At 41.7% G+C, this 236,403-nt stretch overlaps 1 long non-coding RNA gene and 1 pseudogene across 1 annotated transcript; one reads left to right on the top strand and one right to left on the bottom strand.

Annotated features, from left to right (window-relative positions):
- Positions 1-112,385: 112,385 nt before the first annotated feature.
- On the bottom strand, positions 112,386-209,175 carry LOC124100684 (uncharacterized). The gene is made up of 4 exons (XR_009227977.1): positions 208,857-209,175; positions 143,597-143,707; positions 141,253-141,367; positions 112,386-114,068 (listed from the first exon to the last, which is right to left on the bottom strand). It is a non-coding gene; the product is annotated as an uncharacterized LOC124100684 (long non-coding RNA).
- A 10,319-nt stretch (positions 209,176-219,494) lies between these two features.
- On the top strand, positions 219,495-219,588 carry LOC124100775 (U6 spliceosomal RNA; annotated as a pseudogene).
- Positions 219,589-236,403: the final 16,815 nt, after the last annotated feature.

Genomic DNA, 236,403 nt, shown 5'->3' with positions numbered 1-236,403 from the left:
CAGAGAAACCCCTTGACAAACTGGTAGGGGTTGGAGGTCATTTCTTGGAAGCGTCAAAAACTATGAGAAATTCTCAGTGGGAGGACTAATAACAGATGGGAAGTTGTTTGCTATGTACATTGCAATGTGACCCAGAAGTCCCCAGGACCTATAAAGCTTCAGTAGGATCCATCCGAATCACATGCACTCTATGAGAGTGGAGTGGCATAGATGTGGGAGTGGGTGTGGGTGTGGGTATAAAGTCATTCAAAAGTGGGAAGGAGCTGCCTTTTGCATTTGCACTGACTCATTTCAGACTGGACAGAACAGGTACAGAAGTGGGAGTCCAAAGGCCAGATCATCTTGAGAATTTAAATCCCTAGGAATTCACTGGAAGCTTTGTTAAGAATTTCATCCTTCCCAAGGGACGTGGAAGAGTTTAAGTTTTTCCATATTGAGCATTAAGTGTGAATGCCAACCAACATGTCTCCCATCAACCTTCTGGCTTTCTTGTTAGACGTGAGGGAGCTAACCATCTGGGGCAAGCATTTCATGCACAAGGAAGAACGGAGACCCTCAGAGAAGGATGGAGCTTGTCCCCTTCATAAAACTGAGAAAAAGAAGGTGCAGGGCTGTGGCTGATACTCAACAGGGGAAGACAATCCCAGCTGTGTTCCCATACGGGTAAGATCAGGTAACTGGTTCAGGCCAGTGGAACATGGCATATCCCACAGCCCACTCTGTACTGGGCATGGCATGTTAAAAGCTCTCCCCTGCATTCTCCTACTTTTCTCTTCTCCATTTACCAGCTAGAAGTTCATGTCCAGGGTGACCTCAGAATCTATAGGGTGAAGATGGCCATGTCTCTGGGATCTGAGGCTCCTGGGTGTCTGAGTGACAGAGGATTTCAGGTGAAGGTCAGAAAATGTCTTCATAAAAGATAAGAAAAGTAAATGCTCAATCATAACTGTGTTCTTTGTATTTCCTTATGTGCTTGGGGAAGATGGACAAGGTACACTGTCTATAAAAAACATAGACATGTCAAGCACTTGGCAAATGCTGCCTCAAGAGCCTTTGGAATTAAGGGTGGGCTGATTTACTGTATATTCCCAATGGATCAACTCATTGTTAAACAAACCATTTCCAGTGATCTTTCTAGGATCACTCAGCTGGTGGGAACTCTGTGACAGTTCAGTCGGCTCTGGGAGGATACTATAGCATCCTTCACAGATAGCAATGCAATAAGGAAATGAAGAGGTGGTTTTTTTGTTTGTTTGTTTTTGTTTTTTTTAATGTGCCACCAGAAGAGACTTCTTGCATCACTTTGGAATGGAGAATAGGTGTGGTCACTTGTTAGCCACTGTCTTTTCCCCTTATACTGAGATATTGGAAGTCTTTGCAGAGGACAGGGAAATCAGTAAGATTTACTTAGTCCCAAAACATTTAGGGATGGGATAGACAAGTGCCACACTCTTCCAGAATGGAGTTAGAGCCATGGTAGCTGTGTCAGTGTTGGTCCTTGTGAGCCAATGGGCCCTACAAACCTCAAGGTACACAACAAACACTGGCTTCCTGAGAGACCAGGGACTCTATGGGCTTTATCTTTTCCATAGAAAATCTTCTAACCTCTGGAGAAGGGATTCTATTTAATTTTGCCTCTGGACATATACACCTGGTCCAGCAATCTATGCCGTATCCTTTCATTAAATGAAACACCCTGGAGGATGCTTGGCAAAATCCTGGCCTGAGAACAGTTTTTTGGAAGCCAGAATTGTGATTTAAAGTTAAAGGAAAGAAACAGTGCTCCTCCAACTTTAGTTCCAGGAAAGCATCTGTCTTCATCACCTTCATCCAGACTAACAGTTTGTGCTTAGGAAAGACAGATGTGTCCTGGAGGTCTTTCTCCCCTCACACGACGAAGCAGGCAGTGCATCATACCTGGCTTGTGAACAAACAGAGAATAGCAGCCTCCACTTCACAAACGCATCCATTCACTCTGAGGACTTTTTCCCCTCCAGCCAAGGGAGCAAAATGCCCATTCCAGTGTATTCTGCGTGTCCCCAGGCCTTAATATATCTCGGAGCAGCTCTCCTCAGCATTCCACATTATAAAATCAATCTCTATTTAAGTAAGGGAGGATATTTATTTCTTAATTTTTTAATAATGTATTTCGTGATTTGCTATAGCTTCAGTGTTGTATTATTTATTTATTGTGCCTATAGGGTGCACTGCCACTTGGTAATAGAGGAGCCACGGAAACTTGAGACCTAAGCAGAAATGAGTTCTATAATATTGCTCTACACTCTAGGACTTTATCCAAAATTAACAGAAGAACAAAAGTGCAAGGCAATGATAACGGATCTGACAGCAGTGGGGGAGTGTTTGTGAAAGACATGGTGGACATTTTAAAAGAATGGCAGACAATGGCAAGTGAAAAATAGAGGGACTGTTTTACAATTCAGATCCATTTCATAGGCCCATAACACTGGATTTGCTGTATTCTTGCTCTGTGTGTGTGTGTGCGTGTGTGTGTGCGTGTGTGTTTATTTAATGTTTTACCAAAGAAGAAATTGTCCCAGGACACGATAGAACTTAAATATGCTTTCCCCTGTCTTCTTGCAAACCACATAGGCAAGAATCATGAGGGATGTAGCTTGGGAGGGGAATGCATTCATTTTGATCCCAAGGACTGTTGACAATTTGCTGAAAAGAAGGGAGATCTTTACATGAAAAAGAGAGTGTTTTTGTTGGTTTATTCTTTCCATTTGTGAAACAGCATAAAATGTGGCATTTACACTTAACTTTTGCCTCCCACAGTTAAAGTACTGGAAGATACCACAGTTGAAAATTCTTTAATATGCATACAAATGATGTCATAAAAATTGGGGACATTTAGATAAAATCAGTGTAGGATTGACACATTTAGCTCCAAAACTTTCTACATCTGTTAGGTATTATTCAAACACTGTTACTGGTGATAGGATTCTGATGATTGCTAATACTCTCCAGTGATTTTTTTAATTCTTTAACCTTCTCATTAGTTCTGGGGTGCATTTCAGGAAACTGATATCATGCTGATGACACCACTTGACATTAAGTGATAAATAAAGGCAGTAAAGGACACTTGTCCTAGGTGAAATGATGCCATCAGTCCGTCAGCCAGCCTGTCTATCAACAACATTTACTGAGTGCCTACTGAGAGAAGGTACCATGAGAACAGAGGCCTTGAGGGGCAGCCAGGACAATGACAGAGGCCTAGGAAAGACATGTCTATGGATTCCAGAAGATCAGCTCCTCAGGAAGGGCAGTGGAAGACGGGGTACCTCATGTTTGCCTGGCACCTCCTGCATGCAGCCCAGGAAAAGAGCCTTTTATCAGTGAGCTCCTTGGGGACTCCAGCAACCCTGTGAGGGCAGTAGCCCTAGCCTCTCCCAGTTTGTTTCCTTAGCTGTGAAATGAACTCCAATAAGCAGCCAGGAAGTGGCAAAGCTGGTGTCTGCATGGCTCATTCTACCATTCTGGAGGTCAGTGAGCACCAAAAAACCCCGCAGAGGCAGACAGCCAGGAGAAGGGACCTCAACTCCCGCTCTTGGAGATCCCTCCCTGTTCCAGGCCCATTGAGCAAATGCAAGGTTTCAAATAAAGGGAAAAGCTATGAAATTCTTGTTTCAGGATTTGGCTTAAAGAGATCACATAAGAATCACAATGTGCACATTTGGTGTTAGCACATGTTCAGTTCTGTCACATTTGAGATTTATACAGTAGAAGCAAATTCATAGCTGGATGCCTGTGTAATCTAGTAACTTCTCATGAGCACTGAGGGCACAGCCTGATGACTCTGGTCGGTGTTCCCCTAATGGACACAGTCGTGCTGTTTAGGAGTGCTTCTCTTTATTGGACTGCGAAGTATTCATTTTCAGTGTGTCCCGGGGACAGAACCCTCACAGGGTGGAGAAAGCCCATACCAGTTGTCTTGTTGAAGAGAAGCCTCTTCCTACCCTTGTGCCCCTTGGAGACTGCATCAAAGAAGGAATATTAGCTAGCTTTTGCAAGAAGATAAAAGTCATTAAAATGTTCATTATGGCCATACAAAACTGTTGAAATATTAGAAATACAGTACCAGTGAGCTGCTTGTTCAATCTTGTCAAAAGCACAAACGAACAGTTTGATTTTTTTCTTTCTCTCCTTTTCCTTAAAGGACTGATCTGGAGGTGGTGGGAGTTGGGGAAGAATGGCTGCTGTCCTCAGACAGACTCAGCCACAGGGAGCCAGGTCCTGACTCACATGTGTGGGCAGCAGAGGCCAGCAAAAGAGGACCATAATGTAGCTTTGTTGCTGGCTGGAGGATCTGGATGTAGGATGCACTTATTCTTTATTTCTCAATACAACATTTCCAATTCAATTTCTTCTACCTTAGAGGGAATAGGTGCAAATTTCAACATAATCAGGCCATTCATTCACTTAAGAAACACATGCGGATCACCTACCTTGGGTCAAATATACCAGGTACTTGGGTGGGGAAAGATTTTATTGCCCTGTTCTCAGGGAGCTCCATTTATGGAAAGGAACATGAATAAAGAAGCCCATAGAACACAATATGATGCCCAAAGATGACGGATACATGAGGCACCGTGGCTGCCCTAATGAGGTCATGGTTGTTGGCCAACATACAAACTCTGCCTCTAGGAAATGTCTTCAAGTAGAGGTTATGAAACACTGAATGGCTTCTTGGCTTGGAGGCTGTGTTCAATTCCATTCCAGTTCACAAGTGTGAGGTCTCAGGCTGGGGTAGGTAGAGACTTAGGGGCTCTGTAGTTCTTCAGGCTGATGTGTAGAAATGGAATGGTGGAGGCTTTGAGGTTCAGGAGCCAAAGTTGCTCAAAAGCTGGATATCCATTTCCCCCTGACTCGCAGCAAGTCTCCCGACACTAACTGGAGAAACATTCCCGGGGTTTTACAGGAGATGCACAAACAGATCATTGGCCTGACTGGATGCTGGGAGTTGCCACACCCCCCAGCAGGAGGGAGGAAAGCCAGCCATCAGAACTGTGAGGGAGCAGATTGGAAAGGGATGGATGGGCACATTGTACAGCACATTCCTATGCTTTAGGAGGATAAAACAAATTTTGATCAGTACCATCCTAATTCTAATGGATCAGATAATTTAGTTGACTAAAATGCTCAATGTATCCAAAGCACATACTATTTTGAAGTAAAAAATAGAACCAGAATCAAATGCAACCAGATTTTTTTTTTTTTACAAAAAAGAACAGAACATCGTAGAAGCGATGATAAGCAAAATGAAAGATGAGAAGTAGCAGAGGCTCTTAAGCTTGTTCTCCCAGCATGAGAATTAGAGGGACTAGTACAATGCTTACCTGTGTTCTCATCTCCCAGGCTCAGTGATACCATTGGTTCATGGCTGCCCTTGCTTCATTTATACCCCCCACCAGCCTGGGGACAGAGCAAGTTTGAGTTGTTTTGCTGCTGTGACTAAATGACCCGACCTGCACAACTGTAGAGGAAGAAGAGTGTATTGGAGGGCTCGCGGTTTCAGAGATCTTGTGGACAGCTGGCTCTATTCCTCAGGACTCGAGGTGAGGCAGGACAACATGGCAGAAGAGTATGACAGAGGGAAGAGCCTCACATGCTGACCAGAAAGCAGAGAGAGACTCCACTGGCCACATAAAAATATATACCCAAAGCCACGCCCCAGTTCCCACCTCCTCCCGCCACACCTACTTCTTCTTTACCGTTAATCCCTAGCAGGGGATTAATTCACTGATTGGGTTGAGACTCTTACAAACCAATCATTTCCCCCCCTAACCCTCTTGTACTGTCTCACACGTGAGCTTTTGGGGGGCCTCCTATCCAAACTATAACAGGGCAGGTAATTTTGAATGTGGAATCACATCCGGGCACATCAAGGAAGGAGGGCGGTGAGCTGGGAGGAGTTCATGCCAGTCATGAGGCTGGGCAGGGTGGCAGCAAGAGATGTGGTGGCATCTGTGTCCCCATTCTTGTTGGTCCCTTTGCCTGCTTGCAAGTTTTCTGTCTCTTTCCAGAGCTCAGAGTTCTATCTTCCTGGAAGTCAGGTGCAAGTGGTTTGGGTGTTTTCTGCTCTAGTAAAGGAGAGTTTCTGGACAGAAGAGGGGAAGGAGGGAGAGAGGATGGTCATACAGAAGCAGAGGTGGGACTGGGGAGTGGAGCTTGCCAGGGGCCACCCCGCACCTTGAGAGACAGACAGAACCTGTCACATTCTCTGTCCCCCTCTGCCTTCATTCTCTCATGCTCAAGACAGATAGGAGGAGCCATGTCATTTCCTCAATAACCCATGATCTGTCTTGATTCCAGATTTCTTTAATGCTGTCATTCAGCCTTGAAGGCCACCTCCTCCTTGCACCTTGCCAGTATGTGCTCCAGTCTCAGCTTTTATACCACTTCTACCATGAGATCCTTTGAACGCTGAGTCTGGGTAATCCTTCCAGGCATCCCCACCAAACTTCCTGCACTCCTCCCGACTTGGAGCACTTCACAGATTGTTGTATGGCTCCTGTGCAATCATTTATCTTCCCCAAGAGACAGAGGATCCAACAAGACAAGAGTAGCAATTATTCTATAGTTGCATGCTCAATGCATACCAAGTGCCTAGCATGTAGTAGATGCTAAATGTAATTTTTAATGAAGGCATAAAAATAATCTGAAAACAGAATTTGTTGCTATGCATATCCAAGAAGAAGGAGAATACCTGTTTTGTAGAAATCAGACAAAAGATAACTCTTTTTGAGAACAAATGCTACCTCAAATCAGGGCACACAATTCATAGGCTGAATTTCAGTCCTCACTACACCCTCTGGTTAGGTGTCCTTGTGCAGTGAACAACCTGCTCAACCATGTGTAGCAGGTCTGAAAGGATCTTTACACCAGTGGTTCTCATATCTGGCAATATGTTAGGAAAACCTGGATAGTTTTTGGAAAATATCCCTGTCTAATCTCCAATCTCAAGACATTTAGGCTTAATTGGTCCCCAGGCATTGGTTTACTTTACAGTTCCAAGAATTGCAACCTGGATTGAGACTACAGTTTTGGATTTACTGTCATGGCCACCTCAAACTAGGCTCTATTGGAGAGGTGAGTTTGCATCACGTAGGCATGCATTGACAGGATCACATTCCAGCTAAAGTGCTGACACCAATGCCACCTTCTAGAGTTATTCCAGGAGGCTTTGCCTTTATCATTTACCCCCAGATACCCCTTGACTAGTCCTTCACTGAGGAAGGAGGTAAGTTGCCCCACTATCCTGGAACTGCAGCTCAGGACCATGGGAACCCAGCTCACATCTGGCTGTGTGACCTTGGGAAAATTACCTAACAATTCTCTACTTCAGTTATGTTGGCTATAAAATTAACTAATGGTACGGACCTACTTGCCAGAAATGTCATAAGAGTTAATGAGAAAATAATTGTAAAGTGCTCCATCAATATAAATTGTTGTTGTAATTGCTAAATAACTTCATTGTGTAAAATTCCATTGAAATCTATGCTGTTCCTTTGGGTTTTTTTAATCACTATTTATTTGATTTATGCATAGAAGGCAGCATTTGCCTAAAAACCCTTTCTTACACCGGTATTCTCTTTGATTTATTCTCTTTCACTCTGCCAGCACACAGCTTGACATATGTATAAAGGATTTGCAGGAAAAATCACTTAATGCACAGTGTTGCCTTTGTTGTGACTGTCTTATCACGAACGGTTATAGTTGTCACTTATTCTCAGAATTGTTTGTCTAGTTTTCGTTCAGGCTTATAAATACTCACCTTGGACATGGTTTATAGACAGTGTAGGGAAAACAAATACATATGCTGGAACCGTCAACGTAGATTTATTCTTACTTAAAAAAAAAAGGCTTAAAGGTTTAATGTGTGCTTGATGAGCCATAATTCAGCCTGAAAGATTCAGGCGGTTTATATCGACTCTCCTGGGTAGGCTCAGCAGACATGGTTTCAACCTTTCTCAGTCCCTCTTTAGCAGGCTGTGTCTTTCCTAGAAGGACTGATCTCAAGGTATAGCTTCTAAGAAGGCTAATCTCTGAGGAGAAGGGACTTTAAACCGACTGTGTACCATGGACAGTGCCCAGGAGGGACTCCGGATATTAATGTGCTGGTTAAAGAACCTTGGAAGGAAGGGCCTTTGCTGTGAATGCACCCAAGCCTACCCCTAGTGCCAGATCTTTGAAAATTGGAAATTTGCCTTAGTGTCCCCAAATCTTTTAACAACAACCTCCACTCCAAAAAGATTATCTTTCCTATTGAGAAAAAAAGCCATTGAAATTACTGGGCAGGGGTCAACACTGAAGGAGCCTGGGTCTTGGGTCTGCTCTTTGGAGAGGCTGGTGTGAATACATCCACCCTTGAACAGAGATGCGATGTGGTGTGGGTTGAAGTCATAGGACTCAGTTTTTGTCTCACGCTCTGAGGCTGTGGGTAAGTCTCTTCACTTTTCTGAGCCTCTGTTCCTGTCAATGAAGATACAAATACTCATAGGTTTATTTTGTTGAACAGATGCCTTCAGATGAGATGTCTGTCCAGCACACAGGAGATTCTTCAGAGTTTAGCTCAATTTGAATTATGAAAACATCCAGAATCTTAATCCAGAGGGAAGAATTACATTAAAAAATGAGAGACAGTGTGGTGATTGCCAAGGAAAAGCGTCAGGCTTTTGTTTCACAAGAGCTGTATACCAGTCCCTGTCACTAGCCATGTGACCTGGGGTGAGGTCCTATCCTTTCCTACTCCGTTCTCTGAGCTAGAAAATGGGGATAATTGTGTCCACCACATGGGACTACTAAGATGATTAAATAAAATAACACAAAAGAATCCCTAGAAAAAAGAAGGGGTTGGAAGGGTCAATGACAATAGGTAGCATTGCTTCACTTTTAGGAAAAAAAAGCTCTTTGATAGTTTTTCAATCATTGATGGATTACAGATTTTTTTAATAAGTAATGCTATTTTTACAAACTAATGGAAACCTTTTTACTGACTATACACTGAAAGGTCTGTTACTAGTCACCGTTTTGCTGTCATAAAATACACAGATAAAGTACTTTTATGCAAGGCTGGTATTTTGCTCAGCTGAGCTATTCCACAGCAGCACTGATTAAGGCCCTGAGCCCCTTGCAAGCCTTTCTTCTCACAGCCTGTGAATAGGTTAAGTTTCCTTCATGATTACTAATTTCACATAACTTCATGGGATGATTACATATTTATGTATTATTTATTATGCAAATCTAGCATTATAAATTATTTAAAGCCATATTAATAGTATATATTATTTATGATGGAACTGTATTCATATATATTTTTTCAAGTAGCTTTGGCTGGAGCTTTTTTCCCCCCTGTGGACCATAGTCATTGGAAGTTAGTATTCCCCTCAAGAATTGATGCAGCACTTTTTGTGGGGACGTTGCCATCAGGTTCCCCATCTGCACTTCTTTACAACCAGGGTCTGTTAAATGGCTCTAACATTAAGGGGCAAAGCCTGAGGCTCTCTGACCACCTATGATCATGACTGGAGAGTGCCACTCATTTGAAAAACAAATGTGAAGTCAGGAGTTTGCCATTGGGATTGCCCCTCCTCTGATGGCAGTCTTCATTCCCAGAACATCATCTTTCCTGCTCTGAAAAAAAGCACTCAGAAGAACCTAAGAAACCAAGCCATGGTAGAAGTAGACTGTATTTGGCTACAAGTCACAGAAAACCTGAAAAATAGTGGCTTAAATCCTGGCAATATATATTAGCTGATGTTATTGGTACCCGTAGGCAGGTGAGCCAGTTATTCTGTGGTTCACCATGGGGGCCCACCTATGATATCCTGACCTTATGTGATGTGTTCAACAATATTACTCTAGGTTCCTCCCACACAGATGACCAAGATCCAACCATCAAATCTTCTCTCAAAATATTCTAAAAGTAGAATAAAGGGAGGCAGGAAAAAAAATCTTTGCATCTTTGCTCTATGTTATGGTTTAGATGTGAGATGTCCCTCACAAGCTCATGTGTGAGACAATGCTGGAGGGTTTCCAGGTGAAGCGGTTGAGTTGTGGGGATTTTAATCTGATCAATGCATTAATCCCCGATAGTGATTAATTGTGTGGTAATTGTGGGTGGGTAGGATGTGGATCCAGGAGATACATCCTGTGGGGCATACATTTTGTCCTTGTTGAGCAGATGACTTTCTTTTCCTCTCTCTCCCTCTCTTTCTCTCTCTCCTCACCCCCTTCCTGATGGCTCTGTCCTGAACCACTTTCCTCCATCACAGTCTTCCACCATGATGTTCTGCCTCACCTTGGGCTCAGAGCCATAGAGACAACCACGTAAGGACTAAGACCTTGAAATCATGAGCCCCTAAAATAAACTCTTCCTCCTCTAAAGTTGTTCTTGTCGGGTCTTTTGGTCACAGCAGCAAAAAACAAAAAAAACAAACGAAAGTGACTAAAACACTCTGTCTGCAGCTCCAGGTTTCATCTGGGAGAAAATGGCACCCTGGGTCACACAGCTGTATATTAACCAGATCATTGACAAAGAATTGTCTTTTCCCCCTATGGAGCATAGAAAGACTCTCACATGCCCTTAGGCTTGGAATATTCATATCCAAAGAAAGATGAGACTTCCTTAGTAAGGAAAAAGAGCATGGTTTGTGGTGGGCAACCACAGTATCTGTCATAAGGTGACATGAATTTAATAGGTCAGTCTTTATCACAAAATTTACATTTAAAAGAAGGCTGGTGTTTTTAAATGAACCTAGATGGAATTTCAACTTGATGCCAGGATGAGTATCAGGGACCAGATTTGCTTTCCCATCTGAAAAAAAAAAAAAAAAAAAGCTGAAAACCTAAGAGATGAAGTAATGGTTTCAAGACACTGAACATCAAGGAATGGAAGATGGAGGATGGTGATTACTGAATGACAAGAGTCCAGTGAGGTAGGACCCAGAAGAATGCCAAAGGAAAGACTGACCATGTTAAGTAGAGATGTAGAAGGCAAAAATCCACAGATAGAATTCCTAAAAAGTCTGAGATGACTTTTGGATGGAGTTAATGGCACATTGCAGTCTCTGGAAGAGAGAAGCAGATAATGGAAAAATTGTTTCAACAAATAATGGCCAAAAAGTTTCAAAATTTGATGAATACTTTAAATCCACAAGGATAAGAAGCTCAACAATCTCAAAGTGAAAATTGTTGAAGACACACAATGAACAAATCATTTTTTAAAAGTGACAGAGAAAAATTTTACTTAAAATATTTTAGGTTTTATTTATTTTGTTGGGAGCATAATATTTTTTTTAATGTTTGTTTGATTGATTTAAACAAATACTGGAGAATCATCCAATACTGCTTGCATTGGATGCCCTCCTGGGCCAGGAGTCTGCACATTCCTTTGCATCTTGCCTTGAAATGGCAGAACCTTTCATTTGATCTTTATTATTTACTATAACTCCTGTATTTTTTTTTTAATTTTTTATTGTGGGTTGTTCAAAACATTACAAATTTCTTGACATATCATATTCCACACTTTGATTCAAGTGGGTTATGAACTCCCACCTTCACCCCATACACAGATTGCAGATTCACATCAGTTACACATCCATTGATTTACAAATTGCCATACTAGTGTCTGTTGTGCTCCGCTGCCTTTCCCATCATCCACCCTCCCCCCTCCCCACCTCTCCCCTCCCCTCCCCTCCTCTCTCTCTACCCCCTCCACTGTATAACCCTGAGGGTCTCCTTCCATTACCGTGCAATTTCCCTTCTCTCTCCCTTTCCCTCCCACCTCTCATCCCTGTTAAATGTTAATCTTCTTCTCCTGTTCTTCGTCCCTACTCTGTTCTTAGTTACTTTCCTTATATCAAAGAAGACATTTGGCATTTGTTTTTTAGGGATTGGCTAGCTTCACTTAGCATAATCTGCTCTAATGCCATCCATTTCCCTGTAAATTCTATGATTTTGTCATTTTTTAATGCAGAGTAATACTCCATTGTGTATAAATGCCACATTTTTTTTATCCATTCGTCTATTGAAGGGCATCTAGGTTGGTTCCACAGTCTTGCTATTGTGAACTGTGCTGCTATGAACATCGATGTAGCAGTGTCCCTGTAGCATGCTCTTTTTAGGTCTTTAGGGAATAGACCAAGAAGGGGAATAGCTGGGTCAAATGGTGGCTCCATTCCCAGCTTTCCGAGAAATCTCCATACTGCTTTCCAAATTGGCTGCACCAATCTGCAGTCCCACCAGCAATGTACAAGTGTACCCTTTTCCCCACATCCTCGCCAGCACTTGTTGTTGTTTGACTTCATAATGGCTGCCAATCTTAATGGAGTGAGATGGTATCTTAGGGTGGTTTTGATTTGCATTTCTCTGACAGCTAGAGATGTTGAGCATTTTTTCATGTACTTGTTGATTGACTGTATGTCCTCCTCTGAGAAGTGTCTGTTCAGGTCCTTGGCCCATTTGTTGATTGGGTTGTTTGTTCTCTTATTGTCTAATTTTTTGAGTTCTTTGTATACTCGGGATATTAGGGCTCTATCTGAAGTGTGAGGAGTAAAGATTTGTTCCCAGGATGTAGGCTCCCTATTTACCTCTCTTATTGTTTCTTCTGCTGAGAAAAAACTTTTTAGTTTGAGTAAGTCCCATTTGTTGATTCTAGTTATTAACTTTTGTGCTATGGGTGTCCTATTGAGGAATTTGGAGCCCGACCCCACCGAATGTAGATTGTAGCCAACTTTTTCTTTTATCAGACGGCGTGTGTCTGATTTGATATCAAGCTCCTTGATCCATTTTGAATTCACTTTTGTGCATGGTGAGAGAAAGGGATTCAGTTTCATTTTGTTGCATATGGATTTCCAGTTTTCCCAGCACCATTTGTTGAAGATGCTATCCTTCCTCCATTGCATGCTTTTAGCCCCTTTATCAAATATAAGATAGTTGTAGTTTTGTGGATTGGTTTCTGTGTCCTCTATTCTGTACCATTGGTCCACCCGCCTGTTTTGGTACCAGTACCATGCTGTTTTTGTTACTATTGCTCTGTAGTATAGTTTGAAGTCTGGTATCGCTATACCGCCTGATTCACATTTCTTGCTTAGCATTGTTTTTGCTATTCTGGGTCTTTTATTTTTCCATATGAATTTCATGATTGCTTTCTCTGTTTCTACAAGAAATGCCGTTGGGATTTTGATTGGCATTGCATTAAACCTATAGAGAACTTTTGGTAATATCGCCATTTTGATGATGTTAGTTCTGCCTATCCATGAACAGGGTATATTTTTCCATCTTCTAAGATCTTCTTCTATTTCTCTCTTTAGGGTTCTGTAGTTTTCATTGTATAAGTCTTTCACCTCTTTTGTTAGGTTGATTCCCAAGTATTTTATTTTTTTTGAAGATATTTTGAATGGAGTGGTTGTCCTCATTTCCATTTCAGAGGATTTGTCGCTGATATACAGGAATGCCTTTGATTTATGCGTGTTGATTTTAAATCCTGCCACTTTGCTGAATTCATTTATTAGCTCCAATAGTTTCTTTGTAGAGCCTTTTGGGTCTGCTAGGTATAGAATCATATCATCTGCAAATAGTGATAATTTAAGTTCTTCTTTTCCTATTTTTATGCCTTTAATTTCTTTCGTCTGTCTAATTGCTCTGGCCAGTGTTTCGAGAACTATGTTGAAGAGAAGTGGAGAGAGAGGGCATCCCTGTCTTGTTCCAGATTTTAGAGGGAATGCCTTCAGTTTTTGTCCATTCAGAATGATGCTAGCCTGAGGCTTAGCATAGATTGCTTTTACAATATTGAGGTATGTTCCTGTTATCCCTAGTTTTTCTAGAGTTTTGAACATAAAGGGATGCTGTACTTTGTCGAATGCTTTTTCCGCATCTATCGAGATGATCATATGGTTCTTATTTTTAAGTCTATTGATGTGGTGAATAACATTTATTGATTTCCGTATATTGAACCAGCCTTGCATCCCAGGGATGAATCCTACTTGATCATGGTGTACAATTTTTTTGATATGTTTTTGTATCCGATTCGCCAGAATTTTATTGAGGATTTTTGCATCTAGGTTCATTAGAGATATTGGTCTGTAGTTTTCTTTCTTTGAAGTGTCTTTGTCTGCTTTAGGTATCAGGGTGATGTTGGCCTCATAGAATGAATTTGGAAGTTCTCCCTCCTTTTCTATTTCCTGAAGTAGCTTGAAAAGTATTGGTATTAGTTCTTCTTTAAAGGTTTTGTAAAATTCTGCTGTATACCCATCCGGACCTGGGCTTTTCTTAGTTGGTAGTCTTTTTATGGTTTCTTCTATTTCCTCAATTGATATTGGTCTGTTTAGGTTTTCTATATCCTCCTGACTCAATCTGGGCAGATCATATGACTTAAGAAATTTATCTATGCCTTCACTATCTTCTAATTTATTGGAGTATAAGGATTCAAAATAGTTTTTGATTATCTTCTGTATTTCTGAAGTGTCTGTTGTGATATTGCCTTTTTCATCCCGTATGCTAGTAATTTGAGTTCTCTCTCTTCTTCTCTTCGATAGCATCGCTAAGGGTCTGTCGATTTTGTTTATTTTTTCAAAGAACCAACTTTTAGATTTGTCAATTTTTTCAATTGTTTCTTTTGTTTCGATTTCATTAATTTCAGCTCTGATTTTAATTATTTCTTGCCTTCTACTTCTTTTGCTGTTGTTTTGCTCTTCTTTTTCAAGGATTTTGAGATGAAGTATGAGATCATTTATTTGTTGGTTTTTTCTTTTTTTAAGGAATGAACTCCAAGCAATGAATTTTCCTCTTAGAACTGCTTTCAATGTGTCCCATAGATTCCGATATGTTGTGTCTGTGTTTTCATTTACCTCTAAGAATTTTTTAATTTCCTCCTTGATGTCTTCTATAACCCATTGATCATTCAGTAACCTATTGTTCATTCTCCAATTGATGTATGCTTTTTCCTTCCTTCTTTTATCGTTGATTTTCAGTTTCATTCCATTATGATCAGATAAGATGCATGGTATTATCTCTACTCCTTTATATTGTCTAAGAGTTGCCCTGTGACATAATATATGATCTATTTTTGAGAAGGATCCATGTGCTGCTGAGAAAAAAGTGTAACTGGTTGATGTTGGGTGGTATACTCTATATATGTCAATTAGGTCTAGGTTATTAATAGTGTTATTGAGTTCTATAGTTTCCTTATTCAACTTTTGTTTGGAAGATCTGTCCAGTGGCGAGAGAGGTGTGTTGAAGTCTCCCATGATTATGGTGTGGTGGTCTATTAGACTCTTGAACTTGAGAAGAGTTTGTTTGACGAACATAGCTGCACCATTGTTTGGGGCATAAATATTTATGATTGTTATGTCTTGTTGGTGTATGGTTCCCTTAAGCAGTATGTAGTGTCCCTCTTTATCTCTTTTGATTAACTTTGGCTTGAAATCTATTTTATTTGATATGAGTATGGACACGCCTGCTTGTTTCCGAAGTCCATATGAGTGATATGATTTTTCTCAACCTTTCACCTTCAGCCTATGTATGTCTTTTCCTATCAAATGCGTCTCCTGTAGGCAGCATATTGTTGGGTCTTGTTTTGTGATCCATTCTACTAGCCTGTGTCTCTTCATTGGTGAGTTTAAGCCATTAACATTTAGGGTTATTATTGAGATATGGGTTGTTCTTCCAGCCATATTTGTTTATTTCTGTTACTAAACATTGTTTGTTTTCCTCTTTGATTATTTCCCCCCCCCTTTACTGTCCTACCTCCCACTGTTGGTTTTCATTGTTATTTTCCATTTCCTCTTCCTGTAATGCTTTGGCGAGGATGTTTTGAAGAGATGGTTTTCTAGCTGCGAATTCTTTAAACTTTTGTTTATCGTGGAAAGTTTTAATTTCATTCTCCATCCTGAAGCTTAATTTCGCTGGAAACACAATTCTTGGTTGGAACCCATTTTCTTTCAGTGTTTGAAATATGTTATTCCAGGATCTTCTAGCTTTCAGAGTCTGTGTTGAAAGATCAGCTGTTATCCTGATTGGCTTACCCCTAAATGTAATCTGCTTCCTTTCTCTTGTAGCTTTTAAAATTCTCTCCTTATTCTGTATGTTGGGCATCTTCATTATAATGTGTCTAGGTGTGGATCTCTTATGATTTTGCACATTCGGTGTCCTGTAGGCTTCTAGGATTTGGGATTCTGTCTCATTCTTCAAGTCTGGGAAGTTTTCTCGTATTATTTCATTGAATAGACTGCTCATTCCTTTGGTTTGGAGCTCTGTACCTTCCTGTATCCCAATGACTCTTAAGTTTGGTCTCTTAATGTTATCCCATATTTCTTGGATGTTCTGCTCATGGTTTCTTAACAGTCTTGCTGAGCTGTCTATGTTCTTTTCCAGTTGAAATACTTTGTCTTCATTGTCTGATGTTCTATCTTCTAAGTGTTCTACTCTGCTGGTAGTATTCTCCATTGAGTTTTTAAGTTGGTTTATTGCTTCCTGCATTTCTAGGATTTCTGATTGCTTGTTTTTTATAACCTCTATCTCCCTGTATAGTTGATCCTTTGCTTCCTGGATTTGTTTGCGTAATTCGTTGTCGAAGTGATCTTTCATTGTCTGATTTTGCTGTTTAATGTCTTCCTTGATACTCCAGATCATCTGAAGCATGTATATCCTGAATTCTTTATCTGACATTCCATCTGCTGCAGCTGTTACCTCTTCTAAAGTTGCGTTGACCTGCATTGCTTGTGGTCCTTTCTTTCCTTGTCTTTTCATACTGCTTGCGTATCTTTCCTGCAGGTGCGGGCGGCGGCTCTGCTCTCTCCTTATTCCAATTGGGGTGTCGTGGCTACCACGCCAGCAGGTCACTGGGCCTGTTCTGGGAGCTGGTGGCGGCTCTGTTCTGCCCCTACTCCAATTGGGGTGACGAGTGTACCACGCCGGCAGGCCACCGGGCCTGATCCGCCGGTCAGTTGCAGGTTTGCCTACCCTGCAGGCGCGGGCGGCAGCTCTACTCTGCCCCTACTCCAAATGGGGTGACGTGTCTGTCGCACCAGCAGGCCACTGGGCCTGTCCCGCTGGTCGGTCGCAGATCTGCCCACCTTTCGGGCACGGGTGGAGGCTCTGCTCTGCCCCTACTCCAATTGGGGTGTCGTGACTACCCCGCCTGCAGGACGCTGGGCCTGTTCCTGGCAAGGGAGGCGACTCTGCTCTGTCACTACTCCAATTAGGGTGGTGTTTGTACCACACCGGCAGGCTCCTGGGCCTGATCCGCCGGTCTGTTGTAGGTCTGCCTACCTTGAAGGCGCGGGCGGCAGATCTGCCCTGCCCCTCCTACCACGCCTGCGGACCCCTGGGCCTGATCTGCAGGTTGATCACTGGTCTGCTCACCCTGCGGGCACGGGTGGCGGTTCCGCTCCGCCCCCACTCCAATTGGGGTCACGTGACCACCACACCGGCAGGGCCTGATCCGGGCGTGGGAGAAGGATCTGCTCTGCCCCTACTCGAGTTGGGGTGATGTGTGTACCACACTGGCAGGCCACTGGGCCTGACCCGCCAGGCTGTCACAGGTCTGTTTACCTTGCAAGCGTGAACGGCGGCTCTGCCCTGCCCCTCCTACCACGCCCATGTACTACTGGGTCGTGGGTCTGCCCACCTGGCGGGTGTGGGTGGCGGCTCCGCTCCGCCCCCTCTCCAATTGGGGTCACGCGGTCACCATGCTGGCGAGCCGCTGGGCCTGCTCCGGGGGCTGGCGGCGGCCCGCCTCCTTCCCTCTGACTCGAGGACAAATTGAGGAGACTCGGGTGACTGAGCCTCACCCCCCTTACCAGGAGACCAACTGCTTATGTCACCGCTGGTATTGATGAAGATCTCTCCTCCACCGCTTTCTGCTGACATCAGATCTCTGCCATGTTGGTATCCTATGCGAATGGTAGCATTTTGTTCCCCTTGCCGGGCAACCCAAGCAACGGGTGAGTCCTGACCAGCCCTCAGCAGGACCCGGACCGAGACGCAGTTTCCGCGGGCTCCTAGCCCCGGTCCAGGGAAGTTCCGGGAGCCGGAACTCGGCCGCTCCGTGCTCGGTGTAAGCTCCTATAAGTGTGAGCTCCAAGAAGCAGTCCCCGCGGGCTCAGTTCTGGGAGCCGGAATTCGGCTTCTTAGTGCTTGATGTTTGCTCTGATAGTAGCAGGGTCCAAGAAGCAGCCTCCGCAGGCTCCGCAGCCCTGAGCCCGGGCGGTTCCGGGACGGTTCCGGGAGCCGGAACTCGGCCGCCCCGCGCTCGGTGTTCACTCCGATAAGATCAGATTTTAAGAAGCACCCAGGCGCTGAACCCTAGCAATCTGTCTGCAAGCCGCAGGCGAATTGTAGCCTGAAATTACCTGTTCTATGGCTGAATGAGCTGCGGTCAGTCAAAAACAGGTATGGTGACGTCAGTTTACCAACATGGTGGCTGCTGGCCTCCTCTGTGGTCTGACCGGTGTGGAGAACCGAGATGGACCGCTTCCTTCCCCCGTCTCGAACCCAGAATTCAGCCCTGAGTGCGGTGCTTGCGCGGCTGGCAGAAACTGCAGCACTGTAACCCTGCGTCTCTATCCCAGCGCGCGTTGCAGACTCTAGCCGCGGGGCGATTTGCTGAATAAGCAGTTTTACCCTCCGTGCGACAAACCTCTCGCGTTTGAGTCCCCGTAGCCGATCCTCGTGCGATGGAAATCCTTCCTCCAGGTTCCGGCGCACCCCACTATTGCTGGAAATTCCTAACAAGATATCCTTTAGCCGTCCTGACTTGTCATACTCCCACACAGTGAAGCAGCACACGGGGGTAATGCACTCCCCTCGCCGCCATCTTCCTTCCCCTCATAACTCCTGTATTATCTTCAGAATAAAGAACCATGCTGTCTTTTCTTTTGTATAGCTTTTGTTGTTGAATTACCACTGCTGGATGTATTTTCTTTCTGAGTTCTGGTTTTGTTGCCAGGGTCTTAGGAGAAAGCCTGATTTGGGGGAGTCCCATTGTACTAGATCCACTCACTCCAAATAGCAAATGTAGAAAAAGAAGCAACGTTGAAGTAGGAAATAAATTTATTCAATGTAGCTATATTGGGAAAACAAGGGTACTAGCATCCTTACCCCTGTTTTCAGGGGTACTGACATGAGCTTCAGGTTTAAACAGAGGAAGAATTGGGGCAGGGGGCAAAAGGTGTGAATAATTAGGTGTCTTGGTCAAACTGGTCTAGGTGGTTTGGTCAGGCTTGGTTCTGTAAGGTCCTGAAATTGTATCATTTGAGGGGGCCATTTGGTTCCTATCTTAAAAAGGATTGCTCCTCCTAAGAGGGGCCAGCCTCAGTTCCCATCATGGGGTAATTGCTCCCACTTAGGGGGCAGTTTCATTGTGGGGTGATCTGCCTGCAAGATACACTATTCCTGGCAGATTTAGGGCAATGACTGGAAACTTCTAGGCACGGCTCCAGGGATCTGGAACAGGACATAGTAAAAGCTGGTGGTTGACAATCTGTTGAGGATGCTATGCCTGCAAGTCTTGAAAATGCTTTAGCTTTTCTTATTTTGGTGCCTTCAACCTTGAAGGGAGAGGAGAGAGGTTAGGTAATTTTAGAGATAATCAACCTCACATTTCTAGTTTTTAGGCAGACATTTGTTAAGCGATTAACATGTCTACATGCAGCATTGAGCAGGAATCTGACCCAAAGTTTAAGTTAATAAAGGAGAGAGACACAAAATGAAGGCAGAGATATCAAGCTTTTGCCCTGCTTTTAATAACTCAAGAGGTACCTGCAGGTCGAAGTGAAGAATCAGTGCTTTTTTAGCCAAAGCAGCCTCTAAGTCCTGTTTCAGTTTGTCTTTCTTAATGGTGGCCATGTCTGTTCAGTCGTCCCTTGATCCCCTACAGTGGAAACAATATACAGAGACTTTCAGCTCCTGTGCGGTCACCATAATTGATCATGGCCCCTGCTGAAGGATGCAAGGAAATGCAAGAATTTCTCACAGGAAAACACACCATGTCCTTTCTTCAATGTCTTGAATGGCAGAGAGAAACAGAAAGTAAGAGAAAAAAAATGTGAGGCAGTGAAAAAAGACATACACAAAGGAACAAAGATAGGCACGACAGCAGATGTCTCACTAGAAACAATGCAAAACAAGAAGACAATGGAGCAACATTTTATATGCATTTAAAAAGAGGGGGTGGACCTTAATTTCAAGCCTAGAATTTTTTCTTTTCTGGTAGTGGGGATTGAGCCCAAAGGCACTTGACCACTGAGCCACAGTGGTCTAACCCTTTTTATTTTGAAACAGGGTCTCACTAGGTTGCTTAGAGCCTAACTGAATTGCTGAGTCTGGCCTTGAACTTGGGATCTTATTTCTCTGGTTGCAGAGTCCTCAGCAATTTCCCTTTGCTAAAGGGAGCTGCCTTGCCCAGTTGGGAACCCTTTCTCTTCCTCTGCTTATTCAAATGTAAAGTACAATCTAAATTCTAGCACCACCTGTGGGATTGTCTGAAACCTCTGTTGCAAGCACATCACAGTTCAAATTCTCTCTCACCCTTCACAGTTGTTAATCTCAAATTCAGGCCCCATTTTTATTTGCAATCATGAGATTTCCTGTTTCCTAAAGAACCCAATGTGTGTCATCCACCATGCCCACACTGTTACCTTCAGAGAAAAAAGGTAGAGGCTGAAAAGAGATGTGCTTCACATTAAAAAGAGATAGGGACTGGGAATGCAGTTCAGGGAGAGAGCACTTGTCTAGCCTGCACAAAGCTCTGGGTTGGATCCCCAGTACCTCCCCACCAAACGTAGATAATAGAAGATCTTAAAGTACTAGATCATCTCCTAGATGGAGATAACCTGAATTTTCTCTTTAGCCTACCACCTTCACCTACTTGAAAAGCTAGTTTTGTTTCAACAGAAGTGTAGAAATGGTATCATGTTCTGAAAATGTTGGATGGGAAGGGTCCTTGATTTTCCTATACTATTGGTACAACCTCTAAGCAAAATGGGTTCAAAGAATGAGAACCCAAACCTTTTTGATAAGAAGGCTTCAACACCATGGAGGAAAATTGTAGATAAAAAGGAGTCATTGTTAATTTATATTTTAAAATATCATCTAAATAATTCTTCTGAAACATTCCTCAAGAAACAGTTTTAATCTTAATTCCCCAGTGCATTATGAACCTAGCTGAATTGCTGAACAGACCACTGTTACTCCCTGCTTTTGACTTTACTGTGACAAAGTGTCCAAAATCCAGATGACCCCGATGGCTTGAACAACTGTCTGGAGAGAGAAATCCTCTGTGGAATGCCAATTCTCTCATCCAACTTTCCATTGTTCTCTGCTTATTTATTCTACATGTGCATTATCCAGTTCTCTTTGTACTCTAGCTTTCTAGTCATTTTTAAAAAGTTTTTTAGACTTTTAATTTAGATTTACAGAAAAATTGCAAAGATAGAACAGAACGTTCTTGTATAGTCCTCACCCAGCATTTCCTAATGTTAACATCTTACATAACCACAGAACACTTGTCAAAACCAAGAAATTAATGTTGGTAAAATACTATTAACTAAAGTGCAGACTGTATTTGGATGTTACCATTTTTTCCGCTAATGTTCTTTTTCTGTTCCAAGATCCAATCCAGGATAGCACATTACATTTAGTCATTATATTTTTTTTATAATTTTCCTCCAATCTGTGACCCTTTCTCATTTTTTTCCTGTTTTTCATGACTTTCCAGTTTAGAGTCTGCTCTTCATCAATTTTGTAGAATGTTCCTCAATTTATGTTTGATATTTTCTCATTAGTAGGTTAGGGCTATAGGACATTGGGAAGAATATCACTGCGTTGATCATCATTTGCTGATTTGACCAAAATGTCTAACATGAACAACTTAAAGAACAATTGGATTTATTTTGAATTCATGGTTTCAGAGTTCTCAGTCCATAGTTAGTTGGCTCCACTACTTTTGGCTTGAGGTGAGGCAGACGCCACGGGAAGGATGTGGCCTAAGAAAGCTGCTCAGATCATGGCATCCAAGAAGCTGGCAGAAGGAGAGGGAGAGAGGAAAGGAAGAAGGGGTTAGGGACAAGAAATACCCTTTCTAGATGTGCCTCCCTCTGACCGACTTCCTCTAACTAGGTCCCACCTTCTACAGTTTCTATGACCTCCCAATAGTTCATTCAAATTATGAATCCATAAAATTGATTAATCCATTGATGAGGTTACAGACTCTATGATCCAATCACTTCATAAAAGCCCCACCTTTGAACATCGCTGCACTAAGGACCAAGCCTTCATCACATGGGTCTTTGGGGGACACTTCATATCCAAATTACAACAATCACAAAGAGGGGGTGACCTGGTTGTCACCTCACAACAGAAGGTCCATGACATCAACAGAACTTACCACTACTGGTATGACTAGGTTTCCCAGCTACCTACTCCTTTCCCACCATTCTTTGTTTCTTAGAATCAAGTCACCAAGCTCAGCCCACATGCAGAGAGAGGGGAGAGTCCAGTTGAGTTCTTCTGTAGAGTTTGTTCCTCCTCTCCTATTAGTTTATCAGTTATTTGTATAATATGAATGTATGGATATTTATTTTATTCTTTATATTACAACCCTCTCAAGGAACTTATTTTGTTGCTCAAATTGCTCCAGCTTTGGCTACTGGAAAGTCTTTCACATGAGTCTATTTAACACGAAGGTCTCATTTTTTCTTTTCTTCTTCTTCTTCCTCCCCACCCTCCTCTTCTTTCTTCTTCTTCCTTCTCCTCTTTTTCCTCTTATTTTTATTTTGGCACTTCTTTAATTTCTTCTCCAGACTCATCTAGTATTTTTCCTTTCCCAGTCCCTATGATCAGCCATTTCTCTAAGGACTTGGTTCCTTTTATTTGAGAATGTTTGTTTAAAAAACAAGATCTGGGTGCTGGGTGTGCTTGTTGCTACTGATCTGTCACTGCTTCTAGGCTTTCATTAGATAGAGCCACGAAATATATGTATGTATACTAACCCACATATGCCCACCTAATTCTTTCTCTCCATATAAACTCTCTGTGTGTATTTATAGCATAAAAATAAATGGAAGCTCATACTAATGTTTCTGACTATACTCCAGTACCTTGGGGCTTATTCTAGCCATCCCCTTTATTTACTTATAATTCCTTTTTTCTGACCATAACAACCTGATTCCCATTGTACGTGGTTTATTTACTTATTTGTCCAATACCAGTAACATGTAGTTTCAGAATTGCAGATTCCTGGTGTTCCTATGAGAAACAAATTTACTAACTGTATTACAGTATCCGTATGTGCAGCTTTTTTTTTTTTTTTTTGATATGCTGGTATCCATTTAAAACACTGCTTTCCAAAATTACTTAGGACAACTTCTTTTGCCCCCACTGTCTTTAGTGAGGTAATGGCATACATGTGTGAAACACCTAGATTCAATTTTGTCACAGTCTGCATTCCATCCATGACATTCTGGTTGATTTTTAAAATATAAATACTTAAAGCTCTCCATTTGTGGCTTATAATTCTAGCGGGCTTATGAGAGAGGGGTTTGTAAGATGTAATGCAAGAGTCTAAGGGATGCTGTATGTGGACAGGAAGGACAGATTCAAATCCTGGATCCACTACTGCATGGTTTTGGAAGACTCTCTGAACTTTGGGACCTCAGTTTTCTCTAAAGGAAAATAGAGGTAAATTATGAAAATCACACGAATGTATCTGAATATGATTTACAAGTTTCATAGTGAAGGGAGGCCTTTCTAGTCCCTCTTCCTCCTAGCTACTTGCCCTTGGAGGCATTCAACCTTTCTCTACCTTGATTCTTACCTGCACTAGCCTATGTTTTCCAGGTGTCCTCAACATCAACCCCCCCCCCCACAGTATCTCTCTAAACTTCCATTTTGCTAATCTTTATCTCATTCATCATAACTCGCCTTATCTCTGCACAAATGGGGAATGGAAGCAGGAAGGACCTGAGTAGTTATGGCAAGACAGTTCTGCCCTGTGAACAGAGCATGATAACCAGCCCACGGGAGCTCCAACCGCCCCTATGCCTGGAAGTCATTTCATCTCCAGACCTCAGTTGCCTCACAGATAAAATGGGGATACTCAGGATCCATGGTGAATGAATGAATGGGGAATTAATGTTTACTGATCTCATTAAGTTGTGATATAATGCTCAGGTTTAGCAGTTTCCCTGGCCCATCAACTCCACCTGCAGGACCACAGTCTGAAGCCCTGCTCTCAGAGCATACCCAATCACCTCCTGGAATCTTCAAAACATCTCACGTTCACTCAAGGCCACTCTCCTCCAGTTTCCCCTTACACGTCCCACCAACACCTGCTGCTTCTCTGAGAACTCTGCTTCCTGACTAGGTCCGGCTGGCCTCCATGGGCTGCTACAGCCACCAAACCCTTCGGGTGCCAGAGAATGCTACAATTCCTCGGCCTCCAACAGAGTCATTGCAGTGGTGCCACAGTCCATAAACACATGGGCTGATGGCCCCTCCCTATTTCTGTGCCATAGAAAGTCATTTGGATTCCAGTGAACACTGTGGGAGCTCCATTATCAGTCTCGGGCGGAGGGGGGAATGTAGCTCTTATAGTGATGTCCCACAGCACATCTGTTCCATCCGTGGCTCAAAGGCAGACTTCTGGAGCTGCGCCAGGGATTGGTCACAGCTTCTCTGACATCCTGACCTCCCCCCATGTTCCCTTTACTTTCTCCCAGAGACCCTGACACCAACACTTCCTCCTAATGGTTCCTTCTCACCATGCCAACCACTCAGTGAAACAGTTGTATGAGTAGGACCCAGTAGCAGGGGGCAGGGGGCATCCAGTGGTAAGGTGTTTTTTTTTTAGAATAATCCACACAATTTCAGCCAAAGCTTGACTCAGCAGGGGCCATCCCACAAAAATGCAATGCCTTAAAAACATTTTATAAACCTTCCAGTACTAGAATATGATTATGACCACATGGTTATTGCCACTATTATTTCATCTAGACCAATGGTGAGTTAGTGTGACAAAGGCCTGAGAAGACAACTTGGAGGAAGAAAGCTTTTGTTTTTGTTTTGGGTTTTGCTCACTGTTTCGGAGGCCAACTGTCCTTGCTGCTCTGGGCCTGAGATGAGGCAGAACAGCATGGAGAAAGGGTGTGGTAGAGGAAAGCTGCTCAGCCCCTCACAGCCAGGAAGGGTGCGGGGCTGGTACAAGAAATATCCTTCCAATGTAGTCTACTTAGGGACCTACTTACTTCAACCATGCCCCACTGCTTACAATTTCCACCCCCACCCACCCACCCAGTAGTTCATTCACCCATCAATGGATTCATCCATTAATGAGATTAGGAACGTCATACTCCAATCACTTCCCCAAAGCCCCAGCTCCACACATTGTTGCACTGGGGACCAAACTTTCAACCCATGACCCTTTGTAGGTCATTCCAGATCTAAACCATATCTGCTACTTTTAAGAAAGTGGAATGCCTGTCACCCTGGAATTAAAATAGTGGGAATATCAAGACCTGTGCAGGGGCCATGAATCACACCCCACAGATGTCCCTTCCTCAGAATGTTTTCATGCTGTAGCTGGCCCTGCTACCTCCTTGGTCTCCTTAAGCAATGACTTTATGCTTCTTGACACACAACTCCATTCCTGCTAGAGGGGATGTTTATCTAGTAGATCAGATGCAACCAGCCAGACACAGAGCCCAGCAGCAACCTGAAGCCTTTTCAAACTGTTTGAAAATACACTTAAAAAAAAAAAAAAGAAGGTGAGCAAGATAGAAGAACTGGCCTCCCGTCCCTTCCCGGGCCCTAGGGGAGTCCTCTGATGGCTCGCTCTCAGGAAGCACAGAGAACTGCTGACAGCCGTGCCTGCAGTGTACAAGGTGTAGAGGAAGAACTGCCTGATATTGATTTTTGGAACAGACAGGAACTAATGACAGATTTGCTTGACTGTGGGTCTCTTGTGGCTACTGACAGAGAGGTAGGATAGAGGCAAAGCATTTGCCAAAATACTGTACTTTTATTGTACTCCCCAACCTCAGTCTCTGGCTTGAGCTTTCCTGATGAACACAGTGGCCTAAGTTAAACACTTGCACATTGAGAACAGGAGGCTACATGGACGGCCTGGGTACAGAGGGTCTTCTGAGAAGGGTTGGCTTCCATTATTACAAGTTCTCTTTTGATGCTTATGTCTTTATGGAAAGGATCTGTGTGGAAGCATCTATTTGGACTTGTTTGATGGAAGGGGAAGAGGAGAAACAGGTGGTGTGGTTCCTCTTCAAAAAGCAAAACCAACAAGCAATAAATACATCCCTCCCAGCAACTCTTCTCTCTACCACTAAACAGAGACCTTTAAAAGACCATCTCTAATTCCTATGGGCATCTGTGGCCCTGATCCATGTCCCGCAATGAGAAACCTGAGCTCTTCTCTCTTCTCCTGCTTCTCAACACAGTTAAAGCAGATGGATGATTCCCGGCTGCACCCATGCCCAGCCAGCCCAGCCATTGAGGATGCCCATCAAGGAGACTGTGCTCCCTGGAGTCCATGTGCCAAGCAGAGGTTGCCCACTCATTGCCCTTTGTACAGCTGATCTTCATAGTGACCTGCTCATTCTCACCTTATGATGACTCTGAGAGTTTCCTGGTGGAGGTTGAGGGTAGCCAGAAACCACCACAAGCCACTAACAGAACTTCTACCCTGTAGACAGGACAAGTGAATGAGGGCCTCCATGATGGTTAATCTTGGTTGTCAACTTGCTGGGTTGAGGGACATGTAAAAAATTGTAAAGCATACTTCTGGGTGTGGCCACAAGGGTGTTTCCTGGGAGGATGGCCATGTGGGTCAGCGAATTGAGTAGGGAAGACACCTCTGAGAGTGGATGGCACCATCTAATAAGTTGGGGCCCAGATGAAACAAAAAGAGGAAGAAGAGAGAAGCTCATGTGCTCACATTCTCAACTCTTCTGAAGTGGGTACTGCTGTCACCATACGCATCAGATTTCAGATTCCTCAGCCTTTGAACATGGACTTGCACCAGCAACTCTCCAGAGAGTTTCTGGCCTTCTGTCTTGAACGGGGGCCTCATTGGTCCCTCTTGTTCTGAGTCTTCCAGTTTCTAGGACTGAACAGCTACTGGCTTCCTTGGCTGTCCATCTCACAGATGGCCATTATGGGACTGTCCAGCTTCGTTTGGGTGGAACCATCTAGTAAGTCCCCTCTTACAATTATATATGTATTCTCTTGGTTTCTTTCTGCTGGAGAACCCTGAGTAATGCATTTTCCACCTAGGGTCAGGACTTCTCTTGTCTCATGGCTGTCAGTAAAATCCAGCAAGAACACAAGGAGGCTCTTGCCCTATAGGAGTGAATAGATGTCCCTGTGGGAAAGATGTTTCGCTCTGAAGGTCTCAAGCATTTCTCTGTGGAGGAGGCACAAGAGGACTCATGGCAGTGCAGTTGGCAGAGTGACCGCACACTGAAACTCCCTCCCACTCAGGAAAGCAAATTGTCATGTAAGGGGCGGTGGTGGGGGGAGTACATTGGACAAATAAAGCAGAATTTTAAAATGGTCTCACCATTTGGTGCCAGAATGGCTTGGGCCCAAGTCAGAAAACAGCCAAATAGAAAAATCCCTGGCAATCAGGGAAATGCAAATCAAAACTACACTGAGATTTCATCTTACTCCAGTTAGAATGGCAGTCATCTAGAATAGTACTAATAACAAATGCTGGTGAGGATGTGGGGGTAAAGGTACAATTATACATTGTTGTTAGGACTGCAAATTAGTACAACCCCTTTGGAAAGCAGTATGGAGATTCATCAAAAGACCAGGAATGGAACCACCATATGACCCAGCTATCCCACTCCTTGGTATTTATCCAAAAGAACTAAAATCACCATATTACACTGAAACAGGCACATCAATGTTTATAGCAGCACAGTATCTATAAAGCACCAATTTTAAAAAGCAATAAATAAACAGAAGGAAAATCAGAATAGTGGAAGGGGACCAGATGAGGGAAAGAGAAAGAACAAGGGATTGAAATGGAGCAAAATATTTTTTATGCATGTGTGATTATGTCAAAGTGAACCCCACTATTTTGTATAACTATGATGCACTAATAAAAACATTTCTTTTTTTAAAAAAGAAAAATCCAGATGGGCCTGAAAAGAATGGTAGAAGAAATCTGGCTGTTTATCATTCTTGATTCACCTCCTACTATTTATGGAGAAAAAAAAATATCTGAAGCTCCAATGATGCTGTGAATGACAAAAAAAAAAAAAAATCTGTAAACAAAATTCGTCTGAGTCTGAACAGAGCAGAGTAGTTGGGAAGCTGAGTTGGCCTGGCATCTTCCCCAGACTGACCCACGGGCAGCAGGAGAAGGGATCTGGGCATGCCTTCCTCACCAATGAAGTGTGCAAGCACAGGGACTGGAAGCTCCACAGACAAGCAGAAAACAGTCATGACACAGGAAGGGCAGGACCTGGGGACACACCTGGATGTGGAGAGTTTGGGCAGCCCAGTGTTGGCACAGGCACCACAGTTAGGACTTGCAGAGTAAGCAGAGGTAACGATAATACTATTTCTCTCTCTCTCTCTCTCTCTCTCTCTCTCTCTCTCTCACACACACACACACACACACACACACACAGTATTCTCCTAGGCACTGGCACACAAATGAGCTCCTTAAGAACATTAATGTCTCTTACTCCCTCTATATCTCCAGTACTTCCAATAGTGCCAGATAATAGCAGGTGCTCAATAGATGAAAGTATCTGTATCTGGGAAGTTACAGATGCAGGGTTCAAGTCAGGCATGATGTCTGGCCAGTCTGAGCTGGCTTTGGGGGATAAACCAGGGATCAGAGGGACAGAAGTATTTCAGGAACCTGCAGGATTAGAAACCCACTCCACTGGTCTGGGCAGCTGAGGTACAGCTCTGGCAACAGGGTTCTCAATACAGAGGCCATCTTTATGCATGAGGCATGACAACACAGTGTTCAGAGGTGCAGGTGGGAGTCTGCGTCACTGGACTTGTGTCCCTGTCTGCTGCTAACTGTGAAACTTTGGCCACTTGCTGATTCTCATGCTTAATTTCCTCATCTGTAAAATTAGACTATGAGTACTTAGCACCAGGGCTGTTGTGAGACCTGAATGACTTATTCTAAGTTAAATGTTGAGAGCAGTGCCTGGAATATAGCAAGTGCCCAGTAAACATTAGCTCAGGATATGATCATTCTTCCTCATCCAGAAAGTTTCTGTGCACTTTGTAACAAGGTAGACTGAGTCCCAGGACCTGGAATGCCCCAGGGTCTGTTGGGAATGTAAGCTGGCCCACCTCCTGACCTCCCCTTCGCTCTCCTGCTTTGCTGTTCTCATAGTTCAAGACATCCCTCCCTTGGGGCGGGGGCACAGGGACCACTGCAGTAGCCTCCTTTCTTGTCTGACTCCTCGTCTTTAGTTCTCCCACATCCAGCCAGAAATGATCATTCTAAAATGCAAATCTCATCAGACAATCCCACTTTCTGGTCTAATATCCTCCATCGTTTCCCTTTGCCCTTATGATCCTTTCTATTATCTTTCCTAAAAAGGACAGGAGAGCTCTTTGGAGATAAAGCTGATGCTAGGACTGGAGAAACATGTAAGAAAATCTGGAGGCTCTTATAAAAAGTAAAGAAAGAAAAGAAAGCAAAAAATGTTTTGTCTTTTTTAAAAAGTTATGCAATGGGGGTAATGTCAAAGGGACACAGGAAACATCTTGAAAGAGTTCCCAATGGCCAAACCTGGAACAATTTGGATGGCAAAATAAATAAAGTTGTATTGGATTATAACCCAAAGTACAAAAGAAATAACCACAGTTTATATTGATAAGTAAATAAATGAATAAATAGATAGATAAATAAATAAATAAAGCAACAAATCCCCTCTGCAAGAGAAATCCCAATAAATCATGTGGACGTTCCAGCCCTTTTCTTAAGTGTGGGCTGTGCGTAATGGCTTCCTCTCAGACCATACAGTATGGTAAGGGGAGAGAAGCATAGCTTTATAGTGAAGAACCTGACAAATGCTACCTCTGCCAGGTAACCAAGGTTCGTGTTAACAGTGTAACTGGTAAGTGATAGGCAGTAAGCACATATGTTAATAGTATGTACTCTAACCAAAGGACTTAAAACAGCATACAGGGGTACAGCCACATCAATGTTTATAGCAGCACAATTCACAATAGCTAAACAGTGGAACCAACCTAGATGCCCTTCAGTAGATAAATGGATAAAGAAAATGTGGTATATATACACAATGGAATATTATTCAGCATTAAAAGAGAATCAAATCATGGCATTTGCAGGTAAACAGATGGAGTTGGAGAATATAATGCTAAGTGAAGTTAGCTAATCCCCCAAAACCAAATGCTGATTGTTTTCTCTGATTTAAGGATGCTGATTCATAATGTGATTGGGGGAGGGGTACATGAGAGGATTAGATGAACTCCAGATAGGGCAAAGAGGAGGGAGGGGAGGAGAGCGGGAAATGGGGGTAGGAAAGATGGTGGAATGAAATGGACATCATTACCCTAAGTACATATATGAAGACACAAATGGTGTGACTCTACTTTTTGTACAACCAGAGATATGAAAAATTGTGCTCTATATGTGTAATATGAATTGTAATGCATTCTTCTGTCATAAATAACAAAATAATTTTTTTTAAAAAAGTGACAAGAAGAACTCTGTACCTCTAAGAGTCATCCTCATAACATCAAATGTAATGAGACAAACATCAGACAAAACCCAATGGAGAAACAGCATGCAAAATACCTAACCACATCAAAACTACCAAGGTCATCAAACGTAAGACAAGTTTAAGAAACCAAGAAGAGTCTAAAGAGAAATGACAACTGAATATAATGTGGGATTATGGAATAGAAAAAGAACAATAGCTGAAAACTAAGGAAATCTGAATAAAGCATTAACTTCACTTAATACAGTGAGACTGTCCATCAGTTGTGACAAATGGACCACTCATATGTGATTTTAATAACAGGGAAAACTGGGTGTGAGAGTGTATATGGGAACTCTAGTAATTTTTATACTTCTATAAATCTAAAACTGTTCTGAAGATTTAAAGTTTTTTAATGAAAAAAGAAAGGAGAGAGTCAAAAGACAAACTTTACACCCATTTCAGAGTTCTAGTAGGCAGAGCCACCATTAGACCAAGTGCATTCCCAAATTAGCAGCAGATCTTCTCTGCCTGTAAGCATGCTCCAGCTCCGAGTTTGGGGGATGATAGCTGCACTGACCCCACTTCCTCCACCAGCACACAGGAAGCACCCAGAGCCATCGCTGCATCATACACAGCAGCAGGGCATAGAACTGATAGACAACATGGGCCCGGGAATGAGGCAGACAGGTTCTGCCTGAACCTATTTTGTCATCTATAATGACAAAATAATAATCCCACATAGAGTTGCTGAGATAATATTATGAGATAATGTATAAAAATGCTCAGCACTGTGTGTGGTAGATACAGACCTGGCCAGTGGAACCTAGTGTGTCTCTACATGCACAGAAATGATGTGTAACATTTAGAAACTTCTGTTCAAACCCAGTGCACAGATAAAGCGTTAGTTAGCATATAGATCACACAGTGGATTGTCTAAGTGCTAGGCTAGAGTTGGTTGAGGAACACAAGCTGCAACTTTTATGGAAAAGCTTCCAGAGGCTCTAGGTTTGGAAGAGAAGCCACATTGAACACTACCATTTATCCCGAGGCAACATGCTTGGCTAATCTCTGACTATATTTGATTTCTATAGGACCAGGAAGCTCTGTTTAAATATGTTCCAGCCAGTTTTCAGCTCACACCAGGATTACAATCAGATCCAAACCAGTTGAGCAGAATTTGCCAGTAAAATATCATGAGATGGCTGAGCCAATTCCTTATTACTTCAGTAAATCAAAACATTCAGCATCTACATTTTTACCCACAACCAATCATGGTTTTGTAACTTGTTTATACAGCAATCAAATGTATGTGTGAGGTGTTCTTATCCTCTCCAAGGCCACCCTGCTGAGGGAACACATTTCCATTCTCCCCACTGGTATTTACTAAGGTTCTCCTTGGTGACCATTTGGCTAGGTAGAGATGTCTGCGGCAGTCATTGCTGGCATCACTATTCTCCTTTCCTCCAAGGATTGGCAGAGCTACTTCCTGTCTGCCTCCATGCAGCTGGGTCATTTCCTGGCAGAGCAGAGCAGCTTTGGGGGTCAAGTTTCCAACCACTGCAGATCCATGCTTGCTTGAGTTCCTGCTTCCTCAAGCCAGCAGCCTCTCCATCAGGAACAGACAGGAAGAGTCCCCATGGATTATCAGGCAAAGGCCAAGCCATTCTCCAGAATGTTGTGCCATCTTTCTTCTAGAATTTTGGCACATTCTAGTTTCTTTATTATTAAAAAATACTGGGATCTGCAGTAGATGCACTAGTTACAATGTCATACTGATTGACCTCTATGCATTTATTGTGAGTCTACCATATTCTAGCATGGATGGAAATTTACATTATCCTCAGAAGCAGATCATTTAGAATATGTTTTGTTTTTTCTTTTAGCAATTATCTTTCCCATTTTAGGTGCCTTACAATATGCACAATAGTTTCAACATTGTATATTTAAATTCTTTCTTTCTCTTTTGTTTTATTTGCTTTACATTATATACTTAGTCCTGTGTTCATGCAGGAAACTATTGAGTTAAATGGCTATCTGATAAATTGAATTAAAGTACAATAGCAATTTGGGTCCCCAGGTGAAAATTTCCAACATGAATTTCCCATCCATTATATACATAGTTGGTTCTATTCTCAACTTAGGAGAAAGGTATTAAGTGTTTATTGAGTACCTATTATGTTCTAGTTACTTTTTCGAGTGTTTTTCAGGTCTCATTTCATTTGGACTAGGGATTAGCTACAGCCATCACAAATTTGGTTTTCAGGCAGCTTAGCTTTATATTTCCCTGAATGCATTCACAACAATGTTTAAGAACAAATTGCCAGATTAGTGCATTAATACAGGCCCTCTATAAGGACAGTATTCTCTTATTGAATCTAGCATTTTTATATATTAGATACTCAGAAAGTGTTATTGAATATAGAATCTCGATTTTAAATTGTCTCTATTTATACACATATAAAGGAATCATACAAATAAATCTTGTGAGGTATGGTTGTGCATGCCTATGATCCTAGAAACTGAGAAAGCAGAGGCAGGAGGATCACAAGTTCAAAGTCAGCCTCAGCAACTTAGTGAGGCCCTGGGTTGGGATATGGTTCAGTGGTTAAGCACCTCTGGGTTCAATCTCTAGTAATAAACAAACAAATAAATAAATAAATCTTAAGGAAAAGAATCCTAAGTTAATACTAAACATTATTCCAAATGTATATAAGTATTCTGCAATGATTTCTGCCATTTAGATCTATCTTAATCCAATATTCAGATGTCTTGATAATGAAACAAGAACTAAGTCATCATTTTCATTATTTAAAGGATCAGGTAACAGGTTGACTCACTATGAATACTCTTGACTTTGGAAGACTCTGACTACAAAAGTGAATGTGAAATACCTGTAAAAGCTCTGCCTGCATGAGAGGGCAAAATCATCTCAGGCTCCCGCCTTGCAAGCCGGTTACAATGGCTGATTATGCATGACAAGCTCAGGTCACATGGCATTGTGTCTATGGAAGAAAGAGAAGCTTTCGGTCATTCAACCAAAATGGACTTAATGAAAATCTACTTCAGGCCTGCCTGTATGATCTGAGGAACACAAAGGATGGCAGAAAAAGGGTTCTTCCCTTTTTGGAGAGATTAGGCTAGCATAGTTTAAATGAATATAAAAGAATGCAAAGTAGGAACCAGTTCAATTTAATAAGATATATATATATATATATACACACACACACACACACACAGAGAGAGAGAGAGAGAGAGAGAGAGAGAGAGAGAGATTGAAAACCATCAGGAACTTAATGCATCAAATAACTTTTGAGCCTATGTGCAGAGCAGATAGGCCTGTCCTCTGACCTTACAAAATGCCCTGACAGCTGGCAGGTAAACAATGAATTATAAATGAACAAATGAATGTATTTTACAATATGGAAAAAGCTTTCAAGGGAACAAATTGGTAGGATAAATATATATAACTGTGGTATTTGGTAGGAAATAATCACAATGCCAGGGCTAGAAAGTTTAGAAGTAGGGAAGAGAACTATCAGTTGAAAATTTGGAATATGGGTTCAGAAACAGATGGAATCATCTGAGTGAACTGTAGGGAGCTGGTAGAAGGTGAGGCTGTAAAGTGAAGCTTAGCCAATGGTGGAGGCTTTCTTTCCAATGGAGTCACAGTGGAAGTTTAAAAGCTAATCGAGCATCTGACATTGGAAGCAAACTGGAAAGTGGTGTCAAACAGATTGGAATGAAAAGAAAACAGAAGTAGGAAGCTTAGTTAAGGAGGGTCTACTCTAATTGTGTTAGACAATAGGAAATGAGCTCAATCCAGGATGAACAGTAGGCTGGGTGACCAAAGCAAACTCTAGGTCTTGCTCACTAAATGTACATGTAATTTGATCCAAATTTGAAGCTGATGACAAGATGATTTTTTTTTTAAAGTAGTAACTTGGATTTGGAGAGAGGCAGAGGAGGAGAGAGTCTTCATATTTTCTCTAAAAGAATAGAAAATCGTAGTACTCTGGTCTGGGGCTGTAACTCAGTGATAGAGCACATGCAGGAGGCCCTGAGTTTCCATCCCTAGTTTATAGTAATTTAGTGAAGGGCGTTTTCATTCTGAGCAGGGATGATGGAGATGTGTGACATCAGCTGAGCTTGACATAAACACAGGACAAGAATATCAGAACAGTGAGGAGCAACAGGCAAGTTAATCAATGTTATCTAACTGTTATCTAACATCAGCAGCAGATATTTAATCTGAGACCACTTGCATTCATTAAAGCAGTTATTTAGATGTTGGGTCTACATAATGACAAACACCATAATATTTTGTAATAACCTGATGAATTACAAGGTTTTTCATTTAATCTGGGAGTTTAAGATCCATAGTAACAGCTTCAGCATTTGCCTTGTTTTTCATATTAAGGTTTTCAATCTCCATCCAAGCAAGAGGGGCTATTAAAAGCCATCAATTTAGCCAGGAACCTATATTGGGATGATAAATTACCCAAAGATAGTACTTTGGAAAACTTTTTTAAAATGAAATTGTTTAAAGTTAGGTATCATGAAAATTAAGATCTTGGGCAAAAGTGAGGCTAAAAATTATTTTGTTCATTTGGAAGTGACTTAAAAATTCTAAATTATTTCTAGTGAGAAGGGGAATCTTTATAAAGCAATAAAATGCATAAATAATAATTAATGATGGTAATAATAATAATAACAAGAAGGAAGAGGAGGAGGAGGGAGAAGAAAGCAGTGAATCAACTTTCTTTCATTCTGACTTTGATACATGGTCAATTCTGGAAAAAAATTCAAACTAATTTTGCATCAACAAGATCATCTTTGGCAAATATCTTCATTGTGACATGTCATGGCTGAGTTTACAATTGTGTTCTGTTTAATGTTATAGATCAAATTTTATTGCTTTAGTCAAAGAACACTTTGACATCTGAAGAAAGCTGAGTGTACTATTCCCAAGAAAATGTACAACTTCAAAAAAAGGCTGTTGAATAAATGACCTCCTAATTAACATCCCCTGCTGTAAGAACCCATTCCACTACTGAAACTCAAACTAAACTTTTATTTGAAATAACTAGATGAGTGGGAATATGGCTCAATCTATCAATCAATGTGGGTCCTTGGTTAAGTATGACATTATGATAATAATAATTCTCCTAATCCTACAGGTTCTTTAAAGAAATATGTGTTCTTAAAAAAAGCTATTTGTGGGCTTCAGAAGTGAGATAAATCTCTAAGAATCCAGGTGCAAGTGCACCTCAGTCAAACCTTCAAGCGTTCCATGTGTAGCAGGCCTGCCCCCCTGCTGCAGCTCCCCAAGGTGTCAAGGTGTCCCTGGGTACTAACAAAGCTTAAAGGGACAATGCAGTATATTTCACATCTTTTTGGAGAAACACAAGAACATGTGTCAGACACCACGAGGACTTCTAGCTCAAGGTAGTTCAGTTTCATTGAGGATCCCACTTTGCAGGGATGTCATGTTTTGGCAGAGCTGGGCACTGACATTTGCTGTGATTAAAAGGAAGTCATGCATGAAAAACAACGTGGAGCAAGAAATGACAACAGTGGCTTCCGACCAGATTCCCAGGTTTGAGAAGCTATACCATGTACAACAAGCACACATATCCCATTAGCAAGTGTTTTAGTCAGCTTTTTCGCTGCTGTGACTAAAGGACGCGACCAGCACAATTATAGAGGAGGAAGAGTTTATTTGAGGGCTCACGGTTTCAGAGGTCTTAGTCCATAGAAGGCTGGCTCCTTACCTTGGGATTCAAGGTGAGGCAGGACATCATGGCTGGAGAGAGTGATGGAGAGAAGCAGCTCACATCATGGTAATCAAGAAGCAGAGAGAGAGACTCCACTCTCCAGATACAAATATGTACACCAAAGCCATGCCCGAATCCCACCTCCTCCAGCCACACCCCACCTCTTTGGTTCTACTCAGTTAATCCCTATCAGGGGATTAAATCACTGATTGGGTTAAGATTCTCACAACCCAATAATTTCTCCCCTGAACCATCTTGCATTGTCTGACACGGGAGCTTTTGGGAGACACCCAACATCCAAACCATAACAGCAAGTAATTGTGCTTAAGAATAAAATAAATGCATTATTTTCCCTTCAATTTGTGTATTTTGCTTTTTTAAAACTACTGACTTATTAGGACACAATATTTATTGGTTGGGGGACCTATTTAATAAATGGGACTATCAGATATTTCTTCTGACCAATGGGCACAATAAAAAAAAATGCTAACACGCTAAAGGAACCCTGAACGCAAAATGTTTGGGAACAACTATTCTAGTGGGTGGCTAACTTGAATAAGACCCAGGCCCTCCTTCCAGTTGCCCAGAGACCTATATGTATGCTAAACATAGTTAAAAATAAGCTAAGGTGTTTGACATAGTAGGAATATGGACAAGATTCAAAGAGCTAGGGAATCCCAAGTGTCATCCCATTAGAAGAAGAAAAGAGAAAGTTGAGGTCCTGTTGGTTTTAGCCTTTAAAAAAATGTAAGATTTCAATAAGTGGAAAAAAGAAGGAAGAGCAATTCCCTATGAAGGAACAGCATGAACAATGTCTCAGAAGCATAAAAATGAACAGTCTGTTTGGTTTATGGAAATATATGGATGACTAGAAAAAGGAAGGGCAAGGAGTGACCAGGGATGGTAACTTTTTGCCATGGGCAATGAGAAGACATTGGAAGGTTCTGGAGAAGGAAGTAACACCATTAGAATTGTGTCTCAGAAACACTGGCCAGAGCAATTAGACAGACGAAAGAAATTAAAGGCATAAAAATAGGAACAGAAGAACTTAAATTATCACTATTTGCAGATGATATGATTCTATACCTAGCAGACCCAAAAGGCTCTACAAAGAAACTATTAGAGCTAATAAATGAATTCAGCAAAGTGGCAGGATATAAAATCAACACGCATAAATCAAAGGCATTCCTGTATATCAGCGACAAATCATCTGAAATGGAAATGAGGACAACCACTCCATTCAAAATATCTTCAAAAAAAATAAAATACTTGGGAATCAACCTAACAAAAGAGGTGAAAGACTTATACAATGAAAACTACAGAACCCTAAAGAGAGAAATAGAAGAAGATCTTAGAAGATGGAAAAATATACCCTGTTCATGGATAGGCAGAACTAACATCATCAAAATGGCGATATTACCAAAAGTTCTCTATAGGTTTAATGCAATGCCAATCAAAATCCCAACGGCATTTCTTGTAGAAATAGAGAAAGCAATCATGAAATTCATATGGAAAAATAAAAGACCCAGAAGAGCAAAAACAATGCTAAGCAAGAAGTGTGAATCAGGCGGTATAGCGATACCAGACTTCAAACTATACTACAGAGCAATAGTAACAAAAACAGCATGGTACTGGTACCAAAACAGGCGGGTGGACCAATGGTACAGAATAGAGGACACAGAAACCAATCCACAAAACTACAACTACCTTATATTTGATAAAGGGGCTAAAAGCATGCAATGGAGGAAGGATAGCATCTTCAACAAATGGTGCTGGGAAAACTGGAAATCCATATGCAACAAAATGAAACTGAATCCCTTTCTCTCGCCATGCACAAAAGTTAATTCAAAATGGATCAAGGAGCTTGATATCAAATCAGAGACACGCCGTCTGATAGAAGAAAAAGTTGGCTACGATCTACAGTCGGTGGGGTCGGGCTCCAAATTCCTCAATAGGACACACATAGCACAAAAGTTAATAACTAGAATCAACAAATGGGACTTACTCAAATTAAAAAGTTTTTTCTCGGCAAAAGAAACAATAAGAGAGGTAAATAGGGAGCCTACATCCTGGGAACAAATCTTTACTCCTCACACTTCAGATAGAGCCCTAATATCCAGAGTATACAAAGAACTCAAAAAATTAGACAATAAGAGAACAAACAACCCAATCAACAAATGGGCCAAGGACCTGAACAGACACTTCTCAGAGGAGGACATACAGTCAATCAACAAGTACATGAAAAAATACTCACCATCTCTAGCTGTCAGAGAAATGCAAATCAAAACCACCCTAAGATACCATCTCACTCCAGTAAGATTGGCAGCCATTATGAAGTCAAACAACAACAAGTGCTGGCGAGGATGTGGGGAAAAGGGTACACTTGTACATTGCTGGTGGGACTGCAGATTGGTGCAGCCAATTTGGAAAGCAGTATGGAGATTTCTCGGAAAGCTGGGAATGGAGCCACCATTTGACCCAGCTATTCCCCTTCTTGGTCTATTCCCTAAAGACCTAAAAAGAGCATGCTACAGGGACACTGCTACATCGATGTTCATAGCAGCACAGTTCACAATAGCAAGACTGTGGAACCAACCTAGATGCCCTTCAATAGACGAATGGATAAAAAAAATGTGGCATTTATACACAATGGAGTATTACTCTGCATTAAAAAATGACAAAATCATAGAATTTACAGGGAAATGGATGGCATTAGAGCAGATTATGCTAAGTGAAGCTAGCCAATCCCTAAAAAACAAATGCCAAATGTATTCTTTGATATAAGGAGAGTAACTAAGATCAGAGTAGGGACGAAGAGCAGGAGAAGAAGATTAACATTTAACAGGGATGAGAGGTGGGAGGGAAAGGGAGAGAGAAGGGAAATTGCATGGTAATGGAAGGAGACCCTCAGGGTTATACAGTGGAGGGGGTAGAGAGAGAGGAGGGGAGGGGAGGGGAGAGGTGGGGAGGGGGGAGGGTGGAGGATGGGAAAGGCAGCGGAGCACAACAGACACTAGTATGGCATTATGTAAATCAATGGATGTGTAACTGATGTGATTCTGCAATCTGTGTATGGGGTGAAGGTGGGAGTTCATAACCCACTTGAATCAAAGTGTGGAATATGATATGTCAAGAAATTTGTAATGTTTTGAACAACCCACAATAAAAAATTAAAAAAAAAAAAAAGAATTGTGTCTCGGAGAGCTACTTGTTACAGTGATGTGAGATGGGTTAGAGGTTCAGGGTGAGGAAGAGGCACTGAATGTGCCATTAGCGCCCAGCTACCTTTTTTGCATAAAATATGCTTTATTAATCTATATATTTATAGTATCCAGCAGAAGCCTAGCAACTGAAGTATTGAATGCCTTTTGAATTTGAAGTGCCTGCAGTGGACAGAGAAATAAAGGGCTCCTGGTAACCAAGGAGAAACATCCTCGAGGGCGGGAGACAGGTCCAACTTGTGGAGTCAATTTGGGAGTCATCCACCTAGAAATGAAGGAACTGACAAAATGAAATTTCACAGAGAGCAAATACAGACTAACAGAGAAGAAGCCTGGTGACAGATCCCTGGGGACACCCACCACTGGGAGCAGACCATGAGCTGCAGACCCAAGAGGCAAGGGAAGATGGAGGGGCTAGCCAGGGAGGGCACCAAGAGGGGTTCCATCCTGGAAATGAAGCAGGTCAGACTGGAGGGTGGAGCTGGTGTCTGTGGTTTCAAAATGGGGTGCGGGGGGCTCCAGGGAAGCTGCTGGATGAGGCCATTTGCAGGTCTGTGGTGGCCTTGGAGAGGACACCATCAGCAGGTTTTAGAGGCAGACGCGATTGCTATGGAGGCAACCAGAAAGGCTGTCCTGGAGAGGTTGGCAAGGCTGGAGTGAGAGCTTCAGTGGAAAAGTCGTTGGAAGGAAGATGGTTTTAAGGCAGGAGTAACCCAGAGGGAGGATGCTACACAGAGGAGCAGAAGTCAGGCCGGCAGACATGCAGGAAGAGGAAGCGGTTGTTTCAGTTTCCAGAAGACAGAGACACAGGATTAGAAACCCAGTTGGTCCCAGCAGCTTGGGAGGTTGAGGTAGGAGGATCACAAGTTCAAAGCCAGCCTCAGCAAATTAGTGAGGCCCTAAGCAACTCAGCGAGACCCTGTCTCTTAAACAAAATATAAAATAGGGTTGGGGATGTGGCTCAGTGGTTACACACCCCTGGGTTCAATCCCTGGTACCAAAAACAAACAAATAAAAAACCCTACACAGATGAGTCCCTTTCTCTTTCTCTTTTTCGACCATTTTCTTTCTTCATCCTTTGCTCAAAACCTTATTAGGATGAGGAAGGTGACCACATGGTGGGGGAGGGTGGGCAGTACATGGTATGAGGACCTGAGCAGAGCAGGAAAGAGGGAAGGGGAGGATCCTGGGGCAGGGAATATGCTCAGCAGGCCCCAGAGGGCATCCACCTGGGGTGCTGGGCATCTCAGGGTCCAAGTGCATTGAGGAAGGGGTCCATGCAGGAGCCAAAGCAGGATGAGGAGGCTCTCGGTGTTTGGGGTCTGCCCAGTGTAGGGCGTGGAGCAGGAGTGGGAAGGCTTCCAGGTGGTGGTGTGGGCAGGGTGCCAGAGCTGAGAGGAGTCGGGAAGGCATATGTAAGGAGGTGAGGCAGGCATGGTGCAGGGGTTTCTTACGTTCAGGAAGGCTCATCAAAAGAGTAATTACTCTAAGAATAAGGGAGCTGTGTTGCTCACTGTTGGAGAAGGACTTTTCAAGTAAAGGCAAAAGCAGAATAAACTTTCTGATTTGGGCCTGGAATTGAATGTGAAGATGCGCATTTCAATATGCATAAGTAGACACATAAACAAGCAGAGGTGTAAGTGGGTGTATGTGCTTAATATAATTTAACACACGTTTCCTAGCTCTGTCTACAAGCCCTGGAAACAGCAACTCTTCAATAGCAACAAACACATCTAGCACAAAATTGACTTTTAAAACATATTTTATTTTTTTTTAAAGAAACCTAGAGAGCTGACAGATTCCAGGGCTATGGGCAGAGAAGTATGAGACCTCATCTGTTGAACCGCAGAGCAAAAAAGTCCAAAGGACACAGAAGCCAGCATAAGAGGCTTTGGTTGGCAAAAAATGGTGACATGGAGATCGATAATGATAATCAATGTGTGTACTCCTTACATAAAATAGGAAATAATGAGTTCATACATTACATAGATAAATTAATTGATAGAAATCAATGAAGAACAGGATATTTGCATAATTTGTTAGAACCGTCCACAAAATGTTTATTAACTACAAAGTAACTTTGCAAAGAGAAGCCAGGGTGACACCACTTTAATCAAGCAATCCAGGTGGGCATCATCAGTAGTGGGTCAAGCTGAGATTCTGTACCACCCTATCAGCTGCAAGAACCTAGCCTGCTTCTGCCACATTCCTGCTAAGGACACTGAAGTGGAATCTAATCATGAGCAGACATCAAAGCAAATAGAGGGACATTCTGCAAAATGACCTGCCTGTAATCTTCAAACATGTCAAAGCCTTCAAACAGCCACAAACGCTAAGACGAAGCAGACTAAAGAAAGTCAACAACTAAATACAGGGAATTTATCTAAACTGAATCTGTTGGTGAGGAAGGACATTATTGGGACAACTGGCTAAACGTGACTGAAATCTAAGGAGTAGATGGTACAATGAATGGATGTAAATTACCTGCTTTTGATGGCTGTGTCTTATTTATTTGGAGAATGTCCTTATTTGCAGAAATACATTAAATGTGGGGCAGGGGAATTATATAATGAGAGTATGTTTGGCAATTTGCAAATGGTTCAGGAAAAAAAAACTTGGCTGCATACTTGCAACTTTTTTATATGTTTGAGATTATTTCAAATTTTTTAAACTGTTTTTATTATTTATTTATTTATTTATTTTTAAAGCCTATGTGGTTGCTTTTTACCAGTCTGCCATTGCCATGATGAGCTGCCTCCTAACAGCAGCTTCTCTCTCAGCCTGGGCCCTTGAATAAACACACATGGAGTCAATGTGAGGCCAGGCAGCCCCCAGGACTTAAGCCTGGCCATACCTTCCACTTGAGCTGTGCAAACAAGCAACAAGGCCCAGGTCACCCACAAATGCAACCTGAACCCCAAGTGGAGTACAACACTGAAGTAGTTGGAGTGACTTTGGGTGGAACATCACACTGCAGAACTGAGTCACCAAGTGAATGGCAGCTCCTTTATGATCAGCAAACCATTGGCTCTAGTTCTATCATTAGGAAGGTGTCAAGAAACTGGGACATCTAGGTCACTGCTACTACTGCTGCCCCAGGAACTATGCTGCACCTACTAAGATTGCACCAGCATAACAGGGGCCTCACATCCCACACCTCAGTCCCTATGAGCCAATGTCTGGACACTGGGATCTTCATCACTGCCACCAGACCCCTCCATGACTGTGCTTGACAGTAGGAACAGTGGAAAAGCAACTACCCCACCCTGCCTTCCAAACCTCATGTATGTGCACCAAGCTAGACCTAAATTGCATCCTCATGGCTATCTCCAAGGAGTCTTGGAAATGCAGTTTTCAAAATCCTGCATTAAAGAAAGTGTGCTTGAATGAAGATGGAACAGATCTGAATGTCAAACCATCATGCTCACTAAAGGGAGGGAGGGAGGGAGAGAGGGAGGAATTATAGTTTACTGAGACATTGGGATACTTACACAATAATGAAATTAAATCACATACAGATGTGAAAATCTCCATGTAGTAATGTTATAAAAAAGGAAGTCATAAAACAATAGAGTTGAACACATTCATATAAGTTTAAAAACATTTTATATATATATATATATATATATATATATATATATATGACAAAATACTTGACAAAATTAACTTATAAAGAGAAAAGGTTTATTTGGGCTCACATTTTTAGAGATTTCAGTTTGTGATTGGTTGACCCCATTGTTTCGGGGCCTATGGTGAAGCAGCATATCATGGGAATATCTCATAGTGAAGCAAAACCACTCACCCTCATGGCCAGGAAGCAAAAGGAGTCTAAAGAAAGAGCTGGGGTTCCACAATCCTCCTCAAGGGTGCACAATGAGGCAAGGCATTCTCACCAGGCTCCACCTCTTAAAGATCCCACAATCTCCCGATAACAACACTCTGGGGATCAAGACTTTAACACACAGGCATGGGGGACATTGAAGATCCAAACTATAGAGAATGGCCTCTCTGCGTAAATACTTGACCTGGGCTCTACCATCCAAACTTGAATGTTGACCCAGTTCCGGACCAATTCACACTCACATAGGCATAGCCGTGGATTCCCAGAAGTATTTTTGGAAGCAGTGTCTACAAAAAAAGCATCTTTCTTTGGTCAAGGAGATGGGGGACTTGAGTCCAAGGAGACTGGAGTTGCAATCAACTTTAGAGACGCTGATTCTCAATGGATTCAGATGCTGATGTTGCATTTGTCTTTTCTCGGCTTCGATGCAACTGACATTTAGCAGTTTGTTAATTACAAGATGTTTATGGCATTTATATAGAACTCATTTCAGATTCCAAAGCCTCAGGACACTGAAAACATGTTTAGAATGTGGCTTATTCAAGTGTTGAATTTAGTGAGACTGTTCCAGAGTGCAGCAAGGGCACTTGTACGAGTGCTTCTTTTATTTCTGATGATGTTGAATATGATGATGATGACAATGACCAGATGCTACAGTAGACCTGATGTCCTTTCCTATTCTCCCTTATATCAGCCTGAGATTAATCCCTAATTCTTCTGTTTTTATTTATTTTTCTGTGTGGGTTGGAGATTGAACCCAGGGCCTTGTGCATGCCAGGCAAGCACTCTACCACTAAGATATGCTCCCAGCCTCCCCAAATTCTTCTATTCTTGATCAACTTCATTAAAGTGTAATTTATGTATAACACAATTCACTAATTTTAGGTGTGCAATTTGATGGGTTTTGACAAAGTAACCACCACTGCAATCATGAAATAACATTTCCATCAGTCCAAACCATTTCCTTGTGCCCTTTGCAATCAATCGCCTGCCCTTACTTTCTGGGTGCTGGCAACCACTGATTTGCTTTCTCTCACTATAGCTTTGCTGTTTCTAAAATTTCAGATAAATGGAATCATGCATGTTGTAATCTTTTGTGTTTTGCTTTTCCACTTAGCATGCTTTTGAGTGTCATGGCTTACATTGGGTATGTCAGTTGTTCACTATATTTTATTGCTGAATAGTATTCCATATAATGATGTACCACAATTTGCCTATCCATTCATTCATTGAAAGACACTTGCCTTGTTCTTAGACTTATATTTTGTTTCTACTTTTTAAAAAAAAAAAATTAAGACAAGTCTCACTAAACTGCCATAAACATTTGTGAACAGGTTTATGTGCCAACACCAGATTTTATTTCTTTAGGGTAGTACCCAGGGTGGTTGGTCATAAGGAAATTGTATATTTAAGCTTAAAAGGAACTGACAAACTGTTTTCCATTTTTTGTCCCCATCTGCAATGTAAGAGAGTTGAGTTTTACTGCTAAGCATATTTCTGATGCATAGTATTTTAGGACAATCATGAAAAGAGGTGGACAGAGGCATGGAGGGAAGGAATGCAGCAGGACCTGGTTACTCTAGAAACCAACAAGCTGCTTTAGTGGAGAGAATTTCAGAGCCTAGAGACTTAAAGCACAAGTGAGATGGGGGAAAAATGGTGATGAAGAAGCAATTATCACTTAAAAATAGCCACAAATATGTGTTAAAGCCAAAAGAATTACAGGTTGTGAAAATGGCCTGTGGCAGACAGAGTTGGAAGAAAAATAAACAAGTCTTGTTCAGTAAACAAGCCAACTTTTAGGGAAAAAAAGAACTGACAACTAAAGAGAAAAGGATGTTGAATATTAGCCATTTTCTTTTTGCTGTTTTTATTAATCTAATTGCAATGTATCTTTGGTATTGAGAAGTAACTGATGTTCTTAATATTGATGAACTATTCATAATACCTACATGACACCTGTCTAGCTGAGGGGACATAGCAGAGTGCAATGTTTCCGAACCTTACTGTGCATAGGAATCACTTGGGAATCTTGTCAAATTCAGGTTCTAATCCAACAGGTCAAGCCTGAACTTTGGCATTTGCACGAGGGCTCCAGGAGAGGGCGCTATTGCAGGGTTAGAGGTGTGGTGCGATGTCGCGTGGATTCAGATGCTGCCCCCTACGTTCGTAGCCATGTAAACCAGGGTACATTTTGTAACCTCTCTTACTCAGTTTCCCCATCTGTACAGTGGGGTACCCCTGGGGTGTTGTGAGGATAACATGAGTCACCATGCATCAAGTGCTTTGACCAGTGCCAGGCGCTCAGTAGGCACAGCATCCTATTCTTCTGGTTTTCAGTGGGTTCCATGTCCACGTGGTTTAAACAGCCTTAAACCGTGCCCAGGGAGCTTCCCGCGGTGTTTTCATTCCTCCCAGGTCCTGTACCGTACTTCTAGGGGCAGCCTCTAGTTCTGCTAGTGGTGCTAATTAAGTGAGCCCATTCAGAGCCACCAGACTGAGTCTGCCTGGGAAAGAGAAAAGCCACTGAAAGAATGTCAAAGAGAGAGAGAGAGATTAACCATTTGATATGCTTCACCTGGTGGAAATGTCACAGGTTCAGCCCCGTGGGGTGACGGTAGATATTTCTATGAGCAGGGATAATACGGGGAAGGTGCTCAGACGGTGCATTTGAAAGAATTTCTAGTCTAACCTGAGGGCCCTGTTGACAGCGAAGAGAGCGGCGCCACGTGCCCTTCTCGGGGAGAGAACCTGGCAGCTGCTCGGCAGCGGCAGCCAGTGAATAGAGTCCCTAGTGTTGTTTGCGTCCTGCCCCTTTCATCTGCCTCCAGCACCCGTGTAGATGTCCTAATTGGTCCTCTGGATGCAGCCCTCTTTGGCCTGTCAGCTCAGCTCTGTACCTGGCCCACTTTCATCTCCCTGCTTGCTTGCATATTGCTCTATTCTCGCAGTTTTCTGATGTTAAAAAAGCAGCTTGTAAAGCCTGGATGATCCTCATACCATCTCTGCCTCCCTGATAGTTACTGCATTAGGAAAACAGCTGTTAATCTCAATTAGGTTTTGATTACTAATTAGCAGCTACCTGTCAGGATCCAGCAGCCCCCTTCCTGGTCCCATCAGCTATTTCTCATGCAACTGGTACACTTGGTTTCCATGAGAACCATTTAGCAAGATGCCTCCTCCACCAAAACTGCCATCTCTTCTGTGGCTTTGATAACATCTCTCCTGCACACGCTGAAGTTCCCTGCCGGTTTCCCTCCTTCCTGATTGTTTCATTTCAGGGTCCAACCACACTTTCCAATGAAAATCACTCTTGTCCCAAATGTCAATACAGGCATGTCTTGGAAAGGGTAATCAAGTGATTCATAAGTCTATTCATTGAACTTGGGTTTAGAATTCACGGACTGATGTGAGTTGTCCTGCCTGGATCCCACTCACCTATACCAGGGGAAGCTCTGACATGCTGGTGAAGCTGGCCTGCTGCCTATTTTTATAAACAAAGCTTATTGGAATACAAGCCCATGGCATCTTATGATGTCAAGTTACAACAGCAGGGTGGTTGTGTCAAAGACTGCATACACGAAGCCTAAGATATTTACTACCTGGTCCTTTAGAGAAGCAGCTTGCCAACTCCTGACCTACATTTTTTCAAAGTGTGGTTCCCTAGAGTGGCACCATCAGCATCACTTGAAAACTTCTTAGAAACTGAAACTCTCATGCCCTCCCCAGAGCCCCTGAATCAGAAACTCAGAGGATAGAGTCCTGTCATCTGGATTTAATATATATATATATATATATATATATATATTTAATTGACAAATAAAGATTGTGAATATTCAAAATGCAGTGTGATGATTCAATGTAAGTGTACATAGTGTAATGATTATTATGATCACATTAATTAACATATCCATCATGACTCACCCTAAAAGTTGGATTCCCAAAAATTGCTCATTTTTTTTGCAGGGGTGGGGGGGGGGGCTAACAAGGGATCGAACTCAGGGGCACTTGACCACTGAGCCACATCCCCAGCCCTATTTTGTATTTTATTTAGAGACAGGGTCTCACTGAGTTGCTTAGCACCTTGCTTTTGCTGAGGCTGGCTTTGAACTTGTGATCTTCCTGCCTCAGCCTCCCAAGCCACTGGGATGATGGGTGCACCACCACACCCCTCACTTGCTCATCTTATAACTGACAGTTTGTACCCTTTGGTAAACATCTTCAGTACTCTGCACTTTACCAGACCTCTGGCTGATTTGGATGTGCACTAGGGTGTGAGAACCATTGATCTCTACCATTGAACCTGACAGTGTTTACTCCATCATACACACCCAAGACATGATGGCAAGTGAAAGACAGCGCCTCCTGTCTACCAAATGACAAACACCTGTACAAAGCCAACTGGGTGGGCTTTCAAGGAAGGGAATTCAGCCAGAGACATGCCCTCTAATGATGGGACTGACGGATGACTGAGTCTTTTCTACGAATTCCTTGGATTTAATGCCATCACCCTTCACATTATCTCTTACACTGTTTTGCTAACTTGTAGATTGTTTCACTATGGATTTTGATGGGTGGTTGTTTGCCGTTCTTATGTAGTGCGATCAATCAAGATGTTTTCTTTTATAATCTCTGTAATCATTTTTCATTTTCTGGTTTTCCGGAAGACCTACTGAACCAATGTTGAACCTCAGGAACTAGCCTCATGTGTTGGTATTTCTGTCTCCATGCTCATTCGTCTTTTTTGCCTTTTTTTTTTTTGGATACTAGGGATTAAACTCAGGGGCCACATCCCCAGCCCTTTTTATTTTTTTGAATTTTGAGGCAGCTCTCACTGAGTTACCCAGGGCCTCACTAGGTTGCTCAGGCTGTCCTCAAACTTGCGATCCTCTTAACCTCAGCCTCCCAAGTTGCTGGGATTACAGGCATGTGCCATCGTGCCCAGTGTCATCGCTCATCTTTTGATTGCATTCTGGAAGAACCTTCACTCCTATCTTCCAACAATTTTATTCAACAATTGTTTATTTACATGTTTGTGAATAAGAGCTCTGAATGTAGATAAGTGTAGTGAGTAACATGGGGACAGACGGCAAGGTGGGTGTCACTTCTCAATGAGGAGACTCAGTTTCCACTTGCTAATAGTAATTTGGGGCACAGGCCTATCTTCTTGAATCTAAGGCAACTTTGCCAGTTACCCTGCTAGAAGTACTGGTTCAGAGAGACATTGTTTGTAAATCATTCAGGGGATGAAAATTCTCTTTTTTCCTCCTTTCTCTGCTAGCCCTGTGAGGGCAGAAAATTCTCAGGCTCCACCTTTCCCTCCAACACTGACTTAAGGACCCTCCCTATGCAGAAAGTGTATGTATTTTGAAAGTTATTCCTGGGACTTGACCCTGAGTCCCTGACTAACCCCAACTCAGTTTCGAGGACAGTGGAGAGAAGGCCCATTTGCCCAGCTGCTTGGAATATACACCATGTCCTACCGACTGTCCAAGAACCCATTCAGCATGTATTTGACTATAAGCCTGGAGTTTCCCTAGGTCAAGAGCTCCCAAATTTCTGTGCAGCAGAGTCTCTTGAAAGGTTATTAAAATGCAGATGGCTGGGTCCTATGCCCAGGATTTCAGATTCAATGGGCCTGGAGTGAGATTTAAGAATCTGTAGCTCCCCAGTGATGCTGGTATTGGTCCAGGATCAAGGATCATCTGCTGTGGGGCCTGATTGGGAAGAAAGTTTTTTATAATATATACAATATATAATTTTTTAATAATATATACATACATATATATTATTTTCCCACTTTCCTTCTTCCTGGATTCCATCAGTTTCTAGTGTATTGGTACTTATTTTATGATCTGTTTTCTGGAAGATTTTATTCTTTCAAACCACTCTTATCACTCCCATAGGCATTGGGAAGAGGGAGGACAGGAGACAGACCAGGTGCTCCATCTTCTATTGTGATCTCTCTCTTCCCAATCATTTATGCTTAAAGAGGCCTTGTCTCATTCTATACTTACCTCAAGTATTTAATGTGTTAAACGGTCATCCACTACAATTTATTCAACTTAGATTTTTGTCCCAAATAGTTAACCATCTGTCCCAGTATCATTTATCTAATAATCTTCCTTCTTCTCACTGATTTGTGATGCCACCTTCAATATATACTGAGTTTGGGGTCGATTTCTGGGCTATCAAGTCTATTACATTGATCTGTCTGCCAATTCTTTTGTCAATGAACATTCTAATTATTGAAGTTTTATTATCTGGTAGGGCAAGGTCTCTTTCATTAGTCTTTACTTTCAATATATTCTTGGATATTTGGACCCTTTATTTTAAAAATCACTTTTTTATGCTTCCCTCTCTCCATCTATGTTGAATTTTTAATGAAGATTTTATAAATCTATTTAGCATTTTGTGAAGATGGGTGTTACTTTTCCAATGCAAAAATACCACATCGGTTTATTTAAGACTTCTTTTCTAGAGCTCAAACCTTTACAGTATTCTGCAAATAGGTCACATACTTCCCTAGGTATTTTAACTTTTTTTTTTTTGTTGGAACTATGAAATGGGACTTTATTTTTCATTATAGTTTCTTATTCTCATTTTGAGAGAGATTTGGGGGTGGAATAGAGAGAACACTTGCAAGAAGGCCTTTTTTGTAATAAGAGAATTTGATGTGAATTGGGAGTTTTGGCTCATGAAAATGGGTGTTTATTTTGGATTTCAATATGTTTGAATTAATGGTAATGCTTAGTGGTTCTTGACTTAAAGCCCATAATAATAAGCTTACATTATGCTGATTTTTTTGCAATAAAACAAAAAGAATGTTAAAAACCTAATAATAACAGGAATGTAATTCATAGTTGCGTTGCCCTTCAGTAGCTGGGGACAATGGAGTGCAGCAAGCATACAATTAAGCAGACTCCCTGCTTTTCATGTCACCCAAGGCCAGTGCAGTCAGTGCCAGGTATTACCAGAACATGCCAGCCCCTGAACAATGGTCTTTGGTTTAGTCGGGGCTCCCAAATGATATTTCCAATTTTGGACAATGTTTTACATATTGCCTTTAGTTTATATTGAGCTTTCAAGTAATAAAATCTTATCCTGGTACTAAATTTGAGTCATGCATGAAAATGCTGCACCATAATACTGAGTGATAAAACTTAAAAAAAGAACTATTCATAGATTACCTCTCTATATATATAAACTTAGAGAAAAATGTAAAGTTACTTAGAAAGTTAAATGTCCATAGATATCCAAAAAGAGGCGGGTAATAAAACTTTAATGCCTAAGGATCATCAAATATAAAGCAAAAAAATCAGCATATCTAAGACACCACCAAGATAAGATGTTTCATTATTTTGTGTACCACGAAGAAGGGAAAAGATTTTACCAGATAAACTATGTTTTGGTAAAGATTGTAAGACTCATCCCAGTTCTAAAAAATTTTTAAAAAGGGGGAATGTGTACTTCTTAGAATCAATGGTACATGTTAGAATGCTTTGGACTGCAATAAATTAGAAATCTGAATCAGAAATATGTTGACTTACATACCTGGAAATTGAGAGGAAGGGCTGGCTTCAGGAAGAGGCTGATCCAGAAGTTCAATATTGTCATTAAGGACCCATTCACCTATCACAAGATCAACTTCATTCCAAGACTAGTTCCCTTGTAAATAAAACACCAATAAATGTCAGCAGCAAATGGGCTGCAGAGTCCTGTTTTCACATCATGTCAAGGACAAAGGATTATTTTTTCCAAAAAATCAAAAAGAAATTTCCCAGATGTTCTCAATGATCCTACTCCAAACCAAGTCACCTACCCTTAAACCAAGTCACTGTCTAGAACTGTGCTATCCAATAGGGCAATGACTTGCTGCTGCAGTCTCCTAAAGAGACAGATAGAGCCTCTGCCCAAAATGTGATTCAATGTTGAGGCAGATGAGCCTCGCACACACCAAGAGGGTCTGCAAAGGTTCATAACTTATCTAACTTGGGTTTCTAGGAAAAGTAGGGCAACCTTTTAAGCAGGTCCAAAGTGATTAGATAGAACAAGAAAAGGAGACTGGCCCTATTTTTTATTGTAGTGAGGGTGAGAGTCCTGGGGACAGAGAAGAGCAGCATGGTTTGAATTTCCCTTCAGTGTTGAAAGAGAGGATGCACAGGGGTGGGGCATAAGAGAAGAGAGGGATGAGTTAAAGTTGCCAGCAGTCCAACATAAATAATAAAGTGAGGCCAATTTACTTGCCAAACATTGCTTATATTTAAATTAATTAGAAAGAAATAAAATTTAGAAATTCCATTTACTCTTTAGTCGTGCTGGACACATTTCAAGTATTTACCAGACATATTTGGCAGTCTTTTAGAACATTTCCACCATCCCAGAAGGTACTATTGGACCACACTGGTCTATCACAGGGTCCGTGAACTACAGCTCACAGACAAAATCCCATCCAGTGTCTATTTTTATATAGCCCACCAACTAAAAATAGCTTTTACATTTTTAAATGGTTAAAAAAAATCAAAAGCAGTATGGTATTTCATGATGGAAAAAGTATATGAAATTCAAATTTTAGTGTCCACAAATGAAGTTTTAATGGAAGCCAGCCAGGCTCATTCATGTATGTATTGTCTGTACTACTTTCACATCACAATGGCGTGAGTAGCTGTGATGCAGCCTGTATGATTGCGAGACCTAAAACTGACTCTGTAAAGTAAGTTCACTGGTTCCTGTCTTCAAGAACAGGAAAAGCCTTTAGCAATCAAGCCCATGGGTATAGGAAGCAGGTGGGGTCAGGTTCCTGGAGTCTCCTTGGGTGTGAAGGCCTGAGGGTTCCCTGAAAAGGAATGGACAGAGTGGGGCACTGGATAAGCCACCAAGAACATCCACCACACCCAGGAGGAAATGTGAATGAAGGTTTAACCTCTGGATGGAACTGAGCTAACAGTCACCAAGGTGACCTCCCTACCCACCACACAAACACCGTTTCTTGAACTACACCCTTTCCACACTGACTCCACACTTTGACTTCTATTTTATGTTCATGGTTTCACTCAACATCCATGCCTTTTTAGTTCCCAAAAGAAATTTTACATTCGTTCTTCTTAATCATTGTTACTGCCTGCATGTTTAAGATACAGAATCTCAAACCAATTCTTTCTGCTACAATTTTCATCCTCACTTTCTCTCTTCTCTTTCTCTCCAACCAAATGCTTCCTGTTTTTCTTTCAATTACTTAAATTCCTTACTTTCCTGATGAACTTTGGTCAGATAATTTTAAAAAGTGAAACCCAATAAAGCTGTGGGGGGGAGGCTTTTAGACCCTAGATAGTTTGAGTGTTTCAATCTATAGAAATTTAAACAGCCCATTGATCAATTGACTTCTCCCCCCTCATAATGGGACACACATTCTGAAATATATACCAGGTCAGATGTAGTCCAAGTTATGAGAATAAGTTATTAAAATGTATATATGTTTTTAAATGAACTTTATTTCTTAGAGCACTTTTAGGTTAACAATAAAATTGAGCAGAAGGTCCAGATATTTTCTGTTTACCACCTGATTCACACACACATAGCCTTTACCCTTAACAACCCCCCCACACACACACACACCAGGGAAGTATATTTATCGAAATTGATGAACATACCCTTACACACTATGATCAACCAAAGTCCATAGTTCACATTAGGATTCACCCTTGGCGCTGTATATAATAGTACCATATGAAGTAGTTTCACTGCTCTGTTCTCCACCTATTCATTCCTTCCTCCACTAACCCTTGGCAATCACTGATCATGTTACTGTCTCTATAGTTTTGTTTTTCCGAAAATTTCTCTTGAGATTTTTTTTCTCTGATCCATTTGTCATTTAGAAGTGTGTTGCTTAATCTCCACCTAGGATTTTCTGGCCTATGTTTCTGTTATTGGTTTCTATTGTGTGTAATTCTATTGAGCTCTAAGTGCACATATGGCAAGATCTCCGTTCTTGTAAACTTGTTAAAGTATGTCTAATGGCCCAGAATCTGGCTTATCTTGGTAAAGGTTCCTTGTGAGTTTCAGAAGAATTTGTAGTCTGTTGTTGTTGGAAAAGTAGTCCATAGATGTACATTATATGCAGTTGATTGTTATTGGGTTCTTACTGATTTCCTGCCTTTGGGATCTATCTATTTCTGATGAATGGGTGTTGAAGTTTGCATCTATTATAGTGAAGTTGTCTCTTTCTCCATGCTGTTCTAGCCTCTCCTATTTAATATTCTCTTGTTAAGTCTATTCATGTCAAGGATTGTTTGAGTCTTCCGATTGACCCCATTGTTATTATGTAATGCTCTTCTTTATGTCTGGTAACTTTCCTTGCTCTGAAGTCTGCTCTGCCTAAAATCAATACAGCCATTTTCACTTTCTTTTGACTAGTATTTGCATGGTATTATCCATGGACTTCTAATCTGCATGTATCTTTATGTTTAAAGTGGTTTCTTATAGGCAACGTGTAAGTGGGTCTTGTACTTTTTATTTTAACAATCTTTATCTTTTAATTAGTGCATTTACCATTGATGTTTAAAGTGATTATTTACATAGTTAGATTAACAGCTACCATATTTGTTACTGTTCTTTTTTCCCAAGGTTGTTTTTCTTTTCTTTTCTTTTTAGTGTTGGAGGTATCTACTAAAATATCCTCAAGCTTAGGGATTCTTTCTTCAGCCATGTCATAAGCCCATCAAAGACATTCTTTATTTCTGCCACAGTGTTTTTGATCTCTAGTACTTCCTTTTAGTTCTTTCTTACAATTCTTATCTCTGCTTGCATTTCTCAGCTATTCTTGCATACTGTCTACTTTATCCATTAGAGCTCTTAGCATATGAATCATAGGTATTTTTAAATTCCTGGTCTGATAATCCAACATCCCTGCCATATCTGAGTCTGATTCTGATGCTTGCTCACTCTCTCCCTCTTCAAACTGTGATTTTTTTTTTAAATCTTTCAGTATTTTTGTAACTTTTTTCTTGACAGCCAGACAGGCTGCACTGGGCTGAAGCTGCTATAAAGAGGCCTTTAGTAATGTGGTGGTAAGGTATGGAAGACAGCCTTTTAGTAATCCTTTCTCTGATCCTTTCTCTGGACTATGAACTTCACAAGTGCTTATCAGTTTCTCTCCTGCACCCCACTTAGGTGGGTCATGATTTCTGGAGGGGCTGAAGTTGGATATTTCCCTTCCCTTGGGTCCATTAGGCTTTTGTCAAAACCCCAGCAGGTTAGGCTCTGATTAGTTTCTCCCAAGAGCTAACCCTGTAAGAAGAACAGAATACTGTAGCAAGTTTCAAAATGGTTCTTTTTTCTCTCTTCCCCTACTGGAGGTATGAAGGAAATTTTCTCTGATGTTTATTGTGAGAACCTGGTAGACCTCCAGGAGGTAAAACTCACAAAGTCACCAGGGTCTTCTCATGGCTCGATTCCTGGAAGTTTAAATTTTTTTGGTGGTGGTGCTGGGGATTGAACCCAGGGCATTGCACATGTAAGGCAAGCACTCTACCAACTGAGCTATATCCCCAGCCCTCCCAGGAGTTTTAAACTCTCAGTCTGAGCCTCCAATAATTCATCAATTATGGTTTAGGTTTTCAGGTGCACTGGTTCCTGGAGAGGTTTCCACTCTGGTAAGTTGTACTTCTCTGTATTTGCCAGCTTTTCTACTGGGGGTGGGGGTAGGGATAGGGGTAGTAGCTTGACTTCACTTCTTTTGCAGATCTAAGTATTGTTGAGTTTTCAGTTTTTTTCAGCTTTTTGCTTGAAGTTAGGCCAGAGTAGGTCTTCCATGTTCCTTACATACCAACTCAGAAACCTGAAATTATGCAACATCATTTGCTTATGATAGCATGGTTGTGGTTACACAGGGTATAATGTAAGTTAGGATATAATGTAAATGAACTATAATTAGAGAAATCTTTTTTAAAGGGATTTATTATCTAGAGAATGTGAGTTAAGTTTGACTCTAAAATGCTGTAGCATTTTTATTTTTCTACCAGTGGTTTATTGAAGTGGAATTTCACTGCTAATTCAAATAGATAGGGGTCAGTGAGCTTTGAATAAGATGCATTGGCCTTGATTTTATAATTGCTATAATTCTACATCCTTCTTTCCATGGCTTGCTAATGAGAAATGTTTGTGGATGTTAAGAAAAGTAAATTAGGAAAGGGGAGAGGTTGAATTAACTAAAGGTGGAAGAGGGATATCAAGTAAGAATATTTCAAATTGACTAGGTTTGGGAAAGCTATTGTGATATTGCTGTTGTGTAAACCTGGAAGAAGCTCATGTGTTGCTCTCATTGCTAATTGGGTTTGAATGGGAAAAAAAAATTGTGGATTTAAAATTTTGTGTTGCCCCTCAAAGCTATTATCTCCTTTAAAACAAAAGAGAGAGTTGTCTTTATTGAAAGCATTAATAGCTTTTGGCAGAAGAGAAATTTAAACACACAGCCCTCCTGAACACTTCACCCCCTCACCCTCTGCTCACCGAGGTGGGAGGATTCGCAGGTGTTTCTATCAGAAATGCTGATGTGCTTCGTTGGAGAGAGGGAGGGAGGCGGCCAGGTCTCTGAGGAATGGGCTGTAGGAACCAAGTAGGACTGAATTTCAGGAGACTGAGAAAACAAAGAAAAGCAGCAGTGGGTTTATGTCTATTCATCTTCACTTCCTGCTTCTCAGAGTGCATGAGGTCTAATCCTCTGGTGGGTGATCAGACAGTTCAAGGTATAGCAAAAACTGCTGCTTCTACCATGCATTCTAGTTACCCAGAGGATGCTCCACCACATCTGCCCACTGCACTGCTCCTTGAGGCCTGGGGGACCTTCCCAGGTGGCTTCCCATTTCTGCATCCTCAGTCACCAGCCATGCCCACCCAGTTATTTCAAAGTCCTTAGTCTCTCTAGCACAATAGCAGTGGATGAAGTCAGGTCAGGATTTATTCCTCCCGTTTCTACCTGAGTGGATGGTATTTGGAGAAGGAACCAAGGAGAAGGGACTTGACACTGATTTTAAAATGTTAATACTTTCTTTACCTCACACATCTAATTCCCTAGTTTGCACAGGCTTTTTTTTTTTTTTCATATCCTTTGAAGCTCTTTGAAGACAAAGAAAACTTCTATCTTTTGCCCAGGAAAGTTCCACATGCAAAGAGGTCCTTTCAAGTGAGCTTTTAATCACCCCAGAATCAAGTTTGCCCTGTGGTTTTCTGTATGTGGCTGGCATACTGCAGGCCATGTTATTCTCAAATTGAAGATGTTCTTTCCCACTACCTGAAGATTATGTGTCTAGATACCTCAGAATAGAAGGGCTGTGCTGATAACCATATTAAAATCATAAAAACACCATTATGGTTTTCAAGGTAGAGTCAGGTTTAGTTAATCAGAATTGGTTTGCGAGATTCCATTTGTTTCTGTGTTTAAAATAGTGTCAGGTTGACAAGTCTTTTGTTCCCACACTATCACAGTGGCTTCTATTCTAATCTGTGTGATACTGGAACGATACAGATAAGCTAAACGTGGTTTAATCAATTCTGACTCTTCTGATCTGACTGATATTTTTGCATGGATTTTGATTAATCAGAAATATATAGAATATTCATGCCTCATCTCATAGTTATGACAGGTGTAGACTTTGTTTTTTCATATGTTCAGGACGACGCCACAATTCAAAGTGTCCCTTTCATATGACATACTACTAATTGAATGATTTCTTTTGTGAAATAATAGAATAGCCTGTTGGCTTCATACTTTTGAAATGGGAAATGTGGTTTAGAAAAGCTTTTGTGAAGTGTTATCAAGGGTAAATAAATTTATAATGATGTAATTCATATCCTTTCTCAACATAAGAGAATTTCTGGAGGTTTTTTGACTTAATAAGAAGAGTAATGGGAAAATATCCAAAATGGACTCTACAGAGAATGTCAAGAAATGCAAATCCACATGGAAGGTGGTATCAATTTACCTTCAAGGGGAAATATATATTTTCTGTTCTCCATCAGGACCTGTAATTCCAAATTTCTGGAAATTCTGCCAAAGGAAAGATAGAGTCATGGAAGGACAGAACGTGGTCTATTCTTAAACACAGGTCAGAACTGTGACAGGTCTGTCAAAAGCAAATAGACTTCTGACTTCATTTGGAGATGCCCAAAGCTGGAAGGGGCATCACTCTTACCTTTATGGAAAAGAGCAACAACAATACACACACACACACACACAAAATAAAAAACCCAGACAAACAGCACATCCACAACTTCTGTTTACCCATCAGAGAGCAAAGGTATGACAGGGCCCTACCTGAAGAGATGAGGTAAGTTTCTTACCTGGGACAGAGGAAGCTGAACACTGGTAAAAACTTAGTTCAGACTACTAACAAATTAGTAAAGATTCAGTGTAGGTTAGTAATGTAGAGAGTCTAGAACTCCTAGGGCCATAGATATAAAGGGATTTAAATTATCTTATGGGTGTTTTTCCCCACTGACCTCCCCATGTGCTCACACACAAAAAAAATCATGGAGAGAGTCTTTTGAAACCATCTCTGAAGGGTATACTTGCATCATACCAACTCAAGCTCAAGGTCAGGGCAGTGGGAAGGGAGGATCCTCTTCTCCCTGATCCCTTTCCCCTACCTCCTCTGTGGAATAAAAGTCTTCTACTTGGGGAATAAGGGCAGCAAATTCTGTCACCCTAAGGCACTGGTGCAAATCCATTGCAATTGAGAAAGAAAATAGAAAAAAATAACTCTTCTAAACTTGAGGGAGGGGCAGAAGAATTGAGAAAGCAATGAAAACTCTTGAGACTCAGGGGCACAATGATTACCTAAGTCTGAGGCATTGTCTGAACAACAAATACACTTGTCAACAGGCTAACAAGTATGGAACAGTGGAATTCTGCTGGGAGAATTACAAGAGTGTGAAAAGAGACCTTCTCTGGGGTGCAGCAAAAAGGGATGAACTAAGGCTAATAATAGTGAAGCTGATATTGGAAAAATCCCTATACTGACCCAGCCTCATGCTAAGCACAAGTCATCACTAAAGGAACCTTGCAGCCTGTGGTGCACTGTGGGGAGCCCATTCCAACAAGGAACCGGAAACACAGCTCAGCTTCCTAGTAGATTGAAAACTCCACATTGAAGGTCTATATAGGAAATGTATACCAATTTCTAAGCATAAAATTTGTAATCTTAGTCTCTACCACTCTACACAAGATGTCCAGCTTTCAAGGAAAACAAAAATTTAAGCAGGTGAAAAGGCAAGTCAAAACAACAGAGATCCTGCAGAGACAAAGCAAACAACAGCACCAGATTCAGATATGACACAGATGTTGGAACTTTTAGACAAGGAAGTAGAATAACTATGATTAATATGTTAAAGGATCTGATAGAAAAGGAGAACAATCGATGAGGCCCAATGGATAAGTTCAGCAAAGGGATGAAAACTATGAGCAAAAATTTCATAGAAATGTTTAAAATGACAAAACCACAATGATAAAGATAAAGAATGCCTTGCATAGGTTTTTACAGGAGACCCAAGATGGCTGAGGAAGGAACAGTGACCTTGGAGAAATTACCAAAACTGAAGCACAAAGAGCAAAACAAAAGGGGGAAAAAAAAAACAAGATTGGAGCATTTAAGAGCTGTAGGAAAACAAACAGCTTAGTATACTTGTACTTATAAGCCCAGAAAGAGAAGAAAGGAAAGAAAAAATAATAGGTGAATTTTTTTTTCCAAAATAAATGAAATGTATGAAAACAAAGACTTAAGTTCATAGAAAACCAAGAAAGATAAATGTAACTACACTCTCGCTCTCGCCCAACACACATACATAGTCATATCTTATCTACTGTGAAAAAACAAAGGGGCAGATCTTAAGGGTGGCTTAGAGGAAAAGATAAAAAAAAAAATAAAAAAAACATGACATACAGAGAAAAAACACAGGTAGGAATTACAGAAGACTTCTTGTTGGAAACTGTACAACCAAAAAGATATTGGAATGGCAAAAGTCCTGGAAAAAAAAAAGAAGTCAATCCACATCCACAATATTATACTTGTAAAAATACCTTGTAAGTATGAAGGAGAAATAGATTCTATCAGACAAAAATATTATAATCTTTCCCATTTATTTATCATGTGGAAAAGTTTGCAAATGTTTTTAGGCAGAGAAATATATCAGACAAAAAGTTGTGTCTATACAAAATTAAGAACACTGGCATGGAAATAAGTTCATATTTTCTTACTTTCAAATCTTCTAAAATGTAACAGAGAACCTAGAGTGAAAAATAATTATTTGATTACCAAAATGAATGCAAAAAATTTTTGAAAATATTCAACATCTATTCATAATTTTAAATTCTCAAGAATCTAGGAATATATAGGAATTTTCCTAACAAGACAAAAGGCATCTCCTAAAAATCTACAACATAATGGCATAAATGAAGACTAAATGCTTTTCTTCTAAAATTGGGAACAAAGCAGGCATTTCCTCTTACCCCCCCCCCCATTAAGTAAGCATTATATTACTAGTCTTAGCTAGGGCAACAAAGCAATGAAGAGAAATAAAAAGCCCACAGATTGGAAAAGAAGAGATAAAATTTTCTATTCACAGAAGACATAATCATCTGTATATAAAACCCCAAAGAATTGACCTAGAACTAGTAAGTCAGTTCTGCAAGGCTGCAAAAGACATGATCAATATAGTTCCTCAAATGTATTTTTATATATAAGTAATAAAAATACTTTGATATTTCAAAAATATTTTTATAATAGCACCAAATGCAGAATCAATACCTTAAAAACTAAAAAAGGTTGATTTAAAAATTTAAAGAAATGGAAAGATATACTTACTGTGTTCATGGATTGACTAAATATTGTTAACATGGCAACTCCCTTCCTAGTGACCATGTCCTGAGCTGTTTCCTCTGTCACATACTTTTCACTACGATGTTCTGTCTCAGCTCAGGCCCCCAGGAATGCAGTCAGCCATCTGTGAAACCATGAGAACCAAATAAACGTTTCCTCTTCTCAGATTGTTCTTGTTGGGTCTTTTGGTCACCCACAACCCCCTAAACTCACACTTGCCTTATAACAATTTTTTAAAGGAAAGAAAAATTTTGTGATCTTGTGTTATGGCAGAAGGTCTTACAAGAAATAAAAAGCATGATCTGTAAAATTTATAAATTAATAAATAGCTTTATAAAAAAGTAGAAAACACCTCATGTCCATAGACAAACTGTGATCTAGCCATCCAATGGAGTACTACTCAACAATAATGATAAACAATTATACACACAATGATATGGGTGGGTCACAAATGCATTTTTGCTAAGGGAGAATGCTGTTGATTCCACTTATATGACATTCTAGAAAAGGCAAACTGTAACTGGAGAGCAGAGCAGCAGTTGCCAGGAACTGGCAGGTGTAGAGGGGTTAACTGCAAGAGCAGCAGGAGGGAACATTCAAGTATTAGGAGGCTGTTCTGTGTCTTGATTGTTTTCTGTCTTGAATCATGTATCTATCATGTGACTCTGCATTTGTCAAAACTCTTAGAAATGTATACCACAAAGAGTGAATTTTACTCTATATAAACTTAAAAATAAATTTTAAAAAATGAATAGAGTAGGTTTTGCTAGCTTTCCCAATGACATCTTTCCTGGTGCTTTTCTGACATATCTGTCTTCCAAGTCATGAATGTTTCTTTAAAATTAGGCTCTGAAGCTGGGCACATGGTGTATATCTGTAACCCCAGTGACTCAGGTGGGTTGAGGCAAGAGGATCGAAAGTTCAAGGTCAGCCTCAGCAACTCAGTGAGGCCCTCAGCAGCTTAGCAAGACCACCTCAAAATAAAAAGTAAAAAGGACTTGGGATGTGGCTCAATAGTTAAGCACCCCTGGTCAATCCAAATACCAGGAAAAAAAAATTAGCTTCCACGTTTCCTCCTTTCCCCTCATTTGATCAGTCTGGAACTAGGCAAGAGTAGAGATGACTGTCTAATACTATCCCACCAGCTGTATCAGTGTGATACAGCACTTTAAGTTTGGCCAGTCCAAATGGAGTTGTGCTGTATATATATATGCCAGATTTCAAAGGAGTATGTCAAAACATGTAAATATAAACATGTAAATATAAATATGTAAATGAGATATTTCTCATTTACATATTTATATTGATTATACTTGAAATTGTATTTTTTTATATACTGGGTTAAATAAAATATAGTATTAAACTACTTTCACCTGTCTTTTTTTTCTACTTTTGAACGTGATTTCAGGAACATTTCAGATTACTTTTGTGGCTCACATTATATTTCCATTGGACAGCACTGGTATAGAAATTCTGCAATGACTAGCTATCTCTGCTTCTCCAAGCTTGTAGTTCTTGGTTCTTTGGAACAGAATGAAGTTGGGTTCTGTGATTTCTCCTTGAACTCTGGACATGGCTTTCTCTATTACTCTCTGTTCCCATAACTACCCCAACTTTCTCCTCCCTTCTTTTCCTCAGGAATACAATAATGGAATAGAATGGTGATCTTGCCCCACAAACAGAGTGTTTTGTTTATTCAGCAAATTGTTTTCCAAATCTTGAATATCTTAATTGGTGTGAGACATCTCTCAGGACCCACCACCCACTATGGAAACTTTACATAGTTACATTATTTATCTGGACCCTGAAGAAATTTGAGCTTATGAATCCCCTGAACTAGCCCAGCTTCCTCATTTTATAGATGAAATAATCCATGCCCAGGGTGGAGAGTGACTTCCCTGAACTGGCTTGGTCAGTGCAGTAGCTGGGACTAGCTCTGAGTCCACCGTTCCATTCTGGTTCCTCACTCCACAAATGAATCTGCTTGCACTTGATTGGTTTTCAAAATCCCAGAGGACTTCAGTGCAGCAATAAATCATCAAATACACTCTTCTACTGATATAGTTCAGAAACTACCTTCATCAAATGTGCCTCAAGAACACCTTCCACCATTTCTCCCTTGAGTTACCTGCCAGAGTTCATTTAAAACCTTGTTTCATCTTCCTCATATTGATCACCAAGAATGAATGAAGTTATTTTTGTTCAAATTGTTTGTGTACAGACACATCTCTGTGCAGCTGGTCACCTGCTGTGAGAATTTTGTGCTACTAAAGAATCAAGCTCCTCGAAGTCAAGGGAGTCAACTTATACTTCTTCAGAATGGCTGGATTATGAGGGATTTTGAGTTCCCTTTCTATTCTGGGATTCTTAAATCTTTGAGCCTCCTCTGAGCACCTGCTTACAGAATGTGAGGTCTAAGTGCAGAACTTGACACATGATAGGTTCCTGGCAAATATTAGTTCCCATGAGTATTTCTTCCTATTATCCATATCACCGCTTCCAGGTCCATTTCTACTTTGCTATCAATTTCTCATTCAATTTTGTGAAAAAGGTAAATAAAAACAAACCTAAAGACATGGATTTTCTCAATTGGCTATTGCTTCTGTCCAATTTTCTCCTTTCTTTTGGGATCCTTATGTCACTTTGGTTAATCAGTCTTCCTACCATATCCTGACTTAGAATAACCTGCAATAATCATGAATGCAGCAGGCAATCCACTCCCTCTTCCCAATTAATGATGAAAGTATAAGACCATCCATGACAGCCATTTCTGCACTTGCCAACAACCAGATATGCTGCAATTTATCAATAATCTTTCTTTGTGATTTTGCAGCTAATTTTGCAATGAAATTTCCTGAGACATATCAAATCTTTACCAACATAAGATATATTATATCTCTTGTATTTCCCCTTCATCTATTTATAACTGTCAAAAAACAAAAAAGCAAAAGTGATTGTACTCAAATGATTTGTTTCTTTGAAGCCTGAGCCACCTATTGTTCTTGATATCATCATTCTCTGGTTACTTAGAAATGCCTATGTGTACACATGTATATTAATATATATTATTATGATTGGAAGTGATATTTTTCAGGACCATCATTGCCAGTATATTTCTTTTCTTCTTCTTTTTTTTTGCTTTGAAAACCAGGCTATACTTCATATTCACACCCCTCCATTCATCTGATAGTTATCCTGATTCCATGCCAAGTGCTCAGCCTGATTTTCAATGATTGCTATGTGAATCTTATCAAACTCCCAAGCATCCCTCCTCTGGATCTTGAGCTACATCCTAAATGATACAGGCCACATTGAGCATTTGCCCTCTCATAACCTCAGAGAAAAGCACTTTCAAGGCACCAGAAAGGAAAGTATGAGAATCACAGATTCTGCCACTAGTGGAAATGTTTTTCCCCGTCCCCAGGGAGTTCCTGTGAAAGTGCAGGTTTTTTAAAAAAAATGAAAATAATTATGGAAATCAATTCCAAATGGAAGTCCTGGGATTGGAATGTGGCTCAGTGGTAGAGTGGTTGCCTAGCATGTGTGAGGCCCTGAGTTCGATCCCCATCAACACACACACACACACACGAATATAAGTCCTGTCTTGATTACATGTGACCTAAAATAAATTGGGAAATTTGTCTAAATTTCCTAGATATTTTGTCTAAATTTTCCTACATATTTCATTTGTTTGGGGATCTTGTCTTTCAAAGAAAGGAAATTGACACTTATTGGGAGCTTATCCTAGGTCAGGGATTCTTGTAGCTCTCACTCAATCCACAAAATCCCTAAAGTATATTTTATCATCCCCACCTTATATATAACATTGTGGACACTGCAGCTAGGTGGTTATACCTCAGGCCACAGGGGCAAGGGGCAGAGTCAGGACTCATACAGTAAGCGTGACTTCAGAGATCTATCATTTTCCATAATCTATACTGATTTTACTTTGCAAAAAAAAAAAAAAGCATTCTGTGATCACAGATAAGTCTGGAATTATTCTGAGCCCAGTTTTTTTCTGTGTCAATTAAAATGGGTTGGAAAGATTACTGCTAGGGTTGTTGTTTCTTGTAACACATATTCATGGCAAGAGAAGAAGAATATTAGTTGAGAGAGAGAGAGATAGATAGAGAGAGAGAGAGAGAGAGAGAGAGAGAGAGAGAGCAGAGTCCTAGCTATCCAGGAGGCCAAAGTGGAGGTATCACTTGAGCCCAAGAGTTTGAGACCAGCCTAGGCAATTTAGTGAGACCCTCATCTCCAAATAAATAAACAAATATTAGACTTTTAAAAAGTGAAAGGCCTAGTTTGAAACTTTATGGCTTACAAACTGCTAACTCCAACCCGTGAGTTAGAGTACTCATCTGGGTAATCCAAAAGAGACTTCCACAAAGAGTGCGTGAATGAAAGGCCCAATCTTTAGAAGAGCAGTTCTGTATGCTGATATTTTCAGAAAGGCTTATCACTTAAAGAATTTACATTACTGTATGATATTTCCTCTACTTCACACCTTTATCTGCCCCTTTACTTTGCATATCATAGATAAGATGCCATTTCACATCATTTGTCCCCAATATGGCAAAAACTCATCTATAGTTATGAGAGGTGCCATTGCTTAGACTGTTGACTATGGTCTCAGTGTCCTTCATCCTTGTTTATTTAGTTTTGGGGGACAGGAACAGGCTTTTGTTTTCAGGAACTGCTATGTTCCAATTTGCAGCTTCTGCACAGTATCATATTTTAAACAATTCTGTGGGCACAACTTTACATAAAAATTTTCTGTATTTCCATCAAGGGAAGTCAACCTGTCTGTAGACACCCTCTGATGGACCTCAGCAGCTTGATATAATTAAATCTTATGGGATAGGTCCCTGTGAATTTTTTGAGGAATAGAGAAATGTGGGCTGGCTAGTGAAAACTCAAGTCCAAAGTACTCCTTCAATCATATTGCAAAATACACGTTATTTTAAAAATTGAGATTCATGTAATTTTCTGACTTGATTGAACTAGAAACTCTCAGCAAGAGCTTGATTTCCAGTCCATTATCCCGACCAAAGAGGTTGGATGAGCTTCTGTTAAGTGTACAGTTCTTGAGCTCTCTGAATTCTGCTCATCAACAGTGAAGGCATGTTGCCGAGGACAAGCAGAGGAGCTTTTGTGTCCTCTAATCTCCGCTGTCTGAGCCATCAGCATTCTAATACATTGTGCCAGCGTGTGCTGTTTCCCAGAATAGCCATGTGGCTGCTTTCCTGTGGTTACCTCTCTGGGCTGGGAACATAAAGGGCTGACAAATCTAGGATAACAAGTGCCACTGCCTAGTATCATCAGGGACAGAGAGTGGTTATGAAGTTATTAAGCCACTTAGAGTCTCAGTTTTTTATCTTTAAAATGGGGGTAATATCTACTGCTCAGATGTGGTTTAAAAAAAGACAATGTGTGTGAGCGCCCACGCACACATTTGAGTGCATGCATGTGTTAAGTATCATGCAAAATACTTAGTATAGAGAATATAATAAAGTGCTGTGGCATCAGGTGTTGGCTGATAATGAATGGAACAAACACATTCAGGGCTTGTTTCGTGCCCATTCCTTGCAAAGCTCTGAAATGACAGACATCAGGGCTCCTATCCAGGAAAATCCTGCATGGACCCCTCTCACAGCAGTCACTCTGTCTGCAAATTTTCCCAGAGCCCATTGCTCTTGGCCAGAGCATTGTTAGGCCTCCATCAAATGCCCTGTGGGCTAAAGTGCTTCTGCATCTTACCTACATCATCAAGTCTGTTATTCATTGCAGTTCTGAGCATAGAAGAAACTTTGGCCAATAAAAGGAAAGAACAGTTCTAGTTTCTTCCTCCCCCAGTTCCTGATGATCTTGAGAACTTAGATATGTTTTTCCCCCTCAGTGTCTCCTAATGCATGCATTTCTTAGCTCAGGCCTAAATGTGATTTGTTCTTTATGAATATAATATTCAAGGCATCAGATCTCAATTGTAGATATGATGCCTTTTTTATGAAAAGGTATTAAGAACCTGCAGTTGCCTGGTATGTGTCTATAGTTTAAATGTGTATATGTTGGGTGGGTATAGCGTAAAATATGCATGCTTTTAAGAAAAAAATTAAAAATCAAGATATCTAAAGAGTAATAAAAATGTAAGTGACCCAAATCCCACTAAGCAGAGTCCCCTTAATTTTAATCTTATATACTCTTTTGACCATTTATATTAGTACATCTAAATTAAAAATATAGAGGGGCTGAGGATGTAGTTCAGTGGTAAAACACCTAGCATGTGTGAGGTACTGAGTTTGATTCCCAGCACTTCACAAAAAATATAGACATCCTCTAATAATAAAATAGGGTTATATTTTATATCCTGATTTTATTCTACTCAAAGTATATTAATATTCTTTATCTCTAGATATATTTTATTTACATCTTCATCCAAATGACTATGAATATTATAAATTATTTAATTAACTTTTTATTACCAGACAGTTTTTTATAATATTTTTTTTTCAGTTGTAGTTAGACACAAAACCTTTATTTTATTTATTTATTTTTATGTGATGCTGAGGATCGAACCCAATGACTTGCACATGCTAGGTGAGTGCTCTACCACTGAGCCACAACCCCAGCCCCCAGATAGTTTTAAATTTTTATTCATGAATGTGAAACCTGAATGCCTCAGGCTTTACTAGCCAGTGAGTACAAATGTAATAACTTTACTTCCCCAAATTTATGATTTCTAAGGACCCAACTCCCATCATTTTTAGTGTCTTTCTCCCTCAGTATTTCCATGGAGCCCCAGACCATGGATTTTCCCTGGTTCTTATGAGCTTTCCTGGGCAACTGAACCAAAGCAATGTGTTTCCAAGGCTGCCAGTCCCTAGGGACATGCTGCGGCCTGGCATTCTGCTCCTGTTGTACCAACTCATCAGCAGCATCCGAAGATTCACTGTTTCAAGCGTTGGTGTGACTGAATACTATCCATGCACCTCAAAACTGTTAGCCCTCATGGAGCGAGAAGAAAGATGCATCTTCACTGTGCTCAGGTGGGTTCCTTAGCAAAATAGCTCAAAGCCTGGTGTGTCCAATGTTGAGCTACACACCATCAAGTCTTAATGACTTCTTTCTCTGAGTGCTCACCCACACCTTCTTTAGTGTGGGATAGGATGACCATCCATCTCAGTTTGTTGGGACTTTTCTGGTGTTACCACTAAAAGTCCCACATCCCAGGAACTCCCCTATCCCAGGCAAATTGGAATGATCAGTCTCTCTAGCAGAAGAGTCGGTTCAAATGTTGGTACCAGCCAACACTCTGAACTCAGGACCACTGCTTCCTTGGAATGAAGAAGCCCTGTTGCTAATCCTAGTCTTGCTTTCTCCTTTAATCTTCTATCTCCCAAGACATTTTAGGATTCTTCCATCTGTTCTCCAGTACAGCCACATCCACCTGACAGGCCTGCAAATGTCTCAACCTCAAAGAAAAATAGGCTTTCAAAATGTTTGTCTTCAAGATGCTCTCTAGCTCCTCAGTTTGCCTGGCGTTCGTCTCTTAAACCAGGGAATGCACGTACATGTATGGTGAGAGACATTGACCCCACTCAGTAGAAACTCTGGGACCCCATTGCTTTCACATAAACAAGGCTACGATGAACATTCTTTTTTCTTAGGTCTCTATGAACGAGACTGATTATCTCTTTAGGAGAAATCCCCTGAAACGTAATGGCTTTTTTGGGTCAATGTATTGCCAATTTCCTTCCAGAAGTCTATTCCAATTCATTCTTTTGGGTTTATTTTGCAAACCATGCACAATTTGTCCAGAATAAAAGAAGCTCTGAGTGGTTTCTAGGAGAATAGAGCATATTTCATGTCAAAGGGGAAGAGGAAAGGACATAGAGGAGAGCTGGGTCCCAGTGCTGCCGGAAAGGGCACAGTGCCTTCATAAACACCTCGCACTCAGTGCTTGGTGGCTAGTACACAGATCCTTGTCCTGGAACATCCATACCATCCCTCTAAACACAGTGCTTCCTCTTTCGCATCCAAATTCCCGCAAGCCTCAGCCAAAGAATCTGCACTTGTAAGAAAATAGAGACTGGAAAAATTCCATTCTGACTTGTTTCCTTTCCTTGCTTGATTTGCATAAGACCAGTGATGTTGGACCCCAGGAGATCAAAAACCATGAAAACCCCAGATCCGGGTCGTCATTAGCAAAATGAAGCAGTTACCCGGTTAGTTGTAGGACTGCCTGAGGTGATACAGGGGATTATGCCTTAGAGTTTCAGAAACAATATGGGAGACTGGCTGGGGTAATGATGGGGCTCAGTGCATCATCTAACCCCTGGTTATCAGACTTCCTGGACCCAGAGACCTAAGGAAGGGATCGCTTGTACTTTCCAGAATCAAGCAGACAAGGTGAAATCTAGGAGTATGGAGCACATCAAGTGACTTCACCCCATAAGGCATAATCAACAAATACTCTGGGAGGAAAAACAAAGGGAGATATGTTCAAAGAGCCTATACACCTCTGTCTTTTTTCAAATTCATGTAAAGAAAATGCAAATAATTTAAACTAAAATGCACTTCATGTTTGTGTGAACACTTTGAAATTCTCTATGTGCAAAAGCTATTGGAAAAGATTCGCTCCTTACCAGGCAGTGTGGCAAGCAAACCAATGTCACCATTAGGTCTGATTTAAATGCTGAGTGCACTAACTAGACATCCATTTATATAACTAACTAACTGTCCAAACACAAATAAAAGACCCGATTTCCTCAACACTCCCGCAGAGTCTTAGTTAGTTAGCTCTTCGTTGGCCCCAAATGGGCTCCCACGTGACTCATCCAAGACATTTCTCTGAGCTGCCTGGACTTGGGTGGTAAACCACTGCACTGGGGAGTCATGGTTGAGATAATGCTTTTATTCATGTGCTCAACTCCTGCAGTACATGTAGGAAACGTGGGTTCTAGGCCCAGTATATTTAACTATAAACAAGTTGCTCTCCTTTCTGAGCATTAGTTTCCTGGCCTTTAAAATTAAGAGTTTGAACTACATTGCTTCCTCAGACCTTCTCACCTCTGATATCATCAACAAAATCGCTCCCACCAAATAAATAACCTGAAGTTCTGTTGAGTTCTGGAAAAGTTCAATTTAAAATAATTGTTTGTTTTTTGTGTGTGTGTGTGTGTGTGCTGTTTGAGATCAAACCCAGAGCCTCACACATGCTAGGAGAGTGCTCTACCACTAAACTACATCCCAGTCCCATCATTTGAATATCTGCAGTCACTACGTGGAAAGAAACCAGCTGAAATTCAAATCACTTCTTTGCCTTTTGTTGCTTCTCTGTTGTTGCGCAGGTTGACCTTGGGCAATGGCAGGTTTCCAAGACCTCTGGGCATGCACAAAACCATCCCTTGCCATTGTAGTGGCCCAAAAAGGGTATTCCTCCTCTTTTCTCTGCTATTATGCCATTCTTTGAATTTCACTGGCTTCTTGAAATATTTTTTTTTTTTTGCAATGCTGGAGATTGAACACTAGGAATAACACTGTACCGCTGAGCCCTATCCCCAGCCCTTGAAAAGCAAATTAAATTACTCTTTACCACCTACACTACTATACTCCTATATTTTATGTTTTTCTGAGGTAGGTATTATACTTTCATTTACAGTCCAGATTCTAAATTGACTGTCTCTCCTCCACACTTCCTCCAGTGTCCAAAGGAACATCTAAAATAAGCACTTTCACATTTATTATTACAATGTTGTCTGGTTCCCAACATTTTTTGAGAAGTCAGCTGTCAATCTGATCATGGTTTCTGTGGAGATAACCTTTCTTTTTAGGTGGTACTATTGTCTCCTGTTCACATTGGTTTATTTCATTGTGCTTTTAGCAATTTCTCATTGTCATCCCATAGGCCTTGAAATTTAATAATGATTTGAGGACTGTATTCTTCAGAGAGGGACATTATTGAGTTGGAATTTCTTTAACCACATTTTTCATTTGGGATATTTAGGCCACTATGATAATATAAATTTGAGTCCAAATTCCCAAAGCTAAGGCTCAGGCAGGCAAACCTCCTCTATGAGGCAGGTTCTCCCAGTGAGGGGAGAGCCCTCTAAGGGTGATGCTTTATTCAGAGCCCCAGTCTTGATCTCCAGTTTGCCATAAATGTGGCTTCAGCCCACCGGGCTTATCCTTGCACTTAGTGCAAATGCTAACTATACTGTTTTTAAAATATGTCCACACATTCTCCAGTACTTTTCCTATTAACATGTGTAAACCAGTTACCATCCCTGTGATTCTGGGCTGGACTTAATGTCTTGCTTCTAATGAACAGAAGATGGCAGATATGATGGGATATGACTTCAAGTCTAGATCATAAAAAGACATTAAATCTTCCTCCTCATTCTCCTTGGATCATTCACCTTCGGGAAGCCGGCTGCCACATTATTAGGACACTTAATCAGCTCTATAAAGGGGAACACATGCATAGACTTAAGGTCTCCTGCCAAAAGCCATGTGAGTGAACCAACATGGAAGCACATTTTCCAGTTCCAGTTGAGTCTTCAGGAGACTGTAGCCATGGTGAATGCCTTGATGACAATCTCTGAGCCAAAACTAATCAGCTCAACAGCTCCCAAACTCCTGACCTATGAGATAATGTTTATCATTTTAACACACAAGTTGCAGAGTAATAATTTGTTACTCAGCTCAAGATTCTCTCCTGGAATTCTTCTTTCTTGCCATTTCTGGCTTCCAATTATTTACTTTATTTCTGGAAAAGCCATATGTTAAAATATACATTTATTATATTCTAACTGGCATTTCCTGGGATTTCGTTGTTGGGAGCCCTTTCAACACATCTGGCCTGTCATATTCCTGAAAACAGAAGTCCTCGCATTTGTTAGCCAATCTCTTATCAAATCTAAAGCTGGTGCAGTAGGTTCATTGACCTCATGGTGTATGTAAGGAAGCAAGTTTAAGACTCTATGTGTCCTCTTCAAGGTCACTCTGCCAGCAAGGAATGGAACTGGGGTTAAAAACCCAAGCATGGAAAACTTCAAAGTGTACAGTCCTTTCAGATTCACAGACTGTTTCCCATGGATAGAATTGAAAACATTGTTGTCATCCAATCTAGCTGTTTATCCAATGAAAGGGGTGGCTAGGAAAGGAAGAGGTGGGAAGAAATGGAGGCAGAAGCTAGAGGCCCTGCCTTCAGTGTGTCAGGCTGCAGAAGGACTTTTGTGAGCCCAGAGTAAATCTCCTAACTGTTCCTTGTAAAGGTCTATGTTCCCTTGACTGTCTCCTCTTCTACTCCCCCAAGTGTGTGTCAGAGACCCACTCTAAAGCGCAGTCTTGAATTCTTCTCTTCCTGTCACACATCCCACAGGGGACCTGGGATGCTCCAGTGGGTTCCACTAGTGCTCATTCACAGACAACTCCCCACTGTCCTTGGAGCCTCATCTCTCTCAGTCCTTGGTGGGGTGTGGGGGGCCTGTCAGCTGGAAGGTTGCATAACCAAATGAGGAGCTCACAAAATCACATGCCATTGGACCAGTCATTTTACTTAGCTAAGCCTCAGATAGCTCATCCTCAAAACAGGAGCAACAGTGCCTATCTCCTGCACTTGTAAATATTAAATGCTCTTCCCAGTGCTTAGCACATCATAAATGCTGAATAATTGGTAGTGATCCAAAAAGTTCAACAAACTTACTTGATGTTGTTTGGTGGCATAGCATGTGGTAGGGAAAGGTTCATTTTTATGTATTTTGCAGGTTTCACATTTCCTTGTAACATGAATGTAATTTCAGTGAGAGCAGCAGGTTGAGAATATGCAAAGCCTTTCCTAGGGTCTCTACCAACACTGGGATTTAGCATCATTGAGAGAGCTATTTAGACAGTGTAAGGCTGCGTATTTGCAGATGGGATTTTAAGGGTGAGAGCCCATTTGTAACCCTAAGATATTTAAACAACCCTGCAATTTGATCTCAAATCCCCCCAGTACTATCTTAACTCCCCCAGCCTGCGATCTGCCAATCCCAGTCCTACTTCCAGGATCACCTGTCAATTCCTGTAATGGCTAGGGCTTTGTGAGGCCCTCAGCTGTGACCTGATCTCCATGAGGATTTCAGAGATGCTGCAGCTGCCACAAAGTTTGTTAAGTTTTACAGTGTTGCATGGTGGTTGGGGTTCAGCGGTGCGTCTTTGGAAGGTTTACATTCACTCATTTACTCACTCACCGACATACGCTGAGTACTTACTAAGGGTTAACTTAGCCCTGGAAATAGAAAGGGAGCAAACTGGAGACTCTGTCTTTGGTGGGGTCGCAGAGCAGTAGCTGGCATAGACAGGGAGAGGCATCTTACAGATGGAGCAGGCACTGACCACACATGGAGGAAAGTAATTGACCACCCAAGGTGAGCAGCGGGGTGTGGGGGGGGGAATGGCTTCCCACAGGAATGATATTTGGGCTTCTCTTGGTTGTCCTGCCAATTTCTGTGTTTAATTCACCGACCTTCTTACCTTTTCTCACTGTCCCAATCCCTTTTATAGCCCCTATGTTATTGCCAAACACATCCCCTGTTTCTTACCTCCTCTTTGCACTGTTATCTCCCACCCCAGCACGCATCCAGAGGCAGCTTCAGTTCAGCATTAAATTCTGCCGTTTCTTCCTCTGTCTTCCTTCTCTTTTCCGTGGCTCGGACATAATCACCTCACACCTGGACTTCTGCCTCCCAATTAGCTCGCTCTCCTCCAGCCTGGGGTCCCCTCTCATCTGTAGGACACACATCACCGAGAATCATCTTCCTCCAGTGTCACTTAGATCACATCGCTCTCCTCTTCGAAAGGTTGTAAAGACTCCCAGTTGCCTCCCAAATCATATTAATACTCCTCTCGTCTCGGGTTTCCACTACCAACAGCCCTGCTTTACCTAACTGTCGTCTGCCCGCGCTAGGCTCCAGTCGACGTGCTCCGCTCTAGCCAGGCAAGGCCCCTCCACCTGCTTCTTTTGCACCTGCTCTGCCCTCCCTAAGTGCGTGGCTATCTGAAACCGCTGTGTGCAACACTCACAGGTGTGCATGTGTTGGCGGAGGAAGAGGAAATAGAAGGGAAGCCAACTACTCTTCCCACATTCTCTTACCAGGTATCTATGAAACGTGAGCCCTCAGGGTAGAGACAGGAGGGAACGGGAGAGGGCGCTGTGGCTAGATGTCAAGAGGGAGAAGCTGCTGTCCAGTGCTCTGGTGCTAGTCATGGGCAGGCTCAGGACGCACCGCCAAAACCAGTTGCTCTGATCCTTTCACTGTCTCCCTGGCGTCCTCTTGCTACATCTTTCCCCATGGTGATCTCTCAGGTCCCTTAGATCTATGAATTGAATCACGTTGTTCCCATCCTGAAACCTCCCCTAGAGCTTCCTCCCTGGGTAGTCTGACCCTGCTGCTTCAGCGTGTCTCATACCACTTTCCCTCGGCCTACTGGGCTCCGGACACTCTGGTTCTTCCTCCAGTCTTTGGAATATTTCAGGATCTCCTGCTGCAGGACCTTTGCACATGCTGTTCTTGCTGCCTCACATCTTCTTGATCATGTCCCTTGTCTGGCTGACCCTTTTCATCATTCAGGTCTTAGTTTCCTAGTCACCTTCCCTGGCCAACTTCACTATAATTCTCTAGGACAGCAATACTGTCCGTTCTTTCATATCTCTAGCTACAACTTGTAAATCTACATGTGATAGTTTATTTTCTCACTGACTGTCCTCCTCCACTAGTAGTTTGTGAGGTTGGTGAGGCAGGAAGCCATTTGTCTTGTCCGCTCATGTGCTCCTATAACATTCCTAGCACAACACAGGAGCTCAGTAAATGTTTGTTGGATGGCTAGCGTCATTCCACACCATCTGGACTTCCCCAAAGCACAGGCACCCTGCGATGGCCCAAGTTGGCAGTCTTCTAGGAACCTGCACTCTAAAAATGCCTTTCATAGCCAACCGCCTAAGCCACTATCCCCTGCCTGTCAGGGTCTGTTCCAGCACCTTCTACTTCAAAACCACTTACCCACACTAGCCCTCCCAAGGCTGGCCCAGGACTTGTGCCCTGAAACATCTACAAAGACCAGGTAAGTGATGGAATGAGATGAGCAGTCTGTGGGTAATAGGGAGTACTGGGCCATGGTTACCTGCCAAGTTTATGTCCCATAGAAAGGGGGACAGTCACTGCTCAGCTTCAGTGGGTTGTTAGCATGCAAGGAATGCAGGACCCATCTTGTTAGATTTTCCAGTTTTTTTCAAAAATGTCCTGAAATATCCTTTCTTTTTTTCTGTGTAAAATATCCTTTCTTTTTTTCTCCTTTCTTCTCCTCCTCCTCCTCCTCCTCCTCCTCCTCCTCCTCCTTTAATTCAGTACTGGGGATTAAACCCAGGCATGCAATAACACTGCACTAGATCTCCAGCCCTTTTTATTTTTTATTTTGAGTCAGGGTCTCACTAAGTTACCCAGTCTGGCCTGGAACTTATGATCCTTCTGTCTGAGTCTTTCTAGTAACTGCAATTATAGACATGTACCACTGTGTCCAGCAAAACATCTATGCTTTCATATTTTTAAGACATGTTAGAGACATATTTCTGTGATCTTTTATCAGCCTGTAGTCAACTTTTTCCCCCTTTAATTGCAGTACTGGGTATTGAACTTAGGCATACTCTACCACTGAGCTATACCCCAGCCCTTTTTATTTTGAGACAAGATAAAATAACTCACTAAATTACCCAGGCTGGCTGAAAAACCTGCAATCCTCCTACCTCAGCCTCCCAAGTAACTGGGATTATAGGCCTGTGCTATGGTACTTGGATCAACTTCTGTTCTGTTATCCCAGGGCAAGTGCCTGGTGCTTAGGTTTATAGGTTCTGGGGATGCATACATTCCTGAGTCCTGTGCTGTGTGCCCTATAGCCAATGACAAACTTCAAGTTCCTGGAGGACAGAACCAATGTCTTTGCCTTCTTTACAATCCCTCTGGAACAACTAGTGGGCCCTGTATCTGTTCTCCCTGTCAATGCCACTTTTTAGGAAGACAGCAGCCAGCTTTGCTGCTTTGGGGACAGGAAGCCTTGCCTGTGACATGCAGAAGCACAACACTTCACAGAGGTCTCATGTATTTTATGAGAATTATAGACTCTCCGCTTTATCTGCTCTCCTTCTGCCTTGTGTCATTGCTGAAAACCCTTGTCCTTTGTTCTAAATCCCAGTTCTATGGTGATAATGTTAACTGTGTGCATACGTCAGCAGACCAGAGCGATGCCTTATTCCTCCAGCATCATCAGGAAATGAAGTGTTCCTCGTGATTAAATTGTCCAGATAACGAGAGCTAACCAACATTTTAGAGATCAACATTTTTAAGAGTAAGTGGAAACATCCCCCATATGTGTTATAACACATCCTCTTGCCTTCTTTATTTTAATTTTTTTCTATTATTTTTTTTCCAGGAAAGAAACAAAAGGGTAGAGAATGATTGTTAAATGCTCCTCCTGCCCCAGGACCCCAAGCCTCTATTTCCCTAATCCCAACAAAAGCTACCAGCACCGCCATTGCCAGGTTACAGGTGCATGCCTCCTGTGGCACCCTGAATATGAGCTAAAAGGCAGAGTGCTAAATAAATAAAGAATATATTTTTTTTAAAGGCAGAATGCTGTGACCCTGTGCCACACCTTGCTTTTTGAAAACTTACGTCTTGTTCGTCATTCTTCATCAGGACGTGAAGAGCTGTCTTATTCTCTATGATGGCTCCATCTGCTCCATGGTACAGGCGAGCATGATTTAACGAAGCAGTGCCCTATTGATGGTCATCAGGTTGCTCCCAATCTTCTGCTCTTATTAAAAATGCTGTTATTATAATCTTTGTGTTTATTCCATGTTCAAGTGTTCGGGTATATCTTGTAGGTTAAATTTCCCATGAGAATGGCTGACTCCAGGAAAGGATATGTATGTTTGTCATTTCAATACCCATTATCCCACCATCTTTCAGAGTTGGCCTCATTGTTTTACCGATGCCACCACTGCATGAGAGAGGACTGGTGTCCCACACCAATAGCCACATGGTATGGAACCAAATTTTCTTTTAACATTTTGTCAATCAGTGATTAAAGAATATTAATTTTTGAAAATATGTTTTCACCACAAAGAGTAGCTTTTATAAAGCTACTTTCTTTTTCTCTTCTGTTTCTTCTTGAATTTTTCTCTGTCTGACATTAGGATCGCAGTATCTACATTCTGATTGTTTTTATTTTTCTTACATACCTTTGTCCATCTCCCATCTGCTTTAATTACTATTTTTTAGAACAGTTTTAGATTTACAGAAAACTAAGCCCAAAGCACAAAGAGTTCCCATAGAATCCTTTCCACCCCTGCCTTCCTTTCAGTCCTCTCTATTACCAACATCTTGCAATAGTGTGGCAGATTTGTTATAGCTGATGAGCCAAGGTTGATACATTATTATTAAGTGAACATGGTAGTTTACATTAAGGTTCACTCTTTTATTTTTTATGTTTGGTATTGGGATTGAACTCAGGGGCACTTAACTACTGAGTCACATCCCCAGCCCTATTTTATATTTTATTTAGGGTCTCACTGAGTTGCTTAGTGCCTTGCCCTACTGAGGCTGGCTTTGAACTCGCAATCCTCCTGCCTCAGCCCTCTGAGCTGCTGGGAAGGGTTTACTCTTTATAGCGTACATTCTATAGGTTTAGACAGATGTATAAAGACACCTACCCATCATCATAGTATCCTACAGAGTAGTTCTGGTGCCCTAAGTCCCCTGTGTTCTACTTATTTATTCCTTCCTCACTGCTTCCTCCTAAGCTGATCTTTTAATACTCTTCATTTTTGTCTTTTCCAGAATATCATGTAGTTAAAATCATACAGTATGGAGCGTTTTCAAACTGGCTTCATTCCCTTTGCATGATGTATTTTCATGGCTTCATCTCTATTTGTGGCTTGATAGGTCATTTCTTTTTAGGGTCAACTAATATTCCATTGTCTAGGCATACCGCAATTCAGCCACACACCTATTAAAGCACATCTTGGTTGCTTCCAACTAGGGATGATTATAAATGAAGCTGCTGTAAACATTCATGTGCAGGTTTTTATGTGGTTGTGTTTTCTACTCATTTGGATACAAATCCAGAAATGTTTGCTGGATCATCGATTAAGGCTATGTTTCACATTCTAAGAAACCACCAAACTGTTCTCCAAAGTGACTGTAACATTTTGAATTCCAAACAGCACTGAATAAGAGTTCCTGTTGCATTGAGAGCTATCAGTGTTTGGGATTTTCTTTCATTGTTATCACTACAGATTTAAAAAAAATTATAGTTGTAGATGGACAGCATGCCTTTATTTGTTTAGTTTTTTTATGTGGTGCTAAGGATCAAACCCTGTGCCACACACATGCTAGGCAAGCACTCTTCCACTGAGCTACAGCCCCAGCCCTCACTACAGATTTTAATTCGCATTTCCCTATTGACACTGAACATATTTTCATATGCTTGTTTGCCCTCTGTCTTCTTTGGTGAGGTACCTGTTCAGATCTTTGGTCTACCTTTTAATTGGGTTGTTCTTTTTTTATTGTTTAGTTTTAAGAGTTATTTGTATCTTTTGAATATAAGGCATTTGTCTGATATTTGTTTTGCAAAGATCTTCTCCCAGTTACTTGTCTTAAGTTCATTCACTTTTAATTTGCTGCTCTCTTAGTAAAAGTGAGGTTAAATATCCTTTCACATTTTGAGGGATGTGTGTATGTTTCTCCTTCTGTGCACTCTAATAATATCCTTTGGTCCTTTCATGTTTACAATTAACAAAAAACAATTCCTAACAAGCCAGGAATTTGTGCATGCCTATAACCCAAGTTGTGTGGGAGACTGAGACAGGAGGATCCTAAATTCAAAGCCAGCCTCAGCAACTTAGCAAGGCCCTGAGCAGGTTAGCAAGACCCTGTTTCTAAAATAAAATATTGAAAAGGGCTGGGGCTGGGGCTCAGTGGTTGAGTGCCTCTGAATTCAATTCCCAGTACCAAAATCAAAACAAAACAAAAAAACTAGCAAAATTTAACCATTATTTGATAATTGCGTCATTAATGTGAACACTAGACTATGACTGTCCAAATTGCTTTGCTGTCTTGAGCTCTTGTATCTGTTTTTGTTTATAATAGTCTCCTTTCCCTACAGTTTAGGATATGCACTTTCATTTCTTGTTTCTCTTAAGCGTCTACCCTTCAAAACCCTTGTCCCCTTTGTAATTTGCTACCTCCCATACAAAGAGTTTCTGATGTTAAAATAATAGGATATGTTACAATGTCCTGAGAATCCTGATTCATGAAACTCAAGTTCTTAGGCCATGGCACATATACTTTATACATCTAAAACATTTATTATTTCTTGTTTCTTGGCCTTTTTCAGACTTGTCCAGCAAATGAATTCTTGCTTCAAGCATTCTCTGCTAGGATATTTGAAGCCCTACTTATGAGTGGAACCCAGAGGCCCTCATATTACTATAAATATAAATATAATTGCCCTGAATAGAGGAAAATTTGTTCCCTCACTCCCTAAAGTAGCAATGTGAACTTACGTTTCTGGAATCTTTAAACAAACGATTTTCCAATGATGCCTTCCTGCAGAGGGTTGTGCAATCCCTTTGCTTGCAATGCACGGACCCTCCTATGTGGCTTTGTCACTGAAGTTTCCCTAGCATCACAGAGGAGAAGGGGATCTGCTGCTGTGGTAGCCCAGCGGCATCCCATAGATGGCAGTAAACACACTTTCTAGCACTTTTCTTCATCTTCATAGCAAAGTCTCCTTCAGGGAAAGAAAATGAATGCAGAAACTGTGGAGTAATAATTAGCAAACAGACTCTAGTCATTTGAAAAATTGGCAAGAAGCATTATTAGAGGAGGTAATAATAGTCATATTTTGCACTTCTAATAGGGCCTTTTATCTCTAGGCCTCCAAGAGCCTTTCTGAGTCATTAGAAACGGAGTGGGGGGGACCGAGCTGGGTCAGAAGTCAGGAACACTGGTTCTGCTTGACATTCTGCATGTCTCTCCTTTCAAAGTGAAGGTAGAATGTCTCCCTCGCATTTAAATACGAGGAATTTATGCAGGTTAGAGAAGAAAAGGCAAGCGACAGTACTGTGAGATAAATATGCATTCCCAGGGTAATATGGAAAATATGCTCTCCTCAAAGTTGTTTTCCTGTGAAAATAACAATAGAGCTTTAAATACTTTGCCTCCCATAAACACATGGACAGCATTATTATTCACAGTGAGCCCAATTGAGAAAGCGTTTTTATATCCTATTTCGTGTATCAAGGCGTAATTATTATCAGCACATCCTTGTATTTATCCCTGGGAGGCTGGAATAAGTACTGCTGCAGATGGATATCAGTCCTGTGAACTCCGTATCATTCATTCTTTATCTCTAGCAATGGAGGGAGCAATAGAAAACGACTCCCAACATGTATATACAGAAAACACCTTAAATCTACAAGATAGGGCCGCTCTCCTTGTCCCACATTAAATCTGCATCTTCAATTCCCACAGAAACTCCAGGTCTATTGAAATCTTGGAACATTAAAATTCTCCTTCATTGTTGTCAAGGTTTAGTAACTTGACAACCTGAAGATAGACACCCTGACTATGTGAGGGAACGTAGGTTTGGAAGTAAAGTAGAGCATCTTTTCCTGGTGCACTAAAATTCACTCAGGACGAATATTTTATAATAGCTCCTATTTCTTTGCCTGTGTGACTTTTACCTTGTGTAAGTTAGTTAACCTCTCTGAGTATCAGTTTCCTCAGTGTAAGAATTCATACCTCCCAGGAGTTAGTTTAAGGATTAGTGATTTCATGAATGTAAAAGCATTTAGCATAACACCTATTATTCAGTAGGTATTCAATAGCTACATGTCATTGAATAATAAAAATATACACATGCAAATAGATGAGAGAGAGAGAGAGAGAGAGAGAGAGAGAGAGAGAGAGAGAGAGAGAGAGAGAGAGAGAGATTTCTCTTGGGCTCCTCTGTGTCAGAGATTCAGGTAAATTTTTTCAGATCCCCAAATTCTGAACCTGTCATTTATCTTTAAGGTTCCTACAAATTCATGAACTTTTGTCCTCATGATTTATTCCAGTTGTTCTAAATCCAAGTGTTGCATATTGCATTAGTACCCTGGCTGCTAGTAGGTAGACCTCAACTCCTTAGCCATTTTCTACACATGAACAATTTCCAATGTCTCTTAATGATACTATGAACCTGGGATTTTGATGGAGACACATTTGATAAGAAATCATAGGCTTTGTCATTTGCTGCTTCCCCTTTACTTCCCCGCCCCACTGTCTTCCAAAACTGCAGCTGGCAGTATGGACCTTCCTAGCCATGCAGCTCCAGACCTGGGCACACTTTCCAACTATTTCTTGGGTTGCAGACAGCTTGATCTGACCAATAGATTTTTTTCAGGCGCCTGGAATTTTGGAAAATGCAAGTTCCTCTCTCTTACTACCTTGCAATTATTAATTCAATGTAAAACTCATAGTCAACATTCTCATAGGTACTACCATTTCCTATATTTCCTACAGAGCAATCTACTCTTGCATATGTGTGTATATATGAGCATACTTTTAAATATAGCAATATTATCTATTTCTCATCTTAAGAGACATTTCTAAATAACAAACTATTCTTTAAAGGTTTATTTTAAAATTTTTTGTTTGTTTTTAGAATATAATGTTTTTCTGTTTACTGAATTCCTCCTTAAAAAAACAACTAGTACACAAATTCATCTTTCCTTGTGGTCCAAAGTCATCAGTATATATAATTGTAATGATGCTCTGCCCTCCAGATTATTGATTGGGGTGTCCGGGCAATTGACCCCTACACTAAATGACCTCAGATTCTCCTGTGTTTAGAGTCACTGTGTTTTGTTCTTTTTTTTTTTCCTATTCTTTTGTTTCCTGGCCTCTTTTTTGCTGTTGTTGCTGTGTGCTATCTCCAGTAGTAATCCTTTCCTCTGCAGTTTCCATTTGCTTCTTCTAGTCTACTGACTGATGAAACAAGGTAAACATTAAAGGTGGTTTTAAAGTCAAATCCACTGGCATAGACTGTCTCAGAAGAATTCAACTATGAGCAAAATGGGTGAGTTGATATTCACCTTTCTTCTGTATACTTGAGCTGCTCAGTAGTGTTTTTATTTATTTATTTATTTATTTTTGGTACTGGTCACTGAACCCAGGGGTGCTTTGCCACTGAGCTACGTCTGGAACCCTTTTTTATTTTTTCTTTTGAAACAGAAACTCACTAAGTTGCTTAGGGTCTCACCAAGTTGCTGATGCTGGCCCTGAACTTGCCATACTCCTGCCTCAGCCTCCTGAGTCACAGGGATTTCAGGAGTGAGCCACCACACCCAGCCCCAGTAATCTTTTTGCTGAGCTCTCGTGGTTAGGGGTTTAGATTATTTAAATCCTAGAAGAACTGATCCGAGAAGAGTGATATGTTGCTACACTACATGTTCCCATTGGTCTCATTTGAAAACTACAATCCGTGGCATCCTGAGATTTGTATGCCACATACCAGGGAACACATTCTCTGACTAGTCAGGGTGCTGGTCAAACTGGTTGTGAACAAATTTTGAAAGTTAACCTGAGACATACACTCTAAAACCTCATGAAGTTTTCAATAATAAAACTCTGAAATCAAATTTACAAAAGGGAAATGTCTATGTAATCAACAAGTTGAGACATTTTAGATGATCAAATTATATTCCCATTTCCAGCTGTTGTCATTCACTCTAAGAAAAAGGTACAACATTTTCCTTTATCCACCTGCCTTTTATCATTCTTTCTTCTCTTCAAATTTTTCTTTATATACTAGCCAATGATTCTCTTTGCATTGATGTCAACCTCTCTCCCCAAAAAGTATGAAAATACTTTTCATTTAGCCCAAGACAAACTATTAGTAAGTGCCAACAGCAAGGAACTTCTTTTGTAACTTTGAGAATAGCTATGCTAATTAAAAAAAAAATCTCTTGCAGGATTTTCAGAGTATGAACATGTTTCTCCTGGGTTTTTCATTATTAACACTTGAAAATTAAGCCCTTCCTATAGTTCAGGAGACATCTATGATTCCTCTCTCACACTGAGAGATTCCAGGGACCCGGATGACTACAAAGGGATGCGCTTGTGACCGGCATTTGGATATTCCCTGGGAGGGGCCAGGTGAGCTACCCTGAGTCCTGGCCAGGTGTGATTTACCCCTGGAAAGATCCTTCATTGTGAGTTACCTGTATCTATGGTCTGTGCTTTTCTTTTAGAAATAGAGCCCTGGCATAAGTAAGAGTCAGACTGCCTAAGTTAAAATTCTGACTTCGGGCAAGTTACTTAACCTCTCAGTGCCTCAATTTGATTCTCTCTAAAACATAGATAATAATAGTGTTTGCCTCACAGGACTGTGTTGCAGTTAATAGAACAGACTGATGTGAAGTCCTCAGAACAGTCTGAAACCCAGCAGCACCCAGTCCATGTGAGTTTTCAGAGTGTGGACTGGGCAATGAAACCTGCAATGTGGAGCTTAAGAGCTTGGGTCTCATGGTGAATCCCACGTGCATCCTGGCATCTTCTCTCTCGTTTCCTGGCATTGTGACCTTGGAAAAGTTACCTGAATGCTCTAAACTTGACTTTCCTTATCCAGAGAAAGGAGTTACTTACAGTATCTTCCTTTTAGGAATTTTGGGAAGATGAAATACATGAAAAGACTTCACCAGATGCCGGGCACGTCAGCCATGGGGATGTGGAGGAGGAGAGGAGGCCAATCACTCCATGGCCTTCCACATGAGAAACTTTTAAAGCAATTTCCATATCTTCCTGGAAGAGAGGGAACCAGCCGAAAATGTACTTGGGATGCAGTTTACATAATCCATTCTGCTAATTTAGGGGGACAAGGAGGAGAACAGATAAAAAAAAAAGTAAGTTTTGAAGCTTTTACCAAATCTTGCAGGTGCCTGAGTTCAGACTCCTCCAGTAGGGAGTTCTGGCCCATATCCTCTGACCTGCCCCATGGATCCCAAACCAGGAGGCAAAGAAGTAGCCCTGTTCAGGTGTCAACCTAGAAGAAACCAGGATTCTAGTTGATGAGTTTTTCTTCAATTCTCAAACCATTTCCCTGAAAGAAGGCAGGGGAGGGTGACTGAGGTGACATTTTCTGCTCTTCCTTTCCTTCTGAAAGGCACCCCCACCACACACACATGCTTCCCTCTTGGAGAACTATTTTTCTCTGAAGGCCAAGTCCAAATCTCACTCTTAAAGGCCTATCCTCTACAGCTGTACCTGGGTATTATGGGACAGGGGTTGACATTTTGCAAATAGCTGAGACAGCTGTTTCTGGACAGTTGGGATTTCATTTGCCACAAATTGGCCAAGTGAACTCTGTATGTGTTGAAAATTAAGCCCTTCCTATATGCAGTCCTCCTAAGTGCTTAAATGGAATGGGATGACTTTGGATGGACAATTGTGTTTTATGCACATTTTAAGATCTGTATCAAGCAATGAAACTTTTCTTCTGCCTAATATTGGTTGGAAAGATCCAACAAGGAGTTGCTTGAATTTGTGTTTTCCTCCTTTACTACACTGGATGCTCCTTGAAGATCAGACCTTTGTTCATCTTGACTGTTGCCCATTATGGACATCATCCAACAGGGAAATGGGCACAACTCTCCTGCTACATCCTAAGCCTAAATCTGTCTCTGTAACTATCACCCATTTTCTATGTGAAGTCCTCTTAGGTCACATTAAGTCTACTACTTTTTTATTTTAATTATTATTTTTTTAGCTGAATGTGAATACAATAGCTTTATTTTATTTATTTATATGTAGTGCTGAGGATCAAACCCAGGGCCACACACATGCTAGGTGAGTGCTCTATGGCTGAGCCACAACCCCAGCCCAAGTCTACTCCTTTTGCAATGTGTTTCACATCTGCGGACAGCTGCCACACCACCACCCTCACTTCCTCCCACATTACTCTCATAAAACCATACCTTTAGTTCCACTCATTCTCTGGTGATCTCTCCCAGACCCATTCCAGGTCATCAAAACTCATTTTAAAATGCTACTCATGAAACCAAACTCATTCTCCCCTCTTCTGGCTGCTACCTTCTTGTCTCCTTGTTCATTCAACTCCCCGTCACTTGCTCTGGCCACTTTGGCTCTGTCACTGTGCCTGTGCCATCATCTACATCCTGTCAGGCACTAGGTCCTATTGATTGTTCCAAGTAGATACTGAACAACAACTGTGAAAAATATCACATCTATAGTATATTCAGACAGAATATGGTAAAGGAATATAAATGAAAAAAAATCACTTTGTATTCATTCCTGTTACTTCTGCCTTACACAAAGACTTTTCTTTATTTATTTTTACTATTTTTTAAAGTTTTGAATGTACAGAGTATTTGAAAGAAATTGTGGTGAACAGCCATATACCATTCTTCTAGATTCATCAATTGTTAACATCTTGCCTCAATTGCTTCTCTTTCCTTTCTCTCTCTCCAATACACAACACATACAAACTTTAAAGAATTTATTGCAAACCATTTGAAAGTAAGTTGCAGACATTGTGACACATCATCTTTAATTACCATAATACACCTCTAAGGACTATGAAATTCTCCTTAGAGGACAAATTATTTCCCTCAACTGTCTTTTGAGTGAGGGCTCATGAACTGGGTTCATGGGAAGGCTCTAGGGAATTCATGAATCCCATGAAATCATACACAACATTTTGAACACATGAACAGCTTTCCTGTGGGGTGTGGAGGGAAGCCTACAGCCTCTATCAGTCTCATACCCTTCAAACTCACATGGGCCCCAGGTTGAAAGGGCTCTTCCCCTTTTACCCAGGTAAGGCAACAATGTGACCAGTTGTGAGTTTTCAGTTATCTTCAATAATGACAATTCTGAAACTACCTGAAACCATCCAGTGGCTTTGTACTGGCTTCAGGAGAGGGTAATGTCCTTAACAGGACAGAGAGAGCTTTGTGATCCTAGCTCCAGTTGCATCTCCAGTCTGTTCTTCCACAGTCCCTCTCTGTCCAGTGACTGGCCACACAATCCTGCTCTGAGCTTCAGCTTCCTGTGCTGCTTACCCCTTCCCCTTTGGCAGCTTCTACTTTCTTTCAAGACCCAACTCAGTTGCCACCTCCTGTGGGATACCACCCCGACCCTCTCCCTAGCTGCTTCTGCCTACCTTGTGAACGCTCCTGCAAATCACCTGTCAAATTTACTCTGATTTGTTTAGGCAGCCTCATTCTCAGTGACACTGTGAAGCACTAAACATTACTAGATACATGACGAAAGGATCACACCATCCTTGCCTAGTCACCTGGGCCCTGATCCCCCTGCCGACTCTATTCTCTGGGGCTCATTTTCACCCTGAATCATGGGGGTTGTCTTGGTCTCAGACCCCTGATTTTGCTCTCACAAAACATGTATGTGTCTCTCCTGATGTGATGCTTTCATGTATGTAATCTAATTTTGGCAGATTACTTTATAGGCAAGTCCTTACTGTACTGTGGCTTTCCAAATTTGACCACTTGAATAAACAACCCTATATGCATGCATGGAAAAATTTCTGCAATATTTAGAGGTAACAGATATTCCAAGAAAGAAATATCAGTCCAGGAACCAGATACCAGGAAGAGCATGGAATGCAATAATTTCCAAATCTGTGTGGAAAAAGAACTAAGCCATACTGCAGGGACTGTTGCTATTCAGAATCAAAGCTGTGGTAGGCTCAATTGTGGAAGCTGGCATTGGGAAAGGTGACCAGTATTCTGGCAATGCCCTTGAACTAGGAGGGAGGCAGAGAGCACAAGCTCAAGGCTCTTTGCTTTCTCCAGGGTGACTCCAATGTTCCCTTCCAACGTTGGTACTAAAACTTCTAATCTAGAAATCAGATCCTGACTTGCAAGATAGCAAGCAGCTGGCCCTTTGGCTGAAGTCCAAGTCTGCAGCACAGGTAGAAACCTGTGTTGTGTTACTCTAATGCAGAAGAATATTGTCAAGTGAGATGGAGCTGCAGGTTGGAGTGGGAGGGGTGTAACTTGCCAAAAAGGCTGCCAATGAGAAGAGTCACAGGATGGGGGTTCAGAGGAGGGGGTTGGGACATCCTGCCGAGCCTCCAGTTCTCCAGAGACTGCCTTCCCAGCAGCCAGGGGCCTGTGCAGGGAGCGCAGAGGCTGCTGAGCTGTCTGCTAATGTCAAGGCTGACCTCAGCTGGCAGCACCCTTCTCCCCCTGCTTCCCTGGTGAGTTGGCCCCTGTGGGATGTTAGCCCATCTGCTTTCAGAAATGTGGCTGTCCCCCCCCCTGCCCCCTGCCCACCTCCCTCTATAGCTGTCTCCCTCTCCCCAGCAGGAAATCCTGGGCTACAGTGAGCGATGTTTCTGTACAGATTCAATCCCCTGTGCTCCAATAGGAATGTATTACCAGGCAGGGCGCGTCGGCACGGCGATCTGGCTTCAACAATAAATCTCCTTGCTTTCATGAGTTTAAATCAGACTTTAAAACATCGCCCTTAATGTTCTTTTAATGCAGTTTTCTTCCGAATGAGTTCCCTTTAGGTCCAGTCCTTGTCATTAATATACTCTCTTGGCAAAGGAAGGAGGGCTTCTTCGAGGAAAACCCTGCCAGTTTAGGAAACCAGTTGAATTGCCTTGGTGATGCCAGGAGGCTCTTTTGCATTTTACAAGGACACTTGAGAAAACAAAACTCTCTGACTGTAAATTTAATTTTCTCTTGACAGCCCCAGTGTCTCCACAGCCCCAGAAGTTATCCATTACTTCTTTCTTCTGTAATTAAAAATCAAGGGGGGAAATGTACAGGATTAACAAGTTCTAATTTTCATTGATGAGCTCTAAGAGCTTATCAATAATGGGATCAGAAAAGCTGCTTCGCCTAAGCTCTATTTTTCTAGGGCGGCTGATTTTGACGGAGGAGTACGCTCATGGTGGAAAGTGCTGGCTTTCCAGGGTCCCATTGCTAAAGTTGGGAAGGAGAACAGGGCAAATCACACAAGTCTCTAGCAGAAGCAAGCAGAAAGGCAGCCTGGCCTTGCCAGTTTTACGGACTCAGCATTCTGGCTTGGGGGAGCTGATTACAGGGAAAGATTAAAAGGCTGTCTTTCACACACGTGTTCTTCTCCTATGGATAGCTGCTGTAGGAAGGGAGCTCAAACGAATCTGCTCAGGAGGAAGAAAGATATTTCCAATTAAAAGAATATTGGTGGCAATTCCTTTTGAGTTATACATTTGTAGATAATACTTTATCAGGGGATAGGGGCATCCATCCTGTTTATTACCCACAAAGATATAGTCGAGTATAGGTTTCTCCCAGAGACTGAGCTGGTCAATAGCATGAGGGCAGCACCATCTCAATAGCTGTGACACGTGGCTCTCAGCAAATATGAAAAGCATGTGACAGGAATGAGCTATTAGCATGCACAGTTTCCATAAAATTCCTAGCAAACAGGTGCAGAGCTGATTCGAGCAAGGATTTTATTTAAAGATAAGGTAAGGAAAGTATAGATATCATGAAGCAGGAGCCTTAGCAAATGACCTTGAGATTCTTCTGTAGTACAGAGGACGCCTCTGTGTTCAATAGGGTGGGGTGTATGTTTCAAGCAGAAATTTGGTGATGGGTGATTTGGTTCCAAAGTTTTCTTGCTCAGAACTAACTGTAAAATTCAAAATTATCTCTAGAGATAAAAAAAATGCACAGAATAGCAAAAAAAAATTTTTAAATAAAGCTAGCAGCTGAGGATTCTGTCAGAATGATACAAACCTGGCTCCTGTCACAAGGGAACTTTTTAAACCAAGTCTGGAGAATGACAGATGATTGAGTTGACACTTTCCAAGAGGTCAGCTTTTCTGGGTATCCTGCCATCCTTTAACCAAGTGTCCCCTTTACTACAACAGGAACAGTTCCCACTGCCTCAAAGTCTAGGTGTTGAGACCAGTCCCACCCATACAATACTTCAGGCAGTAAAACTCAATGAAGGTGATATTATGAATAGGGTAAGAGTGTAGACTCTAGCCAAACAGTCAATTGGAATACCGTGTCAACCTCTTATTAGGGCTGTGGCCTTGGGCAAGGTGACTTCTCTGTCTGAATATTCTTTCCTGTAAGATAAAGCCAATTTAGGTCCCATCTCTAGGGTTATTATGAGGATTAAATGAATGCACACCTTTAAGGCATGTAAAGCAGTGCCCCTCATGTAGGAAACACTTGGTAAGTGTTAACGACTTAAATACGGTACCAATGTTACACCATTAAGCAATGATCTTGCCAAAGACAGAATCTCTAGCTATATCCAGAACAGTGATTTTAAAGAGTGAGATTGCCTAGTTCACTGGTTTGGAAAGATGGCTAAGTTGTAGTGGTACACAAGATGATCTTGTGAGGCATAGGTATGAATACTTTTCATTTTAATAGATATCCATTTATCATGTATCATGGAAAATATCACATCTATTATTTCCTAAATATTATTGATCAAAGACAAAGCTTAGAAAATGTGAATATGTATCAGAACATGGGCAATGCATTGTGGGCCAAGTTGTAATGAACGAGCTGAATCTCAAAGGATAAATGAGTGGTGGAAGACCCCCTTGTGGAGAGGATTGCTGTGGAGAGGTCCACAGGAGATTCCAGCCTAATTGCAGGGAGAGATCAGGCTGGAGAGGGGCAATCTGAACACCCAGGGCTTGGACTTGGTTCCAGAGCCATGGGACACGTTGGTGAATGGGGTTGATGGGGACGGGGTCGGGAGGTGGCAGGGCATGAAGCAAGGAACTGGTTAGGATGCTGTTGTCCATTAAGAGACGATGATGATGAACAGAAGCGGTGTTTGTAGAAAGAATGAGGGAGCAGATTAAGTCAAAAAATCTTTGGGACCTGGAAAAAAAACACTCTATCTGAGTGTTCAAATAGATGCTGTGTCAATGATCCAGCCTGAGAATGCAGAAGGTTGGCACAAGGAAGGTAATCACTAAGTGAAGGCAGGAAGAATAATTGGTTCAGTTTGGGACTGAGTGTGTTTTATTGGCTCAAGATGAGGAGCCAGGGGCTGGGGCTGGGGCTCAGCGGCAGAGCACTTGCCTAGCATGTGTGAAGCACTGGATTTGATTCTCAGTGCCACATCAAAATAAATAACTAAAATAAAAAAAGATGAGGAACCCACAAAGAAGGGGAAGTTGAACACAAGAAGTGCCTTTGAGCCCCTGGAGTCCTGCATGTGATCTCATGCACTTTTCATGCATTTACAAGGGAGCTTCTATTTCTGTGCCTGTCCTTGGCCCACTCCAACCTGGCTCGCACTCCTTCTGTCCTTCCTTCCTTTCTGCCTTCATCCACTAGTTATTTATTGAGTACCTATGGCATGTTCTAGGAGCAAAGAGACAGAGAAAACAGAAAATCATGGGGAAGAGGGGTAGACAATCAGCAAACCAAAAAGCAGAATGTACAGTGTATAAGGTGGAGATAGAGGCACTGGCAAAGGAGAGCAGAGAAGGAAGACGGTGCCTTGTGGAGTAAAGGGTGGCAGGAGCCATAGTGAGGCCAGGAGAGGCGTCACTAGAAGATGGTACTGGCATAAAGATCTGAAGGTGGTGAGGAAAAGCAAGGTCAATGTCGGGGAACTGTTCCCAGTGGAGGGAGCAGTGACGGCAATGCCCCGAGGCGGGACAGAGACGGGCTGTCTAAGGAATATGTCTAGGCAGGGTGGACCTAGGAGTCAGCACGTGTGTCATCACGCCTTCCCAGCACCATAAGCTGGAGTTTATACCTCGTTGTCTATGTGGGTACCATTTGGCTTTTAACCTGGATCACATGTGATTTTTTTTTTTTTTTTTAAAAAGAGAGAGAGAATTTTTTAATATTTATTTTTAGTTTTTGGTGGACACAACATCTTTATTTTATTTTTATGTGGTGCTGAGGATCGAGCCCAGTGCCCCGTGCATGCCAGGCGAGCGTGCTACCGCTTGAGCCACATCCCCAGCCCCACATGTGATTTTTAAATGGACTATCATTTCATTGTGTATTCCTCTCCCTTGTGGCTCCTTATGCTCTTTGCCTTTAAGCAATATGTCCTGTGCTCTCCCAAGTCATGGTGTCCCCCTTCCTCCAAACTCACAGGGAGAACCCAGGAATGCAGCATGCTCTTGACTTTGGGCACTGACTACTCCCTAATGCTAGCTGGATTTTCAGTCTGAGAGCCAGATTTAGGAGTAGTTGAGGTTGGGGGTGGGGTGGGAACGCAAGACCACAAATCAGGCTATCTCCCAGGATTTGGAAAAGTCAAAGTCCAGCAGCAAGGAAAAGAACAGATATTCCCTGTCCTGAGACTGAAGATCTTTCTGGAACTGTGGCTCTGTCCAATAAGAAGAGCCAGACAAGGAACAAGTAGAAGAAGACTTAAGACTGAATGTTCTCAAAGTCAATACAGTAAAGACTTGACAAGACAGCAACGTAGGTAACCAAGGAGATGGCTTAGAAACCAGCATCAGGGCAGATCCAGCAGCAGATAGCCAGGAAACCCCAGGTCAAGGGCTAGAAAATGCAGTCTCTAAAGGGTCTGGGACTCAGATAAGAAAGACTTGCTTCCAGATTAATTAGATCAGGTTTGACTCAGTGATAAGCCATGGAGTTGTCAGTTTGAGATTCTTTGGCCTTCTCCCTAAGGACAAGTCAGGTTCCCACATCTAGGCTGGGTTCCATCCTAATTGTGGGATTAAATGACTCCAACTTTGAAAATCTGGGGGTGGAAACAACCTGAAACCCAGTTAACTTTGAGAACCATATGAAAGATTTAATTGTTGGTCTCAATTACTTGTCATTTCCTGCAGCCATGGGCTTAGCATGCTGAACTTTGATCCCCATCAAGTGGACAGATCCTTGCTCCTACCAATCCCTTGTGCAGATGAGGACTTGGGATACTTCCCAGCCTCTTGATGTTGAATTTAGCTGCATGACTTGCTTTGGCCAACAATAAATAGGTAAAAGTAATGGGATGTCAGTTCCAAGTCTACACAAGGCCTTGAACATGTCTTTCTACCTGCCTTCCTAAGCTTCTCCCATCACCTTGGGACAAACAGAAATTTACTAGGTCTGCTGGTTTCAGAAAGAAAATGGAGCCTGAGGACCAGAACTGCCCCAGCCACGCAGTCTAGAGTAAAGCTACCAGCCAAGCCCAGTGTAGACCAGCCCATCCCCATACAGCATGCAGACACAGGAGCAGTGGTGGTGGATGATTATCTTAACATGGCAAAAACCAAACAGCTTTTGAGCCAGGCTTAAAGTGCCTAACATAGTGCTTTGTCCTCAAAAATCTCAAAATCGATTTGCTAGTTTCATTTGAGATGCTCGCTGGAAATCAACTGCATATCTGAGTTCCTTATGGCAAGAAACCTAGACGCTCCCATACAGGTGACAGAAAGTAAAAAGCTACAAGACGGTTTCCTTAGACACCAGGGGCAATGACTGAGCTTACTGTGTCTGTCTGCCAGTTGCATCTCACAGTGTCTGAAGGAGAATACTGAAGGTCTACAGTAGTTTGGGACTCACAAAAAATAATTCATTATGCATAATGGTGATGTTGGCAGTGCATGCCAAATGGTTAAATCTAATGTAGCATACAGTTTCATTAAGGCACAACAAAATTAATCTATCCCTTCCCACCAGGAGGTTTAAACAAAAGCAATGGGGAAGGAGCTGCATGTAAAAAGCAGCAATTCATTAATGAAATGAAGACATGTAAAATAATTAGGCTTATAACAAGAGATTAGAGAACTAAATTAACCCTTCTGTTTACTTTGCCAAGGATGCAACAGAGAACTTTGGCAAATGTTAAGTTATTATGGAAATGTCACTTCAAAAGATTAGCCTGGTGGCCTCCCATGAAAGGAGTGACCTATGTCGATCCCCAATCTAATAACTGCACATGAGGATAGTTGAAGCCATATCTGCAGGGCATTTCTCTGTGGGTCCTGAAGGCATGAAAGTAAGCGAGTACAACCATGGAAATGAATCAGCAAATGAAACAGTTAATTCAGAAAAAGTCAGGTTTTTGATGTTGACATGCAGTATGTTAACTCGGGTAATTAATAATATTGAAATGAAGGGGCTAATCTAAATCAACGGTGGGCTGAAGCTTTCCTTTGCCTGTTTAGTAATGATAAGCCAAGGGGGACAAGTGAGCTTCTTTTCTTAATAACTCCAAGTCCTCATCTGCATGGGGGATTGGTGGGAACAAGGACCTGTCCACTTGATGGGGATAACATGCCGCTCAGGACAAAACAGGCTGAGAAATGGGTCGTGCATTTCTTGTAGTCTCCCTCCCAGCCAGGGGCACAAGGCTTTGGAATTAGACTCTGGTTGCTTTAGGGATTGCAGTGCAGGTTTGCAGGCGCAGGTTTTCTCAGTTAGTGCAAACTTCTGGGCATTGTTGGAAGGAGTCTAGGCGCTGAATAGGTTTACACTGTAAATCTGGATTCAGTGTCCTGTCCTGAGCTGGGGACATGCCCAAGAGGTTGGGTTGGAAGTGAATGGCCATGGAAAGTTCATGCCCATCCTTTGATGGGGTGGGTCAGTTGGAAGGGACAGCGCCAGAGGTACAGTGGCAGTGACGGTGTGAGGGCTACAGCCAACACAACCTACTGACCATGAGGGATCTTGTCGATGGGGGTGGGAAACAATGCCCTTAGGAACCCTCCCCACAGTGGTAGCTTCACCAAGAGAAGCTTGGCCCAGGGCTGCGGGGTCCTGCACAGCCCACATACCATGCCTAAGGCCACTCATGAACTGTGTCTCACAAATAGTGACACCATCTCTCCAGCTTGCCTTCTGCTACTGAAAAACAGTAACCATTAGTTCATTTCACACAATGAACTGAGGATCAGAAGGTTATATGGGATACTATGGGAATCAAAACTCATGTTGAGCACCTAGTTTGTGACAGGTCTTTCCCCTTCATTAGCTTGTTTCATCATCCAACATGAAAGGTATTATGTTCCATTTTATAGATCAGTAAACTGGAGCCAAAACACATTAAGGAATTAGCCTGATATCATTTTTAAAATGATTATGACACAAATCATCATCTCTGGCACCTCCCCAAATATCTGGAGAATGAGGTGGTAGGATTATGATGACAGAGGGAAGAAAGACCAGAGATCAGTTTTCTCAAAGACAACTACTATTACCTCTCCAAGCTCTTTGCCTAGGATTGAGCCTGGAGCCCACGCTGTGTCCTGGCCTGCTGCCCTTGCCTGGAGTGGAGAGGTGCAAAGGTGAAAGGGAGAGTAAGGTAAGGGTATGGTTGGACACATGGGGCAGCCACAAGAAATACTGGTGGCCTGGTTTCCTAAGAGGTCCAAGTGAACAGTGATCATAACATCAGAACTAAAATGAGGGGCAATTGCTTTAGTGTGAGTACAGGTGTCCTTAAGGCAGAATATTTGAAATTCCAGAGTTGCTATAGACACAGGACCATTCCATCCGAGTGAGCAGTTCAGAGAGCATTCTTCTTCTTGTGTGTCCTCACTAATCCAGAAAAGTCCCTGTTAACCATTATAATAGCATTGGACATTTCCACCCAGGCCCTGGCCCACCTTAACCCAACCTAGCGAGAAAAGAGAGCAAGTAACAAGAAGAGGCACCTTTCATCCTTCCTCCTTGGAGTTCTTGCTCCTGGGTCCATTCATCAGCTTCCACAGAACTGGTTTGTTTTTTTTTTTTCTTCATGTGTTCATTCCGTGCTGACTTGGGTCCTACCACATTCCTGATGTTGTGCTGAGAACTACTTTCCTGTTAGTTTATTTGATCATTACACTGTTATCCCTGCTTTAAAAATGAGCAAACCAAGGCACAGAGGAGTTGAATGACTTCCCCATGTATACAGCTCAGGTGTTGGAGCAGCCTGTGAACCCAGGACTCCCCTCTACTATATCCCCTCACTCTTCTGCTCCATAATTGTAGCCACTATTTTGCTAGACATTTGCCATTATCATCCCCAAGACATTTCCTCCATTATCTATGTATTCAAACTGAGGCCCAGAATCATCCTGGAATCAATGAGAACTTAGAACCCCATTAGACTGTAGTAATCTTTACTAATCGTTAGTAATCTATTTTGTCTGCTGAGCACAGTGTATTTTCCAATGCTAAGTAGAACAGATCCCCCTGAGAGGTTGTCTCCTTGGTGGTGCTTCAAAAAAGACAACAGTTGGCAAAACTTATAGACCTCTGAATAGATGGCATCTAGAGCCTACCAGTGTCTTGTGCATATTGTTAAAAGCTTCAAATTGAATGAGTGAATAAATCAACAAATGAATGGCTCTGAAAGATCCTGAGGTTACTCTAATCTTCTCTGATCATGGCTGTTGATACAGACTTTTGTGGGAGGTAGATAAACAGCAGCCGGCCATGTCAGCACTGTCCTGCTCAAAAGGTAGTCTATAGTGGGGGTTGCTAAGTACACAGCTCTTTGTGAATGCTTCCTTACATCCTGAGCCTTTGCCTGAGATTCCTCACACAGGTTGATGGAATTTGTTTGGGAGATTATCTGACATGCTTTAAAAGCGATTGACTTCGGAATAAATACTAAAGAGTCACTTTGTTCATTGTCATTGATTTAATGGGAATCAAAAAGAAAATTGGGTACAAACCTATGACTTTTAAAGAATTTTTTACCAAATTGTTTTGTTATATTGTGTGCATAGATGAAGATGTAACAACGAATGCCACTATTAGCTATAATTATAATGCACCAATAAAAAAAGGAGAAATTCCCATTTCATGATCCGCTTCTTGACTAATTAAATTAAGAAAAGTTTAAATTAAGAAAATACTCTAATAAAGGTAGGGATTTGCAAGTATTCATTCTTGAGGAAATATAATATGTATGAACTTTGCATAAAATATTTATTAATAAATATTTATTATAAATAAATATAGATCTTTTGTGCTAAGTTATGTGGGGGTGGGTAAGGACCTAAGTCAAGTGGAAGGATTTCTTTTTTGCATGGTTTTCCTTCTGTAATATGCCTCTACCTCCCATCCTTTATATTTACTCAAAACTCCTGCATTTTGGGCTGCTAATACCAGAAGAAATGTATCATCAACCATGTCTAGATGGAATTTTCATTTATGTCCTAGTGCATCTGGTGCTGAGTCATGATGTCTTAGGGACGCTTTTGTTTCAGTCTCTGAAGACATCTCATGTCCCTGTCCTGAGCTTTCGATGCTTGCCATGGCTTTGAATAACACTGCAGGACCATGTCACCAGCCCTTGAGAAGTCCCAACCCAGAAGCCTCGCACATCCCCACCTCTGTTGGCCACTCTAGGTCAAATCCCTCCCTCCCAATCTTCAGCCTCCATTCTCGTCTGTGCATATGTTGAGTTTCAGAATAGCTTTTTTACACTTCAGAAAGGGAAGGAAGTCAGTGGTCCAAGAAATATGACTGGAGAGGGGACAGGACTTGCTTGCAGTATGGAAATCGTCTTGCATCATATCTGAATTCATTCTTTTGAGTTGTTCATGTTAAAGTAAAGATACCGCGGGTGGCAAATATCAAGTTTGATGTTGGGTAATTTTGTCATCCAGTTTCCAACTAGGGTACCTGAATGGGTTTGAAAAAGGGGGAAAGAATCTAATCCGACTCTGAAAGTAATTTCAGGTAACTTTGAAGAGGTTTGAGCAGTGAAATTGTCACTTAAGTGAGGGGCCTCTAAAGTGACTTTTTGAAAGGGTAATATCTGATGTGGAAGACTTGATACACTTTTTAAAAAGAGTGATGTGAGTTTTTGATGTCTTTGATGCAATATTTTGTGCTTAGAAAATTATTCAGGATAAGATTAGCTTTAAAAAACATTTGGCTGCTGTGTATGGTGGCACACGCCTATAATCCCAGCTGCACGGAAGGCTGAGGCAGGAGGATCACGAGTTCAAAGCCAGCCTCAGCAACTTAGTGAGGCCTTAAGCAACTTAGTGGGACCTTTTCCTAAATAAAATTTTTTTTTAAAAGGCTGGGGTTGTGCCTCAGTGATTAAGTGCCCCTAGGTTCAATCCTTGGTACCAAAAAAAAAAAAAAAAACCCAAAAAAACAACAACAACAAAATTGGCTTATAAGTTTGATTTACAAATATTTTATTTCAAAGTCAAATTTTAACACATTTAAGGGGGCCTTTGATTAATTTTTATTCTGGTTTATAAATAAATCATGAAATTATTTTAATTATTTTAAATTGAGTATATAAAGTTCATATATTTGGCTTTCTTTTTAAGTACATTTTTTAACTAATAAACACCTTTCCTAAAAAGATTTAAGCTTAAAATCACAGGTCTACTTATTTTAAATTGGAATTGTAATACCAACATATTATTCTAATAGACTAAATTCTGTTAATCTTTACAAGTTCTCTTAAATAGTAAATATGCCCATATTACTTCTAAATGCTCAAATATTATGAGATTGATTTTCTCAGAAAAAGAACATATATATATATTTTTATATGCACAAATGTTTGTGTGTATATGTGTGTATGAATATATGTGTGTATATATATATGTGTGTATAGATACATTTTAAGTATGCATATTTAAATATATATGTATTCATATACTTTTTTTTTCAAATCTTCCTGGTGTTAAAGATCTATATCCACTAAGGAAAAACTTATGTCATCCCCCCAAATTTTGCAATAATCTTCATAAGCAGTTTTTAGGGCAGCATTTTTAGCTGGATCGGGTTTCTTAATGATTAAAGACCAGGATGCCAGGACACCACCAACTGAATTTGTGTCTATGACTCTGATGGGACACATGAAGTCCCTCCCTAGTTTATGGTTGCTATGTCAATATTTGCCAAATGTTTGAATCATATCATTACCTAATATTTGAGTCTGACTTTTAGAATCTGTAATCCCTATGCTTTGCTTCACCATCTGCTTGGATTCAATTTCCTCTCTTTACCACCTCATTCTATGTATATTTTTTCAAATTCTTTGCAACAGGGCCACAAGTCAGAAATATTTAAATTATATATAATTGGATCTCTTACTGATTTGTCAAATTCTGTGAGCACCATCTTACTAAGACTATGCCAATGACAAAAATCAGTCACAATATTTTATTATTATACCTCATCAATATAGATGACTGTTGACCTTTAAGGTATCACACTGGGAAACTCTGTACAAATGGCTGAGTTGTTTCCACTCCTAATATGCCTATTAACACTCAGCCCACCAGCCACGGGTGGAAATATTACTTTTTCACACCATCCAGAAAGGGCTAACAGAATATTTCTAACATTCCTAAAGAGAGTCCAGAAAGCATCTCTCATATGAATATTGCTGGATAAGTTCCCACAAGGATGTTGTTCAGTATCCCTCTAAGTTGGACATATGGTTATGTTATGTCATGGTGATGGAGAAAAATTGGCCTCTTCATGGCCTGAATTTCTTCATGTGCTGTTGGTGCAGGTGGGACAGCTCTAGGAAAAATCAGGAGGAGGGAAGATGTTTTGTTGCTTTCTTCAGTTAAATTTCCTAAAATCCTCTTTATTCTTGTCCTGCATTCTCTTCTGTCTTCCAGAAAGATATTCTATCTGTGGTTACCTTGAATCTGCTGGGAGAGAAGGACAATTTAGCCATCCACAGTAGAATTCTAGCTGATGCCCATTGATTGGTGGTCAGAGGTCTAAGTAGGGCACAAGAGAACCCGTATGTGGTGGTGTGCCACTGTGAACAGAAGGAAGCTGCCCAGTAGACAGGCTGAGGTACTGGTGGTAGTAAATGTTTTAGTTAGCTTTTTCACTGCTATGACTTAAAGACCTGACAAGATCAACTTTAGAGGAGAAAAAGTTTATTTGGGGGTTCATGGCTTCGGAGATCTCATCTATAGAGAGCTGGCTCCATCCTTGGGCATCAAGGTAAGGCAAAACATCATGACAGAGGAGTTTGGTGGAAAGAAGCAGCTCACATGATGATCAGAAAGCAGAGAAAGATTTCACTAGCAAGATACAAAAAATATACCCCAAAGACATGTTCCCAGGGAACCCTACCCACTCAGTTAACCCACTCAGTTAATCCCATCAGGGCATTAATTCACCAATTGAGTCAAGACTCTCATAACCCATCTCATAATCCAATCACTTCTCCTCTAAACCTTCTTGCATTGTCTCACACGTGAGCTTTTCGTGGAAATCTCACATCCAAACAGTGAGTTAAAATGGGCTGGGAAGACTCCTTTTTTTTTTTTCTGGGCAAATCTAATAAAAAAAAAAAAAGTCATTCTGAATGGTACACAATGAGAAATTCAAAATCACTTCCTCCTTCTCCTCAGGACTCAATCTTTGGGTTAGACTGTTGTCCTTGGATTTCTCTTATTAAAGTGGTTTCCATCCAGGGAGCTCCTTTGTCCTTGTGAAGAGTCCTCGGCAGGTTGTAACCCTGGAACCATCAAGCCAGCTCTGACAGGTGTGAATGAGCAACTTGCAAAATACCTCTCACTGTGCAATATCCCTACTTCCTCATCTGGCCCATACCCAAAGCCAAGTCTAGATGCAGTGGGCTGTGTAGACAGCTGAAGATTCCCCATGACCATTCCTGAAGGTATTCAAACAATGCCCACATGATACTCAGTGGGGATCCAACAGAAAATTCAGTTGCAGAAATGAGAATTTATGACTTTGGTATAAACCCTTATGCTGGGAGGGCACTTCTCCAAATCATATGAAATATATTAAAATATGTTCACATAACATTCTAAAGATACTATTTTTGCTATGAAGAAATTGGAAGGATCTTTTATCATTGTGTTTTGAAATTGTTTTATTTATTTCTAATGTTTGTAAACACTTGTATTCTATAATAATTTTTTCCATACCCAAAGATTCCATTGCCTGATTGGGCCCTGTCTACACTGATTAATAACACCACCTTCATCAAATACCATGTTCACACATGTATGAAAGCCTGTTTGTTCTTTGTGACTTGGTCTATTGATCTATATCTAAGAAAATACAACTTCTCCACTTGTCCCAATGGTTCCCTGCCTCCCATAGCCACTTTGTTTTTGTAAAATTTCCTTAGCTATTTATCATTCCACACAAGCTATAAGACCAGCTTATTAACTACCACCAAGAATTTTGTTTCAATAAAAATTACATTTAATTTATAGAATAATTTGGAGAGACTGACATCTTTTCTATCCTTCAATGAATTGCTATGATTTATCTCTACAAAACTTTTGCCTATCTTACAGTAGGTTTGTTCTTAGGTACATAATGGTTTTGTTTCATTTTAAATGGGTATCTATGTAAACTTCCATGTTCTAATTTTTTGTTATGAATATATAGGAACGCTATTGACTTGGGAGTACTGATCTTACTGAGTCCTTGTATCTTTTAATAGTGTGCATAGTAGACATTACCAGAGCTCCCTGAATGTACAAAAAACGCTACATCTCCAAGGTGCATGTGACCAACTGTGGCCAATGAAATAGTGGTAATGATGATGTCTCTTCCAAGCTGGGGGAATGAAAAGCTTCTGCTGTTCAGATGTGGCCACCTAAAGTTGCAGTGGCCGAGCCCGAGGGGATGAATCATACCATGGTAGAAAGTCACTCACAATTTATGCAGGAGAAGGAAACAAGCTACTGCTGTTTTAAGCCACTGACATTTCAGGGTTAATTGTTACCTCGGTATAATCCAGCCTCTATTCACTAATATAGTTTATCTACAGGTTCCCTTGGACTTTTTAATGTGGACCATTAGAGCAGCTGTGAATAATGACAGTTTTGTTTTTTCCTTTCTAATTCTTAGGTAATTAAATTTTTATGAATACCAAACTTAACAATTAATGAAGTTGACACAATGTTACATTTTGTAGATCTTTAATTAAACATTTATTAATTTTGATTTGCACTTTTCCTTTGTGTTCTCTCAGGTCTCAGACATTTGCATAGACCCTTAAAAAGCTGAGAGGCTGCAAGCCCTGTGATAGAGCGCCTAAGGGTTAACAGAGACTTGGTTAGGCTGGTTGTCATTTTCATAACCTTACCAGTCTGGGAGCCTGCAATTCAAGAATGGAGTAATGTAACATGGGCACAGACAGCCCTGACCGCAGTGAGCCAAGGACCCCAAATAACAAGAGTACTATGGGGACTATTGCAAATTGATGCAGAAAATTCTCCCATTTTTCTATTCCATCCTTTCCTTTGGGAGGAGAGTCAGCTCATTTTCACGCTCCCCTTCTTTGATTTCTAGAACTTGGTGAAGGCTCTGAATATCTTACTATTTCTACTACAACACTTTAGGTATGTTCTAGTTTTTAAAAGTCCAAAATAATAAAACCTGACCTTATCAAAAAATATATGAATTGGAGGATGGTAATTTACTTTACAAAGGGTTCCCTGCTCCACAAAATGAATTCAACTTTGGTGTCCCTAAAATAGCCAGTTCCCTTGGTGCATGTTAAATATAATTCAATTTACAAAAATCCGATTTGCATATAACCTTTTCAGTAGCACATCCATTGTGCAAAGCAATGTATGCTTGTAATTGGCTGCAAATTGCCAGGAGACCACCCTTTCACATATTGTTCCTAGATGTGCAATTTTGTCTTAATTTCCATGGGATAGAGGAGTGGCTGAAATTCCAGTTGTTCATCTGATTCCATTGGCTGTGCTGAGGAGGGAGATTTGTCGGTTATGTGGAGGCTGCATGTGCCATATACAAATCAGTGTTGTGTATTCAGAAACAGGAGGTGAGGAGAAGGTAGGTGAACTGAATGTGGCTTGCTTGGCCAGATGGGCTGGAGAAGCCCTCCTTATCTTGGTGGCCTGTCAGGCCTCAGGAGAAGGTGGAATGAAGCATGAGACAACTTTCAATCGTGCTTGGGACATCATTTTTCCCCGTGAGGCAGGGAGCCTGCAAGAGCACCTTCCACAGGAAAGAGTAGAACGGTATGGTGACCTGCATCATGCAGAGGAGAGAGTCACGGCTGAGCCAGCCGGCAACGGCAGCCTGACCCAGAGGTCTTTTCTGTGTGGTGTGCTCTGGCCACAGGAGTGTAGCCAAGGCACTTAGCAAGGCAAGCGGGAGCATTTTCTCATGCATCTATGTAAAAAGCAAAAGTGGCATCTTTTTACAGCAAATTGAATTAAAGTAGATTATTGCAGATGATGCCAAGTCGCATCTAAAACTCTTTTCATCCTGAATATTAAAAACCCTGCCTGGCACATCACACTCTCTTTTCAGAAATGATACCTTCCTCACACATTCCCACTGCCTGCCTTCCCCATATCTGATGCCAGGGCCCTTCTCTTTTGATTAGGAGGCTCCCTCCAGGATTTCATCTGTGAGGCTAACAGCTCTCCTTCCCTAGGCTAGCCTTCAGGGTGTGTCAGACTCCTCCCTCTGGAGACCCTGGGCTCCTCTACCAGCTCCTGGTGATGTAGTGAGATGAACTGAGCAGATGCCAATCTAGACCTAGGTTTTCTTTCTTTTTTTCCTTTCTTTTTCTTTGGTGGGAGAGGCAGGAAGAGTAATGCTTTTTTTTTCTTTAAACTGGAAGGAATATCTCCTTAGCACCCCCAAACAGCTGAGCAGTCTCTCACACTGTAAGTTCAACTCCCAGACGGCAAGGCTGGGCTCCCTCTGGTTCAGAGGTAGGTCTTGTAGATTGACTGCCATAAACTCTATGGGAGCAGATGAGATACATGCATCAATTAATAAGTAACAATGGCTTGAAAACAGGAGTTTCTGCTAACCCAAATAAAAAGTGTGGGGTAGCTGATAGAACACTTTGACTCAGCCTTTCAAAAGAGAATTGTTTATTTGGCCAGAGTTTCTATTTACTACAGAAGAAAGCAGGGCTATAGATGGTGCACTGCATAGCTCCAGGGGGCGCCATTTGCACAGACCACCATAATGGTGCCCCTCAGAGTTAGGCAGGTCATAACTTGCACAATGGTGCTCTACAATGCTGTCCTGGGGGGAGTAGAGCTGACATATTTCTATCCATGTCTGAATTCAAGGAAAGGGGGTACCATGGGGGTCAGACCCAGCTGGGTTCATATACTTGCTAAGCCATTTATAATCTGTAAGATCCTGGACAAACTACACTCTAACTAATTGACCAGGCACAGCAATGCCCAACTCGGATTGACAGTGAAGATAAAGAAGGAGGATGAGCTGGCGGTGCCTGGTCCCTTGTCATAATCATAAATAGGAAGTTCCCTCCTTGACAGTGCTGGTGAGAGCCAGGCATCTCCAACAGCCAGGCAAGATGGTCAACATTTGTCTCTTCCTCTTCTGTTTTGGTCCTGGAAGCCAAGGGCAGATGAGAAACCCACAGACAGCCAAGACCATGTCTTTGTGGCCTGCCTGAGGTCTGGGTGTGAGGTGACTGGATGTGAGCCTCTCTCAGAAGAGTGTCCCCATACTTTTTAAATTCACTTCAAAGCCAAGCTGTTGCAGCTAATGAAGGAAGATGGTAGAGAAGCTTGGGAAGTAAGTGGATGGGGAGAATTTGTGGTGGAAGAGGGTCTGTGTTCCCTTTTGTTCTCAGGGAAAGGATATTGACTGGGAATGGAAGAATAAAGTTCAAGAATTTGGAGTCTCAATAGCTATATAGTTGGTATTTTCTGAGCTTTGCTTTCCCTTTTCTTTGTAGCCTTGTGTCCAAAGAGGCCGACAAGAGCTGAAGGGAAGGGTTCATCTTTGCAGGGGGCACTATGTCATGAGGCAGCGTGACCAGAAGAAAGCCCACCTCAAAGGTTTTAGAAACTGGAAAGTCAGAGCCTGTCTCCTACATGTCCTCCTGATCCCATTAGGAGTACAGATTCCAGAATCTTCTGGGTAGAGTCTTTGGACTTTTGTTTGATCAGAGAAGCACCTTCCCTTCTATCCACTTAGGCATGTTGACTTCTGGAGACCTCCTTCAGTCTACTTTATGCCAAAGAGGGCTGGGATGAGTCACAAGGAACTGGAGTGGAGTCCCCTGCTGTGGAGGGGAGTGAATTCAGGTCCCCCTTTCTCTCCACATTCCCACAAAAGCTCTGAACCTGAGATCATGACTATTCAGATGCAATGATCACAAACAAAAAGGAGGTGCATCTTCCATGGCTCAGCCTGCAGCTAGACACTAGCATCTCATCTCTCTTCCCTGGAGAAAACCACAGCTATAGTCCTGACCATGAAACCTGAGACCCAGGGAGACTCAGGGGGCTGGGAGGCGGTCTTCAAAGCAACTTCTTGCCTTATTTAACTCTCCTCTCTACCTCTTAGAGGCCCAGAAGTGTTTTTAGATATATTTTTAGGATTCAAGAGCACCCTGACCCTTTGTGCTAATAGAGTAGAAATGTCATGAGACATGGCTTGAGCAGTGTCCACTCAGGCAGGGCACAAGATCTCCCCAAATCTGTGTAGTGAGATTTTTATTTTGGGGGAGTACCAGGGATTGAACTCAGGGCACTCAACTACTGAGCCACATCCCCAGCTCTGTTTTGTATTTTATTTAGAGACAGGGCCTCACTGAGTTGCTTAACGCCTCACCATTGATGAGGTTGGCTTTGAACTTGTGATCCTCCTGTCTCAGCCTCCTGAGCCTCTGGGATTACAGACATGTGCCACCAAACCCAGCTTGTGTAATGAGATTTTTTTAAATGAAGTACTTAAAAAAGATATCTAGCCTACTTGTTTCTCCTTATCAAGAAGTTCATGTCAGATGTGGACATGAAAGCACTTTGTAAACCATAATACACTGTGCTATGGTTTGATTATGGTTTGAGTAGGTTTCCCCAAAGCTCATGTGCTGAGAGCTTGGACTTCAGTGTGGTGATATAAAAGGGGGTCTTCAGAGTTGGAGCTTGGTGGGAGGTCACTAGGGGCATTGCCCTTGGAAGGAATTCATATAGTTCTCTTGGGACCCTGGTTAGTTCTCATGAAAATGAGTTGTTATCAAAAGAGAAAGACTATCCTGTACCACTTCTTTGGCTTCCTGAATTGGCAAGTGATATGTTCCTCTCACATAGACTCTCACGACAATATCATCCACCACAATGTGATATAGTTAAGGTGAGCTCTTGTGGAGACAGTGTCATGTGGTTTGCACTTCCAGCCTCTAAAAATGTAAGCTAAATAAACCTATTTCCAAACAAAATACACAGCCTCAGTCATTTTGTTCTAGCAACAGAAAGCTAATTAATGCACAATTGCATAGATGGGATTCTCTTTGGGAGCAGATATCAGTAAGATGAGACTGGTCAGGGCTTCCTTCCTTCCTTACTACCCTCCTTAGTAAAGGCATCAAACTAGCAGCCCTCTGGCCTCCAGGTATCTTCTATTTATAAAACATCATTGCCAAGATTTTACATTTGAAAAATCATTGCCAGAATTTTACATTTGAAAAATGGATTTCTAGATGCATTTTAAAAATTAGATCTGGCAATAATGGCCAGAGTGGACATTTCGGGATGTGGCAGTTAAGTGCTCACTAATTCAACACAGTCTCTACTCTCCTTAGTGTCTCAGAATCTTATCATTTTATCACCTTGCCTGCTTTACCCTGTGGGCATTTTAGTTTATAACCATTGGCCTAAAATGAGGCCCACCAAGGATTTACCTGAGGAAGTTGCTTCTTATTTCTCATTTTATTTTCTCTTCCTGCCATGATTCTTTCCCACGTATAGATTTGCCTTTTCTAAAGGAAGTGAGAAAGGAAGTCCAGAGCTAAGGGAGTGGCACTGAGGACCTCTGCAAAAGACAGTGAGGAAAGCTTGTGGAGAGATTCCTGGTCCCAAACTGCTTTCCAAGAAGACGAGAGTATTCTTCTGCCAGGCAGCTCAGGTGTTCTAGTTAGCTATGACTATGTCAACAACCACCCAAAGCTTACAGGGTGGTTTATTAATTTGTCTGATGGTTCTGTCACCCAGGTGAGCAGTATTCAAATAGGCCAAGTTATCCTGTTGTGGTCCAATGGCAGCTGGGGTTGGAGGCATCTGAAGACTCAATTGAGTTACAGTCTAGGATGGTTCAACCACAAGCTGACAGTGGGTGAAGCTGTCAGCTGGGGCTCAGCAAGAACAGTTGACTGGAGACCCTATGTGTAACCTTTCCACAGGGCTTGAGCTTCTCAAATGTGGCAGCTGGATTCTAAGACAGAGTGCCCCAAGAGTGAGGCTTCCGAGAGACCTAGGGAAAAAATGCAAGATGTCTTATGCACAAGGTTAAGAAGTCATGCAATGTCACTTCTTCCCTATTCTGCTGGTCAAAAGCAAGTCACAGAACCTGCTAATTTCCAGAAAAGGGGAATGAACAATGTGAGGTGAGAATCATTGAGGGGCCATCTTTGAAACTCACCATCACAGGCCGATTTGGTGAGGTCAGTTCTTACATCACGGCTGCTTCGGGATGTATAAGGCTTTAAGAGGAACTTATCTCTTCTCCCTTCATCTCTCCTCAAGATAAGATATTAATGAGATCATATTTGAACTCTCTGACAAAGTAATACCTCCATATAAAGCATACTGTTATTATTAGCCTGCCTGATTGCTCCCACCTGGAGTCCACACAAGACAGGATGAGGGATGATATTGCACATATCTCAACAACAAACAGAACTTCATTAAATCCATTGAAATAACACAGACGTTCAGATTTAGTACAGTTCAAATCCTATTACCAACAAATTGCATTAAATTGCCTCCCCAAACCCACGGAACCAGATGTTCCTCAAGCCCTACTTCCTTCATGCAAACACTCAATGTAAGCAATGTGAAGGATTGCCGAAGAATAGTTATGTCCTCTGAGGTTTGTTAGGATGGGAATTTGGCCCCTTCTCTTTGAGTCACAGGTTCAAGCATCTTAAAATCAGAAAGAAATCCTTGCCAGATTGTGAGTGTGAGATGTCTGGAAATTGGTCTCATTTAAATGGCAGAAAAATGCATCTTTATATTGCTAGCAGGCTCCCCTCCCACGCCCTGGGCATTTCCACTTAATTCTCTGGTCAGTGTTTGGTAAGCTCACAGTGCATAATCTTGTCTGGCAGCTGGAAACCTACCCAAATTCAGAATCTGCCCTATCATGAGAGTAAACGGAAAAAGGTAAGGATGTAAACACAGTAGCAGTTGAGGTTCTGGCCCAGTCGCAGTATTTAGACATTCTCCCAAGTTCAACTTTTGCTTTTACTTTTACAAAATACACCCTTTCAATATCGTTCTGCTTATTTCCACTTAAAGTTCCTAATGGTGGGGCCAAGTATAAAAATGCCATCAGGAATGCTACTGCACCTCTAGATAAGTACTCTCCCAACGCAGAGGTTCCCACAGCCATTCCCTTCTGTCCTTCCCTCCAGCCAATGAGCCTCCTCTAGCCACTCCCAGTGTCAGACAGCCTTGTTCCTTTCCATTAAAGGTCAGAACATCACACACATTCAGCTTCACCCCACACACCTCCACCTCACTTCCTTCCCTTTGACAATACATACATACATGGGCAAAAGGAGCAGTTTACCCTCAGACCGGAACTGACTGGAAGTCCATCCGACTTCTCACATGGTCCCCAGGAATATGACATATCTAAAATTGGAGATACTTTTACTGTAGGCCGGGGTCATTTGTTCAAACCATCTTTGTGTTATCCTCCTTTGTGAATTCATTCATTTCTGTCCCTGTGTCTTTTTTCTGTTAAAGAATGCCATTTCTTTCCCTCCTTCTTAGTCCACTGCCAAATTAACCTCATTCAAGCTATCAGCAGTCATTTAATTGACTACTTTGTTTAGTCTCACAGACGCCATATGCACTACATTATTTATGTTTGATTTTCCTCTGATTTTGTCTTAAATGAAACAAGCATGGGCTGAGAATCTACTGAGTTCTAGAGATTCTGCTTAGTTCTAGGGATTCAAAATATCATTCAAAAGGAGTTGGGCTTGGGTTGTGGCTCAGTGGTACAGTACTTGCCTCACTCACATGAGGCCCTGTGTTCGATCCTCAGCACCACTTAAAAATAAATTAAAAAAATAAAACATTGTGTCCAACTACAACTAAAAAATAAATATTAAAAAACGGGGGGACAGAGTTGGACATAGCACTTACCAATCTGGGCATGGTCTTTGGCTGTTTCCTATGTGTTTGTCTTGTCCATCCTAGCACAGTGTCAGCATTTGAGATGAAAGAATTAGGGCTTTTGTTTCCATTTGTAATCTCTACCTCCAGCTCAACTATTACAAGTGAACACCTCCAGCTCTGCCCATACTGGGCTCCTGTTAATGGATGGATAACTGATGTGCCAGGCTCCACTCTCAGGCCAGAGGCTCACTTGATTTGTAAGGATGACTTAAAGTGTTGAGTATGGTTTAAGACTCCCCTAAAAGGCTACTAGGGGAAAGTGGTTCTTAACTCCCACCTTGTATCAAGGCAATTTCAACCAGTTGTGAGGTCTATGGCAAGGAATTTGTTTCTAGTACCTTGACAAGGTATGTTCTTCAAGTACAAATTTTATTTTTACAAATTGGGCAGATTTAAGATTGTAATTGCCTTGGTCCATTTGTGCGGCTAGAACAGAATACCAAACACAATAAAATAATCACAAATTTATTGGTTTATGATTCTGGAGTCAGAGAAGTCCAATGTCAAGGCACCAGCAGGTTTGTCAGTGAGGGTTTGGCCTCCACTTCCAAGGTGGCTTCTTGAATGATAGACCCTCTGGAGAGGAGAAAGGTTGTTCCTCACATGATGGAAGAGTAGGGGGAAAAGGCCTTTCATCAAGGCATTAAATCTACCCATGAGAGTGATGCCCTTGTGACCTAATCAGTTCCTGATATTATTACTTTGACGATTATATTTCAATGTGAGTTTTGGAGAGGACAAACAGGCTATGACAGTAACGACCCTCTTTCTTGCTTGCCTTGAATTATTCTTTCTGGAGTGGTGTTGGCATCCACATCCTGAGCAGTGATATCTAGGCTGAAGTCTGTCCAGATGGCCTGGGCCAGCAGAGAGCAACCATTGGTTATGTATCATTAATCTTTGGCAACTTTTAATTATCATAGAGATGAACTTCTCCAAACTTCTTTATTTTTTGTCAATAAAAACTACACATTTCCTTAGGAGCATCACATTTACATGTGTTTGAGAAAGAAAGTGTTGAGCACCTTGTCTTCAAGATGACCTTTTGCCTGAGAGGTCAACCTGACAGTTGAGGACAATTGCAGTGTCCTATTGAGAGCTCCTACATTCCTGCAAGGAGATGGAAGCCCCTGGAAGGTAGAAGGTCTTTGAGGTACTTGCTTAAGGAATATTTTTGCCTTTCCCAAACATGACAGACTCCATATGCTAGCTTCAGGGTGCACTGGGAAGCTTGCCTTTTTAAATGGTTGTTTTATTGATCATGGTGTATGACAGTAATTGCCTTTTTAGCTTTTTCTGTTTTAATTACTTGCTTTTTGTCTCCTGTCTTTAAGTCTCTGAGTGTAGATCATCAAGGGTGCAACTTCAAATAAGTCCAGTAGAGAAATGAATCTGTTAAGATGTTGGTGAGGTGACCCTCTTTATTAGGCCAGCTCCAAAATGAAAGTTCTTCTTGAGAGACGCTGGAAAAGCAGAGCTCACGTCTTCGATGACTTCCTGAGTCTGCATGACAAGAGCTCAGGAGGCAAGCTTAGCAAAGTCAGGAAGGCCCTGGGTCGTATGTGCGCAGGTGCTTGTGTGTCGGTGCACATCCGGGCACTCTTCTCCCAGAGTCAGGGACTACGAGGTTGCTGCCTTTTTCAGGGGGCACTGGGGACCGGTTCCAGGATGGTGTCAAAACTAAACCAAAGATGAGCTCTCCGTGTTCAAAAAGGAGTGATTGTATTTTCAGAAAACTTTCCTCCCTCCCCTTTAACCTTTTTCTCTCTTCTGCTCAGACTATGGAAGTGCGTAGTGTTTACTGCGCCTTATGAAAGGGGCAAGTGGAGCCGAGTGGAGGGGTGGCCCTTATGGAAGTCCTAGAGATTGCCACCTGACTGACCTCCCCCCTCTTTTGCATAATGTACCCCACTCCTGGGCCATGTCTCAGGCCTGAGGCAGCTAGCTGCCAGGTGGAAGGTTCCGAGACAGGTACAAGGCTGCATGCTGCTCAAAGTCACAATCCGGGTTGGAGAAGGTTAAAGGAAGCCTCGGACCTCAAAAGCGAATTCCTAACCTCATTATGTGAGGGGTGGGGGCAGCCAATTCTGAAATACGACCAGTTCTAAAGCACTGTTTATAATATCCCTGTTCATAATTAAAATGAACAAACTCTACTCCTTTAAAAGAATTCGTTACTTATATCAGCAACCCCATAAAACGTAATTTTACTTAATTTAATATTTGAGGAAGTTGAGGACCAGAGGAGCTACAGTGACTTTTCCAAATTCCCACAACAGTGAGGGCAAAGCCCGGACAAGTCTTTGAGGTACTTGCTTAAGGAATGTTTCTGCCTTTCCCAAACTCTCCCTCTTCTAACTTCAAGATTAGTCTTTTCCAAAACATTTTTTTAAATTATTTTCTTATTCTTCTTTTTAATTTTCTTTGGGGGAGGGGTATGCCTGGAATCCACACATCACTCCAATGTTAATTATGAAGTCACATTTTCCCTCTTTAAATGCCGCTTCAGAGACGAACTTTCCTGGCTGGCTTTGGAGAAATCATGTCATTATGATTCCAATAGGTAAGTCCACACACCAGTGGCTCAAGGCTGAGTATTTCAGTTGATCAGCATGAGAACAGCCAAAGGGACCTCAGTGGAACAAGACTCTTTCTTCTGCCCGGCTCTTGGTCCCACCACCTCCGCTTCTCAGGCATGGGGATTGCTTGGGATTTTAGAGGACATTTTTCTACCCGAATAGCTGCTATCAGGAATCTGGATGCTGGGTCCTCTTCAAAGAACCCTAAAACTAGAATGACAATGATTATTCCCAGTTTACAGATTAGGAAAGTAAGATTCAAATTCACTATCAATGCAGAGCTGAAATTTATTTTGACCCCAAAACCCACCCATGTTTCTTTATATTCTTTCTTCTCTCATATTTTAATATTGTTTGGTATTAAGGGAACAGAAAGATTTATGATTCCCTAATAACTAAAAATACTGGAGGCACCAGAATCAGTGCCACAGGTCACCCTTAACTATGGCCATAGGTTGACACTTGAAGCTTGAGGCTCAACACTAGCACATCATCCCAAAGGATGTGAGAATCAGGAGTTCAAGATTCTATTTCCAATGCTCTAGCTAGGCATGAACCACCTGGGTGACTCTGGGTAAGTCACTTTGCCTCTCTGAACCTCCATTTCCTCTCTGTGGAATTAGGAATTTAGAGGAGGCCCTCTCTGAAGTCCCATCTTATTCTAAGATTCCTATTCTAAGATTCCTGTAGCACACCAATGGGGACATGTTCTTCTTTAGAACAATTCTGCTACCCAGAATCTTGTGAAGCAATAAGACTCAATTCCCCATAGCCACAACATTGAACTCCCCTCTTTCCCAAAGCATATGGCGTGGTGGATGCCTGCCAGGAGGTTGTGTGAGTGGAAGTGAGGAGGAATGCACATCAGCAGCCAATAAGTTGGGTTCGTCCTTCTTGTTCTCATTACTGAGCACTGGCAATGGGTAAGGGGGGCGTGCTTTTTACAGATCATTTTAAGGACCAGGTCTCTTCCTCTGTAGAGTAAATTATTTCAGGTCTTCTTTATCGTTGATTGACAACATTATCCTGCCCAGAAAAATGAAAATTTCAAATAGAGAAAAAAGTAAGTTCCCATGTCTCATGTTGGCCCCATTAGTGAAGGAAGGTGGAGGAAGACCAATCTCAATGTGCAAGAGAAGGGTCCACCCTAGGAAGGAGAAGACATTTTGATTTAGATTTCCATTGATTTTTTTGTTCTCAATCCCCTGGGGTCTCTACCCCAAATTCACATTTTATTACAAAGCTCAAGACCTTGATAGAAAAATGGGACCGGATAGAAAGAGGATGGGGTAGAAATATAGAACATTAAATATATTTCCTGAGCTATCACTTAGCATAGAATCCTAATATTGAAGACATAAGTCAGACTTTTATTTCTTAAAGCCCTGTCTTTTGTTTATTTTTGCCATTTGCAAAGTGATGATTAATTTTTTTTCTGTGTTAATCACAAAACTCTGTGCCTCTTAGTGGTTGCTCACATAAATTGCTCTGTTGCCAGGCTGTGGGTAGCCCTGGACAGAGGGAAGCCAAGCACAGCTCTGTTTGCAGAGCTGGAAGGGATGCAGGAATGCAGCTCAGGAGTGCCTGCTGCACCCTCTGTCCTCCTTTCCAGATTTATCAGTTTCACAGGGACATAGAGCAGGAGCTTGTCCAGCAGAAATTCCCTTTCCAGGACTTCATTGGACAGCAATGGAGGGGAGTAAGGTAGGTGGACAAAATGTTGATCTGTGATGACAACTTGTGTAGGCGTGAAAAACTTTGTATTGATGATGCAAGTTGTAGACATGCTCGCCGAGCTACACAACTGTCAGTCAGGGCTTGGTTAAAATGCCTGGAAGCTGCTGTGGGGGGGCTGGCTTTGTGGGAAGGAGTGCACACCTGGCTGAGGGGCTTACTTTCTGTCCCAGGAGACTCTAGCACCTGCCTGCAGAAGTTCCCTGGTCGTGGGTAGTGATTTGACCCAAATCCTTGGAATAACTAGCTGCTTAATAGTGGGAGTGGAGCAGAACACAAGCACTGTATTTCTGTAACAGTGAGCTGCTGTAGTCCAATAAAATAGTTCAAGATCAAGTAAAGACACTCAGAGCATTGTCACTGTGTCAGTGGTTCCCAGAAGTGAAAGAACAAAAGAAATGCAATCAACTGGTCACTTTGTCCTGATGGGTTAAAAATTGGTCTGCTTTCCTTTTATTTCCTTAACTGATGTTTGGCCACTGAAATAATGAATCTGGTCTCTGTTCCCTTTGTTTTGACTTGGCTATAAATGTTTGGAGGAGAGTCTTGGGATGTGTATCTCTTCTAGACAGCTGTTTGTATTTGGACAGTTGATGAATATAGAGACAGAAAAATGAAAACAAAACAGAGGTGACCAGAAGTAGGACAAGGTAAGAATCATTGAAGGGTGGTGGCATAAAGGACCAAGACAAAATCAAAATCAGAGCAAAGAGAATTTTCAAGATTAATGGCTTCTGCAATGCAACTTAAACTACGGTCCCAGGTGTCTTACAAAAATATTTTGAAGTTCTTGTGACTTACACAGAATACTTACTACGTGCACATTTTAAATATTACCAGGCACCATTTCCAGTTGAAACAGGTTTGTGAAGGTTTAATAGGATATTCACTTTGAGTGAGTGGGGGAAGGAACGTGATAAAGATGACGATTTACCTGGGATCTGAGAAAGACCCTTGGGAAAGGTACTCAACTACTGTGCAGGATTAATCATCCTTCTGAAATCTCAAATTCATTTACATAAGTTTCTGAGAGACATTCTTTCCTCCATAACTCTGTTTGTTCAGTTTGTTGACACCAGACTCCACAAAGCCATTGTCGTGACAGTATACTTAAAGTCCATTTGAATCGGGTAGAACATCCTTTGAAATATTCTCACACCTACTTTTCTCAGAATATGTACAACGAGAAAAATTCATTTCCTTCCTGTCGAGAAAACTTGATGATCGTTTTCCATTAAGTTAAAATATTACCCACTGTTATGACTTGGGTTTAACGTTCCTGCAGAAATCACCATGTGTCGCCGAGTTAGGCTCTGCTAAGGCCAAGGCACAAGGTGCTATTTCAGAAAATGGGTTGTTTCAGATGAGTTATGATTTTAAAATAAATGGCAAATCATACCATTTGGGGGAGGAATTAATAGGCAATTATATGTTTTTTAAAAAATCACTTTTAGCGTGAAAGACCAAAATTTCAACAGTGTTGTCTCCAGAATATAATTATAAATGCCACAACGACTCTCTGAACCAGAAATAAGAACATTCTTTTAAGATACAATAAAAGCTTTAAGTATTGGGGCAATGATTCTCTTTCAGGAAAGATGAAAAGTAGAATTACAGGCTACTACTGTATTGTAATTCTCCAAGTAGTTTATTTATTTTTAAGTTTCTATTCTCTTCATGGTATTTGTTATTTGTGCGTGAAAGATCAGGAAGGAGGCACTGTAAAGATCAGGGTGATCTCTGAAGATTCACAGTCTCCATGAGCCAGGAGGTGCTGTTTCTTCTGGTGTTTTAGAAGATGTAAGATCAGCAGAACTAGAATTTTAATGACCTGAAGGAGGCTGTACTAGGAACAAAGAAAGGAAGAGGAGAAAGAAGCTTGTTTGGTAAAAAGTGAACAGCCTGGGATTCTTTCACACAGCTTCACCAGGCAGTTCCAGGATAGCCCTCACAAAACTGTGCAGCCTAGATGCTGGAAGTCCATGATCAAGGTGGCAGTGGGCTTGGTTTCCTCCAAGGCCTCCATCCTTGCTTGCAGATGGCCTGGCTGCCCTCTTCTGTCTCTTCCCCTGGTGCACAGGTGCCCTCGTGTCTCTCTTTCTATAAGGACACAGGTCACACTGGATTAGGGTCCACAGTTTAACCGTTTTAACAGTCTCCATTTAACTTAATCATCTCTTTGAAACCCCCTCTCTCAAAAAAGCACCCACGTGGATTAGCACCTGGCATAACCTCATGTAACCTCAATTGTCTCTTCAAAGGCCCTGTTTCCAACCAAGGGCAGTGGCCCACACCTGTAATACCAGGGTCTCAGGAAGCTGAGGCAGGAGGATCATGAGTTCAAAGTTAGCCCCAGCAACTTAGTGAGGTTCTAAAAAACTCAGTGAGACCTTGTCTCTAAATAAAATACAAAAAAGGGCTGGGGATATGGCTCAGTGGTTAAGTGTCCCTGAGCTCAATCCCTGGTACCAAAAAGATTTTAAAAATAAAATAAAAATGAAGGCACTGTCTCCAAATACAGTTTCATTCTGAAGTCCTGAGTGCTGGGACTTCCGCATATGAATTTGGAGGTACACGATCCAGCCCCTACCAAGTGTGTTTTGTTTTGTTTTTAATGCAAGAACAGGTGGTGCATCTGTGGTGGACACATGCTGGCTGTCTCCAAAGCCATAGCTGAAAGGAAGAATAAAAGTAGGTGAGCATTACTTTCCTTGGGATATTTGAGGCACTGAAAATTGAAAAGGCCCGATTTCATTTTGATTGAACAAGTTGTTAGATTTTTTTTTTAATTTTTTATTGTTGGCTGTTCAAAACATTACATAATTCTTGATATATCATATTTCACACTTTGATTCAAGTGGGTTATGAGCTCCCATTTTTACCCCATATACAGATTGCAGAATCACATCAGTTACACATCCATTGATTTACATATTGCCATACTAGTGTCTGTTGTGTTCTGCTGCCTTTCCTATCCTCTACTATCCCCCCTCCCCTCCCCTCCCCTCCCCTCCCCTCTTCTCTCTCTGCCCCCTCTACTGACATTCATTTGTCCCCCTTGTATTATTTTTCCCTTTCCCCTCACTTCCTCTTGTATGTACTTTTGTATAACTCTGGCGAATCGGATACAAAAACATATCAAAAAAATTGTGCACCATGATCAAGTAGGATTCATCCCTGGGATGCAAGGCTGGTTCAATATACGGAAATCAATAAATGTTATTCACCACATCAATAGACTTAAAAATAAGAACCATATGATCATCTTGATAGATGCGGAAAAAGCATTCGACAAAGTACAGCATCCCTTTATGTTCAAAACTCTAGAAAAACTAGGGATAGCAGGAACATACCTCAATATTGTAAAAGCAATCTATGCTAAGCCTCAGGCTAGCATCATTCTGAATGGAGAAAAATTGAAGGCATTCCCTCTAAAATCTGGAACAAGACAGGGATGCCCTCTCTCACCACTTCTGTTCAACATAGTTCTCGAAACACTGGCCAGAGCAGTTAGATTTTTTAATAAGAATTTCGGATATACACAAAATGGCAAGAATAGTACAATAAGCTCCTATATGTTCACCCATTGGGTTCAACAGTTGTCATGATTTTGAGCCTCCTTCTTGATCCACTCTTTCCTTTCTTCTTTTTCTGGGGGGGGGGGGTCTTTTGTTGTTGTTGTTGTTGTTGTTGAGGTTTATGTGTTCTAATCCTGGGTATTGTGTCATTTTTATCTGGTGTCTCTTAAATATAAGTGTTTAGTTATACATATCTTAAAATTTAAACTTTCTTATGTAACCGTAATACCATGCTCATGCCTAATAGAAGAAATAATAAATTGCTGTTCTCACTTTAATACCAATTCAAATGTCCATCATCTCAAAAAACTACAGTTAATTATATGAAACAGTGTCCAAACAAGATTACATTCAATTGATATTAGACCATTTATTTTGTGAAAACATTCTTTCTTTCCAAAGAATGCATCATTTATGATGTCCTGTGAGGTATGTGATTTTTACTTGGAAATGGTCCTAAATGCCAGAAATAAACTCTTCCTCTAATAGGTAGGCTTGGATGGAACTGCTCATTTCACAATACCTTGGTGGTGCCGCAGAGTTACCTGGTTAGTGGTCAGCCTTACTAAACAGACATTTGATTTTTGTTTAAATAATATTTTGGTTTCTGGAATCACATTAGATTCTATAAGTTCTCCTCTTATTTGAGATAACATTTTCCTGCATAATGCAGGAGAAACAGCCATCTTTAGACATTCCAGTTACTCTGAAGTTATTCACATACCATGTGGATTTCAGCTGCCCTCCCTGTATCCTCCTTTAAGTTAACAAGATAAACTTGGTTCAAGACCAATTCTACTACCCATTCAAGTTCAGAGTTCTTGCTGGGATTCCTGCTGCTGTCCAGGGATAATATCCTCCTGGGCTCCTTATGCTTCTGGTCACAGGGACTGCCTCTCTCCCATAAACATATTCTAGGCACGAAACTCAGCTTTTTCCACTTTCAAAAACCTCCATTCACATCCACCTGGCATTTGGTGAACTTTGTCACTTTATTTAAGGGACCACAGCCATGGAGAGGACTCTCCTCATATAGATCACAACCTTTTACCTCTGGTTGGTCTCTCCCTGGCCTCTGCCTCTTGCCCACCCACTTCTCCTCACTCTCTTTTCTCTCCTCTCCCTCTCATGAGTATGACAGACTCCTCTCTAACTCAAACAGAGAAGTTTCATAACAATTTTTCTAGTTTAAATATACTCTCAGGTCTCACCCTCCACCTCATGTGACTTGCTAAAATATTTCTTTGAATGTACTCAGGCTCACTTTCAGAGGTATCTGAGGAGTGCACACTCCCCTACCTCATTAGAAATAGATAACAGTCAGCCCATACATTTCTGATCCAGTTCCTATGTTCATCCTGCACTTCCAAAACAGTGTGCTGGGGGCATCTCTTGGAACCCCATCCTCTAGCAGAGCAGAGCACCAGGAATGTACCCACAACTACTCAGAAGGCCACATCAGGGCTGTACATAGTGATGCTACCAACTCTAAAAGGCATTTTTATTTTATTGAAAGACAACACTCCTTGGTGCAAAAGCTTAGTAGTTAGTTTGTCCACATGCTACTCTCATCATCCACAAAGCAAACCTGTGGCTGAAGTCAGACTATTTAAACCTGCCCTTTTCTGAAACCCAAGTTTTCTTAACACACAGTCAATATTCTTGCAGCCAAGGAATTCTTATTTGCCACTAAGGAAGGAAAACAACAACAACAATAACAACAACAAAAAAATTCTCTGAATATTTGTGTCTCACCCAATTCCACAGATCACAAAGGATAAATGGATACACTCTCTTTGAACTTGGCTTCAGGTGTATGTCCATCAATCCAAGTAATCCTGGCTGCCAGAGGCTGCAGAATCCATCAACCTGGCCTCAATTCCAGCCCAGCATCTGAATCTGCTTACAATTCTTTTTTTCCCCCCTACTTAAGCAGGGATAGTCAGGGTTCTCTATGTTTCCTTTCTTTCATGTCCCTTCTGACACTTGCCTTAGCCTCCAGTCCTCTTAAACTTGCACGTCGCTCCCTAGGACTCTAACACCAGATGGTATCCCATTATTTGACAAAAGCTCTCCAAAGAGTGAGAATATTGACTCTGAGTGTGAGGGCACTTGAGCTATGCAGTATCTCCAACTCATCTTAGCTGCCTAAAGTGCAGAAATATACCTCATGGAGCAGATATGTGCACATAATGATTCCTGCAAGATGCCAACATCCTCATCAGAAGCCACAGAGTCACGAGCCCTTGACACAGTCCTTGAAATAAAAAAATCATAACATCTTAATTTTTTCCCTGAGCCAAGAATTGGCCATTTTTGCTAGTTTTCAGGACTTTCTGTCAAGAAAATACATCTTTTCTGTGACCAAGCATTCCCCTGGGTCTATTTGGAAAAGGATATTCTAATGAGTACAATATTTGAATACTACCACATTTCCATTATACCTGCCTCATTATCTTACATGAATCTATCTGTCCTTTGTTTGGAAATGTGCTTATTGTGAAGTCTGGTAAATCTCAGGTGAAAATTGTAGATTTATGAGCTGTTCTCCAGTTCCTGTCTGCTCTTTCCTAAGGCCACAACCCCACAAGATCAGTCACTGGAACGTGTTTTGGTGTCAACTTTGAAATTCCGCTTTTTAAGAACATTTCATAATGAAACCTTGGAAATAGCATGTGGAGGTTTTCCTGCTGACATACCCCAGAAGGTCACATGCTCTAATTTAGCTTTAAGGGACACTAATCATATTCAGCGTGTGAGTAGAGAGGCTTACAGTTGGAGATGACACCATCATTTGCATAGGATGTAAAAATGAAGGACCATTAATTTTATAGCATTAATTGAAGAGCAGAAGTGTTAGACCTCTATAATTATCTTCCGTGAATACATTTCAAAGACATCTCCACAAATGAGGCTTGTGCGTGTGCATGTGCGCAGGTATAGACACAAAGAGCAAAGCGAGGGCTCCACTTTGTCCCCCCTCAAGATGCATAGATTAGTATATCAAGTGAAAAGCTTAACTTAGATCTGAATTGCTTTCTCTGTGAGGAAACAAGAGGTGTGAATTCTAGGCTCCTAAGAGGATATTTTTTCCCAGAAAGGGGGTCACCCCGCCTGCAAACCACATTTCAGAACTACTGAGATAGAGAACAGGGGAGGTGGCAGCTCCAGGAGATGGGCCATGTTCCCAAATGTCCTCCAGCACCCCCACCAGGACCTGGTGCCCTGCTCCTAGACTATCCTTCCTACACTCTGCATTTACCATTCCCATGTAGTCCCTACAGGCCAAACCCAGCTTAATAGCCGTGAGTCCAAATAAGTGATCACTCTGCAGTGTTAGTCACCGCAGTGGTTTATACTCCAAGGTCAGCACAGAAAGTAGCATTTCTAAGAATTTAAACAGAAGGTCAGAGGAATTATTTGAATGACATTAGTTTTGTAGCCCCCCCACCAACGCACAAAAAAAATCAAAGTAGAATAAAAAGCATGAATTTTTTGGAGGGTGGAGTTGGAGGGATGAGCAAGAAGCAACCCCAAAGAGAAACCAGTTCCATCATTACATCACAACACCACCAGGATCAGAAGCACTCTTTATGGTTCACCTTTGTTTCTGTCTGAGAGGTGAGGGGCAGATGGATGGGGGCATTGAGAACATAAGGTCTGGGCAAGAGTTGGTGCAGTCCAAGGTTTAACAGCTACTTGGGATTTTTGGTAATTATATTGACATGAAGGACTCATGACTTTAAAAAAATATGCGCGACATCTGAACCTTAGAGTCCCAGAACATCCTGGGGGTATAATTTAGGGTTCCTGAGGGGCAGGTTGGGAGCCAGCAGTGTAAATCAAGTGAGGCATTAGCTAATGAGGTAACATGATGCATACACTCAGTTTAAATGTCCCTGTCTCTGGGGGCCCTGTGGGAGTGATAACCATGATGGGAATTCCAGGTACCATTACACACAGGTGGAGGAGGAACTTGGGAGCAAAGAGGCTTTTAAGATCTCATTCACTAGGGAATGTGGTCTAACTCTGTGAGAAGTTTCTCTAGGTATAAAAGTGACTCAGGATGGTGATGGCTTCCTCCAAATCCTTATGTACCTCCCAGCTCAATTTGCTCTTCATTTCATGCTTCATTTATTTGGTTTGATTCTATACTCTTTTTCATTTTATGACTTTTTTGAGGTGGATTTTGTGTACAGTAAACCTTGTATAGTTAAAGTGTACAGTTTGATGTGTTTGCACACACACACATACAATTGTGTGAAACCAAGATACCAAATATTTGTTACCTCCAAAAGTTTTTTTGTGTTCCTTTGCAATTCCTCCCTCCTTCTACCCTTGCCCCCAGCAATCACTGACGTGTTTTCTGTCACTGCAGTTTAATAGGCATTTTCTATAATTTTATGTAAATGGAAACATGCACCATGAATCCTTCTTGAATTGTCAAGCTTTCCTTCCTTCCCTTCCTTGGTACTCTGCTAGAGACAGTGCTCTTAGCCTTCTGCTCCAAGATGATCCATGATGTGACAAGATATGTATGTTACAAAATGAACACTGGGCTTTGTATATAACCTTGTTCTGAGATATTCAAGGAACTATGTAGATAGGAGACCCTACCTTATTGGTAATACATTTTTTTTAAAAAAAGGGGTGTGATTTTATTTTTATTTTTTTGAAAGATGCACCAATTCTTATACTTTGCTCTTACTCTGGAATTGGAATTCCATGGATTTAAAGGAGCATTTTTTTTTCAAACAGTCCATGGACCTTCATGTGAAACCTCCTAACTTCATTTTATTACTTCAATAAAATGGCGCGGGGACTTTTTGTGTGGAATTGTAAACCTAGTTGATGCCACTGTGATACACCCGTGAGTGAGTGAGAATGACTTACTTCTTGCTTGTTTTTCTAACAGCCCCCGAGTTGAGGGAATTGGTTTAGATGACCTCTAAGGACCTCCGTTTCCCATGACTCATGTTAGCAGCTGAATGACTCACCCAAAGGTCACCACGGTAGTCACACCTGAAGCTCAAGTCTGCTTGATGTTTCAGGTGAGACTCCTTCAGTAGTAAGCACCAGAAACTTGACAGAAAGTAATGGAACTCAAACACAAAAACAGACAAGATTCAAGTGGTTGAAATTCCTGCAGTGGGCTGGATTGGATGCAGGGGCTTAAACATGTCAGTACCCAGACTCTCTCCTGCCTTGCAGTTCTGCCTTTCTTTGTGTTGAGTATGTTTTTGGGCAACTCTTTCTGCATGGTGACCCTACAGCAATTGTGGGCATACATCCTGCCACTTCAGGTCCTGGAGCTTCTCCACCGAGCATCCCAACCAAAGCCCGAGTTTTAATGCACTGACTTGGGTTGGGTGTCTACTCCAAAGCATGGGGATGGCATATTCTGGATGGTTCATGCTGTATTGTGCATTCATCCATGAATGAAGGTTAAGAGAGACTCATGGGCTGATGTGAGCAGAAACATCCATCCCCAGTGAAATCAAAATACTATTACCAAAAGAAAGAGGAATAAATCCTCAGTCCATAACAAAATGTTCCCACAAGAGTTGTCATTTTCTTATCGCATGGTATAAAATTCCCGTGGGTCCTTAAGATACATTTTCTCTATCTACTTTTTTCTCAAGTATGGCCTTGTGCCCAACATTTTAAAAAAATTATAAGCAAGATTATTCTATACTTCCAAGACTGAAAAAACATGATCTCTCACTCAGGAATTCAAAGGTCCAAATAAAAGTACATTAACATCCCAGTGGGAATTTGGGTATCAGTGTACAGGGTGCTTGACTTCCTCGGGATTTATTTGCCTCACATGTGCAATAAGAATAAATAATTCTTTGCCTTCCAGATGTGGAGTTGGGGGTTCATGCAGATCATCTCTGGATATCCCAGATTCATCTGATTCTGTTCATTATTTCACTTATACTGGCAGCTTGAAATAATAGATCATTCAAAATCAAAGTTTCATTATAATTGAAAAGGGAGGTAGCTTCACGTGGAATGGATGTTGTTCAAGCTTTGAACATCTTTCATATTTTAAGGCATTTCCTCACCTAGTGAATCTGCCATTCTCTAAATTGAAGCTGAAAATTCAGTTTCCAGCATCTACAAGCAAGAGCACAGTTATCTGGTAAGGACCTAGAATCAAGAACACTTTTATGAGATTTAGAAGAGAATGATGTGAAGAAAAAGATATTTAATAGGCTCTCTTCTAGGGACAGTGGTGGAGAGATGGCCATTTTTCATAAGTATGACAAAGGTTGTAGTAGAGGTGTCCTAACCCCAGTATCAGCCACGTGAGCTACAATGCTATGCTAGCACCAGCAACAGGAGGGTCTCCTCCTGCAGTTCAGAGAATGCACCACACCCTACACAGACCATTAGTGTTAGACATTATCTATGGTTTCATATTCTTTAAATCAATTTTTTCTGGCTCTCTGTGACCTACTTTCATATGGTTAATACATTACACACTTGCACATATTATCTAAAAGTGGGCTCTGTAGTTTGCAACTAAGAACACCTTGACCAATAAGAATTTGATCTCGGGAAGAGATTCAGGTCACAAATCCATAAAGAAATGAGCACCAATTATTGGTTTTCTCTTCTTTGGTGTAAAAATACAGTGAAAAGGGGCTGGGGATGTGGCTCAAGCGGTAGCATGCTCGCCTGGCATGCCTGCGGCCCGGGTTTGATCCTCAGCACCACATACAAACAAAGATGGTGTGTCCGCCGAAAAAAAAATATATTAAAATTCCCCCCCCTCTTTAAAATAAATGCAGTGAAAAACCCAGATAGCATTCAAAACCAAACATTAGTACAGTATTTTAAATATTTTCCTGTGGTTACCTAGGATTGGGATCCTATGAATGTGAGACCTGGGGGATATAGTATTCAGAGGAATTCAAATGATATGAGTGACACTGATTTTTCAAGGTTACTTCTAACTGCATTGGATAGCTTAAATTCTCAGGCTATGAGAATAAGAGAAAAAGGGACCTCCTAGTCTGGCGTTAAACTATCACTTTCACATACAGAGCTAAAACCTGAGTTGATCCTGATGAGTTGCCAAATTACAGGGTCAGTTGAAATCATAGCCTTATCCTGTCTGTCAGAGTTAGGGCATGGCTAATAGAGAATAAAGAGACCTTGAGACTTTAAATAAAGATACATAAAAAGCTTTCAGAGGTTCAGAGAACCCTGAATTCCCATTGGCCCTATCACCTAGTCCATCATTAAGAAGCGACGAGACTTACAGGATGGTGAAAACATCTACTGAAGTCCCAGCAATAGTGTCAGCTGGGCAGCAATGCCTTGTAAGTCTGGAGTGGTCTGTGTAAGGTGTGGTGCATTCTCTGAACCATGATACATTTATAGTACTCGTTTTCCTTCTGTAACCGAAGTGCATGGGATTCAGAACCAAAGGGTAGAAGTAGGAGAGATACTTCTCAACGTTGCATTTAGTGATGCTACTGCAATAGTCTTGCTTTTGATCTCTGCACTTCTGGGCACTGCCAAATTAAAGTCTTAGTTCCCAGGGGAAGAATGTGGTACTATGAACAGGGAATATTTCCCTTGAACTGGTAATAAGACTCTTTCTTGCTAAGAAGAGAATATTTGGGATTCTTCCATCACTGTTAAATCAGGCAATAAAGGGGTTTTCAGTGCTGACTGAGGCAATTGTTTCTGATTATCCAAGAAAAATAGAGATGGTTCTACTAATTTATTCAAGGAGAATTTCATGAATTGCCACATCTAGTAATAGAACTCAATGGGAGACTATAGCAACCACACACCAGAAAGACCACAAAGAGGTACATGAATGAAGCTTGTAAGTCACTGCCTCAGCTCATGCTGGTTAGGAAGACAAAAAGAGCATGGCATAGTCATGGAGGAAAATGTCATAAAAACCATCCACGTCCATAAGGTCACTTGTGGAAATGTCAGCACAGACACTCATTTTAAAAAATATTTATTTTTTAGATGGACACAATATCTTTATTTTATTTATTTTTATGTGGTGCTGAGGATCAAAGCCAGTGCTTTGCACATGCTAGGCAAGTGCTCTACTGCTGAGCCACAATCCCAGTCCCATCATTTTTATTCCTATACACACACTGACGATTCTTCCTTTTTCTTCTTTTCTTGCTTCCCTCCCATTTTATAGGGTACATGAGCAGGTACAGGGTAGTGCCTGGGTCATAGAACTTGAAGATGGGACTGTGACTGCAGAAGGAGAGCCTTCCACTGGTAGAAATCAAAGAGGGTCCTCCTTGTCCTCTTTTAGAGGAGAGGGCGAGTGCGCTTCTCTGTTGTGCAAGGAATAATTACATGATGTTAGATGGAAGCATTTTGTTCTTGTTCTTGTAGTTGGTGTTTAGGATTTTCATGTAGAAGAAGAATGATGGGCCAGCCAAAAAGCAGGTGCACTGGACATCCTTGATGTAGATCACCACTTACCTTCTGAACATCTTTTCAGGGTTTGAGAGATCTTCCACTTCCCCAAGGTAGAGTTTAGACAGTTGCTTACCCACGTGTCACTGCCATGGGACCAGATATGCTACAGATTTCATTTTGGAAGAAAATTCCACGAAAGAATGTGATGTTATGAGGAATGCACTCAGATCAGGGAGACCGAGACTCACTCAGCTCTCGGAGGCAGCAGAGCAAGAGGTTCTGGCCATGGTATCCCAGTCAGTGTTGGCAGGGAGAGTTGTTGCATCTACCCCATGGCACAGTCTGGCAGTGCAGCCTGGGCACTTTTTCTATCTGCAAACCCTCCTGGCTTGATTCCATGGATTTCTAGAAATTTCTTGAGACACCACAAATTCCTTACCAAACTGCTTCAACTAACTAGAGTGGGTTTGTTATTTGTAACTAAGGACCCTCACTGATCTCCAAAGAAGTTTCTCCTGTCACAGCCAGTACTAAAGAGCACAAAGAAGGGAATCTTCTTTTTCTGCAGATGTTGCCATATCCCAATTGTCCCCGGCTCAAAACTCTGAATACACATCAGGTAAAAGGAAGTGGTTCAACTTAAACAATTCTTTACACAAAGGGACATTAGCACAGCTGTGGTTTGCTGAGAAAACTTAAGAGTGGCCCATAAAGGGAAAGCCCATCTGTTTGGGGACACTAAATCTGCTTGTAGTCCACAGGATATCACACACCAAAAGCAGGGACTCTAACTGCGAAGCCTAATTCTATAGACAAATTGTATTTGCCCCTTATGGCAGCCTAGTGGGATACAGCGAGCGCTTTGTGCAGGGGACTGTTCATTGGATTACTTCATGGCCATTATATGTTAACAGGTTTGCAATGTGGTTTTCCTAAATCTAAGTTGCATATTGGCATTGAAGAAAATTCTGAAACAGCTTATCCCACATGAAAACAGAATGTATTTTCATTTCAAAATTTAAGGAAAGTCCTTTAAAGGGACCTCAAGCTCTGTCGCCAAGAAGTATTTTTAATAAGCCAGAATTCTAAGTATGCTTAATTAAGTGGTCACCTATAAGATATTCATAATGATTATGAATTTTTTTTTCGTAATTTCTGTTTTTAAAAATCATGGGAATGAATAGATGGCAGCAAAGTTGTCCAGTCCCTCAAAACTCATGTCACCCTGGGTTACTGAACTAAAAATTATGAGAATTATCAAAAAGATAGTTTGCTCCCTGACTACTCATGTACAAACTAGCTTTCCTTTATAGCCCATTTTAGTACAAATGCCCAACATCCCCCTGCTTTGCTGATACCATATGGTGTTGATGTAGGTTTATTTAGGCTCTGTGTTATCTGGGGAACTGAAAATTGACTGGGGAGTTAGGCAAACTCTTATCTCCTGCTGGCTTCTTTGCTTGCTTATGCTGCACTTTAAATAAATCACTCAACCTCTGAGCCTCCGTTTTCCCATTTAGAGAATGGGATCCGTGATGTCTACTTTGCAGGCTTTTGGGGAGTGGGGAAAAGCCAAGTTTCTGTCGCTTCCTGGAAGGTGGGGAGCTCCTAGAAGGAGGGGAGCTACTCGAAGCAACTGCAGTAGTGGTGTTAGTGAGAAGACAGACACTGGCTCTCCCTCCATTCACCATTCAGAGCCCCAAATCAAGTGCTTGCCTTTTTTATGTTTCCTCCAGAGAATCTCCTTGTTATTTCTCTGGTATTAATTGATGGTGGGCTCCCAAATTCTGAATTCTCAAGGGGAGGAAGTGCATCCTGCTATGACACTACCTGTTTTCTTTTTCATTTGTTTTGTTTGTTTCCTCAGGGGAGGTGAGGAGAGACCTCAACTTTCGAGCAAATTGTATGAATTGCTAGGCATGTGCATGGAATGGTCAGGTTGAGCTCTACCTGCTTGCCTTCTCCACAGAGCTTTCCTTGTAGGAGATGTTTGGTCCAGAGATGAAGAACACGTCTTCTCTCATCCTGATGAGTTTGCCTGGGAGGCATGATGCCATCTATATTAGTGCAAGCAGAATTTCTGTAACAAAGAAGCCCAACCATATAGTGACCTTCTGAGAATATTCTTGGGTAAACAGTCCTGACATGAACAGGCTAGAAGAACAGCCGGCTCTTCTTCAGTGATTGGAGACCCATATCCCTCCCATTCTGGGTGTTCTTTCATGCCAAGTACAATTCTGCTCAACTCATATGGTGAAATGTCACTTTGGTCAATGTGGGAGGGGGAGCACTTGAGAACACTGGTCTACTTGGGTGGAGTCCCTAAATTAAGAGCACCTAGCAGGCTTGCAGGAGTCCAATGCTCCTATGTGCAGCATTCAGCCACTTTTTGTCAGCTGTCCAGCTCTTATTGGCTGTCACAGTGAGATGAGGTTGCAAAAGTATTCAGCAATGCTGAGTCTACACCAGCAGGAATATTCGGTTACTTCCCCTTGAGCAGTCTATTTTAATGAGAACTAAACAGTTCCCAGTTATTTCAGTCATGTTCAGCTCTCCTTGTACAGCTGCCCTTCTGGTCCACTTTGCCCACCACTGATTGTCCATGTCTCTCAACCCAGCTCCCTGGAAGGTGGAGATGAGTACATGATCCCCGCCAGGAGGGGGCTCTGGCTCTGGTGGGTGATTCCATGAGTGAAGGGTGACCACAGCAGTGGTGATAGTGCTCTCAGTAGAGGATGTGGGGAGAGCCATGAGCAAATAGAGAAGGGACACTTTCATAGGAAGGAGTGGCAAGTTTTCCCAAGGAGAAGGGGCATCTTATCAGCACAAGACTGTGGACAGAAGGAACCATTTCAGACTAGAGAGAGTAACATTCACAAAGCAGCAAAAAGAAAAAAGAAAAAAAAAGTGCCCCAGATCCTTAAAACACAATAAAACTCCAAGTGACTGAAGTGAAGAAGACAAGGGGACAGGTGATGAGAAACTGAGGCTGGAGAACTAGGGATGGTTCAGTTCCTTATAAGTCCTGATTTGTCTGGACTTGATCCTGACAACAATGAGAAACTATTGAGAAATTTTTTGAGGGTATGTCATGGACCTATTTTTGTTGTAGAAAAGATCAGTCACGGAACCACCATTTAACCCAGCTATCCCATTCCTCAATCTATACCCAAAGGACTTAAAAACAGCATACTGCAGGGACACAGCCACATCAATGTTTATAGCAGCACAATTCACAATAGCTAAACTGTGGAACCAACTTAGATGCCCTTCAATAGATGAATAATGGATAAAGAAAATGTGGTATATATACACAATGGAATGTTATTCAGCATTAAGAGAGAATAAAATCATGACATTTGCAGGTAAATGGATAAAGCTGGAGAATATAATGCTAAGTGAAATTAGCCAAAAAACCAAATGCTGAATGATTTCTCTGATTTAAGGATGTTGGTTCATAATATGCTGGGGGGGAGAGAATTAAATTAACCCTAGATAAGGCAAAGGGGAAAGGGGGAGGGAGAGGAAGGGAGGGGGAATAGGGGTAGAAAAAATGGGGGGATGTGATGGTCATCATTACCGTAAGTACATGTAAGAAGACACAAAGGATGTGACTCTACTTTGGGTACAACCCAAGATATGAAAAATTGTGCTCAGTATGTATAATATGATTTGTAGTTCATTCTGTTGTCATATATAACAAATCAAAATTAAAAATATCAGTCACAACCAAAATGAAGGGAAGTTCTTATATGTGTGGTCCCAGATCCACCAGCATCAAATTCATTTGGCATGTCAATTAAAATTGCAAAATCTTGGTCGCCATCTTATATTTGCTGAATCACAATCCCAAGGAATAAACCCCAATGAGCCTACTCACATATAAGGCATTCTCAAAGTGACGTTGATGCCTACTAGACACTTAAATGTCAGTGGCAGTAACATCTTAGTACTGAGGACCATATAATAGGACAACCACCTTTCGGGACACAAAAGGAGTTTCAGGTGCTGACAGATACTTGAGGGGAGGTGGGAAAGCTCTAATCCTTGGCATGGGAATTAGAGATCTCTGACTCTTTAAGCAAACTTTGATCCTGAGAAACAATTGCTGCGATTCCTTCCCCACAGACACAAACACAGAAAAGCCTGGTAGAAGAAGATAAGGAATAACTCTCCCTCCTCTGGGTAGGCCACAGACACTCAGGGAGCCTGTACACAGGATCAGGATGTGATGGGACTGATGCTGTGGAAACAGATCATACTCCAGGCCAGGAGAATTTGAGCTGAGAACATGGATGGGTGAGACATTGCACGTTGTGGCATTTTTTATTTGTTTGTTTTTTAACTAGTAAACTCAATATTCATCCTGTGACTTAGAAAGTTGACACTGACAAGGACAGAAACATTTTGATTGGTGCATCTGCAGTCTGCCTGCACCGAAGAAAGGTCAAAGTGCTCCTCTTGGCTGGCCAGGCTTGGAATCAGTAAGCAGTATCTGTAGGACTGGAAGGCATCACGTGTTAAGACTGCTGAAGCCCGGAAGAGACCAGTCTGAGAGCAGAATTCTCTCCTGCAGCAGAAATCAACGTCACCTGCATTTTTGCTGGGGTGGTTGCTTTTATGTATTTTCCCTGTGGGTGGGTGGTTTTAGCACGCATGCTGTAATATTCCTTGGCTGAGTACCCAAAGCCGGTGGGGGGCAGACCCAGGAATAGAACCTAACCTTCTCACCACAGCCGACTACCCCCAAACTGCCCAGCTGCCACATACCACGAGTGACCTTTTCCTAAGACGTAGGAGGCCAGAAACAACTGGGAGGCTTTCCAGAATAGAGTTCTTCCCTGTATATGATATTCACTATACTCAGAACCTGGTTTAGACTCAAATAATTCTTTGGAGTCCTGTATCAGGATGGTTAGTTATTTAAAAATAAACAACTAACCCTCCAAATTGCAATGACTTGACACAATGAAAGTTGCTCCCTCCTGTAAAGTTCAATGCAGGTGTTCTTGGTTGTCTATTGCTGGGGTGGGAAAGGGCTCACCTCCTTATAAAGGCTCAGCATGATAGAGCCTCGCTGCCTTCAACCCTTAACTTTCAAGGTCACTGGGGACATTCCCCAGCCAGTCAGAAGGGAAGCATGGAGGATGGCAGTTTTGAAGTACAGGCCAGGAAGTACTGCACCCTGCTGCAATGAAACCACTTCCATGGTCACACCTAACTAAAAGAGAGGTTAGAAAATAAAGGAGAAACAAGTTATGGTAAGCAAGTAAGAAATTCCTGAAATCTGTGGATCAAAATGGGGGAGCTTCCAGGAATAGTTGTGGCAGAAGCCAGGGAACTCAGACCAGAGACTCATTTGTTACTTGCCATTTCTAATTTATTCATATGCTACCTATTTCATAAGCATCTTTTAAGCTCTTGTTGTGTATCAGGTACTGTGTGAAATCCTTTGAGGGAATTTGAGGCATACAAAACTTGGTCCCCCACCTCAAAGAGTTCGCAGAAAAATCAGAGAAAACTTTAAAAGCAGTAACAAAGAATGAAGTAATTTCTGTAAGTGAAGAATTATACAAGCACACAGGGGAGGTTCACCTTCAAGGATAATTAAAGAACTTTCCAGAACAAAAAGACAATTTCAGATAGAGAACAGCATTGGAACTCATAAAGTTATAAAAGAATAGGGAGTATTCAGAAAATGGAATTTGGTGTACACAATGAGTAAAGCAAAGAGCGTGGAGAGAGACAGGGGAGGCAATGGTGGAGAGATCGTTAGAACTAGATTTTCAAAGGGTATGTGAACCTGCAGAATATTTTTGGCATTTACCCCTAAGCCAGTGATTTTCCCTTTCTCTGATTATTTCCTCCTTCACTGGTACCTGGTTCAAATGTGTCCTGTCTCTGAATATTCTGGAATAAAGCTATAGATGTGACTGGATTCAAGACGCAGGTTCTCACCATTCAGGCTAAGTGTCAAGTTAAAGCCTCAGGTTCTGCATGAGAGCATGATGGCAAAAGCAAACCTGGCCCTGTATTCTCTCAGGCTCAGGTTCAACAGTTCATCAAAGATCTGGGGTATCATTGGTTTAACGGGGCCCTCATATCCTGATTCCTAAACAATATTTATCTTGTTTCTAGCCAAGTGTCAGATTTATGCTGTACTTCTGATCTTGGGTTACTGGAAAGATGATTGCCCCAAAAGAAACCAAGGTACCTTACCAGGTGATGGGTGAATGGTCACTTACGCAAGAAAAAAGTCCACTACCCAGAATTCCACTGGGCAGACTTTCCAGTCGAACTGGCCTACTGCCAACATTCCAAAATATGCCTTGGACTTTCTAACAACATCTACTTTTATTAAAGCACATCCCTTTTTGGAGTTTTCCTAGCTGGTTCAAATCCTATCTTCTTTTAAAATAAAGGGGGGAAAATTCAAATCCATTTCCTTCACAAAGCCTGATGGGTTGGTTCACTCCTTCCTGAAAACAATTATAACACTTTTTATCTACACAGCTCTTAAGGAAACAAATGTTCTGTACCTTCAAATGCTTGCTGTTAATGAGTACAGTTTCTGTGCAGCTTGACTCTAAATTCCTTGAGGGAAACCATGATATATATACTTCTTTATCTTCTCTTGATACTTAATTCATATTTCACTCAATATACATGTTCATATCTCACCTTGTTCTAAAATGAATTTAAGGTAGCTTGCAAAAATGCATAGGTACCACGAAGTAGAACAAAACTGAAAAAATAAGCGACTTTCTTTGGAGAGTCCAGTTACTCCACAAGAAATTTGACGGCTGTGAGACTGCCATGCTGTGAGGAAGCTAAACTTATCCAGTGGAGAGTGAACTGACCATTAGCCCTTTGCTTTCAACTATTCTTGTTCCTGCACCAGACATATGACTACAAAAGCTGTTTCTGACATTCCAGACTAAGCTAAAGCCAATAGAGAAAAACAGGGGAATCTGGCTAATAGCCAGAAGTTAGGACTCAGAAATATGACACAGCCAAGCTTTCCCTGATGCATCCAGCATATCTGAGCCATGTCGTGGAGGCCTCAAACATGATGGGATAGACACCTTCCAACGTGCTCTGATCATTCTTGAGGTGATTCATAAAATCTCATTCTAGGCACTGCACTTAGAAGGGCTTGCAAAGATGATAAATCTTGCTTCTAATCTTCACAGAATACAGAAGCCATTTTTTTCTGCTGATATTGCCCAGACTGGATTAAATGTAGCCCAAAACCTGGAAATGGTGTGCAGACAGGCTCCTGGATCAGCCATCTAGTGCTGGCTTGAGCAGGAAAAGGCTCCCCTAATACTCAGATAGGAAGATATTCCTCAGTGTTTTTTTTCCTTGTCTCTCATTTCTGAACCTCCTAGAAGTTTCATGGTAGAAATAGTACAGGGGTTTACAGGAGCCAAAAAAATCTGAGGGAGTGTTACCTTCCTTTCTGATCAGTGGATTTGCAGCACCAAAATGTGTGGCACCTATTCTTGCTTTCCTTTCTTTATCTGGACCTGGGCACAGCTGCAAGAAGTTTGTAAGCAAGTTGGGTAAATAAGGCCCCATCCTTCTGACTAGAGAATTAAAAGAGGAGTCCAGGTCAATAGAAAGTATCAAGGAGATCACAAAGGGAGAAAAGCCTGGAGGATGGCCCCACAATTGGTTTATGAACTCCTAAACTCACTCTTAATCTATTACATGTGAATTTGGCCCTAGATAGCATACCGGAACTTGAGAAAACTGAATTATGGAGTAGAACACTACTGAGGTCTCAGAGTGGCCAATGGATGGCATACATACAGGACAAATCTAAATGGAACTACAAGAACTTTGAAGCCAAAATCGGAATCAGAGCCCCCTAAAACTGGACTACCTGGCCTAAACCCAACCATAGAAATTGTTTACTAAAACAAAAATACCAGCGTTCTCCACAGGATTTCAAAAAGACCTACAGTTACACAACAAAATACTTAAAGTGTTCAGGACACAATCTACAAAATTACTCAGCATATAGAAAGCTAAGAAAATCCCATTCAATTCACATGATGTTGATCAATAGATGTCAATGATAAGATTAGAAAGATTTTATGCAGCTATCACAAAAATACACCAACAGGAAAGGATGAAACTCTCCAAGTGAATAGGAACATAAGTAGCTTCAGAAAAGAAACAGGAAATATAAACCTGGTGCAGTAGCCCAGGCTATAATCCCAACAACTAGAGGCTGAGGCAGGAGAATCAAAAGTTCAAGGTCAGCCTCTGTGACTTAGCAAGACCCCATCTCAAAAAGGGCTGAAGATATAGCGCCCCTAGGTTTGATCCCCCATCACACACGCACATGTGCATGCACACACACACACACACACACACACACACACACACACACACGAGGAATAGAGAGAATTTAGAGTTGAAAAAGAAACCCTGAAATTCTAATACTCACTAAATGGGCTCAAGAGCAGAATGGAAATGAAAGAAGAAACAGTGAATGAGCTAGAGGTTAGACCAATAGAAATCATCTAATCTGCACATCAATGAGGGAGGGAAAATACTGGAAAAAAGAATAGGCCTCAAAAACTGTGTTAAAATATCTAAACATGTAATATTCCTGTCATCAGAGCTTTCAAAGGAGAGGAGAGAGAATACAGTGGGAAAAAAATAACTTCACACACACACCAAAAAAAAAAAAAAACCTTCACAAAAATTGAGTGGAAAAGACAAGTCTACAGATTCAAGGAGTTCAGCAAACACAAATAAGATACATTTCTTTAAAAAGTGCATGCTCAGACACATCAAAACAAAACTAGTGAAAACAAAAGCAAAAGAAAATATCTCCACATTAGCTAGAGAAATGACAGCACATTTCTTGTCAAAACCTATAGAGACCAGAAGGAAGGGGCACAAGTTTTAAAATAATGAAAGAAAAACTCTCAAGCAGGAATTTTTATGCAGAAAGAATACACTTCAGAAAGGAAGGTAAAGTAAAGAAATTTTCAGGTAAAAGAAATCTGGAGAATTTGTTGCTAAGAGACTACTCTTAAAAAAAATGTTAAAAGGCATTTTGTTTTCAGATAGAAAAGGAATGGTGCCATAAGAAAACTTTCCAGATAAGAAATGAATAGAGAATAACAGACAGGGTAAATATCTCAGTGAATATAATGGATTATTATCCTTTGGGTTTTTTTAATATATGTAGATACAATACACAAACAACTACCATATAAATGGATAATGGCATAGAGGCCTATATGATGGTATTCCACTTGAAGTAGCAAAATACTGATTCTAAATAAACTGTGAAAGGCCTAAATATGTATAATGCAATCACTAAAAAACAGACACACAGTATAAGTACAAATGTCTCCCCTGATGTTTGACACAAAAAACTACAGTAAAAGTAAATCAAATTATGCAATATATGAAAAAATATGACATGCAAAAATCATCATTTTCTATTTGTTGGCAAAGTACAATTAGAAATAGAATTTTTTAAAAGCAATGCCTTTTATAATATCTCAAAATAATAAAATACTCAGGTATAAATTTAGCAAAACATTTGCAGGATCTGTATGCTAAAAACTACAAAACCCTGATGCATAAAAATAAAGAAACCTAAATGTTTAGAAAGATATACTATATCATGGGAAGAGTCACAATACTAAAGATGGCAATTCTCCCCAAATGGATTGACTGATATTATGTAATTCCAGTCAAAATCCAAACAGGAATTTTGTATATATAGATAAACTGTTTCTAAAATTCATATGGAAAGGCAATGGAACTAAAGAAAAGCCAAAAGGATTTTGAAAAAGAATCGAGGTGGGGGGAAATATACCACCTGATTTCAACAATTATGATAAAGTTTTGGTAATCATATAATCTGAAATTGGTGAAGGAATAAATACATAATTCAATGAAGCAAAATAGAGACTTCAGATAGAGAGCCATATAAATATACCAATTGCTGACAAGTACACAGAAATTAATTTAGAAGGATAACCATTTCAATGAATGGTTAAATTATTGGGTGACCCTATACAAAAAGTAAAAATAAAAAAGGAACCTTGAGACAAACCTCACAACTTCAAGGTTTGTTCAAAAATTAACTCAAAATGGATCACAGATCTAAATCTAAAATATTTTAAAATAAAAATATCAAATGAAAATATAGGAGAAAATTTTCATGAACCACAGTTAAGCAAAGAGTTTTTGACATCTCATGAAAAGTATACCATTAAAATTAATAAATTTTACCTGATCAAAATTCAAAAAACTTCAGCAAAAATGCTATAAGAGTTATGAGAAACAAACTATGATGAGAATATTTTCAAATCACATATATGACACAGGACTTGTGTTAAAGATGCATAAATAATTTTCAAAACCCAAAAACAAACAAATAATTAAAAACAAACAATTATAAAATAGACAAAAACTTGAACAAACACTGAACCTTTGAGGGAGATGTAAATTAAAACCATGTGTTATGGTTTGGATCTGGAATGTGTCCCAAAGGCTCATGTGTAAAAGTTTGGTCCCCAATGTAGCAATGTTCAGAGGTGGGACTTTTGGGAATTGTTTGGATCATGAAGGCTCTAACTTCATCTATGAGTTAATCCATTGATTGATTCATAACTGAATGGACTATTGGGAGATGGAGGAAACTGTAAGAAGAGGGACTTAGTTGAAAGAAGTGAGTCCTTGGGGATGTGTCCTTAAGACTATATCTTGTCCCCAGCCCCTTCTTCTCTATTTGCTTCCCAGCAGTCATGAGGGGATCAGCTCCATTCTACCATGCCCTCTCTACCTTGATGCTCTACCTTACCATAGGCCCATAATATTTGGAGTCAGCTCCATGGACTAAACCCCTGAAACCATGAGCCAAAATAAATCTTTCCTCCTGTAAGATGTTTTTCTCAGGTATTTTGTCACAGTGACAAAAATCTGACTAATACATTATGACAAACAACAGCATGTCTATTAGAATAGTTTAAGAGTACAATTTCAAGGGCTGGTGAGGATGAGAAGCAACTAAGTCTCACACATTGCTGGTGGGAAAGTAAAATATCACAGCCACTCTGGAAAACAATTTGATAATTTCTTATAAGAATCAATCTACATGTACTCCATGTGCTAGTAATTTTCTTTTAAATGCACTTTAGTGGATTAATGAATAAACAGAGGTACATCTTTACAAAGGATATTATTCAGTTTTAAAAAGGAACAGACTTAGATGAACCTCAAAGATGTATTAAGTGAAAAGAACCAATCTCTAAAGGTGACACACTGTATGATTCTATACATGTGATATTCTTGACAAGTCAAAACTGTGGTGGTGGAGAACATGTCAGTGGTGCCATTGGTTTGGGTAGGGTGAAGGGTATGAGGACAAAAGAAAAGCACAAGGGACCTTGTAGGGGTAATAAATCTGCCCTGAATCCTGACAGTGGTGGTGGTCACATAAATCAGTACATGGATTACACACAGACCTGTATACCAAATTTGCAAATTTGCATTATGTTATTTTTTAAATAACATTTTAAAAGAGTGAGATGAAAAAATATTACACCTAGACAAGCATCTATAAACAAAAAAATTTTTTTAAAAGGAAAAACCAGAGAGAGTGAAGGAACAGGTGATCTGAGAAATCTATGAGAGAAAAAAATTTTGCTTTTAACATATCCAGAGTGTGACTGTGAAGGGACCCAGCAGCCTGTGCCAGACTATTCTCTTTTCTAGGGGCCTTTCCCAGCCGCAAACCACAAACTCTTACGTGCTGAAAGCTGCTGTTAGAATGGATGGAGGGATGTGTATGCTGACAGCTTGATGCAGATATTAACTACTTCTTACTTTTCTTTTTTTCTTTCTTTTTTTTTTTAATTTTTGGTACTGGGTATTAAATCTGGGGATGCTTTACCAATGAGCTATATCCCCAGTCCTTTCTGTTTTTTGAAACAGAATCTTACTAAGTTGCCAAGCATTTTGTGAAGTTGCTGAGGTTGGCCTTGACAAATGTGACTTCTATGAAAGCTGGAGTAGGTATTGTTTTCATTTTGTGAAGGAAAAAAACAAAGACTTCATTTTGTGGAGGTTAAGAGATTGGCTAAAGTCAAGCAGCTGGGAAAAATGCACAGGTGGGGACCCAGAATTTCTGGTTTGTGCTCTTTGATCACTCATTCATCCATTCATCTAAACACGTTTATTGAGTGCCTATTATATGACAAGGGACTATGGTCTCCAATTGTTCAAATTCCATCTGATAGAAAATAAAGAGACACATGCATAGATCTTCAGAACAAGGAGCTGTGTGATAAAGGCCCTAGGTGTGGTAAGAAAAATAAGTGACACTAGGATTACACTAGTTTTCAACAGATCAGGGAAGACCCCTAGAAGAGATGAGCTTTGATCTGGTTATTGAAAGTGGGAGAGAATTTTGAAAATTTGATATTGAGGGAGAGACATGGTCCAAATAAATTCAAAGTCTGTGTGGTGGCTGGTCTCCCAGATAGCCCCTAACAGTTGTTGCTTCTTGGTATTCATGTCCGGTGGAGTTTATTTCCATTCTGAATCAAGGCTGTGCTATTTGAGAATATGGCAGAGGTGACAGTGACATGTGACTTACATGTTTTCTGTTGAATCATTCATTGTGGGAAAAGTCAACCACCATGTCATGGGGTCTCTCTCAAGCTGCCCTACAGAGAGGTGTACTTGCAGAGGAACTGAACCCTCTTGCCTATAGCCAGCATCGACTTGATATCCACATGAGTGAGCCACCTCGGGAGTGGACCCTCCAGGCTCAGTTTTCAGATGACTACAAATCTCAGAAGATATCTCACTGCAACCCCATGAGAAGCCCCAAGCCCAAATCATTCAACCAAGTTGCTACCCAAATTCCTGACCCACAGAAACCACGAGAGATGACTAATTATTGCACTTTCAAGCCACTGAGTTTTGGGGTGATTTTTACATAGCATTAGGTAACAATGAAATATGTGAGCCAACTTGCAGGAAAAAAAAGCAAACATAAGACAAGCTCAAAAGAAAGACTTCTCAGACCAGGAAGGTGAAGTTTCCAGCAAACTGGGTATGAGATAGAAAAGACACAAACAGAGGCAATGGCAGGAAGATTGAGAAAAGTAGACAGGGGGAAAGGTGTCTTGGAGAAAGAATTCCCTAAATACCCTGGAGTTGTACTTCTGAACAATTAGTGGTTATTTCTACTAACATTAATGATTCTGCTAATAGCATTCCAAATATCTTAGGTATTGCAGAGCAAGTGGTTTCCTTTATACCTTACTTTTTGTGCTGCCAAATATGGGATAGTCACTCACCATACTCATTTCCCTTTTCCCCAGACACAACACTAAATCACATCTTTAACTTCCTTTCCTGCTGGTATGTTTGTGCGGTTGCACTCTGGAATATAAGTAGCAGTGGTGTACAGCCCATAAAACCTCCCACAGGGTCCTTTACCCTGTCTCTTCACCCCTGTGCTGACTCCCTGAAGGGAATGGGAGGATCTCAAGGCTGGAAGATCAACAAGGTAAAAGACCATGGATCCCCAAATTATCTCACAGAATGTCCCCTGCAAAGTAGCTGCATTCAGCAATTATGTGAACAAGAAATAAATTTTTATTGTGTGAAAAAAATAAATAACTGGAGTTATTGGGACAGTATAAAGCAAGTGTAGAGAAAAATGAGATGGAACAAAGAGTGAGCCCAGCACACGCACATGTACGTGAGGTACCGGGTAGTTTTGTGAGAAGCCACAGCATTATGATCTAGGAGACAAGGCAAAAACGGAAACGTGACCAGTGACATGATTCACAGAGACCATGAAATTTTTAAAAGGAAGAAAGGAAAAAGTTGGACGTTTTTCCAACTTTTGGAAAAAAGAAGTGTGACTATTTCCAATAATGAAATTAAATAGAAGTTTCCTCATTGAGTCCTCATAAAAGACACAGCATAATATAGTGATGTCCTATAAAAAAATCCTAGCAGCTAATACAACATTTCTTATTATATCCTTCAATGAAGGATAAAATAAGTGATAAAACAACATAATAAAATCATGGGGGGGGGGACACAATACTTTGTGGCTGAATTAGTTCTCCGTTAGTCCGATTGTACCTAATAACAAATGTAAATAAATTGTGAATCTCTTAGATAATCCACCTCAATGAGTAATAGATGTTTGGCAAGTATATTTTGGTTAATTGATTCACTAGCAATTATGTATATTTTTGAGGGTGGGAAAATGAGTAGGAAAGGAGGCCCAAATGTCCTGAGGTGACTGTCCTATGCCTCTACATTACCTGTCTAACCCTATCTGGCTACTTGGGGCTGCCAGGGTGTTTCATCAGCTCATGTGTGTTACTGTATTTTCTCAGTGCATTTTCCTGGGGCAGTGTAATTAGGAACACTGACTAGAGAATAAGGGAGGAAGAATAATCGAGTATAAGTACAATTGTAAAAAGTCATTATGACATGCTTTCAAAGCCAGTAATTACCACTCTTGCTTATCATGCAAATCACTATTAGTATTTTTATTTAAACTACAACTGTGTTTTGTTACTTGACACAAAAGCTTTTGAGAAAGACCTAACATCTGCCCACAATTGGATTCCTTTCCAAGCATTCCTTGGAAGAAGAGGAAAAGGACACCAATGTCAAGAGGGTAATTTAACGCTTGTAGTTAAAACTTTGTAAAGGACCCATTGTGAGGGGGAAAAGCCCAAGGGGATGAATTATGAAATATGCACAATAATTTCTGCTTGTCCCTTTAAAGCAAATCTAGAGATTTGTCTCTATAGTGAGAAGCTTCAAAATTGGTCTTTTACAAAACTAAAAAGGTTATATAACATACTGGGAAATCAAGGGTCTTTTGAAGAACAGTCAAGAATTGAGAATGGCTGGCTGGGGAAAGGAAGATGGAAGTAAATAGAGGAGATCTCTGGTCCCAGAGACTTGGAAGACTGATTTAGTAACAGTGGTTGGTGAATATTGCCAGTTTTACTGAGCATTGAAAGAAAAGTAGAGAAACCTGTTCATTGGGGGCTGGTGGAAATTGTATTGTAGTAGTAGCTTGTAATCTTTGGATACAGGATGTAGCAGGAGAAGGATGACTGGAATTAAATGCATTTAAAATATGAGTTGTTCACCGTGTATAGTGATCGCCATTTAGATTCCCCTAGAGTCAGGCAAACTAGCTGTGGATCTGACAACAAGATAGATAAATTATTATCCTGACAACTCAAAATCTGGCAAAAGCTGGAGAATTCCAGTGGTAATGACAGAAACAGGTCAGGCTCGAATTGAGCCAGAGCTAAGTAACAAATATTTCTAGTACTTTTATGCAAAACACTACTCAACCTTTCCCCTTTGAGTTCAGTGAAGCTTAGAAACAATACGAAACAGTATTTATATGACTTTGGAGGGATTTGGGATGGCCACAAGCATGCCTGAAATCAGAAGAATCAATGGGTAAAGATGGGTTTATGTCAATATTCTTTTAACTGCTGCTGTAATCTTAGACTTCAGGTTCTCCATTCAGAGTGACATAAACCTAATCACCTTTCCCAGCCTTGAAAATATTTCTCCTCCTTCAGACTCCAAGGTGACTTCTACCTCCATCTACTAAGCTGTTCTATTCACTCCTAAGACAATACTAAATGCTTCTTGCCCCATAGGTACAGCAGACACCTGCATTGCCTACTCAGCATTAATTCCATCTTTTTTCTTACACAAAACTCCAAATTTGCTCGGCAAATCCTCCTCCTCCACCTGGCTGTATGCTTCTGTGGACGTCAGGGCAATCCCATTCCTCTTGTGAGTTCTTGCTTAGGAATAAGCCTGTTCTACTGTTCTATGCACTAACATGTGAGGAAGAATCCATTGGGGAATTAAAGGAAAGGATTCTCAGCTTTGAAGAAGAGATACATGGGGGAAAGGAGTCACTCTGCCATGGCTGTGTGTGCTTAATACTGGGATACCAGTCTTGCAAGGGTACAAGTCTAGGAAATGTCAACTGAATAACAATAGCAGAGTAAAAAGATTGAAAGAACGAGCATCTTTGATGCCATCAGTGCCACTGAATCAGCCAACTGGAGCTCTCTATTCTAGGACTTTAAATAGTCTCATTGTTTAAGCAATTTTTTTTAAGAGAGAGAGAGAGAATTTTTTTAATATTTATTTTTTAGTTTTCGGTGGACACTATTTTATTTGTATGTGGTGCTGAGGATCGAACCCAGTGCCCCGGGCATGCCAGGCAAATGCATTACCGCTTGAGCCACATCCCCAGCCCTTTTTGACTTGAGCAATTTTGACTTGAGCTTTCTACTACTTGCAGCTGGAATTATGATAACTGATAAAATAAGGATTTGTGTACTTATACTCATTGCATACCACAGTAAACATGTTTGTTATTACCCACAGAAATTGCAGTATACCAGGCGTCAATGAATGGTGGCTCCCTAAAGAGAAAAATGCATGGGTAAAAACAAAGATGTGCTCTACATCTTAACCCTACCTGCATTCCCTGGCTTTGCCAATTGCATCAATATCCACCCAGGTGTGTAAGCCAGAACTCACTTCTAGATTCCTCCCTAGTTCTCTCTTCTCCTAGCCAATCCATCTTCATGTTCTATTCATTCTGCCTTCTAGACACTTTCCAAATTCACTTATTTTTATCTCCCTTACCATTTTGTTTAAAGCTACTATTTCTTAATTGCACCACTACTACAGTAACCTCTATCTAGCTTCCTAGACTTTTAAAAATCTGTTCTATGTACTGCAATCAAAGGGAATCTTTTCAAAATTCTAAATTCCCCCACTTCCCCTTCCATATTTGATTAAAGGATAAAGAAAATTATTCTGAGATTCATTAGGTGCCCATAGGCTTGCATGGTCTGTGCCTGTTAGTCTACCTCTTGCCCTTGCTGCTCTTGCAGGACAAGCCTGCTATTGATTTCTTGAATGTGCTTTTCTTTGCTTGTGTTCTGTATGCTTAGCAGAGTCTTCCCACCAGAACCCCTACATAATCACGTTGTCTGTGTATTTCATTCTCCATTTTCCAGCTCAGTCTTGCCTTTCCCAGTTGGCTGGCTCTCCCTGCTGTACCCTTTGCTAATGCTGTATACTTCTCAGCTGGAATGACCATCCAAACTGGTACACTTGAGAGCGGCTGGGAGTACTATTAATAATTACACTGGAACAATATATATAAACAGATATTGTCCTGGGCTGACAGAATGTTTGGTTATCCTTTTCTTAATACTTACTATGTTGTAATTTTTGTTCATTAGTTTATTCATTAGCATCTGCTTCCCCCACATCTCTATGTGGGCAGGGACCGTGTCTTTCTTTCAGCTCACCATCATAATCTCCATGCCAAGTCTGTTCAATAAAAGACAAAAATAATTGTTGGAAGAATATAAGAATGAATGAATACAATGACTCAATTCACATTTTTCTTCTCTATTATTTTTTTCCTTAGACTAGTATTGATTATAATGCTATGCACTATTCTGACTCCTAGGTTTTTTTTGATATCTGATCGTTTGGCGCAGAATTGCTTTATAAGTGACTGATGTAGTGAGCAGGTATCTATGAACACCTATTATGTGCTAACCATAATTCTAGAGATTCAAGGGATAAAACAGCAGACAAGACACAGTTCCTGCCCTTGAGAAATTCACAGTCCCATAAGGGAGATACCTGAAGTCTACTAGGATTCTAGATCCGTTTCTGTCCCATGAGTAGCCAATCAGGGATTGCTGTGGACCTGAAAGAAACTGTGACTTTTTCTCATTTCTTTCTCAGCTTTGTCATTTTCCCTAGTTCATTTCCAAGATCAGTGCCCTGATGTTTCCCATTTCTTAGTAAAAAGTTCCAGGAAACATTTGAATACTTTGTGGTATTTTCAGATTATTTTAATATATTTAAAATGATATTAGTGAATATGAACTTACAAGACATAAATGGAAATATCAAGGTGCCTGAACTTAAGAGCTATAGGCATAGGATCTGACCACAAAACTTTCCCCATGGGTGGTTTATCAAATTCAGTAATAATTAATTGTATGGGTTTTGATACACAATCAGGCCAGATATGAGGCCAGGGGTCCTGTGAGAGAGACACTGAATGGAGACCTCACACCCCTTCCTGAAACTATAATTTTCAAAGGGATATGGCATCAGTAATTAGGGACATAGAAAAAAAAGGATCTGCCCACCTTCAGAGGGAAAAGATGAATTTGGTGTTTTAGACCACAGAAAAGGAAAAAAATCTATTTCTAGCGAAATGAAAATCACAGGCCTTGGCCTCGTGTTGTGTTAAAGTTAAAATGCATACTTCTATAATGGTTTAGGAACTGTCAAAATGTGAAATTTACATAAAAATTAATCCTGGGACAATTATATCACTGGAGTACCCAGTGGCAGTAAACAGAAAACCATTCTGGAGCGACACTTCCTCAGCCTCTTTGAACAGGACTTCTATAGGAAGTTTTCCATTGAAGATGACCTGTAATCCAAGATATAGGCAAAAACAGAAGGACAGGAACCCAGAAATCTGTGATAATAGAAGTTTTATCTGGAAAAGATGATGTCTTGAGCAGAATCTTCTGGAAACAGATTCTAAGATGGACATTTGCATGTAGGAGATTTTCTGGAGAATGCTATAGGGAACACCTTTGAAGAAATTAAAGAAATAGGATGAGTTGGGAGAAGATTCAGTGATACAGTCGCAGCAGATGCCCCAGCTTAGCCTGCAGGGATCTCTGGAGCTAAGATGGCTCTTAAGAATGACCCCCATCAGGCTAGGCCTTTATGCCCCAATATCAGTCATTAGAACACACTGATCCAAGGGAAGAAGTCATAAACTTGGGAAAGATGGCTCTTTTTGGCCAAAAACCATTTCCAGAGAGATCCAGAATTGGCCATTAGCAGCCAATGCACATGGCAGCAGGGAAATAGGGGCCCTGGTCCTGAAAATGTGGGTGGGTGGGTGGGTGGGAGGTGGGGACTCTGAGCAGCACAGAAGAGCATCCTCTAAGTCTGCTCCCTTTAGCAGCTCATTTCCATTTACTTTTGTGTTTTGTAATTTGTCCCATCTGGGAAGAGCATCACCAGTTTTCTGCTTGTTCTCAATTCCTGATAAACGTTATGTACATAAACACAATGGAGAAAGTTAACAATTCCCGCTGCCTCAACTAGTTTCAAGAGCACAGCTAAATTTCATCATCTCTTTCCTATATTACCCAATCTAGACTCTCTTCACTTTTAGCAAGTATATCTCATGGTCTTAAGCCGCTTAACTGGTAGAAACTGTGAAGATCTAAGCCTCTGATCACCATGTCCTTTGGAGGCTGTGTTGATGGTACCTATCCATTAACCATCCAAATTAGGCGGCAGAGTAACAAGATATGTCCCAATGGTTCATTGGAGTGTCAGACTTATTAATTCTTTTCTTCACTATGTAACACAGTTGGATCTCCTCCTGAAGATCAGTGTAAATTACCCTCTTAAGGGAGGTGTATCTTCCCTTTCCTGCTAGCTTCTTGAGATGAGGACCCCTGAGAAACCTGGTGATACCCATAGTTCAGAGTAAAATGGGACTCTTACCATATCCCCCAGTGGAGCCTTCCACCCTCTGAGAATCAGAACTTCTATTATAGAGCCTCTAGTTTCCAGGACAGGAAGCACAAATTTCACAAGCAGATTACTGTGAGTAATCTAAGATAAAAAGAAAACAGGAAAGAGTAGTTAAGAGACAGGTTGATTAGAAAGTGAAAGTTCAACACATATGTAATATGAAATATTTATTTGTGAATGAACACTGCAAAAAAGGTAGGTGATAAGAAACAAGCAAAGTAAAAATATGGCATGTTAAAACCAGAAAATGATGGAAATAAAATCCAATGTAGACAATCACAATAAATATAAATGGACTAACATTCAAGTCAGAGATGCTCTGACTGGGTTTTAAAATTCACTTGTATAAAAGATATATATCTAAAACATAATGGCATGGAAGACTTAATTAAAGCATGAAAAAACTTAAAAGGCAAATTCTCACCAAAAGAAAACCATTGTGTTATCCTTAACAAACAAATTATTTTATAAGGCAAAACATCATTTTATGACTAAAGAAGATTATTAAGAAAATATTTTCCAGGGTCAGGCACAGTTGCACCCTTCTGTAATCCCAGTGGCTTGGGACGCTGAGGCAGGAGGATCTCAAGCTCAAAGCTAGCCTCAGCAATGGCTCAGTGAGACCCTATCTCTAAATACAATACAAAATAGGGCTGGGGATGTGGCTCAGTGGTTGAGTACCCCTGAGTTCAATCTTTGGAACTCCACCTCCCAAAAAAGAAAAATATTTACTAGGAATATGTATAGTTTTAAATCCATATGCACTTAATAGCCTAGACTCAAAATATATAAATTCAGGGGTTGGTAGCAACCCATCAAATTGCTACCTCTCATGTGAATTTTGTCTTTTCACAAGGCTTGCTACTTCATGGGGGAAAAAAGATTGAATATAAAGAGTGGTTGTTGGATCGATGTAATCTTTATTCAGAAGCAAGGTTAATTTATAAATATACTCTGCAAAGTGAATAAATAGATCTTTTTTATCTTGTTAAGTTTGTTTTCCAAGTACAGCTGTGTTTATAAAGTTGAATTTTTTTGCTTACTGAATCTAGGAAGTAAATTCAGTAAATGGATTGTGGAATTGAGCTGAACTTTCATAAAGAAATGCAAAACCTCTGCCAGTTGTCAAAGGTTCATGCACCATGGTGTACTTTCTAGGTAAGTTTCCTTTAAAACCAAAATACTTTTTAAGAACTTTGTATTGGCTGACAGTTCTGTAACAGAGCCAAATTCTGGAAAGAAAGAGGGGTGTTTTCTTTTTGGTTTGTTTTTATTTTCTGTTTTGTTTTTTGCTGAACCAGGAAGTTATTTCTTTAATTAAAGTAAATGTGACTGGCATGGCCTATGCAATCACACTGTCAATCAGACAAGTCTTTCCCCATGGATTAAAATTCTAACAGAGCATATAACTCTAGTTTTCAATGTCTATTTGCCAAGCCAGACAATCCTCTCCTGGATGCAGATTCTTCCCCTTCTTTATGTCTCTGTGATTTTCCCACACATTGTTACTTTTCCTTTCTCAAATGAAAGCGAAATGGAATAAATTAATCAGAGCTTAAATCAAGCAGGATTTCCTAACTGGTAAAGCTGTGACAGGATGAAGGGGTAGAGAGAGAGGGGTGGGAGGGAGAGAGAGAATGGGAGAGAGAACGTGAGTACTGAGGCTTTCTGCAGGGGGAGTAGCCTTGGGAAGGGGGTGATAGATAGGCTCTTGATGGCCTTGCTACAGGGGAGATTTGGCTGCTAAATTTGACCTTGCTCCCAAGTAATTGATGAGACGTAGCATTATCATCAGAATGATGGTAATGAGCTATAGATGCAGACTCTCTGCCTGTGGAGATTACAGACAAAATAGACTGTAAGGCAAAACGCATTATTCAGGCTAAAGAGACTCATTACAGAAATTCCTGTTAGGAAAGCTTTGGTGGAGTTATTTGATTACCATAGCTCAGTTCCACATCCGAAGAGCGGAAAAATCCAATGGGGAAAAAAAATATATGTCCTAAAGTGGACTCGGTGGTGACGTCGGTGCCCCACGTCTCTTGTCCTGTCATCATCAAGAGCTGGATTTCACTCTTCCCTCAAAATCAGGTTCAACATCAGGCTCCTTACCAGGTTCTGTCTTAGCTACACTTCCGGTGCTGCTTTTCTTATATTTGAAAATGCCAAATATTCTTCTAGTTGTGATTTTGGGATAAATGAACTTCATTTATACTTTCTTTGCATTCTTTCTTAAGAATTTTCCTTTGAAGAAGATTCTTGGGTTTTTAGTCACAGTAATTTCATTTTGCAGTGAAGGCATCTCATTTCTGATCTGTCATTTGTCTTGTTAAATGAGATTTCAGTCATGCACATTTGAAAAATTCTGTTTCTGGAACTTTGGTTTACCCTTGCAAATGTTCTCACTGAATCTGGACACAATTTTTCATTGTTTCTCTCTCTCTCTCTCTCTCTCTCTCTCTCTCTCTGTTTGGCAGCCACCTTTCTATGGGTGTCTACATTTTATTGATTTATGGTAATAGATGACCAGCCCCTTCTCTTCTGTCATTTACAGGTTGACCTCCTTAGTTGAGGTTTTTCTAAAACAGGCACACAAAGCGTAAGCGCAGGTAACCTTGTAAATTCAAAGGCTGGTTCCACTGAGTTAAAATTCTATACCATCCAAGTGCTGGATCTTGACACAAATGGAAATTTTAACTTGCAGCTTAGTGCTTCATGCCTCACACTGTGAATGGTTGCAACAAATCTGAGTTTATGAACCTAAGTTGGTGACATCTCTCTTTTTAGGCCAGTGGCCTTTAAACTGTGATGTGCATCCAAATAATGCAGCAAGCTGATTAAAAATGCAGAGTTTTGGACCCTCACCCTAGACATTGATTCCGGAGTTTGAGGGAGCCAGCGTGTACATTTTCAAAAGCTCTCTGAGGGTGATTCTGATGCAGATCATACTTCAACCTCCATGAAAGAGACTGAGAATGAGAACAGCAGCACCAGTCAGCTGGACCTTGACGCTGACAAGAGCTGGCCTGGCTCTGACAGCTGGGCCCTGTGTTTTCCTGGTGGACATAGACAATTTCACAGAACATCAGCATCAAACAAGGCCGCTCTGACCATGAAGAATGAAGACAAAAACAAGACCACTCACTCTCAGTCTGAACTGAGGAGAAAAACAAGAAACAAAATATCAAACATCACCCTCTCTCAGCAAAGATGAGGGACTAATGTTACTTCCCCATTTATAGTTCTATCCTTGTTCTATCCTGGCCTCCCTGTAGATAGTATCTACTGAGGTACCCTATCATAGAATTGCTCCTCATGTCGTCAACTCAGAGCAAAGCCCTGCTTCCTAAACCTTCTCCAAGATCACTGAACCCAAGTCCCGTCCTACCATAAATCTTTTCTAATACAGTCTTGCCGAGATACCTCCATTCTTCCTTATGGTATGCTCTCTCTTTTGCTGAAACAGAGAACACACCTAACTAGCTCAATGACAGGTGGAGACATTGACAAGTCTCATCAGCTAGACTAGTGCTTTCCGTTCTTCCTCTGTCCCTAGGTGTGCTGGCTGTAGCTATGAAACCACTCAAGGATCTTACAATTCCTGGGTATTGCTTTTCTGTGCTGTGGAAATGTATGGGTACTTACTCTATCAGTCGTGATCCACATAGGACAGTACACACAATGTGGGTCATCAAGTTCAGGTAATTTGGAAAGTCATTGTCAATAACAGATGATGAAGCACCAGCGACTAGCAACAGCAGGGAGCTGTCACTACCTCTAGGCCCGAAAGAACAAGAGCAAGGAGAGGTTACCAAAGACCAAAGAGAGCCACAAAGAGGGCCACCCAACAGGAGCTGTGGCCTTCAGAACAGGCATGTGGCCCCTGCTCACTGACTGGCCAGCAAGGCCGGGGCAGGGGAACAAATGCCCTGATTATAGTCTTCTTCCTCCTTTTGATGTCCTGTCCAATATCTCTGTGGAAGACAAATGAAGTTGGAGGGTGTGGTGAACTTCTATAATTCTTTTTATCTCAGCATTTATTTTGAATACAGGTCTAACTTTCTTGTGCCAAAAGCCTCCCCATTGACACGGTTTTCATTTCTTCACCTCCTCTCAGGTCCTCAGTGTGCTTGATCCAGATGTCTGCCTTATACAATAGCCTCCTGGGGACATTCCACTATGGGACATCTGGATACGACCTACTTGACTTGCTCCATTGACCCTCACCCCACATGGACTGTGCAGATATGCCACAGCGACCACCTCTCGGTCACAGTATGACTCCATGGAACTTATTCTGGCTTGCTCTAAACCCACCAATCAGAACTCCCCAAGGAAAAACTGCTTGGGTAATGCCCCGGACCCCAATAAAGGCCCACAGGTCTGCTCCCACCACTACTGGCTGAGCTCTCATGTCCAGATGGCCCCCACCTTCTGCTTGGCCCTGGGAGGCACGCTGCCCTTTTCTGTCTGGAATCTGTAAGTAAGGAAACTGCTTCCGTTGCTTCCCGGGTTTTCTTGAGCAGCCTCTGCTGCATCTGACCTGACTGGCACATTTGAACCTAGCTTCTCTCCAGGTCAGTGCTCCCCTAGAGTGTGGCTCGCTCGGTCGGAATAAGCTGGACACAAATCAGACAAGAGCCACAAGGGCGTCTGCCAGCATAAACAAGTTTCCCGGAAGAGGGATCCCTCATCACAAGTCAGACGCTTAGGTGTCAGGCCGACTGCCAGGACAAAGAAGAGCCTAGAAAAGGGACATTGGGAACCTCCACTTCTTCTGGAACCCCTCTGTTTTAAAGGTGCTCTACGGAGAAAGTCTCAAGACCAAATTAGAGGAAAACACAGCAGAGGGCCAGAGAGTCCATTATGCAGTTTATACAATCAGCTTCCAGAGACGCAGAGCAGGTGGAACTTGAGGGGCAAATGCAGAATAAGCAGGGCACTTACCAAGAGTCCTTGTTGTGTATTCGTAAACCTGTTTATAACACCTGCCCTGTAGATACTACTGTTATTAGGTGTTTTATGAATCCACAAAACTAAAGTACAAAACAAAGAGTCCTTGCTCCTAACTAAACAAAGTGAATGCTTGACTGAATAGCACCAACAATATTAGTAGACCAATGTTCGTGATTGTTGCGAGCCAGGTATTGCTTTCAGCACTTTACATCTATTGTATTAGTTTCCTGTTGCTGCTGTAACAAATTCTCATAAATTTAGTTGCCTAAAAGAAAACAAATTTTTTATCTTACTGTTCTGAAGGTAAAAAATTCAAAATAAGGACTTATAAGGACTAAAAAATCTTATAAGTACTAAAATTAAGGTGTTAGCAGGGCTGCATTCCTTCAGGAGGCCACCGAGGAGAATGTTTCTTGCCTTTTCCATATTCTAGAGGCTGCCCACCTCCCACGGCACCTGTCTCTTTCCAGAAATTGCCTTTCCAACCTCTGCTTCATCCTACGTCCTTCTTGATTGTCACTCTCCTGCTTCCCTCTTTCACTTAAAAGAATTCTTGTGACAACACCTGAAAAATACACCTATGATACTGCACCTTGTAATCTCTTATCTCCAAATATTAACTAATCAAACCTGCAAATTCTGTTTTTCAGGTAAGGTGACACAGTCACAGCTTCCAAGACTACTGTATGCATTTCCTAAAAACAAGGACATTCTCCTATGTAACTACAATCTATCTATCAAAATAGTAAACGCATGTTGGAGCTACTACCATCTAATTTTCAGATCCCATTCAACCTTTAACCATTGGCCCCAATTTGCCTTTTGTAGTGAAAGAATCCAGTTCCAAATCATAGATTGTCATTAGGTGTCACTTCTCTTTAGTCTACTTCTGTCCAGAAGAGGTCCTCCATCTCTTCTTGACTTCCATGACCTGGACCATTTTGATAACTGATAGCTAGTTATTTTGTAGAATATCCCTTAATTTGAATTTGTCTTCTGTTTCCTCATTCTTTTATTCAAAAATTTCATACAAGCAAAGTGATGCTGTGATCCTTTCCATGCATTTTGTCAGGTGTCACATAATTTTTATTTATCTCATGATAAGTAAATATTCAACTCAGATCACTTCATTAAGGTGGAATCACAAAAACTTTTTCTATAGAGCTATGATTTTTTCCTTCATTGTTAATAATTAATAAATAATTTGTGAGGAGATATTTTGAAACTATGTACATATCCTGTTCCTCATCAAATTTCAATCCATTTTTATTATCTCCATAATGATTTTATTCATGAGATGTAATTTAGTAATATAATCATTTTGGTGCTTAAACTGCCATCAGTTTTGCAGTAGGATCCCTCTAAGCTGGCTGCATGTAGCTGCTTCATTCTATAAGTTCTTCCTTTCTTCTGGGCCACAAGAAGATGCTTCAGGCTCATGTTGTGTTTTCCTTACCCCAAACTATTTCTTTCTTTCCTTTTTCTTTTCAATTAATTAATTGGTCCAAACCATTTCTCTAAAGAGTCTTGACTCCTTTAGAAACCAAGATGGGGCACCAGCTATCCTCGGCACTATTAATTCTTATGGTGGACAAAGCTAAAAAACATAAATTACATCTATATTTCTCTATTTATATCAAGAATCATGGCCAAACTGGTACCTTCAATTCCAAACCAATGCCCTGAAGTTCATTCTAGTTTTCCAAATCGTGGAAGGAGACATCATTTTGCCTACTCCACCTATGAATTCCTCATGTGTTTAATCCCTATACTCACCTTAGGATTTAGATTTTTTAAATTTGCCAGCCTGATGTTCCATCATCCCCACCCACTACAGTGTGCATTTCAAATAGCTCAGTGTGGGCTGGGGAGTTTCTTTGTAGCCTACTTGCAACTTTTTAGTAAGTTTGTGATTGTTTCAAAATATTGATAGGTTTATATTAAAAAAAAAACAACAACACTCTTTGGATCAACAGACTATGAAGTACAATAGCATCCATAGTGCTCCTGGTAGTCTGGATGAGAGGACGGTGCTGTAGTTTGGATATTGAATGTTCCCTGAATGTTCGTGTGTTAAAGGCTTGGTCCCCAGGGTGGTATTATTGGGGAGGTGGTGGAACCTTTAGGATGTGGGACCTATGGGAGGTCCTTAGATAATTAGGGATTTGCCCTTGAAGGGGATTGTGAGACCCCAGCTTCTTCCTCTTCTTCTTTTGCTTCCAGCCATGTAATAATCACTTTGCTCTGCCTCATGCTCCCTCACATTGCCACCAGCATAGAACAGCAAGTCTACCAGATCATGGACCAAAACCTCCAAAATCGTGAGCCAAAATAAACCTGTTCTCCTTATAAGTTGATTATCTCATGTATTTCATTATAGTAGTGGAAAACTGACTAGTACAAGCGCTGACCGTTTTCCAAATCAGAGAAAAGGAAAAATAGGATTTTAATTTCAGAACGATCAGAGCTCAGAAAGGTGATTCCTGCGGCCTTAACAGCTTAATATGGTGGTTCCGAATTGCAATTTTCAACTGGTCACCTCATCTGTCATTTACATATGGACATCCAACAGCAATCCAGACTGGGGCTTCACTCAGAAGCTGGAGGGACCTGATTAGCCAAGCAATATGGCAGAACACCTTGGCTCAACGTAATGACTGCATGAAATGCTTAGGTCTTCTTCAGCCCACTCAGTGAAAGAAAAACAGAATAAGTGTGGTGACACATTTGGATCTTAGGGATTCTCCTGTCTGAGTCCCCTACTTTATAAAGAAACCAAAATAGAAAGTGGTTCAAGGTTTGACAAATTTCACAGCTGTTGAGTGACAGGACTCAGAAAACCTCACATTCCCATCTCACCTTTGATGGCATTCCAGAATTGACTTTTGTGCATGACTCTGGCAAGTTAGCAATACACTTTTTGCAACGGAAGGCCTCTTTGTTCCAGGTGATTAGGGCCAGGAGGTATTTGGCTTATTAATAAAGTCAGTCAATATAGGGAAATCATAAAAGGTGATATATAAATACCTTAAATGTTTTGTTGGATTGATGGGTTTTCTTTTGGATGTGATCTCTGTCATTTCTGCTTTAACCTCAGTCCTGACGAATCAGCTCTGACTCTTCCTGTTTCTTTAAAGAGTTAGAAGTTAAAGATACTTGTCAAACAATATGAGTGCATAAATATTCTGGATTTATTTTTTCCTGTTCCTCCTTTAGAATTGTCTTATCCTCATTTTATTGAATGTGTGACTGTGTCTCAGTTGCACTTTCTGCAAAATGAGATGTTACAGGCTGTGTTTTCTCTGCTCCAACCCAGGAATTAGCCAGGTCTTCAAATCTTGGCTCCTTTTAGTGGGGAATGGTATTAAAAACTGACATTGGACATAGGTGTACTGATCACTGTTGGATTGCTGCTGTCCCCACATCCTCGAGGCAAACAGAGCTAAGCAATGTCTGTTCCTATGTATTTCTCTATTTATATATTTTGAAAACCATGAGTCATACTGATGTCTCTAACTCCAAATCAGCCCATAAAGTTTGTTCTTACTTCTTCCTGTTCCATATTTGTAACTCCCTTTTCCAACCACAAATAAACTGGCTTATATTATCCTTAACAGATTTACTTATTTGATCAACACTCCTGTAAGAAACCAATTCATTTCCTCTGCCATCCCCTTATCTTGTGAACTCTATCACCCACACCCAGCCACCTCTCTTTGTGGGCAATCTCCAAACTGTAAGTGGGCTCTGACACTCCATGCTGGGTCACCTTCACATAGAATGCCCACTCCATTCTGCTTTGATTCCAACTCAACATGTTACACGGTCTCCTTCTCCTTGGACATCTTCCTCAATCTGTTTGGGCTTCAATTCCCCACACTGAGCCAATTCCCTGCATGCACACATGGATTGCCTTGCTTAGGCTCTGGCACCCTAAGTCAGGCAGACCTGGTACTCTCTATACAAGCCTCAGTCCATTCAGGCTCTGGCATCTCTGGTACCCTCTCTGTGCCAACATAGCTCCCCTGCTACTTTTGGAGTAGATGCCAACCTTATCCTTTACCTCTTGAAGACATTAGGACTGAATGTTCAGGAAGGAAAGGGGACAAGGAGCATAAGTGCTCCGTTTGTGTCTATAGTATCTTCTCTGACACAATGAAGACAATCAATAGAGCAGATAAACAGAATAAAATGTTTGCACTCTCCCACTGATGTCTCACATCTTGACCTATAACATGCAGAGAGAACTATTTCCATATTTATTTATCCACAAAAGTGGTCATTGCCAAAAGACAGAATTTATTCAATCCAAACACTCTCAGCATCCAGATTGTTGTTAAGATAACCAGTCGATACTGTCTTTTATTTCTTTTCACTCCATTCCTTCAGTGCAAAAGCCTTACCTAATTCATCTCGAAGTATTTAGCTCTGTATGTATTTTTGATAGACATAAAGAGCTGGCACACATTGTACACTTCAAACAGCAGAAGAGGGAGACAGACATGCATTCAAATCACTCTAATTTACCAGCTGTGTGAATTTGGCCAACTTAGTAACCTTCACCTGCCTCAGTTTCTTTAACTGTAAAATGGGTGGCAATGTCTACCGTTCAGATTGTCATAAGAGTTAAAGATTGTACACACATACACACACACACACACCATATAGTAAAATGCTCTCTAAATATCCATTATTATCACTTCTACATCCTTGGCAAAGCCTCGTGTGTGTGTGTGCGCGCATATCTGCCTGCTTCTCTGTTCATTTTTTTTCCTTCAAAACCTGAGACCCCAAGGAAAATTTCTGGCATGTAAAACTGATCAATAACAACAGTTCTGAAGACCCAGAGAATTAGCTTAATTTCTCATTGAACTTTAAATAAATTTGTCACCTTCTTTTCTCAGAAGTCTTTGACTGCAGGAGCCTTCCCTGTTGTTCCCTGATGGATTTTCATCTTGGCAGTTTCAGGACTGTCCTCAGATCTTCAGCATGATCCCAGTGTGCTCTCATTACAGCCAGTCCAAGCCAAGGCAGAAGCATCGTTTCTGAACATCTGCCCTCAATTACCAAGAGGATGCCCTGCCACCTACTCTTGGGAAAGTCCTTCCTTTCTCAGTTGGTTTGCCTCACTACTCTCAACCCCGCATTATGGGATTCCCTGTTCCCACCATGTTTCAAAGACCATTCCAAGAGAAGTAGAACCACAAGACTTGTAAAGAATTTATTGGTCCTTTCTGCCCCAGTTAGTTGGAAAAAATCTATATTTGCTGCTGTATAAAACTATTCTGAGGCATCCTGCATTTCAGCCTTGTCTTTGAACCACTTCTGCTGAAATAATACTTTTCCTTGGTTATTTTATTGTAATTTTATAGTGTAGAACGCTTCCTCTGATTATACCAAAGCCTCGTGCAGAGTGAAGTATAGCACCTCTCTTGCATGATGAGATGGAAATTGTTATCCTTGCCCCCATGACACCAGAGTAAAATGGGAAACTGCACTTGTCTAATCATGAGAGTACAGACCATAGAAGAGGAGGATAGAATTGTTTCCTTTTTAGGGGGTTTAATTAAAATCATTACTTAAAAATAAGCATCGTGACGACATCATGATTGAGCTATTTTCAAAGGGTGGAACACCTATGAGAATTCCCGGTTCCATGAGAAAGCATCTCTTGGTTTATGCATGTATGTTTGCTGATTTCAAAACATTAAAAAGAAATCTGTCAGTCTTCTGGAAATGGCGGCACTGATTATTTCACATGGTCTAAAAGTGAAAAGCATATCAAAATAACTTCATATTTTACAATATTTTAGAGGGTCATTATAAGACATTCTCTTTTACTCAGCAAGGATTAAATAACCACATCTATGTTTTTTTATTGCTGATTTCTACGATTAAAGCAAGTACATATAAGCTGAGCTGATTGCAATATAAAGAATTATTCTCTTGGGTCCTACTTGTATCCATTCTCTTTCTACATTTAAGAAAACCCATTCATCAATGACTCTGCAGTAGCACCAGGACTTAGCATGCGCATATTATCTTCTCATATTCCCTTGCAGTCTTCCAAAATCACGCGTGTGCATGTGGGTATGTATACATCCGCCCACACTCACAAACATACGCATGCAAGCACTTATAATGGCATCCAAACATATTTACCCATAATTATATTCTAGGCAATTTCTCAAACACAGATATTTTTGCATTCATTTGTGGAACCTGTGAAGAATCCATGCTAATGTTTGGAGTCTTAAAGCAAACTGTAATCTTATAAACAGCGAGGTGAACCTCAGAGGCAGGAGTCTTTTGATATGCAGCATAAGTGAAATGCTGCATAATATAAAATGATGGAGCTATTAATCCTACGGCACTGGTGGTGCCCAGCCCCCCCTCACTATTGATACCAACACCATTGTCTCTGGCTTTAAACTTCATCAGTATGCAAACGGAGTGTCACTATGATGGGTGGTAACTTGGTTGGATGCACTTTCTACATTTCTGGCAAATGAGTATAATTATTTTCAGAGCTGCGGGCAACTCATGCATGTTTTATCCCCCATCTGGACCGGCACGGTACACAATAGTGATAAAAGATGATGTTCCCCCTTGGATGTTCACAGGCCATCATCGACACAGTCCTGATGAAATGGCCATGTATCCCCTAGCAGTTCTATATCTGCCACAGCTTGACAACAAAATTATTTCCCCATAGTACTAAAACACTTCAAATATTCAAGCCCTCTGTGCATATATTTGTGTTTTGAAGCATTCAGCGTTAACATAATGTGGTAATTTATAAACTGACAAATTAACTATGCAGAAATCACAGAGAGGCCTTATGAGGTCTGCAAAGCAGCAGAAAAGAAAGCAGAAGCTTTTTGCGCTCTGTAATAATAATAATCCTATCAACTGTCGCAGATTGCCCGGCCTCCCATTGTTGCAGCCCAGCCGCTCGCTCCAGAGCTTGCTTACTGTAGGTGATTCCGCCTGCCCGCCCACCAGAGGTGCCTGCCTCAGACAACGCCAGCCGGGAGACTGGCTGTGGCTGCACAGGGCCATCCCTCTCCAGGTCTGGGGCTAACAGGCAAAAGGGCACCAGGGCACCAGTAAAAAAAAAAAAAATAATAAATAAATAATGCAAGTTGCCCCCATTGATCACTTAGGAGCAGAAAGGGACGGGACATGAGAACAGAATCCGGGGAATGCAAGATTTGCCTTCAAGACAGAAAGTGCATTTAGGACTGGCAAAAGCAGTTGCAGCAAAACTGAGATCATGCACATGAAAGGAGGATCAGCCTTCTTTGTTTTGTGGTTATAAAATCATTTTAATGATTAAAATCCATCATCTTGCTAGCCCACTCTAGCAAATGCTGGCGATCCTTACAGGCCCACTATTGATCCTCAGGCAGACAACTAAAAAGAGGCTGCATTCATCACAGGACGCAAAAGAGCGCATCTTCACTTTTATTGTTTTCGCTTAATTCTCTTTCAGAAGAATTAAAGACTAATTTTGCTAGACCAAGGGGAGAGTCTGTGCATCTTCTGCTGCCCCCATCTGTTTAGCATGTGGATTCTTAGAAGGCTGGAGTGATGTTTTGAGGCAAGCAAGTATTTACAAATTCTTTATGAAAACACCGAACATTCCTTCATGATATGCCAAGCCAGCTCTGCTTCCTTCCTCCCCCTCTGCACCCTGTTCTCCACTCGCCTCCCCCAATCACCCCACCCACCCACACAGGCACACTTGCTATCTTGCAGATTCACACATGCATGCTACACACACACACACACACACACACACACACACATCGTCCTTTAAATGGTATGTACCATGCAACGAGGCCTACCAAACATCAGACACTCTTTATCAGCAGTTGTGCCAGGGTCTCCATGGCAACAGTATAATAGATTTGCCCTTATTCAATCCCAGAGGCCACATTGAAGCGCAATGCAAAATTTGCTGGGGCCTGAATTCCTTTCAAGCCATGGCTCATGTGTCAGGAAACAAGTCAATGCACAGACAGCACTGCACATAAAGATGGAAAGGAACCTTTTCTCTCCACTGCTGTTTGCTCACAGTGACATTCAGAAGCCCAGGCTCTTCTAGATCTCATTTCTGTCTCGTTTTCTAGTTATTAATTCACTTCTTTGGATGGAGAGGCGAGTGGGGGAGGGGAACACTATGCTTTGCAATAATAAACCGCCAACAAAAGTACAAAGCCAGCTGCATAAAAACGAAGGGTGCATCCCAGCCTCCAAGGTTACATAGGATTCAATATGGCTGAAACCCAGCACCGCTGCAAACTCAATGCAGGGGGTTGGTGCACCTCAGTGACAAGCAGGACTGAGCATCCTCGCCAACCTCCTCGACCCAAACTGGAGTGGCATTTTGTGATACTCAAGCAACCACCCCCAGGGGAGGAGAGGCGGAAGAATGGACATGTGCCCTCTTGTCTTACAGCCAATCTCAGCAGGCAGGAGGAATTCCCGGGAGCTCACACCTGAAGTACACTGTGGCTAAAACAAGCACAGCTTAAAAGTTAAACAATCATTTGTTTCAGGTTTATTTTAATCATTAGCTTTGGGACTTCCAAGATGATTACTTTGTGGGTTAATTATTTTCTGTGCTGTGGCTTTCCAAACCTAATTGCTCAACTTCATTATTGTACATAGTGATCCATAGCCGGTTCCTAAAATTACCTGTCCAAATATTTTCCCTTTTGATTATCACTGAGAATTTGCTATGTTTTCTCCCTGAGTTGAAACTTTGCATAAATGACTTGGTTGGGAGATGCTTGTGTGATTTTGAAGATTAAACTGGAGATATCACTGGGCAGGTGCTAGAACTCAATTAGCACTACTATCAGGATTTGGAAGGAGACTCTTATGGGGCTTTGCCCAGGTGAAGCCTGATTAACCTCAGGCCAGCGGTTTTCATACTTTAACAAGCATAAAAATCACCTAGCGTGTTGTTAAAACTCACGTTCTTAAACCGTGGCCCCACAGATTCTGATTCAGTGGGTCAGAGTCAGGGAATGAGGGATTTGCTTTTCCAGAAAGTTCACTGGTGATGCCAGTGCTGCTGATCCAAGGACCATACTGTGAGAACCACCGACCGGGGCCAGCCTCCAAGAGCAAAAGTTCCTCAAGCTCTGGATGAAATTTATTTTGACTGTTTTCCATAACTTCACCTTGTGTTCTTCCTGAGGGTAGTATTTATCATCCTAATATAATTAGCCCCTTCTCCAGTGGATCAGACCTAGAATTTCCCCCAGCCTCTGGTACACAGAAAGGATAAAAGCCATAGAATGAAATGTGAGAGAATAAGAATGTATCTTTAGGACTAGCACTGTACCTGCTATATATTAAGATTTGTGAGTGGGAAAATATGATAGAATTTCAAGGTTTCTGTATTTCAGAGAAGAGACCTTGAGAACATACTAGTGTTCCATGTTTTAATTTTTACATTGAAATATATTCAAAGGTCTTATATCGGTTTTATAAAGTGGCACATGGATTTTCATGGCGGATGGAGAGTAAATAATGCTTTAAATTTTTCTAAGAAGCTGGAACCATAGAATGAATCACCATAGAAAGCAAAATCCTTTTTAATTAAAAACACAGCCAGGTGTAGTGCACGCACCTATAGTCCCAGCTACTCAGGAGGTTGAGGCAGGAGAATCACTTGAGCCCAAGAGCTTGAGGCCAGCCTGGGCCACATAGTAAGACCTCTATCTGAAATAACTAATTAATTAATTTTTAAAACAACATCACTCTAATTTATTTATTTCTGTAAGTTTGGGATTTCTTCAAGTTGAAATTATTGCTTTTTCAGTTTAAGAATAACCAGCTTCTTCTTGAACAAAATAAAAGTGTGCATTTCTGCCCTACATTTAAAACCCGAAACCAGACTCCACTTAATTTCATGTGCCTGCCAAGTTGACCCCAAAATCTGGGTCATTTTAATAACCTGTCTTAACAACAAAAACTTGAGCCCATGTGACATAACACTAACTTAAGATGAGTCTCCTTGCTTTGCCCAGGGTTTTTTTGCTGGTGTAAAGGAAGTGACCCACTAGAAAATGACACCTGGGGGTGGACTGAAGGGAGTGTAAACAGTGGGTTGTTGTGATCTGCTTTGTGAATTCCCTAGGCTAGGGGGCTTCCTGATAGGCAACTCATAATGTTTTCAGCACACTCTGCAGCATGCCTTCACTTCTGAGGTTTTTCTTTCCAGAACAAGGCCAAGTATCCCAGGGCAGCCTGCCTGTCTGAAGGCAGGGACTACCCTTGCTGCCCTTGCAGATGGAGAGACACTGTGAAGACAAGAGCTCACCTCTCTTCTCTATGGCTTTAGCCTTCAATCATCCCACGGGGACTGGCAAGAAATGCGATTCCCCTCAAAATAAACCCAAATACACAGAAATGGTAGAATTTTTAAATGAGAACTTCATGCTTCCTTATGCCAGAGAGAAATATTAAGGCTTAGATCCCAAAATCATATGGCTAGTCAGAGGGATAGTGAGCCCAGCACCTAGACTCCACTGAAGTTGCTCTGTGCCACCCTGGCCCACTTTGCCTGCCCAGGAAAGATGCTGTCACACTGCTGGAGGAGGAGATGGCCACTCCCAGACTCACCACCATACCACAGACAATCTAAAGGAAAAGATGAATGCAGACCACTATCAACAACTTTTAATTCAACAAATATTTATTGAGCACCTGCTATATGCCTGGTGCTGCACTGTGCTCTGACTGCATCAGAGTGGACATGACATGGCAGTTTATTACAAAGTGGTTACAACCAGTGAGGTCTGTTTTTCATCACTTTACAATAGCCTTCTCTTCTATAAAGCTTTGCCAAATGGGAATATGCCCCAGTGTGTCCAAAGCCACAGATTAAACTGATTATCAACTTTCCCATTTTCCTTCATTGTAATTACCCTGTTCCTTTGTTTTTATGACATGTTTTCCTTTTCATGTTTTAAGTTTTGGATATCTGGGATGGATCCCGTTCAAACAGAAAATGGGTGATTGTCCTTTTATGTTCTGATATAGATTGAGCTCTGTCTTAGAATGATGTGGAAGAATCGAGATACTACAGGGATTAAAAGTGTGCTCTTTTTAAGGTTCATTATTTCAGAGTGCCACATAATATATCAGATTTAGGTACTTTTTTTAAAAGATGAACAAGGTGTCCAAGCAGTCTGCCCCTTATGAGGAGCCCCTTCCAGCTTCACTTCACCTGCACTTGTACTTTCTGCTCCTCTGCATTTGGGATACTTAGAGGGGACCCTGGTTTAGATGACACAGTGTTCATAAATTCCCGAGTCAGGAGGATAATGTGTCTGAAGGAAGAGCATGATGCTGAGAATTCCAGTCAGAACCCGAACTTGAAAACCACAAGGCACAGGTACCTTAGGATGAACTGGCTCGTTTTGATGTCATAAACATCCTAGAAGAATTCCCTTTGCATTTGATTGTTCCAACTGCTGCTGAACTCTTGGTTCTTTTAATCCCAAGAAAAGCTGGTCTGTCACTTCAGGCTGTGTTGCTGTGGTTTTGCACCTTGCCCCTGGGCTCTGTTCTTTGGGACCAATACAGAGTTTGGATCCTGTCTTTCCCCCCTTGTCCTGTCCTGCCACTTGTCCAGCCTCTAGTGGGCTGGAATGGCTAGCAAACCATGCCTTTCTGGTCAAGTGGAGCCGAGGCTCTGTGCATGGTTGTTTCACGGGGCCACACTGCTGTCCTCATAGCTGCTCCATCAGGACACACATCAACAGCTGTGAGATGGCCGGAATGAAAGAAGGGCCTGGAAAAGCTTCTGGGAGCATCAGTTCACAGGTCATGGCAACCAGCCAAACAATACTGGATTATTCAATGGGCTCCAGTTCATTTTCCTCTGCTCCTCCCCCACGGTTACCCTTGAGAGAAAACTAATTTGCAGAAAAATAGCCCTTGCCAGCTAATTTCTTCTCTCAAATGTATGCTGACCCCGAACTCTTGTCTCAGTGGGTCCTTATTCTCCTGGTCAATGCTGGAGAGTTCTGAAAAGCTGTCTTCTCCTTTAAAAAACCTCCCCCAGCCGGCTCAGCTCCTGAGCCTGGGTGATGCTTTCTTTTCCTCCTATTCTTTGCTTCTCTTTTTAACATGTGTGCTGAAATTGGCACTTTCTCTTTTCAGTTCACTCCCTTTCTAGTATTAATGCAGGCAGCAACGGAGAAATGTGCGCAATTTTTCCAGTCTGTGCACCCGGCGAGCCCATAGGTGATGGATGCAATGTAACATGCTCTCCCTTACAGATCACTATTTAAGTGAAGCGCCTGGGCCGCCTGGTGATGCATGGTGTTCTCCACAGCGCCCTGCGCACGCACACGGGGAGCCCAGGCTGCCTCCACCGTTATCTGCGTAAATAATGGGGCTAATGGCATTTGGTGCAAATGAGACTCCTATAGAACACATCGGGCTTGTTTATCTCATTATTATTTCTCTTTGTCAAGAAGCTTTCTCTGTCTTTCCTCTCCAGGGCTTCCCCAGAGTGGTCTGCCTTGGTTAGGGGGGTGGGGGGGTGGAAGGAAGGTCTCAGGGAGTTCAAGATTTTGTAACTAATATTGAACGCCAGGGAGAATGGATGCCAAGGTCAGGTTAAGAATAAAGAAAATTGATTTAGAGGTCAGGGTCATGATGTGAAAGGCCTGAATGCTGCCAAAATATTTTCATTATCGCTGTTTTTGTTATGGAAAAGACCAGGTCCTGTGTAAGAAGGCTAAGAGGAGAGAGAGGAGTCTAAGAGAAAACTACGGAAATCAGAATTCTGTGATTTACTGGGTTTGGGCTTCCCTAGTTTCTTTGCCTGGCATTTGCCTCCCCTGTAAAAGTCAGTGGATGGGCATTGAAAATGAAGCTTTGCCCCCAGAATGAGCAGTTCTGGGCTTAGACTGAACTGACTGACTCTCTCTCTCTCTCTCTCTCTCTTCCCAAGCTGGAGACAAGTTCTTTCCGTTCTATTTGCAGGAGTAAGCTATTTCATGCATCACTGTGATTCTGCTTTTCACCCATGCCTACAACATATCTGCAACGCAGGCCTGTACATTTTAACAAAATCCTGTTATTATTGGAGCTCTGACCCGATTTTGTTTCTATATTCTGAAGCAGAAAAGACTCCAGTGGCATGAAATTAGCAACACATTCTGCTAGTGTGTTAATTGTGTGAGAGTTTTTGGCAGGAGACTCTCCTAGCACAACACAGAATTTATTTATTTTTTTATTTTAGTGTGGTAGCGACTTCATATTGTGTTTAAGGAGAGGCACCATGACTTAAACCACTTGGGATTTACTGTACATTCAAGAAAAGAAAAAAAAAATCTTCCTAATGCAGTGGTGCACAAGGAATTATGTAATTTTTTTTAACTTAGCAGGGAAGCTGCTAGTGTTAATTTCTACTTCTTTATGAGAAATTGGCATTCCCACACAGCGGTTTGAGATGTCCTTGGGCCCCAGTGTGGTATCAAAATGCAGTTCTATCTGGCCAGTAGCAAATTCCCTGCATTGATAAAAGCAAATACACTTGAAAAGCAGGAAGTCAAAAATCTTCCAGTCTGGAATAGCTATTCTTTTCTCATGGACAGTCCTTCTGAATTCCCCAAAGACAAAAGGGGTGTCATTACACAAATATGGCTGGGTCCATAATGGGGATGGCGGCAAGTCCCAGAAAGGGGGAGGGTAGGAAGACATGCCAAGAGATGGATCCTATGGAAGAGGGTGGACCCCTGCCTTTATCTTAGGGATAGGAGGCATCTCTGGATGAAGAAGAGGGTTGAATGCCTTTACCTGAATGGCTTATGGAAGGCACTGGGTCTGTTGGCATGTGCAGTCTTGTTCATACCCTAGCCTTAGCCTAGATACGTCAGCAGCAGCCTGTCTCACACTTCTTTCCCTCTACTCCTGGATCCTTGACCATCTCCTCTTCTTATATCTGAGAGGCTCTTAGTAGCAGCTGCCTTTGCTGGTGTCTAGCTGTTCCCTCCCTTCACTTTGTGGCTCAGCCCAGCAGTTCACACACAGTTCAGACTGTGTCCCTGGTAGCATCACTTTGGTAACAAGTCTTCCTCTTGAATAATAAGCCATGGCCTGAGTCTGCTTCGTGCTGTCCTCTAGACAGACAGAACAGGACTCAAATCCAGCCCTCCTGCTTTGCACCTCTGGGAAGATTATTTCTTCCCAGGGTCTGGGTTTCTGCATCTGTGAAGGAAGCACACTTGAGGCAAGAACTAAACAAGGTGATGGATGTAGAGCACTCAACCCTGGGGCTAGCCTATGGCCCCATGTGGTCCCTTTGCTTCCTGACCCCACAGTCATGGAAGTCACATCTGTTGAATCCACATGAGGGGCCAGCCTCCATGCTAAGCTAGGCATGAACGGAGATGTCCCCAGAGGTACCACGGAGTACATACAACACCTCGTTTAATCCTCACAACCTCAAAGGGGCAGAATTTCAGTTCTCCACCTGCAAACAGAAAATCTGAGGCTTAAGCAAGGGAAACCATGCTGTGAAGGGCAAGCTGGGTTTTCACCTCGATTTGTCAGATTCCATAGATTCTTCTTTTAACTCAGTGCTTCTTTACCAGGGCTATCTGGAGAGCTTTTAAAACACTGATACCAAGACCCCTGCCCAAGAACAGCTGCATGGAGGTGGGGTTGAGTATATGTAACCTTTAAAAGTTAACAGGAGGAATCTGATCTGATGCCCAGCAAGTGATGAAACTACTGTCTTAATTTTGTACCACTGTCTAGCCCTAGACTACTGCCCAGCCCCACAGACCAGGGCTTCTTTACTAACAGAGGAATTTCAATGTTCTCTGCTCAGTAATAATCAAACCAGGGTTTACCATCAGTGAAGGAGCTACCATAGGCTCCTTGTTTTCTCGGATCCTCACAGTAAGCACACAGGGATGAAGTTAGTTCTCCTTGTTCAAAGAACTTGCATGAATAACTTAGTGCCCGGTACATATAAGCCCTCAGTTGATAGGTTTGTTGATGCCATCTTCATCAGGTCCTGAGTCCTCACAGAAGCCCCCACACCTGTTGACTCTGTTTCCTGGAACCTGTCTACTTCTGGCCATCCCGGCATCCCCTTCTCCTGAATTCCTGTCATCTCTCACCTGGACAGCAGCCCTAGGACTCTCACCATTTCCTGCATCCAACCTCAGCCTCCTCCAATCCACTTCCTACACAATAGTCAGGGTGATCTTTTCAGAACACAAATACTTTACCCGCCCTGCCTGCAAAATGGTGGGACCTGTCAGGGCTACAACATGGAGTCGTAGTTGGGCCCTTCCTGAGAGCACCCAGGGCAGAGGCCAAAGGTGCTAACATCCTCTCCGGGCCCTGCTTGCCAGGCCCCAGGCTGGAAGACTGCTTGGGCCTTGATGGGGTGTTTATTTGTGCTTTATGGACCCAGAGCCTGTAGGGTTTGTTTTGAAGGAGGCATGTCCCTTCCTGATTCACACAAAGGCTTGCACTTAACAGCAGCTGCCCTGACACTGAACTTGCCTCGCTGAATCATTGTGCTAGATGAAGGTGAAAATTTAAATAAAACGGAGGCTCCCTGGGGGAGTTAAGATTTGAGCCCACGCTGTCAGTCTCTCAAGCTCCCACCTTAACCCCTATGTTTTCCTTGGAACAGAGAAGTGGTGCTTTCCAGGGGGAATCTACAGATGGGCAATTCCTTGGGCAGGCCAGCTGGGGGTCAAAGGTGCCATCCCTCCCTCACAGGCCAGAAGAGGCCAGCCAAAGCCAACCATTTGTTCCCCTGGTCTTCTCATCTGGTTGATATCTCTTTCTTTGACCTTCAAAAAAAAAGAGAAAAGAAAATGTGATAAAACTTTTGATGAGGAAATATCCCTCAGCAGAGAGGAATTTAGGTGACAGACAGGGGAATGGTTACATTGGCACCTGACCTCCATTTCAAGTAGATTCATCTCAGGCTGCCTACTGGATAGGTGAGGTAGAGATAAGGAAATGAGATTTTAATGAGATAATCTATGATTGTTATTCTCTATCAGATCATTGCTTTGCTGGCCTCAGACTGGATGCTGGGCACAGCATTTTAGAACTAGAAGGTCCCTTGAAAATAATCTAGTCCAATGATTGGCATCCAAGAGCCCTTTAAAGATAAGGGTCTGCCAGGTGCAGTGGTCTATAATCCCAGCTTTGGGGGATACCAAGGCAGGAGGATTACAAATTTGAAGGCAGCCTGGGCAAGTTAGTGAGATCCTGTCTTAAAATTTAAAAAAAAAAAAGGGGGGGGGGGGGGGGGGGGGTGGAGCTGGGAATACATCTCAGTGGTGAAGTGTCCCTGGGTTCAATCTCAAATACCACAAAATTAATAAGAGGGTCTTCACACAACCTTTCGATATTCAGGGGAGCTCCACTGAGTGTTAAGCTGTCACAGACTCACTGAGACATCCTATCTTTTCACCTTTGACTATAACTAGTAACATAACAGGTGAATGCTTAGGGCCTCCCATGCGAAGTTCTCGCTTGCAGCTATACATCTTTAATTAATAAAAATGAAAATGAAACCACATGACCCCAAATCCTACACAGAGTCCATGGCAGAGAACTGATTCCCAGACCAGGGTTTATTTCCACCATACTCTCCTGTCATCTCTTTGGCATTTATGTCAGTGATGAATTCTGTTTGATAATTAGTTTCAAATCACCGGCTTGTGTTTCAGTGCAATAAATTCTTTGTTCAATTTTCATTTTAGAGAAAACTATAGCTACTGTAAATTTAAAACCAGATCAGTTGCCATGAAAAGAAATTAATGCCGTGAAAACAAAGCATTGGGATGGAATTCCAGCTCACCCCAGTAGCCCACCAGGGCTCTTAAAGTGAGCCCTGTTCACTTTCCGTTAAGGAAAGAAGGTGGGGAAGATTAGGAAATGTTTGAGAGGTGTTAAAGGGAAATTGGCACCAAACTGAGGCTCTCTCTAGACTTATTCAAAATATGGAAAGGCAATAAAAAAGGGAATACTTTCCTTACAAAAATTATCTCATGTTCCCTCTGCCTTCAACCCATGGGAGAAATACCATTTATAGAAGCCATAAAACAAGTCAGAAATGGAGCCGCGGCTCCATTCATTATCTCTCCCTTTTCTGGTTTGGACAAGGACTCTCCCCTTTTTCCTCTTAGATGGACCGTTACTGCGGCTCCTTCTCCTTGTCTTTTCGATTGCTTCATCTCGTTTTGCTCCCTGCTAATACTAGGGTCCTGGCTCTACTCTACTGGGTCTTGAGTCCTGGGATTCCCAGCTGGATGGTGAGGGGCTTCAGATCCTGGAGGCAGAAGAGGGAGTGGAGTGAGGAAGAGGAGGTGAGGGTGATGGTGTTGGTTATGGTGGTGTTTAGAGGCCATCATTCTCTACCAGGTTTTTATATTCCTACTCAGTGATCCAGGCTGTTTTGCCCTTTACCTTCCTTCCTGTTTCCATTGATCTATGGGAATTCAAGGGAACCCATAAGGCTAACACTTAAGATCCTGATAAAGCACCCAGCCTCTCCTCCCATAGCCCTCCTGCCCTTTCCCCTGTCCCTCCCTAATAAGCAGGATGCACCAGTCTTATCCTTTATTGGACTCTGTCCACTTCCTCCTTATTCATAATTTGCAACACATTTTGTCATTTGATGGTAGAAGGTAGGCAGATTATTTAATTACCCATTCATGACCCTATCCAGCTGAAGTTGGGAAACGCAATCATTCAAAGCCATACAGATCGCGGTCACAGATACCAGGCCTCCTTACGCTTCACTCTTTTGGTCCGTCCCTCCTGCTCTCAGTGTTCCTTGTGTTGAAGTGCTAAATTTCCAGTTATCTGGAACTCCTTTATCCAGAAACTTTGCTATCTGAATGGGGTTCGTGTGACTGGATGTGTTTCATTTACTTTGAAAATGGTCTGGCTCCCCTGAACCCCTGCTTCTCTGGTCTAACCCAATGCTTGCAATTCTTCAGAGCAGCAGGGCCTTGGGGATCCCAACTCCATTTCCTTACTGTTCCACCTCTGCTGCAGAACAACTCCAGCTGCAGTCTTCCTTCTGTGGTGGAGACACACACCACGTTATCTAAGTCCTACAGTTGTTCCATTGTCTTTGTTCCTGCTTCCTTTTTAAAACCCACATTTAAAAAAATTAGTAATTGGACTTTTAAAACCTCCTATGGAATCCTGAGGTAGCAGAGCCAGAGAAAGGAAGCTGTCTTGAGATGAGGGGCCTATGCTCTTGGCTTGATTCTGCAGCTGTGTATGATGTCAAGCAAGTCCTCTAAAACCATGCATGTCCACTTCTGAAGCAGCCAGTAGGGGATTATAGTATCCAGACTTCCTTGTTACCCAATGTTCTGTGGATAATAGGGAGTACAGCTATAGAAAAGTTTTGGGGAAAGTAGCCTTTTAATAATTAAGCTAAGCACAAAATCATTCATAATTAATCATCTAGAGGGTTCTTAATAATTATTTTTACAATATCTCACATTAGGCAAAGAATAAGATTGAGGAATATTAAAGGGAAATCAGCACCAAGTTGAGGCTTTCTTGAGACAATAAAAAATGCTGATTCCTTGCACATGAACACCCTCACTCTGTGCACACTTTTCCCATAATAGAAAGATAACTGTTTCCTTTCAACATTTCCATTACTGAACTCTTGATTTGATATTACTTTCCTACATAGGGCAAAAAGAATCCCTTCATGGAAATTTCACCTGATTGCTTGTCCTACTGTAATTCAATTTATCTGACACTTGCCAAGCACCTAGTATGACAAAGTCATGTGTCAGTCACCTGGGGTTACAAAGGTAAATTCAGCTTAGTTACTGAATTCAAGATCTTTGCAAGTAGTGAGACACCTAAGACATGTTCTACAAATGAAAACTCAAATGCAATGTTAGATTTTCGAAGATAGAGATACTTCCACTATTGGCTAAACTGGAGGAATGGGAACCAGACTTACCTTCCTTCCTGGAACAACCAAAATAATGAACAGAATATATGAAACAACAGTTTTCAAAACACTGGATACAAGGGGGAAAAAACAGTAATTCCCAAGACGCAGGAAACTAACAATTGCCCCTACAAAATAGGCCCAGCTAAGTTCATTGCCTGAAGAGAGTTTTCAGGCCCCTGTGCAAGGCTCCAGGCCTAGGAATACCGTTAACTCTCCAAAGATAGATGGAATTGAGTGATTACTGAAGACTGAGATAGCTAGATTTGCCAGACAGAGTACTGAAGAGGAGAGGGCTTCCCACAGTAAGAATATCAGAGAACTTCAGAGGGTCTCCCTTGAATGTTCAACAAAGAAGTGATCAACAAATGCATGTGAAAGGCCTGGGCAATGAAGCAATTACCATCCCCCAAAGCTAGAGGGGATAGTTTACTACATAGAGTGCCTGTTTCCACCAGCCAGACTGGAAAACCTCAGAGTTTGTGGGGCACTGGGTAGAGTAGTCAGAATGCTTTTTTCTCAGCAGTGAAAAATAATTCACCCTAGACTAAACATGGCTCTGGGTTCCTTCTAACAAATCCTAAAAACAAGACCCAAAAGGAGCAAACTGCTTACAAGCAACTTAACTGTATCCCAGAACAAAGCTCAGGAATATTTATAGGAATACAAAAATAGCCAGTGCCCAACAAAGTAAAATTCACAAAATATGGCATTCAGTAAAAAAGTTACCAGATATTCAAGGGAGCAGGAAAATATGACCAATAATGAAGAGAAATATCATCCAACCAAAACCATCCCAGAACTGACACAGATGTCCGAATTAACAGACAAGCATATTCAAGTAATTACTATAACTGTATTTCATGTGGCTATAGAGTACAGACATGGAAAATATTTTAAAAACCCAGATTGAACTTCTTGTAATGAAACCTCTATTTCTAAGATAAAAATTACCAAGTGGTAGATTGGACACTGCAGAAAAATAAATTGAAAAGCGTTTAAGACATAGCAGCAGACATTCCCAATTAAAAACAAAGAGAAAAATGAATGAAAACAAAAGACTCACTGACTGTTGAACAACAAATGGCCCAACAGTCATGTAGTTGGTGTCCATGAGCACAGCAGAAAGGGGATTGGGGAGACAATTGAAGCCTAGGCGCAAGAATCTTAAAGAAAACTAAACCAAAGGACATGATTAAAAAAAAAAACTAATAAAGGAAAAAATCTACAAAACAGCTACAGCAAAGAGCCACATGATGTACAGAGGAACAACAACAAAAATGGCAGCAGTTGCTCATCAGAAACAATGCAGGGGAGATGGCAGTTGAGTGAGATCTTTAACGGCAAAAGACTGTCAACCTTGAACTCCACATCCAGTAAGCAGACCTTTTAGGAACGAAGAAAAGTATAAAGACTTTTCAGACACAGAAGAAAGAAAGAATCTCCTGGTGAGAAAATTCATTTCAAAGAATCTGAGAGGGGAGAAGCAGATGTAATCAATTGTAAGTTTTTAAGTTATGTGTGAAGTACAGTACAACAAAACAAAGTGTTTTGACTGAGAAGACAGCAAAGAACATAAAACAGAATCATAGAAAATACTGAATCTAAAAGAAGGCAGAAAGAGAGGTAATCACAAATAACAGATTGGAAAAATGGGGAAAAGATCACAAGAGAGTACTCTTAAATATAATTAAATCAATAATCATATTGAGAGATCTAAATGCCAAACTTAACAGACAGAAGTTGGCAGATTAAAGATAAGACCCAACCATATACTGCCAAGAAGAAACACACTTTTTGGATCAAGGACCTAGGAATTAGACCAGAGACCCTGTGCCTAATAGAGGAAAAAAGTAGGCCCAAATCTTCATCACGTCAGATTAGGCCTCAACTTCCTTAACAGGACTCCTACAGCACAGAAATAAAACCTAGAATTAATAAATGGGGGCTGGGAATATAGTTCAGTTGGTAGAGTGCTTGCCTCATATGCACAAGGCCCTGGGTTCAATCCCAGGCACCATGAAGAAGAAGAAGAAGAAGAAGAAGAAGAAGAAGAAGAAGAAGAAGAAGAAGAATTAATGAATGAGATTGATTCAAACTAAAAAGCTTCTTCTCAGCAAAAGAAACAATGAGGTGAAGAGAGCACCTACATTTTGGGAGCAAATTTTTGCCACATGCACATCAGATAGAGCACTAATCTACAGGATATATAAAGAACTCAAAAAACTTAACACCAGGAAAACAAACCAAATCAATAAATGGGCTAAGGAGGTGAACAGACATTTCTCAGAAGATATACAACCGATTAACAAATATATGAAAAAATGTTCAACATCTTAAGCAAATAGAGAAATGCAAATTAAATCTACTCTAAAATTTCATCTCATTTCCAGTCAGAATGGCAGCTATGAAGAATACAAACAACAATAAGTGTTGGCGAGAATGTGGGGGAAAAGGCACACTCATACATTGCTGGTGGGACTGCAAATTGGTGCAACAACTATGGAAAGCAGTATGGAGATTCCTTGGAAAACTTGGAATGGAACCACCATTTGACCCACCTCCTTGTTCTATACACAAAGGTCTTAAAATTAGCATATTAGAGTAATTCAGCCATATCAATATTTATAACAGCTCAATTCATAATAGCTAAACTGTGGAAGCAACCTAGATGCCCTTCAATAGATGAATGGATGAAGAAACTGTAGTATATATACACAATGGAATATTACTCAGCATTAAAAGAGAATAAAATTATGGCATTTGCAGGTAAATGGATGGAGTTGGAGAATATAATGCTAAATGAAATAAGCCAATCCATAAAAACCAAAGGTTGAATGTTCTCTCTAAAAAGTGGATGCTGATCCATAATGCACGGAGTGGGGAGGGTGCATGGAAAAAAATGGAGGAACTTTGATTGGGCAAGGAGGGGGAGAGGAGGGGAGGAAGTATGGGGGCAGGAAAGATGGTGGAATGTGATGCATGTTATTACCCTAGGTACATGTATGACTGCCCATATGGTACAATGCTACATCATATATAATCAGAGAAATGAAAAGTTGTGCTGCAGAGAGAGAGAGAGAGAGAGAGAGAGAGAGAGAGACAGAGAGACAGACCCATTTTTAGCTGGGCATAATGGTGCATGCCTGTAATCTCAGTAACTCAGGAGGCTGAGGAAGGATGATCACAAGTTCAAGGCTAGCCTGGACAATTTAGCAAGATCCTGTCTCAAAACAAAACAATAATAATAATAGAAGGTGTACTGGGTTCAATCCCTAGTACCACAGAAAAAAATTATATATATATATATATATATATATATATATATATATATATAGATAGATAGATAGAGAGAGAGAGAGAGAGAGAGAGAGAGAGAGAGAAAGGAAGAGGGAGAGGGAGAGCGAGAAGGAGAGGGAGAGGGAGAGAAAATATCTCACTTTGGGAAGAACTGACTTCTCAATGATATCTAGTTTTCTAACCCATGAACACAATATATCTCTGCATTTATTTAGGTTTTTAAAATTCCTCTCAACAATGTTTTTAATTTTTATTGTACAGATCTTGAACTACTTTGTCAGATTTGTCCGTATGTATTTCGTGTTTCTAATATTATTGTAATTTTAATTTCCAAGTCTTTATTCCTACTAAATAGAAATACAATTTATTACATTGATCTTGTATCCAACAACATTGCTAAGCTCCCTTATTCTAATGGCCATATGACTTTAGGATTTTCTACACAGGAGATCTGCAAATAAAGACAGTTTTGCTTTTGCTTTTTCAATTTTAAGTGCCTTTTATTACTTTTTCTTGCCTTATTACACTATCTAGAACTCCAGCACAATGTTGAACAGAAAAGGCATTCTTATTTCTGATCATTAAGGGATAACATTCTATTTTCATCATTAAACAATTTTAGGTAAATTCTATCCTCTGGAACAATGCAAGATGAGCCCACCCCTTCTTTAAATGAAAGCATACTTGTGTATCTATTATGTGCCATGTACTAGGGTATAGCTGTAAAACAGAAATCTCTGTCCATCATGGAACTGATGGGGCAGACAGGCAATGAACAAGATAAATTAGTAAAATACAGGGTGTTTTGGATGGTGAAAAGTGCTAGTGGAAAGGGGAAATGAAGTGTCAGGGGGCTTCATGAGATGTGAGATATTTTGGCTTGGAAAGGCTAGTAAGCATTTCAATGAGTCATCTCTTTTTCCTAACTATTCATTCTGTCATTTCTCATGTGTGCTACTGCAACAGCTCCCTACCTGGTATCCTTGCCTCTGAGCATGTCCTGATCCAATTCTCTCTCCACACTCCTGCCAAAGTGCTTCTTTAGTAAAGCCCCATTTCTCATGGGATAAAATCCAAATTTCCTCTGAGATTATAACATTCCTTTGGTGAGCTTGCCCTTATCTTTCCAGCCTTATCTTCCCCAACCAAAAAAAAAAAAAAAAAAAACACTTACTGTTTCTTACCTACACTCCACTCTTTTGAGCTTCTAAGCATTTACCTCAATGTTTCCTATGCCTAGATGCCTTTTCCCCATGCACCTACCAAATCCTTAAGTCCTTTTTAAATCATTTAAGTCCTACTGTAAGCACTATCTCTAGGAAAAATGTCTCTGACCCTTTTAGGAAGAGTTAGACCTCCCCTTTTTGGTTCCTGGGCAATCCATGTATCCAGAAAGTATGCCACTGAATTCTAGTACTGACTGGTAGTGGTCTATTTCTTTTTATGTCAGTCTTACTGGATAGTGAGTATCTTGAAACAGCAACTGGTCTGTGCATCTTTTGTTTCCCTAGCACTGTTCCTGCTACATAGAGATTATAAACGCATTTTTTTTGGTAGAATAGATAGAAGGATAGAAGAAAAGAAATACCTGACTTCATTTGAAGACACTCTGGTGTCCTGGGTATTTGGCTTGTCATGGATTCTTGAATAACTGCTGAATCCACACACCCTCTTCCTAATGTATTTGGATCGATGCAGTATCTAGTTGGACAATGACCTTCCTTCATCTGGGCACTTTTTAAAATTAATTCAGTACAAATTTCATTAAATCCTTTGGGAAATGTGCCACACTTTGAGCTTTTATCGAATTTGTGCTCAACTGAGACTTCCAAGTCTTTCTCACTGATGTAGAGCCAAGCTTCCCCACCCATCCATGCTGGCCAGTCTTTCCTCACATGCTGGATAAAACTCTTCTCACTTTTGTCCCAATGTACCCCCACTTCATTTTTTATCCTTTCTTTTTATTAGATTTATTGTTATTTAAAATTGTAATAGTAGCCACCGAGATACCAGGAGTGGCACCATTGCTCTAACAATGAAGCTCAAGGCTGCGGCAGAGGGATGTAAAGATGTTACATAGGAAGTCTCAGAATGTGCTCATGTTCCTGCCCTGTGGGAGCCATTTCAGCTAAAACCTAATCTGAAAGTACTTTTCTCTACAAAAGTAGCTGATTTTCAAATCTTGTTTTAATCATTAGAGTGGAAAAAACACAGAACAAAGAGATAGGATACAGCTGCTGCTGATCAGACCAGAGAACACTCAAATTAGAGCAAGAAAGAGCAAATCTGCAGTCAGATACCAACACGGAAAAGTCATTCTCAGGACTTCAAGTAACTGATGGCATACTTTTAGCATAGGAGGAAGTAACCTCCTTTAAACAAACTTTGAAAAGGTGATGCTTCAGGCAAACCCTTTGGGGGCTGAGGTTGTAGCTCAGTGGTAGAGCGCTTGCCTGGCAGGTGTGAGGCACTGGGTTCTATCCTCATCACCGCACAAAAATAAATAAAACAGAGGTATGTGTCCATCTACTAATAAAAACTTTAATAAAAAAAAGCAACTCTTTTAGTAATGTCTTAACCTAAAATTGAAAACATACAAGTGGGATACAGGTTTCCTCCAGCAAGAACTACTTACTCACTCAAGATGTTTCAGTTAATGGAGGTTAATGTTGATATTCATGGGGAATTCAGAAAGCCAGAACATCATTCATATTACAGAGCCTGTCACTCCCACACTTCACAAAGGACTGGAATTCCCGCTACTTTCTCAGGGCTCCTTCTTAAGGTTACCATTGCTTCCCTGCCTCTAGTCCCCCACTTTCTCCCCATCTGTCTCTCAACACCATTTGTCACAGACAGGCCCATGTCAACTCACAGACAGGTTCATGGAGTCTGCTTGGCAAGGTTCCGAGGCACCTTTAAGCTCTGCAACCATAGGACAGACTGTGCTGAAAATCAGGGCTAGAATTTAATTGTGAGGGTGGCAAGCCTGCAAAGACGACGGAAGACACAGCTTCGACAAGTCTCCTCCCAAAATGGAAAATCCTGATAAGGAAGGAACAGGATCCTGAGGCCCGAGATAGGGACATACAGATAAGCAAACCTGAAAATAATAAACCAGATTTCTGAACCTTCTGGACTCAAAGAAAAAAAAAACTGTCTCCCCAAGTCTAGAGCAGGACAAGTTCCATTTATGTGGTGACACTCCAAAGATCTTATCTGAGCAGGTGCTTTATAAGCCAACACTTATGCTCCAGGAGATTTGACTTTGTCCTCTTAGTACCAATAACTAGAGTTAGGGATCAGCACATCTTGATCCAGGAATTAAATGGCTGCTGCTTCAAACCAAAAGACTTGCAAGTCCTTGCAAATAGACATTGGCAGAAGCCATGAAAACACATGTGAGAATACATCTTGAGTGCTTGCATAAGGGAGGACTGAGGACAAGATGGATGGGGAGCATTGGCTGATATGACAGCCTGCTTGCCTGATACAGGATTTAACATCCAGATGAAAACATCTGGATTCAGCGCTAACACATTGCTGGGATAACTCCTTGAAGCTTGTACACAAGGAGTAAGGTGGGGTTGCTAAAATGACCTCAGCAAAGTATCAAGGAAGGGTCAATGGGAGATGGAAGGGTTAAAATGGATTTTTCAGTGAGATCAGAGAATTCACCATCTCTCTATATTCCCTTAGGAAGTTCCAGAGCATGTTCCAGTGATGAAAACAATAGGAAATGCACTGATGAAGAGGACACTTGTATTTTTTTGAGAAACTCCAAGGTTTGTTGTCTCTACAAATAGGTATTGATAGAAGGAGATGCTACCATGGGACTAGACTCTTTAGCATCAATAATGATGATAGGATTCTAAATTGTCAGAGGCCAAGTGGCAATTCTTAAGTGACAGGAACAAAATATTGGTGATTACTGTACTTGGGAGACACTTTGTTCCCCAGGCATCCGCGGCACTCATCAAAATACCAAGGTGTTCTCAGTGGTGAGACAGACAGCCAACTCAGGTGGTCCTTGACTTGACGGGTTGGGAAAAGAAATCTTCCCACAAGCATAGCTCAAAGTTGATCCAATGGTCCATAGACAACATGTGATTATTTCTACATTCCCCAAATGAATAATTTGGAAGATAAAATAGCCATTAGAATCCTCCCATTGGTCCCCTGACCTATTGAATAGAACTAGTAAGGTAGGATGGGCCAAGTGGGAGCCTCTGAAACTATCTAACTTCAACTTCATCAACCAAGAGGTAATACTTGAGTCAACACCATATTCAGAAAAATTGGTGCCCTCATCAAACTTAAAGTATATGGGATCATGTTCTCCAGCATATTCCTACATAATTCACATGCATGGCCCTTGAAAGTGATAAACTGACAGACCATGGTGCCTGAGAATGGACCACTATAATCTCAACCAAGAGGTAGGCTCAATCTTAGCTGCTGAGTTAAATGTGGTATCTTTATTGAAACAGACCAACACAGCCTCTGGCACTCAGTACGCTGCTATTGATCTAGTGGATATGTTCTTTTTAACTTCTCATCAATAAACAGGATCAAAAGCAGGTCTCCTTTAAGTGGAAAGGACGTCAGTTCACATTGATAGTCTTGCCAAAGGCTATAAGAAGCCTCTTGTGCAATGTCACAAAGTAGTCTGCAGGGATCTTAATTGTCTTAATATTCCATAGGCACATGGGATATGTTGGAATACTAACATGATCACATCATGCAAACCCAGCACAGCAAGCACAAGTAGCAACTTCTGTGCTAGAGGGTGAGAAGGAAACCCTCACAAAGATTCCTCCGTTTGCCCCATCAGTGAGACTTTTAGGAATCTAGTGATTTGGGGCATGATGGTACTAACTCTGAGGTAAAGGACAAGATGTTAGGTCATGCATTTTGTTCCAGTTTTCTATTTCAAGTCACCCCAAATGCTAGTGATATCAAATACGGTCATATTACTATATTCAAAGATTCTCTGAGTCTGAAATTTGGATAGGACATAGTCTCTACTCTTCAATTTCTGCCAGCTTTTCTAAACTGGGATTCCATGATAGAATTTAGACCTAATGCCCTAAGGCATCCATTTTTATGGAATAAACCAATTCCTCTTGTATACATCTAGAATGGTATTAGTAATGTACTAAACTTGGGACAACTGAGAAAATAATTATTCAAACAGCTGAGGAAGGCTGACCAGAGCCTAAATTAGGAAAATGCAAATGGCTGAGAGTGACTCAAACTGGGCTGGAACCTTCTGGAATCATCTTCACTTACGGGGCTAGAAGTAAAAAGCCTAACCAGATTCCAGAAGATGGGATGTGAACCTCTTCTCTTGATAGAAGAAATATCAAATATTTTTAGGTATTTTAAGACAAAACAACAAAATACCCTTAGAAATTAGAGATAACATAAACCACTCTTGGAGAAATTGCTAGCACCTGAGTTGGATGACTGGAAGGCCAGGTTCAGTGAGGATGACCAGAACACCAACTCATGGCCCCTCCAGGCAGCTTAGACCCCCACAGTATGACAGCATCAGGTAGTTGGAAGAGCAAGTGTTCCACTGACCAAGGGAGAAGATGCACAGCCTTTTATGATCCAGCCTCAGAAGTCAGATGGTATTATCTAATCTTCCACCATATTCTATTAGCTGAAGCAATAAAAAGCCTAACCAGATTCCAGGGGAAAAAACATGGACCCCTTCTCTTGATGGAAGGAGCATCAAAAAATGTTTAGGTATTTAAAAACAACTAAAAATATTTAGATTGGCCAAATTATATTATTAAATTATGTGCATGTATGAATATGTAACAACAAATCTTATCCTTACGTAGAGCTATCATGCACCAATAAAATATGTGAAAAAACTTTTAAAATCCAAAATAGCAGATATAATCCTTGGGAAGATTGCTCTAGGCTATTTATTGGGTGACTTGAAAGGTTGCAGTGTTGAGCGTCTGAGAAGATATGTAGCACATCTAGACTTTGGCAAAAATGGCCATGCCACTCAGGCTATGAGACTAGGGGGTCTAATGTGTTTTGCTGTTTGTTGCAAATGAAGATGCTGGATGTATGGATTCTCTGTTGGGCCCAAATGAGTGAGCTACAGCATAGATCCTGTGGTTCTGGAGTTAGGCCTTCCTTCTATAGCAGAAAGCTACATGCCATTTGAAAACCAGCTACTTTCTGAGCCCTGATGAAGATGGGTCTGCCACCCATAGACCATCAAGTGACTGTGTGGTGGAAGGTACCCATTCTGAGCTAGATATTATCAGATCCACAATGTTGGTCACAATGTTGAGCAGGCAGAGCAATAATCCTTCATATGATAGAAATGATCTAGAAGAGATCAAAGGGGCACAACTAAGTCCCATCTGCCCCCAATTCCTGTGTTCTTTACTTCTCTACCTCAGTTCATAATTGAGACCTGATAGTCCTCATAACCAATAAAGGAGGATCAAAACTCAATCTTAGTTCATAGACAGGTTGACTTGACAATTGTTGCTAGTGAAAAGTGGGTTACCAGCAGACTATAGCCCCTTTCAGATGTGGTCCTAAAAGGCAGTGAAGGTCACTCTTCCCAGTGACAATGCACTTGCTCATTCTCTGTGTAGGGAGGAAAAATTGACATCAGACAAGGATATACCTTGACCCATTGCATTGGTGAATGGCTGGCTTGCTGGATGGATCAGAAGCCTCAAAGAGGCAAACTTCAAGTGTAAGCACGGAGGAACTCATGTCAATGTGGATGGACCTGTGGTACAGGACACATAGCACATGATTGATCTTTGTTTCACATCAAGGTCAACCTCCCCTGCAACTGCAATACTGAAAAACTAGGTGACGAGATGTCCTGCCAGTCAGCCTCTCTCCACAGCTACTCCAGGATGTGCATTGCAAAAGGGAGATTAGCAAGGACAGAGGTTTTTCATGTCCTGACCCCAGCAGCCTAAGTGCCATCTCACCAAAACCAGTCTAACAACTGCTGTACTGAATGTCTTGCTGTCACTAGAGACACTGACATGAAGTCACATGATGCGTGCTGCAATATGGCACGTATCCCTAAAGAAGTCCAGCCAGTCAGTTGGTGGTAGGCTTTTTACCTCAGATGCCCTCTATCCCAAGGGATCTGTGATAGGTCATCACCAGAACTGACACATATTTGGATATGGGTTGGCCTTCCTTGCCCTGATGACTCCACCAGCATGCCATCAACTAAATCATTCTGACATATTTGCACAACCTTTGACCAATTTGTGCCAGAATTTGGAGCCAGAAGTCAGGAAATATTTCTCCCTCCCATTCCTGGGGAAGACAATCCTAAAATATAGTCTCTACAGTTCTCCAGGGGTCCAAGCAATATGGAGGTCCATTTGACCACAATGGGGACCAGCTCGATAAAGCACCTGGGGCTTGCTTTTCCTCCTTCTTTCATCTTTTACTCTTCTATTCCTGGTGTCCGTATTTCCCAAAATACAGGACCCAGGCTAAGACACTATCCCATCTGTGCCTATTCACAAAACGTGCTTTTTCTATAAAGTGAAAGATCCACGTGTTGTAGTTCAAGCAACCTCTACCCACATCTGCATCCTTACACGTTCAGTAATCAAGTTCCTGCGTAGGTATTGTGGAGGCTTTGGGAGGATTCTATTCGTGGCTATGTCATCCATCACCCTGTCCTGCAGGTTGTGCAGCTGGTGCCCTGCACAGGGGGACCTGACCAAAGGGCAAAGGGGGCTTCATTCACCAAGCAGAGCACCCAGAGCAAGCTCCATCTGCCCAGAGGAAAGTGCACCTATTCCCAATTTACAAAAGGGAGTGTCATCTCACTAAGTCGTGACCAGAGAGGCACTTCCACAAGAGGAAGTGACAGTTTTTCATCACTAGAAAAATCATCCTATTTAGGGATCAGAAAATGTCCAGCATCCACCCACAATCCCATCTCAGTTTTTGTTTTGTTTTGATATCAGGGATTGAACCCAGGGGCACTTAACCACTGAGCCACAACCCAGCTCTTTTTTATACTTTATTCAGAGACAGTTTCTTCTTAAGTTGCTAAGGGCCTTGCTAAATTGGTGAGGCAGGATTTGAATTCGTGATCCTCCTGCTTCAGCTTCCCAAGCCACAGGGAATTACAGGCCTGCACCACAGCACCCTCCTCTCAGCTTTTAACAGCCCAACATTTAATTCAAAGCCCCGAGCATTTTCTTGATTAATTAAAGACTCAACACAGCTCAGCAGATATTTTAAAGACCTTAGATTCAGAACTAGTGAGAAATCATATCCTTCTGAAGTTGGAAAGAACTTTAGAAATAATTTAAAGTTTAGGCCACCCTACACACACATTTGACAGGTGATGAAACAGAGTCCACATCACTTCTACATCACCTCCTGCCTTCATTAGGCCAGATGCCAGGCTCCAGCCAGGGTACTGCCTGGCAATATCACTGATGCAGCTCAGGGAACTTCACAAAGATGAGGAGAGTGAGAAAAGGAAGCAAGTCGTGCCAACTTAAATCTTAACACTTTTCACTTGTGTGTGATGCTCTTGAAGGAGTTTTTGCCGTCTATGAACACTAGGCAACCTCCTTATCTCTATCCTTTGACTTTAGTTACTAGGCATCTGTAAAATCGAGGACATGTGGTTGCATTCACATTATTTCAATGTACACTGAAGACAGGTCGAAAACAAAGAGAAACAAAAAGATATAAAAGGAAAAGAGATTTGTTGAATGGCCATTTGATCGTTGGGTTTTCAACAAGCCATGGACATTACTTTGGGGCCTTTTGACTCACTGGTGACATAGCTTTCAGCGTGTTCTGTTGTAGGTGGTAATTGATCATATTTCACTCTAAAATGAAAGACAAGACTGACAAAAATCTAGTTATAAAGCCTCTGGCTAAGAGGAAGCCAAGAAAGAGAAATAAAGAACAAGAAATGAAATAAAGAACACGAGGGATCATGCTGTGGCCCAGGCTTAAAGAGTTCTTGAATTCTCATCTCGGCTCTGTCAGTTACCTCTACGTGTCCTGCTGGCTTCTGCTCATTATCTTGCCCAGGTGACTGCTCCTGACTTTTCATAGGTTAGGAGATTAAGCAATGATGGTGATGTGTGTTTGACATCTTCCATGCAAGGAAGGGATCTGCCCCGACCTCTCCTTTGAGCCAGAATATGTAACTGAGCTCCAGCAGTTACACTTGGGCACTTTTTCCATGACTGTATACAGTGCATATTTTGGATACTGAGAACCCACTTAGGTGATCTAGGTCCTAAAGTTCCCCTTACAACACTGGTGTCCATCTACCTGATAGCTAGGATTATGAGATGGACAAGCATCAACATACCTGCCCCTGTCTGAGGGTACCTACTGTCAGGCTCTGTACTCTTCCTTGTGGCTGGAAAGGCCCAAGTAACCCTGGAGGGGGTGAAGTTTAAAGGATGGAGGGTATTTTCATAGGTCATCACTTGGGCCACAGGGAGGGGCAGAGGGCCCAAAGTGTGAGAGACTCATTTTACATCTTATGCAAGCAGAGGTCAACTACATCTCTCTGCTTTCAAAGTAGCAGGGAGGAAACAAAAGGCAGGGAGCATCTTTTCATGCAATGCTGGACAACTGGTAAAAGCCATGTCCAGTAACCCCATTTCCTGATTAGAGTCCCAATCCTGCTGCTTATCAGCTGTGTGACTTGAGGCAAACACCTTCATGTCTCTGGGCCTTGGCTTTCTTGCATGGGAACAAGAGAAGAGAATAACAGACACTTTTTGACTGTTTGCCAAGTGCCACACCCAGTTCAGAACCCTTACTTATATTTATTCACTTTATCCTCATAATGATGCCATGACTTAGACACTGTTACTGTCCCCATTTTGTGGATAAGAAAACTTGAGTCACATGTTTGGAAAATGGTAGGAGCAACATTCAGAATCAGGAAGTCTGGCTCCATTATCCATGCTCTCAGTCTCTTAGTAAAGTGGTTGACAGTGTCACTCTCCTCACAGTGTTGTTGTGAGACCTGAATGAGTTAATGATGTTGAACGCTTAGAGCAGGCAGCGCCTGCCACCTGGCAAGTGCACAATCAATGTGCTCCTCTTACTGCTCCATCATCTGGGGCTGGTAATGAGGACCCTGAAGTGGAAGAGACAGGGGAGTGGGGATGGAACAGCAGGAAAGGGCAAGGTGGACTGGGGATGACTTGGCTCTGCCTTTCCCTGGCGGTCCCCTCTTCCCCCCAAGCAGCAGGAATGAAATTATGAGCATCCAAAGGTGTACAATTTTATCTCTGTCTAAAATTCCACAAAGAAATTCTGCACTCAGTGGGGGCCAGGAGAGCTCTGATCTCATCCCCATGCTTTTGAAAGTGAGCACAGGCAGAAAAATCACCTCATTCAGCTCCTATTGCCCCCAATAGACTCTTCATTTCTGTTTCAGTTTCCTGACCAAGAGACACCCCTTTCCTCCGGGAAAACCAACCCCCACACTTTACAGTGTAGAAAAACCTTACATATACATTTTCTTGACTGAACCTTCCAACTTCAGTGGGAGCCAGGGAAGGTGGACTGTGTCTTAAGAGGGGTGACCCTGAGACAGCTGCAGAGTGGGTCGTGCTATATTTGGGGAAATTGAACATTTCCCACTGATCCAGTGTTCTGCTCCCTGTGTTTTCTGCTCATCCTCTTTGTCAAGCCTATTTTCTGGCCTCCTCCACCCCAGGCTGTGCAGCACGAAGCTGACCCCAAGGGATTGTGTCCCAGACTCCCTTGCCAGCTGCCTCCTGGTTGGACTTGGTCAAAGTGACCCTCTAGCAGGAAACAAGAAGGCAAGAGAGAGGAGGGAAGGCAGGGTGCTACTTCCCTGCTTCCCTGGTGTCTGACCAAGGCAGCGACCCTTTCCCTCTGAGGCATCCATCTGGGGCACCCCTCCACAACTCCTGTCTGCTGGGCAGTGGTGACTATTTCCTCCTTCGGGTGGTCACGGCTTTCCACTGTTCCTGGGAACCTTGTCATCCTGTTCACTTCCTCTGTCACCCTCACAGCCATGTCTTCATTCATTGTTTCTCATTTGCACCATCTGGACAATTCAGGTCCCTGCCAGGACCGTGGCTGATTCCTCTACATGCCCGGGGATTGCTTTACCCACGAGGCACCATAGTAGAGCTGAATCTTTTCCATTAATTATCATTATAAAAGTTAATCTGCTTGAAAATGCTGAATAGTTTATTTTTAACATTTATTGACATTAAAATTAGAAGTGATTGATGAGCATGAAAAAGAAAACAAGCAACACACATTATTCAGTCCACAAAGATAGCCACTCTTTCACAATTTTTTTTCTTACAGCAAAAATATCACGTTATCTCTACTATTATTTACTAGGTAATAAAGCTTAAATATATTATGAACAATTTCCTTCATCAACAACAATAAATTTAAATCTTCGACATCGATGAATTTATTTCTACTACTTCTAAATCAAGATTCTTAAGGGCTGCATCGTATTCTGTCTAGGCCTATACCACAGTTAGTTGGTCTTCTATTAAAGGAACATTTAAGTAGATTCCAAATTTTTTCCTTATTATCCATACTACTGCAATAAATATCCTTGTGCAATATAAAAATATTTGAAAATATAGCATGATCCACTCTGTTCTCTGAAAACAAACCCTGCAAGAATGCAGCAGTCTCAGGGTTACCCCTCTTAAGACACAGTCCACCTTTCCTGCCTCCCACTGAAGTTGTGAGGTTCAATCGAGAAAATGTATATGTAAGGTTTTTCTACACTGTAAAGTGTGGGGTTGGTTATTGGAGTGCATTCTTGTTCTTTCACAACAAACCCACAAGGCAAACACGGTGGATATATCCTCAAGGCACATTGTGCTAACAATTTTGCCAGACATAAAAGAATTGAAGTCTTTCTCTGAGGCTTTTATATATTTATTTCTCTTTAGCACAACAAAGAATTGTGTGTTGGAAAAGCAGCCTTCCTGTACAAGAGTAAACTACCAGCTGGCAATCTGTTCTATCTGCTTGGTGCACGTTAATTCTTTGTGTTCCTTCTGGAGGATGATCACCAACAATTGAAGGAATTTGAGTTGCTTGAAAGGTCACTGTGGCTCTGAAGCCCCTCACTGTCAACGTTGGTGACTCCAGCTCCAAAAGCTGATTAGTCATAATGACTACTTTCTGTTCCTTTCTTGATAGTCTCTTCTAAAAAGCACTTTAGATAACTGCTTGATTTTTAAAAATTGAGGAGTAGTTTAGTTTTTTTTTTTTTTTAATGGGAACTTTCATGTCATGTAAAGAAGCTACATTGACACCTCACATGAAAACTACCCCATCACTCAGAGGCCACTCCATTTTGGATGAATTTTTGATTCTCCTTCTGTGAATCTAAGTTCGTGGATTTTTCTCTGCTCTTGCTAAATACTATTAACATGTCAGAGCACAGTTTCCTGGAGCAAGAGTCTTACAGAGTTTTCAATTCTTAATGAAAGGTACCAGACACATTTTTAAAAACTGACTTGAGTCATGCTTCATGCTATTTGTTAAGTAGTGTGAAAAGAAAAGTCTTGTTACCTGGGTGAGGGTAGGTTGTGTTCTTCCTGGGTAAACGGTGTTCTGGGGCATGGTATTCCATCGGGTTGCTTATTTTCTATTGCAGTTCAGTTTCTCCATGAAAATTCAATAAAGGGGACATAAACCTACTTTAAAATGTCAAGAAGGTCTTTACTTTAAATCCCCATGAATTAAGAAATGCACAAAGCTGCCTCTTGGACTCTTTTCTCAACTACTTGATCATTTCTCTCCCTTCTGTAAAGAATAGAAAGGGGAAGCAGGGCATGCCCAGTGTTTATGTGTCAGATGTAACTTTCCTTCACAGAATGAGGGGCCCAGGACTTGTTTTCTGTGTGAGACAAGGAAGCACCTGCCACCTAGTGAGACCGGCCAGGTCCAGGGGTGCTGGCAAGGGAAGATGTGCAGGCCCTGCAGAGAGATATTGAAATTGCTTTTGTTTCCTTCCTTCCTTCCTTATTTTCTCTCTGTAGATGTTTTACTGTTTCCATGGGTTGATTCATTTCCATCACCCTACTTGCCCCACTTTTTTTTTTAACAGTTGTTGTTCAATCAATGAAAACAAGTAAGAAACACAATTATGATAGAAAGGGGAGAGGAGATCCTAAACTACCATATTTGAGGCCCATGGGAGACCTGGATTCATTTTCATTTTCACTGTTTAGTTCTGAGCTTAGCCTGTTTCAGTAAATGTGTGAATAAGTATGATCGGGACCGGGTTTCCTTGCAGCTTTAGAAAAAAAAATCCAATAGCCCAAGTCTCTTTTTACCATGACGGATTCTTAGAAGGCAAGAACTGTAACTCCATGAGCATGAGGTCCCCACACCACAGCCAGCGCCTTTGTCATGTAGCAATTCCTAAAATGGGAATTTTAGTAGACTAGAGAATAGCTGGAGTTAACCAAGTTGTAGGTGAAATTGTCCATCCCTCCGTTTGTCTCTCTTGTCCTTTCTTGTACCCATATTCTCCTATGCATCTTAGATGCTTAAAATACTAAATAATAATCTAAATAAAATACTAAAAAATAATCAACTAGCAAAGAGTTACAAGAAGTAGAAACTCAAGGAGCCTAGTTGAAACAAACGAAAGTACCGTCAAGATGACTGTGCAAAGAATACTTGAAGAAAAATCACAATAATATATTGGGAAATATCAGGAAAAGCTAACTATAGGAGCACAGAAGTGAGCTGAGTCTTAAGTAGGTGGGAAAGATGGGTGGGACTCCAAGGTGCAGTGGGGAAGGAAGATGCAGTATTTATGGAGTACAAGTCGGCGGAGGTGCAGAGGGAAGTTTGAATAATATGTTAAAAAGAGAGTGAGTCTGACTAGAAAAGTGTTCCTGGAGGGACAATGACACCTAGGGGACCTATGTTAGGAACAAGTTTGTCCAATGAAGGAAAGCCCAAGGGACTTGGACTTCATCCTGGAGACACCAGAATCGCTGCATATTTGGGGACAGGAGAGGAGCATGGGAAAACATGCCTTTAAAGATTATTAAAATGACACTGATGAAAGATGGGTGTCAGGGAGCTCCCGACCAGTCTAGCTATGAGACCGCAGGAGCTGGGAGAGGGTGGTGGCTGTGGTCAAGGAGAGAGTGTAAGTGGATGACCACTGGATGACTTAATGGAACTCTAGGGATTACCCAGGATCCCCTCAAGGAAACATCTGGCAAAAAAAAAAAAAAAAACCTTTTCTCTTTCTCTAAGAATTCTATTTTGCTCCCATACTTTGTCCTTGACAGTCTGATAAACTATGCTGTGCTACAATGTTAAGGGTGGATTATGACTTAAAGTGGGTACAAGATAACACAAAATTGCACAGTGATGAGGAATATGAAGCAGGAGGCACATTGGGAGAAATAATTTCTCATCGAACACCCTCAAAATATATGTAGGAATACATAGTTTTCAGTAGTAAAAAGTAAAAAGAAAAAGAAAAAATTAGTGTTCAGGAGTTTGGAGGGAGAGTTACACAATAAGCCATTTACTCCAAATTTTTCTTCAAGTTGTAACATTTGGGTTGTGGTTGATTGCCATGACATCGAGAGAAAGTGAGTTATCTAGGATTAAGTGTCATTACCTAGATTCCTCAGGGTCATTGCGTCTCCTGTATCTGGACTCCAGGAATGAGTCATTTAAAGAGGCACCCCCAAACAGGAGTTTCTGTTCTTGGCGGTTGCTCTCTGCAGTGACTGTCTGCTTGGACAACCTGATAAACAAATCAGGGAAGAAGCCAAGAGTACCTAAAACAGCCATGCAAATTTTCACAGGTTTAGGGTCACCATGAAACACGGACTGGCCAAAATGACCTCAGGCATTTGCCAAAGAGAAGAGGCTTGCTTCTAAGAATGTTCTCTCCAGCTTCTGTGTTTCCTTCCATGACAGGCATCAGTGGTGTGACAATTAGGTGTGGTGGGTGGGCACTTCTGTGGGCTGGCAGCCTATTTTAACTTCCAACTGTGGGAGTGAGCTTTAATTCTGTGCTAAAATTAGGGGAATCCAGCAACTCCTGTGGTTATTTCAATCAGTTCCCACTTATTGAGTAGCAGCAGCACAGTTAAGTAATAACATGGTAACCTTGCCAAGACATAAATGAAATGCTGAGTGGTGCCCAGTTGGATCTGAAGTTGCTTCAATGATCTAAGTGGAGAGCCAAACCAACAAAAGGGCTGCTGGCACCTCTGAGGGAGGGGAAGCCAGGGACATGGAATAGAATCCCAGGAGCAGCTCCCCTGATGCAGAGGAAATTTTTAAGGGAACAGGAGTTGATTGGCCTGGCAATCCAAATATCACCAAAGAAATGTGAAGAGCCCCCATGATCAGGAAGGTTTGGTTTGATCCTGCCTCTCAGAGAGGGCACACAGGCCCTGCCAGAGGAGCCCACCACCAGAGCCAGGGCCTCCAACAAGAACTTGGCCCCTGGTGCTTGAGCTCGCAGTGCAGTAATGAAGGTAATGATGGTGTAGATAGGCAGCTTCCACGGCCACACTGTGCAGAATGTTGCTCTGACTGGCTCTGCATCGACAGGAAGATTTTCTCTAGCTGAGAGAACAAGCGGCCGTGATGCCAGCTTCGCATTCAGACCAGCAGCCCAGGTAAGCAGAGGATGCCAAGGAGCAGGGCAGAACCAGAGCCTGAGAGGAAGGTTCTATAAGGATGCTTGGAGCACCAGGAGGCTGCCCATCCTGAGATCATCCCCGCTGGGTTGGAGTTAGAGTAAAAAGAAGATAGGCAACTAGGTGATGCAGATCGTCAGTGGCAAAGGTAGCTACAGACTGATCACCCACGTTTTAGGAATATGCAGGCTTTTTCAATTCGCTTTCCCCACTCTTCTTGACTGACCATTTTCCCCTGGGTAGTTATGACCTGAGTTTAAGTTCAACTTAAACTCAAGGGGCAGAGTTTACACAAGGGCAGAAGACACGATCATTGGTGGCCATGGCAAACGTCTGCCTACCACACCATTATCATTTAGCCTGAGAACCGGAATAAGTAGCCTCTGGCACTGCATCTTCCTGTGGTGTCAAATCTGGCTGCACTTACTAGGAGCTTTTATAAAATACTAATACTGGATACCACCCTGGAGATTCGAATTTAATTGGCCTCAGATAGGCCAAGGCGTCTTTATTTGCATATCTCCCTCATGTAATTCCAGTGAGCAGCAGGGTTGACACACACTGATTTGATCTCTCCACAAACGTCAGATAAAGGAGGAGACAGGTTTTGGCTAACAGAAAGTATGGCACAAGCTCTGGATGCATGTTAAAAGTCGTCAGAAGGGCCTCCCCAACACCCACCTGAGGGTGGACTCACCTCCACACCATCAACCACAAGGACAGCTGGCCCTTCTGCCCATCCACACCAGGCAGCTCACAGCAGGACACAGCAGACTGCCCTGAGGTTACCTATGCTGAACCAATTTTGGTGATCTATTCTTACTCTCATCCTTTGAGTTTTAATACAAAAACATGAAGAAAATTCTACAGACTGTCAAAAAATATCTGAGCACCAGCTGTATTATTGGGTAGAAGCTTTGATACTACTACACTGTCAACAATGAAGGCTGCTCAGGCCTCAGCAGTTCTTAGCTCATCTTCTATCTCTGCCCCTAGAAACTCACCTGCCCAGTCTCCTGTTTCCTGTACACCACAGCATCTTTCATATCCTAACAGTGCCAAGGGAATAGACCTTAATGTGTTACTTTGAATTTTGTTTTAACAGTTACCTTCACTGCCTTATCCTGAAATTGGGACTATATAGAAAAGTGAGTAGCTTTTGTAGCATAATGAATGTTTCCATTCAACAAATGTTTAATAAAAGCCTATTCCGTGCCAAGGTATGCTAGGTTCCAGAGGATTTAATGATGGGGCAGAATTGGCCACTGTTCCTCCCTCACAGGAGCCCTAACCAAATACCCACAGAAACACACACAAGTCCCCACTGTGATGGGTGGTGAGCAGGAGAGGTGGCTGGTAACCTGAGAGCCCATCTCCAGGTCTGACCTTCACTGATAATCAGAGAACATTTGGAGAACATTCCCTTGAAGAAGTGAGGCTTGAGCTGAGGAGGAAGATGGAGAGGAAGCGTCAGTACGGGGAGGATGGGTCTGAAAGAGTGGCCCAGGCAGCAGAAGGAGCACAGGGAAGGAGCAAGTGTGCAGGAGGAACTGAAAGATGAGCTATGTGGAGGGACAGCATTCCAGAATTCCAGGGCATGGCAGGACAGAGGCTCTAGGGTGGAAACAGGAATCGTGTGGGGTGTTCCAGGAACACCAGGCGGTAGTGTAGCTGGAGTGGAGTCCCCAGGGTTGGGGCAGCCAGAGATCATTCTTTGGGAGTAGAGAGTTATGATAGCAGAGAGGGAACAGGACCCAGATCCCAGGCACCCATAGATCACAGTAAGTCTCCTGAGTCTGTGTTGCAGTGGGAAACCAGCACCTATAAGAGAAGTGGTTAAGTGCTGAGGGAAAATACGTAAGGTTAAGGGTTAAAGAGAGACTAGAAGGCTGGGCAGTTTACTTAAAACCCAAAGGCAGAAGATTCTGTCTGAATTCTCTGACAGGAAGTGACCTCAGGGCTGAGTTTTGAACAATCTGAAGCACCAACCATGCAGACTTTCAGGGGAAACCAGTTCCAGGAAGAGAAAATAGTGCTAAAGTGGGGACAAGCATGACATCTCCTGGAAAGAGCAAGAAGGTCAGCGTGGCTGGAACACAGGATGGGAGGGAGGAGTGGGAAGGAAGCAGCCTGGGGAGGAACACAGGGCCAAACGGAGGCCCCTGGAGGCCAGAGCCCAGCAACTTGGCTTTTATTCTAAATGTTTTTGGAAGGTTTGGAAGGTTTATAAATGGAAAAAAATGGCATGATATTTGTCTTAGTGCGATTGTTCTGATTGCTGTGTTGGGAGTAGACAACTATGGGGAAGAAGTGGAAGCAGGGAGGCCAGACAGGAGGCCATTGCACTAGCTAAGGCCAAAGATGGCAGCGGCCTCGACTTGACTAGGTTCAGGACTTATTTTGGAAGCAGAACTGAGGGCACTCACTGGTACATTGGATATAGAGGATTGGATATAGAGGATATAGAGGATATCATTGGATAGAGAGCCATCAGAATGGCTTCTGCTTCTGTTTCTGTTATGATTGTCCTTTGTTCATCTGTTGAGGGAAATGGCTGAAAACCTTGTGGATTTGGGGTGTTTGCTCTTGACTAAGAAGAGTACAGAGCTCAGGAAGAGCCTTAGGCGAGGCTGGGTGAGGGGCCACAGCCTGAGGACAGTGAGACGTGTAGGAAGAATGGGACAGTCCTGGGAGCAAGGAGAGCAAGGGAAGCAGTGGGGCTCCTTGAGGAGAGTGGGTGGGGGAGAACCTGTGAGGGAAGACCAGTTATGCTCCCTGGATTATTATTTCTTTAATCATTGTGCACTACAATTGACTTTGCATCTGTGTATCTGTACAGGTCTAGGAATGTTAGGTGCTGTATAATACATACAACTTCTACCACAGTCAGGACACAGAACAATTCCACTGGCAAAACAAAACCTCCCTCATGATATCCTGTGATCTGCTCTCCACTACTATTGTATTGTCTGTTTGAGACATCCATATAAATTGAATCATACTGTATATAATCTTTTGAGACTAGATTCTTTCACTCAGAATGCCTCTCAAATGCCTCTGAGATTCATCCAAGTTGTTGCTTTTTATCGATGAGTAAATATTCCAGTGTATGAAAGTACCACAGTTTGTTTATCCATTCATCCATTGAAGGACATTTGGATTACTTCCAGGTTTGGGCAATTATGAAGTGAGCTGCTAAAAAATATTCATGTATAGGCTTTTGTAAGAACATAAGTTTTCATCTCTCTAGGGTAAATACCCAGGAGTGGGATTGCTGGGTTTTATGCTAAGTGTATGTTTAACTTCACAAGAAACTGTCAAACTTCCAGTATGGCCATTCCATTTTACATTCCCACCTGCAACAGATGAGAGTTCCGTTTGTTCTGCAATGTTGCCATCATTTTGTGTTTTCAGCCTTTTTCTTTTATTTCAGCCATTCTAATAGGTATATAAAGGTACTCAATTGTGGTTTTAGATTTCCTTTTAGGTATCTCATATAAGTGGAATCAGACAATATTTTTCCTTCTGTAACCTAGCTTATGTCTTTTAGCATAATGTCTTTCATTTATGCTGTTTGTATAACATAACTGTCTTCTTTTTTAAGCCTAAAAAATATCCCGTAGTGTATTCATACCATATTTTCTTTATCTGTCCATCTATTGATGGACATTTATGTTGTTTCCAAACCTTGGCTATGTGAATAAAGCTGCAGCGAACATAGGGATATCAATATCTCTTTAAGATCCTGATTTCAAACCTTTTGGATATGTATACCCAAAAGTGGGATTGCTAGGTAATCTATTATTTCTTTTTTTTTTAGTTATTTGAAAAGCCTCCATATTGTTTTCCATAACAGCTACATTATTTTGCAATCCTACCAACAGTTTAAAATGGTCCCAACTCTTCCACATCCTCACCAGCATTTGTTATCTCCTGTCTTTTTTGGTAATAATCATCTGAATGAATGTGAGATAATATCCCATTATAGTTTTGATTTGTATTTTCCTTATGATTAGTGATGTTGAATACTTTCATATACCTATTGGCTAATGAAAATGTCTGTTCAAATCTATTGCCTCTTTTTAATTCAGTTATTTGGGGTTTTGTTTTGCTATTGGGTTGTAGGAGTTCCTTATATATTTTAGTTGTTAATCCTTATCAGATATAAGATTTGCAAATATTTTCTCCCATTTTGTAGGTTTCCTTTGTTTTGCAGAAGTTTTTTGTTGTTGTTGTTGTTGTTTGTTTGTTTGTTTGTTTGTTTTAGGTAGTCCCATTGTCTATTTTAGCTTTTGTTGCTTGTGCTTTTAGGGATCATATTCAAGAAATCATTGCCAAAACCAACATCATGAAGTTTTTAATCCTATATGTTCTTTAGGAATTTTATAGTTTCAGGTCCTACTTTTAAGTCTTTGTACAATTGTGCAATTAATTTTTGTGTCTGATGTATGACAAGGGTTCAATTTTCTTCTTTTACATAAAAATATCCAGTTTTCCCAAAACATTAAAAAATTCATACATCATGACCAAGTAGGACTTATCCCTGTGATGCAAAGATGGTTCAATATATGCAAATTAAATAATGTGATACATCATATTAACAGAATGAAGGATAAAAACACACAATTATCTCAATAAATGCAGTAAAACTTCTGCAAAAAATTATAAAAACCATCAACAATGTAGGTATAGAAGGAATTTACCTCAAAAAATAAATGCCATATATAAAATCACACACTAATATCATAGTCACTGGTGAAAAATGAAAATGTTTCTAATGTTAAGAGTGAGGCAAGGATGCTCACTTTTCCCATCTTTTTCTATTCAATGTGGGAATGAATATCCTAACCAGAGTAATGAGGCAATAAAAAGAAGTAAGAATCACCCAAATAGGAAAGGAAAAAGTAAAATTATCTCTGTTTGTAGATGTTGTGACCTTATATATAGAATATGTAAGACAAAGACTCCACAAAAAAAATATTAAAACTAGTAAATAAATCTAGTAAAGGTGCAGAATAAGAAAACAACATTCAAAAACCAGTTACATCTCTATGCACTAGCAATAAACTTTTCAAAAACTAAATTAGCAATCCCATTTATAATAATACCAAAATGTATAAAATACTTAAGTAATAAGTATTTTAAAATTTAAAATTTAATAAGTATTTTAAAATCTACCAAACAAGAAAGAAATTTTAAAAGATGCAAATAAAAGGAAAGACATCTACATTCATGGATTGGAAGATTTAAAATTGTTAAGACGGCCACACTACCCAAAGATATCTGTTTACAGAAAGCAATTCTTATCAAAATCCCCATGTCGCCTGTTACAGTGTGGCACATGTCTGTAATCCCAGTGGCTCAGAAGGCTGAGACAGGAGGATCCCCAGGGTCTGTCTCTAAATAAAATACAAAATAGGGCTGGAGATGTGGATCAGTGGTCAAGTGCCCCTGAGTTCAATCCCCAGTAACCCCCCCCAAAAAAAAATATGGCACTAACATGAAAAAGTATTTATATATATGAACCAGTAGAGCAAAATAGAGTCCAGAAGTAAACTGATCTGCACCATCAATGCCAAGAATACACAACAGGGAAAGAATAATCTTTGTATTTTTTTAAAAAATCTGCATGCCTATTCCTACAAAAATTCTTGCAGGAATTTTGGTGGGAATTTTGTTACATATAGAGATCCATTTAATTGATCTTTTTAGAAGTTTTTTATTGAGTTTTTTAGTCCAAGAAAAGGATATGTTTACTTACTTAGGTCTTTGTTGATTTCTTTTATTATCCTTTCCTAGTTTTTGACAAATAGACCCTGTGCAAGTTTTGTTATGTTTATAGCCCAATATGTTACTTTTCAGAGATTTTAAGATATTTCTTTAAAATTTTGGTTTATATTTATAAATGACTAGTATATAAAATACAATTGATTTTTTTGTGTTTATCTTGTATATTGAAACTTATTGATACTAGAAGTTTTTTGTTTATTTTTTATAAATTACTTGCACTTTTCTTCATAGACAAATATATTGCCAATGAATAGTTGCTGCCTTATTTCTTCCTGTCCAATCATGTCTTTCTCTTGCCTTATTATTCTTGGTCATACTTCCAATAAACTATTGAATAGAAATAGCAAAGGTGGAGACTATTACTTTGTACCTTATTTGAGAAGAAACCATACAATCTTTTGGTATTAGTTATGCTGTTAGTTATGAGGTTTTTGTTGTGGTGGTGGTAGTCATCATCATTAACATTTATTATTTTGAGGTAGTCTTCAATTTCTGGTTACTGGTTATCATAAAGACATGATAAATTTTATCACAAGATCTTTCTGCAACAAATGAAATAAATATGTGACTTGAGTTCTTCAGTATCAATATGGTATATTGTTCTTGGTCATCGTATAATTCTTTTTATATATATTGCTAGATTTGACTTGTTAAAATTTGTTGAAGAGTTTTTTGTGTCTGTATTAACGCATGTTATCAATCTGAAGTTATTTTGTATTTTCTTTTTATTTGTATTATTATTTTTGTGTTGCCTTTGTATTTTCACTTCTGGAATGCATCTTTGTAAAATGCAGATTCAGATAACATAATGTTTAGAGGAGAATTTATAGCATTAAATGATTACAGAAAGCATTTAATAATGCTAGAAAAGAATAAAAGCTTCAAATCAATTATCCAAACCTCCACCTTAAAAACTTTTTTTTTAAAAAAAAGGTAAAATAATTGAAAGTATACAGAAAATAAGTACAAAGTTAATTAAATAAAACAGGATTTAATTGATATCAAGTTCATGCAGGTCTCATGAGTTAGTAAGTGTTCCAACATATTCAATTTTCTGGAAGAGATTTTGTAGAGTTGGTCAAATTTCTTCCTTAAATGTTCTGGAGAATTAACCAGTGAAATCATTATAAACCCAGGAAATTTCTTTTTCAGAAGAATTTTAGCTACAAATTCAGTTTAACAGTTATATTACAATTTAGGTTATCTATTTCATCTTGGTGAGTTTGGGTAGTTTGAACTTTTCAAGTGATTTGTACAGTTTTTTGTTTGTTTGTTTGTTTGTTTGGGTTTGGTTTTTGGTACCAAGGATTGAACCCAGGGGCACTTAGCCCCTGAGACACATCCCCAACGTTTTTTATACCTTATTTTGAGACAGGGTCTAGCTAAGTTACTTAGGGACTTGCTAAGTTGCTAAGGCTGGCTTTCAACTTGCTATCTTCCTGCTTCATCCTCCCAAGCTGCTGGGATTACGAGCTTGTGCCATCACACCCAGCTTGAATAGTCCTTTTAATATGTTGGATTTACATGCAGAGAATTGTTTTCTAGTATTCCCTGGTGATTTTTTCAACTGCCTATAGGACCTATAGTAGTTACCTTCTCTTTCATTTATTGGTATCCATAAGTGAATTAGTGAATATCTCTCTCTCTCTCTCTCTCTCTCTCTCTCTCTCTCTCTCTCTCTCTCCCCCCATCCCTTCCCCCCACCCCCTTTCTCTCTCCTTATTTCTCCATCATCTTGCTAGAGACTTACAAGTTTTAATGATTTTTGTAAAGAACTAATTTGTGGCTTTCTTAATAATAATAAAAAAATTATTTTTCTGTTTTTTCATTGATTTCTACTCTTCATTGCTTCTTTTGTTCCCATTGCTGCCATTTAAGAGATTGCTTGGGAACTGGGGTGTAAGGAAACAGGGGAAAATATAAAAGAAATGATGTGTTTTTGCATTATTTCTGAGTTAGGAGTCTCCTTTCTGACTCCTTGAACAAGCTTCTCCTTGGCTCTCTGCTCCCTGATGCCTACTTCTGGCTTTCGGACTACACTGAGTTCAGGATGGGAGAGCACAAGGAGAAAAAGTGGTAAATTAACTCTAGTTTCTTGACACCCCAAATTCTGTTTTTTTTTCCTCAATTTGCTCACTATTTACCTTTGAAGCCCTCATACAGTCTGTCCAGGTTCTATAGCTGCAGTCAATCAGAGCAACCAGATGAAGTGTGTTTCTTCCCGATGAGGTGATCTCAGCTTCCATCACCACCACAGCTCCATCTCCCTGAGCTTGCCTTCCATCTCCACTGCCTTTACCAACAGCCCATCTCCGTGAGTCCCATGAAAATCATCGGCATCAAGACAAATTTGAAAATGGCCACAACCAGGAAGAGAAAGATCCTAGCCATCTAAGAAGCTTTTTTTTTTTCCTTCAGAGAGCAATTCCTGCTACATGAGAATTGGTAATTTGTTCCAAAGAATAGAATACTTAGGATACTCAATGACTTTAATCTTGGGGCATCATGTTCAAATGTGGCCCAAGTTGTCCTGAAGGTCTTTGGAGGGTTTCCTGACAAGCCAAGACTGATGATTTGGGAGATGACTGGATTTTTCCCAAAGGAAAACTGAGGTTCCAGGATCATGCATGAACCCCATGGTCTTTTCTAACACTCGGTTAATTGATTCCACATTTCCAGTGTTCTCAGAATTCAACGTCAACTTGAGCTGGGCCTCCATATCGTCATTAAGTATGGTACCAATTCTCCCAGTGCAGCTAGAAAGTAAAGACACAGTTGGAATAGCCTTGCAGGGTGTATGGAGAGGTGAATAGCCTGACACTAAACAACGAACTCATCCTTTCCTATATGCCTGCCTGAGCCGAGGGAGACTTCTGTAACTATACAAGGGCCTGTCTTTTTAATATATTTTAAAATTAAAATGAACATGGAAATGGGAGGGTGGGTGGCTCAAATTGAATGGTCATTGTGCACCAGGCTGGTTATCTCACCATTTGTTATATAATAAAGAGGATCAGATAAACACAGGCCTAACCTCTGCCTCCATTGATAATGTAAATCATCCCTTGTATCATTTGTCTTTCCTTCAGGCTGGATACAAAAGGCATAGAAACGAACAATTCATGCCTAAATACCAGAGAGCTTGAAAGCATTGCACGTCAGATGTTTATTCTAGGTCATCATTAAGGGGTTGAGCGAATTTGCTTATAAACACCGGGCTATTCATCAGTGGGGAGTAGGAGAGCTGGAGTGAATGTTGCAGTATGGAAACAGCTCTTTTAAAGACACATTGCAACTTTTCTGCCATGCACAGTAAGTTATATAGATAATTCTTTTTATAGGTTATGAAATGTTGTCTCCTGAGCGGTGCAAAGCATAATATGCTCTAGAAACAATGCTTTCACTTTGTGCAAATGCCATTTTTCATTACCCGCTGAGTGGGAGCTTGCTAGAGATTGAAATGAAAGCAGAGTTGCCCCTCCCAAAGATGGTCAGGCACTTCCTGACACATGCAGCAAAGACCTTCACGGGAGCCCCAGGAGGTCTCCCCCAGCAGCTTCCCCCACAATAAAGTCTGCAGTGCCAAGCCCTTGAAGGATGTTCAATCTGTTCAGCCCATCCATTTCCACCGCCCTCTGCTCAGCTAAGGGTTTTGTGGGTTGCTGTTGTTGTTTCTCCCACCCAGTCCAACCGAAGGCCACTAAAGAAAAAGTGCCAAGACAAACAGAACAAGAGCCTTGGGGACCTGGTAATGGGTACAGAGTGTGAGTGTGGTAATCATTCTTTTGATTTGTGCTCAGATATGTTTTCTATTTGCTTTCACACAGAATGCACATTTTCCCCCTGGATTGCAAATAATCTGAACCAGGGCAAAACCATTACAAAGTGGCCTTTCAAGCATCATGTCTGTCTTGAAACCCAATGACTGATCAGACATTTAAATATGGAAAAAGGGAATTTGGGTAAATTGCATTGAAATGGTTTAAAAAAAAAACATATACTCTGAGAGTTGTTTAATCGTTGCTTTCTCTCTCTCTCTCTCTCTTCTCTTCTCTCTCTCTCTCTCTCTCTCTCTCTCTCTCTCCATTTAACTCTTTTAAAAAAGAATTCTGCATTTTCCCTTTTAATTTGTTCCCATTTCAATGCTGGGGTTTTTTGTTTGTTTGTTTTTGTTTGATTGGTTGGTTGATTGGTTTTGGGTGCCAGAGTTGAATCCAGAGCCTTCCACATGCTAAGCATGAACTCTATCACTGAGTTACACCCCAGTTCAATGATTTGGTTTTATCCACAAAGGTAAAATCAAAGAAATCATTTTTGCACCATTCCTAACAAATAGAACAATAAAGGCAGATGAAGTGGAATTCTCAATGTTTCCGGTGACTGGGGATCACAGTTCCTGAAGTAAATGACATCTTCTTACCCACCCTCAGTATCTGCTGACCAGCCTTTTTGAAGTCAACCACAACAAAGAAAAAAGTACACTGGTGGAATGAGTGTTTCAGCTGACCGTCTGCCATCCCCACCCAGGAGACGGGGTGGAAGAGCTCAATTGGGAAATAAAGCTAATGTGCTCGCACCGAAGGGCAAGGCCCTCCTCTGGTAGAGCCCCTGACAGCCGTCAGGCAAAGGCATTCACCATGGGCTCCGAGTCCTAGGTTAATGTCAAGTGCTGGTTTTTCTTTTAGTTACTCAAGGATCAAAGGAAAATTATTCAATAAAAAGGAACTTAAAGGGGACTTCTGTGCCCACACAAACCTTAATCTAAAACACTTGTTCAAATGCAATTCTTTGACCTGCCTTTTCATATTGTCTTTCTAGTTCTTACACACGTTTGTGATTAAAATCAGCATTTTCTTTCTCACAATTCAACGTTCCCTTTCCTTTTAGGTGACCAGAATTTCACAAGAATGACATGACAGTGTATTGCTAAGGAACTGAAGACTATGTCACAATTCAGCATCCTAATGAAGAACAGTGAATACTATTCAACAGATTGGATATTGAGCATAAATTAGTTGTGTGTGTGTGTGAGTGTGTGTGTGTGTGTGTGTGTTAAAACTGATGAGAAAGCAAGCATGAGAGTGTTCCAACTGAGATGTGGATTATTAGCCACCTCTCCCATAAGAACTACTCCAAGAACTTCCAGTTACCCCTAACTTGTAAGGATACCACTCATGCACTTGAACTGTTTCACTCCCTTTTTTCAGATCCTCGTGCCTTCATACATTGTGTCAAAGATTTATCTCGCTATGACCTTAGTCACATCCTCCTTTAAAAGGAGTCAAGCATAAACTTCACAAAGTCTCTAATATTTTAGTTGTGCAGCAGGGAGACTGGAACATGAAATTCCTCCCACTTGGAGCACACCCACATCAATGCTTCTCTCAAATCTATTTATCTTAGTCACGACCCAGAGCATGAATAGAATGTGGTGAATGTTCCCTGTGTTCTGTGTGCCTGAGCACTGGGAAAAGTTAGAATTTATACAGTTGTAATTTCTAGGGAGAAGTTCAATAACTTCTTAGGGGTTTTGTTGTTGTTGTTGTTGTTGTTTCAATAGAATTCTCTAAGAAGAAGAACATTTCAAATGTGTCCTTTCTTTTTCTTTGGCACCGTTACAAAAGTTCTCTGTATCTCAGTTTGGTTCTCCCGTTATTTGTGATGCTGATTTTGTGATTGTTGGATTAAGAAAAATGAGGAAACTCTAACAGTAGATGATCCCACAAATGAATGGTACACACACAATAATAGATAAGTACATGCCATGAATAAAAGAGGAAATGGATATATGCGGAAGAGGAAAGAGTGATCCTTTGAAAACTGAAGATAAGAGTTCAGCTACTTATATAGCAAAGTACAGGAAGATGTGATCTGAGTTTGACTGAAGGGAAGTAAACTTCGGTGGTCAAATCCTTGGATGCTGGGCCAAGGTTTTGCTTGCACTCTGTCTGTATCTAATGCAGTGCAGGGCAATTCAGAGTAATGCATGTTTACTCTGCCTAATTGAGGAGGTTGGACACTAATGAGTTTTCTGAACACTGCAAAGAAGAATGTTGCATGTGAAAGGGAAACCAATGGGTACATGGAATTGAAAAAACAAAATGTCCTGGGAACGTGGGAAAGTCCATTCTGATGGGCTAAGAGAAGTCCAAACAAAATAGGTTTTAGAAAAAGGTGATGTGGTTAAAAGACACAAACTCACCCAAGCTAGAACTGAGCTATACGTGTAGAGTTTGACCCTGACCTCCCATAAATGATACATGCATGTGTTGACAAGCAAACAAACTCCCAGAATGTCACTTGATCCTGCCCATTATGTGTGCTACATAGAATTTCTGTGTTCACCCTAAAAATATAAAGACTACACACAATCAAAATAAAAAGCAAGAGGTACTTCAAAAAATTAAATTAAATTAAGAAAAAGTCTGTGCCCTTGGGGCATTCAGACAAGGCAATAAAAAAACATCAAAGAGACGGGATTGCATAAGCAAAGGGCTGGGAGTGCCTTTGGCCAAACACACTACAGAAGAGATGAGTAATCAGGGAAGGCCTCTGGGAAAGGGAGATGCTTGTCCTGAACCACAAAGCCTATGGGGATTCAAAAGGAAAGGCAAGAAAGTTGGAATGGCCCTGAGATGACTGGGAATATTCTAGTCTTCCATTGGTGTATAGCAAACTACCTTAAACCTGGTGGTTTTACACATTGTGCTTTGCTCCCAATTTTTGTGTCTCAGTAATTCTGACAGGGCTTCACAGGTTGGTTTATCTTGAATCTACAGGTTTCTGCTGGGGTTGGAGGGGACATTTCCAGCATGGTTTCTTCACTCATAAGTTTGGTGCTTGGAGCCTGTGGTCTCTCTCTCTCTCTCTCTCTCTCTCTCTCTCTCTCTCTCTCTCTCTCTCTCCATTAAGGGTTCTAAGAGAGTGCTCCCAGGGGCACAAGCCAAAGTTGCAAGGGTTTCTATGACCTACACTTGGAAGATCCAAACATTACTTCTACTGCTTTCTAATGTTACAGCAGGACACAGGGGCCAACTACATTCAAGGGAATGGGAGTTGGACTCTATCTATCTCTCAATGGAAAAAAATGCGAAAAATGTGTAACCAACTTTAATCTACCACAGGGAGCAATGAACAAAGCAGAATGGTTTAAGTAAATGGTCAGTGCTGGAGAGCAGGGGCAATCATCAGAGCGAGAAACAGGGATGAGCACAGAGGCTTTGAAGGTGAGGTTGAGAGACTGAACACATCAGGAACAATACCTTTTTCTCTGGGCATGGTCTCTTGTGGAACTGCTCTCAGCCAGATGAAAGAGAGCAGCGTGATCTTCCAGAGTTCCCAGGCATTGGACTAGGTAGAACTGGACACTGCCATTCCCACCGGAATCTTTCAGACAGCAGACTTTCCAGTCAAGGCGCATGTGGTGGTGAAGACCAGAAACTCATTCAAGCCAGTTTCAGAGAAATCAAGACCTATTCAGAAGTACAATGAACAAGCCTAAGAGCACCCCAAGAATAAGGGGAGCTGGGTCCCAGGAAGTTTGACGAGCCTGATACCACAGAGCCTAGAACCAGGGATCCTGTCAGGAGCCCGAGGTTTCCCACTCATTGCTAGCTTTGATCTCTTGTTTGTCTTCACAGACAAGCTTTCTCCACTGACTCATCAGAGCACAGACAGCTGGCAATGGCTGCCCCAGGCTTCCATGACCTTTGCTTCCTCTGTGACTGATATGTCTTTCATTCCAAGCACCTGACATTATCTGCCTGCAGACTGTGTCTCCTGATTCTGGAGAGGAGACATGCAAGTTGGATTACACCAGTCCATGGTTCCCTTGAGTTCAAACTCAGGGTACGATGAATGATGGCTGCAGAGCAGGCTTAGATACTTAAAGAAAAGGACCATCGCCTAGCTCCTCCTGCCACCAGTTAGAGAGTATAAGTGAGGGACAATTCAAAAGAAAACTGTAGGATAGCTAAGTGGCAAGAAAGAAAGACAGCATTAAAAATATGCCATCCCAGTACGGGGACTGGGATAAGGACGGAACAGCTTTGTCCCCAAATCATTCTTCATTCACATTCCAGACCCCTGCCCTGATAGAGTCAGACCCATTTCCTATTGAACTTGTCCTGGCAGCCTTGATGTATGAAGCGGTAGAGTAATGGACAGTAATGGATAGTATCGAAGCATCCTTTCTTATCTGGCTCTCACAGAGGATTTTAATGCGTATGATAGTATTGGGGGTACTGGCCTTCTCTTTCTACATTATTCTCCAGCATATATGTCCATACCCCCACGTCATGGGGGAAAGATGGATGGCATAAGTGTATGTGCCTTAGTAATTTCAATGAAAATTATTAATTTAAAAAATGAGTAAGAAAACAAATCCCAGTTGGAGAAAAGTATTAATGACACTTCATACGCCGCTAGAAAAATGCAAATCAGGATTTTCCCTTTCCCTAATTAGCAGGCATAAATCAGGATAAATTTTAAATTGATGAGAGCTCTTTCAACACCCAAGAAAGATATTGACCTCCTTATGGTAAAGGTAAGTATGAAGTACATTAAAATCACCATGTTCTCGGTAATCAAGTTTACCTCTACAATAACTTTGGACTATGACTCTCCTTCAGAAATGCTGTCTGCTCAAAATTCTCCAAACAGCAGCACCGAATGGAATTCTGCTTGGGTAGGAGAAATGTATCCGGGCAGTCAAAATCAATTTGTTCCTGTGATTGACATCAGGGCCCTTGTGTCAGCCAAGCTCTCATACCATCTGTGCTCTGATTATGATCAATAGGTATTTGTGATATGCCCAGGAAATGTGCTGTTTGATTACTTTTACATGGAGAGGAGACAAAAATGTCTCAACCACATGGGAGAGGAGACAAAAATGTTTCAACCTAGAGTCTCCTGATGTGGATGTAGAAGCTGGTTGATGAATTATTAGAATATAGAGTTTGCACTGATAAACTTTTGAACTTTCATTGAACTTGTAGATTAAGAATAGGCAGTTTTTCCAAGAGGAAAATTCACCAGACAACCAACAATTTTTCTTTCACATATTTAAGCGAGATGTTCGATCTGGTAAGGAAATAATAGTAATTTATGTCTTTGATAATTGAGAAGGATTATAGTTCTATACACAGAAAAAGCAACCATCACCCGGGCCCTCTGAGTCACAAAGCCATTAAAGAAGATGCTTCCAGCTTAAGAGCTGATAAAACCTCCGGATTTGGAGGGTGGTATTTTCCAAGAGGGAGTTAAGACACAGAAAAGAAATCCCCATGTACTTGTAAAATTAGGGCCCCATCTCTGCCTTCCTTCCAAACAACCATGTTGATGCTTTTCAGACACAGCTTGATATCCCATTCTAAAAGCAAAGCATACATACAGAATTGCCTCTCTCTGTGCACCTAGCTCCCCTTCTGATCCTACCACACCCGCACGCACATCACCCGCCATGACCCTCAGTGGGAAGTGACCCTCCAGCAGCAGAGAGGAAGCTGCCTACTTCAATCTGCAGAGACCTATCGTTCCACAAACATCATTTGTCCTGTAATCTGTAGGAACTGCCTGGAGCAGATTAAAGGTTAAGAGGGAAGATTGCTGACCAGCTGGAAACATGTATTTGGTACTATCAACTCACTACAAGAAATTATTTTACTGATAAAACAGTGTCAGCTGAGATCCGATTCCTGAGAGACGGGATTCGCTAATTTTGTTGCTATGACACTGAATAGCTGGTATTAAGAATACACGCAGGTTTGTGGCTCTTTTGCTTGGTTGGTACAATGCACCAGAGACTTCAACTAAATGCTAGCCACTCTACAGCTTGGTTGCTCTTATACTAATGATAAATCCTGTCACCTTCTTTCCAAGGTCTCTTCACTATAATGCTCTTGCTTCTCTGGAATTCAGTTTGAGTCAGCCCTACATTATTTTTAAGCATGTACCTTGCTATATGATTAAAAAGGAGGACACAATCCTATCACAATTTGTCAAGAGCTGATGCTTATAGCATCACAGGTGTTCTAGTGTAAGGCTGGGAAACAGCCAATAAGAACAAGGAACGTGGTCTCCAAGAGACTAGAGATGGAGCCAGCTCCATTTGGGGGGCTCAAAGTAGGCTATCTTGATTGCAAGGAATGGAGATTTCTGGAAGTTTTCAAAAGTAATGAGGGTTAGAAGATGTTATTATTAGAATCTACAATCTGGGAGTGAAAAGGAATTTAGGTCTAGGATCCCATCATCAGGAACTTAGGTCCTAGGATCCCATTATTCACTCCATATATTCCTTTCATGGCATCTCTGCCACGTGGGCATATTTGTCCTCCCCTCCCATCTCTACTGACTTGGCTTACTCAAAGCCAAGTCTGTTTCCTCATACCTGTGGTTTGCATATGACCCCTCATGACCTTGACTCTGACTCCAGGTATTTTAGCTTTAGCTTTACTGCTAACTGCCCTATTTGAATTTGTAAAATAAAGAGAGATAATTTAATTGTTCCTGCTTAAATTTCATGAATCACTCTCAGCTTATTGGCCAGCCACCAGATGGGTTATTCTAGTGTTGATTACCCAACCAGGGATCTATCCTCTATAGTCAAAAAGATCAAGTCAGGGGGTATAAGTAAAAACACCTCTTCAGAAGCTCAATTTATAAAGGGTCTGGCAGGTGTTCTGAAGATTGGCCTGCCTGGTCCATGGTGTAACTAGGCAAGGTTCCACAGAGGTGGTGACACTTGAGATGATCATACAAGGAATCCAGAGATGGATAAGCAAAATATGGAGGAAAGGTGAAAACCAGAAATAGGGAAGTAGTCAAAAACCAGAAATAGGAATGTAGGGAGTCTATTTGAACTTTCATTTGGCTAGAATAGTACTTCTCAAACCATGTGTATGTGAATCACCTGGAGATCACCTGGAGAATTGGAAGAACTGCAAATTCCTATTCCTAGGTCCTCAGTGGGCCTGAAATTGTGCATCATTAACAAGTTCCCAAATTACGCCCACATGCTGGGACATACTTTGAGTAATAGGGCTGGAACAAAGAATATGTCAAAGCCTTGAATGCCAGGCTAAGAAAGTGGCACGTACTCTACCTCGGTAAGAAAGAAGCAGCTCTGAGAAGATGACATAATTAAGGTGGTGTTAAAGGACAATTGATTTGGCGATGCTTTACAGGATAAATCAGAAGAGAATTGGAAGAACAGCCACTTAGCAATCGTAAAGGCCAGTTAGGAGGGATGATCACACTGTGAGAGAAAAAGAAGGGACATAGAAGAAGACATATATAGCCAACTGAACATACCTTCCCCCTCTCTGTACCCAGGCCTGCTGCAGTTGACAAGAAGAGCCACTTCCTCAGGCTTCGTCTGCTAACATCTTTCCATGTCCCTTTGAGGGTGTCTGCTTTTCATTTCAAATCACATCTTAAGATATATCCTCTCTTTTACCTCTAACCCTTAATTTCATTCTCTCTGCCTAACTGCATTTGCTATTGTGTGCAACTTGCTGCATGATTTAACTATATTATAACCATGTAACTGTGTTATTTAGCTATTATTTCATTGTGTACCAGTAACCAAATTCAGTAACTATATTTGTTCTGCTGAGGAGTTTTGTAGCAAGCATATCTGAAGGGCACTAGGCAATGAAGTAAAGTCTATTACCGACTTTATCACCATCAGGAAAATGATCTGTTTGTTTGCAGTTCACTGAAGTACATAGCAAAGAAATTGAAAGAGAGCTTAGGGAGCGTCTAAGTGAAGTCCAGATATGGAGATGGATGGAAACTCTAAATACTATACTGTGTTCAAGATCCCCAAATAAAATAGCAAAGCTGATATGCAGCAGAGAAGTTTCCAGATCCTGTGTGGACGGGGAGAAAAAGGTAGGGAAGACAGACCCTGTATTGGAATTCAGAATCTCTATTATTATCCAGCTTGCCCAATCTCTACTACACAGTTAAAACCAAGCCAAAGATAAGCTTGGCGTTAAATACAAATTCCCTCTGAAATTTTCTTAAGGTTAAAGGTTTGATATATCCTAAGATTATGGATATAAATGAAGAAATCTGTGCTCACCTACTGGATTGTTTGTGCCATTTTGAGGTCAAACCCCTGATTGCTAAAATGGCTTTCCAAGGCTCCTGTGCATTAAATTGTTTATCCACCAAGCAGGACTTTTAATCCAATCCTTTTCCTTCTATTTGGATGGGATTTTGTGAACACATGTATGCTCATAACTCAAAAACTAAACCATTGTTTCTGATCAAAACAAAACCCAAACAAAACAGCAATCATACCGGGTCCTGGCTAAATAAAAGAAAGAGAGAGAGAGAGAGAGAGAGAGAGAGAGAGAGAGAGAGAGAGAAAAGGAGCTGTCCAACCCTGGGAACTAGAGCTAGTTTGATTGCACAAGAACATAATCAGAGTCAGGAACACAATGGTGGAAACAGTCCCAAAGGAAATCAAGATTAAGATGCACACTTTGGCCTCTTCCTACAAGCGCCAACCTCCCAAGCCCACAGGTCATTTTGTTTGACAATGTCACATCGATTCACATTTTACAATGTGCTCTTAACTTCAGAATCTTAATGTGCTGGTTGGAATTAGCTGCATCTTTGGAAAAGAGTCTCATCTTCACTGTGTTTCCCTTTCTGGTTTGTTGGAGGCACCGGCAAGATGTCTTGTTACTCCACTGAATGAAAACCCAGGAAGAAATAAATTTTACACATATATATATAATAAATGTACATGTAATCTATATACGTACATACAAGCATATGTGCCTATTTGTGTGTGTGTGTGTGTGTGTGTGTATATATATATATATATATATATATATACACAAATATATATGTGTATGTATACATGCGTGCATGTGCTTATAGAGCTGCACATGTGGTGTCTCCTTGCAGGACACTGCAAAACTGCATTCAAGAGCACATGGATTTCTGAAAAGCATCCCAAGATCAATAAGAAATGAGATTTCCCATGTGCAGTGAAGCTAATCGTCATGGGTCAGATGCTCTGTCCCATTCTTAGAAAGAAAGTAGAGTTGCCACCAGGAGGCTACTAGAAAGAAGGGGAAGGCTTCAGATGAGTGTGTGAACCTGTGGGAGTTAGTGGGCAGAGAAGGAAACTCGGACATTGTCAGGCCCTCAGCTCCATTCAATGGTGGGACTCAGGAGTCTGGACACATTTTCAAAAGTCCTGATGATGGCAGGGGGCCAAGTGGGGTGGAGGGAGGAATAGCCTGCCATCTTGATAATCTCTGTTATCGCAGGAATTTCCTCCAAGGACAATCAGGAAGGAGATCCCCCATTGCCACAAATTCTACATCCTGCTTCTTCTTTGACACCTTTTGTCAAACCCATCACACCAGAATCATCTTCATTTTAAGAAACATCGTTCTCAAAGAGGTTAAGTGACTGGTCTATGATCTCACAGCTGTTAAGAGTCTTCAACAGAAAAAAAGGCCAGCCTGTTCTGATACAGATTCGCACATGATATTTTCTCCCCATCTCTGGAGCAGGATTTTCAGCAGCGATGTGGCTGCCCAGTGAGCCCTGTCCTCTGAGCTATGGGCAGGACACTGGATTCAAACCTCCTAGAGGAGGCTGATCTCACTTGGTACCTGCTGGCCAAGGTTGCATCCTGCTCTTCCCTGAAATGCCACCCACTAGACCAGTCATAATGAAACCTATCCCTGGATTTCAGCAGCACCAGCAAACATCTACTTCCCCTGAGAAGGGCAGGAGGGTTGAGATTGACAGACCAAGTGTAGATGCCAGTTAGAACATTTTTAATGTTAGGAGAATGATAGTGAAAACTCTTTGAGGACAGATTGTATTTTAATGGCCCAATGTGTATTGAGAAAAATTCCCTGAGTAAAGTTATTGTGAAAGAATAAAAATTGGGCTGGGGTTGTAGCTCAGTGGTAGAGTGTTTGCCTAGCATGTGTGGGGCACTGGGTTTAAGCCTCAGCACCACATTAAAATAATTTTTTTTAAAAAAGGTATTGTGTCCATCTACAACTTAAAAAAATGTGCAATATGTCAAAATACACTCTACTGTCATGTATATCTAAAAAGGAAAAAAATTAAGGAATAAAAATGATGACAAAGAAACATGTCCCAAGTGGAGTGGAGATTCTGGTGGCATGAGGAAGAGCTATGGGTGTTGGGGAGCAACTCAAGCCCAATAGAAGTTTGCGAATTGAGGTGAAGATTCAGAGATATGTGGGATACCAGCCAGAAGTTCGATCCACTCTGAAGAGCGCAGGTGGGGAAGCTTCCAGGGGAGCCAGGGGTTGAGGACAGAACAGAAATGGCTGCTTAGGAAATGCGTGGTTACAGAGGCAGCTGCTTTACCCAGAAGACAGCAGCAAAGAGCCTGGCTGTCAGACAGGGGAGTCCTGAGCCCTCCATAGCCAAAGGTCAAATGCAGAGATGGTGGTAAGATGTAGAGGAAGCTGTGGACTAGCTCACTCAACTTCCCTTCCAAACACCCCCTGGGACCTTCTGCGCTGCCCACTCTGAAAATGAGACTCAAAGCTACAAGCTTCTATTGTTCCTTTGCTGCTAGGTTTCCTCCACCCAGATGTTCACTCAGGAGCCCAGGTAAGTGGGTGAGAAGCAGGGCATAAGCTCTTGACTCCGCTGGCCCAGATCTTGGAGAAACAGTAGTCCTGCAGTAGACATAGAGACTTGGTGTTCTCAGGCACATCAGAGTTAGGGTCATTCTGGGAACGGGAATCATTTCTAGAAGCTCCAACTTAAACTGCATGCCTAACCTTTCCAAAACGCTGTAGGCCAACTAATACCTGACCCATAATCCCCTCCTGTCTCAACGAGATGCATGATGCCTACAAGTTGTCTCAGTTAGCACAGGTGGTGGCAGGCCTGGCCACTGGACACCCAAATACGTCATGTTTTGAATCTCTGCCTCTATATGATAAAATTATTTTCAGTGGTAATCAGACTTTATTCTTCATCTCATGATTCATTCATTAGCTTTAAAAACAATAATTTTAAAGGAAAAAAATTTAATTTTAAGGATATTTTTCAGGCAAACATTTCATGTATGAACTAAAATTTGCGTTTACTACGTTTTAAACACAAATTTAAATTCCAAGTGGTCACATGAAGGAATGACAGAATTGAATTGGGATTATTTTTGTCCTGGTTTTGTAATCACAGCACCCTCACCCTGTTTAAATGCCAGCATACCTAATGCCACAGAGGCTTTAGACACCTGCCAGGCCCGAGGCCAGCTTGAACCGTCTCGAGCTACTCTTCCTCACAGGGAGTTAGAATTAACTTTCACATAGAAAATATTTATTAAAGAATAATTAATAAAATGTTCACATCTGAAGTGTGTGTATACAGATGCATATGCACATATGTGTATCTGAATATACATATATGTTAACATGTACAGAAACATATATAAGTATATAATTAAAATTCAACAGTCACCACAGCAACTGTTTAGAAAGTGAACCAAAAAAGATGTGGGGGGAGGATTATTTTATCACTGACATTGTTTAGAATTGCTGGCCTGGGGATAATAAAAAGCAGACTGACTTACAGTTGATTTTATTATTGGGTTTAAATCCTCTGCACACGATGCAGCCCTAGATGGCATGCACTGGGGAGGACACTCCTTCCTCCCAGCCTCTGGTGCTGTGGAACCCCAGGGTGGGCCTGAGCCCACCCCACACTGAGAGGAAGTGGTGAGGTGCACTGAGATACTAGGTACCACCACATTGCAGGTCGCTCAGCCTAATCCCCTCACGATTCTGCAGACTCCCCAACACTGATGACGTTTAAAGACCCTTCACACTTGCCTTTGGTGATGAGGAACTGAGAGCCCAAAGCTGCGGAAACCGTGGTGCCGAGTTCTCAGTGGTGGAGTGACTCACCCACCCCACGAGATGGAAATGTGCGCTTCAGCAAAATTGAAAGTCATTTCACGTCATGAGGGCGCCCACAAATAGTTGAACCTGTAAATGTTAACTCTGCCAGTGCCAAAATTCTACCTTAACTTATACCCTTGGAGCCCTCCTTTGCCAGGTCCAGGAACTGCTGGAGAGAAGGTTCCAGCAGAGGCAGGCTGCCCTGGCAAGGCCATGACACAGGGCACAGCCCGTAGTGACAGAGGCTTCTCTCTCATCCCCTCTGAATCCTGGTTGCTTTGAAATATGGAAGCTTTGTGAGGGCAAAGGCCAAATTTATGTCTAGTGTTCCTCAAGGTACCCACTGGGACAAGTCTGAGGAAGGCTAATTCCCTACCCCTAGGTTGAGTGGAGCTTGTCCTTTCTCCTCTAGATGAGGAGTTTTTAACATAAAGGTACAGACTCTCAGAGGGTGGCTAAAAACAAAGCAATTTTCTATCATGGATTCCAAGATCCTATGGGAACCTAGGGAGAATGTCTCCCAAGACAAATAAGAAAGCAGTACTCACCACCACACTGGGAGAGAGCACTGCACACTGGGGGACAAGATGCAGGGGGGCAGCGTCTGACTCACACCCACAGAGCCTCAGAAGACCGTGACCTTCCTCTAGAGAACAGCAAGCCAGATGCCCCTCAGCAGCTTCCAAAGATTTTCCCAGCAGTAAGGGCTGCATGCCAGTCTTCTTGCCTGGCACTGCCTGGGAGGTGCCACCAGCACCCCATCCTTCAGGACCAGTGCATGTGATCCTGCCCTTACATGGAGTGATCAGGCAGGAGGGGCCCGGCAGTCTAGCCTCATGGCTCGTGCCTAGGTGTCTGGGAGCAGGAGGACATGCACTGCTAATACAGCTTCGGCACCTAAAGAGATCACTGTATTACTGTCAAGTGATGTCAGGCAGCCTTATATCTAAGGACTATGGGCCTTAATTACTCCAGAGAACAGCCTGGAAGCCAAACAAAGAAAGGCTTGTTACAAAGGCCTCTTTGTTGAAAGGGCCTTTGTCCCAGGGAGGGGATGGCTCCTGGCACCTCTTACCAGTCACCAGCCCAGCATGGGGAGGTCATACAAGTCTAACCAACCCTCGGGTATTTCAGAAGACCTATCATCAAGTCCCAGCTGGCTCTGATTTGCTGGCTGTGGGATCTAGTATAAATCACAGATCCTTTCAAAGCCCCCGTTTCCTTTTCTATGAAATGGAGATAATGGATGTGAATTTCACCCTCTTTTCCCCCAGTGCCCAGGCAGGGCACCCCTGGGCTGTTGGAGGTGTGGGGCACCTTTGACTCATACCCTCGTACTGCTGAGCAGTATTTATGCCTAATACTATAGCAGGCAAAATCAATGTTTCCACACCCTCAGTCATCCCACGTGCAGTAAACACACATGTAATAAGAAAAGGAATGTGTTGGTGCTGGATATTTCTCCTCTTTCCTTCCCAAGACCCAAACACCCTGTCAGAAATGAGAGGCAGAAACTCGCCTCCCACCTGGAAGGCCAACAGGATAGCTACTCCTTCCCCTCACTGCCTAGAGACGGAGAAGCAGGCTGAACCCTCAACTGGCCAAGCCAGCACACCCACCCTGAACCTGGAATTGGGGCATGAGACGGAGGCTCAAGGAAGAAGGAAACTCCTGGTGATGCTGGTGGAGAGGAGAGTCCCAGGCAGTGAGGAGGGCCTTGGGCACAGTCCTCACAGCCTGTTCTGGGGGGTGGGGGTTTGGGGGCTAGACTATTGCCTCCCAACCCCTTGCTGCCTTTCTGAGCTTGGTTCTCCAACCTCCTGCCAATTCTGTAAGCTACAGAATTGCCTTCCAGTACATTCTTTCTCTTCTTAAATGAACCAGCCTTGGAGTCTGTGGTTTGCAACCAAGGGTTCTGCCTAATACTGTGAAAGATACAGTCAGGGAGGAAGTCATCCAAGATCCCCAGGATTTTTTTTTAAATGTGCTTATACAAATATATTTATTGCAGCTTCACTTAAAACTGTGGAAACTGAAAAGAGCTTATAGCTGATAGTCGTGACATGGTTAAATGAACTCTGTTTCCTTTGCTTGGTAAAGTGCAATCATTAGAGTAAGGGGTATAAAGATGATAGGGTGACAAGAGGCCCTCATGAGGTAGACTGATGAGTGGTAACAGGACAAGAAATCATATGTACAAGATATTTGACGCCCCTCCCAACCCAGCCAAGACTGTATGCTCCCTAAGGAGCTAGACTTTTATCTTTCTTATTCAGAGTCTCAGCTAGCCCCTGGCCACAATAGGTACTCAACTAATATTTATGGGATGAATGAATGAGTAGATGCACTATACACAGGGGAGGTGTAGGGAAATACCTTTAAACACTACTCATGATTATTATGGGTTAGTCAGAATTTTTAAAGTCCTTTTTTTCTTTCCTCAACTTCCAGCTTTTCCTATCATGCACTTTTATTCATTTTCCTGAGAAGAAAAAAGTTTTTCTTATTCTAAACCACTGGTAGGTGACCCAACTTCCCCTAATATTTATGTACCCTCTCCTGAGACCTAAAATGCAACCAAGCAGGGTGATAAGGGCAAAGGAAAATGTGCTCCCCTTGCCAAGGGGAAATGCTCAGCCAGAGCAATCCATTAAGGGGCCTGGCTCTGTGGCGGAGTAAACACCGCCTTCCTGTGGGCAGCAAGTACCGAGTGACCTTCACAGCCCACAGCCGGAGCCTGCAGCAAGAGAGTCTGTCTGGGGCGATGCAGCGTCGCCAGGTGCCCTGGCCAAGTCAAAGGCCGGCCGCCCGGCTCTCCTGTCATCTCTGCTTGTCATCATGGGCTTTGTCACTCGTCCTCGCACACCACGGAGCCTGAATAATGGCAGATTCCATCGCCAGAAGGAGTTCAAAGGAATCGACTGCCCCATCAGATTGGCATTCAGCTGAGGCTGCCACCAGCTTAGCAAGTGGGATCCTGTCCCACCTCTGAATGACTAAGCAGGGACGTGGAGGAGTCAGCACTCTGCTGAAGTCAGGAGGTTGGCTTCATGCAGCCCAGAGCTCTTGCAGACAGGAGAGGAAAGAGGATTTTAACCAGCCAGGTGAGCTATAAGGAAGTGAAATCTGCTGGCCGTGGACACCTGCTAAGACCACCACCAGCTTGCGCTCGCTGTGATAGATTCCCTCTCTCTCTCTTTACACACACACACACACACACACACACACTTTCATTATGATAAAATCCATCAATCACACAAAGGGAAACTCTGGACATGGAGAAAAGGAGATACACACAAAAGCACACACCTGCAAAGGCTCCGAGTCACTAACTTCTTGCCCTTTTCTTTTCTGCAGCCATCACTTCCCCTTCTCCTGTCAAAACATGCCCTGTCCTGGTTTGATTCAACCCAGGGCTACCAGACCCAGGATCGAGGACACACCCTGTGGCATGTTTTGCTCTTTGTAAAGGGGAGCCCGCAGTGCAGCACCAGCCGGGTGGCAGCCCCCTCAAAGCTCAGTTCCCAGCCCTGCAGGGTCTTTTCTTCAAACTCTGAAAGTGCCCCTCCTTCAAATCCTGGGTCCCAGCTCTGTGTGATCCCTCCTCCAAGCTGCGGAGGTAACTGTTCCAGACATCTGTGTTCTGCTGTGCTGGACCCTCCTCGAAGTAGCCGGTGTCTAACAACCCCGGCCTTTTGCCTTTGCCTCTTCAGCCCATGGGGCCATATCTGCTTCCACAGTAGCTGTCTCTGAAGTACCTCAGGATTCCGTTTTTAGCCTTTTTGAACTGCTAATACTGGTTTAATTAATTCCCTTTATTAAATTCTCCCTGTTAAAATAACTATCATGATCAACTCCTCATCTTAATTGTGTTTACATGATCGAAAGACTCTTTGGAGTAGCATTAACAGTTTTGGTTTCCTTGGTTAGTTTCGCTGTATTCAGTTTAAACCAAAACTCATCCTATTTTCCAATGATGCTTTAATTTTATAATCATCATATGTGTGTGTCTTCCTGGTTGGACTCTTACTGATATCAGAAAAACTAGTAGGAAAAAAATCTGTCTAGTGGAATCTGCTCATTCATGAAGACAGGTTTCTAGGGCTTTGATGGAGTGATCCACCTCCTCCTCCCCAAGGGTGGGGAAGAGCTTTTCATCTGTCATGTTCAAATGGTACTTCCCAAGGAACTGTGTTCAAAACCTAATTGGAAGTTACCACCCACTAAGCTGTTCAAGTCATTGACCATTTCTCACTTAGATTCTAAGGAGTTTTACGTACAGTTAAACAGAAAAGGGCATGTGTCCTTGAACATAGCCAGGGGTTCCAGAAGAAAGAAAGGAAATAAATTCTGAAGAAAGAGAGTCTCAGTAAGGAAAAGAAGACCCAACTGGAGAAGAAAATGCCATAGAACAAATACACAGAAGGAGTTAAGCAACCCAACTCTTCCTAAAGACCAAAGGGAGGCCACCACACTGGAAATCAGGAGAGGGAGGACTATTAAAATCACAGGTGGTTGCAATAACCACACATACATTCAGTGCTGAATTTCCAATCCCTATCTCCTTACTTTGGGAGCAATTAGTCTCGGGTGAAAAATTGCACTTGCAGCTAATTGCACCTGCAATTACCTACTTCCGGGTGCAATTAGCCACTTGAACCTAATTCTGAGTGTGCAAGTGTTTAATTGCATATGTGAGGAGGTGATTCCAGACACAGTTAGTTGTGCCCTCAGTCTTTGCACCTGCAACTAATTGTGACTAATAAAACAAGTCTCCATACAAGTCAGGTTGAAGGCACATATGGTGACCCTGTTTGGGGAACCAAGAATTGGATTGGTTGAGCTGATAGACGTACAAGTGTACTAATGGGAACAAAGGGACAAATAGTTAAAATTGTCATTCTTTGGATGTATGATAACATTATCCACATCCCTTCATACATTCATGCTCCTCCTGGGCTATGGAATATCAACTCAGCTGATTAAAGGCAGTACCCTGCCCTGGCTGGCATAAATATTTGCAAAGATAGCAGTAACACTTCTGCTGACACTGAGGAACAGCCATAAGGTGAAGGTCAGGACTACATTGCAGCCAAATCCCCATTTTTTGGTTTAACTCTGATGAGAGGGGTCAAAAAACACTCAAGTACCAGGTATTTGTTGAATACCTATGTACTACTATGTGCTAAGTCACATAGCGAATCCAGAGATCAATAGTCATGGCTCCTGCCTTCAATTTCCTGTCAGTTCCACAAATAACTATTGAATACCTACCATCTGCTTGGCATGTCAAAGTGCTCATGAGTTTATTGGGAAAATCCATTTATTCTGTCTTTCTACAAATATTTATATATCAAGCCCTCATAGAACTCAGATTTAAGTTGGGAAGATAGATGTTAAATAACTATTTACTCAATTAATGTCCTCACTGCAGGGGCTATGAGAGTGCATGATTAAGGCCTGCCCTGGGCTGAACATTTAGGTTAGGATTCTCAAAGGCATTTATGCCTGAGCTGATTTAAGATATAGCTAGAAAGAGGGCTAGGGAGAGAGGGCCCCAGGCAGAGGGAACAAAGGTTCTGAGACAGAAAGGAACATGCCAGCACTGAGAATAGGAAGAAGACCAGCGTCACTGGAGCAGAGTAAGAGGGAGAGGGGCTGAAGTTTATGTAATAGGCAGAGGAGGTCCTCCAGAGTACCCAAAACTTGCCCCAGGAGAGAAATGATGACCCCATCAAAATGAAGGCATTGTGTGGTATATCAACAGTAGCCAAGTGGGAGTCCTGATGTGAGATATTTTTTGCCTCTCTTGCTCTTATCTCACCAATACCCATTTGGACCTTGGAAGAGCTAGAGAGAGATGAGATAGAGGGAAGATCAAATGGCAAACTACTCCCTCCTTCCCAACTGTGCACAATCCTGAGCTTCAGCTAAGGTCAGTAACTGTAATTTGGAAGTGAGATTGAAGTTTTGCAATAAACTTGAAACTTAATCTCTTTATCAAAATTGTTCTAATAGTTGGGAGCAATTCAGAAAGCTAAAGATCTGTGTGAGAAGTCTCTTCAGGATGAGACACAGGAACTCACCTGAGCGGGTTTGAAGGCTAAGTGGGAGAACCATTCAGTGAGGAAGGATTCACATAACCCTCCAGAGCTGAGGTCAGAAAAGGCAGGAAGGAGCTGGGCATAGTGGTACACAGCTGTAATCCCAGTGGCTCAGGAGGCTGAGGCAGGAGGATCACGAGTCAAAGCCAACCTGAGCAACTTAGCAAGGCACTAAGCAACCCTGTCTCTAAGTAAAATACAAAGAAGGGCTGGGGATGTGACTGAGTAGTTGAGTGCCCCTGAGTTCAATCTCCAGTACCAGAAAGAAAGAAAGAAAAAGAGGGTGGGGGAAGGAGGGAGGGAGGGAGGGAGGAAGAGAGAGAGAGAGGAAGAAGAAGGAGGAGGAGGAGGAGGAGGAGAAGGAGGCAGGGAGGGGAGAGGAGGAGACAGGAGGGGAGAAAGAAAAAGAAAACAAAGAAAATGCAGGAAGCTTCCATAGAGATAAGAAGAACCCAGAAGATTTGTATGGAGATGAGGGACCAGTCACTTAGGAAGAGAATGTGGAGAACATGGGGAATGGAGGCCATTCGCTCCAGGTGGGAAACCCCAGAAACTTGGCCTGGTTGGAGTACTGATGTGAGGTATGAGAAGTGGAGTCAGGTAGGACATGGGCTAAATCCCAGAAGGAACACTTGAAAGGTGGGCAGTGGGAGTTAGGAGTCAGGAGTCTCGGATGGGCTTTTTTCCAGCAGCAAAGTGACTTGGCTTCATCCTAAAATGAAGAATCATGTGATGAGCTCCCATCCAGGGCTGAAATTATGTCTTGTTTCCTCTCTTTCCTCTCTGTGTGTTGTCTTGGGGTTGGAGGGGGGTGTGGAAGTCATCATGGTGAGGACATTCCCTTCTTTTCCCAGCTCCTTCCTCCATGCCTGGCCAAGATGGAACCTGTGTGGGTTATCAAGTTTTGGAGGGAGAGTAGTAGAATCTCCTCTTTTTCTACCATCTCTCCCGTGGCACAGACTGGTTGGACACCATCATTCAGCAACTCCTTCCTCAACACCCAGGAGGACGAGTTCACAGCATCCCCACCCTCAGGTTTCGGTCATGCAGCTGGACTCTTGACAAGAGGTCACCCTAACATTCCACACCCTCTTCGCTTCCTCCCCTCCCAGTGCACGAGCAAGGGACACGAAGGACCTTGAGATGATGGAGGCACAGGCTGCCAAGAAATCTGTATCCCTCCTTGGAACTGGTCCACAAGGCCTGCATCTGACCTCAGCACCGGCAGGAGAGGGACACTGGCTTGGTGAAGCCGCTGGATGGGGACATCACTGGTCACTGCAGTGCAGCCTCACCCGTCTTAACGTATCTACCCCACTCCAGCGTCCCTGACCTTCTCACTGCCTCCCACAGCACTCTTCCCACAACTCCTTGGCTTCTGGCATCTTCTTGAAGCAGAGTATTCACAGTTCCAGCAGAGGTGGGGGAGGAAGGCCCACCCCAGGGAAGACTGGGCTTTCTCCTCAGGCCCACGGCGCACCTCCACTTGCCCTAGCCTCCCGCTTCCTGCAGTCTCTTCCTCCACCTGTTCTCTCAGGTGGCTTCTCCTCAGCTGAACTGACCCTTTTCAGAGAAGGCTGCTGCCACCCATGCACAGCCACTCACTGTCACAGCGCTCTCCTCGACTGCCTCTGAAATAGTCCTTGACTCATGAAAACTCCGGTTCTTCTCTTTCTCCCTGCAGGATGTCCTACGCAGGAGAACCGGGGTTAGGTTTTATGTGTTCCAGTTCCTTTAATGCCAGTGAATGCTTTCACCTTCTCAAAAGGGATAGGTGAATGAATGAATGAATGAATGAATGAATAAGCGAATGTCCATATTCCCACCTCCAGACCATCTCATCCCTTTACAAATGAGAAAATTGACCCTTTCCCCAGAAAAGAGGAAACACAAAAGCAGCAGAGGCAACTCTACTGTGCTAGAATGCTGAACTTGGATGTGATTTATTCAAATTAAAACTCTGGGGGAATTGTTTCAGAGGGATCCATAAAACAAATGTCATTTTCACCTGGAGAACTCACCCAACCTTCTAACCAATTTCAAATATAGTTCTTTAATGCAGATTTGACAAATTTGAAATCTCTTACACAAAGCCATTTATCATCTAATATGTGCCTGCCCTGCGCCACAGTTTAAGTTATAGCTTTTTAATGGGGTAAAACATTTCTATAAAATGATCAAAATACCTTAAACCAAAACTGCCTATAAGAAATTGATGAGTTTCAAGCATTGATTCAGCCCCTGGAAACGTCACCCTGGCCATTGGCACCGTGGGCACTTCTAATAAAAGCAGCTAAGGAGGTATAATGAATATCTAATGAACCATTTTGTATGTCAATGTGGTTTCTCGAACTGGAAATAAATCAATGAGCCTTACAAAATGCATATTCTAGTGGTATATTCATAAACAATAATCTTGTTTTTCTATCATGACTTGAGTGTCATTCTTTTTATAACTCAACTGAAGAATTTATTATATACATCCGTAGCCCAGAGCTTCAACCGGGAGGGCAACCTAGTCCATGTGTGATTTTTACAATGTCCTTGTGTGTGGAAGCTTCAAGGGTCACAGAGGTCAACCAAAGCATTCCCCATCTAGTAGCAAACAGGGCATGAGAATTCTAACTCATAAACAACGTTATGGAAGCGTCCGTGAATACACCACCAGGAGAAGCCCCGATCAAGTACTGTGGGCTAAACGAAGGAGAACACTGTGACAACCCTGTCTCCCAGGCACTGCAGCTAGCCTTCTGGGCACGGTCAGCCAGAGGCAGGCTGTATCACAGGACTAGAACTAGCTCCTCTGGTAACAGCCTCCTAGTCTGTGCACCTAGCTCCTGCCAAGGGTTTTAGCTGGGCTGTCCCATCCACTTCCTTAACTGGAAATGGGGTAGTTGCTTCCCCTCCTGTTGGCTCAGACCCTGTGACCCAAAGCTGCCTCTCTATCTCAGTGACTTCCCTTCTAGAAGCCAAATATAACCACCCCTTTCCCGACTCACAAAAATTCCAGTCAGACTGCTGTACACAGTGACAGCCAGCCAGAGAGCATCTCACCGGCCCAGCCCACAGCCAAAAATAACAGCCACTTGGTTAGCATAGGCTGGGGATTTTTTTTTTTTTCCTATTGTTAGGACTTTGTTGGGAGTTAACTTTTTTAGTTTTGTTTTGTTTTTGTCTTTGGAAAGTAAACCAAATAAAGTGAAGATGTTGCTACATCAACTTCCCACAAGAGGCTCAGGGGTTTAGTTTAGCCAGGGTGGGTCATGACCAGGAAGGCATTCACCCCTGAAGTCTCCCCGAGGCCTACACAGAAGGAGAGGCTGGCAAGTGTTTCTCCTCCCCACTCTGTCCAGCACTACCTCCTGAATGGCCAAGGTCATGCTGGAACCTCACCAACAGGTTCCTCCTTCAGTCTAGCTGCATGAAGTCTGGAGGAGGCCCTGCTGCAGGCCAAGTGGGGACCTTTGTGTGCCTCTACCCATAATACACCTGAGCTGCAGCCAGGCAACTGTCAGCTGAGTGTGAGTACTCAAATGATTTAAAATATTAATTTATTTCTTTAAAAGTAGACAGTGTTCAACAACAACCAAGCCCACTTTTGATCTGCTTCATGTCACATAAGGCTCTTGTCAACCCTGTCTTTTTGCAGGCCAACACACACATCTTATTAAGTCTTACCTAGCGGGTGACATTAAAATGAAGCATCCTAAAGAGATCTAGGCAGGGAAAGATGATTTTCTCCATGCCCTGTTTCCAAATGCAATGAATAATAAGCAATTTTGCAAAACTATAACCTTCAATTGTTGGAACATCTTTGTACTTTTGTTCTTCAAAGGCAGAATGTTTTCTGGCATTATGTTGCCACCTGAGAAATAAAAACATTCCTTCAATTTCTCCATGTGCAAGCATATCACACAAATATATCTCATTTCTTGTCATGTTGTATGCTGTCCCAGAATCAATAAATAATTTATGCATTTCTCAGCTCCTCTGTAAATGTGCGCATGTGTGTGTGTGTGTGTGCGCACGCGCACACACACACACACACACACACCTATAATCTTCTATGTACTAGTGTCAGAGATGTCTTCTGTATTAACAGAAAACAAGCAACCTCTTGGGTATTTCTCTACCATGAAATTAACTTTGCATCTTATCCAATATATGAGCAAAAAGTGATAACAGGTCCCTGTTCTTTACAGGAAACTAAGTGCTAGTCTGCAAAAGGTGTTGTGCTAAGAATTTCATGTAGCATGGATTCTGAAATTGCTGTCTCCCCACTCCCAACCAGGAAGGTGTTTATTACTCCAGGACTACTTAGACTGTGGAGGGAACACAACTCCCTAAGTTTCAACTTGTTCTATTTAAGTTGCTTTTTCTTCCTTTCCCCCTCGATATTTATCATGCTTGTCATTAAGAATGGCTTCTGAGCATCTAACAGTGCCAAGCGTGGCACCAGGTGCATGTGGTTGGCAGTCCTCACCTCCACTGCTGTCCACAGGCTCCAACTTGGATCTAAGCATGTCATCCTTCACACCCACATGGCAGCAGCATCTTGGGGTGACACCAACATGGGGACTAGCAGCAGGTGCAGACACGAGGACAGCAGCTGCTATGGGCAAAGTCATGTGACTGCACCTGGCACCTGCTTGTCTCTGTTCTGCCACCTCTCCCCACCCATCTCCCCATTTGGAAAGCTTTTATGTTTCACTGATGTTGTGAATGAGCCACAGGAATGATAGAATCATAGAGGGAGGGATCCTAAAGATAATCTTGTCTAACTTACTCATTTGAAAGATAAGGAAATGGAGGCCCTGGGGGGTTAAGTTCCTTGGCCAAGTTCATGCAGGTGGTTGTCGGCAGAGCAAAGACCAGAATTTAAGTACAGTATTTAACTCACTTTCCAGTGCTTTTGCTGTTATGTCAGTGACTTCCTGACAGTTGTTAATATAATACATGTGACCCACACATGTACATACATGTAACTAACACAAACATTTCCCAAAACAGTACTTACCTTTACTATGTGACACACTTTCATATTTTCCATTATAATAGGTTCATGTTAAAATATTCTGGAGCTTGCTTAGCAGCATGTACACTAAAATTGGAACAATACAAGGAAGACTAGCAGGGCCCCTGCACAAAGATAACATGCAAATTTTTCCAATTTTTTGTGCATTTACCAAATGGTACTTTTCTTTCCAGGGATAATATTTATAGGTATTCAATCCTATGGTTTGCATTTCTCCTAATTAGATACATCTACTGAATGTGTAAGAAGGTGGGGGCTGGGTTAGATAAAGCACAGGGTCCCTTCTAGTTCTAACCCATCACATGCTTGATCTGAAACTATCTTACTGTCTAATCTGCCCTCGATCCTGAAAGGTAGAATGATATATAAGAGAGAACACTGGACATAAAGTCAAGACCTAGCTTCTGGTCCTGGCTCCACCAACTACTAAATGTGTTCATTTAGGCGAGTTTCCTGTGGGTTCTGTTATCTCATCTGCAAGCTCTAGCTGTTGCTAATTGTCAAAGTTCTGAGAAGTAAATGAAATAATGCAAATTAAAGTAATAAAAAGCTCTATACACAAGTCTTGTCCTGGAATAGCACTGATGTTAAATTCTCACATTTCAAAGAAATACAGTATCTCAAGATGTTTCTGGATTCTCATCAAAACACCTACATAATGTATTATGAATACATTTGGTAGAAGAAAGAAAAACTATGCCCTGAAACTCACTCATTTTGAAATACTTTCTGCAGGTGTTTGAAGAAGAGGGGTTGACCCTAAATCTTGAGGCTATTCAGCCTCAAAAAAGTAGAAGATATTGTGCCCAGAAATGATGCCACGCCCTTGAAAGGGAACCATGATGAGTCTCAACTTGAAAAACATTCAGGAAAGCTTAATTCTAGTGAATAGAAAGAAGAAGAGCTGAATGGACAGTCTGCAAAACAGTCTCAGAGGGCACGGGCACACTGGAGGCCAGGGGGACAAGCCAGGCTGAGCTAATGGAAGGGAGCTGAGGAGACGCGAGCGGGGCTCTCGCTGATGAGGAAGAAGGATCTTCCAGGAAGAGGGTGGGCTTGGTTTCAGGGCACCCCCTCTTTGCACAGGCTAATTTCAATGAATAACTATCAAAAAATTGAGATAGAAATTATTTGTTAAGACATTCAGAATGCCTGCAATGACCTTGCCAGGAATGAAAGTCTGAAGGGCGCTCTCCAGCTGAGAACGCGGTACAAAGCCCTGGAGCCGCGGGTGTGAAGCCTGCCTGGAGGTTTTGGGGCAGGGTGGGAGAGGCATCTGGAGCTGGCTGAGGTGGGCGGGGCTGACGCGCTGTGCTAGACAGCGCACAAGTTGTCATGCAGATCCTAAAGAGGAGAAGGACCCTGGCATGGGCGGAGTGGATGGAGGTGACATGGGAGGTTGTTGAGAGCCACAGCTGAAGGGGCCCCAGCAAACTTCCAGCTGCCCTGATGATTGGCTCACAGCGGCCCCAGCAACATCTAGCTGATTGGCTCCTCTGCGGTGATGCTCATTGGGCTGTTTCCCTGCCCGTTCAGACCACGGAGCTGCTCATTGGGGGACTTTTTTGGCTCCGCCCACGTGACCCAGCCAATCGGCCTCAAGAGCAGGAGGATTGTGGGAGGTGGAGAGAAGCTTGTGTGGGAGAGAGAGGCTTGTGGGAAGCCGGTGGTGGCAGTTGAGGCTCTGAGGGTTTTTCCTGAGAGGCTGTTTTGTTTGGCGTGTGTGGTTCTAAAAATAAAGTTAGTTTCTTTTGACAAGTGGCTCCTGATTGTGCCCAGCCAGACTGCGGCAGGAGGTGGCTGTGTTCTGATTCCTAAAATAGTGCTGTTACCACTATTCATGAACGGGTTGCAGGAGTCGTGTTTCTCACCAATAATCTCTGAGAAATCACTTGGGGAAAAAAAAAAACAAAACAAAACAAAAGAGAGAGAGAAAGAAAAGGTTATGGGTTTCAGTTATGGGTTCCAGTTGATAAAGTCTATGAAGGTCATAGCTGTCATTGTCCATGCCTACAGATAACTTACTTTGTGTTTTTGAATGAAAAGACATTTGTACATTCCTTTAAAAAAAAAAAAAAAGGCTCTGCTCACAAAATCAATTCCACAACCTTCCAAGCAAACAATCTGGAAACAGTGAACCTATGGGGTGACAGGTGGTGAAGGGCAGCCCCTCTCATCCCACAGCCTCCCACACCTGCCCTGATCTTCCCTGGCACTGGCTCCACAGCACCTCATTGCAAGGACATTCCCAGTGCCCTCTGGGACCTTCATCCCAAGGTGAGCAACCCCCTCGACCTTGGTGGGGGACAGGAGGAGAAACGTCCTTTCTCTTCCTATTCTACTCCAGCAGAGCTCTCACGGGCCACAGCCAGTCCCACCCCACTTTTCCCCAGAGGAGGCACCTCACCCTCCCCTTCTCCCAGGCCCTTGCCCTTCTGAGGGACCGTTTCTCTACTACCTTCATGAAAATCCCCCTTCTCTCCCTTGTGCCTTCTGCTTGCCCATCCCTAGCCTGGATCTTCCCCTCACAGGTTGATAGCTTCTTTTCTATTCTAGATCTTGCCATTGCCTCGGGAACTGGCACAAGCCACACACTTCCTTCCACTCACTTTCAATCCTCCCTTCCCTGGCCTAACTTTGGAATCACCTGAAGTTGTGCCACTTTTAGTTTGCTCTCTGATCACAACTCACTCTCCTGCAGTCCCTGTTCCCGGAAATCCTCTAGACCTGACTTTCTGTCTCCTTGAGCCCCTCCACCCATCATTCTTTCCACATCCGCCGAGATCTCTCACTCCTTATGGTTTTGCTTCTTTCCACTTCCAGGCTGGACGCAAGGACCCAGCATTTCAACCACACTTTGAATAATACGCTAAACAAACCGTCTAGGAATTGTTCCATGATACACATCCAACAGCGAAGTGAAAAAAATAACGAAGCACATATTCTCAACATTCTTTTGTTTATTCATAAATTGCATTACTGGACTTTTTTTTATATTTTAAAAGACATCACAAGAACAGAACAGTGTAAAATGACCAGGGAGTGAAACAGGTAAATAAGTATTTTGATATTCTCTGCCCATTCCCATTGGATCATCTTAGGCAACCTCTGATGGTATGCACACCTCAGTTTGGGAACCACAATCCTAAACCCTATCCCTCTCTTCTCCCTATGTCATATCCACCCTGAGAAGCCATCCCTGGACCCATCTAACCATGTTCTCTGCCAAGTGGTGGAATAGTGCCAGCTCTATCCCAGTTAACTTCTCTGGACATGTCCTTTGAGTTCACAGAAATGTCACTGTTGGTCCTCAAGGGACAACAGGCAAGCCATCTGCAAGAAAACATCTTTCATCTTTATCACAATGCCCGGCATTTGCCAGTGATCCACAAATGTTCCATGCATCAAGTTCTGTGCACATGTAGCATTTACATCCTGCTGGCTGCAGGTTATCAAGACCAGAACACCAAAGAGAAATACCAACATGTCAGGAAGTCCCTGCTGAGCACATGCTTAGATCTGAAGCTGAGTGAGTGTCACTTAACCATTCCAACACCCCTAGCCAGTCATTGTGACCCAAATAATAGATCCGACCTTCAGAAACCAGACATATCACCGTGGGTTCTAACTTAGCCTTGTCCAAGGTAACTGAGCCTTGTCTATTCTAGGGTTGCTATGAAGGTGGAAAATAGGACCCCTCCACACAATCTTCTCTTTACCAAAATGCTTGCAGCAACACTGGCTCAGGGCAAAGCTGCACCCCTACTTCCTTCAGCTTCCCCCTCATGAAGGATTCCTATACTAGAAGGAAGAGATGAACAGAAGAGTGACATGTCTTAAAGGAGCTGCCTGAGGCTTAACCAGGATTTAAGCCACCAGGTTAAGCCCTTAGGAGAGGTACTGGTCAGAGTACAGGAGACTATTGTGACCATTGGGACGGACACACACACACACACACACATACACACACACACACACACATACACACAATGGCCACCTGGAGATGCAGCCCCAGGTAAGGGGGTCTTGAAACTGCTCCTCACTGTCTTAGAGGGTAGCAATGATTGCACCAAAATTTCCTCACTTCCAATCAGTTCTCTTTATCCCCTTCCTCATCCAATGTTTCCTAACAACTTGTCCATACACTGACTCTCTGCATCTTTAACTTATGGCCCAATATAAATGCAGATTCCTGGACCTCATCCCAGATGGATTGAATCAGCAACTCTAAAACTGCCCAGGAATCTGCATTTAAACATTGTTTTGCCTGTTAACGTTTGAGAACCATGAAAAAAAAAGTATCTTCTCTGTTCTTTTCAAACCTTGCATCCTTAATCCATGGCCAACATTTCCCCTCTGCCCTCTGTCCTCCAGGAAGAACCTGGATCGAATAAGGATTACCATGGTTTTCTTCTGGGCTAAGAGCTATTCCCTTGCTGTGTCTTGACTTTAATCTATGACAGTTCCTCACTTGGTCCTCCTAGATGCTCTGCCTGCTTCACTGAATTTAGCGTATGTGCACAACATGAAAACTGGGAAAACCTGGGGACTTAATATGAATACTGGGCAAACCTGAGAACTTAACACATGGAATTCAAGTAGAGTTGCCTAGAGGAAACCCGGTGAATCGGGTAGCTTATTATTGGGTCTAATGTTGATCTGTTTTGGGCCGAAGCCACCATCAACTAGTAGGGCTCTACTGATAGACTTATAAAGATGCTAAACAAGAGATAGGAATAGTAAAGACATTATGCCATCTACCTACCTCCCGGGGTTGGGGTATAAATTAGAAGTGACTCTGACCATGAAGTATGCTAACCTTAGAGAAAATTCTCTGAACCATCTTTCCACTCACAGAATTTCTGCAGCACCAGTCCCCATGCAGCTTTGACGGGTGAGCTATTTTAGTATGAGAACAAGTAGAGTTATTGTTATCTCTGCTCTGAATCAAAGATAAAAAGAAAACGTGAAGGGGGGGGGGAGAGGATAAGAGAGAGAAAGAATGGGATGACATACAGAAATACAGAAAAGCAGGAAGGACTTCAGATACCAAAAGAAAAGGAGCCAGGTGCTCCACACAATGAAGTAACCAAGGGCCCGTTTGTGAATCAAAATCACCACGGACTCCTCCGGAGCCATAGTAACAGTCCCTCCCTTTGAATCTCACAGGATTCTGGAGGGACAAAGACAGCATGATTCACGTCAAAGAGCTTCCTAAATGGAATGTTATCCACCAGGTGTTGGTGTGGACTCCCTATCTGTGACCAAGCAGCTACTACCTCTTCCCAACAGCCCCGCCCAAAGACTCCGCTCACCATAGACCCAAAGGCAGCTTAAATAGTAAAGCCTCCTCCATCAAGGGAGATACAAGGGACCTTCTCCCAGGGCCGGAGATTGCCTAGTGAGCTTAATGAGGGTGCTATTTTAGCAAGAAACCAAAAATGAGGAAAGACTATGCCCTTGAAACATACTGCCTAGCTGTTTAAACAAACAGCCCAGAGGATGGTGGGAGCTCCACGCGCATTTTAAGATGCTCATGCATATTTATTTGGAAATCAGCAGGGCCCAAGTCACAGCTTCCTTCCTGCATCTGCCTTGTCAGCATTACAGATTTACTCCCATAGGCTCCTCGAGCTCCTTCTGGGGCTCTCCTTCTCCTCTGGGACTGAGATGACAAGTTTACCCCACCACTTAAAGTGTTGACAGTCTTTAGTTCCTATTTCTGCCTCCCTCTTCTTAACAGTTAAGGCTGACTAAAGGTGAGCGTGTCTCCAGGACCTTGCCACTAGAGGGAGGCAGAGAGCAAAAAGGGCTAAACATTTCCCCAGAAAGAGGGGAGTCCCCTCACATCTCTCTCTCTCCTTCAAGCCCAGAAGCTGCCAGGCTTCCTAGCACTTGCCAATCCACTGAAACAAACATCTCACCTTCCTTAGTATAGTTCCTTAGTAAACTTATTTTCTTCTTTATCAAGTTTGGATAGAAAACAAAACAATTAATTTAAAAAGCAGCGCACAAGAACCTAAACATTATTTATGTCTCTAATTATCTCATTCTAGTGGGTATTTTAGTCCCTGTCTGGTCAGGACATTAATTATCTTCATAACTACAGCAAAAGTTAAATAATAAGCACCCAAGGCTACAGCACTACTGTAATGTGCAAGCTTAAATGAACTTATAAATTTTATTAATGGATGCTTTATACAACTCCATATATTATAAATCAAACAAGAAACCTATTTCTATCTTTTAAGGGTATGGTGAAAAAGCTTTAACATTATTGAGGATAATTTTTATTAAGTTTAAAACTCTCTTTTTTTTTTTCAGTAATGAGACTGTTATGAGGATAATTTAATCTAGTTTGTCATGAGGCACCCCGGCTTGTTAAATAAGTTAATAAATGACTGTGCATTAATCAAAGTGACAAAGCTATGAAGAGCTGGGGATGGGAGACAATTCTGGTGATAGTATTAATTAGTATTTAATTAGAAACTTAGGGCCCATAAATAAAAAAAAATCATGGTAAAGACATTTATGCAAATTGCTTGGAGCCTGCAGAGGAGTTAGCTTTGCTTTAAAGAAACATGATTTTTTTCTAGCATCGCAGCACCATGGCCACATCACGTGGCTCCAACGAGCTCTTCTTTTGTTTCCAATTTGTTCCAATTACAGGCCTGTAAACTCGAATCATTCTTTGGACTGTGTTGATTGAAATGTAGAGTTTCCATGATTTCTGCTGGGTGTTCTTTCTTTTCTTCTTAATAAAGAAATGTTTTAGAGACATGGAAAAAGAGTTTAGGATTCTTCTTCTGCTCTTTTAATTAAGATGTGTGCCACCATTTTCCAAGAACAATTGTGGATGCCATTTGGAACACAAACAATGCCTCCTTTTTCCAATCCTGGTGCTCTGTAGCTGGGTTTCGTACGTTATATTACACCAAAGATGAAGTAGGTAAAACTGCCATCATTTTTATGATAATCACAGCACTTTTACCTTTTCTCTCAATAACATATTTTGATAAATGGGCAATTTTTGATGGCCCAAAAGGATAATAACCATTTGCTTCTGAACGTCACTACTCTCCTAAGGTACATGTCCCCCCTTTTCAACCTTTATTATTTGTTGCATTTATTCAAGAAAGGTTATCCACAGTAAAACTGCTTTTTCTATTCAACAGTCTATCTCTGTCATGGTTCATTTATGTGTGAGCATGACGGACTGAAACCCGTATTATCCACAGCTGACAAGTGTCAGGGCGACAGTTCAATCAGCCCTTCCTGGAGATGACGCCCAGGGCCCTGTGTTTGAAGTAGGACAATAAAGCAGGGGACACAATCAGGGGCAAACGGATCTAGTCCCTGTACATAAAGGGGATTCTGCCTAATAACATAGAGTGGTTTTGTTTTTTTTTTTCTGTCTCAAAACACATTAGTCCTTAAACAGTGACTTAGCCCTTAAGAAAACCTGTGACTGACATGAAAATGCTGAAGTTTTAACGCGGTTGGTTTATCCATAACCTCATGGGGCTGCTTCTTTGTGCACGCTGGTTTTGTCAAAGTCAGAAAAATAATGTATTCAGCGTCTGATCATTTTTAGGGAGTTGTTTGAATGGGATTTTAAGTCAGACATTCTGATGTTGACACAGGGATCATTTTCTTGTCCTTTTGTTTTACATTTGTGGAGCAGATCATTTGCATCAGCTAATAAAATTAAAGCTCCAAAATGCATACAAAAGCCAGCTCCCTTCAGCAACCCTCCTCAATTCCCTCCACGAGCCAAGTAAGCAGAGTAGCCAGGCGTGTTTCTTTACATGATGTGTCTCTGGAACACAGACTACAATGCAAATACGTCTACAAAATTAGTGCTCCTTTGGCTTGGGTAGCACTTAGACACAAATACATATTAAAGCATTTCACTGTGAGTCCTGACAATCAACAGCAGAGCCAAAGTCGATAAAATGCTAATAATCCACAGTCTGCTCCTCAGAGGGACAAGGGAGATTGTTGCCATTGCTCCTTTCTAGCCTTCAAGTCTCCACTGACGACAGGCAAGGGAAGGTTGTTCACCTCCTTAGAAGGAGCCAGAACACGAAATGCCTCTATGAGGGAAGAAGCCAAAGACCCCCTACAGCATTGTAAAACAGCCAAGGCAGAAGATACCTTCAGGAACATCGAACCCAACCTCGTACCTTGTGGTGAGACCCAGGCACATTTTGTGACTTCCAAGGTCAAAGAATTTGTAAATGGCGGCGCCAGGATAAAATCAACAACCACAATAAAATCCTCTGCATTTTTGCTTCTCTTTATCTAGCTTTACTAGGCAAGGCCAAGTTAGTTATGAGTGTCTGATGAAAAGCAGAGTCCAGATCAGACTGTGAGTCGTGGTGCCAAGAGCCACCAAACATGATTTATGCCAATTCCCTTGTGGAAAATTCTGGGAGTTCTAAGCAGTGTGTTCTCTCTGTGCTGGTTATTCACCCCTACAGTGCTCTGTCCCCATCCATCCATTGACCTTGTTTTAGTCAGCTTTTTTGTTGTTGTGACCAAAAGACCTGACAAGAACAATTAGAGGAGGAAAAGTTTATTTGGGGGCTCACGGTTTCAGAGGTCTAGGTCTGTAGATGACTGACTCCACTCCGTGGGCCCTAGGTGTGGTAGAACATCATGGCAGAAGTGTGTTGTGGGGGAAAACAGCTGGGAACCTGGCACCAGGAAGCAGAGAGAGCTCCACTCAATAAAATATAGACCCCAAAGGCACACCCCTAGAGACCCACCTCCTCCAGCCAAACACCCTACCTGTCTATAGTCACCAGTTAATCCCATCAATAGATTAATGCACTGATCAGATTAAGGCTCTCATAACTCAATCATTTCATCTCTAAATCCTCTTGCATTGTTTCAAACATGAACTTTTGGGGCATACCTAATATTGAAACTAAGATGTCTACATTCTGCTCTGGGCCTGCAGACCACGTCACTCAGGCTCCATGTGCTGCTGGCTGCCAAATGGGTTCCAAATCAAGAGGAGGTTCTAATGGTCATCCAAGTGTAAAAGAAATGGTCAGAGTGTGCCCTCCTGCTTTGCCCCTGCTTTAAAGAAGCTGCATCCTTCCAGAATTTTGCTTCCACCAAGGGGCCCCTTCTCCAGGGCTCTAACTGCCCCAGACCCCCTCACCCATTTTCCTCCATTGGCCCTGTAGTCCTAGGAGCTAAGAGTGCCCCACTGTTGCTAGATGTGGTGTCTCCATTTCTTTTATTTGTTCACCTAACCCTGCCCAGACTTCTGAAGGTAGCCTCTTCTTTAAAGTCTCCACCAGTACTCTCCCAGGTGGGCTCACTTCCTGTTGGGACCCTGACTAAATATTAAGTCACTTGGATTCCTAACTAGAATCCTTCCCACCTCTAGTCCAATGGTTCTTAACCTATTTTGGAATGCCACAGAGAATGTGATGAAAGTTATGGGCTCTCTCTCTTGGGTGGTGTGAATCACTTACACACATATACACAAAATTTTGCATATTTTGTAGAGTACTCATGGATTTCCCAAGGTTACCTACAAAGTCCCTAGGATACCCCTCAAACCTCCAGTATCTCTGTTAAATGAACCTTCCTCAAAGCCCATTTAGGAAGGCATTCCATTTGATCCTACCATGTTCCTCCTTCAAAGCCTCCAGAGGAGCCATGCCAACTACCCTGAGCATGAGGCCAGACCCCTTAGCCCAGCACTTCAGGCTGATTCTGACAGGTTCCTACTAACAGAGCTGAGGAGCGAGGATTTAATACAGGGGAGCGGTTGCCAGGTGTTGGAAGAGGTGAAGAGACAAAGGGATGGTAAAGCAACCCTAACAAATATTGGCACCAACAGGAAACCACTACCTAGGGCTAGAGGGACAAAGGGAAGAGGAGAGGGTACTAGAGCCCAGGAGCCAGGGATGCCTAAGGAGCCAAAATCACAGCAGCCCCTGGAGCCTAGAAAATGACCTGGCCTCACCAGAGATGCTGCCCAAAGCAGAAAGAAAAGACAAGAACTCTCAGGCCTCCTCCTCTCACAGCTCTCCAATTCTCCACAGACCTCTCTACTCAGCAGCCAGGTGGCATGGAAGCCTGCAGGGGCTGGGTGCCTTGAGGTCCAGGGCAGGAGCCAGGCTGGAGATGGACCTAAGATCAGTCAAATGAGTCCCATGGAAGATTTCATGGCCTGGCGTCCCCTGCCATGGAGTCCTGACGGTACCTGGTTGCCCTGGGAGTTACATTCTCTTCATATCTATTATGTACCAACCATGTGCCTGGCACTAATTTCAGGAGGAAGGAAAGCTAGGGAATTCTGCCCAAGAGCTGCAAATAAATATTCAAGATTGAAGCTGGCAAATTGTTCAGGCAGAAAAGTAGTGAGAGTGGTTAATTAGAACAAAGGACCACAGAGGTTTTGCCAGGCTGGTTGGGCTGTGATAACTCAGGCAAGACAAGGTCAGGAATCAACTGGGATAGGCAGAGAGAAACTTTGATGGCTTAATCAGAGACGTTGGAAAATGTGATCAACAGATTTGGAAGAAACCAAGGAAACCACACCCCGGGCCTCTGCTCCAGTCATAGAGGGATCAGATGTACTGAGAGCAGTGGTCATACATGGAAATCCCCCTAGAGAGCTTTAAGAAAAATAAAGATGCAGGATCCCACCCACTGATGTGCTGAAGCCAGTTCTTAGCAGCTCACAAAAGACAGTAGTAAAATTTCTAGGAATTTTTAGTCAGTTGTTAATCATAGCCATCATTAAAAATTAGATTATATAAGCTTACAATTAAATGTTTTATTAAAAATAAAGGGAACAAATACTCGAGTCATACCACTTCATAATAATTTTATTCCCCCTAAGCTTTTGAGGCTGTTTACTGCATCTGATGGTGGAAACGCTAAATAATGATGTGTCGTTACACATGCCTTCCCAACTCCAAATTCAGTGCTACCACATTCATAGTTTATGGAATTGTTACACCACAGAAATTAGCAGATGCAATATAGCAGGGCTTGATTTATTGTGTTGTTAGATTGTCTAAATCAGGAGTTGGTAAACTACATACAGCTCACAGCCCAAATCTAGCCAGTTGTCTTTTTTTGTGTTAGCCACAAGTTTTTATATTTTTAAAGAATCATAAGAGAGAGAGAGAGAGAGAGAGAAAGAGAGAGAGAGAGAGAAGGGGAGGGGAGAAAGGAAGGAAGTGAAAGGGGGAGGGAGAGGAGAGGGGAAGAAAAGGGAGAGGAGAAAAGAGTAGAGGAGAGGAGAGGAAAGCAAAGAAAGAAGAGCATTTGCAGTCCACGTAGCATAAAATATTTATCTGGCCCTTTATTAAGACTTGCCCACCTCTGGTCTAGACTTATGAAAGTGATGGGGAAAATGTTAATAAAGCAAATTAAAAATTTTATCATGTCTATAACTGTTAATAGCACAGAAAATTGAGGAAATACTCTTCTAGTATTGACAACTATTATCTAATTAGTTAAAAAAAAAAGTCTTTCCTGTCGTTGATGAACAAAGGAGCTTCTATACATCTCTATAGTCTTACCCTCATCTTATTTGTTAATGGAGATGAAAATATCAACCACATCCATGTTAGAGCTACACTCGTGAGTCGGTGACTGAACTTGACAATAACCAAGCATTCATTGGACTTTGTCAAATCATGGTTAAATTGCAGCCATGGGTTAACTACCCACACAAGATTTCAGCAAAAATCCCCCAAAAAATGTCATGTGAGAATCAACTGGCTGAAGATCATTTGGTGTCAGAGTATTATACTGTATAGTTTATTACCATTTGTAAGTTGGGTGCTGAGCATCCTTTGTATCAGTATATTTATAATAAATTTATGTGCATAAATACATGAGTATTTTTTCTTCCCTAGAGAACTAGTTATTAAACTTGTACAGCACACCACAGACCCCACTGCCAGAGTCCTAATTTGTTGGTCTGGCATGTAACCTTGGAGAGTTTTTAAAATTTCCCCTATGTCACTCTAGTGTGTCGCCAACATTGAGAACCCCTGGCTTAGGGGAAAGGTCAAAGTGCAAAGAACAGATCCCCTTAAGATTTTGTTTTCTTTAATCGGAAAATCCACTTTAGCATGAGCCAAGTGGCCTAGGGAGTGAACATGAGGGGTGTGTGTGTTGGGGTGGGAGGATGGGGGTTTCCTCCAGGAAATGGACACGCCTCACTCAGCTGACCCTTCCCCAACTTCTCCGAACAAAATTTTCCTGGAGCAGCCTTCTCACAATCTCCTAGACCTGCCACTGGGATCCTCTCTCCCAGAGTTACTCTCACTGTAACTCCACCAAGGGCCCCTTCACTGCTCCTGTCTCACATTCCACATTAGCAGCTTCTCTTCGAACTTCCTCAGCTAAGGCACTGCCCACCCCAGAATCCACTGACCCCTTGCTAAGAGAACCCTGATTTACTAAGACAGCACTGAGCCCTGCCAAATGCAGTTTCTAGACATTGCTGGCAGCCAGGTTTGACTCATGTGACACAGCTTTAGCTATTGAGACCTGAGCTGAGGGCTGGGTAGAGCCTGTGTCTTCCTGAGGATGTTTTAGGCATGGATCGGGCAGTCCCTCCCCAGTTCTCTGCAGTCAGAGGTTAAGAGTCAATAAGCAAAGGATGAAAGAATAGAAAAACAAAGGTGTGGGCTGAGACCATCACAGAGTCACAACACCAACCCCTGACTTCTTGCCTTGGCAAGTCTTAATCTGTGTGGAAAATAATGCCCTAACTGTTCAAGCCTCTCCAGATTAGATATTCTGTGGTTGCAACCAGATGTAATTTTAATAAAAGAATTTTAAGAATAAATTTTAAGAAAAAATACTCATGTATTTATGCACATAAATTTATTATAAATATACTGAGGTCCAATGACCTCACAATGACTGCCCCTCCTATGACTATACTCCTATGCTTGTATATTTGTTCTGCTCTCCTGTGACACTTTCCACCATGTGAATGGGTTATGTCCCAGATATTTAATTATAAATCATTTATTTAAAATTTGGATGCATTTTGCTATATGATCGAATTATCCCAGAAAATTCAGAGCAAAGATGGATAATATTATGTCAACTCTTGGAATAATAATGGTGATTAGAAACAAGATTTAGAAAGACTCATGTAGCTTCTTCTTCTAAAAGAAATGAACTCTCTAAACATCATTTGTACATAGCAAAGATAGAGTAGGAAATGATTCCCAAGGATTTGGCTTTTGCCTGCAACTTATTTTTGAGGCAGGAGGAATGTGCGTTAAGTACAGCATGAACTCCTTGGGTGCATGTGCTTGGATCAGAATGCAAAGGGCATAGAGCACACAGAGGCCACATCTGAGAAGTGCATGAGAAAGGAATTGTGACAACTGTGCACCAGGCTCAACAGACCACATTAGCAATAACGATTACATACACGGTTGCATTCTATTTTTGTATCACATTAACGGATATATTATTGGTAATTGTTCTTAATAGAATCACAGAAATGAGAGATGGAAATGCTACATAGTATGATGGAATGCCATTCCTTTACCATTGATCATTATAATAAGCCTGCTCAGTCATTACTCACAAACCATACTACAACTTTGCCAATGAGGCAGACCGAAATGAGGAGATAAACAAAATTGGTTTCCTTGCTAAATGTGAAGCCTAAGTTTTAAGATATTTTACTGAAGTTTTAAACTGATTGTCAATTAGTCAATGAGCTATGGCAGGCAGTGTATTTCTGGGTAATTAGTGTGTGTCTTAGGGGGGTTATTTGGCATGAGGCTGAGGGCAAAGTAATTTGTATCTCCCAGGAAGTGCAATAATTGCCTCAAGCTGAACTGCTTGGAAAGTGTATTAATTCTATTAGGAAACATTTATGTTATTTTATATGGCATCCTGTATACTCATGAAATGTACTCATAAGCCATGAATTATTCGTCTTAGAGGTTTTGCCATAAAAGTATGGCATCAATGATAACCAAGGAAAAGGAGGAAGAGTTGCTTGTCCAGTTGAAAAACTCATGAGTTGTCAGAAAAGGTGCACTTTGGCTGATGAAATCCATCTCAAGAACACTGGATCTTAGCAGGAGGAAGAGGTGGTTTTGAGAAAGGTAAGATCAAAGGTAAGTTCATAGCTTTTCAGGAAGTCAGCAGGCCTTCTATTCTGGGTTTTCTATGCAGCCTGCAGATAATATGATTGATCTTGGTACTTTGGGGCACTTGCTTTCCCAAGGCTGTTCAGGAGGTTAAGGGCATGACAAAGTCAATCATTCTCTAATTTATTCAATAAATGTTTACAAATGGAAATTCAGACAGCCTAGTTATCCATTGTCGCATAACAACATACTCTAAATTAGCACCTTACAAACACACATTCATCATCTCACAGCTTCTGTAGGTCAGAAACCACAAATGGGTCAGCTAGGTCCTCACATTCTCTCACAAGGCCATAATCAACGGATCAGCTCAGAGTTTGTGGTGTCTTCTGAAGGCTCGTCTGGAGAAGGATCTACTTGTAACCTGAGCTCTAAACCCTCAGATTCTTGAGGGCTATTGTACTGAGAGGTCAAGTTCCTCAATGGATGTTGACCAAAAGCCACCTCCAGTTCCTTGTCACATGGATATAGAAGCAGTTTTCATCAAAGCATGCAAGCCACGAATGCAAAAGACAGCCTGTTAACAAGGCAAAGGTCACAGTCATTTGAAACTTCCTTACAGAAGTAACATTCTATTGCCTCTGCCATAGTCCATCAATTCAAAGCAAATCTCTGTGCTCAGATTACACCACAAGAGAGGGCATTACGCACACAGGTGAAAACCCAGAGTGTGATCTTTGGGTCTGCCTAACACACCGCCCTCTGCCTTTATGGCTTCCTAGTCTACCAGCAGCTCTGGAGTCTGACAGGAAGTTACAGGAGAGACTTAATTCAGGTGGGGTAAGCAAATGACACTTAATTTGAAGCCTCCATAATGAAGAAAAGTTAGGTACAGAGTTGGGGAAGAGCATGACATGCCAGAAGAATTGAAACAAGACCTGAATGGGAGGGACAATGACAACGGGGCAGATGTGACAAGGTGAGGCTGGAAGAGTGAGCAAGGGCTAGGTGGTGCTGGGTTGGAGGTCGGGACAAAAAGGTGAATTTTATTCCGAGTGCAAGTGGGAAGCCCCTGGAGGGTTTCAGCACAGAGTGGCATGATCTAATTCACCCTCGCTTCTGCCCAGACAATGAACTAGAGGCAGAGAGAGTATATAGGAGCCCCCATGGCAAGAGGCGGTATAACCCAGGCTAAGAAGATGTCCAGTGAGATGTGGGGAAAAGGATGCATATGAGATGAGCTTTAGAGTTTAAAAATCAGCATCCTCAGTGACAGTATGTGCACATCAAGTTGCCGGGGTCATGACTTGTTCTCCTTTTTGTCCATTTTTAAGAGAAAGAAAAAGAAAACTGAAGAAAGGATCATGTAGCCAAGAAAAGATCATGAAGAAGGGAGCAGCAGGCGGGCAGGTGGAGAGCGGTCGGAGGGAGGTGCACCCATCCCTGCACTCCAGCTCCCTCACCACGGACGCGTCACTCCATTTCCATGCTTCTATTTCCCCTACTGTAAAAATATCTGCCTTTCAGGATTATGGAAAGAATTAAATTAAATAACCTCATGGAGATCCTGGTAATTTTCTGCATGGCTCATTGGCTCACTTTGTTCCGATCTCTGCTCCATTGCCACGACCTCCCTGACCATCCCAGCTAAAGAGCCTGCTCGGCCCCTCCCCCAACTATGGTCGGCCTGCTTGAGCTGAGCCCCACCTGCATCGCTTTGTGCACCCAGGGCCTGGAAGACAGTTGTTCCTCAGTATTTGCTGCGGGTTGCAGGGTACAGTTGCTAAACAAGGGCATCCAGCTCAGGTAGGCTGCCCCAGTGTTTCCTGGTGTATCACAGACAATGTGAAATAACCTGTGTGGGACACAATGTAAGTCACAGCCACTTGTGTATCTGAGTATAACCTGATTAGGACTTCACAATGTACAAAAAATCTTCCTTTGACTCCCCTGTATTAAGCCTCTTAGCCAGTCCAGAAACAGCGGACAAGGGAAAGCAAACCAAGACCTTGTTTTAGTATAAATTCACTCCCCAGCAGGGAAAAAGTGGAAATGTTCCTCCCGACTCTCCAGCAGGTGTACTGGCCCTGGCCCCCTGCAGTCATCCTCACCTTGCACATCTCCATCTCCTGTGCTCAGAGGCAGCTGCTGTACAGTTGCTGTGTGTGATACACACAAACACACCTAGTGGAATTGCTGGCAGTGAGACAGCAATTTGCTGGCCAGCCAACTTCACATTCCTGACTTCCTGTGTCTTGCAGAGGAACTCACTCGTGCCTCACTGCATGAGTCAGTTGAGTTTGATTAACCAACACAGACTTCTGGCCTTCCCTTTGGCTCACACACTCATCCAATGAGTACCGAGTGTCTGCTTGGTGTCAAGCACTGTGTCCTGAGACTCAAGTGGTCAACCAGACAGACAAGGTCTCTGCCCTTAAGGAGTTTTCATCCAGAAGGAAAAGCAAACTTTAAGAACAAATCATGACTTAGTAAGAGTGTGGTGGGCACCATAAAGAACAAGTACAGGGTGGCACAAGGGCATCAAAGGAGGGTCTATCCAGCCCAGCTTGAGGTTGGGGAAGGCTTCTCTGAGGAAGGGTCATTACCCAGATAGGAAAGACAACAAGAGTTACTCAGACAAGAAAGGAAAAGTACGTCCCAGGCACAGAGAACTATCTACAGAGCCTGAGACCTGAATGGGCTTCTAGAAACTACAAAAGGGAAAACATGAGCAGAGGAAGCACAGAAAGCCTGGCATCCAGTGATGAAGGAAAAGGAACCGCAGCACCTAGGAGGAGCTAGGCCCACCTCAGCTACTCCCCCCCTTCCCTCCCTACAAGCAAGA

This window comes from Marmota monax, unplaced genomic scaffold, assembly GCF_021218885.2.
Source record: "Marmota monax isolate L192 unplaced genomic scaffold, Marmota_monax_Labrador192_F-V1.1 WCK01_AAM20220418_F8-fsc00037, whole genome shotgun sequence".
In the NCBI taxonomy this organism is placed as follows: domain Eukaryota; kingdom Metazoa; phylum Chordata; class Mammalia; order Rodentia; family Sciuridae; genus Marmota; species Marmota monax.
This window is presented reverse-complemented; position numbering and strand designations above follow the sequence as displayed.